The sequence below is a fragment of the Centropristis striata genome, chromosome 2 (assembly GCF_030273125.1).
Source record: "Centropristis striata isolate RG_2023a ecotype Rhode Island chromosome 2, C.striata_1.0, whole genome shotgun sequence".
NCBI classification, from domain to species: Eukaryota; Metazoa; Chordata; class Actinopteri; order Perciformes; family Serranidae; genus Centropristis; species Centropristis striata.
The window spans coordinates 6,852,576-7,120,850 of NC_081518.1; the positions used below are offsets into that span (position 1 = coordinate 6,852,576).

The 268,275-nt window shown below is 36.5% G+C and overlaps 5 protein-coding genes and 1 long non-coding RNA gene across 7 annotated transcripts; 2 read left to right on the forward strand and 4 right to left on the reverse strand.

Annotated features, from left to right (window-relative positions):
* Window positions 1–1,283: 1,283 nt before the first annotated feature.
* On the reverse strand, window positions 1,284–17,281 carry tmem276b (transmembrane protein 276b). The gene is made up of 4 exons (XM_059355620.1): window positions 16,688–17,281; window positions 11,220–11,333; window positions 6,533–6,670; window positions 1,284–5,813 (listed from the first exon to the last, which is right to left on the reverse strand). The coding sequence occupies exons 1-4, from the start codon at window positions 17,082–17,084 to the stop codon at window positions 5,566–5,568; spliced, it is 897 nt and encodes a 298-aa protein (XP_059211603.1). The 5' UTR covers window positions 17,085–17,281; the 3' UTR covers window positions 1,284–5,565.
* A 4,953-nt stretch (window positions 17,282–22,234) lies between these two features.
* Window positions 22,235–42,790, reverse strand: slc39a13 (solute carrier family 39 member 13). The gene is made up of 10 exons (XM_059347333.1): window positions 42,640–42,790; window positions 39,508–39,873; window positions 35,556–35,663; window positions 35,062–35,204; window positions 31,009–31,128; window positions 28,698–28,787; window positions 25,532–25,582; window positions 25,303–25,435; window positions 24,026–24,125; window positions 22,235–23,003 (listed from the first exon to the last, which is right to left on the reverse strand). Exons 2-10 carry the CDS (start codon window positions 39,833–39,835, stop codon window positions 22,928–22,930), a joined length of 1,149 nt encoding a protein of 382 aa, XP_059203316.1. The 5' UTR covers window positions 39,836–39,873; window positions 42,640–42,790; the 3' UTR covers window positions 22,235–22,927.
* An 18,783-nt stretch (window positions 42,791–61,573) lies between these two features.
* Window positions 61,574–72,752, forward strand: spi1b (Spi-1 proto-oncogene b). The gene is made up of 5 exons (XM_059347348.1): window positions 61,574–61,969; window positions 62,503–62,593; window positions 63,892–64,088; window positions 67,848–67,998; window positions 72,008–72,752. Exons 1-5 carry the CDS (start codon window positions 61,928–61,930, stop codon window positions 72,316–72,318), a joined length of 792 nt encoding a protein of 263 aa, XP_059203331.1. The 5' UTR covers window positions 61,574–61,927; the 3' UTR covers window positions 72,319–72,752.
* Window positions 72,753–77,520: 4,768 nt separating this feature from the next.
* On the forward strand, window positions 77,521–132,564 carry mybpc3 (myosin binding protein C3). The gene is made up of 32 exons (XM_059347359.1): window positions 77,521–77,545; window positions 83,536–83,805; window positions 87,907–88,074; window positions 88,819–88,896; window positions 89,277–89,425; window positions 91,244–91,361; window positions 91,446–91,497; window positions 94,521–94,580; window positions 95,444–95,470; window positions 96,967–97,130; window positions 98,459–98,591; window positions 98,741–98,743; window positions 98,883–99,007; window positions 99,807–99,912; window positions 101,594–101,760; window positions 105,920–106,085; window positions 106,794–106,900; window positions 107,077–107,106; window positions 107,738–107,877; window positions 109,081–109,152; window positions 111,511–111,670; window positions 112,484–112,588; window positions 113,243–113,431; window positions 122,813–122,947; window positions 124,346–124,513; window positions 124,658–124,746; window positions 125,290–125,485; window positions 126,322–126,461; window positions 129,370–129,529; window positions 129,636–129,772; window positions 131,034–131,220; window positions 132,216–132,564. Exons 1-32 carry the CDS (start codon window positions 77,521–77,523, stop codon window positions 132,251–132,253), a joined length of 3,864 nt encoding a protein of 1,287 aa, XP_059203342.1. The 3' UTR covers window positions 132,254–132,564.
* A 3,753-nt stretch (window positions 132,565–136,317) lies between these two features.
* On the reverse strand, window positions 136,318–185,911 carry lgr4 (leucine-rich repeat containing G protein-coupled receptor 4). The gene is made up of 18 exons (XM_059348932.1): window positions 184,728–185,911; window positions 168,696–168,767; window positions 161,156–161,227; window positions 159,570–159,641; window positions 155,841–156,056; window positions 151,536–151,607; window positions 149,152–149,220; window positions 147,939–148,010; window positions 146,796–146,867; window positions 145,665–145,733; window positions 145,502–145,573; window positions 145,259–145,324; window positions 145,056–145,127; window positions 144,071–144,142; window positions 143,775–143,900; window positions 142,739–142,836; window positions 141,485–141,538; window positions 136,318–140,959 (listed from the first exon to the last, which is right to left on the reverse strand). Exons 1-18 carry the CDS (start codon window positions 184,907–184,909, stop codon window positions 139,551–139,553), a joined length of 2,937 nt encoding a protein of 978 aa, XP_059204915.1. The 5' UTR covers window positions 184,910–185,911; the 3' UTR covers window positions 136,318–139,550.
* A 60,254-nt stretch (window positions 185,912–246,165) lies between these two features.
* Window positions 246,166–247,285, reverse strand: LOC131981427 (uncharacterized). 2 transcript variants are annotated; one of them, XR_009395307.1, is made up of 3 exons: window positions 247,168–247,285; window positions 246,707–246,754; window positions 246,166–246,418 (listed from the first exon to the last, which is right to left on the reverse strand). It is a non-coding gene; the product is annotated as an uncharacterized LOC131981427 (long non-coding RNA). The 2 variants fall into 2 exon arrangements; XR_009395306.1 differs by having other exon boundaries at window positions 246,166–246,432.
* Between the last annotated feature and the right edge of the window lie 20,990 nt (window positions 247,286–268,275).

Genomic DNA, 268,275 nt, shown 5'->3' on the forward strand with positions numbered 1-268,275 from the left:
AATTGGTTTTATTATCAGTGTATTTAAGTGTTTAACAACTCTGTTCAATGATGTGCATATTTTAGACTTAATATTATAAAGGAATGTTATAGTTTAATCTTAATATAATTTTATCTCACTTTTTTTTACTTCATCACTATCTAGATATTAATTTCCATTTCAAATAAACTTAAAATTTCTATTATTCTTATGTTTAAATTAGAATATATATTCAAAGCAGACTGTGGTAAGTGCAATTACTGCTTGGTTATGAGTTGGATTTTGTGTTTTATTTTATAATTATTTCTCTGAAATAAAGCAAAATTGAAATCTAAAACGTTGTCACAAGATAAAACAGACATCAAGGGGTTTAATTTTAGCTATAACTCAATTTTGACCAAAAATGTTACTGCAGTGAGGTTTTGTAGGACAGCCTTGTTTCTCAGTAAGTTTTGGGCGTGTAGCAGAGATTGTATCACCTCGCCAGAGACACAAACATGGAGTCCTCCCTCTAGATGGCACCATGTCCTCAGTGACAAAAGGCCAAGCCTCGCCTCCACGCTCACCGAGAGAAGAGCAGGCTGTGCTGCTGTGATCGTGTCTTACATTCATCTCTGAGTTGGACTGGAAACCTGTTTTCAGTTCCACGAACTACCTCGTGCCCACAGATAGTACCGTAAAAAAACACACACTGCCGCCTCATCAGCAGCACGAGGTGAGTCACGAGAGAGAAAAAAGAGGAAAAACTGCAGAAGATAGAAAAGTCACAACACTTTAATAATTACATGTTTTATTTCAGTAAAATAAATTAATTAAAAATGGACACAAGATTTAATATATTGAAAGAAACTAACTGTAATGAGATCATGCAAGACTGTAATGTCTTTTTAGTCCCCACATTAACATCTGCAGTGGATTGAACCAGTATAAATGACTTGTAGAAAATAATAGCTGTGCTACTGAAACGAGTGCCACTCTAAACGGTGGCGTTTTCACAGGGCATCTCTCATTGCACAGTACATTTCTAAGTTCCTCATGAAACACAGGAAGTTGCCACTTGAGAGGGATTTTACAGCAATTTTCAGACAAATTGTTACGCCGCGTCGACCTCGTTCGTCCTCTGAAGCACAGAATTGTTAATGATTTGTCGATCTTGCTACTGTGTGCTGCTGTTCTTCTGTATTAAAACTCAATCCAATCAAAAATCGTAGTAAATACAGGTATTGTTATGTCGTTGGTGTGTTTGAAATTTGAATTATGGGGGGGCGTAAATATGTGCTTTAAAATGTTTTTGCTCGTAATACTTTTTAGACAAAGTCCTGCATGTGTGCAGTGGTGGCACGTCAGTACTGGAAAAGTCAGATTTCCCAAAAAGAATACACAAAAACTTGTAAGAGTTGTGTGCAATTGTGCTTCAGTCCTAACAACACATTATACTTGCACCATGTACTTATACATTACAGTTTACTGCTTACAGTAATACTTGTATTACTGTGCATCAGTTTGGGTGTGAACTTAAAACTTTATAAAACCAAAAACACCAAACAGCATTGCATTCTGTGAGTCGCAGGACGTCACACCATAGATATAAATGTTTTTATATTTATGGTACGTCCTTGTCTCTGGCATAAATATTTTCACAATAAGAGCCTAGACCGACTGACCCTAAACACACGACATGGTTTGAACCCAAACTCTTTGTAAAAGACACAACAGGGTGCTTATTACATGCTCCGATCATCTTTTGCTCCTGTATGTGACCTTGCAAACATATAATGTATAACTCCACCTGCTCAGATTCAGGTTCACAGACTTTTATGAGACCCAGCAAAGTGCAAAGATTCAACAACACACTGAAAATACAGTTTTTGAATCATGCCTCGGTTATTTTTCCTCGACTTCTGATAAAGTGGTGGCCTCATGAGGAGGCTTTTATGGTGATGGTGAAAGGACTGAACGTCACACACAGTGTTGTCAACACACATTATAACACCTTTTTTTTTTTTTCCTAAGAAAGTTAATTGACATAGCTGATAGAATATCTCATGACTCATCTCCAGCAATTTATAAAAACTTCATCACACATGGCTGTAATATTCTTGTTTCATGGACTTGTAGTGAGCTTGGAATTTTCAAAATAAATGACTTCTAATGACTCTTGGGGGAGTGGGGAACAAAAAAATCATATTTGTTAAACAGAAAACTGGCTGCTGTGAGTAATTATCATCCACAAGTGTCACCGAGAGAATTGTTTCAACAAAATAAAATTCAACCTGCTACACTCTGTTTTCTAAACCTGTCACGTGGCCCCATCTCATACTACAGACTATGAAGTGTAAAGTTTTGCAATTTAGTGCATAAAAACTGATGCAATTTACTGATCTAACACTGAATTTGAGGTTTGCATCACATCAGTTCAACAGTTCATTTGAAATAGCCTACCTTTACTAGTTTTTAATACATATTTTTCCAATAATTTACTTTCACTTATTATTTTGACTATTTTAAACATTGTTCATTAACACAACACTGTAAAAACAGGCTGTCTTAGTAAAGATACTTGTGATTTTAAGTGTTCTTAATATTGTAATTTTTATGTTTGTGCACACCCCAATTTAGACATATAAATTAGTATACAGGGTGTACTGAAATACAGCTTTTAATCACTGCAACATCCTTTCTAAATTACTTTTTGTGCTTTTAACAGAAATGGAGGTATTTTTAATCCAACCATTGAATCACAAAAGCCCAGTCGGCAGAATAAATGTTGGCATTGTATGATTCGGCTGACCATAGATGCATTTTTAAACCACAAATATGTTGAATATGAACCTTTCTGAACTGCTACAACCCGTAACATGTGACAATCATGGTTGTAAACACTTTGGTTAAGGTCAGGCACCAAAACCACTTGGTTATAGTTGGGTAAAAATAACAGTTCAGGGCATAAATACCACTAATTATAGATAAAACCTCCAACAACTGGGTGTGAGCACCACTCTCCCGGTTCAAAGTCCTCAGTTTGTTGGGTCCCGTCCACCTCCACTCCCTCCCACGGACCAACACGGCTTTAAACATCACGCTGCTTTGTTGCAGATAAATGTATCTGTGCTTTGCAGAAATGTACAATGGCAACATTTTTTGCTGCCGACTGGGCTGAATATACAGTGTGCCTTTTTTTCTTTTTTTTAGAGAAATACATGACCCTTTAAACAACCATTTATATACAAATTAGTCACCCTTGTTTCCTTGAACTCTTGAATAACAGCGTGCCTGCACAAGCAGTAGTAGCAGAAATGTTTAAATAGTAATACTTAAGTGAAAAGTTTAGAGTAGTGAGCATACGGCTGGATAAATGAGATTTAGGTTGTACTGCACCAGTTTTGTTAGACTTTGTAAGCAGATGTTTTGATATTGTTAAATTCTGCTTTAATTTATTCTAATTTAACAGATTATCAGTGGTGGAATGTAACATTTAACAAGTACATTTTCTCAAGTAATGTCATTTTGAGGTACTTTACTTGATTATTTGACATTTTATGCAACTTTATACTTCTACTTCACTACATTTTGATGCAAATATTGAACTCTTTGCTCCACTACATTTAGCTGACAGCTTTAGTTACTTTTCAGGTCGAGATTTAACATAAAAAATGTGATAAATTTAAAGTGATTAGACTTTTTTTTTTTTTTCAAAATTAAAGTATATTAGGTGATTAAAATGAGACCTATCTTTACAAAATAAAATGCTGCATCCATGCAAAAATAATCTAATAATATATTTAGAATATATAAAACATTCTGCATGAAGAGTCTTTTTACTTTTAACCTTTAATTACATTTTGATGCTGATACTTTTGTACTTTTACTGAAGTAAGTTTTGAATGCAGGACTTTTACTTGAAGTGGAGTAACTTTACAGTGTGGTATTAGTGCTTTTACTGAAGTAAATTATCTGAATACTTTTTTTTTACGACAGCAATATACTCCTGCAAGTTTTTGGATTCTTTGATCATTGTGGAAACATGAGAGAAAAACTCGGTTGTCTTCAAGAATTCAAGGTAACACAGAGTGAGTAACTGATATACAAATAGTCATTTTCAAGTATTTCTTTAAGTCATATCATATAAGATGTAATCATACTGGGAATTTGGAAAGCCTCTGTCAATTTAGAGTTAAAATCAACCATTTTTTTATGGATTTATTACATCCATATGTTAAAAAAACAAAACAAACAGCTCCTCCATTTCCAGTGTGCTTTGCATTTTTTCATCCTCTAAACTGTGCTTGTTTCTTTGTTTCTGCTGTTACTGAGCCAGCTTTTAGTCAAACATGATAACACTTTGGCCCTCTACCAATACGTGATGTTACTATGTTACTGTACTGAGTGCAGATGAGGATTTGGAACGCAGCTTGTGCTTTTGTTTTCACTGAAGTTGCATTTTCCCCCCTTGTATTACACAAAAAGGCTGACCAATATTGAGGGTAAACAATGAGAGCAATCAAATACTTCCTCCACAGTTTCCACGGTTTCTTGTTTTGCCCTCGTCAGCAAAAAACAACCGTGTGGCTTCTGTCAGTTTGGTACCACAAAATACCTTTTACTGTACGCTGCTGAATCCAATAATGGATTCTCGCTCCCATAGCACGACCCTGTCAGTCTTTATCCTCTCCTCACTGTCGCCTCCAAACAAACAGAAAACAAACATTCTTATTCAAAATCTACTTTACACAAACAATGATCTGGATCTACATAGAGATGCATTTGTACATATAGAATCTTTAAAGAAGCATCAAACGATTTTCTTTTCAATGCAGATTTACTTTAGTGTATTTTATCAGACTGACCACGCTGCCAGATCCATCTAGTGCTCTGCAGAGGCTGCAGACGTTACCCCCGGGGCTCATGTTTGATATCAGTTAGTGTGCTGCACTAAAGATAAGCAATGGGCAGTCAACGCCAGATTTTTTTTTTTTTTCATTACGAACAATAACACAGCACACATCACTCGACTGAAAAGAGGAATGCTGACAAGATGCTCTGGCCTGATGTTTTTTTTTCTTTTTTTCTTCTTTTTGGAGGATTTCTCCCATGATTCATCCGGAGTAATTGAGCATGTGTGGAAAAGCATGTGCTGGTGTGTGTGTGTGTGTGTGTTTGTGTGTGTGTGTGTGTGTGTGTGCTGCGTGGGAGTGTGTGTGGCTTTATGTTTTAAAGAGAGCACCATTTTAAGACAAATTCTCTTCAGAGAAAACAGTCACCTTTAGATCGCCATAGAGTCAGCATGTCAAAACCAAAAAAAAAGTCTTATTTGTGCTATGAGAGCCGTGCCCCAGTCGTACGTTACTGTAGGTGTTAGTCTTGGTGTTCCTGGACGTCCCCCTGGGGTTTTTCGAGATTAGGTGTGTGAAGTTTACTTTGCTCCTTCTGTCACAACTCAGGCACACTGAACACTGAAGGGAGATGGCGATGTCGAGGGTGATGTGAAATGGTGATCAGACAAAAACTGTTTTTCAGAGTTAAACATCAAGGTTGGAAGGGTGCGGTTTGTGCGTTCGGTGGGTCGGCCGCTTCACGACGCCTCTGTCACACGGTTCCGTTCTCCTGCCTCGGCTTGTGGGACGTTGTGCGAGTGGGTGTGCTCAGGGAGGGGGCCAAGGTGCAGAGGAAGCCAGCCAGCAGTGTGAGACCGAGGCCCCCCCAGGCACAAAACATGGACCAGCCATAGCCATGGCTAATGTCCTCAGGGAGCCCGTACATGTAGCGCGGGTAGCGGGACAACTCAAAGTTGATTCCTGCCACACATGTGCACAAGGAGATGATGCAGCATGTTCCTGTGTGAGCAGAAAAGACAAGAAGTGATTTAAAATGTTGGATTATTAACCCTCTGGACGAAAGTGCCAGAAGCTTCCATGTCCCATTTAATGTGTCAACTCTTTTCAAACAAAGGTTAAAACCACCTCGACCAAGTGTAAGTTTTTGAGATTTTTTTCGAATTTTGCAGTGTGCATTCAGCATTTCAATGCACTTTTAATGCAATCTTTTGTGTTTAATGTTATTTAATGACCAAAAAAAGACACAAAATGAACACAAAAAGACACAAAATGACTAAAAAAAGACACAAAATGAGAAGACAAAATGGCCAAATAAACCCACAGAAGACACAAAATAACTAAAAAAGACACAACAAAAGACACAAAATGACCAAAAAAGACAAAAAAAGACACAAAATGACCAAAAAAGACACAAAATGAGAAGACAAAATGGCCAAATAAACCCACAGAAGACACAAAATGACAAAAAAAGACAAAAAAAGGATACAAAATGACTAAAAAAAGACACAAGGATGAAAAGGATTCAAAAATGGACAAAATAGCCTAAGACTCCGTAGAGTTAAATTCCTACATGCACTGTGTTACTGCAGGACATTGATCTACGATCTCCACTAACCCAGAGACGCTCTCAGCTGTCACCAAATAAATAACAAAACTGGATGGAATTGGATTATGTCTGCATGTTTGTGTGGATGTTGGCATATGTGCTCTCACAGTACCTCCCATGAGAAAGAGTAGCCCAGCTACATATTGCATGAGGTCATGCTGCTGGCAGCATCCCAGCACTCCAATGATCCAGCCAAAGAGAATGATGGACACGGCCATGCCCACGAAGCCCGCCGTCATTCTTCTTAGATCTGCAGGCAGAAGTCAAAACAACCACTGTGAACAACAGTGAGACTGAAAACTATTGATCCAAACTATCCAAGGAAGGAGAAGCAGCTTTTAGTGTTTATGCCCCGTGAAAGTGGAACGCCCTGCCTGACACAGTTAAACATGCCACATCAGTAGCCATTTTTAAAAACAGATTAAAAACGTTTCTTTTTTCAACAGCATTCGGTTGAACTGTGTGCGTGTGTGTGTGTGCGTGTGTGGTTGTGGGAGTGGGTGCGCATGAGTGAGTAAGTAAGTGTGTATGTGGTATGTATTGTTTGTTTGTTTTTCTTGTTTTGTTTTTTAACTGTAATTATGTATATCCACTGTGAAGCACATTGAGTCTGCCTTGTGCATGAAATGCGCTCTATAAATAAAGTTGAATTGAACTGAATTGAAATATTCTTTTAACTGGCAATTAGGAATTTTGCACTGTGGTAAAGCTAAAAATATAAACTGCCCTTAAACTCCAGCACTGATGGTGAAGCATCAATCACTCTATCAATGAAATAAAAATGTTTTTAATCAATCAGGTAATTTGAAAATGATAACGACATTACTTGTATTGGCAATCAGAGATTATTAGGTATTAGTATTATATTTATATTAGTTTGAATGTCAAAGAACTAATTGAAACCCAATGAGGCAAACACTTTATTTCATGGTTCTGTAATATTCTATTTCTTATTTGTCAGGAAAATTTGTAGAAAGAAGCAGTAAAGGAAAACAGGACAGGAAATATATCCTCAAATTAATTAAATATTATATATTTTTTTAAACTATAAACTTAATACTTCTGTGTGATCACATGTATAGCTATCTGGGGCTACATTTTATTTATTTATTTATTATTATTATTTTATTTTTTACATATTCAGCTGCCCTGCTGGTCACCTTTTAAGATATAAATAAACTTTAACAAATGTGTATTAATTGAACACTGTCTCTTGTCTATCCTTCAGTTAGTTTCAGTTGTAATTAGATTCATCCTGATAAGCAGCAATAAAGGATGAAATTGTCTGCTATCTCTGTTAAATCTTTTGAATTGCATTATCTTGAATGTATTAATATTGTATTAATTCTACCTTTATTTATAATTATCTGGTCATTTTTTATGTTATTCCGTCTTTGTAAAGCACTGTGTAACAGTAAACGTATAGAGATCTCTAGTCTAGTTCAGGTATGGAATAATACACTGAGAATAAGACTGAGACAAAGAATCAGAGCTTAGGTAAGGCTTTGCTATAGCATGGTTAAAGCAGAATGTATCAGGGCAGAATCACAAAAACACTGAATTCAGAAACTGAAAATAATAAAAAAGGTTTCAGAACTGCAAAGCATACTGATGCAATCCAAGGTCAAACAACTGTTTCACTCTCCCTCTTTGAACAGGGATATCAAGTAAGACGTAGGAGCCTACCAAAGCGTTTTAAGGAGAGATTTGAAACAAGACATTGATCTGTCAGACCTAATGTCCTCAGATAAGCCACTCTGAAGCTAATAGCTTCCTAATAGCGATGACCCGATAACCTCTGGTCATGAGTCTAGACGAGGGAGGGAAGGGCTTCTGAGGTCAGGGAAGAGCGAGCGGAAGCATCATCATTAAAGAAGATCAGAAATTAACAGGTAACCAATGTAAAGAAGCTAGATTTAAGGTCATATAGACTCTTGGGCTAGTTTGAGTTAACAACCAGGTTGCTGCAACTGTTTGTGAGAGAAAAATTACAGTAAAAAAAGGGGGAAAAAAGGCTATTTTATTAATGGTATATGCATATATATAGCGTTTTTTTAGTCTTAGCGAACACTTGAACTGCTTTTATCTTTGAAATGGTGAAAACAAGACAATAAACTGTTTTAATTTCATACTTAAATAAAGACTTTTGGAGTAGTTTGAGTTAACAACCAGGCTGTTGCAAGTGTTTGTGAGAGAAGAATTACAGTTTATTTCACTGGTTCAACTGTGAAAAAAAGGGAAAAAAATGCTATTTTATTAATGGTATATGCATATATAAAGCATTTTTTTAGTCTTAGCGAACAAATCAAACTGCTTTTGTCTTTGAAATGGTAAAAACAAGACAATAAACTGTTTTAATTTCATACTTAAATAAATAAAGACTTTTGTAGTAGTTTGAGTTAACAACCAGGCTGTTTGTGAGAGAAGAATTACAGTTTATTTCACTGGTTCAACTGTGAAAAAAAGGAAGAAAATGGCTATTTTATTAATGGTAAAACTCATCTTAAAACCCCTGAGACTCTGTTCTTGTTTTTAGTGTTTTATGGTTTGCTTTTATTTATTGTTTTTTAAATTGTTTTTTAAAAAGCAATGAATCTATTTATTTTAGTGTTTATTCCTGTTTTATTTTTTTTATTGTCTCTTGTTCTGTTTGTTTTATGTACAGCACTTTGTTGCGGCTGTGGTTGTTTTAAAGTGCTTTACAAATAAAGTTGAGTTGAGAGTTGAGTTGAGTAAATGGCAAACGGACTGCATATACATATCGTCTTAGCGAACACTTGAACTGCTTTTGTCTTTGTAATGGTAAAACAAGACAATAAACTGTTTTAATTTCATACTTAAATAAATAAAGACTTTTGTAGTAGTTTTAGTTAACAACCAGGCTGTTTGTGAGAGAAGAATTACAGTTTATTTCACTGGTTCAACCGTCAAAAAAAGGGGAAAATTACTATTTTATTAATCGTAAATGGCAAACGGACTGCATATATATAGCATTATTTAGTCTTAGCGGACACTTGAACTGCTTTTGTCTTTGAAATGGTAAAACAAGACAAAAAGCTGTTTTAATTTCATACTTTAACATCTCAAAAGCCTGTGGTAGAGCTGTGTTTGTGATTCAGGTGAAAGGAGAGACATTTACAATGGAAAGAACAAAGGCCCCAAAATCATGCCTTGAGGGACGCCAACTTTCATAAAGTCAGCTAAATCCAAAGGGAGCTTGTCTTGAGGATACAATTTTTAAATAGTTTTTAAATAAGGAGGCTTAAAATGAATGATTGAACATAATCAGATAGTCGCTCGTGAATTTTCTCAAACAATTTTGTTTATTTTTGCTAAAATAGTCTGTTATTGAATACAGTAGAAGCCGAAAGCGGAACAATAAATGTGGGTAATCAGCACCTATCATTTTTATCCACAGGAGTACCCTTCTTACTTTTATTAGCAGTATTATTATTGGGCTGAAATTATACCAAAAAAGACTACCGGTATATATCAGGATTTAGTAGGAGATACCAAGTAAATCTATGTAAAATCACTCATCCCGCACCCCAAATATCCCGACTGGAATGAGTATTTGATTCATAAACAAATTTCCCCCACTGTAACAATTCGAATGGGACATTAGTTGTTGAATTAGCTTCTTTAGATCAAGTTGTCCAATAGTGTACTATTCAGGGTCATCTATACAACTGTATTAATGTAAATATATCCAAAACACAAGTGTAGGCCTGTCACGATAACACATTATTTAGGATGATATATTTTCCCAGAAACTATAAGAATAAACGATAGTATTGTATTGATGTTGTTTTAGTTTTATAACAAAATTAAAGCATAATAAGTACATCCTTTACCACGGCAATGGATTTTTAAACCTTGAGAATATTAAACATTGGAATAGAAAAGAAAAGAAATATTAAAATATCCTAGATAAATAAAACAAGACAGACTTTCAGGCTGTTAACAAAACATTGCAAAGTGATAATCATTATGTATTATATTATTTAAAATATCAAATTAAAGATAAACAGCTGGAATGGCTGCTTGGGAAATATCTTTTTTTTCTCCGGCAATTCGTACTGCCTGTCAAACATTTGCAGCATTACTTTAACCCTTAATAGGGCACTCATTGAAATACTTGCAAATTCCAAATTTCAACCCTAGAGAATATTTGAGGATATTCCTTACAGCCAGAATGTGTAAAAAAACACAGGGACCCGGGGGAGGGGGGGTAATATTTTTAAAGTGGCAAATCTACGGGGAAAAAAATGTGCAGATTTATGAGATTTAAAGTGGTGAATCTGCCAGAAAAAACATTTTTTTTCACTTTTTTCTCATAAATCTGCAACATTGTTCACGCAGATTTGCCACTTTAAATCTCTTAAATCTGCGACTTTTTTCTTGTAGATTTGCCACTTTAATCTAGTAAATTTGCAACTTTTTTCTCCAAACAACCAAACAGAGAGATATGGGGACCCCATTTTGATATCCACTGAAGTTACCAAATATAGTTCTTCGCCCGATAAAGGGTTAAACACAAAAAAAGCACAAAAAGTCACGCATGTAAACGACAATATATTGAGTCGAGAAAAAAACTATTGTGTCCATTTTTATATATCGAACGATAAGTCGATATAGTTATTATCGTGACAGGCCTACACATGATGATCATATGATCCAACTAATAAATGAGGGTACCGGCACGTTTTTGCTCCCTTTCATGTGCTGCAAAGAACAGAAAATCAGTGACTATAAATCCAACCCACTCTATAAAGACAGAGAAACTCTGTGAGACTTACGGAGTGCGTGCCACTCGTCCTGTCGTATGGTCTTTGTGATGTTGATGGGTAAATTTCGTGGTAGGATGGACGAAGAGTAGTGATACTTGACTGGGGTACATCTTTGAATTATCCCTGGAAGAGAGAAGATGGAGACAATTATAACTGGAGCACAAACATCTTTAAGTTAAAAAAAAAAAAGAAGAACAAAATTAAGCCGAAATCTCAGCCTGAACTTTCAGCCCAGCTTGTGGGATTATGAAATAATATAAATACTTGGTGGAAAAGCTTCATATTTATTTTTACACCCTCACTGAGTTTTAATTTACTGAGATGGCCTTATTAACCTCGTGTTCCCAACCGCTCCTACACTGTTATTAAGGGGGGATTAGGAAACAATATGGATTATTCTACCGAAGGCTACATAAAGAACCTTAATTGTTCTCATTTAATGTGAATCTATTCATATTGACTTGATGGTCAGTGCAGTAAACACATTCAAAATAAGCATTCAGAGGCCGATACATTCAGAACTTAAAGAGTCCAGCTTGAATGTAAAGACACACAGCAGCTTTATTATCTTTTAATTTCCCAATTAACAGTACTTCACATATAGTAAGATCACGGCAGACATATTTCTGTTTGTATTAGGAGCTCAATGATTTGATAAAATTCCCATAACTTTTGTCAAACTATTATTCTGGTTTTTTTAACTCTTGCCTTTTGATATTCAGGTTTGTGATCTTCTGGGCTTTGATCTGATGCTCTTTGTTGATGCACCCACAGCTACTACTGAAAAAAGAGGTTTATATTACATGTGTTGCCGGGGCATTTTTAACCAAATATTTTATGTTTTCTCAGACAGGCTGATGTAAAAAAGCCACCATGTGATACCTAGTTAAAAGCATTTGTAGCACTTTGTTGTACTGTAGATCTAAAGCTTGTACCGCACTGAAAACTGACATATTAAATGGAAACCTCTGTATGTAGAACACCATTTACTGTTGACATGACATCAGTATATCTAAATCATCTTTTATCAGCAATTCATCTTCATCTCAACACCAAGCTGCTCTGAATGCAATAATTTCGATTTTACTTCAGTTAAAGGGGATGTATTACACTTATTATTATTCTCTCAATGTTACAGTGTCAGAGGTTTATAATAAATGTGGCCAAAGTTTCAAATAATGCAGTAAATGAATGTAAAAGTAATCCCTGTGAGCAAAAACCTCAGGTTCCCAACTGTTCTTAACACATTTTAGTTTACTCTACTCTTGGCTCAAACTGACACCAGCTTGTGACGGATTTCTACAAAAAATTGTCACCTGCCGCAGGCACATTACTGCACTGTTTAGATCACATATGCTGCTACATGTAGCTACTTGCTAACGTAATGTTGTAGATTTCGTCCCAATTTCAGATCTCATTCCTTCTGGACCTTATTCGATTGGGCAGATTTTGGTTTAGAAGCATTTTTTTGTTCAGAAAATACTGCTATATATGTTTTTCATGGCTGTAACGATGAACAGTACAGAAATAACGCGAGTGCACAGCAAACTAGGATTTTTCTGGGGGGTTCTTAAAGAGACAGGCGCGCCAACGGAGCATCTCAGACAGAGGGTGAATAGAGGTGCAGCAGCCATGGGCAGTTTGAGTAAAATAAAGTGTTTCCTGATATTACAGCATATAAACATGTTCTAGTAGAAACCTTTAATACTAGTATGAACCTGGTCCCTGTGAGCAAAAACCTCAGGTTCCCAACTGCTCTGAACACATTTCTAGTTTACTCTACTCTTGGCTCAATCTGACACCAGCTTGTGACGGATTTCTACAAAAAAAAAGTCACCTGCTGCAGGCACATTACTGCACTGTTTAGATCACATATGCTGCTACATATAGCTACATGCTAACGTAATGTTGTTCTCAATCTCAGATCACATTCCTTCTGGACCATGTTTGATTGGGCAGATTTTGGTTTCGAAGCATTTCTTTGCAGAAAATACTCAGTTTTTCGTGGCTGCAACAATAAACAGTACAGAAATTACGCAAGTGTAAATGCTGACCAATCAGAGCAGACTGATATTTTTCTGGGGGGTTCTTAAAGAGACAGGTGCGCCAACGGAGCATCTCAGACAGAGGGCCAATAGAGGTGCAGCAGCCATGAGCAGTTTGAGAAAAATAAAGTGTTTCTTGATATTACAGCATATAAACATGTTCTAGTAGAAACCTTTAATACTAGTATGAACCTGAAAATGAGCATAATATGCCCTCTTTAAGACAAGAAGAAATTGTAGCTATTATACGACTATAATGGACAAAATGGTGCTTTGCAAATCTGCATAGATCCACACAGGTGGTTTTAATTACTTTTTGCTTGATTAGACTTCTGTGTGGGAGTTTACAGACTTTTCTTGGTGGAATTTTTATGTTAGGTTTGTTGCTCCTGTTGTGGCGAGATAAAGTACACCTTTAGCAGAGGTCTAATCAGCAAAAGTAATATTTTTAAAAAATCCTAAACACCTGTGTGGGTGTGAAATTAAATGCCACTAAAACATCAACACTCACTGACACGCTGCACTCTGAGAACATTTGCTGTATAGCTGAGGAGCATGTGTTCAAAACCCAAAGTGCTAATTTAACACTTTATCAGTGCGAATATGAATCCACACCAACAGAATTTGTTATTTTTCTGACACATCAAAGCGGTCACAACACTGTGATCATCAAGACTTCAATCATGATTAGACACCTTTAAACCTGTCACCAGCAAAGTTCACGAGGAAATCATTTCTCAGTTTTTAAAGTGCATCACTTGAAGGCTTTGTATTTATTGTACTCACATAATTTAAAGTAAGGTGGTCCAACAAAAATCTGTTGATATCTTTTTATTATGTGTTAAAACTTATCAAGCTCAGTATAAACAATTAGGTTGTTCAGTTACATATATTTACGTTTTAAATGTCAAATCACTCGAACATGTGCACCAACTCATATCATTTATAAATGTATCTTCTATGTAGTGAACAAGCACAAAACAGAGGAAAGCTGAACTGTTGAAAAAAATAGATAATAATTAAAATAAGAATAATTAACCTGTAAAAACCGTGGCAGCAAAACACTTACTATCAAATAAACAACCGTAACTCATTTTACAGGCAATTTCTTTAAAAATACAGAAAATACACAGTAAATATATGTATATAAAATATATTTTTCTGTGGAATAAATATAGTATTTTTCATTTACTGATATATTGACAGTGTTTGGCAATTTGATACCAGACTTTTTACTTTTTATTTCTTTTTACAATTTTTTTTTATTAAATGTAAAGTTTTACTGTAAAAAACATTAAGTTGTTAATTTTGTTTTATTTATTTATTTATTTATTTTTACATATAATTCACTGTAATAATATTGTAAAAAAAAATGTGCCATTATATTAATTCACAGATTTCAACATCCATTTTATGGTTAATATTTGTAACAAAGGTAATTTGCTTTTTTAATGGCATTTGGAGTTAATGTAGAATATAAAATAATACAGTAAATTCCTGGGTAAATGTTTTTTTTTAATTCTTTATTTTGTTTTTTTTTACATTTATTAGTCATTTGCCATTATGAATAATCTGTAAAGACAGTATTGATATTACATAAAATTGCCCAGATAATAATGCCAATAGTGGCTCTGAACAAATATGATCTTGAGAATCAGACAAAGCTAGAAGACTATTAATATCTGTTTTTTTTTTGTTTTTGTTTTTTTTACTGACAATAATAGAAAATAAGACTTTGTAGTCATGTGACCACAATCATTTTTGAGTAGTTTATCAACATATACAATAAAAGGGTATGGACTATGAAGCACAAGTTATATTCAACACTAGCACTTCAGCATATGTCACAATTGTGAAACTTGTAATTTGACATTGAATGTTACGGTGTAAAAAAAAATCAAACAATTGAAATAGTTCCAAGCTTCATAAAGGAAGCATATGTTGCAGAGGTATTGCATCGGACAAATGTGTTCCTGCCATAAAGTCTCCGCCTGCAGGGCTGCGAGGTACAGTCAATTAAACCAAAACAAAACGCTGTGGTCATTATATGCACTAAATGTGGGGATATAAACTGAATTTGCGCACATTAGCTCGGCACTGTTGTCACTGTATTGTGATTTTTGTGAATGAAAAGCACTGTACTGTAGATTATATTTACTGTAGAGCTCACAGATCATTAATTTGCTAAAATATTAAACAATATCAATGATTAAACTGAACATAAAATAACATTAGTTGTTATTTTTAGGTAGATAAAATGGTGCAGGCTCAGACATAAATGGATTGAAAACAACATGAACACACATGAACAGAAACACACAGACAAAGGAAAGGAACAGATAGATACACATACAGCACATATTTTAAAGACTTTATACATGCATGCACAGGGACACAGGGACACACACACACACACACACACACACACACACACACACACAAACACACACACACACACACAGATACACAATATTATGCATGAATACAAGCATGCACACATGCATATGCAAAACATGTATGACTGTAATGTAGTGTAAATATTGTAATTTGTCTAAGATCATGTCATATTTACCATATGAGAACGTTATTATGTGCTTAATTTGAATAATGTATTCCTGGTAATGATGATATGTGTGTGTGTGTGTCTCTGAAAAGGAAAACCTAATCAGGGACAGGGGTCGCACATTAGAAATCTTACATGTAATAAATCTGCAGCATGTCATTGTTACCTGTTATGATGTTTTATTGTATTGTCCCTGATAAATAAACTAATAAATAAAATAAAATTGTGTATCTGAGTCAAGGCTTGGGAGGAAAAGCTCATTAAAGTCGTCTGCTTCTACTTTGTCAGCTGCAACCACAACAACTTGTGACACAAATTGTTTGCCCACAGAGTGGATCCCCTCTTTGTGTGTCTGCTCAGTTTTAGATGTTAGTCTGGATCAGGTGTAGCATAAATAAGTGAGGCCTGAAATATGGCTTCTCATTGTTGTTCACTGAGGAGGGCTGTGCATACTGTTTTCTCAGCTGTGGCCTGAAATTCCAACCGGATTTATAATTAATTCAGCTTCTTTTGCAGGATGATATCACATCTTTTTATGGCATTAATCTTTGCAAGATGCTGTTAAGTGTCTCAGATGCAAAAATGGGTTGAGAAAGCAGAGGAGCAGCCATTATCTCAGAGAAAGAGGGGGGTTCACTCAGCCCCACAGACGGGGGGAATAAATCAGAAATACAGAAATGAGACAACAGCAAAAAAAAAAAAAAACATTTTCTAGTTTTATAACAGTGAAGAAAATGCAGGCAGACAGGCAGAGAGGAGAGAGGTGAGAGGGCCTTTGGACCATCCTGTTTGTGTCAGGCTAGGTGTGAGCTCATCGCTCAGCATCACGGCCTGGTGCACACAAGAAAAGCCAGACTGCTCGTGTTTACCTTTGTAAATAAGGTCCTCGGTCTCCAGGTCGAATCCCTCCCGGTGACACTTCCTCCACAGCCCGGAGATGGTGGAGTTAAACTGCCGGCTGCAGTGAGACTCCATGGCAGACGCGGCGGCCAGGAAGTGCCGCTTCCCCCTGATGAGAGCTCCAACATCTGGGCCGTTACCTTTCCTCTCCAGGCTCTTTGGAGGCATCTGGAGGGGGAGGTTGTGGTTGGAAATGTAGATGTAGCCCGGGTCGTTCCGCTTGTTGGCATAGTTTTTACACCTCTCTCGATGCCTCCGCGCGTCCGTCTCGTACCAATAATCGGTGCAGATCGCCATGGCGAGCAGCCCGAGCGCACAGAAAGCCAAGAAGAGCCCCGTGCCTGTTAATATTTTCATAGCGGCCATCTTCCCCGCTCGATGGAGAGCCCAAACAGTCGCAAGAAGGTTCCTCCGTGGCCGTGGTGCTGGTACCGCGTGAAATGAATCACGACGGCACTCACAGCCTCACGCAGTCCTGCACCAGGAGCATGATGGTGCAAGGCCAGCGTCGTCCGGACTGGATGCTGCGGTCTATTGTTGTGGTACCCGGTGGATGCAATGTTGTTCCCACCATCTGTTATGGTAGCTACAGGAGGAGGAGGAGAGGGGATGGATGGCGACCAACGCTGTGAGGAGGAGGCAGGGGCAGGGATGTAGTTGCGCTCTCTCTCCTCCAGGTTGTTGCGGGATGGGGAGGACAGGGAGAGGTGCTGCTCTGTGATGCGGGAGTGGTCATTTGTGATGCTCCAATGGTCACCTTTTGGTTTTTTGGTGAACATTTAAAAACACAGACAGGTGCAGGGGAGGGAGCTGCAGCGAACCTCAAAAATCATTTATTTTCATAACCAAAAATAACAAAGGCACACTGCAAAAAAAGGGTGTTTAAAACAAGATAAAAACACTAAATCTGAGGGAAATTATCTTGCTGCATGGACAGATAATTTCAAGATTTCTTTAATTAAGATTATTAAATCTGGAAATAAGCATGTTGTACGCTTAAAATAAGAAATTAACTCTTAAAACAAGATAAATTAAAGCTGCAAGCAGCGATGAACTGGCCCGAGCAGAGTGCACTGCAAATTGTTTCTTACCAAGATAAAAAAAATAAATTTAGATTTAGAACACAGACAGGTGCAGGAGAGGGAGCTGCAGCGAACCTCAAACATAATTTATTTTCATAACCAAAAATAACAAAGGCACACTGCAAAAAAGGGTGTTTAAAACAAGATAAAACACTAAATCTGAGGGAAATTATCATGGACAGATAATTTCACTTGACAAGATTTTTTAAATTAAGATTAATAAATCTGGAAATAAGCATGTTGTACGCTTAAAATAAGAAATTAACTCTTAAAACAAGATAAATTAAAGCTGCAAGCAGCGATGAACTGGCCCGAGCAGAGTGACCTGCAAATTGTTTCTTACCAAAATAATTTTTTTATTTTTATTTAGAAGTGTTTGATAATTACTCTTGTGTTAAGAGTTAATTTCTTATTTTAAGTGTACCACATCCTTATTTCTAGATTTAACAATCTTAATTTAAGAAATCTTGTCTAGTGAAATTATCTGTCCATGCAGCAAGATCATTTCCCTTAGATTTAGTGTTTTTATCTTGTTTTAGACACCCCTTTTTTGCAGTGTGCCTTTGTTATTTTTGGTTATGCAAATAAATGATTTTTGAGGTTCGCTGCAGCTCCCTCCCCTGCACCTGTCTGTGTTTTTAAATGTTCACCAAAAAAAACCAAAAGGTGACCATTGGAGCATCACAAATGACCACTCCTGTTTTTATCTTGTTTTTAGACACCGCTTTTTTGCAGTGCACCACATTGTTTTCTACAAATAATGAGTTCTAATATTACTTTATGACTGTATGTTTGCTTTATTGTGGGTGCTATGACTCAGTCAATTAACCTAATGGAGATACAATGAGTGGAGGCTTAGATTACCTGATATAATGTATGTTTACTTTGCTGTGGGTGCTATGACTCAGTCAATTAACCAAATGGAGATGAGCTTAGATGACCTGTCTTAGACATGATCTCATGTATTTGATGATTAAATGTCCGTTTTGGGAAATTAATAAATTGCAATGTGTCAGGCAAACAATTATAAAAAGTGCAAGTCAGCATAAATAGTGCATTCAGATAGTATTCAGAACACCTTCACTGTTTTTCACATTTTATATTATCTAAAAACATTAACGTTTTCATTGTAATATTTCATGTTTTTTATTTTTACTAAATAAGCAAAAAAAAATCCTTAAAAATTATGATTTCGCTACATTGCGGTGTATTGAGTGTGGATTGATGAGAGGAAAAGGGGAAAATGGCAAAAAATAAAATAATAGAATTAAACCAGCAACAAATACATTAAAATACAAGACTGGTGGTTTAACATCTGTTGGAGGTTTAATCAAAGCTGGTAGTTTAAAAAAACTGGGACTCAAGTATTAATTGATTCCACAATAAATACTTTAAAGAAACACAAATGAAAAGCATTTCAGTATATCATGTTTCATATTTCATATAGTGTAACCTGCTTTTTTTTGTTGTATGTTGAATTCTAGAGCTGTTCTCAAATAAAAAAAAAAGTCTCAGTTGACTGATCGATTACTTGAATTAATACAGTTCTGTTAAGCAGAGTTTCTCCACAAAGAATCATACAGAAAGCACCAATTAAACGTTGTTACCAGATATGTTTCTTGGACATAATTCATTCAGTATGAAAAAAAAAAAACATTTAAAAAATGACTAATTGACTTAAGAACTCTTAGGTGACTAAGACCAAAATGACCAATTACACTGGACTAATAGACGACTGAATTCTTTGTTAACATTGTTGACTTTGTACAACTTACTTTGGTAATCTAGTCAATAATAAAACACATTTAAATATAATAAAATGCTTTCTACATTGACTACCAAAGGAAGCTTGGTTCTTAAATGAGACTGAGCCACTGTGAATGATAGACCATCTGTTACGGAGCTTGTTGGAGCAGAGTCCTGACAGCACAGGACCGTGTTTCAGTTTAAAACACGGATATGTTTGAGTTATGAAAACAATCAAAGTCTGGGTCGTGTTGGAGACCTTCACAGTTTCGGTGTACGACACTTTAACTGGGGCGTTGAATCAAAGAGCTGGTGGAAAATTTGGTCATTTTGTGAGCAGAAACAAGAAAAACAACTGAGCAAACGGTCGTATTTGTCATCCATAGGATCAGAGTTTCTAATTCAGACTGCAGGAATCCAGCACTTGGACTGAAAACGATGAAGTTATGAGAACACAGCTGAGCATCAATGAAAGATTTGTCACTCGTGTGTTTGCACTACAGTGTACATAGTGTTTGTTTGTTGTCCTTCTGTGCTGTGACCGAGAAGGCTCCCACAGACAATAGGCAGCTCGCAGGCTGATGACTAAGGAAGGCGACCCGCCGCGGAGTCGTTATGGCAACAGAAGCTTGCCTAACAGACTGTGTTGAAATTGGACAAGTGTGAACACACAATCAATACCCCCCTCCCTCCGCTCCCATATGACATTTTAGGCATAGGAGCTTTGCAGTGAAATAAATGTCCTCACGAGGGGAAGGTGTGTGTGCAGCGAGGCCACGACACACAGGGCTGCCTCAGCACCTTCACACGATCAATACAGGATATCCTAATCCCAGTGAGATCATTATTAGGACCAGTTCCTAACACCCGCTGTCTGCTGGCATGTTTGGCCTTTTGTCACAATAGCAGTTTATATATTTATATTTTTTATTCAGTTTATATATATATATATATATGGATACATTCCTTTAGACGTGGAAACATTCACTTAGTGGTGTGTCAAAAAAAAAATACTATGAATAAGGCTGATGTCACCAAACACAAAGAGATTTATTATATTTTTTAAATGTATTTTATTTATTTTTTATTATTATTTTCTTCTTTTGATGAAGATGATGATGTTGTTTTATTGGGAGGGATTTTTTTAAAATGTTTATAACATTTTTTTGTCTATTTGTTGGAAAATTAGCAATATATATTTTTTTTATTAAATAGATTTTCATAGTTATTTTTTATCTTCTTTTTCAAGGGATGTTGTTTTATTTATATTGCGTTCACTTAGTGGTGTGTCAAAAAATACTATGAATAAGGCTGATGTCACACGTACATAAATAAAGAGATTTATTTTATTTTTTAAATTGAATTTTTATTATTATTTTTATTATTTCTTCTTTTGATGAAGTTGATGTTTTATTGGGAGGGATTTTTTAATGTTTATAAAAATGTTTTGTCTATTTGTTGGAAAATTAGCAATATTTTTTGTTTGTTTTTTAATTAAATTTTTTTTCTTCTTTTTCAAGGGTTGTTTTATTTATAATACATTCACTTAGAGGTGGGTAAAAAAATAATACTATGAATAAGGCTGATGTCACGTACATAAATTCAACAATGAATATTCACCCCCTGTTCACATCCATTGTATACAGGAAAAGAGGCGAATAAAACTAAGCTTGGCAATATATACATATATATTTTGTCTTTATGTTAATGTTCTTTAATGTGTATCTCTTTATTTTATTTATTTAATTTTTTAATGTTTTATCTGTTGAAAGATATCCATTAATAACTTACAAAAAAAAGAAAAAAAAACCTTCTGGCGGTGAAGCAAATTCGCATTTCTGGATCGCGTGAAGTTCAACTGTGGTGAACTTCGCAGCTTCAGCCAATAACAAAGACGTGTGTGTGTGTGTGTGTGTGTGTGTGTGTGTGTGTGTGTGTTTGACCTCACTTGGCTGTCAAATGGACTACAAACTAGCAGCTGATATCCATCCGTGTCACATCCTGCGCTGCCCACATATCGCCTCGGCAGGCGATGGTCACTCGCCTGCATTTGTATATATGTGTGAACGCGTCCTCATCCTGCATGGTTACCATTCTAAAAGCTGATATTGATGCCAAGAATTGAGTGAGAGCAGGGACCTAGCATATTTCAATACTATATATATATATATATGTATATATATATTTAAAAAAAGTAGTTTTTTGTTTGTTACATAGATGGTGGCTGTTTTTTCCTTCTCTTTTTAAAAATGTATTATTTTTCTTTCATTTTATTCCCTAATTGTACAATTAATTTTTGTTGTTGTTGTTGTTGTTGTTGCGAGAGAGAATGTAAGGGCACTTTGATGTTACCTGTTCTTTGTAATGGTAAAAAAAAAAAAAATCTATGTATAAAATAAAAAACAAAAATATCAGTATTATAGATTCCCAGTTTATCTTTTTCAATAAACAGTGTCAGAAACTGTAATTATTGTTGTTGGATGCGTTTCTTTGTTGTAACAAGGCACATTTCAAAGAGAAAACACTGCTAATAAATAAAACAACTCAAACTGCACACACTGAAGTCAAAGGTCTGTTCTGAACATCTTCTAACTCTAAACACTGTAAATATTTCAGATTATAAAACCAACATTATTTAAATGTCAATTTGGGGGGACAAAAATGAATATCAACAAACAGTACCACTGCTTTTCTTCAATTAGTTTCAACTTTATCTTAGTTATTTATTTAAGCAGAGTTCAAAAGATCCACTGTACTGTGTGAGGAAAATACAAAACAGAGACAAACTGTACTTTGGTGTAGACCTGACACGAGTGGAACAGACCATCCTGACTTTTTGGCACTTATTTCTTAACACAAAATGAATGGAGTGGTGATGGTGCATGTCTGAAATAACTACATGTTGCTCGTCTAATTTTCAATAAATATGCAGCAGCTACATCAGAAACAGTAACAATACGTACAATGTTTGGAAGATTTAGGGTTGACCACATTTTAAAGATAAAGGTCCAATAATACCTGTTGTGTTGCGCTGGTATGTCAGGTGTACCTGTGTAAATGTATGTGCAAAACAATGATTGTCTGATCGACGATATAAGACAGTTTGGTAACAGAGATCCATACAGTACAAACCTTCTTACTTCCCTTGATGTTTGGCACATTTTAAAGTGTCAACATTAATGTCCTGTCAGCTGATCGAGAAGGTCTTCCTTTCAGTAATCCGTCCATAAAGTGCCGTTCTTCTGTCAGATATTTGTCGTAGTGTAACGTGATGAAATGGTTCCATGACTGAGAGGTACCAGAGATATGGTGGTTGGTGGAGAACGCTCAGTTTTAGTGTTTGGTTTTAAGGCGAGAGGTGGGTTTCCATGTTCTCCATGTTCAGTCAACAATGGCGGAGAGCACAGCCATGACAGCCACGCCACAGAAAATGAGCACGATCTGCAGGAGGGACTGCCTGGTGAAGTAAAAAAAAAGACACAGAGGGCACAAATTCAGACAGATTCAAGGATATAAAAGAAAGATGCCATCTGGCCATTCCCACACCACAGAATTAGACACAAAGTTTTGTTTGTCACCAGCCTTCACTGACACATTTACATGCACAAAATATCTTGTTTTTTGCCCTTACTCCAAAAAAGACAATATTCCTACTAAGCAGTTTACATGGCAGAAAAAAGAATAATAACTAATATTCCAGTTGACATGCAGCCGTGCACACTGCTGCAAACTGAAAATAAACCCCCAATTAAGTGTGCAACAATAGCTTTTTTAAAAGTCTGTATATTTTGATATTTTCTACTATTTTTCTCCCTCTCTATATACAGTCATGGAAAAGATTATTGGACCAACCTTGTTTTCTTCACTTTATTATTCATTTTAATGCCTGGTACAACTAAAAGTACACTGGTTTGGACAAATATTATGGTAACAAAAATAGTTCATAAGAGTTTATTTAAGAGCTAATATCTAGACATTTTCCATGGTTTTCTTGATAATAACCAAAATCATTATCAAGATTTTATTATTGTCCAATAATATACACAGTACTGTGCAAAAGTCTTAGGCAGGTGTGAAAAAAGGCTGTAAAATAAGAATGATTTCAAAAAAGAAATGTTAATAGTTTTATTTAACTGCCAAGTTAAGTCTTATTTGGTCATTTATCCACTGTACAAAACACAATGCAACACATTCCTCTATATTTATTTATCTATATCCATCCTCCATACAGTTCTCTACATTTATTTATCTGATCTTTTTTCACTTGTTTACTTTAATAGTGTATTGTTTTATGTTTACTGTCGATTGTTTATCTTAATTGCATTTGTATGCTACTGGAAGTTCAATTTCCTTGAGGGAGTCATCCCAAAGGGATCAATAAAGTGCAGTCTAAGTCTATGTAGATGTGGTCAGTGTCACCACTGTCTCAAGGAGTTTTTGCCATGTTTTTATAATGTGAACATGCACAAGGATGCATACCTCACACTGGACTCTTGGAGCAGGTCGGGCACCACGTTCACCAAGGCTATGTAGAGGAAACCTCCAGAGGTGAAAGGCAGTATCCAGACAGTGGCACTTTCTAAAAATGGTAGGAAAGACTTCAGTCATTCTGGCAGCTGTAAAATTACATTAAATTACATTACATTACATGTCATTTAGCTGACGCTTTTGTCCAAATTGACTTACAATAAGTGCATTCAACCTGAAGGTACTAGACTCAGACCACAGGAATCAAGTACAGGAGTGCTATATGTTGAAGAAGAAAAGAAGAGAAAAGAAGAAGAGCATTTTTTTTAAATTTTTTTTTTTAGGTGACCATGACTTAACCGAGGTATTGTTGGAAGAGGTAGGTCTTCAGCCTGCGGCAGAAGATGTCCAGGCTGTCTGAGGTCCTGATGTCGGTGGGGAGCTCGTTCCACCATTTGGGAGCCAAGACAGAGAAAAGTCTGGAAGTGGTTTTGAGGAGAGTTGACCCACTCAGGGTGGGAGTCGCCAGCTGTTTGGCTGATGCAGAGCGGAGAGGACGGGCAGGGGTGTAGAGTTTAACAAGGTCCTTTATGTAAGCATGACCTGAACCGTTAGCAGCAGAGTACGCCAGAGCTAGAGGTTTGAAGCGTATCCACGCAGCCACTGGTAGCCAGTGGAGGGAGCGGAGGAGGGGTGTTGTGTGTGAAAATTTGGGAAGATTGAAGACCAACCGAGCAGCTGCATTCTGGATGAGTTGCAGAGGTCGGATGGCTTTGGCAGGCAGACCTGCCATGAGGGAGTTGCAGTAGTCCAGGCGTGAGATGACCAGCGCCTGGACCAGGACCTGAGCTGCCTTCTGAGTGAGAAACGGGCGGATTCTCCTGATGTTATGCAGCAAGAATCTGCAAGATCTGGTGGTGGCGGCGATGATGTCATTTCATGTCATGCCAAGGTTTTTGGCGGTTTTTGTGGAGACAACCACTGTGTTCTGGACAGTGATGTGGAGGTCAGAGGTCAGAGCCCTTCCCTGGGAGGTAAAGTAGCTCAGTCTTTCCCAGGTTGAGTTTGAGGTGGTGCGAGGACATCCACTGGGAGAGGTCGGCCAGACATGCAGAGATGTTTCAGACTGGGGAAATGAGAAGATTAGCTGGGTGTCGTCAGCATAGCTATGATAGGAGAAGCCATGCGAGTGGATGAGGGAGCCAAGGGAGTTGTTGTATACCGAGAAAAGGAGCGGACCAAGGACAGAAAATGGTTTTATTGTGTGTATTGTCTACTGAGCGTCTTACCTGTTCCCTTTGATGACTGGGCACACAGAGCGAAGCAAGCTCCCAAGACACCGACTAGAGCCGTGTAGAGCTGCAGGCGAGCGGCGCTCCACCGGTCGAACCCGGCCCTCAGCAGAATGGCAAAGTCTCCAACCTGCAGATGATGAAATTAACCACAGCGAATAAATGATCTGAACATTTAACTGATACATTTAGAATAAAAAATTAGCAAAGGATTCTGTAATCTCACCTCGTGAGGGATTTCATGGAGCAGGATGGCAAAGGTGGTGAGAAAGCCGACCTGCAAGAAAAGTTACATGAACACTGCTTTGTCTTGCTTTGCAAAGAAATATGTGAAAGGGAAAATATGACAAATTTATCCTTGAGAGCACCTTAGTTAAGTGCAGAGTTCTTTTTGTGCAGCTTACAATGAAGAGTGCAAAAAGGGAAGACAAAGTACAAAGTTTAACAGCTGCCTAAAGAGTCGTACATCACACTACATAAAGGGAAATGTGTCTGGAGGGAAAATGGTAAAAGTTTATACAGTTCTATATAAAGAACATGATTGGACCAAACAATCAGAATTAAGTTAGGAGCGATATGCAGATCAGGAGATCAAATGTAGGTGAAAGGTTGGCAAGTTTTGTAAAGGTATTACATGGTAATCTCTGCACATCAGACAGCTCTAAGCTCAGACAAATATATTAACATTTAAAAAATTTTTTTGTTAAATTGAGCTTTATCTTGTTTTTCCAAATAAAATTATATATATATATATATTAAATAGCTAAACAGACTTTTTCTTAAAAGAATAAATAACCCTATGAACCTTTGTCCAGGTTCTTTAAATCAGAGAGGGGGGACCAGAACAATGTAAATGTGACTAAATGATGTAATGTGGTTTGTGGTTTAAGCCACATAATACTTATTTATTACCAGCAATAACCAGCTCCATTTAAGGTTTTAAGGAGGGGAAATTCACAAATGTACAAAATCCTGATATCCTTTAGTGCTTTTTCCTAATAAAAGACTAATAAAAGTTTAAAATGTTCACCTGGTATTGAGGAGGACAAACTGAGCTCTAACTTCTTCATGTTTAACTTGCACTGCATTTAAAGGTTATTTTCATACAACATTTCATTGTGGCAAAGTCACATTGTGATAAATGCGCATTAGAGTAAACAGAAAACACCGGTGAGATGTCTTGTATGTGTATGTTTGAGAGATCTAGTTAACTTCCTCTCTGGCACACCGATCCATAGTTCATGCTGTTAGCCTTATGTCTCTCCAGCTGGACTCTCTCCGTCCCACAGATACAAATATACACTAACCTACTGAAACAACGCTAAAACATCCTGCTGCAGTTAAAAGTGCACCTTTTTATTTAAGCCTGTAAGACAATGCAACAATAACAAGTTTCAAACTGAAGAAGTTTGTTGTATCCTGTAATGAATGTCCACTAAGGTGCATTTTTTTAACACTGTGGGACTGCTGATACAACAGGTCTGCTGCGCTGCCAGCCAACCTGCACACGCTGCCAAACAATGTACTCACTAGGAAGGCGTTATATGTCCAAACTCCCCTGATATATTTTTATCCTTTGCTTTCATTAGGTATTACAGCACTCCTCTTTGGCCCTGTTGCAGCTCTCCTGCTTACCGCTCAACCTCTGAAGTAAAAACAACTAAATATACAGCAAATGTAGCCTAATAATCACAGCTAAACCCAGCTGCAACAATTACAAGCCCCTTACTAAACAATACATTTTTTAACATTATAAATTAAGTAAATAAATATATATATATATTGTTGTACTGATGGTTTCATTTAATTTATTTAGGTATATAAAATTTAATTTTACTCTTTATCTGTCTATATTTCTTATTAACCCTCTGGAGTCCACGAAAGCACCGGAGCACGACTTCTTCATGACGTCACAACGTAAAAAGGAAGCAGCATGGAGCCCTGCTGTCAGCTTCCCTCTAAAGTTTTGGCCGGGGGTCAGTAATTTGCTGCCCACTGCTTCTTGCATGGTGTGTTCACTTGTGTGTAAAAAAGGATGGGTTAAATGCAGAGCTTGAATTTCCCCATAGTGAGATTAATAAAGTAATCTTTTTTTTCTAGAAGTTTCCATGTCCAATTTAATGCATCAACTCTTTTTCAGCAAAGGTTAAAAACACCTCGACCAAGTGTACTTTTTTACAGGTTTTTCAAATGTTGCAGTTTGCATTCAGCATTTTAATGCAATATTTTGTGCTTGTTCTTTTGTATGATTTTTGTCAATTTTTTGTTTTTTTGTCATTTTTTGGGTGGTTTTTGTAAAAAAGTGTTTTTTATGTGTGTTTTTGTAATTGTTTGTGTTTTTTGTGTTGAAAATGTTGATCCAGTAAGTCAAAATTAAAAAAATAATAATCAGGTCATAAAGGTGAGGTTGTCCTGAAAACAATACCATTTAAACATGGCATTTAAACATTTTTTATGTGATAAATACAGGCAGAATGAAAAAGAGTCAAAAACCAACAAAATAGCCCCAGACTCCAAAGGGTTAATGTCATCCACCCTGTTATTGTCTTGTGTATTTGTATAATATCTAATTTTACTTCGATACAAAAGCTGGGGGTGACTGAAAATCCTTTTTTTTCTCCCTTTTCTTTTATTGCTGCCTTTCTTACTTTTTTTTTTTGGAGTGAGGTCAGTCGTGAGGTACTTGAAGTCATTTTGGTTTGAATGGTGGTTTATCTTTATCTGTTGTGATATCTTTGTGAATAGAGAGAGCACGTGTATGCTGTTTAGATTTTTGTTTTGATAAAAATCAATAAAATCTATTTTAAAAAATAAAGTAAATTTTGTGTTCCCTTAGCTGTTGATCAAGAAAAAGTAAAAATCAATTTCAGTCAACCAATGAAGACTGCTACTTGAAGTTCTACATTTATCGGTATCTGAATTGTTTTACATGCTGACATAACAGACAGCCTCGTGTCATTTTAAGCATTATATTTATTAGTAATAATTTTCAGATAATGACTGTATGCCAATTTGGTCTGCAGCCCCTCATTTGTTAAAAGAGGATGTTAAGAAATGTGCACAAAACTCTGCTACCAAAGCAATTTCCTCACTGCTGGTTTTGTTTTCTGTGAAATGTACTGTCTGAATTTCAGGCTTTAAAAACTCAAATTCTAGACTGTATCTTCACCCAAGAGAAAAATCTAGACAAAGCGTCTGAGCAACACAAAGTAAAGCCACTTCATAATTTATGAACTACATAGAACTCTAAATGTAGAACAGGGTGGAAAACTGTAAGTGCTCTCATTCATTAATGAAAACATGTCTTTTGTGACAGCTTTTAATAGGAAATAAAGATTCCAAGACAACTGTTTGTCTGTCTTTTTAGTGTCAAGATTATGACAGCTTCTTACCTTTTTGCTGACCAGGAAACTGCCTGCGACTGCCAGTCCATGTGTGAAGTTGTCAATGCAGTTGGCCAGTAGGTTCAGGTATCCACTCGTCTGTGACACATGAAACATAACGCTGCTGTTAGTCACATTACCCCTGATTGGTCAAAGCTATAAGAAGTATGCTCAACAGAGATGTATATGACTGTTTCTCAGTCATAAGATTCTCTTTCAAGATACAATTCTGCTTAAATTTGAGGAATTTTACCACCAAATGTAAGCTTCTATAGATTGTAAATACAGGGTTCTTACACTTTAGCAGTGGTCAAATTCAAGCATTTTTCAAGGACTTTCAAGGTAAACTTTCAAGCTTTTCCAGTATGTTACATCTGTTGTAAATTGCATGTTTTAAATGAGTACTTGCATACTAAAAAGGGGGAGATTTCACTTAACCATACCAACAGCGATGGTATTACACTTTTAGGAGGAACGGTCTTCATTTCAGATAGGCTACTCATTATTTATTACATTGAACATGTGATTATCTATAGTCTATAGATGGATATAGTCAGATTACAAGAGAAATACGATAAGAATTTCAAGCATTTACAAGCACTTTATCCCTCACTGTCCGCTTTCAAAAGGAATCTATTCACTGGCTTTTAACTCAACATGAGCCATTGCTCTGTTTTATTTGTTTTTATCTGTTCTTTGTGGTTCTTAAAATTAAGATTAATCTTAAAAGTGAGATTCATTTTAAAACCCACTTTAATTTACTGGTTTGTACCCAGCATGAGACTCGCTTTGTTTTAGTTGTTTTTGCATGTTCTCTGTTTTTATTGTTGGTCTGTACCTGCCATGTACAGCACTTTGTATCAGCTAACGCTGTCTTAAAGGGCTCTATAAATAAAGTTGATTTGATTTGAAAATCCAAGCACTTTTTAAACCTTGAAAATGCAACATTTAAATTCAAGCATTTTCAAGGATTTCAAGCACCCGTACGAACCCTGTATATAGATATTGTGGAGTCAGCTAATGTAACTCCCAGTGTTGAAGTCTGACCCCTCTCAAATAAGGCTGTAAATGATCTGTTCCTAAACTGTTGAACTGTGCAGGCTGTACCACGCCTCTCACCTAATGTGTTCATGGACAGGTTGCAGACCTTTGCAAGTGAGTGGGTAAAGAAAATTGATGGGTGGATGGGTTTTTTTTTTCAGGACAGGCAAGGTTACTTTCCAAATTACTGTTTTTGTCAATTGGGTCGAGTGGCTTTAAAGAGAGCTTGACTGCTTCTTTTTCCTGTCGAGAAGGGCTCTCTGACAGCAGGTTGAAGTGGCCAAAATATTCTAAATATAGAGCGCTCTTAAGACTCCTTTTTTTAAGCAGGTGAAATACATTTTGCTGCTGCCCCTGTCCACAGCAGTACACTGCTGCTACTGCGTCAGTACTCCGGTTTGCTTCCCCATGCTGGGGGCATGCAGACCGCAATCTACTGCAGGTAATACACTGATTATGGATAAGTGGGTGATTCTCATGCAGCCAGTCTAAGCTATGTCTGTGAACAGTACATTTTGGTGATACCAGCTACCCTTGAGCATATTTAAGTGCATGCCAAAGAAAAAAACCTTTCGTTGTTTTTTTTATTTAAAATTGTGTTACGGTAATGAATTTTGCTCAGTGTCTCTAAAAATGTCAGAAAATACCTTACATTTTTCACATTCAATACTTTAGATTGTATATGTTATAAAGGGTCAAAGAAAATATGTTTTGGATTTTTGCTATGAGCTGTACCATGTTCATGAGAATCACCCAAGTAACTTATACAACTCCACTTCAATGACTACACACCACCCCTTTAATCCCCTCCATGCTGTCTGTCTGGAGATATATATTCATAGAGAGATAATGATGTAATGTTGTGAGCTCCTCGGGTTGTGCTAGTCTAAAAACAATTAGATTAGAAAAATAAAAAAAGGCTTAAAATAGACTTCCTGAGAACATAAAGGGGTCACAGTCTAAAGGAAAAGACCCTCAGCAATAAAAGCATTGTCATGTTGTATAGAGCATGTTTGAAGAGTAGGATGTATTGTACAATTTTAAACAGCTAATAAATGTATCTTTTTGGTTTCATTGAGCCAACTTAGCTGCTTTTAACTAAACTACATGAATCAGTTTGGAGGAACGAAGAGGCAAAAAAATCCATCTCTTACATAAGCAATCCATGTCGAGCGTTTACCCCCAGGTGTCTTTTTCTTAAAAAAAAAATAAAAAATAAAAAAAGCAGTTCTGTGTGCCTTTTTTGTTAACTGGGAAATGTTTTGGTTGTCAGAATTACCTTGATTTTCTCTGATCTTTCCTGCAGACTCTGCTGCTTGGAGGATTTCCATGACTGAGCATGGTGCACAGTTCTGAGTGATGCCACTGCCTTTCCACTGAACGCTGAATTAGACTGCAACTGTGGAGAAAAATGCAAAAATGGAACATGTTTGTGCCTCATAACACTCTTTTTCCCCTTTCAAAATACATTTTAAATTATACAAGATACATTTTTTTTTATAAAAATAACCTTCATCTTCACATTTCCCATCAGTAATGTGCCATTACCTTGTAAGGGCTTGTCTTTCCCGAGGAAACCACATTGGCCACGAACACCAGTCTTACTAAAAACAGTAAGTTAATGGTAGCCTGGATTCAACAGTGCAATAAACATGCATTTTACTGTTGCTCCCACTGTGTGTCAGAGGCTTTTACCTCCTGCCAGTTGAACAGCTGTTCGAAGAAAGTCCTGATTATTTTTCTAACTTCCTACATATTCAGTAATAAGCAGCCATTTGTACTTTTGCTTCATTTTCCAGACATAACAGATGACCTTTAAACTCCCACACCGCTCAACATGTTTATATGATGAATATAAAGAGGCCGATTCATTTCAGGCTATGTTTTCCGAGAACAGTCTAACTTCCCTGTTCCCTCATTCAGAAACCACTTACGTTGCCATTTAGACTGATAGTCAAATTAAGTAAGAGGGAATTAGCCTGCTGTCTTCTGGTTGCGTCAAGGAAATGTTTGCTCCATGTCTATGATTGAATTAACAGGAAGTAATAAAGCGTGATGATTTTTTAGGGCCATCAATCTCCTCCTGCTGTAAAACAGATTGGAGCTACATCGTCACTGCAATAGACCTAATTTAAAAAGGACCTAAAAATAAGATAGTGAGAGATAACTTCACATTTATTTTATGTTTGCCCATTGTCATCTATATTTTGGAGGGATATGGAAAAATTAATACTCTATATGACTGGACAGCACATCATATTTGAACCTAAAGATATTATCTCAAAATTTGAATCCAACAGAAAAACAGTATGCTTTATAACAAATCTTAGTTTTCCAAATCTCTTCCTAACTTTAATGTTTTTACAATAGAATTTACATTTTATATAGAGACTTTAGAATTGATGTCAAATAAGAAATGTGAACGAACTCTGCTACACTTTAAAAGCTTATTATCAGAAATCCCAGAATAGTAAAAAGTAAGCACTTTATACCCTATGTGCATTATTATATTATTTTATTTGTATATGTATATTTTAATCTACAGTTACTGTAACTGACATTTTTCTTTGTATGCCTTGTTTATATCCTACATTTCTGTATTTCTCTCATTAATAAAGAACTGAAGAAAAAAATAAAATAAGAAAGTGGTTGAATCTCGTCTTTGCAGTTTATATCAAGCCTCGTAGCTGTCCACACACACACATGATTCATCCACCACAAGCACTGATGACCCAATTCAAGAAGTTCGGCATTTTACAGCCCTTTCGCATTTTGGTAGGATTTGCCTAAACACACAGCATTGTAAAGGAAAGAATCCTTATAACCTCTCTGTCTCCTCTCTCACACGCTGTCATGCTCTATTGTTGCCTCTGTCTATAAGCTGAGTGCTCTCCTGTGGACACTGAAATGGCTAAAGCAGCTGCTTTACCCCGGCACTATAAATAGACGCTAGTGGAGGAGCTGAGCCGTGGATTCCAATCTTCTCCCTCACTGGCAATACAAAGACAAGAGGGAGGATGAGACGGCCTTTACAAACATACTGCAAGCAGCCACTCACTGTCTACAAAGAAGCTGTGTGTTAAAAAGAAGTGCTTGTCAATCTCACAGAGTCAAATTACATTAATCACAACATCATTAAAAAACAATAAACTTCAAATTTGTTGCTTATTAGGGCAATCATCTCATTTTGACATTAAGCAATAAGTACGAACAGCTGTTTCAACCCAGTACAGTACACAGTAGACATAATATGTCATATGGTTCAGTTCGCTCACAGATAAACATCCATTTCATAATCACACATGAAATGAATGGTTAAATTAATGGTTTAGATGCTGTAAACTAAAAGGAAGTTGGGGGAGTCAAACTTCCCTAAACAAAGTCTATATCAATCTAATGTCATTTTAATGCAGTATTCATGTGGTTTCAGAATAAATGTAAAAATGTGTTCCTGACTGGGAAAATTCACCTGAATGTGCCCTCAAGTCATGGCTCCTCACATGGCAGATACAGCAAACATTACTGTTGTTTAACCCATTTAAGGCGGGAAAGCATTACCGCATTTCTACCATTAAAACCGGGGCGCTGTTGTGTTATTCTACCATTAAAGCCGAGAAAGCGGATACATCGTTTTGTAGTATCTGTAGTTTTTTCCACCTATTTTCGGTCTCTCTCTTCGGCCTATGAAATGCATCAGAAAATACATGTGGGAGTGTCGCAATGCAACATGGGACTTTTCCAGAACTTTGAAATCATGGTGGAAGACGACTATAGCGGAGGGAGCTCAGATATAACAGCTATAAGCTCTGAAATACTGTTTTATGAATTTCATTTCTATCTGCTACAGAGGCTGAAAAATCTATTATTTAGTAGGCGTTGACACTTCAGTTGAATTTCCAGAAAAACTTCAGGGTTTATTTTAAAATCGCCCAGAGGTTTTACAGGTATTTTTTCCAGGAGTTTTAGGGCTAAATGGGTTAAACGCTCTGAGCAATAAAATACAACACACCATTTTTGTAACAATGACCGAACATCGAACTTTTGCTTTTTAAACCAAAAGCACCATTTGATGTCATTTTGACAGTTAAAACAGTAATTAAATATTACATATGAACTGTTTCAACCCAGTACACAGTACACACAATATGTCATATGGTCTAGTTTGCTCACAGATAAAAAATCTATTTCATAATTACACATATGAAGAAGATGTTAAATGAATGGTTAAGTTCCTTTAAACTAAAAGGAAGTTGGGGGAGTCAAACTTCCCTAAACAAAGTCTCTATCAATCTAATGTCATTTTAATGCAGCATTCACGTGGTTTCAGAGTAAATGTAAAAATGTGTTCCTGACTGGGAAAATTCACCTGAATGTGCCCTCAAGTCATGGCTCCCCACATGGCAGCTACAGCAAACATTCTGTTGTTTAAACGCTCTGAGCAATAAAATACAACACACCTTTGTTGTAACATCGCCCGAACATTGAACTTTTGCTTTTTAAACCAAAAAAGCACCATTTGATGTCATTTTGACAGTTAAACCAGTAATTAAATCTTACATATGAACTGTTTCAACCCAGTACACAGTAGACACAATGTGTCATATGGTTTAGTTTGCTTACAGATAAAAAAAAACCATTTCATAATTACACATATAAAGAAGATGTAAAAGGCTAGTTTAGACTGGGAAAATTCACCTGAATGTGCCCTCAAGTCATGGCTCACCACATGGCAGATACAGCAAATATTACTGTTGTTTAAACGCTCTGAGCAATAAAACACAACACGCCTTCACTGTTTCATCCCGTGATATAAGATGAATCATTAAACTCATTAGAGTGGGCAGATTCAAAGGCCTGGACCTGGCCAACTAGTCTGACTCTGTTCAAGGGTAACAAAAGAACTTGTACCATGAAATCTTACTAACTAAAAATGTTAATCTTTCATTCGTTTAATCTGCACAAAAAACGTGTGTTAAACAACTCTTTTTTTTTTTTTACGGGGAGTCATATGCTGGAATACAGTAATGTCTCCAGTGGCTGCCTAATAACCTCACAGTGACAAGACCCGAGAGTATAATTCATTTTCTCATCCAGCTCTCGACATGTTGACTATTCCTTTAAACTCTTCCCTGTTAGAGGAGATCACTGATACAGGTTGGACAGTAGGGCATCTGATGCTACAGTCACCAGAACACTGATGCAGATCAAGCCCTAACAGACCGAGCATACCTAAAACTAAATTATGTGAAGGCTTGTATTGACACGTCTGTGTGCACTGAGACTCCTTTGAGCATATTCTTTTTAAAAACATTTCAGCTGAAGCTGCACTTACAGCAGAGTTGGAATTCAGGTCTGGATCTGAAGCGGGGTCCTCGTTGCCGTCTTGGTCCGGAAACATCTTCTCCAGGATGAGGAACGCCAACAGGCCGCCGATTACCCATAAGCCCTGGGTCATGTAGTGGTTGTGTTTACCAACTAGGATGAAAGCAGGGAGATTATACATAAGACTGAGTGAGCAAATGTGAAACCTACAGCTACAACATGGTTAAGTGCCACCAACAATACCATTTATGACATCAAAAACCAAAGGTTGCATTAAATAAACATAAATGTATGCAATCCCATTACAAAATAAGTACATATTATAAATGTATATCCTATTTGAAGAACCACTGCTCCCAAATTAAGTGCACTGAATACAAGTCAGGCAAAGCAATGGAAGAATAAAGTTGAATATTAGCACATTTCTGCTAAAAATATCTAAAAAGAAAAAGAATGAAATAAAAACTTCAAATACAAGGTGGTATTTGTGGTAAGGAAACCCACCTGAAGAGTCAGAAAGCGCCCACGCCTCAGGGAGCAGGTGAAGGAATACATCACCAAGGAGACCACCAATAGCAAAGCTCAAGAGCTGCTTCAGCTTCTGGCCACCAGCTGAGAAAACACAGAGCAAGAGAGAAGAGAAAAACAGGTGGCTATTACTGTACAGCAGGAGTATTTAATTCAAATTGAAAGAGGTCCAGTAACTAAAATTGCTCCCAGCATGAGTCCAAGCCTCATTATGACTAAATTGCCTCCTATAGCCTGCCACTGTGTGTATCAATTAAAAACCCCAAGGAGCAAATACAAACAACACGTCAACACAGCATATGATTCATATCCCCTTCACTGTCACCATGATTCATAAAAAAAGAAGACGCAATGATGTTTGAAATTATCATTTCTTTAAAAGGATAGAACAAAAGAAAATCTGTATCCGTCAGTGCTACCTTCAGGGAGGCTAAAGCTCCATCCTAATGGAAGCATCTGGAACAAATAAAGGATGCTAAGGGTCCAAAAGCACAGTTGACACCTATGAAATGACTCACTTTATAAAAGATTTTGATTATCATCAGGGAAAGCACCAGTAATCTTTAAACTTTTACCATTTTACATATTCTTAAGAACAAGATTGCCAAACCAGAAAATTGTAGAAAAAGAAAGGACAGATTCAGTAAAAGAAGAATAAAACATTTTAATCAGTGTTGTGTCACATTAAAATTTTGCATCTTTGATTTGATCATTGATTTGCTTTTTTAAAAATATATTTCACCTGGATCTGCATCAAATTTAAGTTTGTAGCAAGGTGCAGGTCTTCTGCAATTCAATAAACATTTATTTGGTCTTCAAAACATTTATTTGGAGAAAAAACTGGTCCCACTCAAAATCAAATAGCACAATGATCTTAAGGTTTACATTTCAAGTAAAAAGCAAGAATCTTCTGCATACATTAAATAGTCTCTTTTGGGGGAAAAATGCAAACAGAGCTTTAGCCTATTCTATTTATTATTTATATACATTTTTATTTGTTTCTATTTTCTTATCTCAATGAGACGAATGGGCCTGCGACTGCTGCCAGTGCTTTTAATATTGGCTTGAATGGAGTTGTGCCGTTCTCATGCAAATGTGTAGGTGTTCATTAGTGAGCCTGAACGGTTTTATTAATGTTCATAGCAGAGAAGGCTGACTCACAGCTGTTAAGTCGATCCAAACATGGTCAAGGTGCCTGGTAACACTTTGGTGAGACCAGGGGAAACAGTGTCAAACACAGTCTGAAGGCAGAACGTGGCAGGGTCGGTTGCTTCATGCTCCATGCTGTCATCCCTCTAAAGCTGTTGTTCTCTTTAGCGAACTGTCTATCCACTGTAAACAATGGATTCGATTGGCTCAATTGAGTGAAGCTTTTTCCTAATGAAATGGATTAACTGTGCCTGAGGTCTACAGCTGCGCTTGCTGGAAAAGAATGCTCCATGAGGATTATTATTAGTTTATCAGAAATTGGTCAAAGGTCTGGATAGAAGCGTCACTTTGGATCCACCATTTGGTGATTCTCACTTTATAGTGTGTTTAATAAAGAACCATACATCATGACTATGCCATTCTTCCCTTTCTGACTGCCACTGAACAGCTGGAATTTTACACAAATAGGTAATAGGTTAATAAGGCAGAAATATTTCCTTCTTTTTACTGCAGCAATTTGAACTCTTAACTCTTCTGCTTTCAACAATGGAGTCTTTTGTTAGTTTATATCTGGTCAAAATTTACATAGTGACATTTGTGTTCATGTTACCTAATTTTAATGCTGAAATTAATAATAGTTTTATGAAGCAAAAGCTTCACAATGCACATAGAGAAAAGTATACTCCATGAGGATTATTTTTAGTTGATCAGAAATTGGTCAAAGGTCTGGACAGAAGCGTCACTTGGTCTTGGCCCAGACTTCGATCCACTATTTGGTGATTCTCACTTTATAGTGTGTTTAATAAAGAAACGTACATTATGATTATGCCATCCTTCCCTCTCTGACTGCTCTTGTCCGGCTGGTTTGTCTTTCTGGTTCAGGAGGAGGGGCAGAGTGGGGAAGACTGTCAGGAAACTGCAGCACCTGAGTAAACTGAGCCTCGGCCTATTTAAATACTTTCATCTCTAACCTCTCTTTTCTCTTCCTCCCTAGTCCCCATGGACCGGTTTTGTTAACAGTTTTGGTTTCGTTTGTGGCCATCACACAATGCACTCGTCCATACTTTGCATAGTTTGATTCTCTTTTGTCACTGACTTTAGGCCAGTTCTCACTCTCTCTCTCACACACACCCCCACACACACCCCCACCCACGCACCCACACACCCACACACACACACACACACACACACACACACACACACACACACACACACACACACACACACACACACACACACACACACAAAGTGTCTCTGGCTCAGGCTGCTAATATACACAGAGGTTACTCATGTGCTCCACAGAAAATGTTTATGCTTTAGGAGTTTCCTCAGTAATGACTAACCTCCGGTCAGGACTTGCACTTGAAAAGCCCACGGCCTAAAATACATCTGGAATGCCACGTTCCTGTGGGTGTGGCCATTCAAAAGGCTGCAGGCAGACTGACCTACAGTAGCATAGGCCTGGTTATTCAAGCGTTTCGATCAGGATTTTTTTTTTTTTAATAGGTGGATTGAAATGTAATTTGTGTTCCCGCACTAGTTACGGAACAAAAATCAACCGAATGAAACTGCCATTGACGTGGACTAGTTAAAAGGGAAAATACAATATTTGCACTGGACATAATCAGTGCACATTACTGTCTGCTACAGTTTCTGTTGGATGGCAATACTGGTCAGTCCACCACTTCAGCTCAGACTAAAATAACATCAACTGTTTGATGGAATTCTATTACATTTTTTCCTTTTCATCCAATAGGACCAACATGGGAAAGTTTTCACATATGCAGCAAATGGTTTACCACATAGATTAGCAAAAAATTTAGACCAGACAACTATCCTACAATGAACCCTAACGATTTTGATGACACAGAAACTTGCTATTTTAAAATATATTTTTTCCCAGACTTGTGAAACCTGGTGACCTTTTAACTGTCAGTCTGACATTTTTCATATTCAGTTTAACACACAGCTCTTGCGACTGATTCTGTCATTTAACAGAAGAAGAAAATAATGTGTTTTAGCTAAAGGTTTTCTTGTAAAGTTCCATCACTTTACCAGGCAGCCTGCTCTCAGAGCCTTCAGTCTCATTCATACTTTAAGGCTTGTTCATGCAGAAAAACATGCAATGGAAAACATGCACCGAAGATGTTCAGTTTTCCAGGAAGCTGCAGTTTTTCAGGAAGTTTAAGTGCTTATTTCACGGCATCTTTAAGGTTCCACATCATCTGCATTTTTAAACCATGAAGAAGTTGCTGCTGAGTCAAGGACACGCTGACAAAGACCCAGAATGACTCGTTGAACCCACTGGGGTTCTTTTTTCTTGTTATGGGGTGAGGAGAGCTGAGGTTTACTACGGAGCCACTGAACAGCTGGAATTTTACGCAAATAGGTAATGGGTTAATGAGGCAGAAATATTTCCTTCTTTTTACTGCAGCAATTTGAACTCTTAACTCTTCTGCTTTCAACACTGGGGTCTTTTGTTAGTTTATATCTAGTTAAAATTTCAATTGTGTTCATGTTGCCTAATTCTAATGCTGAAATAATAATAGTTTTATGAAGCAAAAGCTTCACAATGCACATAGAGTGCATGATTGATTCCGGCTTAGAAATATTATATTAAAAGGCATCTTTCCTCTTCAGTTAAACAGATATTATGATGCATCATTGATGGATGACAAAACTGTTTATGTTCTGTTATCATTATTGCCAAAAGCAAAATCTTGTGAGAGCACAGTGTTGTGAGTAATTTTCTGGCAGGTTACATGTTGTCATCTCTTACCTTCTGTTTTGAGGGCTGCTCCAGCCTCAATGGGAATGACAAGGAGGGGGAAAATCCCACTGAGGCCGACAGCAACGGAGCCCACCAGGGACAAGAGCCACACATGAGCTTGTTCGCTGGATAAGAAGTCTGCTACAGCCCGGAGGCCTGGGAGGTCATCTGTCAGGCCGGGGCCTTGTCCTGTAGCCGTGGCTGTTGCATGAGCCATAGATGTTTGTGTCATCTTGTGGCTGCTTGATGCCGCCCTGGAGGTCAGCATCAGCAGGGTAATCGGGATAAACAGAGCAGCTACAGCCCAGCTGGGCTTCCTACAGCTTCCGCCTTTCATCCGTCCCACGGTCCAAAAAACACTTGCAACCAGTAATGCTGCAAGAGGAGCACATTTTCAGTCAAACAGATCACTCCTACACCTTCTCCAACATGGATTAACATTTTAAACAAGCACTTAAGGCTGAAACTCAGCGTTGCCAGATGTATGATGATGATGATCATATTTGTACAATAATTTTGCCCTTAGCACTTTGTATGATCCATGATGCCACAAGTGCCAAATTGTACAAGATTTTGAGATGCTTACATGTGGTTTGTTTTGAGTCTGACCAGCCTCGTTTTAACGAAAAAAGCAAAATATCGATCTGACATCTGTGTTTAAGCATCTCTTCTCACATATCTTTACAGCCAATCATGTTTGGTGTAGGTCATAGTTGCTCAAAGTGCAGCCTGTGGTCTGACAGCAGCCCTCAGAAACATTGTTTGTGGCCTCTAAACTTTCCACTGTGCATTTCAATACATTCACTTACATTTAATACACAACAGTGAGGTAAAGTTAGCGATTTTGGTGGACAAGTCCTGATTACATTTTTTTCTGTGTCCTCTGTCATCAGAACTTTGAGCACCTTATGTAGGCTATGATGAACATAACTTACAACTGTGTCGAATTACTTAAAAAAGAAAAAAAGAAAATGTGTGGGTAGATTTGTAGGTGCGTCAGAAAGATCTGTTAAATCACTCTGATAGTTTAACATTTCCCATCTGGCAACGCTCGTAAAAAATAACCAGAAAATCTTGATATAGTTCCCTAAAGCCTCAGGATTTCATAAAATTGTTTGTTCATTCTGACTGAAACCTGAGCATGTATGCAGTGGTAGAAAAAGTATTCAGATCCTTTACTTCAGTAAAAGGAGTACAAAAGTATCAGCATCTAAATGCACTTAAAGTTTGAAAAGTAAAAGTACTGATGCTGAATTTCCCCACCAGATTATTATTATTAATGCATTTATGTAAGCAGCATTTTAATTTGTCAGGGATAGGGCTCATTTTACTATGTAATATACTGTTATGTGGTTTAATTAAACAAAAAGTATAATTACTTTAAATGAATTATGTTTTTCATGTTAAATATTGACCTGAAAAGTAACTAAAGCTGGCAACTAAATGTAGTGGAGGAAAAAGGACAATATTTGCCTCAAAATGTAGAGGAGTAGAAGTATAAAGTAACACGGTTCAGTTGGTAGAGTGGTTGCCTACTAACCGGAAGATTGGTGGTTCGATCCCTGACCGTGGCAGCCTATATGTCGAAGTATCCTTGAGCAAGATACTGGACCCCAAATTGCTCCTGATGCTGCTTTCATCAGTGTGTGAATGAATTCCCAATGGTGGCAGGTGGCACCAGTGTGCCCTGGTAGCCTCCGCCACCATTGGGAATTCATTCACAATGTTCATTTATTGAATGTGTGTGTAAAGCGCTTTGGATAAAATCGCTATATAAGTGCACTCCATTTACCATAAAATGGATATACTCAAGTATGATTGTAAAGTATGTGTACTTTACTTAAGTACAGTCTTTCAGTAAATGTACTTTGTTACATTCCACCGCTGCAAATATAGTTTAATATCAAACAAACAGCAAATCTTTGTAATAAATAAAAAGCTGGAATCAGCTTGTTTGCAGTTTTGGTTGATGGTGTTGTGTTAAAAGTGAAGTTGTGCCAGGGAGAGAAAAGTCCATAAACAGCAGACTCCAATGTTTGCTTCCCTTTGGCAGCTGCCTGTGGATATCTGGCCATGCATCATTAAGGGGAGCAGTGAAAAGTTTAAGCAGTGCAAACCTTCCTGCAACTCCTAATCCATCTTTTGCATTATGAAGGTTGCAACATAATGAAAGGACAGGTGTTATATTGGTGCCTGAAAGCATCTGCTGCTCATCATTTTGCTGTCTGGGAGTTAGCAGGACTTTTTTGAATCCTTTTCATCCTGCCTGTATACAGCACTTATAAAATGTTTAAATGCCATGTTGGTATTTTTTTTAGCACAACCTCACCTATATGACCTAATAATAATTGATTGTTTTTCTGACTCACTGGATCAACATTTTGTACCAAAAAGATACAAAGAAAAATCAACATAAATGGGATCTTGTGATTGTGTGTGATCCTGTCATCCAACTCTGTTTTTCTTGTAGTGTGACTGTATTTTATTTGTGTGTTGTGTGTTTTAGTGTAACAATTTGTCATTTTGTGTATTTTTTAATCATTTTGTGTCTTCTGTGTTTTTTTGGTCATTTTGTGTCTTTTTTAGTCATTTTGTGTCTTCTTCTGTGGTTTTTTTGTGTGGTCATTTTGTGTCTTTTTAGTCATTTTGTGTCTTCCTCTGTGGTTTTTTTTTGTGGTCATTTTGTGTCTTTTTTAGTCATTTTGTGTCTTCTTCTGTGGTTTTTTTGTGGTCATTTTGTGTCTTTTTTCGCTGTTTTGTTTTCTAGTCTGTATGTGATGAAGAAGTCATGCTTGGGAGGGTTAACTCACAACCGTTAACATTTAATACAGATAATAAAATATAACGTCACAGAGAGTTAAACCACCGAGGTGCTAAGCTGATAACCAATGATGCTACAACGGTGCTTTTGACAACGACATAGTGAACTATGTGAATAAAAGTTAGCAGGCTAACGTTAGCTGGTAAACATACAGACGCTCACTGTTGCTAAAGCGATTAGCTGCGACACGCAATCACTGCAAACCAACACTAACGGTCCTAACTGGCAAAACTAGCGTCAGTTGGAGTAAGTTTGCGCTAACGTTAGGGGCCTGAAAACATCAAAATGCGACAAAAATGCGACATTTTATGTGTAAATACCTTGTGGTTTCGACAGTCTTTGCACCAGTGTGTCCCTGCCATCCAGGCCGGCTTGGTGAAGACAGGCTTCCGCCGCTGACTTCCACCAGACTCCCAGACTGGAGCAGAGGAGCTGGGACCCGCTAGCTGCAGCTCAGAGTCACGTTAACTGTCCGCCACTACGGCTCTCCCACCAGCCACGTATCAGGATCCTGGAGGGGAAAAACTGTAAACAGAGGCGGGGAGCCTGCACAAGGATCCCGCCCCACACAAGACTGCAGGAAGGAACTTCTTTTTTTTTGCCCTCAAGGACTGAAACTTTTTCCCCACATCCAGGAGCAGCATCCAGGAGGAGAGTTTTTTTTTGTTATATTTCATTTTTAAAAAAGGTGGGTAAAAAGAAGTGGTGATTCAAGACTGAGGCCAATGAGCCCCTTTTAGGCCCTTAAACCATTTATCAAAAAAAATAACACCATGCACACACATGCCTGAGTAAGCAACATGTAAACAGACTATGAAGCATCAAATTGAAGCAATAAGCCGGCTAAATACATTGAATGTCGTCACACTGTTAAAATAATCGCCTAACTAAGTTTTGCAGGAAACACAAAAAACTTCACCAAAATTGTAACATATGACATTTATTGATCATTTCACTCAAATAGGATGTAACAAAGGATGGCTATTGGCATAGTAATCACACTGTGTGTAAATTATGTAACTTAAGAGAAATAAATGCTTAGGCAATTTTTTGAACATGCCTTTGTGACTTAAGCAAGATATGTTAACACTTTATTTTGAAGGTGTCTACATAAGAGTCACAAAAGCCTGTCAGAAACATGACATGACAAGTATCATGAGCATTAATGTTACTTCAAAGTGTCATTAATGTTCATGACACATCCCATGTCATGTTTATGACACACTCATGTCACTCTTATGTAGACATCTTAGAGTAAAGTGTTACCAATATTAGTGTCAACAATAAAACACTGATAAACTAAACTTATAACTAAACAATCTCCCTCTAGCTCTTCTTTGCTGGGTTATTATCTGATGCCTATGAATGTGGCAAATTGTCAAAGAAGTGATCATCTTAAAGGGGTAAAATCACATGATCTGATCAACTGAGGATGTAGGTGATTTTACCATAGGTGGCTGGCAAAAAAACAATTTTGACCAAAAATTACTTAGGCGATTATTTTAACAGTGTGACGATTTAAAAAAGGTGGGTAAAAGAAGTGGTGATTCAAGACTCAGGCAAATGAGCCCCTTTTAGGCCCCTAAATCATTTATCAAAAAACTTGAAAATAACACCATGCACACATATGCCTGAGTAAGCAACATGTAAACAGACTATGAAGCATCAAATTGAAGCAATATGCCGGCTCAGTACATCAAATATATATGTGTGTGTGAAAGTTAGGGTACTGCCACACCTGCAAAAATAACATTATTGATTTAGCCTCTGGGGGGAAAGGACTAATATTTTTTGGGTTCCAAGGCCACTTGGCCTTTTGTGTTGTCAATGTTTGAGGGCACAAAGGCCAAAAGCCAGGGCACCAAGGCCATAAAATAAAACAATGATTTTAAGTCCACATTCATAATGAATTCAATTTAAGGACTAGTAATGACGCTTCTGAGGAAGATTGGAGTCTCAGTCGAATCTGTAAGCAGGTAAAGAAACATCTCCTTGTAAAGTAAAATGCCTCAATCTCATGCACTTTGAGAGCTAAATGAGAGCAAACACCTGACAGCATTTTTCACAGTCAAGAGATACTGTATTATAGAATCTTTGTTATCCTATACTGTGTCATTTTTAATAGCTGTCAACATGCTTTCCACTAGGACATGGAGCAGCCAGCCATTGTGGAAAAATAGCTGCACCTCCCCACCCCCGGAGAAGTGTTTTTCCATATTAGCCCAAATTTGGTGGCGTCCCACAGATTCTAATTCCACTATTCCATCATATACACTAATCTTAATCATTGCATATTTTAAGAATTATTTTAAAGGAGAACGTATATTTTACTTAAGGCATCTTATTTTTTAAATTTTTCTTGTAAATCCAGTTTATTTTGAAAGCTGCATGCGTTTAGCGACATTCATTCATTATCCTTAACTGCTTATCCGCAATCAGGTCACGGGGGCTGGAGCGTATCCCAGTTGACATTGGGCGAGACACATAGAGACAGACAATCATGCTGTCATTCAATCCTACGGGCAATTTAGAGTCACCAATTAAACCTAAGTGCATGTTTTTGGACTGTGGGAGGAAGCTGGAGTACCCAGTGAAAACATGACACAGGGAGAACATGCAAACACCACACAGAAGAGCCGCAGGCGGGAGTCAAACCGGTGATCCTCTTGCTGTGAGGCAAGAACGCTACAGTTTAGTGTTATTTAACTTTAACTGTTAGCTAATGTTAGCTCGCGGCTAATGGGCCATGGCCCTTGTGAAATTCCTGCCCTGGTTCCAGTGAAGCCTGTGGACATCCAGGCCTAGACTTCCTCCTCCATGCACTGGTCATTGTTTACAGTCTGATAAGCAATTTCAGACATGAGAACGGGGTTGGAGTTAAGAGGCAATTTCTATAATCACATTGTTTCACAAGTTTAGCTACGTTAGCTAATAAAAAGCTAAATTGTCTGATGATTGATTCGAAGATTTCATTCTAACCAAAGCCCCTTAATTCTACTCCGACAACAACAAATACGTCCAACACCAAAATATGGTCCCATTGCCTACAGATTCCACATTTACATGCAGAATCTGTTTATAGAGATCAGGCCGTTTATTGTCACTTGTAGTGTGAACCAGGCATTACAGGTCATTAGCTGACAGTCCTAACTCATGGTATCCATCTGTAACGGGGCTAGAAGGGGCCCTACTTAGGAGTTTTTGGGGGCAGCAGTGCACTAACAGTGGTTTATAGTTGTCATTACAAAATGTGCCAATATGAGTGATAAAAAGTGGTAAAAAGTGTAAAACATTACACCCAATTAACAAATCTGCCATGCTTCCATTAGCTGTCATTTATAGTAGTTGATGTTCACATTTAGGCACATTTAATCTAACGATCCAATTAATTAAGCGACAGTCTATAGGGAACACAGGGAGCCAGGTTAGTTTTAATAGAATTTAAAGGAGTGTACTTGTTAATTTTGAGCCATTAAACCCAAACTAGTTTTACTTAAATAAGAGATTGATACTGTAAAACCAGAAAATGTCCATATATCCCAATGTCCTATGGGAGCTGTTTCCAGTTTGTCACTGATGCACCATACTCCACCTTTGATTCACCTTTCACTACTGTTTCCTTTTTATAATTCTCCTCAGGTAGCCTGCTTACTGGACAACAGCAGTGGACTCAGATGGGGCCCTTAGGGACAACAATAAGGGTAGGCTTGCACCATCATTAGCAATAAGCTACTTACTTTGTTCTACAAGTATATACAGATACATTTGATTATATTGCATATATACAGTATAGTTTACTGCATCTTATGCACAAAAATGTCTTTTAAGATTGAATATATTTAATATGCTGTCTTAATGTGGAATCTTCCATAACACTATAATGTAAAATCACATGACCAACCAGGTGAAACAAAAAATCGTAAATATTCAAAATACATAAATAAAGTTGATAATAAATATCAAGGCATGTCTTCAGTGGTTTCCTCATGGGACCCCTGCAGCTGTTAGATATGACTTCTGACAGAATTACACAGTGTGTGTTGTTAGAGGCTGTGACATGAAGATCGGTGGAGACTAAGACCTACGAGCTAATTGCTAATCTTTATCTTTATTTATCTTTATGCAGACTGTCAATGTATTAACTTGCAGGAGTTAAATAATTGAAGTTAGGCTTCTTGCTCAGTTCTGGGATCCACCGGCATAACCAGTTTAACTTTACATACGATACTTACCAAGAGCTGCACCATGCTGTCTTTGAAGTCAGAAGAAGACCTTTACGAGCCGCATTAATATGCATAATACCACAAAACCCGGATATGTTTGAAACAATAGAACAATAAAGTCAGGAAAAGCATCATATGACGGTATAACTGGTATAAACCACACCGTCTTCACAGACCTCTCTCTGGTATGAATAGAAACCATAGATCAATTGAGATGGAGAAAATAGGGTTTAATAATAAACTGAACAAGCCACAGGAGATCTCTGTTGAAAGAAACCATTCAGGGCTGTAGCAAAGACATTACAGACTCTTTGTATATCAATAAGTGTGTTCATTTTACCAGTCACCCAGTCTCTGTTTCTGGGAAATTATTTTGTTGTAGCCTGCACAGGAAAATTAGCATGTTAACAGCAAGGAAAAGTACATTTACTCAAGTTATTTTATAAGTACAGATAGGAGATGTGTGTACTTTACCTAAATATTTCCATTTAATACTACGTCATACTTCTAATACTACATTTTAGTAGTAGAAATATATTGTGCTTTTTGCTCCACTACATTTATTTCAGAGCATTAGTTGGTTGCTTTGCATATTAACATTTTACATAAAAAGATATACTATCAAACTAGTGGCTTGCAACCTTTTAGGTGGTGACCCCTCACAGAAGTGTCTAGTTGGGGCACCTGGTCCTGTTTCAGATTTCTAGATGAACAGTTTTGCCAAAGATATTTTCAAATTATTGCATGTAAAAAAAACTGATCAAAGCTCAAAGAGGTGAAATTATCAAATGTTTTAGATAAAAGCAAAGATCAGAAAAATCTAATTGTATCGATTTATCAATCCTCATGCATTAAGATGCAGCTTTATTTTGAAATTCCTACTTTATATTCATGGTGGTTTTTAAAAAGAACAGGTTTTCATTTAAGTGTCTAGAAGAGCTCTGTAATAAAATTGTCAAATCAACATTTTAGTTGCTTTTTGTAAGACAATATTAATGTAACCAATTCTGTTGAATCTTTCAAATCCCCCTAAATTGAATCCAATCAAACTCATATCATGGCAGACTGTGATATCACAAAAATATTGCATCCTTGTCCCAAGAATCAAGATAATATGGTATCATGATTAAACTTGTTATTTACACCCCTAATTATAATATATGGTAACATTTTATATTAAGGTACACATATTCAACATTAATTAGTTGCTTATTAACATGCAAATTAGTACCTTATTGGCTCTTAATTAGTCATTATTTAGTACTTATTAATGCCTTATTCTGCATGGCCTTATTATACAACCAGTAAGCCATTAACTAAGAGTTTTCCCTCAGTAATCTCAGAATTATATCTTATTATTAGTAAGTAAGGAAGTTGTTTTAAATGAGTTACAATCTTAATATGCTTTATAATACAGACTTCATAAGGTGGTAGTTATGTAGGAACAGACCATATTCATTAAGTGTTATTAAGGGAGTATAATTATTCTTGTAGTACTACCACCTTATTAAGTCCATACAAAGCAAAGCATATTAAGATCGTAACTCATATACAATAACTTCCTTACTTACTACTAATAAGCAATAATTCTGAGGTTACTGAGGGAAAACTTAGTTAATGGCTTACTGGTTGTATAATAAGGCCATGCAGAATAAGGCATTAATATGTAGTTAATAATTACTTATTATAGCCAACATGTTACTTATTTGCATGCTAATAAGCAACTACTTAATGTTGAATATGTGTACCTTAATATAAAGTGGTACCTAATAGATTAATTTTACTCTTAGTGGAGTAGTTTTAATCAAAGGATTCTCTCTAAATTAGTGAACCAATTAAAGTATTTGATCTGTAAAGGTCTTAAACAAACATTTTGCTCCCATGATTGGGCCCCTAGGTGGCCAGCACCACCCTCAGCTCCAGTAGAGCAACAAGTGCTCTTAATAAACTGCCTGACCAGCAGGTGGTGCATCTGACAGGCGTTTACTGCATAATTTATCTTGTGACATTTGCCCCTGACAGCAGCCAGGAAAACAAAAAATATATTTATATATATATGACAGTAATTACATTCAAACTGCTTTTAAAAATGGTTTTGCACTTATAGCTAAACACACAGATAATTCAACCATCTCTCCTGAGTTTAAGTTGTATTCCACATTTTGGGTCACAGCATGAGATGTTTAAAGGGACATGCAGAATGAATAACACTAGCCGACATTTTTAATTGGATATGCCAACAAAACAATGAACAATACAACACTTTTTACTCCTTTCAACAGCACAATGTCGGAGTCAAACGGACAACGTGTTCTTTGGAGATGTTGCTTTTAACATTGAAGAATTCTAACCGATCTTTAAGTTCTCAGATTATTATAAATAGACTGGCTAACTGCGGCTGTGACATGCGGACTTAGCACAGGGAGATGTGAAGATAACAAAAAAAAACATGATTAATATCCGCACTGAGTCATCCTTGTCTGACTTGAGCAATACATAAAGAAAAGAGGAACTGTTCGGTGGGATAGGGGCCCAAAGCCTTATATGGGTGTATATGGGCAAATGTGTGTGTTAGTGTGTGTTTTTGTTGTTGTTGTTGTTGGGGAATTAAGATATTTAAAAAACTCCAAATATTGCTAAACACACAGCAGCAGATTAGACCTGCCATTGCAGAGAGGTACTCTTTTGTGTTGTGCAGAAAAAAGTAATTTTCCGCTGTGAATGGCTTGTGTTTGTGCATGCGCGCGTGTTCATGTGCCTTGTGATTCACCCTTGTCTAATAATACCCACAGCCTTATCTGATAGTTGTATTTTGTGGAGTCCAGAAAAAAAGGGGAATCAGGAATAAGAAGTGAGAGGGCTGGATGTCCCCTCGCATGCATGTCAAGCGACCGCTCCATGTCATTGTGAAACACATGACGGCCACTGAAACCTCTGCTGACTATCAGCCAGGAAACATGGGCCCTCTCTGTGGACCGTCCACCCACAGAAATGAAAGATTCAATGCCATTTTTCTCTAGTTTTTGTGCAGATTTCATAATAATCACATGTGAAGCAGGATGCATTTGTTAAAAGCCTTCTTGTGAATCCAGCATCAGGCTTATACCGGCCTGTACATGTTTGCTGGATTACTTTTCAGGCTCCCGGATGATGTTGTGCCTGTTGACAGCTCAGATCGCACGGTGCAAAATTGCATTGCATGTCAAAGTGACAATTTCTTTGCTCGGCTGGTAATTTGTGGCTCTCACTGTAATGAGGCCTGCAGAGGTGTCAATATATAATAAATCACCTTACACATGAATTCTGTTTTTTATGCTTAGATTATATTTGCATTCATGGAATTCTGCTATTTTCACTGTTAACTGACCAGTGTTCATTATGCATATACAGCACACCAAATCACATAATGTTTACCTAGCTCACCTATCTCTTTTTTAATAATTTTAGTGCACAAAACATACAGCATACACATTTAATTGTTTGTTTATGTAATCTTGAGTTGCAGTGCATTCTAAAAACCTCTTTGTAATTTGTGTGAGCAAACATTTTAGTATCTTTACATAGTAAAAAACATAAATTTAACTTAAAAACAATATTTGCACGTTGCACTCTGCAGATGAAAGGTGGCTTTGCTTTCTGTTTAAGCTGGACATAACATGGTACAATGGTACTGCAGCACCTGCTCTGTTTTTAAAATGAGCTCCTCTCATTCATTCAGTGAGATCAAATGAAACTGAATGAGCTGATTTGAATTTTTCTTTTTTTCCTGGCTTTGTAGATTATAAGGGTGCAACAAAAAGCTGCTGCAACAAAAAATAATCAAAATACAATCTGTTTGTCACATCCAAATGCCTCGTGTCACAAACATAGTTCTTAGAAATATATTGAAATACATATATTTTAACTCTGTTTTGAAATAAAGTTGCTAAATGACAGTAAGTAAGTGCCCTCTGTTGAAATTGGTGAGATAAAGGGGAAGTATCTGGGTATTTTAGCTGATAGAGATAAACTGGTGCAAGTTGCCATGGGATTCAAAGTGTGGCAAAATGTCTGTTAAAATATGTTTCACTTTGAAATGTAAATGTATTTTAAGCATGACAAGTTGCATGAAATGTATAGATTGTACTCTTTAATGAAAAGAAAATAGATTATTTGCAGACATTCAGTGTGACACAAACAGGTCACTTTCATTATGTCATTGTGTGTTTGGTAATTAATAAACAAAACAAATTCGAAAATGAAAATAATTTCAAGTCTAACGGAGGCCACTGGCTTTACACTCGAGTGGATGAAATGAACTTATCAGCATCAGGAGTTCACTGCAGATTCACAGACTTCAAACTTGTTTCGTAGGAAGAGTTTGTCACCTTCTTGTTTTTAATAAGGAAGAAGAAGAAGGAGAAGAAGAAGAAGCCTTATAGTACCAACCTAAATTGGTAGAATTAAGGAAGTTTTTAGTTCCCCTGCTAATTCACAGATATATAGAAAGCTGTCATTTTTCAACCACCTTTGGCAATTTGCTTCCAGTAGTTCAACAACTCTCCAGTGGACACCTTTACAGCTCATCGCTGGATGTTGTGCAGACGGGGACGGTAAGACTGAAACTTGTTCTCTGAGTGAGACCGTGGGCGTTTCCTGACTTTCCTTATACGAGCGCTCTGATACGGATGGTGTTTTAGTATTACTTTGTATTGTAGGTCTACAGCATTGAGTTTATGAGCCGATAAATCCGTTAAACAGTAGTTTACTTGCAGTATTTACTTTTTTTCCATCTCCTAAACTGTTTGTTTGTTGTTTGAATCTTTATTAAAATAATTAATTCAAGATTTAAAGCAGATAGATAGATAGATAGATAGATAGATAGATAGATAGATATTAACTTGTATATTCACTAATTTTAATTTGGTCCTCAGATTTTATATATTTCATGTTTGGTGTAAAATGTATTTACTAAAATGCTATTTAACAAGAAATGTTTATTACAGCTAATTTAGAGTTGGTATTAATGTATTAATGTTTTTATTTGTTTTAATAAAAGCCTAATTTAAACTTTATACTTATGTGGATAAAGCTATACAGAACTAAGAAAGTAATGTGTTATTTGAATTCATCTGATATAAAGAAGAGTACAGCCTGCCTGGGGAATTTTTCTTTCTTTTTTTGGACAAAACCTTTTTTTCTTTTTTTTTTCAACTGAATTACTCAACAAGCTCAGAAGAAATGGTGAGCGAAGACGATTACGAAACTTAAATACTGCCACAGGAGTTACAGAGTGTGGACATCAACCTGCAGTCATTCTGGTCAAACTGATGTTCTGCAGAGGAGGAGTGCAACACTTCCTGTTGCGACGTAGCCTGTATCCTGTTTTCCACAGTCAGTGGTCATGCGTGTCATTCCCCTCTGCGAGGCTGTGTTGGCACAATCTCGTGACCCTGCACTGTGACTCTGATGAGACTGAGCCCAGGGAGACTCCACATGTCTGAGAAAAACTCTAAATGTCAGCAAAAAAATGTGTATAACAGCACAATAAATGTATCCAGGAGTGTTGAGAAATGACTTTGGTCTGTCTTGCTAACAGTGTATGAATAGGACCTCACTTAATTTGAAGTTCTCCATTGTTTGAATGTGTTTCTAAGTGTTAAATATGCTGTAGCAGTGCAATAAGTGTTTCCTTCAGAATATTATTAGTCTTAAAATGAGTGCATGTAAAGATAGTGATGAGAACATTGACACCTCCACACAACAGGCCCAAAGACTCGAGAGAAACTATGTGGCCGTGAATTAAGAGGTGCCAATGTAACTGTTTTTGTGCATGTGAGGGCCTCGGCCATTAAAGATATGTATCTTGTGACTGCATTCAGACGTAAAACTGTGAAGTGCTCAGTTACACCCTGTGGTGGGACCAAACCAGAAGGCACCACTTGGTCAGACTGACTGCATGTGTCTAGCTTCACAGTGTGTCACTTACACTTCGGAACAAATATAACAATGCTGGCAGCTTTTATTTATACAGTATTATAAGGTAGATACAGTAGATAAATTATTTTTCACTTTTGGCCTTGGTTGCCTTCTAGTCCAATATGTTTATAAATGAGTAGCCATAGTTAGTGGTGTTGTACTGGATTGCATTATGTTAAAATGTGTGTTTTTTTTAATATTCCTTAACCCTCTTGTTTTCAAATAGGTTGGGCAGAACATTAAAAACACCACTGAGTATAAACTAGTCCACTTCAACACCAAACTACATTCTCAATGATAAACATGTAGTTAAATAGAAAACCTCTGACAGTGGCATTAAAACTGCTAATTATTTTCGTAAGGGTACAATTTATGGCAGAGCTTTTGTAGCTGTTGGGTGTATATTGGCAATGCTCGTATATCTGTTGTTTTTATAGAGCAAGTGTAGTCCATTCAGCAGTGGTGGAAAGTAACTAAGTACATTTACTCAAGTACTGTACTTCAGTACAATTTTGAGGTACTTGTACTTTACTTGAGTATTTCCATTTTATGTAACTTTATACTTCTACTTCACTACATTTAGCTGACAGCTTTAGCTGCTTTTCAGGTCAAGATTTAACATAAAAAACATGACACATTTTGAGATTGGATTTTTAAATTAAACATCATACCAGTATGTTAAGTAGTTAAATTGATCTATCTTTACCAAATTGAAGCACTTACATACATGCATCAATACAAATAATGTAATAATATGTGTTAGTGTGGCTCCGTCTAGTTTTACTTAAAACGCACACTTCAATTATAGAGCGTGAGGATGTAGTTGACGCGTGTCTTAAGCCGAAAAAATCCCACAGTTTCTTTCTTATGGTTTATTGAAAACCTTTCGTTTGAGCATTACAAACAATAAACTGCAGCAATCCAAAAATAATAATAATTATAAGCACGGTCAAAAACTAGTGTGCTCTCCTCGTCTCCATAATCCTAATTACAACAAAGTAAGCAATTATGACGTTACACACATCTCAGCCAATAATAAGAGTGCAATTCCTACGAACCAATAGGCATTCCTACAACCTCAATAAAGAACTATGAACTTATGAAATACAAATCTGAATTATTTATCAGCTTCTCTACAATGTACAAAATGGCTCTAACAATATGTTTACAATATATTAAACAATCTGAGTGGGTCCAGTCTGCATAACGAGTGCTGTTACTTTTGATACCTTAAGTACATTTTGATGCTGATACTTTTGTACTTTTACTTCAGTAAGTTTTGAATGCAGGACTTTTACTGGTAGTGGAGTAATGTCACAGTGTATTAGTACTTTTACTTAAGTAAGCGATGTCAATACTTTTTCCACCACTGCCATTCAGTCACTGCTGCTAGATTCAATCACATCAACACACCAGTGTAAGTACATCCAATGCATTAGCCCTTTAATAGTTTTTCCAGCCATGATGAAGTAGTTTTTAGCTTTTACCTTGCATAGCAGCTGGATTCTCACGATATTAAGAGATCGCGGGAGAAGTGAGGAATAATGAGATCACTTAAAAATCCATCTTTTCAGGCTTCAAGTGATGCATTTGTATCAGCAACACCAGCAGTTTGGGCTAATCAGCTTCCTGTGAGGAGCCACAGGCAGCTATGGCCATGGTTTAGGTGTGTGTGATGCCACAAAGAGGCCACTGGTTCCTCAAGAGGTTAGAGTAGATCATTTAGTAATAATAATGACAACAATAGCTTAAATTTACATAGTGCCTTTCAAGAAACCCAAGGACGCTTTACAATACAAGACAATACAATAGGATGACTAAAAAAATTGGGCACTGATAACGGGTTGAGGGGCTTAAGTGAGTCCATACGCCTCTGTGAAGAGATGGTGCTTGAGAAGTTTTTTGTTCAAGAAAGAACAGCAAAGAACAGCACAAAATATGTTTTCGCTCTTCTCCTGAATGGCTTTGGCAACGAATGGTGATAGACAGAAAATTCATCCTATAACTTGCCATAACCAGCTTTTTTCCCCCAAAATTTTTCAATAATGGCTTCTCAGATGGTTTTCTGAAAACATCTGGGATGTTGTCTTAGCTTAGCTTAGCTTAGCTTAGTTTAGCTTATTTTAGCACAAAGACTGGAAACAGGGGAAACTGTTAACCTGGTTCTGTTGAATGCAACCAAAAACACATTAGTGAGCTTTGTTTGATATTTTACAAGCTTACCAAATGTTTTGTCCAGGTTATGCAAAATATATGTCTACTTAATCTCAAGGGGTAAATAGCCTGAATTGTTAAGGTGTCAAATATACAGATGTATCGCATGGAAATAATAATAATACAGTACAAGGACCTTAAATGTGTACTTAATTACAGTACTTGAGTAAATGTACTAAGTGACATTTCACCACTGCTTTTCTGTTACTTTATCAGTTGTGAAACAGCGTTTGTGCATAAATAACAGAGCTAAAATGACACAGAGAGCTTAAACTGGACATTGTAGAGTCACATGTTTTGCAGGGCTTTTGTATTGGATTTCACTATATTTAGCGCTGGTTTATGTTATTGTATCCACCACGGTATTATCAATACAAATGGGTAATATAGCTGTCTACACGGTTGAAGGTGTCTGAACACCTGCAACCTATAATATTACATGGTGGAAGGATTTGGCTGGGCTGAGGGGAAAAAAACATTACATTTTGTAGTATAGGCCCGAATTATAAGGTAGATACAGTACATAAATATTTTTTTCACTTTTGGCCTTGGTTGCCTTCTAGTCCAATATGTTTATAAATGAGTAGACATAATTAGTGGTGTTGTACTGAATTGCATTATGTTAAAATGTGTTTTTTTTTATATTCCTTAACCCTCTTGTTTTCAAATAGGTTGGGCAGAACATTAAAAACACCACTGAGTATAAACTAGTCCACTTCAACACCAAACTACATTCTCAATGATAAACATGTAGTTAAATAGAAAACCTCTGACAGTGGCATTAAAACTGCTAATTATTTTCGTAAGGGTAAAATTTATGGCAGAGCTTTTGTAGCTGTTGGGTGTATGTTGGCAATGCTCGTCAAAGTCACACTGTGAGCAATCACAGTGATACAGTCACTGATATAGTCACTTATTTACATATAACCAATGGAAAATTTTTTGGAAAAAACAATGCACAGCATGTGATCTGTCAGGGTTTATGGTCTTTTTACGATGTTGCAATCTGCCTACAGAATGTGAAATAGACGAGTTAAAGGCTTAACTAACCACACTCTGGTCTTAAAATAAATCAGCTTCATTTATTTAACTCTATTTGTTAGTAAGAAATGAAAGATGGTTTGTGACAGGATCTTGTTTTGTGGTAATGACTTTGATGTAATAAAGCCAAAAGTGTTATCTGCCTTCTTGTAACTGTAGTTTTTATGTCTTAATGTCACAATAATGTCAATTATGTCAAGTGTATAGACAGCTATGAAACATTCTTTCACAGTGTCTTTTTATTTTCTTGTTAGATTCAGTACAAAACCTAAAACAGTGGTTGCTCTTTCTTACAGAAGATAACAACAAGGCAGCAGACACATACAGAGGTCTGGATAATCCTGACCATATGACACGTCAATGGATTCATTTAAAGGCAACCTTCAAGGAACTGAATCCGAAAGACAAGTTCCCAGTTCCTCATTTTATAATATGTCACTGCATGTCCTGTATTGTGCATTTATTTAATCTCTAAGGCCACAAGGAACACAAAAACACAAAGACTGATACAGTTCTGTAGACTTTGTTACATCTGAAAAGTCCTTAAAAGGCAACACAGAAACAAAGAAGGGGACCGAAGCAGAGATATCATTTAAAAAATAGTTATTCAAGATTAAAATGTTAATGTAGAGCCAATATCTCTCTAAAGTTGATAGAGTGACTTTATTACAAGTGAAGTGAACATCACTTGAATTAAATACAGTTTTAAATGACACTCCACCACATGCAGCAGTGATAAAAATCTGTTTTTCAACCTTACTGACCCTCGCTGGGTAAAGAAACGCTTTTCATCAACTGAATCATTCTTTGTAAAAGATTTACTGCATCTCTTAAAGAAAGAACTGCACACAGTGATGTTTTTGCAGTTGTATTAGTGTGTGAAGGTCTTTGAAGTGAGACAAAAACATACATTGAACATTTGAACCCAATGGCATTGCACATTTCTACAAACCACAGATACCCAGATATGAAACGTGTTTGGCTTACAACTGACTCCAATATAAAACATACATAACCATAATAAGACGCTCAGAGTGAGTGCTCCGGAGCACGTACTATAAGGAACATCTCAATCTAGAGACAAGAGGAAGTCGGGGTGGACGGGTGTCAAACAGACACCGGACGTTCAACGACGAGATGGCGGTTGATGTCCCACTCGTGTCCAGTGTGAAAGTGACACTTACAATAAGTTATGTTACGCACTCCACAACCTAACCATGTAGTTTTTGTTTGAGTTTGAGTTAACAATTGCATAAAAGCAGAATTGACATGAATAAAAATAGAAATATGTCCATACATCATGAGAATATACTTTGTAAACTAAAAACATATGCACCCATGCATGTAAAAAAACAGCCATATAACCAACAACAGTGTAAATGTTAATAATATAATATATTATACATCTCCAACACCCTTAAAACATAAAAATCATACACTAACAAAGAGAACAAACCCCAGGAAGCCGAAGCTAGTTCCTCTATTGTTCTATTTAGTTCTGTATTGTTCAGTCTGACTGTTGTAGGCAGTGTTGCCTGTTTTTCAGTTTTTCATTCAGCATTCACAACGTTAACCATGTGTTTAAAACTACAACATAGTGCACCAAAAAAGTGACGCCAAGGGATCTTGATGAGGGGTTTGCAGGGGTTCAAAAATGCTGAGGTCCAACAAATCTGTGGTTTGCAGAAATGCACAATGCCAACATTTATTTGGCAACTGGGTCGCCAAGACAGCACACTGATTTAAGAGTGAAAATCAGATCAAGTCTCAAGTCGTTCTTGCAGTCCAAAAGGTCTTGTATACAGTGTTTCGGATCATTGTCTGTGACTGAACACCAAATTCCTGCATCCTGAATTTTTGGGGTTCTTTTCTAAACTAATTTGCACCCAAAGTAATGAGCATACATCTGAATAAAAGAGTTTATTCTCATGGGTAACCATCTGACAACTCTCTGACTCATCAGATGGTGTTGCTTAAAAAACAAAACAAAACAAAACAAAACAAAACAAAACAAAACAAAGGGCCGTAGTTATAAGTTAAGTTAATATTTTCCTACCTTACAGGGTACTTTTCTGACAGGAAAAATACAGCAATTAAAGGTATTAATCAGTTTTTAAAAAACATCTAACTATCAATTAGGTCAATTAGGTCTTACAAACATACGTCATTAATAAATGGTCAAACTTGACTAAGTATTTTATATTAAGTTGGATTTCACTCAGTAAAACATTAAAATAAATTAGATTGAACATAGAGCATTTTCTAAACAGATGCTTTTTTAGTTGTTTTCTTGCACAACATGAACAAAAAAAGTTTTATAAAAAGAAAAAAAATATATCCTTTGGCTTCACTGAAAATAGTTGTGATGGAAATAGTACTTGGCGTGCTGCAGCTCACTCTGTGTATTAATACTCTCGGAAAATGCTGCTGTATATGTCATCAGTTTTGTTCAGCCAGCTGTGATTAAGATGGGGCCGGTGGAGGTTGCCCACAGTCTGTGTGGTTTTAACAGCTCCTCGAACAGAGACTCTGCTTCCATCAGTTAACAAGGAAAACAGGACATATTGATCAAAAGCCCTTGAAATTCCACTAGACGTGAAGACAGAATTATCTAATCTAACTGTATTACAGTTTGAGTGTCCATAAAAAGATAAATGCTGCAGATAGATCTGAACAGCACTGCTTAAGCTTCTGATAAGTCTGTCTGTATGATTAATGTACCTGACTGTGTTGCATGAAGCACGAAAGCGGTATTTTAAAAAAGGATTTGACCGTGTTTTTCATGTCTAGCTGAGATCTCTGCACCCATGGGGATAAACCTCACTGACCTCGGTTAGAGGATAAACATAACCTCAGTATTTTAATCTTACAGAAAGTAATATTTTCAGCGCATTGCCTTATCACAATGCTGCAGTCTTCCTCTCAAACAGGCAGCGCTAACAATATACACTCAGATTTTTGCTGCACTGTTACTGTACTGTTAAACTGTTATCTCTGCATCTGGGAAATATGCACTTCTTTAGTTGTTACAGTTGCCAAAACTATCGAATGTAACTCTTATTCTGCAGTAATGCCATATGATCATATCTTTAACTGTCGCATGCACAAAAATGCATGACTGGATCCCCCCAAAAAAGACTTCTTCAGTTTCAGGACTCACTGCCCCCCAGGAGTTGTTCTACAGTATCTCCTCTTTGTGATAATAATAATCTCCATTTAACTCCAGTGTGGTTACAACACAGATACTGTACCTTCATCTTATCTTCCAGCTGTGTGTGTGTGTGTGTGTGTGTGTGTGTGTGCGTGTGTGTGTGTGTGTGTGTCGACATTTTTCAACAACAAACTGCTGTTTTTATATCACCAAACAACATGTTTTAGTCATTTTCAGGTCTGTGGCCATAACCAGCTGTAGAGAGACACTGTATACGTCATTATCTGTGTCTGTATTTGTTCAACCAACAAAATTATCTGTCTCTTTATCTGTATCTGTTTATAAGACTGGAAATCGGCGTGGTTTATACTGGAAGTTGTGTTGAATCGGGCAAATATCATGTTTTTTCTAACTTTATATTCATTGCCAATGCAATTTTTGAGCCTTCAGAGCATCAAACTGATTACATATTTGCATATAATTAATTAGGGAAGTCTTTTTACCCACACCCTGATACTGTACTTTTCATCAATCTTCCAAAAGATTTTCCCTGAATGATAATAACAAGCAACTTTGAATGGAATTAATTCGGACATCCCGAGGCTGTTTATAGTGACGCTTACAGTGTGCTGATGCTTCATTGGTTTTTTTTATTTGCACTGTGTGAAGCATTGGAAGCTTGTAAAGTCACAGTGACATACATGTTCAATTAACTCTCCTCTTATGTTGCTGGTCTTATGACCCATTTCAAAGTTGAAAAATCTAAAACATTTTTAAAAGTATTTTTTCCTAAAAAGAAAAAAAAAAAGTCAAATAAAAAAAAATATATACAAATCCATGTCATGTAAAACTATTGCATTTTATATGTAGGTCTTTCCAATGTACATAAAAAAAGTTTTAACATGCATTTTTTATGGAAAAAGAGTGAATAATCCTCATTGAACCAAGATCTTTGAGAGGTAAAGAACATCATTGCAGTAAATATTGATTGAAATGGTTAGTAATGGAGTTATTCATGAAAAATATAAACAATGTTTATTGGGATTTTTTTGTTTCTGACACTTGTGGATAATTAAAAACACCCCGGGTTATTGTTGTTCCTGAAAAAACAAACATAACAGGAGGGTTAAGTTTATTTTGAGTTTTGTTCCACTCATAATTCGCCATAAATACAGTAAATTTAACATTTAGTGAACATAATCAGTTTGTTTTTATGATAATAGTACGGGAATTTGGTACCATTTTACTTGGAACCACCCAGTTTCACATTTATATGCCAGTAATGTAGTTATAGGAAACTCACTGGGGTTTATTAATAACCAGTATTTGTCATCACTTAGCCGCTGTAAAAGTTTTGCGTTTTGTTCGTTTAGTTTTTTTTGTGTGTTTGTCTGTTTGTTTGTGTGTTGTCATGGATGATTGTCCTTGTCTTTGATGAGTATATGCACTGACTTTAAATTTTTTAATTGTAATGCGCAATTTTATTGAAACTATCAATGGCCGTCAAAGGTCTGGAGTTATAAACGAGCATTAGCTATATACACATGTGCAGCACATTGGACACTGCTTCTGCAACTGTCAATGTTTCTCTGTTTCCCTTTAAATAAACTAGTAAATAAAATGAATATATAACTGTCAGATGAAGACTTTTTATATTAAAACATAGTTTCATTTTCTGCCCCAGCAAAAAAACATCAATAAACACTTAAAATGTCCTTGTATGTGCATACAACTACATTATAGTGTATAATAAACAGTTTATTAAATGCTTATTTACTGCTTGTAAATGCAACTTCTGTAACTGTCAATGTTTCTATGTTTCCCTTTAAGTAAACTATTAAATAAAAATGAATATATAACTGTCAGATGAAGACTTTTTATATTAAAACAGTTTCATTTTCTGCACCAGCAAAAAAAACCCCATCAAACACTTAAAATGTCCTTGAATGTGCATACAACTACATTATAGTGTATAATAAACAGCTTATTAAATGCTTATTTACTGTTTATAAATGCAACTTCTGCAACTGTCAGTGTTTCCCTTTAAATAAACTATTAAATAAAAATGAATATATATATATATCTCTTTCAGATGAAGACTGTTTTATATTACAACATAGTTAAATTTTCCTCAGCAGCAAAAAGATCAATAAACACTTAAATGTTCTTTTATGTGCATATAACTACATTATAGTGTATAATAAACAGTTTATTAAATGCTTATTTACTGCTTATAAATGCAACTTCTGCAACTGTCAGTGTTTCTATGTTTCCCTTTAAATAAACTATAAAATAAAAATGAATATATATCTGTCAGATGAAGACTTTTTATATGAAAACATAATTTAATTTTCTGCACCAGCAAAAAAAACACATCAATAAACACTTAAAATGTCCTTGTATGTGTATACAACTACATTACAGTGTACAATAAACCATTTTTTAAATGCTTATTTCTTTTGTTTATAAATGCCCTGTATGACTCTACTGCTGATGAGACCAAAGCTAGTCATGATTAAAATGAAAAGCATTTTAAAAGCACAGGAAATAAATAAAAAAAACAACTAACTATTCAACCGCTCATTGCAGCCTGTGTTTATCAGAGTGAGGAGAAGCTTTGATGATGATTGGCTGCTGAGGGAGGGGACAGCATATAGACCCTGATAAATGTGAAGTTTCATGGTCTCCCCTGACAAATCATCAATGGCCAGGAACCTTTAGCAGACACACTCTATTGCTCCCACCCACACTCATTTTACAGAAGTCAAAAGTTCCTTTTTCATTTTACAGTCAAAGAGCGGGCCTTGTTTATTTCATTTTATTTCAAGCAGCTGAAGGCCTCCGAGAGTAGCTCAGGTCATAAGTGTGTGCTATACAATAAGAGAGAGAGACAATTTTTTTGGTTTTCGTTGAGTGAGAGGAAATTTTGAAACATTGTGCAATGGTGCCGCAAACGTTTTGAAAGGTTGTGAGAGCGTTTTATCCTGCAAAGAGAGTCGGTCCGTTGGAGAAGAGGTCTCCATGTTGCATCCGTACAGAATGGAGAGCTATCTCATCCCGCCTGTAAGTATCATTTATTTTTTTATTATTATCTAAACTGTCTGGAGACTTTCAGGCATCTGAGCCTTAAAATTTGAGTCTGACTAGTTGGTTTTTAAATGCAGAATCAAACAGAAACACATTTAAAAGTCAAGAGGATGGGAAACTTGTGTTATTTTACGTTAGGTGACTTAATGTGTGTCTACTTCAATTTGAATGCAACACACAAACTGTAAAGTCTTTTATACTCCGGGTGACATGAAAATGAAACTCAAAACTTCTTGAGAGTTTCAGAACAGCAGTGGCGAGAAAGAAAAGTCATTATTGTAGCACAAATGTTACTCCTGCCTCATCTGATTTACAAATACAAATATATTCAGAAACAATGTGAACATTTTATACAAGACAAACGTGAGTTAATTATTTCCTTTAAATTATTTAAAAAGAAAAAAAATATGGGTTAATCTGCATCATGTGAACCAGCCAGTAACTTTTTTATTTAACTTTGTGAGTTATCGTGGCTGAAATTGTTTTTTTTTTATTTTTTCCTCTTGCAGCACTCAGAAGAAATGTACGATCCTGAGATCTACAGACATCAAATTACAGAATATTATAATCCATATGTTCTAGATGCAGATATCCAGGCAGGTGAGTTTTACTTCAACCTGTTTTTTGTCTCATTTAACCACCACTTTACTAGAGTAAATTTCAGTCACTGATGTTTAAATTAAAAACATTTAAAAATGCAAATGGATGTTGATGACTGTGGGAGCAAATCCAATGACATAAATCTTGTTTTTTTTTATTATAAAGTGCTCTTTATTTTCACTTAAAGAAATGACTGTCATTTTAGCCGTCTAGTCTTAATCTTCACTTTAATCACCAGACCTGATGTGTCTTTTTTGGTGCCTTCACTGTACATAAAAAGCCTGCAGTGTGTGCAGCTGGAGCGCACCGCATTAGGGTGTAAGGAACACAGGAAACAGATGCCTTTTCTTTCGGCCGCTACGACTTACAGACATAGAACCAACTTTCGCCCCATGGGGTTAAGTTGATACAAGAGAGGTGCTTTACTTTCCCTTGTAATCAACTGTTTTGAATATTGCACCAAAACAATCTAAATAGGGGGGGTTGGAAGAAAAAGTTTTCCTGACTTTATGGCAAAAAATACCCTCACTGAGTAGGCGCCAGTTGTCGTGATAAAAATACCTCATGTCTAACATCTAAATATCAAACATCTCATATCTATGTGTAATTTCTTTTAAAAGATATATACAAATTAAACCCTTACTTATACTGATATACAAAAAATGTTGTCTTGCTATGTTACAATAAATGTATGATTCATTATCTAGCTTGATTCATTAGTTTTATGCACTAGTAGTAATTGTTGCAGTGCATTAGAAACACTTGTCCACCTATTAATTGACTACTTCTATGTCTGTAGTTACACATAAAATATGTTTAATTTGGATTTTGGACTTTTTAAATGATCTTGTTAAATGATTGACGACATTCTGAAAAAAAATAAAATAGAAAGAAAATGAAAAAGGGTGCAAACTCAAAGTCAACGGGGGCAAGTGAGGTAACAAACAGGAAAGAGCTTCATGCTGAATTCTCTATTATTCTCCTCATTTCACACAGTTTATGCAAACTCAAGCATTATGAGTAAGCAGCTCGTCGTTAAGTCCTGTTGCTTTTGACTTAGTGGTTTAAGAATATCCTGTGACAAAGACACTGTCTGGCGTTTTTCCAGAGTCATCTTTTAACTGTTTCAAAAATGTCTTTCTGCTGTACTGAATCATTTAAATGGCATGTTCATGACGTTTATCTGCAGCTTAGTGGGGTTAACTCTGTCTTTTAGTACAGTAGTAGAGTCCTTTGTGATCAGAAGAAACAACAAAAAGCTGTAGCCATTATGCTGTTTCCTACGTCTCTCTCTACAGATCACTGGGAGTTTCACCCTCACCCCCACACACACCCAGTAGAGTTTGAAAACCTCCAGGAGGCCAATTTCACAGAGCTGCAGAGTGTGCAGGCTCTCCACGGGCCCGGCCTCATACGACACGAGGCCATACGCTACGAGGCAGAAAACATGTTGGATCCTAATCTTGGGGCCCATCCACATGTGTTACAGCAACAAGTAAGTACTTCTGTCCCCCAGTGAACACACACACACACACACACACACACACACACACAGAGTTGCAGCCACCTGCACACAACAAAATAAGTGCAAATCTAATTAAAATGCTTATTATTTTTTAATAAAGTAACATTACTGGTAAGTTGTGCAATGACTTTAATCACTCATGTTAAAGGAATGATGACTAAAGGCTTTCATAAACATGGTATTGTACTAATTCCACTGAAATTAAAGTTCCAAGGAAGAGGCACACTGCAAAAACTGACAAAAAAAATAAGGAAATTAATAACTAGAGTTAAGCAAATACATGCTCGAACGAGTAAAATTATCTGCCAGTGCAGTAAGTACATTTTTCTTTATAAGAACTCTTTAAATAAGTTTAAAAAATATCTAGGAACTGGAAAAACCAATGATGTGTTGGATTAACTCCAAATGTACTTATTTTGAGCAATTGTGGCTTGAATAGCCCAGCTGTAGTAACATAGAAATAAGCCAGAAATACTTGAAACGAGCATGTTTTGGTGGATAGAAAATGCTTTTGAAATAACATTTAAACTACGTGCAACTAAAACTCTCAATTGGAACCAATATTTTAGGTAAAAACTCACCATTTTCAACAGTTGAATAGCTTGAAAAGAATGAAAAAGAGCACAATGTCAATCCTAAAAACAACTGTTCAAACAATAAGATAATTAAATAAGCACATATTAATACTAATAATTAAATAAGCACATAAAGCTATGGTCAGTGGGTAAATTTTACTCAAAACAATATAATTAAGATACTATTGCTAGATATAAGAAGGAAATACTTGGTAAGCTTCATGTTTTTTGCAGTGCAAACTGTTGGTTGCTGGGAAATGTCACACAGAGGCTTTATGACCTCCAAACACTCACTGATCTTGGTTTAGTGCCCAATAACGCCTCTAAATCTCAAAATATCCTCGTAGCTCACTGCAGACGGCTTTCAACTCAACATAATTCACAGTTAGGTTTCAAATCAGAGAAAGGATTCAGGGAGCCGGAGGCCTTTTTTGGCTCCTGAGAAAAGAATCAGGAAGTGAATCTTTTGAGTTACAAGAAAAAGTTTATTTTTTAGTTTTCTTTTTAGATTTCAGTTTTAAAAAGACCATTTTCTTTGAATAGAGTCTGAATGCTCAGTTAAGCTCTGTGTCACAACTGCACACTTCACCCCCTTCAGTTGTGAACCAGTGAACCAGAACAGAGATATCTGGTTTTTAAACAAGTCAACATCTAACACACTCACATTTAAAACTTCTTCACTTGCACATAGCACAAGCAGAGGTGCAAAACGGCACATTTATCCAGACAGCACAATTCAAGGCAGTTTATATTGATATATATATTTTTTGAATCTAAAAATATCTCAAATCTAAAAGTGAATCTAAACTTAAGTACAAAACAAACTAATTTGTTGCTCTATTATTAATTATTTTAAATTCTAGTCAAGATAACAGCTGAATGCATCACCAATTTCTACATTTGAGGTCACAGTGTGGACAAAACTGTCATGAATTTAAATATTTCAGTTCATTAGTAAAGTGCTGCAACTAGCGGATACAGTAGTCTACATGTAAAGTAGTAAAAAGAAAAAAAAACTGACAGATTTTTGAATGTTTAGCAACATATTGGGGAACCTTAATGACACCTATTGTTATTTCCAGGAATAGATGATAATTTAACAACTAATTATTTACTTTGAACTCATTTTTTCCAACTAAAATTGCAGTTAATTTTTGGGAAATTTCCTTTATGTACAGCAAGTGCTGGTCACAAGTGAACCTCAATTTGATTTGATTCTATTTGAAGGATTTTTTTAAATTATTAGTATTTTCAATTTTAATTTATTTCATTTTCATTTATGTTCTTAATGTATTGGGTTTTTAAAAAATATTATTATTATTGTTTTTTTATTCACAAATTCAATTAGAATTCAGAGTCAGGTGGCATATTGACAAAATTGTGAGACTTCATATTCCAGTTTTCAGTGTTTTTTTTTAGTATGGAGCACATACAGTATATATATATATACAGTAACACACACACAAAAAAGCCTACTTAAACAGAAGAAATGCTTATTTCAGCTACACAACTCTTGTTGTTGCTGTTTGTTTCCTTTACAACAGAGCCACAAAGCACATGTGCTCCAGGTCACATGATTATTTGCACTAGTGAGCGAGTGAAACTTATCTTCTGCAAAAACAACTGCCATTTTTAAAACGGGCCGAAAATGTGTTTGTGTATGGGGGGAAAAAAAGAAAAGGCGTTAATGCATCAGTTGAAAGGTGATATGAGAAAATCAAGGTTCACACATGGAATTCACATGGAGGTGTTGGTGAAGGATGATGAAGTGCTGCCCACCCAGGCGTACAGCTGTAGCGGTGTCCACACATCACAGCTCATGCAGCGATGTCGCCTCTTTCACTTACAGTGAGAAGGTCTTAGTGCAAACACACACGTCAGAATATGCGTCTGATGGTGATTATTTCTGTATGAGTATTTCTGTAGCAACATAATATCTCTGAACTGTAGTTAAAAATATTAATGTGCCATAAAACATCCCAGAATATTTATGGAGACATGGTTGTTTGAAGGTGTTTCTGGTAGAATCAGAACATAAAGATATTTGTTTGACAAAAAGTAGTAATATTAAGTAGATTTACCTCAGTAAAAGTATCAATGAGACACTTCAAAAAAATGTAAATCCAAGTAAGTTCAGCATTCAGAACTTTAGTTCAAGTTAAAGAGATTTTAATTTAAATTAATGTCACCATCGATCGCCGGATGAGGTCACAATATGGACATAACAGACTCTTCAACCCACATGTGTGTAAACGAGTAAATAAATTGGGCTGTTTTGTTCATTTTTTTTTATCCTTTTTGTGTCTTTTTTAGTCATTTTGTGTCTTCTGAGTTTTTTTAGCCATTTTGTGTCTTCTGTGGGGTTTTTTTGGTCATTCTGTCTTCTCATTTTGTGTCTTTTTTTAGTCATTTTGTGTCTTTTTTTGTAATTTTGTGTCTTTTTTGTGTAATTTTGTGTCTTTTTTTGGTCTTTTTGTGTCTTTTTTAGTCCTTTAGTCCAACATAAAATTTGATTTTGAATCTTCAAAAACACCTGTAATTACCGCTTATGGCCACAGGTGCCGCCAAAGACAACAAAACGGAAATCTTTGAGATTTTAACTTTAAATTAACGTACAGAAGTATTAATGAAATCCACTTGAACTGTCAAGATTAAAAGTAGTCATAATACAGAGTGGTCCCTGTCAGTTTTATATTTCTAAATTATTGGGTGATTATTGGTGATACAAATATGTAAGTGTTTAGCTAATGCATCATGTTTTATCAACCGATCACATTATATATGTATAAAAATAGAAACAACAGCTAATAAATGAATGTAGTGGAGTAAACGATACAATATTTTCCTCTGAAGTGTAGTGGGGTAGTATAAAGTATCCAAATACACATACTTTCAAAATACTGCTAAAGTATTAATTTATGAACTAAGGACAAAAATAGAAACACTCTTCATGTGACCTGTGCATTGATTGTGACAATTGCATCTTTTTTTTGTTTGTTTTGACATTTTTTGAACATATCATTGTGCTTGATTTATTTTTCTCTTGGTGTAATAGTGTAACCAAACCAATACAAATTATAAATGTAACATTCTCATTCAGTTTGTATCAAACAGTATTTTTGATTGAATTATCTTTGACTCCTTTGTGTTGTAGCTAGCGTTCTTCCCTCGGGCGTTGTATCAACAACACGTGTCCCAGCGCAGCTCCGACGATGAGGAGCACGGAGGACGAAGTCCCCCTCTGGAGGTGTCTGACGAGGAGTGTCTGAGGGATCGAGTCCCTTACGTCACAACAGGAGAGCTGGGTAAGGATATACATTTACAAGGCCTTTCATATGGGCAGTGGGGGCGCACCAGGCTAACGGCTTAGCAGTTAACACGGATACTTTAAGACAAACCAACTGTGCTGGCCATGTGAGGATTCTCAACCATCCAGGTCACGGTATATCTAGAAGTGCTAAGTCACTGCACTTGACTCTTTAGTCTTAAGACTCTGAGTGTTGCAGCAGGCCAGTGTTTTCTTCCTCGCATCGGGCTGGCCGAGAGCTTGAGTCATGTCAGCTTTGTGTTCTGCTGACAATTTAAGATGCACTTTTAGGATGAGCTTGCACAACTGCTCATACACTGCTAGTCATGCATCTTTAACGGAAGTGGGCACAGAAAGACAGAGTGGTTGTCTGTCTGTTAGAAATGTTCTCGGTCTTTAAGGGGAGATTTTGATGTTGGACTGTGGAAATAATCCATTAGGTTTATGAGGAGAATTGCAGGCGATGCCAAGTGGCTTCCCCCTTTGGGGCCTTCTGATGAGGCGCTCTCTTGTCAGAATTTTAAGGAGTGGTCTTCTAGGCAACCCTGTCTGCTTTACCAAGCTCTACTGCATACATATGGACAGACCCACATAGGACACTGAGAAAACTGAGAAAACTAGAAAACTAGGGACCTAATTTACTATGCAGCTCAGCACTGTGTGTCAAAAAATGTGCACACATTGTTTTTGTAAGGTGCCTGTTCAAATTATGAAAGTTTAGTGTTTCTGTTTCCATACACAGATTTGGTGCTGAATTTGACCAATTCGGACCACTTGAGATTTGATTAAAAATTGTCAAAAAACCCTCCGAAATACCACATTAAGACACTAAGACCATGAGGAACCCCATAGAAAAATACCATGCTGTAATTAGGCTTCCAAAAATGTTTTGACATTTAGGGATTTATGCAACAATGGCATTGTTGGTGGGATAGGATGTCAAACACCTCTGTTCTGTAAACTGCTGAGAAACCCCATATTATCAACATGCCTAAGAAAGCCATAAATCCTCTGAATGCTCCAGGTCTCTAGTTTGTGGTTGTAAAGTACTAATGGTTTCCTTTGGTCTTCCAGTTTGATATGATACTGGTATCACCATTAAAACTGAGCCCTCTTCAGCCTCTTATGGACAGTAATGCCATCCGGTATTGCAGCACTTCTGTAAGTCTCAGAGGCTTTAAAAGAAAAAATGGTTAAAGGGCAATGTTGCTGACCCCAAATATAATGTTAACCTGATCGCTTCACAGCATCACAGTTTAGTGACGTGCTGAAAGTGAAACTCTGATCACCCTCCAGCCTGTTACTCTGACAAACTGCCTCCCAGATGTCTTCATCAACAACAGCAGTGAAACACTGGTTTATCTTCAGTGTGTGCACCATTGACGCTGCACTTCAAACAGACTGTGCATTGTTGCACGCACAGCTGTTGAAATCAACAATTCTAGTTGACATGAACACCAACACAATGCAGGAGGAGTTCAGTGAGCACCCAGGGTGCTTTGGAGCTAGTTTAACTGGACGTTGAGGGGAGGAAATTAGCCTTATATTAGTTTTTAGAGGCACTTGATGACTCGTCTATGTTTTCTAAAACGCTGGTGTCCTATAATCCCGTGTGGGATGGGGGCTTGGGGTGGCAAACTTCCATTTGTCACGTATTGTGGGTGGACGTGTCTGGCAGCAACTCGGCGCCTGCTCTCTACTTCCCCTTTTGCTAGTTTAGGATCTAACAGAAGCAGCTGAGCCTGAGTAGTGTCTGGTACAGCGTCTGCACCGCCTGTAGCTAAGTGCTTTGTGAATAATATACCTTTGTAAATATTTGCATGAGGTCGTTTTTTATTCAAGCACCTCTGTGAGCACTTTGGTGGCAGTGAGTGTGAGTGTATATCTACTTCACTGCTACTTACTGCACAATGCCCACATCAGGACAGCCCTTTGCATTCGTGTTAATGCCGTTTTTGTCTGAGCATGGCCTTGCAGGGTCCATTTGGAATATGTGGGTGTAGAAAGCAATAGAGACAGATGCTTAAGTGACCATGGTCCTTGGAGTCTGGAGACCATCTGTCCGGCTCAGGTTCCTAACAAGGTTAACAACAGAGGCAACATGATCCTTAAACTACCATGTATTGCAAGTGAAGTAATTTTAATCTTACAGTGTTATCCTCATAAACTGCACACCATATACATGTGGAAGAAGTAGCACAGAAAGTCTCTGAACCAAACATCAAAATGAGTCTGGAATATGATGCCAATGAGGAAGTAACACAACAACTTGCATTCTTTCTAATGGCCAGCAGGGGGCGACTTGACTGGTTTCAAAAAGAAGTCTGATTATATAGACATTTATTAGAGAATAACGTTATTTCTCACATATTTTGCATCAGTAAGCATTTTCTGAAGAGATTTATGGTCTCAATCGTTACATTCCAGTCGCCTTTAATACAGCTTTATGTTCATTTTGTTTATTAGTCCTATTTAGAGTTAAATAGACGATCAAGCAGGGCAGGTTTTATTGTTTTTTAAATTAAGACCTTTGACCCTTTCAAAGTCTGTCAAATGTCTTAATCAACATGCAGTTCTAATAAAAGACACTACTAGACCAAGACAAAGACAAACTAGAATCATTAAAAAAAAAGTTTGAATAGCCTGCGAACAAAGTGGTGACAGGAATATTATCACGGAGAACTTTTAAGCTGCAGTGAATGTGAGAACTTGTTCAGTATTGAACTAATAAAGGATGATAAGTATATGTGTGTTGTTATGAGGTAAATGTACAGTGTGATTCATTTTGTTTCTGATACTTTCTTCTCTTGAAAGTTCAGCACTCAAACATTGAGCTTGATCAGTTCTGCTGTATCGGTTCAGACAGCTGTTTGTACAAACGTGTGATCTTCCTTATTTTATCTTCATATTTGATTGCAATAAGCTACTTTCACAGCAGTTCATATGTCATCAACTACATTTATCAGATAGCACCATGACAACGGGGATTACACTCAATGACTCACGTAGGATGACAATATCTTTCGTCGTCATTGCATTGTCTTGCTAAGTTACTTCATATTCAATACCATAAAACAGGATCTAGAACATGCATATGGTTCATTCATTTATAGTGTCACTGTGCCAAAACCAAAAAATTTGGCTTTTTGTTAGTTTTTAGAATTATTTTCTTATTCTTTACATTCAGCAAATAATACAGTATAACTAAATCTATACATAATGCATTAACCCTCTGGGACCACTATGGACATTTTCAGCCATATTTGTCCTTTTTCACTTTTGTTTTGGGAATAATTTTGGCTGTGATACTGCAAATGGTATGATTTTTGGAAGAAGGTTTTTTTTTTTCTTGATATATTTTGTAATTAGAATTTCAATTTTTCTAATGGGTCTATAATATACTGTGTACAAATTTACTAAATGTCCAATTACAAAAAAATTCTATAAAAATTAATATTTTTTTCTACTTTCTCCCACATAAACCTCTTAAACAACTTCCGCCCTGCTCAAAACTACCAAAGGTTTAAACATTTTGAGGATTTTGACCCTTTAAATGCCAGTTTGATTACATGTTGTCACTGTTTTTCAAACTACACAAACAAAAATACAAAAAATGCATCATAATCAATTTTGTTCTTAATCTTTGACATAGCCATGACTGTGATAAGAAACAATGCCCCAGCCAAAAATAATTTATTATATGGAAAATAACTACATTTTTGTGCTTTTTTTTTCCATAAAAAACATCAGTGACATTGTGCAATCAAACTGGCATTTAAAGGGTTAAAATGCCAAAAATGTTAAAACATTTGGTAGTTTGGAGCAGGGCGGAAGTTGTTTAAGAGGTTTATGCAGAAAAAAAGCTGAAAAAATACGAATCGGTTAAGTTTTTATAGCGTTTTTTTGGAAGTGGACATTTTCAGCCCGAAGGGTCTAAAAGGGTAGTAAATTATAGTGAGGGTTAACAGAGGGTTAACAGTGGAATTGTGTTTGTTTCCCCCCAACAGGCAATAAAAAGAAGATCCGTTTGTACCAGTTCCTGTTGGACCTTTTAAGGAATGGCGATATGAAGGACAGTATCTGGTGGGTGGACAGAGAGAAAGGGACTTTCCAGTTTTCTTCCAAACACAAGGAGGCTCTCGCACATCGCTGGGGAATCCAGAAGGGAAACCGCAAAAAAATGACCTATCAGAAGATGGCTCGAGCTTTACGCAACTACGGCAAAACTGGAGAGGTGAAGAAGATAAAGAAGAAGCTGACGTACCAGTTCAGTGACGAGGTGCTGGGGAAGACTCATCTGGAGAGGAAATACATGTAGGCGTGAGGGATGATGAAGTCCCAAGATTCATGCACCAAAAGTGTTGAGGCGTAGTTTCTGGTGTTAGATGCTTAAATCAAACGTGCTGATCTGTAAATTGCATTTTGTGAATAGCACCATTACTGCTGTACAGTGGGATCAATAATTATAATGTACAGTCAAAAGGAGAGAGAAAGGGAGGGGGACATATCAGACCCTGAGGTACTGTGCATATGTATTGTTTAAATGCAGGTGCACCCACACTTATATATTGTTTTTGGAAAAGTCTGTTTGACAATTTTCAATGTAAAACACCAAATTTTGTGTCATGTCAAGTAACTACAGTAGACTTGAAACTCCCCAGTATACCCGGGCTTTCTTGCTACTGTGTGTGACTCTCTTTGTACTGGACAGGCTTAAGTTCTCTTCTACGTAATACTATGTGTATGTATATATATAATTCCATATTTAAAACAGCATGGATAACCAAATAAAGCATTAAAGTGGCTTTACATGGAATTCAGACCATATACAGTCATGGAAACAAATATTTTCTTCAGTTTCTTGTTAATTCTGGTACAACTAAAGGTACATTTGTTTGGACAAATATAATGATAACAACAAAAATAGCTCATAAGAGTTTAATTTAAGAGCTGATATCTAGACATTACCATAATGGTTTTGGTTATTATCAAGAAAACCATGGGAAATTTCTAGATAACAGTTCTTAAATTAAACTATTGTGAGCTATTTTGTTGTCATCATTATGTTTGCCCAAACATATCTACCTTTAGTTGTACCAGGCATTAAAATTGAAAAAAAGAGGAAGAAATTGAAGAAAACAATGGTCTAATAATTTTTTCCATGACTGTAGATTGCCTAAACATGGCGGTGGTTGAGCCGGTGACTTGTGGTGGTAACGCCACCGCGAACAGTCCCAAAAACAGCGACAGTGGAGACAGAGCTAACAGTGAAACTTGAGGGAGAACCAGCAGGTGACTGATAGACTTCTGCAACAATGCTGTGGGTCAGAAAGGCGTTATCAGAGGTAACTGCCGTGTTAGAGCAGTGAACATCGGCGCAGGCACAAAAAAATGACTCACATGCACAAACACGTGCAGCCGGACTGGATACTTCAACAATTTGTTGTTGTTTGTTAAATTAAAAAACACACCGGGGGAGCATGGCATCAATCTCCTGTCAGGATGCCATTATGTAATACCTAGCGAATGTTTTTTATTGCTTCATTAATGTTCTGAATGTCTCGTATGGCCCCTTTAATGGGAAATGGGAAAAGACCATTATAAGATCATGATTATTTACATGAAATACATGATTATTTACATGTTTTGTACAAAAACATCAAACTCTGTATGTTATAATTAATAATTGCTTGTAAAAATAAATTGTTCATATACACATGTGTATGGTAGCTGTTTGTAAGTGATAACATCTCACATCAGAGGTCAAACATAAAGAAGAAGTAGAAGAAGAAGAAATAGACATTGTATGAAGTTGTGTTGTGTTACAGCTATAAAGATGACTATGAGGAACTATGAGGTTAATGCACAGCGTGAGGTGTTAAGTGGCCTGTCACCCGGTTCTTACATACTGGACAATATCTGCCTGTGTATGTTGACACACTGCAGGCGGGTGATTCTCATGAAGCCAGTCTAAGTTATGTCTGTGAAGATTATAAGGACATACTTTATTAAACTTAATATATTTCACTTTTATATGATTGAACAATATAGCCATAATGAGGCACAATTCATTGTTTTGTGTTGAAATAATATTTTCTAGATTTTTAAACATATTTTTTGATTCACAAATTCATTACCGTAATGCATCCAGATAAAAATGTCATGGTTTCCCCACACTTATATACAATAAATATTTAATAAACTTTATAAAAATAAATATACATTTGTTTAAAAATGTATAATTTGACAGAATATAATCAAACATAATGGTTTTTAACAATTTATAAAGAACAAAATCAAACAAAAAATGGTTAAATGTTACCGTAATGATAGAATCGGTTGCATTAAAACATGTGTATATTTTAATAAAATACATTTTGGTGATACCAGCTACCCTTCAGCATATTTAAGTGCTTGCCAAAGAAAAAGAAAAAAAAACCTTTCGTTTTTTTTAATTTAAAAAATGTGTTACAGTAATGAATTTTGCTCACATTGTCTCTAAAAATGTCAGAAAATACCTTAACATTTTTTAAATAGATTATAAATTCTTATTAAACAGTGACTTTAGATTGTATATGTTATAAAGGGTCAAAGAAAATATGTATTCAATGCTCTTGGATTTTTTGCTATGAGCTGCACCATGTTCATGAGAGGAAGATACTGTCGCTCTTCCTTGAATGCCTTGGTCATGCAATAATAACTTATCTGTGTGTTTCTGCGTAGTTCTCATAGTTTGTTCCCTATTGATGACGTGTTTCTTTCTTTTTTATAAACAAAGCAGATTTTAGCGTACCGTGTGAATTTCCATGCTGACGTGCTTATGAAATAAATCTTATCAACTTCACCTTACTTTTTACTCAAAAATAGGAACTTAGCTGTATTCACAACATCTCAAAACCAGTTTTGCAGTTTAAATTCAGTTTAAGCAAATGGAGTAAAACAACACTAAAAAAAGAACATTTAATAAAACATACATGCATAAAGTGCAACATAATACAAACACTCTAATACAAAGGAGTAATACTATTAAACTGTAGTTTGTAGTTGCAGTAAATATAAAAATACTGCAGCACCTGGTGTCCCAAGAGCCAACAGCTCCCCTCAATGGTCAAGTTGTAATTGATACCCAGAAGAGAACAGGTGAGAACATAGAAAGAAATGGCCTTGAATAGAATAGAACATAGAACTAAACAATGCAATTGAAGTTAACCAGAGTTGGATCATCAGACGAATTACTTACTTACTTTCATAAAAAGACATTAGATTAGATTATTTCTGAGTGTGTTGAAAGAAAACTACGTCAAACACATTTACAGAAGTAAGGGTAAATACATCACAACAAGGGCTCTGTGATAAACCAACTTAAGCAACAAACATGGTCACTGTGGTCAAATAAAACCACTTCTCATGTTTGATGACTGGTCCAGCTGCCATCTGCAGAGTTCAGCTGGTGCATCGAGAAAACCGCTCAAGATTGAGATCTTCTTCTCATTTTTGGTCATTATAGTCAAGTATTCATAGTATATATACACATTTATGTTCATATTACATGTTTATACTGTTTAATGTTGCACAGTTAAATGTATCGTAGTACAGTAAAATGAAGTACAGCCAACTAAAATATATTAAAGAATGCATTTAAGCATTGAATGTAATATTACGGTAAAATTATATTAGTACTGTTGATTTCATGTTAAAGATTGCCATTTTATTCGATATTTTACCAAAAAGTTCAACTGTATTTATTACAGTTAAGTTCTGGTGACGTTTTTTTTACCGTAAAAATAACAGGTTTTTTTTGTTTTGTTTTTTTACAGTGTGATGCTATATGTCTGATATTTTAATACATCTTCAAATTAATTCACAACAGTTGCTAGTTGCAACTTATGGTTGCTTAAATAAACACAGATAAGTTTTTTATTTAAAATTGATTAAAGTGTTTAAAAAGATTACTTTAGTAATATAAAGCATATTATACATTGTAGCAAAGTAAAGTATAGTATTGTAGCCTATACTATACTATACTATACTATACCATACTATACTTTACTATACGATACCATACTATACTTTACTATACGATACTATACTTCACTATACTATACTTTACTATACTATACTATAATATATACTATACTTTACTATATTATACTATACTTTACTTTACTATACTATACTATGCTATACTATACTATACTATACTATACTATAGTACAACTAATGTGATATTACCATATGTTTGAGAAATGATTCAACTGTGTTGGGCCTCACCCCTCTTAAGCAACTATAAACCACAAAACACTGTTTGACTCTTCACAATAATATGATTATTACAAAAAAATATAGAAAATAGAGTATATATAGTAAAGTAAACTATACTATGGTACAATAGGGTAAAATATAGTATGGTATAGTAAAACATAGTACAGTAAAATCAAATAGTAAGAATAGTAAAGTATGGTATAATATAGGATAATCTAGTAAAGTATAACATGGTATAGTAAAACAGTAAAACACAGGAAAGTAGATTAAAATGTTGTTTAGTTTTGTAAAACAGTACAGTAAAGTATACTATACTATGGTACAATAGGGTAAAATATAGTATGGTATAGTAAAACATTGTACAGTAAAATAAAATAGTAAGAATTGTATAGTATGCTGTAGTAGAGGATAATATGGTAAAATAGCATGGTATAGTATAGTGTAGTATAGTTGAGTAAACTATATCCTATAGTATTGTATTGTAATATTGTAAAATGTAAGAAAAACAATATAAAGTAGTATATGAAAAACTAGTATAGTATAGAAAATGATAGTACAGAAAAATGTAGACTAATAGGGTAGAGTTCTTAATATTTATTTTAACCATTTGTAGATTTATATAAGTGCCTGTGTTTTGTGTTTCTGGAAGCTTTATACTAGGCTTGTATTTTTTGTGCTGGAAAAATCATAGAATGCATGTGAGGTACGGACTGTTTAAAGATAAAAATGAATGTAAAGAAAGTCAAAACCAAAATGAACCTGGACTCTGTGGAGGGATTCCTTAAAGGGAAACACACTCATCCCTGCCAGCAGATAAAACAAACTTATAGATCTCATATTCTCAGCCATCCTCTCGTAGTCATTCTTAGTTTTACAGGGTGAGCGGGTGCAGCAGCACAGATGTGGGGAAAAGCAAAGAGACTTTTTCTGGAGTCAAGGCTCTAAATTTAACCACTGCCTAACATCCCATCCCCTCCCTCCCTCTCAAGGCCTATCATTCAGCCGAGGTGTTGGAGGAAAGGATGGTTGAAATATAGCCCGGGGTCGGACGTGAGCCAGGGAGGGGGGGCTGGGATGGGGAGGGGTTGGTTGTTGTGTTTTTTGACATTGTGTTAGGAAAAAGAAAATGGTTGAGGGGGTGGGATGGTTCATGAGAGGAGGAGGGGGGCTGACCACTATTAAAGGCAGGGGGTCGAGATAGACGGCAGACTGTTTGGGAACAGTGAGTCACACTGTGGAGGAGAGGAGATCATTCAGGATGCCAGAGCCAGTCAAAAAAGCAGGTAAGTGGGCTCATTCAGCTACAATTTAAAAATGTATCATAGCGCTTAGTTATCTCATAAAAATAGAGCATTATCTAAAAACGTTTGGGAGGGGGGAAAAAGTCTACAGTACAAAAAAAAGTATTAAAAAAATCAGTTTAATTTAAAAATACCGGCAGCTGTGGTGGCCAGAACTTCACCGTAAAAAATACACTGAGTGGGTTTTCTAGTGTACATTTAAATGTAAATATTATCAGAAACTGATGGTATTTTTTCCTTTAATTTTACATGAAAATGTGTGTTTTCTACAGTTTAAAAGTTTTGTACATTCCTTGATTTAGGGTAATTGAAAGCGTCTCCTATGGTGATATTCAATTGTGTCATTCATTCACACATCATGGTATTTCTCCATTAATTTTACATGAATATGTTATATTTTTACAGCAAAACTTTGTGTTTTCTACAGTTAATGACAGCAATAGTAAAAGTTTTGTGCTATTCTTTGATTTACGGTAATTAAAAATGTCTACTATGGTGATATTCCATTTTTTATTTTAGGCCCTATTTCTGATGCAATTTGACAGTGTTTTACTGCAATTTCTTCAAACATTTTTTACAGTGTAGAAATGTCCTGTTGTCAGAATTGTGGACTTATCATCATGCTGCAGCTGAATATCTAGTCATGTACTTTACTTCCATTGTGCAATATTCTCCTTAAAGACAAACTTCTTCTTAGAAACTATTGTGAGAAATTATTCAACTGTGTTGGGCCTCACCCCTCTTAAGCAACTATAAACCACAAGCAAACCCGAGTTCACATGAGACCTGCACGCTGTTATGTTATGTGTTATGATAAACACAACACACTGTTTGACTCTTTCACAATAATGTGATTATTACAAAATATATATACATATAAAAAAGGTTGTATCAAGTTTGTATCATGCTTTTTTTTGTTTAGTTGTGCAAACAGTGTTCTTTAAGTTACTGGGGTTTTTTTGTCATTTTTTCACAATTAAAAGCATTTTTTTGCATTTAAAATATTTTTAATATAAATATAAAATATATAAATAAAATGGTATAAAACTAACATATCATTGGAATTGACAGGATAATTACTTTGAGCAAAAAAAAATCTGTAAAATGTAGAAACTGCAATTTTTTTCACAATTAAAAGCATTTAAAGCATTTAAAATAATTCTTTAATATAAATATATACAATATATAAATAAAATAGTATAAAACTAGGATATCATTGGAATTGACAGGATAATTACTTTGAGCAAAAATAAAATCTGTATAATGTAGAAACAGCTATTTTTTTCACAATTAAAAGCATTTAAAACATTTAAAATAAATATTTAATATAAATATAAAATGTATAAATAAAATGTTATAAAACTAGGATATCATTGGAATTGACAGGATAATTACTTTGAGCAAAAAAAAATCTGTGAAATGTAGAAACTGCAATTTTTTTCTTGTTTAAAAAAAAAAAAAAAGACCAAAATCGAATAAACTTTATTGAAGCCACAGCAGCAGTAGGACCATAATAGATGCATTGAAAAGTAACTTTAAAACTTTATCCAATGTTACGATATGCAAATGATGCATTCTGCTATATCAAATCAAAATCAAATCAATCAAATCAAAATTACTTTATTTATCCCCGAGGGGAAATTCAGTTAGTCTGGTAGAATCTCTTGAATATATACTACTTTAAATAAGTGTATTGAGTATAAAATTAATTTGGCGGGTAAAATGTCATTCAGAAAGTCGTGACCCATGACTCAAGTAGGTGGTAATAATCGCTTGGTGCAAATACTCACGTAGCCAGAAGCCAAAATGACAACTGTACTCAACATACTGAACCGCATGCAATTATCCATCCCCGGTACAAAGTGTTTTCCAGTAGTGTGACAGTCATTCTAAGCCCCTTTTTGGCCGGTCAGGAACTCAGTTAGACGTCACTTGATCCAGGTGGAAACAACGCCTGATGCGAAATCGACACTGTCACATTTCCAGCATCACCGCATTCACAAAATGCACCGCTGATCCAGACAGGATTCCAACTTGACAAATGAGTGTGCACAGTTTTCTCTCCTCTCTTCGGTGGGAATGGCTTGTTGTGTGAGGCTCGACATCTCACATATCAGATGACACATTGCAGCCCAAATGGCCGGCTTGTGTGTGCTAAGACTTTTAGTGTTGTGGATTTGTTCAGGATAATTACAGTTATGATCATCTTGCACTGTTAGATTACTATCAATTATTATAAACACCCTGCAATAAACAGGATGTTTATAGTGTTTTTAAGTACTGCAAGGTGCGTGGCTTGCTTTGGCGACTTTAAAAATACAATTATATCAAAGCTTATAATTTTAAAATAACAGTATCAAATGATAATGTCAAAACAATGTGACAATGTGAATATAAGTGATGGAACCTCAGAGCATTATCACCTGAGTCTGCAGCTTCCCTCTGAGCTTTATAGCAAGTTATAGTTTAACTATCCGGCACACAAATTTGCTTTTTATCTTTTTTATTTTTGTGTGTGAAAAAGCTCTAAAAAAATCCACTGTACAGTTCCTGCTCAGCACCAAACAGCAGACAGACGAAGTAAAAAGCTAACTGGTGAATATTTAGAAGCTAAACAACCTGATATTTCCCTCTGGGGTTGGTGGAGACCAAAAACGGAGCTAAAAGAAAGTGGATATTGGATTCATCAACAGGCCACAAACATGACCTTAAATAATAAGGATGTGTAAATTAAGAACTGTTTCGGTAACAAGTTTGTCATATCAACCTAAAAGGTGATGTCAAAGTTGTGTTTCCCCTGCTCTCAAGTGATCAAAAAAATCAAGTTTTGGAGGTTTGAGACAAATTTTAATCCAAATCCAGCCTATGTTTTAAGTGTAAAAAGCGAAAGAAGGCTGGAAGCACATCAACTCTGTCTCCCTCATGCCTAGTATTAGAGGAAACATTGGGGAGATTCATGTTTTAGCCTCAGTCAGACCCAAAATCAGATGGGGAGTCTGCTTTGCACCAAGCATACGTATCAGAATGGTAAAAGTAGTTAGCATTTTTAAGCTAATGTTGAGTTTAAGTTTATGTTGTTTGTTAGCTTGTAACTGGCAGTGGCTGACACAGCGAAAGTTTCAGCTTTTTTCTCTTCTGGCTTTTCATTGGCTTCAAAATTGTGTGGAAGTAATCCATCTTGTCCAGCGTATCTTTAAATCTCAGACTGTAGTGAAGTGCTCAGACATCTCTGCCTTCAGAGAAATGTTAAACGCCTCTCTAGTGACAAACTTTACATGAATACAAGTCAGTGTAGTCAAGGTCAGACAATTAAAGGGACATAAACATAGCAAAAACACATTAGGTGCTTTTATATGGGCATTATACAGACAAAATGGGCACCCATAGCACCACTTGTGGTCAAAAACGCTGCAGGATGCCTTTAAAACAAGCAACTAGATGATTATAGTCACAGAATTACATCATACTATTTATCATAAATACACGAGCAATGCGTTCTGATTGCCAGCTGTGTATAATTTGTCAGTTGACTGTCAACGTCTGGTATTTAGATGCTAATCAACAGACTCCAAATAGACGCCTGTTCTATTGTTCATTTCATCTCCACGGTACATTAACACTAATTGTTTAATCTTAAATCAAACTTCCTTAAACAAAGTATACCATACATATTTCCTGCGAGTCAACCAAAATTCTTTAACTTAATTTGATATCAACTGAAACTCCTTAAACTTTAAATGTGACAGCGGTGTGAAAGGTAAAACAGCATGACTGATTGACAACATGACAAGAGGTGTCGTAACAGTGGAGTCTGCCGGCTGCAGACAGCCTGAGGGCACATCATTCATTCTGCGCCTCCAGAGTCTCAAAAATAGAGTCCAGTTAATCCCTCGACTATGATACCTGCGCGGAGCCCCCGTTGCTGCTGAAGCCTGCCCGCCTCATTTATTAGTACAGTACATATGCGCCCTATATATAAACCACGTAAGGTCATCCAGCAGTACGTGGAGTTATTGTTCTGTACGTGGAAGTTAAACCTGGGAACAATATGCATCTGAATTAAGCCGACATACATGTCATGATTCCAAACACCTGGTGTTGCTGTTGGACACATGTCTGCTCTCAGAGCTGTCACTTACAATGACTATTTTTAGGTCCTTTTTTTTTTTAAGATGACAAGTGTTGGAGAATGACATGTGCTCATTTTATAACTTTTCAAAAGGTAAAAAGACGTCTCTTCACAGCAGGAAAGGTAACAGATGGCGTTTTACACAATGAGTGTAAAACTTGCTAATTATAGACTGTGTGACTGTAGACACCATTTGGGATCACGACCCGTGTTACTGTTACTGTGGCTGATATGTGCAGCTAGTATTATAATTCTGTGCTGATGTTCAGTTTGTTTTGCATGTTCCAGATGTGTCCTGCTGGGTTCATTTCTATCTGATTTTGTCTTATCTAGTTCCATTCGACACCACGATCAAAAACAAGCAATGTTTTGATTTAATACTAATTAGGGCTGGGTGATATGGACCAAAAGTCATATTCCGATATATTTAGGCTGAATATCGATATACGATATATATCCCGATATTTTTATCGCAAAGTGAGCAAATGTTTAGACAAAGTCAAAGCCAAATATGACATGTTAAAAGTAGTTTTATTGAAACCGTTTATTTAAGTGAAAATAAATACAATAAAAAAATTTTTTTAAAACAGATGCTGAAGTGTTTTCAGACCTTGAATAATGCAAAGAAAAAATTCTTAAACAACACAAAACTCATATTTTAATTTAGGAAGAGTTTAGAGATCATTATTGGTGGGGTAATCTCGATCTCTCAATCAAAGAATAGGATTTGGTTCAGGTGATCAGCTGATCAGTGTCTCATTAAGGAGAATGAGGAGGCTTGTGTTGGACTGGCTGCCATAGATGTAGAGATGCTAATTTAAGAAACATTTGTGAGGGTGGTCTCTTAATTATTTCTAGAGCTGTACAGGTATATCTCAAAAAATAAAAAAATCAAGAAAAAGTTCAATATTTTTTGTCAATTATTTCAGAAAGTGAAACTCGTATATTATATAGATTCATTACGAGTAGAGTGAAATATTTCAAGCCTGTATTTCTTGTTATTTTGATGATTCTGGCTTACAGATAATGAAAACACAAAACTCAGTGTCTCAGAAAACTCATGATATTCAAATTTTTTGGAATGTACTAGCAAGTAAAATTTTTAATTATGCAATGAAATGCTACTATGAGGACTAATATCATAACACGTTAAATAAATTGGACTCACTGAATCAAAAAGAGTCTCAACTTTCCAGTGATACCCAATTTATGCAAATCAAAGAAAGCTTAGTATGCAAAAATATTAAAATCCAGTAGGGCAAAATAACAGATTGATACTGCATGGCTTCTGTAGTGCAGCAACTATGTAAGAGAAGAGCAGCAGCACACAACATAAGACGTCTTACAGCCAGATGTTTGTGCTTTGAGACGTTCTGTGTGGACTGGGAAAAGGTGAATTCATTGGTTTTCAGCTAGCCCCACCCAGTGTGCTGCAGACTGTACAACACTGTTCTTTTTCAGCTCCGCACAGCTCACGAGCCTTCTTCTTCTTCTTCTTTTGTTAAAATATGAATGGCTCATACCCCTCTATACCTTCTGTCTTTCTCTGCAGTTTGTATCAGTACAGTTTCTGTGATGTTCTTTTTTCGGGTATGGCGTCTGTTTTTGAATGAATGAAAACTGGGTCTATTATTTCATTTAACAAAACACTTAAGGTGCAAAGAGTAAACCTATTCATACCTTTTACCTTAATGTAACAGAATTCTAATCAATGTTCACTCAGAAAGTTTTAGTACAAATGTTTCTCCTCAAAATTATTTGATTACTTAGAGTGAGTGCTAAAAAAACAGTCTAATTCTTCTAAAGGCTTACGTTTTGTATTCAACCCACCTTTTATCTTCAGTTTCAGCATTTGCCAAGAAACCAAAGACTCAGGAGGCCGAGGAGGGCTCCTCTGTGGTCTTTGAAGCAGAGACCGAGAAGCCTGACGCTAAAGTAAAATGGCAGTGCAACTCAAAGGACATCGCCAGCGGTGACAAATATGTGATCACAGCCGGCGGAAACAAGCACTCCCTCACTATAAAAGCTATTACCAAAGAAGATGCCAATGTCTATGCAGTGATTGCTGGGGGGTCAAAGGTCAAGTTTGACCTGAAAGTCGTATCAAAGCCAGGTGGGAGACTTTGATGCTGCAGCTGTTTGTTTGACGCCTCTGCTGGCTCACCTGCGGGTTGTGTAGTGGTCACAGAGCACAAAGCACAATGTAGCACTCACTGCAGGAAACCACCGGGGCAGAAGAGACGTGGTGCACTGCATGATCTTAATGTTTCTGCACGTGAACTCACATTCTGCACACTCTGACAGCTTCACGACCACTCTCTGAAACAGCTCTGTGTGGTGTATCTTTAAGAAGTGTTTGGCCTTTTTATGTAGTGGAAGAGTGAGAGAGTGAAGGTGGGAGACATGCAGGAAAGACTCCGAGCCGGGATTCGAACCCAGGCCCGCTGCGACAAAGACTAAGCCTTAGTGGTATAAACTCTACCAGTGAGCCACCAGGATACCCCACGTTTATGCTTACTAAAGGAATACTTTGACATTTTAGGAAATATGCTTATTAGCTTTCTTGCAGACAGTAAGATGAGAAGATTGATACCACTTAGTTATTTGCAGTGGTGGAATGTAACTAAGTACATTTACTCAAGTACTGTACTTAAGTACAATTTTGAGGTATTTGTACTTTACTTGAGTATTTCGATTTTTTTTTGGTAAATTTATTCTTCTACTCCACTACATTTAGCTGCCAGCTTTAGTTACTTTTCAGGTCAAGATTTAACATAAAACACGATCAATTAGACCTTTCTCCCCATTAAACCTCATAACAGTAGTTAAAATTACCCCTACCTTTAGAACATTAAATTGTTTCTTACATAAATGCATCAATAATAATAATAATAATCCAATAATATATTTAGGATAGAAATAACAATCTGAGTGGGTCCATTCTGCATAACGAGTACTTTTACTTTTGATACTTTAAGTACATTTTGATGCTGATACTTTTGTACTTTTACTTCAGTAAGTTTTGAATGCAGGACTTTTACTTGTAGTGGAGTAATTTCACAGTGTGGTATTAGTACTTTTACTGAATACATGTCTGAATACTTCTTCCACCACTGGTTATTAAATGTGACAGTTAGCATAGCATAAAGAGAGAAAGCCAGCAAAACAGCTAGAATGGCTCTGTCTAAAAGTAATAAAATCCACCTAACAGCACCTCGAAAAACATAAGTTTGAAACAACGTCTTGACATCTCTTTGGGGTTGGGTTTTCAGAAAGCTACTGGCAAGAAAAAGTCTCATATTACAAGTAGTAGAAGCAAATTATTATTCTCCCTGTTAACAATTTTCCAGAAAGAATACCCGCAATAATACATAAATAAAAATAAGGTATTAAATTCAAACGTTGACTGACAAAAACATGGAAGGAAATGTTATTATGCCTATTATCATGACTTTTATGTTTAACTGGTGACAGAACACCTCCAATTGCAAACAATGTCAGTTTTTTCCTTTGCATTATGAATGTCAATGCCAATGACTTCATCACAATGTAAAATGTATAGGCCAGCAAGAGAAACACTCATACACATGTGATGTGGGCCACATCAAGCAGAGTCAAAGCTGTAAGCTCGAGCATTTCTTGGCTTATGTGCTCAGCATGCAATTTCCATTCAAAGGAATTGGCACCATCTTGAAGTCCTGTATCCAGTTCTTAATATATCCATGACATAATCTGCCTTAAAGGCATACTATGCATAGTGTTGCCTACTATTTGTAAACAAAACATTAAAACTCCACAGCTTAACAGAGGCGTACATAAACCCCAGACTTGCTCTCAGATTTGTCCGCTTGGCGTTCTTCCTCGCTATATTTGCATTTTTATTAGCGCTGTGTTCTATTTTAGTAGTTTTGTGCACAAAAGTTTGCACCCAGAAATGTCCAAAACACAGCAAAATAAAAATAAAAGAGAAAATACAGACAGGGAGCAAAATCTCTGCAGATACAGACAGGCCATAACACGTTAAATTACTGATGATAGAGACAAATTATCTTTTATGAATCTATACATTTAAAAGCAACATGGTCTCACAGGAATCCGTGAAATAGCCACGGAATCACTCAAATTTCCGTGAAACTGACACGGATTTCGCTACAATGCAAGTTAATGACAGTCATATCCCGTGGCTATTCCAACATACAAAGTGATTATGTACATTCACTGAGTGAATATTTAGAAAATAAAACATATATTTCTCGCAAGAAATGTGATCAAAATCCATTTTTATGCAGAAACTAAGTCAAAATATTGATTTTTTCACTCATAATGAGAGAACTGTCCGCCATGTTTTTTGTTCTGACCGCCAGGACCTTGAAAGTCACGTGACTTGGAACACGAATAGCCAAGGGATATGACCGTCATTAACTTGCATTTTAGCAAAATCTGTGTCAGTTTCACGGAAATTTGAGTTATTCCGTGGCTATTCCACGGATTTTGAGTTAAGCGAATCCGTGGCTATTTCACGGATTCCTGTGAGACCAGGTTCTTAAAAGAAATCCTGCATAGTGTATCTTTAAAACCATGGCTTCATGTTTTAAACTAAACAAACAAGACATAAAGTGTTAGTTAATCTTCTATAGAGGTGCTGGTGGGTGGATTTTGTTGCCTTTGGACAGAGCCAGGCTAGCTGTTTCCCCCTGCTTCCAGTCTTTATGCTAAGCTAAGCTAACTCTCCTGGCTCATACAGACAGGAAATAAAAATACTAAAATGTCAAACTCTTCCTTCAAGTATCTGGATATTTGCAATCAGTGGCTTCATCACAATCATTTTATTCTGCACTTTGTCACATCATTTCTGTTTGCTGCAGTGACTGTGTGCCACGGAGCAGCGTTACAGCCATTAGTCTGTCTCAGTGTGACCCGCTGAGGTCGTTTGTTTGGATTTGATAAGGTGGAAACAAATCACAAAGAAAGGCAGCAGACTAATGGGCGCAGTGTGCTACAAGAGACGTCCCACAGCTGTCTGTGGCTCATATCATAGCCACCCTTACTCTGTCTGCACGGAGACCTTGACCCTCACACCAGCACATTATTTCCTCATGAGTAACCACCTCTTGACTGGCACTCAGGAGAGGAATGAGAGGCAGCTGATAACTCATGGAAAATCATTCAGCCATTCAAAGATGATAAGACATAAGAAATACTTGGGCGATAAATGCTCGCTGAAGGATATTTTCACTCTGACAAAAGCAGTGTTTAAAAGAATATTAAGTAGATTCAATGTATAAATGTATGAATTTGACTTATTCTGTGTCTTGGTACACAAAATTTCAGTTTAGGTTTATTTTATTTGCACAGTTAGAATTACAAATAATGACAAAGATAACAAATAGTGTAAACTGCAGGGAGAGGCAGAAAACCCAGATGGGCTTATTTAAAGCCTCCACCTAAAATGTCATAGTTATAAGTAAGTAATAAACTGATAATAGAATAAACATATGTATAACATCAACAAGTTATAATGACAAAATGAACATGATATAAAAGTGTATTTGTGTGTGAATTAGAATTTTAAAATAGCAGTTAAATGGGCTTTTAGACATCTTTTGAAACATTTTATAGAGATGGAGTTCTTTGCCAGATGGGAAAAAGTATTCCATAATTTAGTCCCTAAATTTAAAAATAAATTGACCTCTGCATGTGAATCTTGGAGGATGAAGATCTAAAGATTGACGCGTTCGATAAGAGTGAACTTGAGAATTACATTTAAAATAAGTCTTAAAGTGCTTTCCAAAGTTTTCCTGATCTGAATATACGTTAAAAATAAAAAATAAAACATATTTAAGAGATATTGATGTCATGAACAGAAAGTATCTGGAGTTTCTGAAAAAGAGCTACAGATGAGGCATGTGACTCAGATCTGGTTCCATCCTAACAAAACATTTCTGCAGAAATGTGTAATAGGAAAGGCACTTGCCCAAACTATATTACAATATGAAAGATATGGATAAATTAAACTATAATAAAGTGTACGAAGTCCACATTATGTCCTTAAATCTTTCCTTTTTCCACAAAATTCTGCTTTTTCACAAATTCTTCAACAACCACTAGACTATGGAGCTGAAATCTTGAGGATGCATCGTACAGACCCAGTATTTTTGACTGTACCTCTGACTTGTGGTTTGTTCTCTCTGTGGTGATTTGAACACAGCTCCAGTCAAGGCCCCTGCTGCTGATGCACCCAAGGAGTCCGGTGAGCAGGCCCCTGCTGATGCACCCGCACCTGCACCTGCTGCAGAACCAGCACCAGCTCCCGCTCCGCCTGCAGCAGCACCCACAGAGGGGCAGCCCGCTGCCCCCGCACAAGATGCTCCTCCAGCTGAGGGTCAGTCCATCAGAATCTGTTCTTTATACACTCATTAATGTACAGTCATGGAAAAAAAATATTAGACCACCCTTGTTTTCTTCAATTACTTGTTCATTTTAATGCCTGGTACAACTAAAGGTACATTTGTTTGAACAGATATAATGATAGCTTATAAGAGTTTAATTTAAGAGCTGATATCTAGACATTTTACATGGTTTTCTTAATAATAACCAAAATCATCATCAAGAAAACCAAAGAAAATGACAAAGCCATTTTGCACCACAAAAAAATCACACAAAAAAAAATATTCCTACTGATAGGTGAGTAAACCTTCATTATTGATAGTTTCATACACTTAGACTGTTGAAGACATTCATTTCAATGGGTCGTTGGTTCAATGGTACAATGTTTCCTACAGGCAACATACAGACGTGAAACCGGTTTAAAAAGTTCCTTTTATAATGTTTTTACATTTAAAATGTTATGTTTTGTACCCTCTTGAAGCTACTGAATCTTTTACACATGTTAATGAAATAAATTATTTTAAAATTTATTTTAAAAACGTTCTTTTTCACTTGTCCACCGTTAATTTACAATGGGCAACACCCAAAAAAAACAAAACCCCAAAAAAACTAAAAAAAAAAAAAAAGACAAAAAACACTCCAAACATTTGTTTTCCTAACATTGGAGGGTTAACATTGTTGATTGTGATCCCTCTGCTTCATGTTGAAGCATTCTGTTTGACCCTGTTGGTGTTTTCAGACGGACAGCCTCCGGACACCAGACAGGACCTGACGGGACTCTTCACAGAGAGACCCCAGAGTGGAGAGGTCACTGTAGGTGAGCAGCTTTAAATACAGGAATATATGGAACATAATGTAAATAATGTGTCAGTTATCCCTTACAGAAAGTAGCATGAGGTGGGTCTCACATTTTGTGAGTTTACTACTTTTATTAAAGGAAATCAATGGAAATAATATCAATGTGCTATACATGTAACTGGTGCTTCTAATTTGAAAACCATTTGACCAAAATTGTTGATATATTATTGTTTTTTTTTGTTTGCCAAACCAATATGTTCACCCAAGATCCAGGCGATAAAACATATGGATCTTTATATGCATAGAGATATATCATATATCACAACATGCATGCAGCATTCGATATCATAAGCTGGAGAATAATGTGTCAAACCACTTGAAAAATGCATCTTTGTGTAGGTGGAAACATCACGTTTATAGCGAAAGTGAATGCTGAGTCACTGCTGAAGAAACCAACCATCAAATGGTTCAAAGGGAAGTGGATGGACCTCGCCAGCAAGTCTGGAAAACACCTGCAGCTGAAAGAGACGTACGACCGCAACAGCAAGGTACTGTGGACAAATGCTGCAGGCACAAAACGGGAACATATCTCCATGTTTTGAGACACAAATGTTAAGTTTATTTGCACATACACACATATATAAATAAGACTGAGAAAAGTTTGAACAAAGATGCATAATTAATCAAAGTTTTAAGACCAAGCAGTAACATAAAATTGATAGATATGTAGAATTTGCATCCAAGTTTATGTTTTTAATTGACATGCATTGCAATAAAACCAATAAAGTGTTATAAATCTTTGCGAATTAAAGTCCTTTTCAGACGTTTTTTATATAACAATCACAGTTGTAGAAGTTTGTGGTTCCAAAGAGATGGCCTTCTGCAAATAAGAACACGGATTATAGGAAATCCAACAATACGGAGAATAAAAGGTTTAGATTTATACATGAATGCACAAGTTTGGTATAAGTTCACATTAGATTTTGTTGTCGTATCTTGTAGTCAAGCTGATCACTCTCAAACATTTCTATCAGAAAAGGAAAATCTTATTAAGATAACTGTGAATGCAAATAAACAACTGCCCCTCATATGTTTTTATCATTAGGGTTAGTTAAAAACTGCAAAATGTGACTTTTTATCTTGAAGCAACAAAAGTTTTGCAAGTCTTGTCTTTCTCACTCTCACCCTTTTGCAATCTCTTGCCTCAGTCGCTCATCCTGATGACATGATGAACCACACGCACGCCACCTTAGAGCTGATGTTAAGACATGTTATTCCTAGAAATACCATATTTCAGAGAAATATGCGAAAACAAAACTTTCCAAGGAAAGTATGCAGAGAATAACAGTGGCAAACTCCATAAAGATCCTAAACCCTGAAACCAACCAATAATGGAGCATACAAGGTTTTGATCAGTGGTGAAAAGTAATTAAGTACATTTACTCAAGTACTGTACTGTACAATTTTGAGGTACTTGTACTTAACTTGAGTATTTCCATTTTATGTAACTTTTTACTTTTATTCCACTACATTTTTAGACAAATATTGTACTTTTTACTCCACTACATTTAGTTGACAGCTTTAGTTACTTTTCAGGTCGAGATTTAACATGAAAAACATGATCAATTTAAAGTAATTATTCTTTTCTTTTTTTAAATTAGCATCAATACACATAATCTACTAATATATTTAGAATATATACAACAATCTGAGTGGGGACATTCTGCATAACAAGTACTTTTACTTTTGATACTTTAAGCACATTTTGATGCTGATACTTTTGTACTGTACAGTACATTTACTCAAATATTGTACTAAATTTCAGTCACTTGTACTTTACTTGAGTATTTCCATTTTATGTAACTTCATACTTCTACTCCACTACATTTAGAGGCAAATTTTGTACTTTTTACTCCACTGCATTTATCTGACAGCTTTAGTTATTTTTCAAGATTTAATATGAAAAAAATGATCAATTTAAAGTGATTAGATATTAAATTAAACCTCATAACAGTATGTTAAGTAGTTAAAATGAGCCCTACCTTGAGGAAATTAAACCACTGTTTATATAAATGCATCAGTAATAATAATCTAATAATATAATTGGAATATATTTAAAAACCTGAGTGGGTCCATTCTGCATAACAAGTACTTCTACTTTTGATACTTTAAGTACATTTTGTTGCTGATACTTTTGTACTTTTACTTCAGTAAGTTTTGAATGCAGGACTTTTACTTGTAGTGGAGTAATTTCACAGTGTGGTATTAGTACTTTTACTGAAGTAAGGGATCTGAATACTGTTTCAACCACTGGTTTTGATGTAAAGATGGTTGCCTCACATCTCTCCTTGTCTATGTGGCTGCAGGTCTACACGTTTGAGATGCAAGTGATCGCAGCCAAGGCTAACTTTGCTGGAGCTTACAGGTGTGAGGTTGCATCCAGGGACAAGTTTGACAGCTGTAACTTTGAACTGACTGTACATGGTGAGCGGTGCTTGTTGTTATGTGCTAGTTTATTAATGTTGTTTCTAATGTTTCAGTCACTGACATGATTCTCTTGTATTTCAGAGGCTTGTGTTGCTGAAGGTGGTTTTGACATCAGAGCAGCTTTTAGGCGCACGTAAGTTTCATAAGTCTTTAACACTTTGTATGAAACACAAAATACCTTTATTTAGTCACATTAAAGCAACTACAAGGAACTTTCATTTTGTGGCAATTTTGGCACCCCCTGTGGACAAAAGCGGTAGTGTTTCCATGAGCACCAACACCTCATGTCCTACAGTTTCATAAATATTGATCTTGTTAGCGTGCACGTTGGTTTTGGAAGTGAGTGGAGGAAATTGAATAATTTTTTATATAATTTTTATCTTTTTAAAATGATTTTTTACTACTTTAAATGAATTTTTTCAATTTTTTTTCAGATTTTTTCCTAAGTTTTTTTTTTTTTTATCATATAGAGAAATCAATATTAAATTGCTTAAATAAGTTTTCAGCTGCTATTCTGCTTTGGATGAATTTTGTAAAATTAAAATAGTTCCTATTATTTGTCATATTAAAGGAGTTAAGATCTGTTTTCTAAGTATACCACAAAACTTAAAGTAACATTAAAAAGAAATATATATATTAAAAACATATACACCAAACACTGTATAAACAGCAGGGTGACAGAAAGAAAAATACTTTAGATTAAAGGTTTAGTAGGTATTGGAAACTTGCATTCTTTAGGTCATAAATCTACATTTAGGTTACAAAAAACACAAATAATATGAATCTGAATATATTTTTCTTACACATGTTTACAATATGGTTGATAGCAAAGTTGATCTGGAGCAAAATTGTAGACGTAATTAGGTCAGACTAAGGCCTATTGATTATCAGGATTATTATATACTAAATCAGACTTTATAGGCCTATTAGTTACCATATTGACCAATCAGGATTACGTCTTGTCAGTGACCTTCAGTGGAACATTACCATGTTTTGTAACAATATCTGTGGAAATGCTAACCTATTAGGAGCGAAGCCGGTAAGAAGAGAAGTGGACCACAATCCAGGTAGTAAAGGGGGTTTGTTGCACCAATAGGAGCACGTATTCAAACTCTGAAGACTCTGATTGTTAAAGCACAGAGAAACCAGGACCAGGATCAGAGTCTGTCTCTCTCCTGGGGCCGGTTTCTGAATCAAGTCAAACAGAATAAGTGTTGTGGAGGGTGCAGCCTCCAATCTGCTGAACTTTGAGAGAGCGACCAGTGGACACAGGCCACGAGAGAGCTGAGAGGACTCAAATTATTAGCTGTCATTGTGATAACCTTTGACTCAGGCAGATCCTGATTCATTAAGATTTGGTTATTAGCATATTGAGTAACATGCGCTGGTCGCAGCCCTCAGCTCTCTCTGATCTGCTCCAGGGTCTCCATCAAAACAGCAGAGCCAGCTGCACAAACAGCTACCCGGCAGAGTGAGCTTTGACGGTGGTTTGATCGCACTGAAAGGGCAGGATGTGCTAAGACACACAGGCTTTTCAGCAAATGAGCTCTTCCACAGGGTTGCCACACAGAGGAAGCACAGCTATGGTGTGTTGTAACTTCACCACATAAACCAGAGCCTCAGCTTTCTAATCCTGCTGTTGGATCAGAGGCAGGAGACAAGCACACAATCAAATCTACGCCCTTGTCTTTATCTTTCATCCCACTGATTAGAGTCAAGCAGGCCTTATGGTGACTGTTGTTTTCTTTAACCTTGAGTGTTTTCTCTTGTTCTTGCTTGGATGACTGCTGCTGCTCATGGCTTCAGGGAATTATTGGACATTTTTGGGAAATGTGCAAATTATTTCCAAAAGTAGATAAGAAGATTGAGACAACTCTCGTGTGTGTGTGTTAAGTTTGAAGCTAGAGCCAGGAGGCAGTTAACCTAGCATAGCAAGACTAGAGGCAGGGGTAAACAGAGATTTTTTAAAAATGTTAACCACATCATCCCTGGTTTAGTACCTGCAGGGGACCTGTGCTGCATGCACAAGCATCAGATATGTTTTGATATGCAATTTTTATTTTGATTGGACTATAAAAGATTAAGGATATTTGCCTACCAAAACCTCTTAAACTCACAAATTAACATTTTGTATTTTATTTGTTAAATCTGTACACAACACCAAAATCTCAAGATTTGTCGATATCAAGGGAGTTAGCTAGTTATATGATGTAAAGTTAAAGTTGAATTATCCAAAAAACTGGATAACTCTGTCCTGAACCCCTAACATGGTGCTATTCAGACACAGCAGTAGGCGGTTATTAGGCCACAGTTTGTAGATTTTGCAAAGCCAGAACAGAGAGCTAAAATAATAAGTCTAGTTTCCTGTCAGAACACTTTAACAATTAATTTAATTATAATCTGCTGAAAGATTATTATGGAATGTTTGCCCAGTTACGCCAAAAATAAGCCTTTAATTATTTGTTGACAGAAAACAGTTTATTCATCAGTCTTCTGCCTCACTGTACCGGCAAGTCATTGTGCTAGCTATACTACCTTATTGTCACAGTATATAACTCCCTGCACAACTCGTAACTCAATCACACACTTTTATGGAATAAACAAATAAGACAACAAGTTAATTGGAGGTCCTGGTAGGAAGATGTTTTAACTTTAAAGAGAGCGAGGCAGCTGTTTCACCCTGCTTCTAGTCTTTATAATAACCTAATGGACTCTCAGCTCTGGTTTCATTGTTAACACACACACACACACACACACACACACACACACACACACACACTTTAGAGTGATATAAATAAATATGCACCTTTCCCAAAGTCCCTTTAGACATAGCAACACCTGTCTCTCCAGCAAAACATCTGCCTGTACATGCACTTCTTCTATCCGTCAATGCACTTTTCTCCGTTTTAGTCTTCAGAATGACTCTCTCTCTCTCTTTCTGTCCAATCCAATTTCTCTTATCTGAATATTTGCATTGTAGAGTAGCATTCAGCATCCTACACTTACATATTGGAGCATGAGTAAACAGGAAATGATTCATATTGTGAAAAGGCCTAGACATGAAGTATTAACTTTTATCTTTTCCTTGGAGTTATAATGTAGCCTCCTGTGCTGCTGATGTTGATGTTGTGTTACTGGTGGCTGATGTTTCTACAGTAGCACAGATGGAAATGACGACTCTGGAGAGCTGGACTTCAGTGCTTTATTAAAAAAGAGGTAAGCAATGAAAAAATCATAACAATAATTTGTAGATTTTCAGAATAAGGTATCATTTTTTATCCGTCTACTTTTTATAACTGATTTCTGTCTCTTTCTCATTCCTCCTGGATCGTCCTGCGTCTACAGAGAGTAAGCTACTTCTGCATGTGCACGCTAAAAACTGGAATGATCACCTGATAACACTCACTGAAGGAAAAGAAGCCTGAGCACAATAACAAGTTAGGGTGACATGATTGTTTCATTCATCTCGAGTTTGCAAAAGCTTGGAAAAAAAACGGGAAACCAATGTAATTTATACACATGCTGCAATGTAAGTTCTGATTTCTCACCATAAGGGGTCCTGGAAATCTTGTCACCCTATCTTTGCTCACTCTCACACTCATCCTATTGTGTTATCACCAGTATTGCATGAACTGGCCCTTCTCACTCATGCAATAACTCACACAGAAACTCTTCTTTAGTACCAATCAGGAATATAGTTTATTCTGTTCTTCTCTCCCCTTTACATGTTGTTGATGGTTTCCTCTGACATTATAAGCCCCTTTGCAGTCTTCACTCAGAAAGTCACCTTCCCAACACATTAAAGTTCCCTTCTGTGCATCACACCCCATCATCAGATCATTCTTATCCCCTGTGCACAAGAAAATTAGACACCCTGTCAAACCCCAAACCAAGCACCACATTATTTAGTCCCAATGCGTGCATGCTTGCTCCCCTGCACTTTAACCACTGGTGCAATATTTTATTTGTTTTACATTTTTATTTCTAATATGCTGATTGTGTTGCTTTTGAAATGCTGTGTTTTAACTTGTCTGGTTTGTTTTGCCATATTTCCCTTTTGGGTTCTTCCTTTGAATGAGCAGCAGTTTCTTAAAATCCTCAAATCGGTAAGAAACTGCTGACATGCTGTCCAGGTGTCGCAGGATAACTTTGTTGTGCATGCATCTTCATCTGTCAGGATTCAGTTATATATAGCTGTGCTTTTATTTACTGCAGTAGAAAACAATTAATATCATACCGTAGTATTATTTCATAACAATTGTGAAAAGATGTAGCAATAATTAACTGATGATTAATCAATAGCATGATTATGCAAAGAAACACATTGTTTGCTAATATATATCATCATTTAGTTAATTTTTTCAACAGTATGTTGTAGCAGGCACACTTTTGGTACCAACAATGTCACAATATCTCAGGAAAGTAGCAAAATAACAATGCAAAGTTGTGCTAAATTTTTCCTCTTTAGAGACACTCCAGATTTATGCTAATTCCATGCAGTTTGGAACAAAAATCAGGCCAGCTATTAGGAATTTTGCCATAAATGGCACCTTATGCACGCCCACTGTAGCACCCAAGACCTTTGAATCTGCCCCCCTGGGTCATCTGTACCCTTTCACCTGTCAGATCCCCTGTCCCCACCTAAAACCCAACTAGACAAAATGTGTAGTAATCTAGGTGCAACAAGGTGCTCACAATAAAGTATTTTATTCACTTGGTCAGTCAGGAGAAACGCCAGCAACTTGCAGAAAGAAAAATATCATCAACAAGAAAATAGGTTACAGGTACACAAAGAAACAGAGGTGGAGAAGTTGCTGAGGGCACCTGGTGGACAGGTGAGGTAAAAAAAAACCACACAGACTAGTGAGAGGAAGAGGAGGAGGAAGAGGAGGACAGTGCAGCAATCACAAGCTTTTGTTCTTTCTATAATACGTTTCCCTCATAATAAAGCACTGTCAAATTACATCAGAAATAGGGCGTAAAAATTAAAAATTGTATATCACTGTAGTAGACACTTTTAATTTGCATAAATCAACAAATAGCACAAAACTTCAACACACAGTATTGCTGTAAAAAATATAACATTTTCATGTAAAATTAATGGAGAAATACCATGATGTCAAAATGACACAATTACCCTAAAAAAACGGGATTATTCAGTCTAAAATACAGTTTTTGCTGATATTTACTTTTAAATTTACAATACAAAACCCAGTCACTGTATTTTTTACGGTGAAGTTCTGGCAACCACAGCTGCCGGTATTTTACCGTAAATTAAATAGATTATTTTTTACAGTGTATGTTGTCTCTTTTTATGAAGTTCATGACCAAACAACATTTAGAAAATGCAATAATATATCCATACATGTATATTTGTAATTATATGTGATATAAATGAGTAAACAATGTATGAAGTTGACTAACCATCAGTTGCTTGTTAGTGATTCATCAATAGTTAATAGTAAATTGTGATTAAACTATGTAATAGTGAGTCTGTCACTGAGGTATAATTGTTAGTCAAACTCTGCTGTAGCTTCAGGATACATTCAGAATGAAGTGTGAGATGTGTTTTAACCTCCTCTGGTTGGTGTTGGTGCTTCAGAGCCGTGCAGGTGAGCACAGAGCCGGATGTGGACGTGTGGGAGATCCTCAGCCACGCTCCTTCTTCAGAATATGAGAAGCTCGCTTTTCAGCACGGCATCACCGACCTGAGAGGCATGCTCAAGAGACTGAAGAAGATGAAGATGGAGGGGAAGAAAAGTGAAGGTTCGTTCACAGTCGGAGGCACTTGATATGATGGATAGATAGATAGATAGATAGATAGATAGATAGATAGATAGATAGATAGATAGATAGATAGATAGATAGATAGATAGATAGATAGATAGATAGATAGATGGATGGATGGATGGATGGATGGATGGATGGCTGGAAGGAAGGAAGGAAGGAAGGAAGGAAGGATGATGAAAGGATGGGTGGATGGATGGATGGATGAAAGGATGGATGGATGGATGGATGGATGGAAAGATAGATAGATAGATAGATAGATAGATAGATAGATAGATAGATAGATAGATAGATAGATAGATGGATGAAAGGATGGATGGAAGGAAGGAAGGAAGAATGGATGGATGATGAAAGGATGGATGGATGGATGGATGGATGGATGGATGAAAGGATGGATGGATGGATGGATGGATGGATGGATGGATGGATGGATGGAAAGAAGGAAGGAAATAAGGAAGGAAGGATGGATGATAGATAGATAGATAGATAGATAGATAGATAGATAGATAGATAGATAGATAGATAGATAGATAGATAGATAGATAGATAAATGGATGGATGGATGGATGGATGGATGGATGGATGGAAAGAAGGAAGGAAAGAAGGAAGGAAGGATGGATGATAGATAGATGGATGGATGGATGGATGGATGGATGGATAGATAGATAGATAGATAGATAGATAGATAGATAGATAGATAGATAGATAGATAGATAGATAGATAGATAGATAGATAGATAGATAGATAGATAGATAGATAGATAGATAGATAGATCGATAGATAGATGAAAGGATGGATGGAAGGAAGGAAGGAAGGAAGGAAGGATGGATGGATGGATGGATGATAGATAGATAGATAGATAGATAGATAGATAGATAGATAGATAAATGGATGGATGGATGGATGGATGGATGGAAAGAAGGAAGGAAAGAAGGAAGGAAGGATGGATGATAGATAGATGGATGGATGGATGGATGGATGGATGGATAGATAGATAGATAGATAGATAGATAGATAGATAGATAGATAGATAGATAGATAGATAGATAGATAGATAGATAGATAGATAGATAGATAGATAGATAGATAGATAGATAGATGAAAGGATGGATGGAAGGAAGGAAGGAAGGAAGGAAGGATGGATGGATGGATGGATGGATGGATGATAGATAGATAGATAGATAGATAGATAGATAGATAGATAGATAGATAGATAGATAGATAGATAGATAGATAGATAGATAGATAGATACTTTATTGTAAGATTGTGACCTGATTATTGTCTGTTTGCCTTTTTCTGAAACAGCTTTCCTTAAAAAGTTGGACCCTGCTTACCAAGTGGCAAAAGGACAAAAGATGAAACTGGCCGTCGAGGTCGCCAACGCAGATGTTGATGTGAAATGGCTGAAGAACGGACAAGAAATCCAACCAACTGGGAGGTACGTTAGGATTAAGAGAGGAGAAATGCTGGACCTGCACATCATGAATAAATACAACAGCAGTGATTCATTATGTTCCTTTTTTTTAATTCTCTCTCTCTCTCCTTCGCCTCTGCTTTCATCAATACATGGATGAACTCCATCACTAGCAAGTAAGTGTCCAAGAACAAATAAAAAATGTATAAGAGCTCTTCTCCCAACATGTTTGCAATTCCATCAACGTCTTGTTTTCAAGATATGGCTCTGAAAAAAGTATTTACTTTAAGAAAAAATGTCCCGGTCTTTGTAAAGGTACATCTTTGAGAGCGTCGGCAACATGCGCTACCTCACCATCAACCACTGCTCCCTGGCAGATGATGCAGCTTACGCCTGTGTGGTGGGAGAGGAGAAGTGCACCACTGAGCTCTTTGTTAAAGGTATTTATACGGTTAACCTGAAGAAAACACATGCATATACACAAAACACAAGCAAATTGAGAAAACATCTTCAGCAATTTGACAACACAAGCACAGCATTTAGAAAAAGCGATGCAAAGACCAAAACACAACAGAAGTGTTTCCAGAGGACACACTTGATATTATCACGGTATTTCATGATAATGATATTTTCATGTTATAACATGATATAAAGCGTTAGCCTGCTAGCCCGTATCAATTACATTGCAGTTAAACAAATCAAATAAATTAATGATACACATTTAAATTGGTCTCTCTCAACGACACCGAGTTGGTCTTGGTCTTGGTTGCCCGCTAACGCTAGCACACTATCGATCGCCGGTTAATGTTAGCACACTATGATCAGCCGCTAACGTTATAATGTGAAATTATAATTATCTTAAAATAACTTGATAATATCACAAGTGTGTACAGACGTGTGCATCACTTTTAGACGTGTGCATCACTTTTAAGTGTCCTCTGGAAACACTTCTGTTGTGTTGTGGTCTATTTGCAGCGCTTTTTCTTATTGTGTTGTGTTGTGGTCTTTGCAGCACGTTTTCTAAATGCTGCGCTCATGTCAAATTGATGAAGATGTTTTCTCAATTTGCTTGTGTTTTGTGTATTTGCATGTGTTTTCTTAAGTTGCAGTTTCTGTGAGCTCTCAGGGCCACCGTATATTTAAGACTTAGATTAAATTTAAAGATATTCATTCTAGAAAACTTAAAAACTGCAAGATTCAGAGTCACAGTTCAACCCCTTATTCTTCTGTTTTGTGCAGAGCCTCCTGTCCTGATTGTGAAGAATCTGGAGGATCAGATGGTCATGAAGGGCGAGCGGGTGGAGTTGGAGTGTGAAGTCTCTGAGGAAGGAGCCAACGTGAAATGGTTAGAAATTCTTCTTTACATTCACATATCAGCTGTTAGTTACATACTTGTTGAATTACAGAGTTACATCTTCATACTACTTTTCTTTTAATTCAAAGCAAAGTTTTTGTCACTCTAACACAGTGTTCATTGCCAAGACACCCAGCAGATGGCATTTGAGTTTGTCATGTCCACAGACTGAGCTCTGTCTCTGTGACAGACTGCAAGCTGTAAATTATCACCTCAATGAAAAGGTCACATCCGCATTTTAGTACGACGCGTCCCGTGTGACCTTTATCTGAAGGAGAAAGTTGCTGTAGTTGTGAATGGGCTTTTATTTGAGCCCAAAATAATTAAAAATACATTTCTGAGAGCAGGTGCCAAAGATCAATACATGGGGTAAAAGGTCAGATGAGAAACGGGGACACTGAGATAAATGTAACATTGCCAAACACGTAGAAAATGACAAAAACTAATGCATAGTATTAGTGATAAATGTAATTTGCTAACTTTCAAGGCCATTAAAGGGACAATTCATCCCCAAGAAAATAGTTCCTACGTGAAACGGCTCACAATAAGATCTGTTGATTATATTGAGTTACCTGCTTGTGATTTATGGACAGGAGACACTGCTGTTGAATTTTTTAAATGTATAATTTGGGGGTTTAAGATTATGTTTCTAGTCCGTGCATTGATGTTTGCTTGGAACAGTGTATAGTAGAGGCTCAGCTCAAAGGTACAATTGTATGTTTCCTGAGCTTACATCCAAATCTCCCGGTCTTCATTCAATGGAGCAAACTAAGTTGTCATCAAAAGACGTAAATATGGACTTTCCGTGTCCTGAAAATATAGTGGTAGTAAAGCGTATGGGAGGGAGACCATAACAACTTTTAATCACAATAAATGTGAAGAGGGGTAAATTATATATATTTGACCAATAATTATCGGCTGGTAATAGGAAATGGGTAATATGTATTATTATGATAATTAAATAAACAAGTACATCATCTACACACCCCGAAACTGTTTCGGTATGAAGTATTAAATTAATTGCTGTCTAATTTCACAAATTATTTTCAGATATTGAATTTGAATTCTTTGGCAAAATATTCAACAACAAAAAAAGCACCTAAGTATGGCTATGAAGTGGTTTTTTTTTTTACATACTTTACTAGAAAAAATAAATTAACATTTTGAGAATCAAAATATTTGGAGCTTTGGGATATTATATCAACCATTTTTGCTAAAAATGTGCATAAACTACACTGTAAGAGTTATAATGACAGTGTTTAATAGTTAACTGAAAACTGTTGAAATGCTCCTTTAGATTGATTATTTGTGATGTCACAACCACTAGGGCGGAGTTATAAGGAGCAACATAGTTTTTTGACGATACATTCATGATTGAATCTTGTAACTTTGTTTTTGCTATTTTAAGTAAAAAAAAAATGAACATAGTTACCTGGTCAGAAAATGAATTACCAGTCAAACTCATTGCTAAAGACTTTGCTTAATAGTGGCGGTAAAGAAGATTATTTGACACATTGCTGCTACATACAGGCTATAAACTTATTTTTAAAGTACAAAAATTGCCTGTTATCTTGACCATGAGTTGCAGGTATTTATTAATTATCAGAATTGCGTGGGTAAAAAAATCCTGATTTCTGATTGTTGAATCATTGTTGTGTGAATTTCTGTGCAGGGAGAAAGACGGAGTGGAACTGACCAGAGACGAGGCGTTCAAATATCGCTTCAAGAAAGACGGCTGCAAACACATCCTGATCATAAATGAAACCACAAAGGAAGACTGCGGCCACTACAAGGTCAAAACGAACGGTGGCGAGTCCATGGCTGAACTCCTGGTGCAGGGTGAGTGTCAGTCATGTGTGCTGAGTACAGTACGAGCCACTTCTGTCGCTGACGACGCTGTACATTCTCACCCCGACCAGCAGTCGCGTGGCCTTTACACTCCTGGCATGCCGTCTATCTTTGGGCTTCAGCGGCTCCTGCAATTTGCCCGCATTATTCTGCCAAGGTTGCCACTCTGAAGTCTGCATGCCAGCTAAAGTTAGAAGAAGAAGAAGAAGAAGAAGAAGACCATATTTTAACTATAGGCTGACCCCGTTTCTCCCTCCGACCTTTGTTTTCTTTGTTGTTGCTTTGTTGTGTTGATTAACCCTCCTGTTATGTTGTGGGTCAAATTGACACATTTCAAAATTTAAAATAAATTAAAAAAAAAATAGTTAAAAGTATTTTTTCACAAAAAGAAAAACGTTTAAATTGTAAAATAAAATAAAATAAAAAAATCAATGTAATAAGTAAGTAAGTAAGTAAGTAAGTAAGTAAAGGACACTTAAAAGTGATGCACATGTCCGAACATGCTTGATATTATCACGTTATTTCAAGATAATGATAATTTCACGTCATAATGTGAAATTATCACGTTATTTCATGATAATGATATTTTCATGTTATAACTTGATATATAGCGTTAGCCCGTTAGCCTGTATCAATTACATTGCAGTTAAACACATCAAATAAATCAATGATAGACGTTTAAGTTGGTCTCTCTCAACGGCACCGAGTTGGTCTTGGTCTTGCTAGCCCGCTAACGCTAGCATGCTATCGATCGCCAGCTAACATTAACGTGCTATCGATCGCGGTCAATGTTAGCACGATATGAACAGCTGCTAACGTTATAATGTGAAATTATTATTATTATCTTGAAATAACTTGATAAAATCACAAGCGTGTACAGACGTGTGCATCACTTTTAGACGTGTGCATCACTTTAAAGTGTCCTCTGGAAACACTTCTGTTGCGTTGTGGTCTATTTTGCAGCGTTTATTTATAGAGCATTTTTCACAGAAAAAATCACAAAGTGCTTTACAGAAGATAAAAAAGAAAGAAATAAGATAGGGGAACATAAGACAATTAAAACACAGTTAAAACACAATTAAAACACAATGAAACATAAAAATTATAAAATAATATGTACAATGCATGGTGGTCATCCAAATGCCTGTCTAAGGAGATAGGTCTTAAGGTGATTTTTTAAAAAGTCTGCAGAAAGTGACGAGATTTCAGGACAGGGGTGATGTGGGAGCGTTTGTTTGAACCACTGAGTAATCTTAATGTCAGGTTAAACTATTGTATTTCATATGTAGGTCTTTCCAATGTGAATGAAAAAAAGTTTTAACATGCATTTTTATATATAAAATGAGTGAATTATCGTCATTGAACCATGATCTGTGAGAGTTAAAGAACACCATTGTACTAAATATTGATTGAAATGGTTAGTAAGTAAGTAAGTAAGTAAGTAAACTTTATTTATATAGCACCTTTCGCAGACAGAAGTCACAAAGTGCTTCACATTAACAGAGGATAAATAAATTAAAAATAATAAAATAAAATAACATAAAAATAAAATAAAAAATTACATACAAGTTTTAAAAGACCAAAACAACAGCAATTAAACAACCATAGCAGCCCCAAAGCAACTAATCAAAAGCCAGAACAAATAAAAATGTAATGGAGTTGAAATATAAACAATCTTTATTGGGATTTTTTTAGTTTCTGACACTTTTGGATAATTAAACATGCCCCGGGTCAAATTGAGCCAAGAACATTATTGCTGTTCCTGAGAAACGAACATAACAGGAGGGTTAAATGTCACACTTTGTCATTCAATATATATAATAGGGCCGCTGTATGAATGGCTTGTTGAATCACATATTTTCTGATATAGGCAGAAAACAGCGCATAAGCACTGAAAAAGTTGGCTTTTTTTATGATATGTCCCCTTTAAAGGATGTTCTTTTACTAGATGATAGATTTGCCTCTAGTACCAACTCACTACAGGCTGCTGATGCTGATGAAAGATCTGCACTGGGCCCTTCACAGCTTTGTAAGTTTGGCTTTTTTTCAGGCAGCTTTTGATGTTTCTGCAGTTGGAGGTTCGAGGTGGATAAATATGCTTAATTTCAATCCACAGGTGATCTAAATATGATGGATGGGGACGGTTCAAACTCATCCTTACCTGGACGTAGGCAAAATATAAACCCTGACCCCTAGTTTCTCCCTCTTTTTTTTACCACCCAGTAACATTTCATCTCAGCGCCGCAGAAGAATTTAAATCATCACCTGACAGCCATTGTTTGGTTATAATCCGACCTTTTCTTGTAGAAGCTATCATTTTGTCCCAGCCCTTAATCGAATATATATACTCTCTTTTTTGCATATATATTCATGTGTATGTGTGGAATGTGTGTGTGTCCAATACCTTAGTCCATAGCAGACCTCCCATTACTGTGCCTTTCCCGCCTTATTTGTCGTCTGTGGCAGCGAGCTGACGTGGAACTCCTGTAACCTTTACAAGGAGCGTGGCGTGAGTTATCTCGCCCAGATAGCAATTTCTCCAGGATAGCATTAATAACTCCTCTGTACATTATCTCTTGTGATATAAGCGCCTGCATCTGGTCTTCATATCCTCCCACTTTATTTTCTACCTTAAATCCAATTAACTATTTCCCTTGTGCCTGTTGCTACGATACAACGCACAAAGGCCGCAGAAAAGATAATGAACACCCCACGCTGGAACGTATTATTACTATATTATCCTCACATGCAGTAGCTGCATCTAATTATCTATCGTAGCTTCATCACACATCATCATCTTCTTCTCACATCTTGTTCGTACAGTCGCACCTCCTCTGAAGTCAGCGGCTCCTGCAATTTGCCCGCATTAAGCAGATAAAGTTATAATGCTCTTATAATATGTCATTACTTTTTTTAAAGAAAATTATATTTATTGGGTTTTTAGAATTAACATGACACATACATTAATGAGGGTTTACATGCCCACATTCATAGATAAAGAAGAGACAAGACCAAGAACCACTGAAACAAAGAACAAAAGAAAAACAATAGATAAATTAAAAAATGAAATAAAATAAAATTAATAATATGTCATTACTAATTAAAAAATATGGATCAAATGTAAATGGTATCACTACATATACCGAGGTTATACATAATTTTGCCTTTATTTGTAAACCTGTGTAGTGCATTTTAAACATGGTCAGTATTTGTTTGTGTAGAACTGATGCAACTTATATCTCAACTTGTGGCTACTTACCAAGGGAGTCAATGAAGTCTTTGTTACTCTGATAAACTTTACGTACGCTGCTAGTTTGGCACTCACGAAGATGGTTAATAGTTGAAAAAAAAGAGACAAGTTAGGAGAAAAATGCCATTTTATAAACCTAGAAACACAGTCATCATCTTTTAATTCATACACTCTGAAAGTGTAATTTAATCAGAAAAAAAAGGCCATATTTTATCTACAGGCTGACCCGGTTTCTCCCTCCAACCTTTGTTTTCTGTGTTGTTGTTTTGTTTTTATTTGTTTAACCCTCCTGTTATGTTGTGGGTCAAAATGACCCATTTCAACATTTAAAAATCGGGAAAAAAATAGTTTTTTTTCACACAAAAAATGTAAAATGTAAAATATATATTTTTTTTAATGAATGTCATGTTAAACCATTGTATTTTGTATGTAGGTCTTTCCAATTTACATAAAAAAAAGAGTGAATTATCCTCATTGAACCATGATCGGTGAGTGTTAAAGAACACCATTGCACTAAATATTGATTGAAATGCTTAGTAATGAAGTTATTAATGAAATATAAACAATGCTTATTGGTATTTTTTGGTTTCTGACACTGATAATTACAGGAGGGTTAAATGTTACACTTTTTCATTCAATATGGTACATCATGTGTCACCAGGAAAAGTAAAACCTGAAAATGTATTATGCACAAAGGCCGCAGAAAAGATAATGAACACCCCACGCGCGAACATATTATTACTATATTATCCTCACATTCAGCAGCTCGTTCTAATTATCTATCGTAGCTTCATCACACATCATCATCTTCTCACATCTTGTTCGTACAGTCGCACCTCCTCTGAAGTCTGAAGGCCTCAGTAGTTTCCTGCTGAGCTTGTGTTTTGTTTCTGTGTGTAGAGAAAGACCTGGAGGTCTACCAGAGCATAGCAGACCTCACGGTGAAGGCGAAGGACGAGGCCGTGTTTAAGTGTGAGGTGTCGGATGAGAACGTGAGGGGAACCTGGTACAAGAACGGTGTGGAAGTCAAGCCTGATGCCAGAATAAACATCTCACATATTGGCAGGTGAGGAGCCTGTTACACACTTTTTGGGCTATTTTGGCCAATTCTTTTCATTCTGCCTTTTCATTCTGCACTAAAACAATGTTTACCATGCCATGTTGGGATACTTTTTTTTTCCAGCACAACCTCATCTGTATAATTATTCTTTCACTTTGAAAATACTGGATCAACATTTTGAACCCAAAAAACACACAAAACCCGTAAAATCTGATGTCGAAAATTATGTTTTATTTATATTAACGATGGAGTATTCGGGCCACATTTAGAAAACAAAAAATGTAATTACGAGATTAAAGACCTTCTTCTGTTTTAACTAGAACAGCCTACCAATTATGTACGACTTTATCCTGGTAATTAATTAAATATTTTCGACTTAATCCTCAAAATTAATTAAATATTTTTGACTTTATTCTCGTAATTAATTAAATATACGACTTTATTCTCGTAATTAATTGAATATTTTCGACTTTATTCTCATAATTAATTCAATATTTTTTACTTTAATCTTGTAATTAATTCAATATTTACGATTTTATTTAGATTTTATACTAAATCTTTTTGACCTTATCTCCAGTTTTACTCTGCCTATCATTATCGAACATAAACTGGCATGGAGTTTTAAGCCAGTACTGTAGAGGGAAGGTGATGTCAGGGCTGCTTCATTTTTACGTTGTGACCATGAACTGAACTGACACATTTTGACCATTTCAGGATCCACAAACTGACCATTGATGACGTCAAACCGGAGGATGAGGGAGACTACACTTTTGTGCCGGACGGCCACGCTTTCAACCTTTCTGCAAAACTCAATTTCCTGGGTAATACTGATGATTTTACACTTCAAAATAAAGGAATAGTTCAGATTTTTTGACGTGTGGTTGTATGAGGTACTTATCCAGAGTTAGTGTGTGTGCCCCCAGGTTGAAGAAGCTGCTGAACTGTAATGTTTGTAACTGAACTCATTTCTCACTCTCCTTTTTTCTTCTTTTCCTAGAGGTGAAGATCGATTACGTGCCACGTCAAGGTACAGTTAACAAACTCTGCTAGCATCCAGACTATACAGCACCTTTTAAAAACAGCTGTTTACAAAGTGCTTATTCTCATAATTAATTAAATATTTTTTACTTTATTCTCATAATTAATTAAATATTTTTTACTTTATTCTCGTAATGAATTAAATAATTTTTACTTTATTCTCATAATTAATTCAATATTTACAACTTTATTCTTTTAATTAATTCAATATTTTCGACTTTATTCCTGTAATTTATTCAATATTTTCGACTTTTTTCTCGTAATGAATTAAATATTTTTTACTTTATTCTCGTAATTAATTCAATATTTACACCTTTTAAAAACAGCAGTTTACAAAGTGCTTTGACAGAGAGCAGTTAATCACAAGGAGAATGATGCCATGAGGCTAAAAACACTTCTTACATTAAAAGAAAAACAACAAGAGACAGAGCAGGAACAATCACAAGACATTCTCAGATAGACAGAAAATGAAAGGTAAAAGGAGTAAAAAAAAAAAAGCAAAATGTGAAGAAGTAAAAGGAGTGATAAGATAGAAAGCATTACATAAAAGCAAGTCTATAAAAGTGGGTTTTAAGAATTTAAAAGTCAGTTCATTGTAACCATTCCTCTCCTTCTGTAAGATCCTCCTAAGATCCACCTGGACTGCATGGGTCGCACCGCCGAGTCCACCATCGTGGTTGTCGCTGGCAACAAACTGCGTCTGGACGTCCCCATCACTGGAGACCCGGCGCCCACCGTGGTCTGGACCAGAGGAGAGCAGGTAAAACAGATTTCATGTTATTAATCAGCTTCACATCCATCGTCTGACATCTACCATCTGTCCAGAGCTCAGTAGGTAAGGTCTGAATCAATCACTATGACAGATATACTTGAAAGCTTGAATACTGCTGCAAATTACAGAAAAAAGTTAGCATATTAAATCAGGCGGCTCCCTCTAATTGGTCATTGTGACTCAGATTAATTTATTTGATTGGTCATTTTTTATACCTTCTTCATGCTGAATTACTTTTCAGTAAACTTTTGACAAATTTCTGCGAACTGTAACATTTAAAGTTTTTCTTTTGTGTGATTCTTTGCAGAAACACTTTTACAAGTTTTGTTTCTGTTGATTTAATCGATTAGTCGAGAAACTCTCACGAGCATAGTCGACTAAGCTCTCTTTAGTCGAGTAGTCGGTTTTAATGTTTTTTTCATGCTGAATTACTTATTTTCAAGAAGCTTATTAGCACATCTTTAAAAAGTTTTGCTTAATTATTTGTGGAAAAACTCATTTTTACAGATCAGCTGAATAAATCAAGTAGATCGAGAAAATCATGATTAGTTTTAACCTTTTTTCATGAAATTTATGAGCACATTTCTGCTAACCACAAGATTAAAAGTTGTTTTTTGCATAATTCTTTGTGGAAATACAAGTTATTTTTCTGTTGATTAAAATCGATTTGTTGAAAAAATCGTATGAGCATAGTCGACTAAGCTTTCTTTAGGCCTTTTTTGTGCTTTTTTTCATGCTAAATTACTTATTTTTAAAGGAGCACATTTTTAAGACATACAGACATAAGATTTAAAGTTTTGCTTAAGTCTTTGTGGAAAACCTTTACAGATCAGCTGATTAAATCAATCAGTCGAGAAATTTGTATGAGTGTTAGTCGACTAAGATTTTCTTTAGTCTAATATTTATATAATACATAGCTTAGTTTTAATGTAAGACAACTTTACAGCTACTTTTAGTGTCACAGGTTAGCTCTGCAGACACGCTGATGCTCTGATGACTAATACATTCCTCCCTGCTAATAAATGTGGCTGGGATACTAAGATGTTTCGAGCTGAACAAGCACAATGCTGCTAACAGCTTAATTCAAACGATGGCTCCCTGCATGTTGATCTCTGAGTTGAGGAGAAAGAGAAGGCCACACGGCCTCTCTGTTCTCTTCGGCTTTTACCGCTTTGCTCTGCTCAAATGTAGGCTAGTTCTGTAAAACCTGACGGAGAGATGAAAGAGGGGCCGAAAACCACTTGGACCCTGAAGGATGGGGATGTAAGTGTGCACGTCCTGTATGAATATATGCCTGAAATCCAAGTCGGTTTGTTGAAAACACGCTTTTTCAACGTTTACGAAGTGTGCCTCTACAATAAGCTCACCACCTCTATCCTTCACTGTGAAGAAAACCAAAGACTCCTCTAGTACTGGAGGTACAAACATAGCCAGTGGAGAAGTCGCAGGCTAAGTGCATTTCACCCGACGTAAACTCGCAGCTGTGCTACCACTCGAGTTCAGGACACAAAATAATTGATCGTGCAGCTACTTGACTGAACAGGTTGTGTGTTATATTGATTTACTGCTTTACAACCTCGGAGGAAGAACAGGCTGCAGCAGCACAACGATAAACAAATACATGAAAAGGCAGCTTCTCCAGTGGCTATCAGACACATGTAATTTACTTTTATGTCTCAGTTTTACATAGCGTTAAGAGCATGGTAACACACTGCATATGGTCAGCACCCGTACGTGTTAATAAGGTAAGAGCATGTTCTCAATCCTCCTGCAGACACACACAGGGCAGAGGAAACTGGGCTGTAAGTATGTTTTATTAAGTGACTCTATGGAATTAAACTTGGATTATATTCTGAAATACATAATTAAATAATCATCTTAATCCATATCATAAATATTCTGAAGATTTTGAAGATTTTGCTAAATTACTTTACGTTTTGGGGGGTAAAATCAAACAGGCATGTGTGGTAAAACTGAGAAAAACAGTTCTAAAGGGTTTTTTTTACGTTTTTAACTGGCCAGCCAAATGGGTTATAGGTAGGTAAGTGATATAACACTTATTTCTACATGATGTAATTTTTATGCTAAAAACTCATGACGTTTATTTGACCTTTGACCCCAAAAATGTAGTTACTGCACTCTGGTTTTGCATTGCTGTAAAAGGTTCTAATAGTAATGCATAAACAGAGTGGGGTGAATACTTTTTATCTACATTGTACGTATATAATAAAAAGCAGCTTCCCTTCTGAGCAGCTCATGAAATCTTCGTCCTGCATTTCATTTGCATGATGAGACCTGCTGGAGTTGTGTGTTCGGATCAACATGTGCTGTTGTGGCTTTGAAAAGCATGATTTTCCCAAATACTTCAAGAAACATTGCTTTCTATGGAGGCCATGTCTATAATGCATTATAAACATACTTATAATGCATTACAATCTAAGCTTGTAGCACTGTATAACTATACTTATAAGCACTCGTAAATATACAAAATGCTTTATAACAACAATCATAAAACTTTTTTATAATGATTTATAACGTGAAGTATCATAAAACTTTATAATTGCTGTTTTTTTGCAAGGTTCATAGTGTACTATACATCTGATATTTGTAACTTTATTATCTTTTTACAATGCATTACAATATGATTATAAATTACTCTAAGTGGTCATTTGATGCTTTAAGTGAGGCATAGACGGATATATTACATTACAGCCTGGTTATAAGTTATTATAAGTGGAAAAAATATAATTAAATATATGCAAGAAAACACACAAACATTGTAAAATTAATCAATTTGACAGCAGACAACAGGGTGATGACATTTGACCATTTGTAAGTCATTATAAAATGCTTTATAATGAGTCATGATCGTTATAAAGCATTATGAATAGCAGATTATAAGTATGTTTATAATGCATCATAGACATGGGCATCATAGAAGGTGTTGTGCTCATCATCTCTCCACCTGTTGCATGATATATGTTATTATATATGTTCTACATTTACTGTACCAGCGTGTTTACCTGCAGAATGTCCAACAGGACAATCTAAAGGCTGAAATATGTGCCACCAGATACTGAATTTGAATTATTTATATTTGAATTTGAATTGCTTAACTTGAATAATTGCATTCTCCGTAGTCAAACCAGCTGCTCCTATATAATGTAGTGACCCATATTGTGATATTTATGGTAAATTCATTGAAATTGTTCCAAACAAGCTGACATGAAGGAGAAACACTTTACTGTAATTCTTTATCACTTTTTTTCAGTATAAAACTCTTAACAAAAACACGATTTTTTTTCGTTTTTTGTGTTATATTAAAAAACAAATAATGAAATAATCGTCAATTTTTCATTATTTGATTTTTGATTGCCAAATGAAAATTGAAAGAACGAATGATACACGGATTAATGTTCAGTTCCAAACTAATAAATTACATTTCAAATTTCAATTCAGATTTAGTTTTTCAATGCAATGATTCAAATTGAACAATACAAATTCAAATTACGTGATTCAAATTCAGTTTTTGGAGGCACATATTTCAGCCCATAACAATCAGTCAGTTTAGAGAGAGACTAAACGCAGTAACTCTGCTCTGGTTTCCACCGTGTGCTGTAGGTCCTCACGGAGGGGGACGGCCGGGTCCACGTTGAAACCACCAAAGGACACTGTATCTTCACCATCGAGGGGGCCGAGAGGCAGGACGAGGGGATCTACTCTGTAGTGGTTCGAAACCCCGCCGGGGAGGACACCGCTGATATCAGTGTGAAAGTTGTAGGTGAGAGTTCCCCCATTTATTCTAATGAGATCACCATCACAGTTAAACCATCACAGTTAAACCAGGACGCAGCCAATTATCACACACAAAAAAAAGCTACAAAAAATACAATTAAAATGGCTTTACTTCTTCAAAGAATCCTCACAAATGTAAATCTTTTGGGCCAATCAGTTCAATTCCCATCATCTGTATTAAAGCAAGGCCAATATGGGAATTTTTAGGATGTTACCAGTTTCACACTGTAAAACAAAATCTCTTTATGTGGTTTCAGTCAATCACTGATCATATGAATAAAGAATAAAAAAATAAATTAAATAAATAGCTAAATAGTACTGTACATTTGGTACAGGCCAATTGCTTACAATTTAAATAAAGAAGAAAAATTACATTAAAAATAAATAGCTGAATAGTGCTGTGTATTTGGTTTCAATCACTGACCAAATACATCAAGAATAAAAAATAAATTAAATAAATAGCTAAATAGTATGTATAATTGTAATTAGTCAATTGCTTAACTTTAAAAAAAATAAATAAATAAAAATATAATAGAATAGCTGTATAAACATCAGTACTGTATTTTCAGTATCAGTCAATTGATGATCATTTAAACACAGAATAAATAAATACAATTTGAAAAAGCTAATTTCAAAATACATATGTTCTGCGAAACATATTTCGCAGAACATGGTGTCTATTGGAAAACATATATGCAGACATGGATAGAAGCCAATATGTCTATGATGATGAAGTCTGTGATTTATCAGTCTATATAAGTGTTTCTGATCTGAACACGCGAGCCTCATCTTCCTCCAGATGTTCCAGATCCTCCGCAGGCTCCCAGAATCCTCAGCGTGGGAGAGGACTCCTGTGTGGTCCAGTGGGACCCTCCTCAGTTTGATGGCGGACAGCCAGTTATTGGTAAGACATTTTATTTGGATGTTTCTTTTCCTCCTCCTTCTTTGAATGTTCTAACAAGCCTTCAGTGGTGGAAGAAGTATTCAGATTCCTTACTTAAGTAAAAGTACAAGTACCAGACTGTGGAATTACTCCACTAAAAGTAAAAGTCTCGCATCCGAAACTTACTTAAGTAAAAGTACAAAAGTATCAGCATCAACGAGTGCTTAAAGTATTAAAAGTAAAAGTACTTGTGTTATGCAGACTGGACCCACTCAGACTGCTTTATTTGTTCTAAATATATTATTAGATTATTATTGGTGGTGCATTTAAGTAAGCAGTGTTTTACTGTTGTCAATGTAGAGCTCATTTTAACTATTTAATATACTTTATGTGGTTTAATGTATAAACATGTGTAATCACTTTAAATTTATCATGTTTTACGTTTAATATCAACCTGAAAAGTAAATAAAGCTGGCAGCTAAATGTAGTGGAGTAAAAAGTGCTATATTTCCCCTTTAAATGTAGAGAAGTAGAAGTATAAAGTTACAAATGTAGAAATACTCAAGTAAAGTAAAAGTATCTCAATATTGTACTTTGTACAGTACTTGAGTAAATGTACTTAGTTACATTCACCACTGCAAGCCTTGTAGATAACAACAACATTTGAACTCTCAGGCTACGTGGTGGAGAGAAAGAAGAAGAAGAGCTACAGGTGGATGAGGCTGAACTTTGACCCTTACCCTGAGACGACCTATGAAGCCAAGCGGATGATTGAAGGGATGGAGTACGAGATGAGAGTCTACGCTGTCAACGGCATCGGCATGTCTCGCCACAGTCCGGCCTCGCAGCCTTTTGTTCCAGTGGGTGAGTCTTTACCAACACGTTTATACCGGCCTGTTCTCCTGTCAAAACAACAATATACAGTCATGGAAAAAATGATTAGACCACCATTGTTTTCTCTAATATCTTGTTCATTTTGATACAGTGCATCCATATTTTATATATTATATATCATAAGACTGCCTTATTCCATAATGTTGTATCTATAATGTCCATATTTTGCGTCTACAGGCAGCAAAAAACAAGCTTTGTCTCCGTATTTCACCATCCACTGAAAACAAAAGTAAACCATTTTCAACTTTTTTCGTTTTTCACGTTTTTTATGTAACTTGCAGCAGTCACGTGACCCTTGTAACTACTGAATTTCCGGCCTTTACGTACATTTATTTACTGTTTAAACTGTCTTTTATAACGCCTTACCAGAAGTTTTTTTTCCTAAACCTAGGTCAGTGGTTTTACAACATAAATCCACAGAAACTGCAGCCTTTTATAAAAACAAGGACCGTACGTGTTTGCTATTTTTAGAACGCATCGTTGTACCGCAAGCCGCGGCGTGATGCATTCATATGTAACGTGAGCCGCAATACGTGCCGTTATTTGTGGTACTGACACAAGACCTCGTTTATGTTGGAGAACTTGTTGTTATACCAGCCTGCATGGTGCATTTAGTGCAGGGGTCTCAAACTCAAATTACCTGGGGGAAGCTGGAGGCAGTATCGAAATGACCAAAAAAAGACACAAAATTACTAAAAACAGACACAAAATGACAGAAAAAACTAAATTACTTTAAAAAGACACAAAATGATTAAAAAAAAGACACAAAATGACCAAAAAAGACACAAAATGACAGAAAAAAACTAAATTACTTAAAAAAAAAAAAAAAATGAACAAAAAACCCACACAGAATTAACAAAAAAAAAAACGACCCAAAAAAGACACAAAATGACCAAAAAAAAGACACAAAATTACTAAAAAAGACACAAAATTATTTAAAAAAGACACAAAATTACCAAAAAAGACACAGAATTGCCAAAAAAAGACACAAAATTATTTTTAAAAAGAAGTAATTAAAGGGACCTTTCACACACAACACGGTAAAGTGCCATTCATATAAAACTCACATTAAACTTTCATATCAAGGTGGGGGGCCACAAAATATCGCCACGAGGGCCGCAATTGCCCCGCGGGCCTTGAGTTTGAGACCCATGATTTAGTGAGTAATTTTCACCTATATTCTCCACTATAAATCAATGAAAGGAGGTGTTTATAGTTGAAAGGATTCCAAATACAAACCATACATCTATCAGTAGTTTGAGTTTCTGTACATTCACCACACTACTACTAGTATCATAACGATGATTAGTCTGGATGAGTGATGGTAGACGGTGATAAAGCTGACATGTCTGTCTTTCGATGACTCCCGAGGTTGTGTCACGCCTGGTTTGCTCAGTCTAAGGTTTCGCTCCGGTCATGGCGGCGCCGTTGATTTGTGGTCATGACAGGACGGGGTCAAGTCTGCGGTGTGTTTGTTGTAAGCCAAGAAGTCCCTGGTTGTCTGTGTAACAAAAATATATGTGTTGCACATGTGTGATCCAGAGGTCATTTCTGAGTCATGTCAGTCATAGTGTGTGTTTGTGTGTGTGTGTGTGTGTGTGTTACATCACCACATAGACCGGATGATGAGGACATAACACACCAAAAGTCACACAGTGTTCAAGTACTTGAAAAGGAAGAAGGTTTAAAGAGCACCAGTCTAGAGTTACACTCATGCATCATAACATTGTCAGACTCTCAGTCACCTGGCGCCTACATTACCCACAATGCAACTTGACAGTTCACAGAGATGTGTTCAGGTGTGAAATGCACGGACATAGCCTCAGTTTCTGTAAAGTGAAGCCAATGCAAAAGTGTCTTAAACCTGCATTCTTTCTAATGGCCAGCAGGGCCAACTACATTGGTTGCAAAAGAATTGTATAGAAGTCTATGAGAAATCGACCCTACTTCTCACTCATGTAATGCTTGTTACCTCAGTAAACATTTTCCTGATGAGTTTATGGTCTGAATCACAAGTTTCATGTCTTCTTCATACAGCATGATGTTTATTTAGTACATTATGGTCTCTTTTAGAGTAAAATAGGGGATAAAGCATGCTTTAGGAGGAGGCTATCCTGTGATTAACAAGTAAAAATTTAAAATAGACATTTGAAAAGCTGTGAACCTATTTTTCTTTCACCTAGAATTATAAAGGTATCCTCAGTCAAATCCCACTCTCATCCAAATATGGTCAAAAAAAAGAAACAGCTAAAATTAAAAACTTGAGCTTTAAAATAGTCTACAAACTAATGGGTGACGTCACTGTGACTAAGTCCACTTCTCTTTTATCCGGTCTGTGTTTGTGGCTCATGTTGCCTCGAGCAGAGAAGAGAAACCGGCATCAGACGTCTGGTCAGCTCACTTCTTCCCTCGGCTTTTTTCATTATTAAGCTTAGTCCTTAGACCAAACTGATGCTGACTGCAGTGACATCACTTGAGGCGATGTATCGTCACACAGCTCCCTCTGGAGTCATAGAAGACTTTTTACAGCTTCGGTCACATATACAGTGCTGCTCCACCAGACCAGTAAACAGACTGTGATGAGTAAAGAGGAGCTGCCCTCTAAGAACCTGGTGTGATCGCTGCCATCAGTGTTTGAGTGTGCAGCACTTTACGTTCTGTAAAAGAACTTTATGATGCAGTCTAAAACAGGCCCCGCCCACAGGAATGACTGGTTGCCTGAAAAGGTTTATTGTAGGACCCCTACAATATTCTTCTTCAATTATATCAATGTATACACATGCTCTCTCTCTCTCTCTATCTCTCTCTCCCTCTCTTTCTCTCTCTTCTCTCAATTCAATTCAGTTAAATTCAATTCAATTGGCTTTATTGGCATGACGTAACACTGTACATATTACCAAAGCAAGCGTCAGAAGTTAAAAAAAAAAAAGATAACAGTAAGGAAAGCAATGTTTACAATAAATTAATTATATTTCTATCATTAATTTTAAAGGAATTAAGAAAAAACTAATAACAATAAAAGAAAGCAGTATTTACAATACATTATTATAATTCTATCATTAATTTTAAAGGAATTAAGAAAAGAAAAACTAATAACAATAAAAGAAAGCAATATTTACAATCATTGAATTACAATCAATCTATCATTCATGCAATCTAACTCAGTAAATCTAAACTAAATCTCTCTCTCTCTCTCTCTCTCTCTCTCTCTCGTTCTTTCTCTCTCTCTTTAGATCAGTACATTTCTGAGGTCATGTGGCCTTTAAACATACCTTTAAAACATAATCCACCACCGATTACTGAACATCTACCCTAAAATATAGTTACATATGCCATTAGATTGCACAACTCAAGTAACATATTCTAAATTATTTGGATTCTTCTTGGAATACTTCAAAAACATCCTGCTGAGCTCATTTGTCTTATATTTCCGTCTCAGAGCACATTCCTGACAGCGTCCTGGCCGTGTGTCTCCTCTGCTGTTGTTGTGTGGCAGGTGCACTTTGCACGCAAAAAACTGTTGCACTTTCTTTTTAAAAATGTGTTTATGGGAATGCATTCCTCATAAACGTTTTAAAGCAGATAAAACAAAAACAAACGAGAAGGGCAGCCCGAGAATGCAGACCTCCGCCAAGGTCATGTCCTCACAATGTTAACGAAAGTGAAAAATAATGAGTGTAGCTGCCCCGTGATGCAGATCTGCTCCACAATTTTAAGGATTCTTCCTCAGCCAAGTGCTACACCCTTCCACCAAGTTTCATGAAAATAGGGCTAGTAGTTTTTCCATAATCCTCCTGACAGATAAATTGAACCAGAGTTAATAAAGTAATCCCTTCATGTAATCTAAATTGATACAAACTGTGTTCAGAATGTAATTAATTTAACAGGAACTGAGACGGATTACTCTGCTCTACAAAGCCTAACTGCAGAACTACATTTTTGGTCGAAATTGAGTTATAACTAAAAATGAACTCCTTGATGTCTGTTTTATCTTGCAACAAAGTTTTAGGTTACAATTTTGCTTTATTTCAGAGAAATAAGGATATAAAAATTGCAGTAACTACAAAATCCAGAAAACAAGTGGGATAAAATTATATTAAGACTAAAATACAACGTTACCTTATACTATTAAGTCTAAAATACACAAATATTTGAATAGAGCATACACTTTTTTAAATACACTTATAACAAAATCTATTTGAAAATGTTTATTTACTGAAAACAAAATATAAAAGCTGAAAGAAGACAACAACATTGTTGTTACTGCACTCTGTTTGTGCATTACTATTAGAACCGTTTACAGCGATGCAAAACCAGAGTGCAGTAACTACATTTTTGGGGTCAAAGGTCAAATAAATCGTCATGATTTTTTAGCTTAAAAATGACATCAATAGATCTAGAAATAAGTGTCATATTACTTTCCTACCTATAACCTATTTGGCTGGCAAGTTGAAAAACTTTAACGCCGTTTTTCTCAGTTTCACCCTTTGTGTAGTTACTGCAGTTAGACTTTGCAGGGCAGTACTGGTATTTATATTTTGTATTTTAAATAAATAATCCCATTATTTATATTAAATTGTTTCCCAAACTTGCAGTAAATATACAACAACACCTGGAAATTCTTCATGTTGGGACTTCAGGGTGGAAAATACATTGTTATCTTGATAATCTGCCTATAAATTGCTGCACATATCATAAATGTGTACGGTGATCCAGAGGTCTGGGTCAGTCTAGTGACTGCTGACAGTCCTGACAGTATGCTATGAGACCGGGGCTCAGGTTTGGATTGTCTCTTAGTCTATCTCTGATTGTTTAAACCTCTGCTCATTCTCCACTTGTTGATGTAAGAGGGAACATCATTGTATCCAGATGGCCACTTGCTTGTAAGACAGCCGATTAGGAAACTATCCGTGGCATCCCTCTCTATAAATAATGGCCTGGAAGCGCTTGGCTCTGCTTGGACCAGCTGCTTAACGCACAGGGGTTCACGCTACTGTGGAGGCTGCTCCAGAGGAAGCATTGTTGTCACCGCACCAAAGAGAGGCGGCTATGTGTGCACGAGAGAGAATCTGAGAGCATAGGTGAGAGTGAGGCATCTCGCAGAAGAGACGGACACAAAACAACCAGCAGCTTCAATCAGCAGCTTCAACTGGGACGCACAGAGGAAGGATGACGAAGCCTAAACTTCCAAAGACGGCTGAGAAGAAGCCAGTGGAGGCAGCAGAGAAACCAGCTCCGCTAGAAGTGGAAGCCAGCAAGCCTGAGACGGAGACACCTGCACCTCCTCCTGCAGAAGGACAGCAACCAGAAGGCAGCAGTGATCCGCCACCAGCAGAGGCAGCCCCCAGCGGGGAAGAGGGACCTCCAGCTGAGGATGAGACGCCACCAGCAGAGGGGGTCCCCCCGACAGAAAGTGGTCCCCCGGCAGAGGAGACCCCCGTGGAGCCTGTTCCTGCTGCTGAACCAGAGCCAGAGCCAGAGCCGGAACCTGTTGGCAGTAGGCATTATCCATTTTATGATGTTAGACTGAAGGTGTTAGGAAGAGAAATTTAACTTTGTGTACGTGTAAGTAGCCAGCCTCTCATTTTTTCAGTTTGGAAGCTTTAAGTTCTGTCATCACGCTATTGATTTTTGCTTTTAACCCTCTGGAGTCTCCAGAAGCGTCAAATCCAGACTTCTTCATCACATCCAGACTAGAAAACAAAGCAGCGTGGAGCCCTACTGTAAATTTACCTCTAAGGTTCTGGCTGTAAACTCCATGAGGCCAGTTTCAGTTTGATGATGATATACCAAGTAAAACTGGAGACAAGCTCAAATATATTTAGTATAAAATAATAGAACTGGATGTAACCCTCTTATATGTTATATTTGCAACCTCTGTTAACATTTGCAACATTTAAAATTCTTTATTGAGCATGATAGTGTTTTGAAAGTAAAACGAGATTCAAAATCACATTTTATGTTGGACTAAAGGACTAAAAAAGACACAAAATGACAAAAAAAGACACAAAATGACAAAAAAAAGACACAAAATGATTTTTTTTTTAAAAACACAAAATGAGAAGACAAAATGACCAAAAAAACACACAGAAGAAGACACAAAATTACAAAAAAAAGACACAAAATAACTAAAAAAGACACAAATGACTAAAAAATACACAAAATTACCAAAATTGTTATGCTAAACACACAAGACACAAATAAAATCGAGTCCCACTAGAATAAAACCAGAGTTGGATGACAGGATCACACACAATCACAAGATCACATTTATGTTGGTTTTTCTTTGTTTGTTTTTGGTTCAAAATGTTGATCCAGTAAGTCAGAATAAATATTAAATTATTATTAGGTCATATAGGTGAGGTCGTGCTGGAAAAAAAAATACCAACATGGCATTTAAACATTTTTTAAGTGGTGTATACAGGCAGGATGAAAAGGATTAAATTTAATTGACAAAATAGCCCCAGACTCCATAGAGTTAAAACATACTTGAATGAGGTTTTTGCTCTCTGCACCCTGAGCTGCTTGTAAAACAACTCCTGCTGCTGTGACTTTCTGCACACGAGGAAACCCTTGACCTTTGACCAGCGTTCCCATCATTCGCCTGCACTGAATACTTAACCTGCTTCCTGTCACACGCAGTCGTGACCTCAGTGACGACAAGGCCACGGCTAAAATTCATCACCTTTCAGTCAGTCGTCATGCTGTCAACAAGCTGTTGCAACAACATGAAAATATACGGTTGACATAAATATTACCTCAGAACAATGAAGAGGTGTTCTTCTTGGAGGATTCTTCACTTGTACAACTGCGTCACACTGCAAAAATGTGTGTCTAAAAACAAGATAAAAACACAAAATCTGAGGGGAATTATATTATATTATTGCTGCATGGACAGATGATGTCACTTGACAAGATTTCTTGAATTAAGATTGTTAAATCTAGAAACAAGCATGTTGAACACTTAAAAAAATAAATAAATTCTTAAAACAAGATAAATTATCTAACACTTCTAAATACGTATACTTGGTAAGAACCAAATAATTTGCAGTGCATGAACAATAAGTCATAGTATGTCCATGAATCCATGATTCAATAAAGGATTTTTATTCACAATCAGAGCCTCTAGTAAGTATGAGACTGCCAGTCAACTCCATTGACTCCCAACAAAACTACAGTTGCTGCTTTTCCTCATACTTTACTGGTTTAAAGCTGCACTGATCGCTAAAACACTAAAATAAAAGTGTCTGTAATGGTGAAGGTCACTGCTTCAGATGTTAAAGTATTCATTTAATTGACTTTGTTTCATTTGGTGAATCAGGAGGAACATTTTCAATGTATGACCAGGAATTATTCTTTAACCCTTCTGTTATGTTGCAGGGTCGAATTGACCCATTTCATCTAAAAAAAATGTTGATAAAAAGTTTTTTTTTTGGAAACTTCTTCTGCTTGGCTTAAGTTTAATCAACATCTAAAATGAAAATGGTTCATTTCCCATGTCATATAAAATGTCATATAAAACCATTATATTTTATATGTAGGTCTTTCCAATGTACATAAAAAAAAGTTTTATCATGCATTTTTTATGAAAAAAGAGGGAATTATCCTCATTGAACCACTGCACTAAATATTTATTTAAATGCTTAGTCATGGAGTTATGAATGAAATATAAACAATGTTTATTGGGATTTTTTGGTTTCTGACACTTTTAGATAATTAAACATGCCCCAGGTTAAAAAATGACTGACGAACATTTTTGCTGTTCCTAATAAAGAAGTTAAAGAAAAAAAACTTTCTCTCATTTATGATTATTAGTCATCTCTATTAGCAGTCTGGTATACATCCATAATTCCTCCTGACCCATTCAGATATATTTACAATAAACACAATTTATTTTTTTTAAATGAGAATAAAGATCTTAATGCTGTTATAATAATATAACCTCATCATTTGCTTTTCTACTGGAAAACAAGGCCTTTTTACTCTCTGCAGCTACAACTTGTTTTATTGCTTTTGGCACTTCTGCGGTGAAAGCAGTGTGTGGGAAGTAGCTGATGAAGTAAAGACTCTTAATGCGAACTTAAATCATGTCATTTCATCCCTGCGGGACGGAAAAGTACAGCAGGCACTTAGACTTCAGCCCCGCGGTGAACTCCAGGTCAGCCCGGCGGCTCATCTTTCCCGGGGATGACGTACGCCGGCTTACAGGCTAATAGACTGTTTTGATAAGTGATAACACAACCACAAATATCTGATATTCAAATTGACATTGTCTTTGTTGCCCGTCGTGTGCAGTCAAATTACATTCATACTCATTTACGTCACTCTTCCTAAATGTTAACTGAATCTGGTTCCACATGGTTGACAGTTTTTGATGTAAAACAAACACAAGATTACCAGATATAATAAACAACTGCTGTTACTGCTCATTTAAGACTACAGTCGTGGAAAAAAAGTATTAAACCAGCCTTGTTTTCTCCATTTTCTTGTTCATTTTAATGCCTGGTACAACTAAATGTACATTTGTTTGGACAAATATAATGATAACAACAAAAATACCTCATAAGAGTTTAATTTAAAAGCTGAAAACTAAAAACAATGGCTCAAATCACATCAAAAGTGTGACCACTAACTGCACTAGACTACTTGAACATTACTTTTAATTGCATTGTTATATCCTGTCTGGATCTGGTATGTATTGTGTGTGTGAGTGTGTGAGTGAGTGAGTGAGTGTGTGTGTGTGTGTGTGTGTGTGTGTGTGTGTGTGTGTGTGTGTGTGTCTGTGTCTGTGTCTCCTCTATTTGTATTTTATCTATTTATTTGCTGTCTTTTATATTTGTATTTCTTTTTATTACAAGGGACTACAGATACAAACTAGCAGCTTTGCTATAATTCGGCATGTTTACAGAGATGTTTTCAATATTCATTAATGTGCACTGTCCCTATCCAAAAAAAACAAAAAAAGCATTAAACCATTTTCCATGGTTTTCTTGATAATGATGTTTGGTTATTATCAAGAAAAGCATGGAAAATGGCTGAAAATGAACAAGAAATCTAAGAAAACAATGGTCTAATAATTTTTTTCCATGACTGTATGTGGACAGAAACTGTGGACACATATTCTACTTAAACTGTCTCAAACATCAGACAAATCAACAAACTTGCTGCTTTAATAGCATTTCTGTTGCACGCAGGTAAGTAAAATGTTCATTTCCATGCTGCTAATTCCACCTTAAAACAATTAGATGCTGTTTATTTAACCTTTTCCAGATCGTTTGTCCAGTAACGTATTTCAGTAATGCTCTAACTGACTAACGGGGACCATTAATCTGCCCTCTGCCTCGCTCTCAGCCCCCACTAGCCAGCCCATCGGACTCTGCGTGGAGGACATCAGTGACACTTCCATCTCGCTGAAGTGGCGTCCTCCTGAGAGGATCGGCTCGGCTGAACTCGAGGGCTACGGGGTCGAGTACTGCAAGGAGGGCAGTAAGTGCTGACGCCACCCGCCTTCATGCTTTTGATAAGGAGTTTATTTTAGAGAATGTATCATCAAAGTATATAAACGCCGATCAGTTAATCAAGAGTGAGGAGCAGCAACTGAGCTCTTCAAAGCAGCTCACACAGGACACTCAGATACCCAAATCTCTGACAGAAGCTGAATAGTATCAAGCCTGTACTGTTTTACTGCTACATCTCTTATTCTACAGCAGTCCTGAGAGGGAAAACAGACTAAAAATCTGATCTAAATTGCTGTGTTTATGACTTAACATAAGGAACAAAAGGTTTTATGAGGACAATCTTCAAAATTCAATCAAAGTTCCTCAAAAACAATATAATCTGTGAAACAGGTGGGAAAAAAAGTTTGGCAGGTGATTCATTTATTAATTTATTTATTCTCAGGATCATTTTCCAAAGTGTTTTTTGTTGTAATACTCATTTTGGCCTCAAGAGGCTGAAGTGCAACACTTAATAAAAAGGACTAAATGCATTCATGTTTTCTTCCAGGTGAGTTTGAATTTCTCCATGCACTCTAATGTTATTTAACTGACCAATCTATATATTAATATATAATTTATGTTCAGATTCAAACTCACCTGGAAGAAAACATGAACATGTGGTAATGGTGCCCTTCTGCCTCTTGTGGCCAAAATGAGTATTACACCAACAAACACTTTTTCTCTGCATCTCACAATTTTATCCTGACAGTAAGAAATTCACTGCCCAAACATATAAATGACTCTGAAAAATTATCTTGCAAAACCTTTTTTCACGTGTTTTTAAGCCACAAACACAGGAAAGAAAACAGTTTAGAGCAGACTTTTAAAAATACTTTATTTTCTCATTTGTCTATCAGGAATTTAATACATATGTAAAACCACTCTGCCTTTTTACTTATAGTCATACAATAAAGGCAAAATGCACACATTTCAGGCATAAGTTTATCAAACAACAGTATATGGCCAAAATGTACACTACCGCTCAAAAGTTTGGGATCACTTCATTTTGGAATAAAACAGTTTGTTTTCATGGAAAACAACACAGACATTTTCTGGGTGATGCAAAACTATTGAGCACTAGTGTATATGCCACTATGATTAAATGTACAAGGTTCTAATTGTTACTGGTCAATTTAGTGTTTTAATGTCACATGATGTAAGCAACAAGCCAAAAAAACACCCCATGTAAACAAAGCATATACGTATCAGCTGAGAGCAACCAGTCAGAACAAAATAAATGCAGAAAAGCATGAAAGTAAATTAAGTGTTCTCATGTTTTGCTCGTCAGTTTAGATGAATGTATGACCCCTCCTCCTGGTAATTTATTTTTATTTTAGTGATGCCTCTAGGCTAAGTGTTTCTCCTGTTGTGTGTTTCCTGCTCACAGCGGATGAATGGATCCCGGCCATGGAGGGTCTGACTGACCGGACATCACTGACTGTCAGAAACCTGAACACCGGAGACAAGCTGCAGTTCCGTGTGCGAGCCTTCAACATGGCCGGCCCGAGCGCTCCCACCACGCTGGCTCAGCCCGTCACCATCAGAGAGATTATGCGTGAGTTTTTTGTTGACTTTCGATGATTCTCTGCTCCGTTAGTTTCAACCAACACAAATATTTCTCCTCATTTAAACTCGCCATTGTATCCAGAGTTTCTTCCATTTCTCAGTCCCCATCAGGCCTCTTTTGTTTTGTTTTTAGAACGTCCTAAAATTTGGATCCCCAGAAATCTCCGCCAGACTCTCATCAAGAAAGTTGGAGACCAGGTCAACCTTGTGATTCAGTTCCAGGTGCAGTATACCTTTTTATCAAATCACAATTTAAACACTTGTGTCTTTATACAGCTTACACTCCAGAGTGAAACATGAAAAATGCACAAAGGATCAGTTAGTCTCACACACAAAACGAAATGTCACGACTGAATTATGGACCCGAACCCAAATTACCTGGGGGCCGCTGGAGGCGGTATTAAAATGACCAAAAAAAGACACAAAATTACAACAAAAAAGACACAAAATGACAGAAAAAATCTAAATTACTTAAAATACTTGTACATTTAATACAAATACATAAATGCATATTGCGACGCTGGCATCACTTTTTCTTCCCTCGCCATTTTTAAATCTCCCGGTAGACCGGTGTGTGCAAGGCATTATAGGTACTCAGGGCGCACGGAGGATACACACATGCATCCTTGGAATTTGGGCAACCAAATAAAACAGGAAATCATAAGACAACATAGACACGAGACAGAAATAAATGAATCAAGTTGAAGAAATCATCTGTAATCTGTGACCTGACATGTAATATCTGGACCTTCTCTGGTGCTGCAGGGTAAACCCAGGCCAAAGGTCACATGGAGCAAAGACGGAGAGACTCTGAGTCCACAGTTCGCCAGTGTGAGGAACAGCGATTTTGATACGATCCTCTTCATCCGAAAGACGGAGAGGAAACACTCGGGGAAGTACGACCTGAAGGTGCAGATTGAGAACGTGGAGGACACAGCCAGTATCACGCTGCAGGTTGTTGGTAAGCAGGACTGAACTCATATTATTATTATGAATAAATACAGTTACTCACATTTCTTTTTTCTTTTTTTAAACTTTCTTTTTATTGAGCATTTTAACAAACATTTTGCATACATCTGGTTTACATAAATAATGCATTTTCAGATTACACTTAACATCTTTCCTCAATCTTTCATCTTGGATCAGATATAAAATAACTTAACCTTTTTATATACTCCAATAAAATTGTGCAACTGAAATAGTAGTCATCCACTGTCATACAAAAATCATGACCAATTAAACAGCAATTTGTTCCAGTGTAGCAAAATAGAGAAATAAAAAATAATATTCATAAAAGAAAAAAACAACAACCAAGAAACAATAAATCAAATTATAAATAATTATAAATAAATAAATGAATGAATGAATGAATGAGTGAATGAATGAATGAATGAATGAATGAATGAATGAATAAATAAATAAATAAATAAATAGAACTTTTCAACTTTTGTTGCTACGAACCAGGGTTTGTTCCTTCTAATGATGGACATCTCAGATAAAGTCAGACCTTATTGGTTTTATGTACACAATCTCACCTCCTCCAGTCTCATGGAGAAAGTTAACTTTTCCATCACATAAATATTATGTATAACCTCAACCCAGTCCTCAATCTTAGGTTCCTCCTTCTTCATCCACTTTCTGGTAAAGGCTTTTTTGCTTGCAATCAACATTATTTTATCCATCTGTTTGTCTCCTAATCTCATAAAATCTATGATTTCCCCAAATATAGAACCTCAAAAGTAGGTGGAGGGTCTTCCCTCAGTATAGTAACTCACATTTCCTACGACTCCTCTGTAGATCTTCCCGGCCCTCCTCAGGCTCTGAAGATCATGGACATCTGGGGCTTCAACGTGGCTCTGGAGTGGAAGCCGCCGAAGGACGACGGAAACTCTGAAATCACCGGTTACACCATTCAGAAAGCTGACAAGAAGACCATGGTGAGACTCTGATTTTATGATACACTCTAATGCTTGAAAACAAGCTTCTGAATTTTTCAGTAGGGGATTATTATCTTAATAAAATCACTTTGCATCAATTAGCCTGAGGAATCTATATTTATATGGCATTACAGTTTTTACTGGTTAAAAAAAAAGTTTTTTTTCTTTTCTTTTTTTAAAGAAATCAAATCAAATTGTTTGCACGTTGCACTATCAAATAATGAGCAGTTGAAATTAGTATTAAAAAATAGTCTACTATTATTTTTGTATTATTATAGTGAACTTTCCCCCCAAAAAAGAAAGAAAATTATAAAATTTCTTCAGATTATGTTTATTTAGTCTATTTCAACCCTTTGATGCACAACATGGTTTTCATATTCTATATCTTTGCAATAAATTAATTACATCATTCAGTATTGCAGGTTTTCCTCAAATAACTTGTTTTTGATCGTCATACATCATCATTTTTTTGTTTTCATTTCTTACTTTTTCAATAAAAAGCATTTTTTATCACTACTTTATGCACAAGGTCATTTTGGACCCATGTTGTGCATTAGAAGGTGTTTATATGTTGTCACCAATTTAAAACCTGACAAAGAAGACAAAAATATTAACTATCCTAGTTTGTTAAGTTGGTGTTTTTCCAATGTAAATTATTATTTGGTGTTTCTAATAAGTCACAATTGTTAAATAATGTGATTTTGCAATTGGTGGTTCTAACAACTCTTTTAAAGTTAAACCTTAAAAAGGTTTGATAAGACAAAGTTACACATATACTCAAATTGTTAATTTAGTGTATCACTTTTGGTATCACTACACTTCTAATGCACAAGGTCACTTTTGACCCATGTGTATATTAATGTATATTAATATTATTATTAATATTGTATATTGTATATTAAATATTTTTCTTCATTAAATGTGAAAGGAAAAATGGATATTATAATCTGTTGTAATAAAAAAAAAAGATATTCAAACACACAGCCAGCATGAAATAACATGGAAACTGAATGTGGGTCATTTTTGATCCATGATGTGCATTAGAAGGTGTTTATATGTTGTGCATCAAAGGGTTAAGACAAAAAAAACAAAAACAAACAAACATTTTTTTCCTAACTGGCATCATAATGCGTACCATAGAGGGTTAAAGTCACTGGGTCCTGGCTGATCAGTCTCAAGTCAGGTCACAGTGAGACCCAGAGGTCTCCTCAGAGGACGGCCATGTTTTAGTGTCCCTGAGTGAAAGTGATCCCCTGCAGGTGTTTGGTTTTACCTTGGCCTGGCTCGCTCCGTGCATGTGTGAGGATGAATGCAGCACGGACACAGAGGGATATTTTAGCCTCTCTTGTGACACATAAACTGTAAGCGGCCAGTGCTGAGCACACAGTCCTCTCTGTGGGCCAGCAGTGTTGCATTATGGGCCTGTTGGCAACAACCTCAACCTGGCAGCGTCCTCCACCTCGAGCTGCCAGGAATGATGTCGGTCAGGAATGTCCTAATCTTATCCTCGTAGCCTTGACCCGGGCCGGATTGTCTGTGCGGTGACGGGGGGCCATTGTTCTCCTGCACGGCTCAGCTGACGGTTCGAGTTTCACTGTGGTTGTTATTAGATCAAAATTAATTTCACTTGCGTCTCTTTATAGCAAGCTTGCTGATGATTATGTTACCAATAACAGCGTGCTGCGTACCTGTTAGATGTCAGAGATAGTGCTGCTGCAAGTTTAAATCTGCCCTTATCCCATTTCATTTCTTAATAAATAGATTTAAACTGTGAGCAATAACACTACTCCTTTAGTTTCAGGTAGATCGTGAAGGTATTTTTATTAAATGAAATCAAGGATATCTCTAGAATATGATTCTATGAAGTTATTTGCCATGTTTTAATTAGCAAAATATAATTAGCTTCCGTTTTCAATTCAGACTTTATCAATTTATGTAAGAAACTGGCTGCAAAATGAAGAAATCAGATGTGATTAACCTTATTCTCCCTTTTTATAAGTAGTTTCTATTCATATGATGTATTATAAAGAAAAATGAGTTTCTTAATTATAACTACATACTGTTTTTACACAACTTGTAGATTTAAAGTGATTGCAGAACAAGTGTTATTTTAAGTTTGTGATATTTGTGTTTTTAAAAAAAAATAATTTTCACAGTTTGGTAGTTACATTGCGTAGTTTTCACCCCTCAAACAAGATACTTTAACCCTCTGAACCCCAACAAGCTGTTTCAGGCCATTTTTTGCTCTTTTTTTGCTAAAGCTGCGATGGCAATTTTTGCCATTGCAGCTCCAAAGCTTTGGAATGAATTGCCGCTGCACATCAGACAGGCCTCCTCACTGTCTCATTTTAAATCTCTCCTTAAAACCCACCTCTTCTCATTGGCTTTTAACAGCATGTAGAGTGTTGATTTTATGATTTTCTGTGTATACATGCATATTTTATTTATTGCGGGCAGTACATTTTTTTTTATTTGATCTTATTTTATTCTATTTTAATTTATTTTATCTTATTGTATTTTACTGTTCTATTGCTTACTTCATCTCTTTTTATTGTGCTTTTATTGTGTTATCTATTTATTGTTATGCAGCACTTTGGAAACCTTGTGTTTGCTAAAATAGTGTTTTAAACAGAGACATAGAATAAAGTGACTTTGACAGAAATATCCCAATTTTAAACTTTCTAAGCTACTCTTTCTAACGGAAACTTTCGTAACCTGATCCGTTAAAGGACTGTTGAAAAGTTCAAATGTTGACAGTAATACCTGTTTTTACGGTTTCGTTCTACAATAAACAGTGTATTTTTGACAATGAGAAGGGGACATGTATAAACAAAAAATTATTTTGGCTGTATATCAAGGAATTTAAAACAATGAATCTAAAAATATGTGTTGTGTGCTGCGTATGAAGGAATGGTTCACAGTGTACGAGATGTACAGGCGGACTCACTGCGTGGCGTCCGACCTCATCATGGGGAACGAGTACGTCTTCCGGGTCTTCTCCAACAACATGGTGGGCCTCAGCCTGGACCCCTGCATCACACCGGACAGCGCCTTCATCCAGAAGACAGGTAGAGTCAGTACCAAGAGGTTATGGTTCTGATTTTATAAGAAAAGAACACCAAACAGACCGTCTGTCTGTCTGTCTGTCTGTCTGTCTGTCTGCTCTCTCGTCAGGTATATCGTACAAGCCGCCCACCTACAAGGATCCCGACTTCTCACAGGCTCCAAAGTTCACACATCCGCTGGTGAACCGGTCCATCATCGCAGGATACAGCACGACGCTCAGCTGCTCAGTCAGAGGCATACCCAAGGTCAGTGGGGTCTTCACATCGGCTGTGGCTCAGTTGGTAGAGTTGGTTGGCCCCCAACCGAAGGGTTGGTGGTTCAATCCCCGACCGTCGCAGCCTACATGTCGAAGTATCCTTGAGCAAGATACTGAACCCCAAATTGCTCCCGATGCTGCGTTCATCGGTGTGTGAATGAATTCCCAATGGTGGCAGGTGGGACCGTTTAGGGTAGCCTCTGCCACCAGTATGAATGTGTGTGTGAAAGGGTGAATGAGCGCAGTCTGTAGTGTAAAGCACTTTGAGTGGTCGCAAAGCGACTAGAAAAGCGCTATATAAGTGCAGGTCCATTTACCATTTTACCATTTTACATCACGTACAGGAGGTGATTTTAAACAGATCCAATCGGAGATTTGAAGAGATCGTGTTGACGCTGAAAGTGGATAAGTTCCTCAAACAATCCTTATACAGAAAGTCTGTACTATCCCTTTAATAAGGCATAGAAACAAAAAATCAAATTTTTTATGTAATAAAAAGAATAAAAGTGAGAAAAATTTAATTTTGACAAAAATAATTCCAGCTTAACGTCCACTTTTTTTGCTTTTCCCCCCAGAGCTTTCCACCATATCATAGTAACTGTTAGAATTTAATTTAAAGCACTTTTAGGACTTTTCATCTATGTTTGTTCAAAAGTTAAACATGAAAAGTTCACTGCTGACTTTGAAAATAACAACTTGCCAGCTTTTTAAATGACAACAAACAAAAAACCCCTACAAATTGGCATTAATAGTAAAAATGAAAATTAATAAAATGAAGTGAAAATAATATAAAGATAAAGTACATACATAAATACACATATATACATAAAACAAAGGGAAAAAAGAGAAAATAAAATAAAAATAAATAAAAAATATTTTTTTAACAATTAAGTTGAGTGCTGAGAATGAACTTTCATGCTTAATTACGTTAAGCATTCAACAGACAACGACAAGAAATGTAGACAAAAGAAAAACACAACAGTAAAGTAAACTTATAACCTTCTGACACACACACACACACACATACACACAGATACAGATTCCCCTCCTCATGCAGACATTTGGGGATTAGGGGAAAGTAATAAACACCCTCTCCTCAGTGAAACCGTATCCAGCAGATAAACCCAGTGATTACAGTTGTTACTAATGGAACAGAACCAAATCGTGCCCTAATTATTCGGTAGTTGGAGCGCTGCACATTGTGGAAAGTATCGCCTGACGTACTGAAACACTTTGTCCTCCATTATTAGCCCAAAGTGACCTGGTACAAAAACAAGATGGACATCTCAAATGAAGCCAAGTACCGGATGATCAGTAAACAAGGCGTCCTGACGCTGGAGATCCGTAAGCCGTGTGCGTTCGACGGGGGAGTGTACATGTGCAAGGCCGTCAACGCCAGCGGGGAGGACATCGTGGAGTGTAAACTGGAGGTCCGCCGTAAGTATCCACCAAACCCACAGAAACATCCTCTCTCTGGCATCAGTAAGAATGTTCTACCGCACATCCCATAATATGGTGCTTTTCTGTCATTTCTGGCCATGTTATGCTCTAATATGTATCAACAGACCTCCAATGTAAAGACCCATTTGAAGCATTTGTATGCATTTTAAAATTTAATTTTTTTTAACAAATACCGACATACTATAGTATGACTTTTTTTTTGAGAGGGTCATTTTTGGACATCCCATAATATGGTGTTTTTCTGTAATTTCTGGCCATATTATGCTCTAATATGTATCAACAGACTATAATTGACCCATTTGAAGCATTTGTAGGCATTTTAAAATTTGACCATTTTTGGCAAAAATCGACATGCTATTATATGACTTTTTTCAGTCTTTTGACATCCCATAAAATGGCCAACACATGCTCAGCACCAAACAGCACAAAGACACAGTAAGCAACTAGCTGGTGAAAACAGTGAGGCGTTTAGCAACTAAAGACACAGATATTTCCCTCAGGAGTTGGTAGAGACCTGAAAAAAAAGAGCTTAAGCAGACTGAAAATCAGGTAGGGATGCATGTAGCTATAGATATTATAAATGTATGTAGCGTTCCTGAGATGTCACATTCACAAGAATGGGATGGACAGACAGATAACCCATCGCAGAGGCATAAAAGTGTGTAATTGTCATTTATTTTATCTGTATCAGCCATGAGAAGAAGACAACTATCTGTTAAAAAAATCCACATCATGGTACTCACAAGTTAGAAGATGATAATATGTTAATCTTGTGTTCTCATCTTGTTCCTGCTGCCCCCAAGTGGACAAAAAAAATCTGATATTGCATGATTATGTAATACAATTTACTTGATTACTTTTTTTTTACAAACAGACATTGTTTAAAAATAAGTATTTTCTTTTTAAAATTGTGCTCCCGATTTAGCTTTCTGCAGTAACTTATCAAGGCCTCTTTTGTTCCTGTCTTGCAGCTCAAATCGCTAAAGAAGAAAAGAAGAAAGACGTTTGAGTTGCTGACTGAAGAGATCGATTTGTCTCCTGCGTTTCGAGAAACTCTCCATCTGCATCACAAAGTGTGTTGAGCCAACTTCCCTTTCTGATTTTTTTTTTTTTGCACCACTTTCCTCCTCTGGAATCATCTTAGATCTCTTCATACTCACTGCTGTGTTGGTATCATGTGTACACACTGGATTACAGAAATCTACACTCTGAGAGTAGAGATTAAACATGCATAACGGTCGAAGAAGGTAGCAATATTTCTGATTGTTGTGTTTGGATTTGTGTGCTAACAAAGGTCAATATAAAAATACTTCAAAAACACAAGAATGATTGATTTTATTCAGTCTCGTCAGTGTCATTATGCTAAAGTGATGTCAGTTATTGTGGGGGCCGGTTCCTGAAATTGCCTCGATGATAGCTGCAGCAGCCGCGGTATTCAGAAAACGCACAGAGCATGCCTCTGATACCCAGAAGTCCAGAGGAATGGACGAGAGTTGTCGAGGGCTTAGTTTTATTGTAACAAAGCCTCGCTAAAGCCAGAGGTGTGAGGCATGCGCCTAATGTGCACGCCACAGAGGGATGTGTGTGTGTGTGTGTGTGTGCAGGGCTGGAATAGCTACGATGTCCACTGAGACATGTGTGAGTGAAGAGGAACACATGTTGGTGTTCATAGAGCGGGAGCTGCTGTAACATCAACAGAATGGAGTCTCTCAATTTCCCAATTTCTATGAAGTTTTCTGGAAATAACTGTGTTGATGATTATAAGAGAAATAAGAATTTCCCTGAAATTTCCCAACACATGCTCAGCACCAAACAGCACAAAGACACAATAAGCAACTAGCTGGTGAAAATAGTGAGGCGTTTAGCAACTGAAGACACAGATATTTCCCTCAGGAGTTGGTAGTGACCTGAAAAAAAAGAGCTAAAGCAGACTGAAAATCAGGCAGGGATGCATGTAGCTATAGATAAATGTATATATACAGACAGGTAACCCACCACAGGGGCATACAAATGTGTAATTATCATTTATTGTATCTGTATCAGCCATGAGAAGAAGACAACTATCTGTTAAAAAATCCACATCATGGTACTCACAAGTTAGAAGATGATAATATATCTATATGTTCTCATCTTTTTTCTGCTGCCCCCAAGTGGACAAAAAAAATCTTCTATTGCATGATTAAGTAATACAATTTATTTAATAGATTTTTTTTTTACAAACAGACATTGTTTAAAAATATGTATTGGTTTTTAAAACAATGTGCTCCCGATTTAGCTTTCTGCAGTAACTTATCAAGGCCTCTTTTGTTCCTGGCTTGCAGCTCAAATCGCTAAAGAAGAAAAGAAGTAAAGACTATCTGTTAAAAAATCCACATCATGGTACTCACAAGTTAGAAGATGATAATATGTCAATCTTGTGTTCTCATCTTGTTTCTGCGGCCACCAAGTGGACAAAAAAATCTTGTTGTCGAGGGCTTAGTTTTATTGTAACAAAGCCTCGCTAAAGCCAGAGGTGTGAGGCATGCGCCTAATGGGCACGCCACAGAGGGATACGTGTGTGTGTGTGTGTGTGTGTGTGTGTGTGCTGGAATAGCTACGATGTCCACTGAGGACATGTGTGAGTGAAGAGGAACACATGTTGGTGAACGTCGAGCGGGAGCTGCTGTAACATCACTCGACAGTTATTCCTTTGATGCCTCCAATGTAAATATTTCCTGTGCCCTCTCAGCGTGCAGCTGCAGGAGATCCAGCGAGCCTTTGTACATGTCACCAGCCGCTATTAACACACATGACGAACGCCCTGCAGCGCTTCCACTTCTGCCAGGTGTTTTGACACGGGGTTTCACCAAAATCCACAAATTACACGCGGAAAAGGCGACGCGGTTCAAAGCTGAACAGGACTGATCAAGTTTCTTCATACAAACCCAGAGGTTATTTTTCACTCATCGCCGAGTTACAGCTTGCTGCACCAGTGAAGGGAGCCAGCAGGGGTGGACGACATGCCTGGAGGTGAAAGGAAACTCTCTCATCTCACCCCTACAATGATATACATAGCAAATTTAGCTGAAACTAGTTTAACAAGGCCAAATCTACAGCTAGCAGCTCTTTAGCTTAATGTCACCGAATGGAGAAACGGCATTCAGCCCGCCTCGATTATTATTATTGTTTTAACCCTCCAGTAGTCCTGGGGTCCTTTATGACTCCGAATAATGTTCATCATACCATTAATATAGGTTAACTTTCATAGAATTGCTTGAAATTTTCAGCCTATGTGCCCCTCTACATCCTTTATGTAATAATCATATCAATCATTCTTCTTACATTTTTACATGTTTTATACATTTTTTATAGCACTCATGGTCCTCAGGGGTCAAAAAGGACCCCATGACTCATTTTGTATATTTGACTTAAAATTACAAATAATAATAGAAAAAAAATATTAAAATTATATATCAATTTGTTAGTCTTGAGTTTGCCGTAAAAGGTGAAAAAAATTATAAGGTAATCATTTTTTTCTACATGTCCTAAAACCAGTCTGTCATGGGGTCCTTTTTGACCACAGGTGTGATTTTTTAAAACTTTTTTTTGCTGACATCTAAAAATGTACAATGTTTTCAAAACATAAGTTTCACTAAAAGTTGAAATATTCTTCTCTGTGCATTCCCATCAAGAAATTATTGAACTATTGAAAAAAATATTCAGGTTTTATTCCTTTTTTTCTCTTGAAATGAGGCCTAATTTTGTATATTTGACTCAAATTGACCAATAATAATGAAAAAATATGAAAATGATATATCAATTTGTTGGTCATGAGTTGCCTTAAAAGGTGGGGGAAAAAAGTTGGTAATAATTTTTTTCTACATGTCCTAAAACCAGTCTAATGTCATGGGGACTGGAAGTCAACGGCTGTTTAATGACACACTGCATTTGCATATCTAAACATAAACTTTAAAAAATATTGTCTTAATGTAAATGCCACACTGAGGAAGTTTCATGGTGATATCTCTAAGTTAAAAAAAATCCCCTATTCAATACAATACAATAGGCTCGCTAACTGCTAACATTGCCAGTGGTGGAAGAAGCATTCAGAAAAGTAGCAATAACACAAAGTAAAAATACTTTGTTGTAAGTTAAAGTCATGCATTCAATACGTTACTTGAATACAAATATTACCATAATAATTTTGCCCCATAATCATATTTAAAAGTAAAGAGGGATATAAGGGCTTAAGTTCCCCAGGAAAAGGCTGAAATATGAATATTATACATTTTAGGAAGTTACAACACATTTTGCTGCTGCATTCATTACTTGCTCAGCTTACATGTCATGACTCCTGCCTGCTTCTCCAAACTGAGCGTTGACCGCCATCTACAGTAGATAAAACACTGGCTATAAGTACCTCAAATAACCCCGGTTAAAAAAAAGAAAATCCAAACCATCCCTCTCAGACGTTCCCAGGAGTGTTCTTAACGACTGCCTTCCCTTTTGAGGTCATTGTGCAGCCTGTCAGACTGATGCTCAGAGTTCAATGAGGAGCTCTGCTCTGGAGAAAAATATGTAGGTTTTTGTTCAATATTTTCATTTTCAGGGGACCTTTTATGACACACTGCACTGAATAGAACTTTCTATATTATCTCCAGTCCTAAAAATCAATCAGTGCAGCGACTTAAAAGTGGCAAAGCTGCATTAGCAAGAAAAGTGTGATATGACAACAAGTTTTAAAGTAAAGTAAAAGGACATTTCTCATGCATGATAAAAAAAACAAACATATATATATATATATATATATATATATATATATATTTATACACATACATACATATACACATATGTATATATATATATATACACACACACATATATATGTACATATATATAGATATACACATATATATATACGTATATACACACACACATATATATATACATATATACACACATATGTATATATATATACACATTATATACGTATATATATACACACACACACACATATTTTTTTATATATGTATATAATATATGGAGACAATGTTCGCTGCAGTGTTTTAATTCTCACACAAAGGTAAATAAGAATAGCTGTGTTCTTCCAATTTTATTATTTCACAATTTTATAGAATTATTTTTCTACTTGAACAGAATAAAAACAACTCGGGGAGATCTCACATGGTAAAAACTACAAATAAGATTTTAATTTGAACTGAAATTAAGTGAGATTCTTTTTTAATAACCTGTATTATTCTGCAAGTTTTTTTTATCTATAAAAGATAAAGCAAACAAAAAAAAAATAATTTCATAGTTTATAGTTTGGTTAAAAAAAATAAATCACAGTATACAGTACATAGATTCCTCCCACAATTTGCACTTATCTAAAATTATGATGTACAACCACATGTCAACATAAAGCTAAGAATGCAAAAAAAAAAAAAAAAAAAAAAAGATAACAACAGAAGAAAACAGACTTTTCTTTTACAAAGCACTGCTGGTAGCCACTACAGTCGAGGAGGTAGCTTCCTTAGTTAGCATCCCATTCTTGATTACTTGTTTTCGTGTCAAATAATTTACATACAAATACTAAAAAAAACAAAAACAAGAACCAACCTACTAAAAGATTTGTACATTTTCACCAGATGGGACACCTCAACAATCAACGGACATTTTGGTTGGTGCAAGAATTTACACACCCGGTCGAAAAAACAGAGAATAAAAATCAGATTCAAATGGTGCATTTATCATAAGGACACAAGGATCTTCTAATTGGTGGAAGGAAAACGTTTCCCTACATTGCCTAAATTCCTGAGCACTCACATGACGTGCACTTGTGGATACACGCTCCGAGGGTGTGTCCACCTTTAATGTGTACAGTCACGCTCCAGCACACCAAACATCAGTCAATCCCTCATCACACACAGTCTCACTCAGGTCAGCTCTCAGGGTTAAATGACATCTAAACTTGACTCTAAAAATAATGCTCTTCTGATGACCTGACATGAACATACAGTAAGTGTGTATAATGGAAAAACACTGCAGGAAGTGGATTATTTTAAAGATAAATCCTCTTATTTTCACCACAGACCCTTATTTTCTCATTTTTATACCATCAAATGTTGCCATTTACTTCACCGCAGAGCTGCAAAGATCCACGCTGCAGATACACGTCTTTAAATATCTGTGGTTGAATAATAATCACCCACATTTCAATTATAATAGTCCATTTTATAATTTCTGGCACTGCTGCTCACACGCTTTCTTGTTGACTCAGCTGGCTGCCAGTCTTGTGCTGCGTTCACTTCATGTCGGAAGAAGTGGAAAAGTGGGATTACACTCACGTGTTTGACTTGGACGGTTTTCACGTGTTTAACTTGTCGCTCACAAGCCAAATACTGTTTAATGATATGTTTCGAATCAATCAGAAAAGTACGTCAGCTATTCCTCAAAACTTCAACTTGTGTAACTACAGTTGATTTAGCTTTTTTGTTGCTTGTTGGCTACCGAAATAAGATAAAGAAGTTTTTTTTTTTTTTTGTAATAATGGCACAGTTTCTTTGACTCTTAGTTGGAATACGGGTGACTCTGTTAACTGGAAAACAAAAAGACTAAACTGGAGGTTTAAAGGGGGAATGTAAATCTTAATGTCTCTACAGTACACTTTTTAAAACTTTTTTTTTGTGACGTTTGGGAAAATATTCTCTTCAGGCCCATCAGAAAAGTGATACCGCTCCTCATACCTGTATGCTAAATATGGAGCTAAAGCTATTAGCAAGTTAGATTCGCTTTTCTCAGAACAAAGTCAAGAAACTGGGCGAAACAGCAAGTTTTAATCTGTCTGAAAATAAAATACTAGCACATATAAAGCTCACCAATGTATCCAATCTGTTTAATAATTTCGTTTGGGAAGAGATTAAACAGTCTAGAAGATCTTCACGCTAAGATAAGCTAAGCTAACTAGCTGCTGGCTTTAGCTTCATATTTAGCATACAGATATGTGATGAGTGGTATTGATTTTTTCACATTAATGTCAGCAGGACAGCCAATACATGGATTTCCTAAAATGATTCCTTTAGTTGACTTTTTAAAATTAATGGGTAGTTTTTTTTTTTATCTACAGGAAACAGTTTTTGCTAATTTAACACTGTATTTAACAGAATAATGAATCAACACTTGTTCTGACGGCCAGAAATAAACTGAACACCAGATAAAAGCAGGTCTCATTTCATTCCTTTAGCGTTAGTGAACTGAAAAGGAAATGTTTGTTGGGTTCCATGTGTCTCTTGGCTCAGTGACAAATACAATAAGCAGCTCTGCAGTTAAGAAAAATAAAATCAAACAGCATGATGGCAGAAATAAATCAGAAAATAAGGCCCAGATTTAAAAATAACTGGAATAATCCTTCAGACTAATGACAAAAAGGACCTTAAACTGTATGCTTGCACTAGTTTTTGGTGAAGAATTGAAGAGAAGTGCTGATGTTTTGGTGAATACTTGGGTTATATTGTATATTCATCATTCAAAGGCCACCTGAAACGCCTCCGCCCTCCTGCTGCTCAAACAATAAATAACATCTTTCACCACCACCAAGCATAGCTGTTGCTTTAACAGTGATATCTGCTACTTTTATCACATTCTTAGTCTTAGTAACTTAAAGCAAAGACGTGTTTATTTTAGACTGGCATTCACTGATACCATTCTCACACTGATCACAGGCAGGCAGGGCAGAAGTTATTGCTGATGTTATATTATCCCCCTCTGGTAGGTGAAAAAAACACCTGAAAGTTACATTCACACAGAAAAGTCTAGGATTATTATTACATTTGCTACATTTATGTAAAAAAAAAAAAAAAAAAAAAAAAAAATCAAAGTATAAAATCAACAGTTGCTGTGGAGAAGCTTTAAAAATTGACAAGATGTGTAACAATTAAAATTGAAAAAAAGCTTATAAGAACAGGTAAAACAGAGAAATCACAAAAAAAATCTTTGACACAGACATCGAAGCTCGCAACATCGTGAGATCCAACCGAAAGCGAAAGGCAGGCACTGGTGGCAAGATTCTGTCGAGATCCTGTGTCGACCAGTTTGTAGCGTGATGTGCTGAGTTCAGCTCAGTTCAAAAAGCATACCAAGTTCCCTTTAAATGATTGGTTGCATCTCTGTTTACACAGTAATTACAAAAGGTAAGTGCTTGCTGAATCGTCTTTTTAGCAGGGTAGTTGGCACATTTTGTTGTGTTGATATAAAAACGTTTATATATTCTCTAAATTCACATGACAGAGAGATCTGTGCACACAGACGTAGCGGAGCTCTGGAGTCCTTTAGTCCTTGACCCGAGGTATGTTGTATGAGTAGTGGACCAGAGGGAGGCCTCTGCTCTGACAGAAGCAGGCTCTGCCACAGGCCTGGACCTGGTCCGAACTGTCCGACACGAACGAGTCCCCCTCGTCCGCGTACTCCGACTGAGCGGACGGCGTGCCGCTGTCTGCCCAAAAGCCCTCGGCGCGCTGGCACATCACAGCTCCCGCCAGGAGGGTGGGACAGCTGTGAGACTTCACCAAGTGTCTGCAGACTGAGGAGGACGAGGGCGAGGAGCAGGTCCTGGCGTGCAGCGCCGCCTCGCACTGCTCGCACACAACCGTCTCTCCACAGAGCTGCGAGTACACCCCGCAGTCAAAGCCCAGCTGGGTGGAGGAGCCGCCGTCCGTGAGCTCGGAGCCTCCGCCGCCGTCGTCTCCGTGGCTTTCGGCGCCGGCCTTCACCTCCCTGGTCAGCCCTCCGCGGCCACGCAGCCTCAGCCAGTCCTCCCTGAAGGCGGGGCTGAAGAACACGTACAGCACCGGGTTCAGGCACGCGGGCAGCGGGAAGAAAATGAGGGTGACGGACTTGGCGATCTCCGGGCCGCCGGCCGTGGAGCCGGTCAGGAGAGGGGCGAAGGAGAACGCCGCCACGGGGCAGAAGAAGATGCAGTTGGTGAAGATGAGCCAGGCGACGTGTCGCAGGGCGCCGGTCTGCTCCGGGTCGGCCAGCTCCACCCGCCCCAGGTGGCAGTAGAGCTGCGTGTACACGGCTGCGGTGAACAGGTACGCCAGCGCGTTGAGCAGCACCAGAACGACCGTAACGATCAGAGCGGGACTCTCCCCGCCGGCGAAGGGCAGGCAGAGCGGCGAGGCCGACTGGTCGCTGGAGATCAGGAGAGGCAGGCAGGCTCCGGCTGCCGCCAGCAGGCCCAGGAGGCCCGCCGCCAGGCCGAAGCGCCGATCTCCTCTCCAGCAGCCGCGATGGCCGCCGCCGTTCCTCCTGGGCGACATCATGACCTTCCCGAGGATCGTCCGCACGGCCATGCTGCGCTCCACGGCCGCCAGCGACAGCAACAGGACCGCCCACTCTGACGAGAAGACGGCCAGAGCTCCGGTGACCTGGCAGCCCGGCCCCATCTCCCACCACACGCCGAACTCAGCGAAGGAGCCCCAGGTGGCGACGTCGAGCACGGTCAGCACGCCGACGTAGAGGCCGGTGAGCAGGTTGGCGAGGGCCAGCAGCCCCATCAGCAGCCGGGCCGGGGAGAGAGACGGGCTGAAGGAGTGGGAGTGGCCTGAGGCTCGGTGTGACGGGGAGAAGGTCGCCACCAGCACCAGACTGTTGAAGACCAGCGACACCAGGCAGATGAACCAGACCGTCAGACGGATCATCCAGTTCCCCAGCAAGTGCTCACAAGGCTTGAAGGCTCCTGATGACAGAGGTTAATACTTGATTTAGTGATTTTTTTTCCTTTTAGATCAGGGATGGGCAACTTAAATGCTGGAGGGGGCCACAATTTTTCATCGACACTACCACAGGACCACATATAGGACCGTGCACTTAACCAGATATGATGAAACTGCAATTTTAAATATGTTTACAGTGCAGTAACTTAACATATTTCATGCTCAAATGCATATTTAACAGTATAAATAGGAATACAAAAGGATTGAAGCAAATAAAAATTAACCACTTACTGTGATTTCTTTTTTTTTTCAGTGCAAGAACAGCAGACAAACATTAATAGCAAGAAGTAATTTTGTGCATTTTTACACTGCACTTTTAAGATTTCATGCTCAAATGGATGTAGTTGTACTGAGGGCCACTTCAAGTGAGGGTGCGGGCCGTATGCGGCCCCCGGGCCTCCAGTTGCCCATCCCTGTTTTAGATCATTGCAAAGCCTGTAAACATTGTTCTACAGAACAAAAGATATAAAAAGCTGCTCAATGATTACCTGGTGAAGGAGAGCAGTGCATAATCATTGAGATTCTTTCCACTTCCTCCCCGCCTGGAATAAAAAATCTCATGTTAGAAACGAATGTAGCCTTGACAAAAAAAAAATGGTGCTTTAGTATGAATTTTTGTTTCTGCTTCACAAAAGTCAACAAGAGTTCAAAATGAACGATAAAATCTTCCATTACCTCAAATACATTTTCTGTCAATTACTAAACTGCTATTTAAATACATAAAAACATGTTAGCTATCATTTAGGACATATCAAAGGATGGTTAAGTACTTTTATTACTAATTAAATTACATCTGAAGCGAATGTTTTGTTTCAGAAAACTGAAGCGAATGTCAGGATTAACTGTGTTAAAATTCAGCCAATGTGCACAGAAAAAAACACACTTTCTTGCTTTTTTTCCCTATCAAATTTTCATTTTTCGTTATTTGAAGCAATGAAACTCATTGCGTGTGATGCACATAGAAATACATCTGCACTACACAATCTGTGCAGAAAAAAGCATCAACAGCCAGTGGTGGAAAGTAACTAAGTACATTTACTCAAGTACTGCACTTACTCATTTTGAGGTACTTGTACTTCACTTGAGTATTTCCATTTTATGTAACTTTCTACTTCACTATATTTTGTGGCAAATCCTGTACTGTTTACTCCACTACATTTAGCTGACAGCTTTAGTTACTTTTAGGTCAAAATTTAACATTAAGAAAGTTGTAAATTTAAAGTGATGAGACATTTTTATAATTAAACCCCAATAAAAGTATATTAAGTAGTTAAAATGAGCCCTATTTAAACACTGCTTATATAAATGCATCAATAATAATAATAATAGTATATTTGGAATATATAAAACAATCTGAGTGAGTTCATTCTGCATAATGAGTACTTTTACTTTTGATACTTTAAGTACATTTTGATGCTGATACTTTTGTTCTTTTACTTCTTACTTCTACTTCTTTTACTTTCACTTCAAGTTTTGAATGCAGGACTTTTACTTGTAATGGAGTAATTCACAGTGTGGTATTAGTACTTTTTCTTAAGTAAGAGATCTGAACACTTCTTCCACCACTGTCTACAGCTACATCTGCTATGTGCTGCTCTGTGAAGAATGCTGTTAGTATACTTTGTGTACCTCGAGGCTGATGTAATACTTTTAGCTGCTTTCATGTAAACAAAAACGACAAAAAAAGTTTAGCTAACATGTCAACTCTTCCGGGGAAAATGTTCTGGCTGCAGCATTCCCACCTGTAGATTTCTTTACGTCATTTTCCTCAGAAGAACTCGTCACTGAGTCACATCCAACGAACGCACAGCACTGGTAGGCGTACGGGACCGAGATGGACCTACAACAAACATTAGAACATCTGTGAGCATCCTGTGTTGAATATACACATTTTGGGAAAACATAAATAACCTGTTTGTCTGCAAATATTTGTCTCTTGTGATTTTTTTTCAATAATAACATTTGGATGTTTCCACAGTGTGTCTACAGCTATGGAGAGAACCCATTCAGCTGGTTTCCTCATTAAACGTAAGAGAAGAGGTGTTTGTTTCTGTTTTTCTGTCCTTCTGTCACACTCGTACATATAATCACTGGAGACAGAAAAAGATTTATTATCCTTTTGTTCAATAGAGGATTTATTTTGTTCAAGTGGTGAGGGTTTCCAGTTCATCTGCTGTACTGTTTAACAACAACTCAACTGCTTGGTTTGAGTTTGTGCAGCACAGCAAAGAGGCTGTGTTTTCTACTAGGCCTGTCATGATATTATTAAATAACTAAATCGACTTATCGTTCAATATATAAAAATGGACATGATAGTTTTTTTCTGGACTCAATATATTGTTGTTTACATGCATAACTTTTTGTGATTTTTGTGTTGTTTAAAGTAATCCAGTAATCCAATTGTTTGACAGGCAATACAAATAGCTATAGTATAGTTTATATAGTTTATATGTTATTTTAATAATAAAACAATATAATACATTATGATTATCTCAGTGCAATTTATTGTTAACAGAGCCTGAAAGTCTATTTATGTATTTTGGTTGTTGTTTATTTATTTATGTTTTATTTATCTAGCATAGTTTAATATTTCTTTTCCACATTTCAATTCCAATGTTTAATATTCTTGACATTTAAAAATTCATTGCCATGGAAAAGGATGTACTTATTATGCTCTAATATCATTCTAAAACTATAACGATACTATCGTTTATCAATGTCTATCGACATTGTCTATTGGTTATCTATTATAACCTTGGCACAGAAGTTCCTCCTCACCTGAGTTTGGGCAGGTTTCTTGCAGTCAGCACATTTTTCATCTGTGGGTTCCCCGACAGCTTCAACTGACTGAGCGCGCTCAGTCCAGTGGTTGGAATCACAGTCAGAGCGTTCATACTCAGATCTCTGCAACAAATTATTACACATAAGAAAATTAAATGTTGCACATCACACTGACAATAAAACCAAATGATGATACGTGGTTGGTCATACATGATTCTACCAGACTTACTGAATTTCCCCTTGGGGATGAATAAAGGAATTTTGATTTGATTAATTATGATTTTGATACTCACAGGTTGGTGAGAGAGGTGAGGGAGAGGAAAGCGTCTCTGTGGATAACTCGGATTTCATTTCTGCTCAGGTCTCTGTGTGAAAATCACAAAGGCAGTGAACTCACAAACCAGATGGAAAACAATTGTTTTAACACCATCCAGTGTGTGTTACTGATAGGGCTGGGCGATATGGACCAAAAGTCAAATACTGATATATTTAGGCTGAATATAGATATACGATATATATCCCGATATTTTTATCGCAAAGTGACAGCAAATGTTCAGTCAAAGTCAAATATGACATTTCACAAGTAGTTTTATTGAAACTGCTTATTTAAGTGAACATAAATACTGTATAACAACAGGAGTACCTTTTTTTAAATCAAAGCTCCATAAAGTGCACATTTAAATAAAAAAAATCTTGAATAAAAATAACCTTAGAAATCAAATAGGCCAATCTTTTTTTCTGACACAAATATATTTATATGAGAAAAGAATAACGAACATTACAAAATAACTAAATATGACAAACTCTAGTAAGGGCAGCATTTGTAGCGGCTGTAGCTATTTTGGTAGTGGTCGCCTACTGATTGGATGGTTGGTGGTTCGATCCCTGACCATGGCAGCCTACGTTTCAATATCCTTGAGCAAGATACTGAATCCCAAATTGCTCCCGATGCTGCGTTCATCAGTGTGTGAGAATGAATTCCCACTGGTGGCAGGTGGCACCGTTTAGCCTCTGCCACCAGTATGAATGTGTGGGTGAACGGGTGAATGAGTCAGTCTGTAGTGTAAATCGCTTTGAGTGGTCGCAAAGCCACTAGAAAAGCGCTATATAAGTGCAGGTCCATTTACCATTAATAAAAAAAGAAAAAAAACTATATTGATATATGCGATATGGTCGATTTCCACATCACATTTACAAATATATCGATATATCTTTTATATCGATATATGACCCAGCCCTAGTTACTGAGTGAGATACTGAGTGTGTAACTGAACTTACAGTAAACGGAGAGCAGTGAGACCTTGGAAAGTGTCCCTGTCGATTTGTTGAATATGGTTATGCTGAAAGCTTCTGTAGATTCAAAACAAGAATTTAACAGATTATAAATAAGGGAGCTATTATCATAATTACTCTAATTGTATGTTACATTAAAATAGAATAAGTCATCTAAGCCTTTGTAAGATTTGTGACATCTCACTCACATCTCCTGCAGCCGGACGCAGCCCTGAAGGGACGGCAGCTCCGTGATCTCGTTGTAGGACAGGTCTCTGATGGATGAAAACCAACAACTTCAACAATAAGACAATCAGGACAGTTTAAAATGAAGCAATGAAGACCAAAAGCTGGACTGTAACTTCCTAATGATTTTCAGCAAGTCCAATTATTTGTGAAAGATATATTTTTAACACTGCTGCAGGTGACGGGAAAGGAAAAAAGTCTCTTACAGCGTCCTCAGCAGCTTGAGGTCCTCGCACAGATTAGTGGGAATAGACGATATCTTGGTTCCCGACAGCGTCCTGGAAATGAAGAAAAAAACCTAATCAGTCACTCCTGAGATGCACAAAAGAAAAAAAAGGAGGAACAGATGCTGCATCCAAGTTCACTCACAGACTCTCAAGGTTATTCGTCCACGTTAGGATGGGGAAGTCCTGCATCATGCTGGCCCCACGCAGCATCCTGGACGAATAGTAAAACCATGAATATCAAATCATGAGTCAGAGAGGATGAAACAAGATAAAAGGACCATTTAACTCTATGGAGTCTGGGGCTATTTTGTCCGTTTTTGAATCATTTTCATGTCTTTTTGTGTCTTAATGCTTCCCCACCAAAATGTTGTTCTTAAAGGGACAGTTCACCACAAAGACATCTCTACAGCCAATATCTCCAACACTAGGACACTTACACACAGTGCTACAGAAAATATGTTTTTTTTTTTTTAATTTGTGGGTAAACTGTCCTTTTAATTCTTTAACCATTTTGCCATTTAACTCTATGGAGTCTTGGACTATTTTGTCCATTTTTGAATCCTTTTCATGTCTTTTCGTGTCTTTTTTGGTCATTTATGTCTTTTTGTGTCTGTTGTGACTTTATTTTAGTCATTTTGTGTCTTTTTTGGTCATTTTGTGCCTTTTTTGGTCATTTTGTGTCTTTCTTTTAGTCATTTTGTGTCTTTTTAGTCTATTTGTGTCTTTCTTTTAGTCATTTTGTGTCTTTCTTTTAGTCATTTTATGTCTTTCTTTTAGTCATTTTGTGTCTTTTTTGGTCATTTTGTGCCTTTTTTGGTAATTTTGTGTCTTTTTTGGTCATTTTGTGTCTTTTTTGGTCATTTTGTGTCTTTCTTTTAGTCATTTTGTGTCTTTTTTTTAGTCCTTCAGTCCAACATAAAATGTGATTTTGAATCCTTTTTTTTAACTTTCAAAACACTATCATGCTCAATAAAGAATTTTAAATGTTGCAAATGTGAACAAAGGTAGCAAATATAACATATAAGAGGGTTACATCCAGTTCTATCATTTTAAACTAAATATATTTGACCTTGTCTCCAGTTTTACTTGGTATATCATCATCAGACTGAAACTGTCCTCATGGAGTTTACAGCCAGAACTTTAGAGGTAAATGTACAGTAGGGCTCCACGCTGATGAAGAAGTCATGCTTTGGAGCTTTTGGAGACTCCAGAGGGTTAAAACACATTAAATTTTTTTTTTTTTTAAAGTTGTTTTTCCGACAGCAGGACTTACAGGGAGTGCAGGTCTGACAGATTCTGGAAAGCCGTAGCTCCCACGAAGGACAGAGGGTTGTCATAGAGATGTCTGGGAGGGCAGCAGGCAGGAGCAGAGGGGGAGAGTTCAAACAAAAGTCATTTACTATGCGAGAATGGCACCATCTTCTGGACATTCATCTAGTGAAGCTTCACACTATCAGCTAACACTGTATGTGGGCATTACTGTACACAGAGTTCGTACACCTTTTCCAAAGTCAAGCACTTTTCAAGCACTTTCAAGGTCCATTTTCAAGCTTTTCCAGCATTTTCCAGCTGTGGTAAATTACATATTTCTTCGAAAATACATACATACTGAAAATTAGGGCTGGGCGATATGGGCCAAAAGTCATATCCCGATATATTTAGGCTGAATATCGATATACGATATATATCCTGATATTTTTTATCTCAAAGTGAGAGCAAATGTTCAGTCAAAGCAAATATGACATGTCACAAGCAGTTTTATTGTTTATACAAGTGAACATAAATACTGTATAACAACAGGAGTACCTTTTTTTTTTTCTCAAATCAAAGCTCCATAAAGCGCACATTTAAACAAAAAAATATCTTAAATAAAAATAAATTTGGCTCTGGTTTTACTCAAACACACAACCAAGTGCTTTCCAAAATCAAGCTTTAGAAATATTCTACATTAATATTTTTTTTCTCGTTTCATAGTTTATTTTTTTATCAACACCAGTCCTAATCATAAATATAAAATATTATATTCATTTATTTTCTGAATTTTAATCCCGTAAGTGATTTGTATGTAAATTTGAACTATATCGATATATACGAAATGGTTTAATGCCATATCGCATTTAAAAATATATCGATATATGTTTTATATCGATATATCGCCCAGCCCTACTGAAAATGATTATTTTACGGTTTCATTTCAGGTTCTCCAACTAATTATATTTCTATTCTTTAGGATTTTGTTGTTAAAGAAATGCAGATACAATTTTAAGCACTTTATCAAAAATTCAAGCATTTTTCAAACCTTGAAAACACAAATTCAAGCATTTTCAAGCACCTGTACGAACCCTGTGTACACGGGAACATTTGTACAAATGTGAGTTATTAGTGTTTCTGATGGTGTCAGTGAGTTTGACCTTACATGGTTCGCAGCAGGGGGTTGTTATGGAAGGCCCCTTCAGGTATGGAAGCAATATCGTTGCTGTGAAACCCGCTGCAGGAAAAAAAAAAGTCAAGGAGACAGAGTGAGCACACTTTGCTCCCTATAAAACACACAGAACCAAAAATAAAATACCAAAAGTAAAGGTGTTGAAGCAAAACAGTAGACAAGTTGTCAAAGCACAAAGTAAAGGTGTGAATTAACTCTGAGGTTTATCACTTGATTTAAATAATACTCTCAATGAATAATTAATTATCTCACGAGGTAAACCAGGAAGTACAGCTTTTAGCCTTCAAAATAAAAGCACAAACCTTATGAAACAAAACATTTTCACCATTTTATTTCTATTTAATCATCACACACACTAGATACGATGCTTAAAGATTTAACAATTTATTTCAATAAACTAGAGGTATGTCATATTTTTTAACTTGATGTGTCTGTACACTACAGGCCAAAAGTTTGGAAGCAACTTAAAGTTTCTGTTCACAATAGCTTTCTTAAAAACGAGTATGGATTCTTTGGATTTTTGGATGTGTTTACTGCATGATCATAGTTTACCTTTATTTAATTGAACCATTTTCCTCAATTTACCTTTAGGTATACATTGATGTTACCAGACCATTGCTGATTAAATGTTAACAAAATAAAAGAAGGGCTTAGTTTTAGGGTTAAGAAGATTTGGAAGAGTCATAACTTCAGTGCAAAAGTTAAAAAACGAATCACAGTTTGTATTATTCACTTATTCACTAGCTCTTTGGCTTTTCAGAGTTTGGATACAAAAATCCCAATAAATCTCAACTGTGTTCATATTTTTGACAAACTACCACAGAAATGGCTAAAATTTGTACAAATGTATACAATAAGGAAAGAAGGATACACAAAGTCTAAGCAATAAAAACCCAAAGACCTGATAATTATAGTCAAAATGTGTTCTAATAAGTGACCCTTTATATAATAATCACATTTTTTGTAGTATAGCAATGAAACTATGATCTTTTTTGTATAAATTTGATCTTGCTTCCAAACTTTTAACCTGTAGTGTACGTGATTATGGACTCATAAAACACAAAGATTTGTCATTTTACAAATTTAAAAAAAGGTCTCCCTTATTCTCTGCAGAGTAAAAATCTCTGATTTTAGTGTTCATACCAAATGTTTCCCTCACAGAGGAGAAACAGGACGAGATACTCACAGTTCCTTGAGTTTGGGCAGAGCCTCGATCGCTTTGGGAAAAACCATCAGGTTGTTGAAGTTTAGATCTCTAGGAGGAGACGGAGAGAGAAGCAGGAAGTCAATGATGTTTTCTTACATTTTAATGAAATAAATAATCCTCTAAAGGCCACTAATTAATGGTACTGTTAAACAAAAAATCATAATAATTGAACATTTCTAATAGGGGTGTTTTTTACACATATTATCTGGTTCTCTGTGTGACTGCTGTCAGCATCAAGTCAATCACTGATTATTAACAACTAGAATTAATAGGATTGTTATAATCCTAAAAGAAAAATATACAACTTGTTCTGGATGATTCATGCGATCTGATCTTATTTCTAAGCAATGAACAACTGACCGGTACAAATATTAAAGTCAAATACATAATCCTAATAACTGATCACTGCTCCATTATTTTATGGGAATCTGAGCCTGCTGTAAAAAAAAAAAAAAACCAAAAAAAACAAACATCACACTGCACTCCGATGAAACTCTGAATCTTAATTCCTGACACACTATGTTAACACTGCTGTTAATATATTAACAATAAATGTGTTGATTATTGTTTTGGTTTTCTTCACACTGTTTGTTCTATCAAACAACAAAACAGGATTCATTTCAAAAGTTAGGAAACAAGAGAAAAGCAGCACATCGGGACATCTGAGAAAATGGAGGATGCAAAACGACTGATATATATATATAACATAAATGATATTCTATTACTAAAAATGTTAAATCATTTTCTGTTGTTTGACGAATCAATAAATCCTTTTAGCACAACATGAACCAGTGCAAGTAAATAAACAGCAAAGCAGCAATTTTAATGATACAGTTTCCCGCTGAGAGCCTCTGAAGTGCTGCTGTTCGTCTAAAACTGCATTTAAACTTCAATGTTTCGTTCATGCCAGGGATATAAAATACTGTCAGTTTCCTCTCTTCACAAATATTATACAAAACACAACAATATAGGCTTTAATGCAGAACTGAACTTCACTAATTAGTTCACTAGTTCTGTAGATCTACAGTCATGGAAAAAAATGTAATTTAAGAGCGGATATCTCGCCATTTTCCATGGTTTTCTTGATAATGATTTAGGTTATTATCAAGAAAACCATGGAAAATGGCGAGATATCAGCTCTTTAACCCTCTGGGGTCTGTGATCGTGGCATCCTGATCAGATCATGTGACGTTTAACAAAAAAACAAGGTCACATGGAGCGCTGCTGTCAACTTCACTCTAAAGTACAGACCAAAAACTTTCTCCCAATTTTTGTTTGACATCCCTAGGTCATGTAAAACCAAACATATCATAGTTTTAATTTGATAGTACAGAAATATTTGAGTGTTGGTGTAGCTCTGTGTCATTTCACACATAGTTTGTTTTGAAGAGTTGCAGCTAACAATGAAAAAAAGCCTGTAAATATACATGTTTTTATGGGACTTTTTTGTATGTAGTTTTATTTTATTTAATGTTTTACCTTTTATATGTTTATATTTCTATCCTATGTTTACATTTTCAAGTTCCAAAACAGTTCATTGAGCATATTTGTGGTTTTTATTGACTCGGATTTCATGATTTTTGGGCACAATGTATTGATAAAGTAGGTTAAAGTGAGAAAATAATTGTCAGATCATATAGGTGGAGAAAAAATGGATACCAAATATGGGTATAGTAAACATTTTGTATGTGGTACATGAAGGGCAAAATCAAAAGTATTCAAAAACGGCCAAAATAGGCTCAGACCCAAAGGGTTAATTAAATTCTTATGAGCTATTTTTGTTGTTATCATTATATTTGTCCAAACAAATGTACCTTTAGTTGTACCAGGCATTAAAATCAACAAGAAATTGAAGAAAAAGTGTGGTCTAATAATTGTTTCCGTGACTGTAGATCTACAGAACGTGTGGCTTCGTGTTCAGTGTGCTTTGCTTTTACAGTACGTGGAAAAATGTAAACACGGGATGAGCCTGAGTATTTGCATTGATACTCAACTTTAAATGAGGGATTACAACAGGAAACAAAAGGACTATGAGGACATTTCTACCCTCTGCAGCACAGCAACTGTAAACCATTAGCTAAGGCCGTCACTAAACGATTTTTCATAGCTGTGTGGCAGGAGGAAGTGAACAGTGGGAGGGCAGATTTGATAAGCATCATGTACTTTGCTCTATTTATCCTAGAGCAATTAAAGGAGGAAGTGGACACAATGATGTCTGGAGGACCGGAGCAGAGGTGGGTGGGGGAGCTGGTAGCGCACACAAACACCAGCACAAACACATTCAGACTGACACACACACACACACACACACACACACACTCACTCAAACAGACACATTAAATGCTGTGTGATGGAGCACTTACAGCGTCTCCAGGTTCACAAGTCCACCAAAACAGTTGTCTCCTATCTCCTTAATTCTGTTGTTATGGAGATGTCTGGAAAAGCAAAAAGCAGTTGTCAACACATGTGTGAGACGTTCATGCCACGACAGATTTTAAATGATCTTCCACATTCATCATGGATTTTTATTTAACCCAATAGAACCCAGACCTATTTATCCTTGAAGGAAAATTATGGGGGCTATACCACAGACCAACACATTTCTGATGGTTTGAAAAAAAAAAATACTACCTCTAAATGTCAAAGATCTGTGATGTGACATAAACGTTACATTGGGCGTTTATGGAATTTATGTTAATGATTTTTCTTATTTTAAAATAAATAGACACCTTTTCTGCTTACAGAAACACAAATTTGCCTTTTTCTGACGTATACGCCACAGCTATATTTTTGTTACTTGTTTTATATTAATTTGTTCAGGAAATATGGTCAAAACAGGTTAAATGCAATACAGGACATTAACGGATTAGAATTTTTAATTGGGTCTAAACAAAAAAATATGCTTTTTGAAATGAGCTACTTTTTCACATTTCTGTTTCCAGTCACAGCCATATTTTGGAGAAGTCACTTCCTGTCACAGTCACACAGTCATACAGCGTTGCTAAGGCAGTAGTTCTCAACCTTTTTGAGTCGCGACCCCCAATTTAACATGCATGTTGTCCGCGACCCTCGCTCACTGAACAGAATCTCACACGCACAGTTCAGATCACCCAAAAAAGAAACAAAATGACCAAAAAAAGGAAACAAAATGACCAAAACGACAAAAAATGACCAAAAAAAGACACAAAATTACCCAAAAAAGAAACAAAATCACCAAAAAAAGACACAAAATGACTAAAAAAAAGACACAAAATCACCAAAGAAAGGAAACAAAATGACCAAAAAAGACACAAATTGACCACAAAATGATTTAAAAAAAGACACAAAAAAAGACACAAATTACCAAAAAACACACAAAATGATTTGGTGACCCCCAGAAATCATCCCACGACCCCAATTGGGGTCCCGACCCCAAGGTTGAGAATGGCTGTGCTAAGGGACTTAATGAGTTAAGGTGAAGCAAAAAGCTGAATATGGGAGATTCTACAACATTTAAAGTTTTTGTTGCATGCGTGTCACTGTGGGTTCTTATGGGTTAAGTCTTGTTTTTGAAGCGTTTGTGCAACGCTCCACAAATCATCTCCGAATGTCAGAGGGTGATTTGTGAATCAGGTGTCTGTACTGTATGTGTGTATGCAGAAGGCTTTCCTAGCCTAATAGATTCAAGGTCTTTTCTTCCTGTTTACCCTCATGTGTTTATACAAACCCTGCAGCAATACCACTCAATGTGTGCGTCTGTGTGGCTGCGTGTTTGCGTGAATGTATAACAGTTTGGAACAATCCCTCAGATTCGTAATGCGCCGCATATTTGTACAAGTTCCTCTCATGGAAGGTTTTAGCATTTCCCTCCCATGCATAAAACAACAAGATAATCTTGATTTCACATTAATGCTCAGAGCCGAGCAACTTTTTCAGAGTGTCGTTAACATTCAAATTCAACCCCCAAATGTCACATTTCACTGAAAGAGTGCGTGCATGCAGAAACACAGCGGGGCATGAGCAGCTCCCCGTTTTGTTGACTTATTAACAGTAAGCTGTGGAAATAAATACTACAGTCTGTTTGTGTTTGCAATGTGATTTGCAGTCGCTCAGAGGATACATTCAGAGCTGGAGCAGGAAACAAGGAGAGGTACTTTGCATTGATTTGTGGTGACAGAATAATGCATATCATGCATGAAAAACTAAATAGGAATTGCAGCTTCTTTCATTAGGGTGATTGTCATGAACATGGTGCAGCTCATAGCAATAATCAAAGAGCATTGAATATATATTTTCACATATACATATTGTATAACATATACAATCCAAAGTCACGTTTAATATAAATGTATAGTCTTTTTTTTTTTTTAATTGAAGGTATTTTCTGACATTTTTAGCGACACTGAGCTAAATTCATTACCGTAACACATTCTTAAATTTAAAAAAAAAACAACAAAAGGTTGTTTTTTTCCCTTGACTAGCACTTAAATGTGTATAAATAAATATACACATTTTTAATGCAAAAAATTCTATCATTACCGTAAAAAATGTTCTCATCAACTTTCATTCAGATTTTGTTCTTTATACATTGTCAAAAACCATTATGTTTGTTTATATTCTGTTAAATTATACATTTCAAACAAATGTATAATTATTTTTATAAAGCTTGTTAAATATTTGTTGTATATAAGTGTGAAGAAACCATGACATTTTTATCTGGACGCATTACAGTAATGAAATTGTGAATCAAAAATATGTTTAAAAATATAGAATATATTATTTTAACACAAACAATGAATTGTGCCTAATTTTGGTTATATTGTTCATTCATATAAAAGTGAAATATATTTAGTTTAATAATAATAAGTCCTTATAATCTTTACAGACATAACTCAGACTGGCTTCATGAGAATCACCCATTTAGAACAGAGAACAAGCAGTCATATTTACAAGTATACAAGTCATATTTCACTAAGTGGATGCTGATTTACACAGTCAGGTATAGAGGTTTTAAAGTTGGTTAATTAAAAAAAATACTCCAAAAATTCCAAACATTAACTCAAAAACCTGTCCGCCCAGTTATTATTACACGCCATGGCTCCGAACCAGAAGAGACATGAAACTACTACTGTTTACGCTCGATGCAGAGAATTTGCATATGTTGGCTTTAGACTTAATAAATATCCTGAACTACTTTACACCCAGTGACTTTCACTTCTCCAGCTTCTGCCTCGGGCCATTTGAGTCAACACGAGAATGTTCTCAGTCAGTGCGCCTGGTTAATTAAGGTTTTAAGAAAGTACACCAGCAGGTTGTTCCTGCTGAGTTATTTAGTGTATACGTCTGTGAAGACTGCATGCACAGTTCTCCTGCCTCTCCTAGGGAAGTTCACTTTAATCACTCTGAAACAGTTTATTATCCAAATATTGTTGCCTTTAACCAATTTAGGCCTAAAACGCCTGGAAAAAAATGCCTGTAAAACCTATGGGCGATTTTAAAATAACCCCCCAAAACCTGCAGTTTTTCTGGAAATTTAACACAAGTGTCAACGGCTACTGAATAATAGATTTTTCAGCCTCTGTAGCAGATAGAAATGAAATTCAAAAAGTATTTGAGAGCTTATACCCGTGGCTTTCATGAGAAGTTGAGTTATTTGTCGAAACTTTCAATAAAGTTTTTTTTTTTTTTTTTTATCAACATGTTGCATTGCGACACTCCAACATGTATTCTGGCGCTTTTCATTGGCCAAGAGATCGAAAATAGGTGGAAAAAACTACAAATACTACCAAAAAAACGACGTATCCGCTTTCTCGGCTTTAATGGTAGAATAACGCAACAGCGCCCCCGGTTTTAATGGTAGAAATGCGATAATGCTTTCCCAGCTTAAATGGGTTAAACAACGTCTTACCAAAAGCCTTGATTAAAAGGCCTTTAAGGACTTTGGTGTCAAAAGGTTTAAATCAATTTTTGAGAAATTAATCCAGTGACTGATGGTTTCACAACATCATTACTTAGACATTTACAAATGTTGTCCTTTTGGGTATTTTATAGTAAATACATACTGAATGCTTTGGTATGTATAGTTTTTTAACCCTCTGGAGTCCATGAAACCACCTGCACATTACTTCTTCATGGCGTGAAGACATAAAAATGAAGCAACATTGAGCCTCTCCATCAGCTTCCCTCTAAAGTTCTGGCTTGAAACTCCATGACAGATTTTTTTTTTGATGATGTTCGGCCAAGTAAAACTGGAGATATTGTCAAATATATTTAGTATAAAATATTGAACTAGATATTATCCTCTTTTTACCTGTTATATGTTATATTTTCAACCTGTATTCATATTTGCAATATTTAAAATTCTGTGTTTTGAAACATAATTTTCAAGATCAGATTTTATTTTTAGCTTCCTTAGTTTCTTTTGGGTTCAACATTTTGAAACAAGTAAGTCAAAGTTAAAAATTAATTATCAGGACATTTAGGTGAGGTAACGCTGAAAAAACTGATACCAACATGGCATGGTGAAGATTTTTAACAGACATAATAGCCGTAGATTTCAGAGGGTTAATCCACCCTGCGCATTGTGGCAAAGGCTGACTGACCCAAAACATTCATGAAACAGATATATATTAGCACTACTGTGCAGATCTTCATGATAAGCCACAATTACAACAGCAAACGTAACTTACAGCACGACTAGACTGGTGAGGTTTGCGAAGGCGTTGTCTCGTATGTACGAGATGCGGTTGAGCGCCAGCGTCAGAGCCTGCAGGTTGGCTTGGTGCCTCAGAGAGCCAACGGGGACCTCCGTCAGGTTGTTGTCGTCCAACCAGAGGTGACGCAGCTGCTGGAGGCCTTCGAAGCTGTCGTCAGGAACTGTGGTGATGTGGTTCGCATCGAGGCGACTGAAGAACAGAAGACAAGACAAAAAGCATTGGTTAATTACATACTAGGGCTGGGCGATACATCGATATAAACGACATATCAATATATTTTTTAATGTGATATGGAATTAGACTATATCGCATATATCGATTGGTTCCATTTTTTTCTTTATATATATACAAATGCTGTCCTTACTAGGGTTTGTCCTATTTAGTTATTTTGTAATGTTCGTTATTCTTTTCTCATATAAATATATTTATTTCAGAAAAAGATTGGCCTATTACATTTCATATGCTATTTTTTTATTTAAATGTGCACTTTATGGAGCTTTAATTTTAAAAAAAGGTACTTCTGTATTTACAGTACAGTACAGTATTTATGTTCACTTAAATATATAGTTTCAATAAAACTACTTGTGACATGTCATTTGGCTTTGACTTTGACTGAACATTTGCTCTAAAATAATATAGATTAAAGTATCGGGATACATATCGTATATATCGATACTCAGCCTTAATATATCGGGAAATGACTTTTGGTCCATATCGTCCAGCCCTTGTACATACTGACATAACTGCTATGACACAAAGAAAAAATCCTATTTACCACATTGACATTTTATTTTCATGGTCATAGCAAGCAATGCAGTAAATAGCCTGTGCCCGAAAGTCCTTCAGCTCCATCCATCTAATTATTTAAGTGTATTTAGTTGATCCTGGTTTGACTTTTGGTCTCTACTCAGGTATTTAAAAAGCAGCTACACATAGAACTCCAAATATTTAATTTCATCGCCAAAATTTCGACCGCACGTCGGACGTCTTCAAGAAATGAAAGGTTCTATGTATAAAAGTATGTTAATGCAATGACCACCATGTCATTTTGATGTGCACTGACCAGAGAAGTCAAGCTAAATTTGCACCTAATACAGTTTAGAAAGTTAATCTAATTTATTAACATTCATTTATTGACATTTTCTTACGTTTTCATACGTTTCATGGCAGTGACCCTGCAAACAGATACAATTCTGACCAGGAGCCAATAGTTGGGTGGTAGAAAAGGAAATATTTTTTTATTTCAGCAGTATTATGAATGCACAAGTGTTCTTTTCATCATCACCACCCTGTTTTCTCCTGCTATCCTCCCTCACTGAGTGTCTCGCCCTCCCTCAAAATTCCTCAAGTGTCTGGGCTGGAAGAAAAACAGTCTTGATTGACATTTAGCTCTCTAAGGCTTTATACAAACCAAGTCCTGGCTCTGTCAAAGCATATTACTTCAGCTACAGACCTTAAAACCCTCACAGAGAAAAGACATCTGTTAAAGAGAAAGAAGAGCGGCAGAAAAAAAGGAGAGGGGAAGCAAGGGACAAGGGGAGGGATATAGAGGGGTGATAATAGCTGAAAGCTGGACTTTCAGCACATTTCTCCAGCTGGATCTATTCCTCAATTAGTCCCTGGAGGTGGCAAAAATAGAGCCATGTTCATATCATGGTCTCAGTGTAAATGACATTCAGTAGTCGCAGAAAAACAATGTGCAGGCTGAGGGCAAGTGGAGCAGGAAACCGTGAGTCGGCTGAGAGTTACGAGTGAAAGTGTGGAAAAAGAAAAAAGCTCCTGGAAAACTCAAGAATCCAACATAAGGAGAGAAAAGTTAGCTAAAGATCTGCTGAATAAGACTGACCTACATTTGAAACGCAAACACTGCAGCAGGGGTAAAGTATGTGATAAGAGAGGAACCGCCCCGGAATGACATCTACGATGTCTCGAATAAATTGAGATTTCAACAGACTCAACTCGACTTGGAAGAAGAGTGAAGCCTTAACTCTCGTTCTCGTTGCCATCTTACAGTCTTGGAACATTTTAAATACTGTAAGTGACGGCTTCAGACAAATATAAAATTTAAACTATCTTGGTAAACTCCATCAGGAACTGTGGTGAAAGATGATGATATTCTGATAAACCGAAATTGTAATGCAAAAATGGTGGGCCACGCTTTCATCCGCGACACGAGGTCAACAAACTAACAGAAAAAAATCAGGACAGTCCAACAGAACTGATTTCCATTCTACACAAACTCTTACTGTATGCCAGGGGTCTCAAACTCAAATTACCTGGGGGCCGCTAGAGGCAGTATCAAAATGACCAAAAAAAGACAAAATTACAAAAAAAAAAAGACAAAATGACCAAAAAAAGACAAAATTACTAAAAAAAAAAAAGACACAAAATGACCAAAAAAAGACACAAAATGACTAAAAAAGACACAAATTTACTAAAAGACACAAAATGACCAAAAAAAGACACAAAAATTATTTAAAAAAGACACAAAATGACCAAAAAATACACAAAATGACAGAAAGAAAACTAAATTACTTAAAAAAGACACAAAATGACCAAAAAAGACACAAAATTACAAAAAAAACACACAAAATGACCAAACAAGACACTAAATTACTAAAAAAACACACAAAATGACCAAAAAATACACAAAATGACAGAAAAAAAACTAAATTACTTAAAAAAGAAACAAAATGACCTAAAAAAAACCCACAAAATTATCTAAAAAAGACACAAAATTATTTTAAAAAGACGCAAAATTATTAAAAAAAGACACAAAATGACCAAAAAAAGGATGCTAAATTACTAAATCAAGGTGAGGGCCACAAAATATCGGCACGAGGGCCGCAATTGGCCCGAAGGCCGCGTGTTTGAGTCCCATGCTGTATGCTGCTCACACTGAGAAATCAGTGGCCAGTGACCTTGATCTAAACTCCATTGTTGTCTATAGAGCCACTTTGCATACATTTGTTTAGCAAATTTTCAGCACCAAACGTTTAGATCTTTACATATATTAGTAGATAAACTGTCCTGCAGTGCTCCCGCCGCTGTTGCTTTTTAGATTATCTTTGTGAGTAACTGTCTAGAATGTGGTTGTTAGTTTGGCACAAACACTATGAATTCCACTTTGGATAGTAAGCTGTGTAAATACACGGCAGTGCTTTCTCTGACAACAGAGCTGATGAAGGCAGCGTGTCTTCCTGTCCAGGAATTCAGGACAAAAAAGGGCTTTCTCATTAACTGCAAACTTCTAGAAAAAACACAGACTATTCAAAAAACTCTCTTACAGGTCTGGTGTGACATTATAACTTCAGATTGTAGATTTATTTCTTGCATATAAACATAAACGAGACTGCTTTTTGCAGCAGCACCACCACCATATTTTGATCATCTTAATGTTCCATCATTCATTCAAAAGAGATGTTTTACCATTAAAAAATGAGGTTTTAGTTCTTCTTTTAGTTCTCAACAGTCTGTAACGAATTGAATAAATTGAACAGTTTGATGACATTGACAAATAATTATTACAATCTCAGCAACAACAGCAGTGAGTGTTTTCACTTTTAACAGTAAATGCAGGAAGGAAAGGTCCACTTGAAACTCAAAGACAGACAATACACTACACGTGTGTGTGTGTGTGTGTGTGTGTGTGTGTGTGTGTGTGTGTGTGTGTGTGTGTGTGTGTGTGTGTGTGTGACTTACAGAGACTGGAGAGAGTGAAGGTTCTTCAGGGCTGCACTGGGAACAGTCTTCAGCTGATTATTTTGGAGCATCCTGAAGGTAAAAATGACAAAAACGATGATTTCAACTCAACTCACAACACTTACGTCTTACGTCATTTAAAACATTATGTATCCACAGATACACTGGATACTTTCTCCTCTGTGTGTTGCCTTTATTTATGTGGATTCACAGTGGTTAAAAGTTATTCTCTTTGGAAGAGACACTGGAGTTTTCCTGATTTATCACACTTCTGTGTTTGCAAATGGAAACAGACATGAAACCCCAAACTATCCGAGAAGGCTTGTTGAAAAAACAAATACAGTTATGAAGACTTTTTTTAGACTGTATTTAAATCTTTGGCTCATTAAAAGCATGTAAAATTGTTTAAGAATGTCAAGTTTTATCAATAGTATCCGAATTACAGGAGCTATAAAGAAAAACAGATCAGATTTTCAAGCCAAGGCTGCAACAATAATGTAATAAAGAAAAAAAGAAAAGAAAAAAAATTATATATATATATATATATATATATTTTTTTTTTTTTCTTTAAATTTGTTGAAGCTTTCTTGGTCCTCCTCCAAGAAAATGCTGTTATTCAATTAAAAATATGCAATTTCACATAATTTTGGACCATCATTATAATCACATCTGTGGACAACTACAACCTTTACATCTTGGAAAAAGTGGCTTAGTTAGTTTTGGTGCTGTCCACTTTATTAGGTGCTGGACATAAGGCGTATAATGTTAGAGAAAACCCTGATGAACATTATCAGAAATGTGCTGGTATGTATTCAGTGACTTTTTCTTTACCAGCACTGTGTAAAGGATGATAATTTTACATAAGGAGGAATAAATTATCCCATTTTGTGTGTTTAGTACTTTTTTTTCCTACCGTGATAACGAAAAATTGTTTTTTTATACTAGTATTGTATTAAAGATTAAAATCCTGGTATCATGGCATCAGTATGCTTACATAGGGGCACTATTTGTAAAAACTGACCCAAATCTAACGTGAATGGGTTTTTGAGCTGCATGTAGTCAAAATACTTTGGTTTGTTTTCACTTGTGAAATTACAAGCAACAATGTGAATAATTGACTTGATATGATAAGCGCATACAATACCTCCATGTGTTTGTGTTTTCAGTCATGTAACCAAGACCTCACCTGTAGATCAACAGGACTTTGAACTTTTGGCCCGTTGCAGAATCAACAGGGCAGCGCTTTGTGTGGCGCTCAATGTTTTCGAGTCTGTGCAGGCACACTAGGGTGTGCTGCCCCATGTAAATTATGCAGAACTAATTTTTGCACGGGGCTTTTATGTAATGCCCTGTTAGGTGTTTTCACTGTGGGGCAAGGATGGAAAAAAGGCATTTAGTCTACTACAAGTGAATGTAAATTGCAACAACTGACAGCACCACAATGTTACCACAAACTGCAATATTTACTCTCCCCCAGTGTGTGGAAAACTTCACACCGCCACAGCCATAAGTGTATGTTTGTGTGTGTGTGTGTGTGTGTGTGTGTGTTGACGGCAGTGGTGGTGACAGGGAGGGTGCGTGCTTACAGGACTTTGAGCTGATGCAGTCCAGACAGGGCCTCAGGGTGGATGAATGACAGGTCATTTCCCGCAAGTCGCCTGTGGTGAGGTGAGAGACAGAGTCACACTTTTATTTTGGAAATTTCTCAAATGTTTAAAAGCTCCGGGGGACATTTGGGAATAAAAGGAACACACTGTAACACAACCACAGAGTATATTTCATCTCTGAATAGAGCAATGCATAGTGTTTATAGGACTTCTCCACATCCAGAGCCCCAGTAGATTAGGTTCCAGCTCTGAAGCCGAACATGGGGCCCGGGGTGTCAAAGACATGTGTCTGTGCCATGGCCTGTTGTCACTTCGTCCGTCACCCACAAGAGATTAGAGCTGTTCCTGGATATCCCCTCCTTAGATCCCCTTCTGAGCCTCCGAACCATTACTATTCACTGCTCCCTATAGACTAAGACAGGGATGGGCAACTTAAATGCTGGAGGGGGCCACAATATTTCATGGACACTACCACAGGGCCACATATAGACAGGGCCACATGTACACTTCACCAGATATGATGAAACTGCAATTTCAAATAATTTAATAATAACAATTTAAATTTACCTGGGGACCTCTGGAGGCAGTATCAAAATGACCAAAAAAAGGACACAAAATTACAAAAAAAAGACACAAAATTACAAAAAAAAGACACAAAATTACTAAAACAAATACACAAAATAATTTAAAAGACACAATATTACCAAAAAAAGACAAAAAAATTACAAAAATTACAAAACACAAAATGACAAAAAAAAGACACACACTACCACAGGGCCACATATAGGACCGTGCACTTCACCAGATATGATGAAACTGCAATTTTAAACATGTTTACAGTGCAGTAACTTAACATATTTCATGCTCAAATGCATGTATAACAGTATAGATAGGAATACAAAAGGTTTGAAGCAAATAAAAAACAATCACTTACTGTGATTTCTTTTTTTTCAATGCAAGAACAGCAGACCAACATTAATTGCAAGAAGTAATTTTGTGCATTTTTACACTGCACTTTTAAGATTTCAAGCTCAAATGCATGTAGTTGTACTGAGGGCCACTTCAAGTGAGGGTGCGGGCCGTATGCGGCCCCCGGGCCTCCAGTTGCCCATCCCTGGACTAAGTGAAAAACTGATTCACCCCTCTGAGACTGATACAAGAAGTGCAGCCTTGTAACATTTATCGCTGGGCAGCTCCTTCAGTCCCTGCATGAATTACTTGAGAGTGAGGAGGACACCTCCCTTTCCTGTTGGCCACAGGAAGTGTATAGGAAATAGGGGTGTAAATAAGCATGGGACAGGCTGACTGGGACACACAGCTCAAGTATTCTATCTGGCCTGAGAGATTAGCAGCAGATTTATCACTTTGCAACGTGAGTCAGACCAGGCTGAATTCCCTGCAACAAGAGCTGCTGGGTGTGAGCCTGAGAACCAAGGCTAGCTGTGTTAGAAGGCCACGTCCCCTTCAAGTACACCTAAAACTACGCTTTTGTTGCTTTGCCATTGCTAAATTAGACAAATGGGCAACTATTTTTCGTAGCAAAATTAAGAGTTGACATGTATGAAAAGCCCTGATGAGTGAAAAACTTGTTCCATTGTTTTTTTTTAAATGTGATGTGGAATTAGACCATATCGCATGTATCGATATAGAACAATTTTTTTCTTTGTATATATATATATAAATGCTGCCCTTACTAGGGTTTGTCATATTTAGTTATTTTGACATGTTTGTTATTCTTTTCGCATATAAATATATTTATTTCAGAAAAGATTGGCCTATTTTATTTCATAAGCTATTTCATTCAAGATATTTATTAGTTTTAAATGTGCACTTTATGGAGCTTTGATTTTTTTTAAAAAAGGTACTCTACTATTTGTGACATATCATATTTGACTTTGACTGAACATTTGCTCTCACTTTGCGATAAAAATGTCAGGATACATATCGTATATCGGTATTCAGCCTAAATATATCGGGATATGACTTTGGTCCATATCGCCCAGCCATATCCGTTAGTATGATAGTTGAGGGCAAAAAAATCCTGCAACAAAAAGTTTAGCCTTTGATTTTTCTCAAAAATCTATTGTTGGTAACAATAAAAATACAAGATGTGTATAAATCCCAATAAACCTGACCTTGTTGTATCAAATATACTGATTTGCATTAAACACAAATGGTAGCAGTCTAACATACATGTCTTGGTGTTTGAGGCTTTATTCATCTGTCTTCTGTATCTGCTGCATCCTGTTCTTACCGTATAAGTGCAATAATATAAAAGTGCAATATGTTTATATTCATATTATCGAAAATACTACCTCTACATGCTACCACTCATCCTCATTCGTCTCCTTTACATACATAGCTATTTATTCTATATTCTGTATTTTTTGCCATTCAATTATTTATTCTTGCTGTGATATTTTATACTTTTTATACCTCTACACTTTATTGTCCTTAAATGTTTGTGTGTTGTTGTTCTTAATTTGTTTTATGCACTATGGGAGTTGTAGTCTAATTTTGTTGTGCTATGTACAATGACAATAAAGGCTATTCTATTCTATTCTATTCTATTAATTACGTGCCACCAACTGTTTATTTCAATGAGCCAGGTCTTTTTTATTCTCGTGACATGAGTTGATGATTTTGAGGGAAATTTGGTTAAAAACTGTGCTACATTTGGATGGAGACCTGGCTACGAAGGCAACAAATTCCTAATAAATTCTCCATCTGCCACAGAAATGGAAGAGACAGAGTCAACTGTCAAACAGCCAAGAGACATGGCATCACAGAGGATGGCGAGCGCTTGTAAATTGTAAATTGACAGCTTGACGGGAGAGCATGTGATGGAAAAACAGAAAGACGAAAGTGGTTACATAGCTGAAAAGATGAAATCTGTATTTGAAATCATATTAGAACTCTAATTTAGAAGATTTTAAATGTGATGTGAAAAAGAATAATACTTATATGACAGCAGACCCACATTCACAGGCCGTATTTAAGGTTAGACTTGTAGATGAGTCTAGAGGTAGACCGATATATCGGCCAGCCAATATATATTGGCCAATATTTGCTTGTTTTTTACTTGTATCGGCATCAGCCTGTTGATATGTTTTGTTTGTTTTGTTAAAAAATGTTTATTTTTTTGTTTAAAGTGAGACTTGTGTAACATTTGTTATCATTGTGTCATTTTTATCGTGTAAATGGAGGGAAAAAGGCAATATCTGCTTCAAGAATCGGCCCAAAAAAATCGGAGCACATATCGGGGATCGGTTAAGACTAGGGTTATCACGATACTAAAATTTTCAACTCGATACCTGATACCATTTTCAATACCACAAGGATAAAAACAAAGACCCCAAAATTTAACAGAAATATTTTCATTAACAAGAAAAATGCAACATGTAAAAATTAACAGAACCACAGGTTAGATATTTATAATAAAAAACAGTTGTGCAAAAAGAAACTGCAACTATGATAACAAGCTTCAGGTCTGAGGTAGTGCAAAAAATAAGTAAATACAATAAACAATAACAATTACAACAATATTTTCGGCTGTGTGTGTTGCTGTTTGGTTGCAGGTCGACTTTTCTCTGCTTCATTCTGGCACTTTTCAGTCACCAACATTTATGTAAACTTATTATCGATACTTTTGAAAATGAGTACCGTATCCGGATAAAACATTTTAGTATCAATACTTTTTTGAGTATCGGTACTTTTGACAACCCTAGTTAAGACTGATGTCAAAATAATCGGTATCGGCATTAAAAAACCCGTATCAGTCGACCTCTAGATGAGTCAACTCAGATGTCATATTAGGATGTGAACGCTCATCAGCTTTATACAAAGACTATCAGTTCAGGTTCATATTTCACAATAAACCAAAAACAAACCACAATTAGTAAAGAGGATGATTTGTGACAGCTTAAATTAGAAATAAGATATTAATTCCATAATCTGCAGTTAAAGTCATGACTACAGCACAAGTTGTCACACGCCTGCAGACTCGAAATGACACGAATCTCGTCTGTAGCTGTTGACTCATTCCTGTTGACTTACAACATAAAGTGACCCATGTGGCTAATGTCAATATGACTTAATGCCTTGAGAACTGGCACAGCACAGAACCTGCAATCACTGTCACAAGCCGCCGCTAACCACCACCACAAGCAAACACGGTTTGACAAATCATTCAGATATCCTTCAGGTTTCACAACATAAAGAGCTTCTCCTCCTCTTGCATCTTTCAGCGAATTCAGTACATGTCCCCCCAGGCTTCGACCAGGGAAGAAGAATGTGCTAAATCTCGTCGAGGAAAGGATAAATCCTCTCCTTGTGCAACACCACTCCCACAGGTCTACCTTTGTCAATAGTAAATTCACAAAGAGCCCTGCAACGCTCTCTGACAGTAAAGGGCTGTAAACATGATTTACCACCACAAAATAAAAAAGCATTTGGCCTTCACATTTAGCTGAAACAATACTATTTAACTTTCTATTTCTACAAAACCCAAACAAGCCCCCCCCCCCCCTCCCCCCGCGGCATGCTCCCACATGTACGGCACACACCTTTTGAACCACTGTTGGTATAGGTAGCTGTAATAACACCCTGGGACTTATGTTCGTGTTGGCAATGAAGATGTTTATATCACAATTTCAAATAATCATGTCATTATAACAGGGTTGTGAAGTGAGAGGAGCTATTTCAGGCGCCCCTGGTTTAGAAGTTAAATTCTCATTCGTGTTCCCACAGACGATGTGACTCAGTGGGAGGACGTCTACGGCTTGGATCGGCATGACGCTTTCCTGTTTGTATCATCAGTACAAAAGATTAACAACTGTGTTAGATATTGAAACATCTAGTACTTTGATTTTTTTTAAAAAGAAGGTAAAAGGCAAGTCTGGGAAAATAAAAACTCCGGGGTAGAAGTTAACTACGACTCCCAAGGTGCATTTCAGCAGGAAACATCCAATCACCGCGGAGCAAGCTGAGCGCAGCAAAAGCTTAAAAACTACCCTGTTGAGAAAACATATTTAAAATTTTGCACTTTCGTCTATATCCTGGGTTCATTTTGGATCAAATCAACAGCTGCGTTCTTTCCCCCAACTGCAATTTAAATTTCTAAGACGATTTCTCTCGGTTTCTGTGGAGTCTGGTGAAGCTTTGACGGCGACTCGAAGCACATTTAGAATCCTTTGAGAAAGTGAGCGCAGCAGCTTTTCTCTGAGAGGTTCGGAGGTGTGTGTTCCTGTGGGGGAGTGTCAGTAGATAGCTGTGGCCTCGCTGTTTATCATGACAACATTATGGTCACCTCAGCCCTAAATATCTTATTAAGGCCTTGATAGACCAATATCAGTCGACCGATATCTCTGTCGGGCTTTAACTGTTTTCAAGGTAAAGGATATATTATACTGATATGGTTTTTAAGGAATCATTCTGTCAGATTTATACCAATCAAAAAAAGCAGGAAAGAAAGACAATCTTTATTCACCGCACACATTTTCACAGAAATGGATGTAAAACCATGTGCATTTTGCCACACCATGCATCTAGTGCATGGGTCTCAAACTCGCGGCCCATGGGCCAATTGCGTTCCTCGTGACGATATTTTGCGGCCCCCACCTTGATATGAAAGTTTAATGTGAGTTCTATATGAATGGCACTTTACCGTGTTGTGTGTGGAAGGTCCCTTTAATTACTTTTTTTGGTAATTTTGTGTCTTTTTTTAAATAATTTTGTGTCTTTTTTTAAATAATTTTGTGTCTTTTTTGGTAATCTGTGTCTTTTTGGTAACTTTGTCTTTTTTTTTTGTAATTTTGTGTCTTTTTTTTATAATTTTGTGTCTTTTTTTAAATATTTTTGTGTCTTTTTTGGTCATTTTGTGTCTTTTTGGGTCATTCTGTGTCTTTTTTAAAATAATTTTGTCTCTTTTTTGGTAATTCTGTGTCTTTTTTTGTCATTTTGTGTCTTTTTAGTAATTTTGTATTTTTTTCTGTCATCTTGTGTCATTTTTTTGGTCATTTTAATTCTGCCTCCAGAGGCCCCCAGGTAACTTGAGTTTGAGACCCCTGATCTAGTGCATAAATGTACGTTACAAATTGTAATGCTACGGTGAACTAAACTAAACTAAAACACATTAAACTACACAACTACAATAAGCTGGAACTAAAAAAAAACAAAATGAAAAGAACATTATTAAAATAACCAATCCAATTTAAATCACTCTGTCAACAAAATGCAACATATCGCCAACAGACTGACCCAGTTGTCATTACCACTATTCACTACAGACGTATAGGGAGCCTATCGGTCACAGGTTATTTCAAGACTATAAACAAACTGCGGAGGAGACAGAGAATACCTGTCATCACGTCTGCTGAGCTTTGTGGTGCCTTTGGCAAGAAAGAAAGAGAGCGGAGGAGATTGCGTGACTACGAAGGAGGGAATATTCCTCCCTCGTCTCCGCTCATGTCCTGTGTGAGGATGTCCCGCTCTCTTTTCTCTCCCTGATCTCTTTTCTCTGTCAACTCTTTTCTCTCCCTGTCTTTGCCCTCAGGGCCCATGCTCTGGTTCACTGACACTGCTGCAGCCCTGGAGCGAAAAAGTCATCCACCAAAGTTCACCGAGACAAGCCTGCAGATTTGTTCTGAGGGAAAAAAAGGTTAAACAAACACATAAATGAACTAAGGGTGTATGTCAATCAATGACACCGCCACGACAGTCCATCCATTATAACGACCTAAGACGAGAAAGAAGCAGCGACGAGACCGGGTGGGTTTTTCTTTCAGCCCAGTTGCCATGGAAACCATTGTTTTGCCCTCTTCCTTCCTGCCTTGCATTCCTCCACACAATGCGATGAAAAGTAAATTGCCTTTCGACAAAGCAGATTGGAGTGGTGCATGGAAAAGAAGAGGGTGAAGACTCGGCCGACTGAAAGATGCATGAGAGCTGAAAAAAAAAAACACGCCCTGCAAAAAGGCCAAGTGGAGCTGGAAGAGTTTGTTCGCTCACTGGTCATTTTGCTTTCTCAGGGCTGCATGTTACCTGATATCAGGTAGACAGATTTTATCTGTGACTCCCAGCAGCACCGAGCCAGACAGCGGAGTGTTTAAAGAGTAAAGAAATAACAAACACCCACTGAGATTAGATGTACGCCACTCAACAAAGCCCCAGAGCACAGATGTGCTGTTGCCACCCTGATAATCCCTTAAAAGCAAAAATCCACACAGGATGTCACATGATCGGAGCTTCAATGCATGTTGTCTCACCTCACCTTTTTAATTGAGCTCTACTGCACCTTTTCCAACCGCCCTTGTTCAACTCATGAATGGTTGAGTGATTCGTAACCTCACGTAACGCTTATCTTCCCCAGCTGAGAAGAAGGGCATGTTGTGCACCTATACTGTGTGCTTTGCAGCCCAAACTCAAATACCCAGGTGCATATCATAAGCCCTCATGTCAACATTGTACAGAGTAAATACATCATTAGCAGGAGAGAAAAAAAAATGGGGCATGTACTCACAGTTCTTCCAGGTAGGGGAAGTTCTTGAATACAAATGCTGGGAGCTCAGTGATGTTGTTCATGCTCAGGTCACTGTGGAAACAAAAAAAGATCAGAAAAACAGAAAATATTTGAGTTTAAATCACAGTTTGTTAACCCAAGACTTTGTTTCCAACAACAGATCACTTTTGCATACTTTCACTTTGTTTCCAAAGGTACTTTATTAATGCTTCCCCACCAAAATGTTGTTCTTAAAAGGGACAGTTCACCACAAAGACATCTCTACAGCCAATATCTCCAACACTAGGACACTTACACACAGTGCTACAGAAAATATGTATTTTATTAATTCTTTAACCATTTTGCCATTAAACTCTATGGAGTCTTGGGCTATTTTTTCCATTTTGGAATCCTTTTCATGTCTTTCCATGTCTATGTAAGTCATTTTGTGTCTTTTTTGGTCATTTTGTGTCTGTTGTTGTGTCTTTTTTTTGTCATTTTGTGTCTTTTTTTTGTCATTTTGTGTCTTTTTTTTGTCATTTTGTGTCCTCTGTGTTTCTTTGGTCATTCTGTCTTCTGATTTTGTGTCTTTTTTGGTCATTTTGTGTCTTTCTTTTAGTCATTTTGTTTCTTTTTTAGTCATTTTGTGTCTTTCTTTTAGTCATTTTGTTTCTTTTTTAGTCATTTTGTGTCTTTTTTAGTCATTTTGTGTCTTTTTTTAGTCATTTTGTGTCTCTTTTTAGTCCTTTAGTCCAACATAAAATGTGATTTTGAAACCTTTTTTTACTTTCAAAACAATATCATGCTCAATAAAGAATTTTAAATGTTGCAAATGTGAACAAAGGTTGCAAATATAACATATAAGAGGGTTACATCCAGTTCTATCATTTTATACTAAATATAATTGACCTTGTCTCCAGTTTTACTTTAACTGAAACTGGCCTCATGGAGTTTACGGCCAGAACTTTAGAGGTAAATTTACAGTAGGGCTCCACGCTGCTTTGGTGCTTTTGGAGACTCCAGAGGGTTTGTATTTCAATTATTAGTACTTTGCTTATTTACATTAGATTTTCTCAAATTCTAATAACAGACTCACTTAAAAAAAATGAATTCATGGCCTTATTTTATCAACTACACTTTAGCATACATGCAGTTGAGATATAAACACAATAAACTGTAATGGAAAAGGACATATAGAAACAATAAGGTAGTTCTGTCACCCATCCCCTGTGGCAGTTTTAAGCTTTTTGACTGTGCCTGTATGAGTGTAACCTCAACCAAAAAAAAAAAGCCTTGAAAAAGCCCTTCTCTTTAGCCCCAGGGATCTTCATTTTTCAAACCAACTTCAAGTAAAGATAGGCATGTAGCAGCATGAAAAATATGCACACAGGACTTGATTTGCTTCCCCACCAAAGCTAATATAAGTATATGTGTTTACATCTTTGTAACGATAATTAAAAAACAAACACGTACGCAATAGCTACTGGAAATGTGTTTAGTGTGTCAAAGTATGGGACTACTGCAGTAAAAGAGAGGACAAAAGGCTGTCTTGGCTCTACTGAGGAGGTCTATAGAGGGAGATCAAACTCTGGATCCCTAATCTTGATAAGGAATCCACTAACCTGCTTCAAAGAAACAGGTAAAGGATATATATAGGCACCATTCAGTCAGATTTATACCAATAAAAAAAAGCAGGAAAGAAAGACAATCTTTATTCACTGCACACATTTTCACAGAAATGGATGTAAAACCATGTGCATTTTGCTACACCATGCATCTAGTGCATAAATGTACCTTACAAATTATAATTCTATGGTGAACTAAACTAATCTAAAACATTAAAAAAAACACACATTAAACTACACAACGACAATAAGCTGGAACTAAAAAACAAAATGAAAAGAACATTATTAACCCATTTAAGCTGAGAAAACATTACTGCATTTCTACCATTAAAACCAGGGGCGCTCTTGCGTTATTCTACCATTAAAGCCGTGAAAGCGGATACATCGTTTTGTAGTATTTGTAGTTTTTTTTCCACTTATTATACAATGAAATGCATCAGAATACATGTGGGAGTGTCGCAATGCAACATGGGACTTTTCCAGAACTGAAATCATGGTGGAAGACGACTATAGTGGAGGGAGCTCAGATATAACAGCTATAAGCTTTCATTTCTATCTGCTACAGAGGCTGAAAAATCTATTATTAAGTAGTCATTGACACTTCTGTTGAATATCCAGAAAACCTTCAGGTTTTAGGGGGTTATTTTAAAATCGCCCAGAGGTTTAACAGGCATTTTTTCCAGGCGTTTTAGGCCTTAATGGGTTAAAACAACCAATACAATTTAAATAATTCTGTCAACAAAATGCAACATATGGTCAACAGACTGACCCAGTTGTCATTACCACTATTCACTACAGACACATAGGGAGCCTATCGCTCACAGGTCATTTCAAGACTACATAGAGAGGACAAAAGGCTGTCTTGGCTCTACTGAGGAGGTCTATAGAGGGAGATCAAACTCTGGATCCTTAATCTTGATAAGGAATCCACTAACCTGCTTCAAAGGTAAAGACACGGCACATATCAGGAGAGAAAAAACATCCGGGATTCACAAATGAAGCGACCCCCCCTCCTCCCCGACCCCCTTTCACTCTCCAACTGGCCATCTTGAATTTCACTGCCAGATCTCTCTCGGACCTTGTGTGTGGGCCCCTGAATCCTACAAGGATCATATTGCCCTTCCTCTGCACTCCCAACTACACACACACACACACGCACACACAAACATACACAAACGCACAGAGGCCTTAAAAGGCGGGCCCTGACAGAAGCCTCATCATCCCTGCGACCTGTGTCCCATCTCCACTTACCTGGTTATCCAATTACCTCCAGACTGTGCAGCTATAACAAAACTTCCATCAACATCCACCCACTGCTTATCATTCTTTTCAGCCCAGACAACATCTCTGGTGGTGTTCTGCAACCACTGCTGCAGATCTGCCACCACTAGTGGTCAGATGGATACATCCCTAACCACATTTTAAACCGTTTGACTAAATCTTCCACAGACTGTTGACTGGTCTGAACCACATGCAGGGCCGGGGAGTACGGGAGGCCTGCATGACTCTATCACACTTCCTCCCTCCCTCTGCGTCCGACTGCTTTACTCATCAAGGTCCTGGCCTGTCCCTGCTAAGATAGATTGAAGGGGACACTAAGAATGCAGCTGTGATAAATGGTGACAAGCCTAAACGCTTCTACAAACAGGTATCAGTAAATTTCTATCCCATGTGCTACTTGGCTTCAATTTAGCAGAGAGGAAGCAGGGAATCTGAGAAAGGTAGCAGACATGGAGGGAAAATATAGCTGCTGAGAGGAACTATGAACATATTCCTAAAGTCAAAATACAACCCTTAAAAAAATCACTTTCTGTGTAAGTCAGCTTACAATAACCCTCTGGAGTCTGGGCCTATTTGCCCGTTTTTGAATCCTTTTCATTCTGCCTGTATAAAACACTTAAAACAATGTTTACCACGTCATGTCAGTGTCTTTTTTTTATCAGCACAACCTCGCCTTTATGAAGTGATAATTATTTTTTCACTTTGACTTACTCTATCAACATTTTGAACCCAAAGAAACACAACAAAATGTTGCAAATGTGGACACAAGTTGCACATAAGAGGTAAAATGAGGAGAACATCTAGTTCTATATTTTTATACTAAATATATTTGACCTTATACTTGGCCTGTCATCATCAAACAAAAACTGGCCTCATGGAGTTTTAAGCCAGTGGTTTAGAGGGAAGTTGATGGCAGGGAAAAAACACTGCTTCGTTTATACACTATTACATCATGAAGAAGTCTTGTGATTTGGTAATGTTGGCGTGATTGGTGACTCCAGAGGGTTAAATACTAAATATCAAACTATTTTAAGCATAAGCACACATGCAAGCATTAAAACCCAACAATGTTTGATTAATTAAAATGTTGCTTTTAAATGTGCAATGCAAATGGTGAAGACAGATGTTAGGGAACCATGTATCACTTATGTTTCCTGGGATCAATGACATTTACTGATTTTAAACAGTATGCAGTGAAATATACTGTAATTATGCCTTTTAGTCGGTATCAATTTATAGTGAAAGTCCTCGAAATGAATAAGATGAACAGTATATTAAGGCTATCCTCAACTAAAGCAATTCTTAGTGGAATAAGACTCACACAACTCATCACCTAAATGATGACTTAAATTAACAGGTCTGAAAAACCAAATAATCATGCAGAAGCACCACTTTAAATCATGTGTTTAACTGAGATGTGCTCATAATTATCACTGAATGATTCAGCATGAAAAAAAGTTAAAAAAAAAAGACTCATCAACTCAAGAAAGGTTATTTGACTAAGACTAAAACACTTTGTCTTAGAGCAAATAAGCAAACTTCTGCTCTTGTGCACAAAAAGGCTTTAGTCCAGCCCTTGGCATTAGGCCTGCGTGAGGTTACCCCGAAATTAGAAATCAATACAACCACAGTGCTTTTATTTTGAAGGTGATTTACATATGTGGGTGCATGCATAAGCACCTGCACAGATTTATCTTGCACAGGGTAAATAAATTGTTTGTTTACTGCATAACATACATGCTCTATATTGTTTTTGTGGTTTGAATGTATGTTGCGTTTAAATAAATTGTTTTTTACATTTTTTACTGCTATATTTGACTAACCCCACATTAACAGTCTTTTCATAACACATATTCTTACCACTAACAGCTCTAAAACCATATAATTTACTTCATTTTATAAAGCAATAAAATTCATATTGAGCAGAAATTAGTATCAAGTATTGGTCTGGCCCTCTGCAGCCTTTACAGTACCTCATGTGGCCCCTTGGGAAGATTAATTGCCCACCCCTGCTTTAGCCGTTAGTCTACATATGTAATGCATTTGAACTGTTGAGTTTCTGCCCTGCTGTAAAGCATGTATGTTCATCTCTGAATATCTGTTCCTGTTATAAAAATGAACAGATTTGAAGGGCATTAAACTCATTTTTTTCCTGAAACATTCTCAAGTTGTGTGTGTTGTTTGACTGTACTGACCACTGGCCAATTCACTTTATTAGACACAATCTAAATATAAAACATTGCCTTTCACAAAATACTGTGCATGTAACAACTGTCCACAGCACTTGCAGCTCGCTGCACCAAGTTCTGATATGGTGAAAGTGTCCCAAGAATTCAGAGTCACTAAATAACCACAGAAACTCTTACAAAGAGCCTAGTCGTTACTAAATATTGACTTCTAACAACTACTGGGTGTAACTGCTTTTACCATCTGACAAAAAGTGCTTGTTATGAAAACTGTGAAAACTATTTCTTAGAGCTGGCTTCATAATTAATTAAAAAAACAAAAAAACCAACAGACTCTTACTGTAACTAGTCACCTGACCAAACCAAACTGCCAGGAAAGGACTTAGATTGAGATCTAAGCCCCGAAGCAAGAAACTGCAGTGACATAAGTAGAGAGTTCATTGGCTCCTGCGGGAGGTTTCATCAGAAGGACAACAATCAGTGCAGCTCTCCACAAATCAAGCCTGTGTAGCCGAGTGGGCAAAACAAACTCGCTCCAAAATAAGACTCGTGCTCTGAAAAAAGATCCTGTGGTCTGATAAAACTAAAATCCAACATTTTCAGGCCAAAGTTTAGTGCCTAGTGGAACCCAGACACAGCTACTGTATTATCCTTATCGCCTGTCTAATGTGAAAATGATTTCCCAATCTAAGACCAAAATAAATCTAATAAATTTGATTTAAACTTCTGAAGATTCTTAGATTATCAAAGTCTCATGTGAAAGGGGAAAAAACATACCTTTTCAAACAGTCTGTGGAAGTGACTGGGCTTTTCTTATACTGTTCAGATGTTTAGAAGTGTGTAAAAATTTCCAATAGAAAGATATAATACAAGAAAACACCTTCAATTTACATTATATATGGTAATCTCATTCTCTAAGCCGGATCCATAATGAATGGAGCAAATATACCCAACACCACATGAACTGGTCATATTGATAATACTGTAAACTACTGTTTCTCATTCATTATGAAGACTTATAACAAACCTTATTTAATATGAAATGCACGTGTTATAATGAGTTATAACACCAGCATAAACACTTAATTTACCAGTTTATCACATGGCTAGGTCTTAAAGTTATTTGGTAATGCAGCAAAGCAGGAACTATCTGCAGTTTAGTAAACCTTGCACACTGTAACCTGTTCTATGATCTATCATAGGTCTCAAACTCGCGGCCCGCGGGCCAATTGCGGCCCTCGTGAGGATATTTTGTGGCCCTCACCTTGATATGAAAGTTTAATGTGAGTTTTATATGAATGGCACTTTACCGTGTTGTGTGTGGAAGGTCCCTTTATTCCGCAAGCTAGTACTTTGTTTCACTTGTTTCTATGACGACGTTAACAAAAAGAAAAGCACCGTTTATTATCTGCCTTGTTGTTGTTACCGGAAGAAGTGGAAATGTTATGTAATGTAATTTTGTGTCTTTTTTTTAGTAATTTTGTGTCTTTTTAAAATAATCGTGTGTCTTTTTTTTTTTTTATCATTTTGTGTCTTTCTGATAATTTTGTCTCTTTTTGGGTAATTTTGTGTGTTTTTTTGGGTCATTTTGTCTTTTTTTAGTAATTTTGTGTCTTTTTTTTGGTAATTTTGTCTCTTTTTTGGTCATTTTGTGTGTTTTTTTGGGTAATTTTGTGTCTTTCTTAATTTTATTTTTTGGTTCGGTTTGGATGCTGCCTCTAGTGGCCCCCAGGTAATTTGAGTTTGAGACCCCTGATCTAAATGGACCCCAGAAAATACACAAAAGCCCCTCAACTCATAAAGACACTGGGTGTTACTTAAATAGATCATCCGTCACATGTTCTCATTCATGTTACTGTCAGTTTTTTTCAGTCAGATGGTTCAAAGTGTTTTCATCTGGCCAGATGAAAAGAGCTCAAGTCTGAACCAACATTTTTCTATTTCCCTTTGACTCAGCCACTCATGATGCTTTGCCACTGCCAAGGCCACTCTTATCATGTTTACAAAAGGAATGTGTAGCTTTTGGAACAAACTGATTTTGTTTTTTTAACATTTGCAACAATTAGTACATTCATCAAATAGTCAACCCAAATAAAAATATTCAGGTGCTATTTTGATACTTGAGTAACTTAAAAGTAAAGTGACAGATTACAATATAGAGAAATCAAGTGATATCTAAATCAATAATGAAAATTATTATTATTTGTAGCCCAAGGTTTTTTAGTCTATGTCTACCGTAAGAAATGAAGAGTTAGAGTGCAAACACAGGGCACATCTAGCATCTGGCAAATACATGCTAAATACCTTGAGCAATTAGAATTAACATGTCAAAAGGGCTGGGTTGTACTATTTTTTTTTCAATGATCTGTCCTGAAGTGTTTTTTTATTCAGTGAGGAATATAAGAATGTGACTGTGTGCTAAGCTGTGAGCTGTCAGACGCCTCAGAGTGCAGCAACACTGCAGGTGAATGGATCCAGTGTACACTAACAGCTGCTGCTGCTGTTGAGCTGCATTCACTGCACAGCCAGTGGTAACGACGTGGTAAAGGACAGTTGTAAACTGTAAGGCTCAGATAACATTCTTCAGTTATATGGTTATTACCTTTGTTCAATGTTGAAATCTTGAGAATCTGGCGTGACACTCTTAGGGGTGTGCCATATCGTATCGTTCATGATTATACCGGTTTATTTCTTTTATGGGTAAAAAAAATGCATATCATGATATTGGGAACATTCCTGTTGCTAAACAATGCAGCTTTCAAAATAAGAGCACAGTGTGTTTACAAGAAGACTGTCAAAATAAGATGGCTTGAATAAAACATACAAGAACCTTAATTCTCCTTTACAATAATTAACTAAATATGCAGTGAATATGATCCCTGTATATGATGGAATAGTGGCATTAGAATGTGTAAGAGGCCACCAAATTTGAGCTTTTATGAAAAAAAAAATTGCCCCCGGACCCCCTAGATGGTTGTTTTTTTTTTATTTGCTAATACTCAAGTGTCAAGAGTATTATTTTTAGTTTTATTTATTTATACAGACTAAAATAATCATATTTTCTATATCTTTTGCAGTATTTTGTAATATCGACAAGAATATCGTTATCGCAAAAATAACCTGAAATATCGTGATAATCTTTTAGGTCCATATCGCCCACCCCTACACACTCTTTCCCCTTTTTTTGTAATGAAGCACTAATTGACTATGAGTCTTATATTTACCAACCACAAGACAAGAATAAGTCCCGGTAACATTGACAGAAACGCCAGCGAAACCATTATTTTTCTATGGAACGATATTATGTCTTGGATGCATAAAAGTTAAAATATTCTCAACTTTTCTGTGCAAGTCGCGTCACTTGTCAATGTCGCTCCTATCACACACAGTGGCATGAGTAGTCAGGCGACTCTATGAATATAATGCTGTTTAATATGCCAATAAATATGATAGTTAGCTAGTTAGCTGTTGGACTGTTAGAGCGCTCCACGTCGTTTTACCTGGTACACATTGTCGGGCGTTTTTGAAGCAGCCACACCTTTAGTGTCGCAACTCTGTGTGAACAGGGCTTTAAGCTTTAACCCATCACAATTAATGTATAACTCCAAGATGCCAATGGTGCAATGCATCACAATTTTCTCAAACATACAATCAAGTATACCTGTAACCTACAATTAAACTAATGCTGCAGCACACTCCCAGGCTTTTGAGAGTAATACTGAAACTACAGGAACAATGCAATCACAATCACAAGCATTATCAAATGACGTGTGTGCGGCATAGAAAGTTAATATAAAACAAAGTTAGCTTCACTTTATTACACGACATTGATAACAGAAACAAATGGGAGGATCAGAAACTTGATTTTATGGATGGATGGTGGGATGTAAAATCTGCTCTAGTCTGTAGTTACTACTACACAATTTTCAAGCTTTTCCATCTTACACCGGTTGTAAATTGCATGTTTTAGATGAGTATTTACATACTAAAAGGGGGAGATTTCACATCACTTACCAACAGCGATGGTGTTACACTTTTAGGAGGAACGGTCTTTATTTCAGATAGGCTACTCATTATTTTTACATTGAACATGTGACTATCTATAGTCTATAGATGGATATAGTCAGATTGCAAGAGAAATACAGTAAGAATTTCAAGCATTTACAAGCACTTTATCCAAAATCCAAGCACTTTTTAAACCTTGAAAATACAACATTTAAATTCAAGCATTTTCAAGGATTTCAAGCACCCGTACGAACCATGCACATGAATACATGCCGACTACTAAGGATTGCCTGTAGAATTGTGGTCACGAGTCCTCAATATGCTCTCCATGTGACGAACAGTGTGGAATATTTGCCATGTTTCAAACTATCCTTCAAGCATCTGGCTAGCATTTTCAAAACTCTTACATCCTCTCCAACTCCAACTCTGTCCCACAAGATGTCACAGTTTTACTTCGAAGCCATCAGTCACTTTTAAAAGTCACCTCCCATGTCCAAAGATTTTGCTTCCTAATACAACTAAACCTTAAACATGCTCACAATACCAACCATTTTAGTCAAAAACCTAAAACCTCACATGTCTGCCCAACTCAGCTTGGGCTGATACTTTCAAATTTGAAAACTGGGCACAAGACTCAGAAACCCAGCAGCCATTTGCAGTTAGAAGCTGTGTGTTGGGGGGGGATGGGGGTGGGGATAGGTGTATAAGTGGAGGACAGGGTTGGGGACTCAGAGAGGGGGGAGACAGCGTTAATATTCTCCCATCCACAAGTCATCCTGTTTGGGAGTGGGAACCACTGACTGGCTCCTTTCACCTCTGTTGACCAAGAACAAAAGTATCATTCAGTTAAAAATGGATTGAGGGCACCAATGGTGAAGCCGGCAAGCTCCACCAGCAGAGTGCAAGACCCCTGCACCACCCCTCCTTCTCCCCTAAGTCTCAACCTTGTTCGTGCTATGAAAGGACCTAACACAACTAAGATGTAAGCTGTAATAACCCCCTCCTGCTCCCTTAAACGCACACGAGTCGATGCAGACGCTGTACGATAAAAACCTGTGCAGAGGCTCGGTGGCAGGTAAACTACATACCTTCAAAAGGAGTGTTTGCTTTTGTTTCTGGCTGAGGGGCCTCCTCTTTTCTCTCATCTGCTTTTCTGTCACAGGGCTGTTTCCATTACAGAAGCCAAAACTCAAGCCCCTGTGGGCTCTAGGTAAGAGTCCACTCCAACATCGTACCATGATTTATTGTAAAATGAGTGGTCTTCCATTTCCATAAAGAAAGTTACAAATCAACAAGGAGTAGAGAGGCAACAATAGCAAAGAAATAATCTGAAATACTTTTCCTGGTAATGAGATTTCTTGACCTATGGGCACTTCTATTCCTACAAAACACCACATTCAGTTTGTCTGTTTCACTAGATTTAATTCTACGTCTCTAAAAGCCATCAAACTGATCATTAAGACATAATAATTGCAAACAAACTTGTACAAGTTGAGTTCAAAACTACATACAACTACAACACTAATACATGAGTTGTTGCTTTTTTTGCTTTACACACCAGCAGACTATTGTGGGTGCATTAGCAGTGAGAGAAGGAGCCCTTGCAGCTGCAATATGTCTCACTAATCCATCATGATCCCTAACCCCAGTGCTCCACATACAAAAGACGGAGGGAGTGGGAGAGGACAACTTAAGTTCAAGAGAACAAATGAGAGTAGGACAGAGAGAGGGACAAACAACCTTTCACACACTTTTAGGAGGTTTGAAGGGAATATATATGCGGCAGTTTAGTGCTTAAAACCTGTCACGGAGCATTTAGATACCCATGTGCAGAGCAGAGACAAGAAGATAGCACAATCTTGAAAACAACATATTGTTTGCCATTTTGGCATGAAATGGGCCTGCAGAGTGGCAGTAAGGGCCATGATATCATTTTGTGAAAACATTGCTTGGGGTTGTGATCAAGATGTCAGACTGGCCATAATAAGGAAAAAGTATGCTGAGAGTTTCAGCTGGAAGCAGCAGGTCTAAGTGTGACATGTCTTGACAGTCTGGCATATGAATCCACTTCCTCTGTTTACTTTACCCAACACTTTCTGAACAATGGAGACTTCAAGTGGCACAGTGTTGGTTCTGGTGCAGCCAAGCTTTGGCCGCCATTCTTAAAAAAGGTGGCAAAACAGCCCACAAACAAGAACAAACCTTTTAATATGTAATGTCGTTACTAGGGTTGTCAAAAGTATCGATACTCAAAAAAGTATCGATACTAAAACGTTGTATCGGGATACGATACTCATTTTCAAAAGTATCTATAGTATTGATATGGTTAAGTGTGTAAAGCATAGCCAAGGAAGGCAAGGAAAGTTATTATTTTTTTTTAATCAAGCTTGCCTAATATTGTGCACAGCATACAACCTCAAAATATTGTTCTAATTGTTATTGTCTATTGTATTTATTTATTTTTTGCACTACCTCAGACCTGAAGCTTGTTGTCATAGTTGCAGTTTCTTTTTGCGCAACTGTTTTTATTATAAATATTTAACCTGTGGTTCTGTTAATTCTTACATGTTGCATTTTTCTTGTTAATAAATATACTCCTGTTAAATTTTGGGGTCTTTGTTTTTATCCTTGTGGTATCGAAAATGGTATCGAGTATCGAATATTTTCCTTTGTATCGGTATCGAGTTGAAAATTTTAGTATCGTGACAACCCTAGTCGTTACCCACTCTTTTTTTTTTTGGTTTATTATTAGTTCTGTCATTTCTTTTCTTTAACTATTTATTTTTCCTTGGGGAGTGGGGGGAGTGGATTCCTTTATAGTTTGACTTTGATGCTTTGTTAAATGTATTAAAATGTAATTTTGTAAACTGTTAAAACTCAATAAATACAAGTCTATATAAATAAAAAAAAGGACAAACCTTTGAGGCAAGGTGACAGTAAGGCTATTTTCTTAACCAAATACACGAGTGCCTATGCAAACTTTAAGTCATAACTTCTTCTATTCAGGTTTTAAGCAGCTTAGTAATTACTAAAAGCCTCAATAAATTGCTGTTTTGAATGTTGTTGCCACGGTGGTTACTTTAGTTGATAATTAACTAAGAGGTTGTGAAACAAACTGAGGAGTTTCTTCATGGGGCAATCATCAACTGTATCTGCACCACCCCATATAGGTCTGACCTACCTGCTAAACATTCACTACACTTTTTATTTTAAAAGAAATAAATGGTTCCCTTATTTGAAGCAGTGGTTAAACTCTCAGTCAGACTTGTGGTGAGAATGTGATAATGGCACAAAGCTTGACTCCTAATTATTTTGTACTAAACAAACTGCTGGCTGGGATCCATGAAACATTACTCACCCAAATCTGGGCCTATTTGTGACCTCAGCACACCCAACATTACTTGGTGGCAGGGTTGTCAAAAGTATCGATACTCAAAAAAGTATCGATACTAAAACGTTGTATCCGGATACGATACTCATTTTCAAAAGTATCGATGAAAAGTGTTATTTTCTCTCTTGAAGTCCCAGAATGAAGCAGAGAAAAGTCGACTTATCAAGCTTGTCTTTAAATCAGGACTAAAAACACTATTGTTTACTGCAGTGTACTCTTAACTTTAACACTTATCTGCTCTACTCTACTGCCATTACTTTTAACTACACAATGTTTGACTTGTGCTTTTTATTATTTTATCTATTTTCTTATCGTGCTGTATCTTATTTTATCTTATTTGTATTTTTATTTCTATTTCCCTGTTTTAATTGACTGTTTTTACTGTTTTCAATTGTGTCTTGCTGTTTTTAATGTGGTTGTAAAGCACTTTGAATTACCTTGTCTTGAAATGTGCTATACAAATAAACTTGCCTTGCCTTGTCTAATATTGTGCACAGCATACAAAATATTGTTAATATTTAATTAATTTAGTTAATTATTTAGTTAATATCTAATTGTTATTGTTTATTGTTTTTATTTAGTTTTTGCACTACCTCAGAAGCTTGTTATCATAGTTGCAGTTTCTTTTTGCACAACTGTTTTTATTATATATATATTTAACCTGTGGTTCTGTTAATTTTAACATGTTTTTCTTGTTGTTAAACATATTTCTGTTAAATTTTGGGGTGTTTGTTTTTATCCTTGTGGTATCGAAAAACGAGTATCGGTATCGAGTTGAAAATCTTAGTATCATGACAACCCTACTTGTTGGTTAAGTCACAAAGAAGCATATCCGAACTGAACTTTAAGGGAAATGAATCACAACCTATGTTTACCTGTTATCCAGCAGCAGGTTGAGCTTTACAAGGTATTTTTATGATCCCAGAAACATCTTGTGTTTGTCCATAAAAACAAAGTGTTTGTCAGGAGCTAAACCAAATGTTTGAACTGTCACTGCACCGCCACTGCTACAGTTTGTGTTGGTTTGACCCCAGAACCTTTTCTGGTAAAAAAGTATATATCTTTAAGATCAGAAAAACACCTCATAGGATGCAACCTGCTGCTGGACAACAGTTAAAAAACTATGCTCTGAGAAAATGTATCTGCAATAAATCTGATAATTAATTCATCATTTAGTCTTTAATCAAGCAAACATGTTTACCACCAATGGTCCCATACTCCAAAATGTTTATATAGGAATTCATTATTTTTATTTTGGACTGTTTGTTGGACAAAACAAGCAATATGCAGTTAACTTGGCTCTGTAAACTTGAGCTGGAAATTTTTCACCATTTTGAACACAATGCATCAACGAACAAAAGTTCTCATTAACCTGCTGATTTGTTTTTTTTACTGGATTGTTCAGTCTTCAAATCACCAAAAAGTTGAGACATCTCCATTAAAACTTCCAACAGTCCAAGATAATCCGAGCGACAAAACCAAAACCCAAAATATTCATCTTACTATCACACTTGACAGAGAAATTAATAAAATCTGCATGTTTAAGATGCTGGAACCTGAAATTGTTTTGCATTGTGCTTGAAAAATGACTTGAAATTACACCTAGGGAACTAGATAACATCTTAAATTTTGGATGTCATAATATGTTGTTTTATTTTTCTGCTTTTAAAGGTTGCATTACATCATAGTGATGTAATTTTCTGAACTTACCAGACTGTTCGAGCTATTCTAATATTTGCCTTTACCCTCTTATTTATCAGCAATGTCACTGTGTAGGAATTTTGTGCCAGTGCCAATTGTCAACCCTCTAAAATTGTTGCAGTATCGATATTAAGGTAAAAAAAATTTTTTGATATTAGATTTTTTTCCAGATTGCTCAGCCCTACTTGAAATGATTACTCGATTATCAATATAGCTGCAAATATAATTTTCTGTAGACTGACAAAAACTACTGATTGTTTCAAATAACTGATAGAATAACTAATAATGCCTATAGATATTATTCAGAGAAATGCATTACACATCTATTACAACATGAGTAGAAACTGTGAGCAGGTTTAATGTGGTTTCAGGGAATATTTTAACTTTTGGGCTGTAATTGAAAGTTGGTAACAAGTTGTCAACCCATAACCCTCTGAAGTCCAGGAGATTTGGTTCAAATTTGTCAACTTCATATGCATTAATTTCTATAGAAATGTATCTTTTTTTTAAAATACTATTTATACACACAAAAACAGCAGGAAAAAATAATAAATAAAACTATAAAACAGTCTTTTTGCATGTAAATTGAAAATAGTTTCCAATGTAGAAAGAAAATTAATATTTTAAAAATGGTCTAGAAACATAAATGGCACTTTCAACTGGCTTTCTCAGCTCGTCTGTTATATAAATAAAGTTATTACTGTAAATAAAAACATGCTCAGTATATTTTCAATGAATAGATGGACTCCAGAAGGTTAACAGAACTCTGAGAGTTATGACACATTAAATAAACCCTTCTGATTTTCATCAGGATGTTTCTGTGGTGCGCCATATCATCACACTGTTAAAATAATCGCCCAAGTAATTTCTTGTCAATTTTTTTTTTTTTTTTGCCTAAATCATCTCCTCATGACGCCGGCCACCTATGGTAAAATCACCTTCATCCTCAGTTGATCAGACCATGTGATTTTACCCCTTTAAGATAATGGCCTATGTCAAGTGTGTGTTTTAAGCGGATTTATTATGCCTAAGTCAAAATAAAATGTGACTTAGGCAATTTTTTGAACATGCCTTTGTGACTTAAGCAACATATGGTAACACTTTATTTTGAAGGTCTCTACATAAGAGTGACATGAGCGTGTCATAAACATGACATGGGATGTGTCATGAACATTAATGACACTTTGAAGTAACATTAATGCTCATGATACTTGTCATGTCATGTTTCTGACAGGCTTGTGTGACTCTTATGTAGACACCTTCAAAATAAAGTGTTACCATATCTTGCTTAAGTCACAAAGGCATGTTCAAAAAATTGCCATTTATTTCTCTTAAATGCCATAATTTACACACAGTGTTATTACTATGCCAATAGCCATCCTTTGTTACATCCTTTTTGAGTGAAATGATCAATAAATGTCATATGTTACACTTTTGGTGAAGTTTTTTGTGTTTCCTGCAAAACTTGAAAAAATAGGCGATTATTCTAACAGGGTGACTATACATTATTCAAAAACATACATTACACATGTATTAAAACATGAGTAGAAACTGTGAGCAGGTTTAATGTGGTTTCAGGGAATAATTTAACTTTTTAGCTGTAATTAAAAGTTGGTAACAAGTTGTCAACCTTTAACAGAACTCAGAGTTATGACACATTAAATAAACCCTTCTGACTCTCTCTAACATCTTCATCTTCATCATTCTGTGGTGGGCCATATGTGGAGTAGAAAGTTTACCGCATGATGTTGAGTGTCCATTATTCACTTGCTGTGTAAACACAACAACATCCCCACACTCAGGCCTTCACAGTGGGACATTTATAGGTGCACAAAGGTGTTTGTGTGTGTTGTCTGGTACTTACAGGTAGTAGGTGAAAGCACTGAGCCCGGTCGGGACGGTGGTCAGCCCTCTCCCGGAGCAGTCTGCACCCCCATCTTCATCGCAGCTGCATGAGGGCGAACAAACAGCCGTCGACTGCCCTTGACCGGTGGCACCAGGACGAAGGAAACACCACAAACATATCCAAAACAAATCCACACGCATTTTCCTCCTCGTCGGTTCAGGTGAAAGCGATAAAAGAAAGAAAGGAGGCCTTTCTTTGTGGTTTAATCTATTCCGGACGTCGACTTCTCATGTGGTTGGTCGGTTGAGGCATGAAGAGATGAAGCCGAACCGACGCTTTGCAAAACAAAATATAACCTCCGAGCACTTCATACAAGAAATATCAACGTTAACAGGCAAACGTTGTCTCCGAAGACGAGTGTTTTCCCTCGCTGTGAAACATTTCTCAACCCCCCTGCGTGTCGTATTAGTCCATGAAAATAAAGTAGCACGGCTGGCGACAGGAGCGGTAGCCTACCTTGCGTTTTTTGCGTTTTCGTTGTCCCATTAAATAACCACCAAAAGAAAAGAAAAAAAAGAAACCGAGCGGTGCCTGCTAATGCGTCGCTAACAGGCTGATCCGGTGGCGGGGAAATGTTCAGTTAATACCGGCCGATCATGGTTTGTTTCCTTGCAGGAGATCACCGACAGTTTTCAGCCATTCCTCACGTTCCCCTCCTCTGCTCCTGACATCAACAGCATGCTTGTAGCTCTGCAGGCACCCTACCGGACAACCTGCAGCACTGGGCCCGGCCTGTGCAACACTGTGAGACCTGCACCACAACGTCAGAGCTGCCAACCGCTGCACACTCACCAGCTGGCGAAAAAAGTCAGGTAAAAACTGTTCACACGAGTATGGAGGTCCTGCATGGACAATGTAGCAGTGCATTTGTTATAAAACAACCTGTTTACCAGTGGAGGAGCAAGAACCCAGCCCCCTTTTACTTAAAGTAATAGTAAAAGTAGCAATACTACAACTTGTGAATTTATGGTGGAGATTTTTCACAATTTTTACATTTTATAGACTATAATTCAGAGCCTGCCAACTGCTGCACACTCATTAAAACTGTTCACACTGGTATGGAGGTCCTGCATGGACAATGTACCAGTGCATTTGTCATAAAACAACCTGTTTACCAGTGGAGGAGCAAGTACCCAGCCCCTCTTACTTGAGTAAAAGTAGTAATACTACAACTTGTGGTGAAGATTTTTCACAATTTTTTAATTTTATAGACGAAATGCATCAACTTCAATAATTCTCATTATCAATGTAAGTGTAGAAATAATCTGTTGCAAGTAAAAAGTCCTGCATTCAAGTTTGACTTTGGTAAAAGCAAATATTAGCATTAAAACATACTTGAAATACTTTAATCAAGCAAAAAAAAAATCACATTCACTTACCTCATATAATTGTGAAATATAAATTGTGTAATTTTTATTTTTATTTTGGACTGTTGGTTGAACACAACAAGCAAAATGTAGCCAGCAGTTTGGCTTTGTAAATTTGTGCTGGATATTTTTCCCTATATCATTTTATAGCCTAAATGCATCATCTAACAATAATTCAGACCCTGCCAACTGCTGCACACTAAAACTGTTCACACAAGTATGGAGGTCCTGCATGGACAATGTACCAGAGCATTTGTTATAAAACAACCTGTTTACCACTGGAGGAAGAAGAACCCAGCCCCCTTTACTTAAAGTAAAACAGTAAAAGTAGCAATACTACAACTTGAGATTTTTTACAGTTCTACATTTTATAGACTAAATGCATCAACTAACAACAATTATCATTATCAATGTAAGTGTAGAAATAATCTGTTGCAAGTAAAAAGTCCTGCATTAAAGCTTGACCTTGGTAAAAGTAAGTATTAGCATTAAACATACTTAAAATACTTCAATCAAGCAGAAATGTTTACATTCACTTACCAAATACAAACGTAAATCTAACATAAAAAAAAACAGCTGCACACTCACCAGCTGGCAAAAAAAGTCAGGTAAAAACTGTTCACACAAGTATGGAGGTCCTGCATGGACAACGTACCAGTGCATTAGTTGTAGAACAACCTGTTTACCAGTGGAGGCCCCGTTTACTTAAAGTAAAACAGTAAAAGTAGCAATACTACAACTTGAGATTTTTCACAATTTCTACATTTTAGAGATTAAATGCATCAACTAACAATAATTTTCATATCAGTGTAAGTGTAGAAATAATCTGTTTCAAGTAAAAGTCCTGAATTTAAGTTTGACTTCGGTAAAAGCAAATTAAAACATACTTGAAATACTTTAATCATGCAGAAATGTTTACATTCACTTACCTCATATAATTGTGTAATGTAAATTAAATATTTTTTTTATTTTGGCAACAATAATAGCCAACATATAGCCAGCACATTGGCTCCCTAAACTTGTGGTGGATATTTTATATTTTCCACTATTTTATTTTATAACCTAAATGCATCAACTAACAATAATTCAGACCCTGCCAACTGCTGCACACTAAAACTGTTCACACGAGTATGGAGGTCCTGCATGGACAATGTACCAGAGCATTTGTTGTAAAACAACCTGTTTACCAGTGGAGGAACAAGTACCCAGCCCCTTTTACTTGAGTAAAATTGTGGTGAAGATTATTCACAATTTTGACATTTTATAGACTAAATGCATCAACTTACAATAATTCTCATTATCAACATCGGTGTAGAAATAATCTGTTGCAAGTAAAAGTCCTGCATTAAAGCTCCAGCCCCTTTTACTTGATTAAAAGTAGCAATACTATAGTGTATAACTACTCTGTTTCAAGTAAAAGTCCTGCATTCATGACCCATTATTGGATTTCAGTTTTTGATGCTTTAATGTGTTAATCACTTTAATGTGGTAAAAGTGGAACCAAATTACAAATAGAGCTGCAAAGATTAGTTGATAATCGATTAGTTATCAACTTTTAAAATAATCACCAACTATTTTGATCATCAATGAATCAGTTTGAATCACTTTAAGAAGAAAAAAGTAAAAAATTATCTGATTCTGGCTTCTTTAATGTGAATATTTTCTGGTTTCTCTTTTCTGTGGCAGTAAACTGAATATATTTGAGTAATGGACAAAACAAGACATTTTACAATGTTATCTTGGGCTTTGGGAAACACTTTTTTTTATTTTATTTTTTATTTTTTTTTATTTTATTTAAATTTTTAAACATTTTCTAACATAATGTCTCCTCCATCAATGATAATACAGCATATAATTATATGATGTGTTGTTGTTATTAATAATTAAAAAAAATGTATTGGCATAAAAAATAACTAAGGTACAAAAAGTAGAAATGCAGATGTTATTTTAGTCAGAATAATGTATATTATACTAATTTTGCTAGTATATATATTTAATTAATATTTTTTATTAAAGGAAGTGAGCATACTGTATGAATGAGATTTATGGATTATACATAAATTATACATCAGTGTGTGAACTGATGTTTTTGTATTGTTTGTTAAATGCAGAATCCAAAAACAAAGACAATTCTTAATTAAATTATGTAAAGGGGTTATATCAATTCATTAAGAATTTTCTTTGTTTTTGGATTCTCTGTTTACCATGGAGGAATGTGAGACTGTCATGACAGGAACATGAGAATGTTTGTTTTATGAATATTTTCTGTTTTCTTTACTTCTGACAGTAAACTGAATATCTTTGAGTTGTGGACAAAACAAGATTTAGATGTTATTATGGGCTTTTGGGATTGACATTTTTTCACCATTTTCTGACATTTTGTAGTAGGGCTGAGCGATATGGACCAAAAGTCATATCCCAATATATTTTGGCTGAATATCGATAAATATCCTGATATTTTTATTGCAAAGTGAGAGCAAATGTTCAGTCAAAGTCAAATATGACATGTCACAAGTAGTGTTATCGAAACCATTTATTTAAGTGAATATAAATACTGTATAACAACAGGAGTACCTTTTTAAAAAAAAAATCTCCTGAAAGTGCACATCTAAATTAAAAAATATCTTAAATTAAAGCCGCAGCTTGCCTGGAGCAAGGATCACAGTGCAAATTTGAACTATATCGATATATGCGATATGGTCTAATTCCATATCACATTTAAAAATATATCGATATATCTTTCATACCGATACATTGCCAAGCCCTATTTTGTAGTCACAACGACGAAGAAGTGCCTCAGAACTGTACTTCACTAAATAAAAAATACCCTGAGATCAGGGGTCTCAAACTCAAATTACCTGAGGGCCGCTGGAGGCAGTATCAAAATGACCAAAAAAAGACACAAAATGACAGAAAAAAAAACTAAATTACTTAAAAAAAGACACAAAATGACAAAAGAAAAGACACAAAAAGACAAAAAAAGACACAAAATGACCAAAAAAGGCACAAAATTACAAAAAAAAAACACAAAATGACTGAAAAAACACTAAATTACCTAAAAAAGACACAAAATGACCCAAAAAAGACACAAAATTACTAAAAAAAAGAAAATAAAGGGACCTTCCACACACAACACAGTAAAGTGCCATTCATATAAAACTCACATTAAACTTTCATATCAAGGTGAGGTCCACAAAATATCGTCACGAGGGCCGCAATTGGCCCGCGGTCCGTGAGTTTGAGACCCATGCCTTAGATTCTGTGCTTAAAAACCAGAAGTTTCCCTCACTAATCTGATGAGGTGGATAATTGACTGGGTGGATAATTGACAAGGGAGATTCTCACATTATGTATGCGTGGATGATCCTGGGTATCTATTCATAGCATGTCAGTGGGGATGTAATAACAAAAATACTACAAGTGTTGGGAAGAATGCAGGGACTAACACTTCCTGCGACAGGCGGATTGTATATTGTTGTTTTTAGGATGACCTATTACCTACTTGTCCGTTTAACCCAAAACACACAGGAAAGCACAATGATGAAGCTTGAGGCACCACAAGCTTGTTGTAACTAACCGGCTAGACTTGAAATATTGAACGTGGAGGAAAAGTTCTCTAAAGAAAGCATAACAGTTCAATCTACGTGTTAATTGTTTAAATGCCAAAGTTTGTATTAAAGTAGTAGTTTACAATGCTACTATTTTGTGTTTTAGGGTTTCTGTTATGTATATCCAGGAATACAGCATTAAGTTAGAATTAACCATTAAACTTACATAAAAATCTGTGCAGATACACACCCCTACATCTGCACCTTTTGATATATAAAATTATATTGGCGAAAACATTGATAATGATTAACATGTAGGCCTTTTACATCTTTGGCCTTCTTGCAAATTATCTGTTGATCCTAACAACCGAAAGGTTTATATGTAGAATTTAATGAACCCAGTGCAGGTTTGGCAGGTCTGATATGATGTCTGACAAACAGCTTAACCCTCTGGAGTCCATCTATTTATTGAAAATACACATGTTTTATTTACAGTAATAACTTTATTTATATATGATATGTAGACAAGCTGAGAAAACCAGTTGGAAGTGCCATTTATGTTTCTAGACCATTTTTAAAATGTGAATTTTCTTTCTACAATGAAAACTACTATTACTTTTAATTTACATGCAAATAGACTGTTTTGTAGTTTTATTATTTATTATTTTTTTCTGCTGTTTTTGTGTGTATAAATGGTTTTAAAAAATGGTACATTTCCATAGACACCTGTGTCTTTTGTTTGTATTTTCAGCAGCTTTATACTTTAATTAAAATAAAATGAAAAATCAAACTGATGGCCAAGTATGTGTGGAGAAAAAGGAGCCATGCATGTGATGTAAGGACAGACTGAAAGATGCTGAACAGAGACAGAAATGAATGCATAGGAAGTTGACAAATTTGAACCAAAATCTCCTGGACTTCAGAGGTTTAATGTCTTGAACCTGCTGTGAAAGCGACTCTTTGAATTAAAACCAAAACGAGAACGACAAAATACACCAACTTAATAATTTAAGAATCACATTCATGGAGTATGTTGGAATTTTACATTGAAAGCTACAGTTTGGGGATAAATTCTTACCTTTAAAACGATGCTTACATGTGTTAAGGTGGTGTTAAATTCCCTATACAGATGTTATTTGTGTTTGTGGCTCCTTATGCTGCACCTCTGTGCCTTTACATAAATCCTTTCTGTTTAAGAGTAAACCATACTAGCCCATGTTTTAAAGTATGTAACAATGTTTTTAACACGGTTGGTTTTCCCACACAAAGAGTGAAAAAAGAAACCTCCAAACTGAAAAGTGGCTGGAGGCACATCTATTCTTTCTCCCTCGCTCAAATTCTCAAATTCTGGATCTGGACACAGCCCCACCCAGCACTGATAAGATAAGATAAGAGATAAAGATGAGATAAGGCATGTTTATTGTCATTGTACAAGTACAATAAAATGCCGTAGGAGGTCACTTATATATGCAATAGAAAATATTTACAATAAAGAATATGAAGAAATATCTAGAAATGCTTTGTACAAACATCGCAAGGTAAAAAAAAAAAAAAGATAAATAATAACAATACTATAAAATAAGAGTAAGAAAAAAAAAACATAATACACACTGGCCGCATGTCGTTGCCTGATCTATTTTCTCTGTTAGAAGAACCGTGGAGAGAGATTAAGCCTCCATGTTTGGGCCTCCAGACTCAGATGAAGAGTCTGCTGTGCCTGAAAATAGCGAGCGAACAAAATGACGTATTTTTGTAGGCCCACCGAGAAGTAGCATCGCCATGGGGGCTATTGAGAATTCACCTATGCATTGTTATAATTATGAATCACTGCGGAAAAGGACACGTAAAAAATTAAAATTTGCTATAGAGGTGGGCGATATGGCCCTAAAAGATTCTCAAGATATTTCAGGGTATTTTTGCGATAACGATATTCTTGACGATAAATCCAAATGTAGTGTAAATGGCAAATCTCAATAGTTGCCTATGGCGGGCCGCCACAGTCTAGGTAATAAATGGGAAAACCTTACGCCACTACGTCAAGAAGTAGGAATGTTGTCAATATCATAATATGCATTTTTTTTACCCATAAAAAATATACCGGTATAATTGTGAACGATACGACATGGCACACCCCTAATTTGCTAACATATTTTATGTCGTTCAACAGAACGTGAATATCTCATAAGCTAAGTGTTAACCACAGACCTTATTTCAGGCATCTAACCACAAAGCCATTCAAAATCCTCATGGAGTTTGAGAGTTTTTTTACGCTAAAATCCTTAACTTACTTCTGGGTTTAAGAACTCATTCCTGTGGCGCTCTATTGGTGACTAGCAGGCGTAGTGGAATGGTACGTGAAGTTAGCATCCCTATGTTGTTTGTTAGCTTGTAAAACATACAGTACAAGTTTTTACAGTGTACAGTGTATTGACTAGTCCGCTCTGCATGGAGATTTCAGGTTTGTTTTATGGCTTTTTATTGGCTTTATGAGTACCTCATCTATCTCTTTTGGCGTATGTTTGAATCTTAGATTGTAGGGAAGTGCACAGCCATCTCCCCCTTTAGTAGAGGATATGAAAACACCTCTCTAATGATGATGTACTTTCGTTTCGTTTCCATTTATTTCGGTCAATACATGTCATTAAAAGAAAAGTAACAAACCAGAATAAAAAAACATTGATCAAAGTAAACAAAAAGTTAACAGAGAAAGAAAATTGATCATAGACATTTGGACCGAAAAAGGCTGAAGCATAGCTTAACAACTCAAGTTAATTTAAAAATTAGAAATGTACAATCTGTTATTTATTAATTAAAGAAATAAGCAGTCACAAAAGAGAGAAAAAAGAGAAGCTGCTTCCTTTCCTTTCCCTTCCTTCCTTTTCTCCTTTCCCATCTTCCACTTTGCTCAGATACAAGTCAGTAGTCGTGGTCAGACTTCTTCTAAAAACCATAAGAAAATCATATTTTTGAGTGGAGGTTAACTTTAAATAGCAAGCACATTCCATTAGATGCACACAGTGATCCTGCTCCTGCCTCCACATCTTTGTTTCCCACGAATATTTTCACCATGAATAAACTGTTCTTCTTAACACTTCACTAACAACATGACTCTTATAGCACCTGACACCCAGAGCATCTCCACCCTTCACACTATGGGATAGTCAAAGGTGCATGGAGGAAAGGGCAAGGCAGTCAAGCAGACAGGGCACAAGGTGCACAGGGTGTGGTGACTATGTTTGGTATTCTCGTAGCCAGAGGCATACGGCGCACCTGCAGCACATATGGAAACTGGGATTGCATTTCAAGCAATACATTATCAGTGGGGTGGTTTACAGTACAGCATCAATCATGGCCAGTGGAGGCAGCCCACTGTGGCTCACACCTCTCTGATGTGGAGGAAGTTGCTCTGAGTGCTTTCTCCCAAGAATGAACTAATGTTTTGTCCAGGAGGTGCAGAGTTAGGTTACATTTCTATATACTGACATTAGTTAAATAATGCTGTTCCACTTAGACCACGGGTCACAAACTCGCGGCCCGCGGGCCAACTGCGGCCCTCGTGACGATATTTTTTTGTGGCCAGCACCTTGATATGAAAGTTTTATATGATTGGCACTTTACCGTGTTGTGTGTGGAAGGTCCTGAAGCTTTGTTTCACTTGTTTCTATGACGACATTAACAAAAAGAAAGGCAGCTGCTACCGGACCGTTTATTATCCGCTGTGTTGTTGTTACCGGAATAAATGGAAATGTTAGGCATTTAATGTTAATTTTGTGTCCTTTTTTTGGTAATTTTGTGTCTTTTTTAACAATTTTGTGCCTTTTTTTTGGAAATTTTGAATCTTTAAAAAAAAAAATTGTGTCCTTTTTTGGTAATTTTGTGTCTTTTTTTGTTAATTTTGTGTCTTTTTTAAAAATAATTTTGTGTCTTATTTTGGTAATTTTGTGTATTTTTTGTAATGTTGTGTCTTTTTTTTTGTAATTTTGTGTCTTTTTTGGTAATTTTGTGTCTTTTTCTAAAAAAATTGTGTCTCTTTTAGTAATTATGTGTATTTTTTGGGTCATTTTGTATCTTTTTTGGTCATTTTGTGTCTTTTTTAAGTAATTTTTTTTCAGTCATTTTGTGTCTTTTTGTTCATTGTGTCTTTTTTTTTTGTAATTTTGTGTCTTTTTTGGTAATTTTGTGTCTTTTTTAAGTAATTTTTTTTTCTGTCATTTTGTTTCTTTTTTTTGTTATTTTGTGTCTTTTTTTGGTCATCTTGATACTGCCTCCAGCGGCCCCAGGTAATTTGAGTTTGAGACCCCTGACTGAGACACTTGAGTATCATCACCAGCTCTGCATCCTGCTGTCCTGTCATCCAGGTGACTCCTAAATGTTGTGCAGATTAGTTTGCAAAATAACAACATGCAACATGTAAACACAGGTAGAAATTGTTGTTTTTTCACTTACTCCTCCTGAAAACAAGAGGAAAAACAAGCATATTTCTCAGAGAGTTTCTGGAAGATATTTGGACATAAGCATTGTAATTACTTAAGTTGCCACTTGAACTTACTACATGAAGGTTTTTATGCCAAAAAACAGTCCCTGTTTTGTAAATTACCAAACAATGTATTTCTCAGAGCAGTACTAAAATAAGAAAGCTGCTTATTTTTTTTTTTTAAAAAGAAACACAATGTTGCAATATATATTTTGCTTTAACTCCACTTTTCCAAAGATCCAGTGATCCAATTAAAGACAGTGTGGATATCTTATATTTTCTCTATTGAATCAGTTTGCTGAATTATCCAAAAGCATCAGCAGTAAATTATTCCCTCATTATCATCATGTCTGTCTCTATTGGCATGGATGAAAACATGCACTGAGGGGCAGTGTTTCTTCAAATAATCTCATTGAAAATCAGCACTATCTCCTTCTGTTTATACATTAATTAGTGTAGTTTTTGTGAAAGAAACAAACTTGTTTGGAGGTGAAAGTAAAGTATCAACCATGAAATACAAATTACATATAAAAACCAATATTAAACAATGACAGTTTTACGATATTTTCTTAAATTGTTTTACAAAGCCTGTTCTCAAGAACTATGCTTTCAGCTAAACTACATATTTTTTAAACAATAAAAATAACAAAGCATTGTATTTCCACTCACCTATATGAGGAAGTATGAAAACAAATTGTTAAAGTTTGTCCTGGTCTCTGGAGTCACTATGCCAACAAGCACAAATCAAGGTCCCTGATTATGTAATATGTTCACCCTGGTATTTCAACAAAAGCACACAGATGTTACAAAGGAGGTGCACATTCATTTTTATAATAGTTTCTTTCTCAACACAGTTGTGGGTGTAGCCGAGTTCTTATGAAGAGAAACACTACCCCACAGTGGTTAGATTTTCTCAGTGCTCCAAACTATTTTCCATTCACACTCAATGGTGTGAATGATTTTTGCCCCCCAGGAGTATAACGCTGTGCTGAAGCAGAAACTGGAAGGAACGCTATATTTTAATGCATTGACATGTCAGAAGAGTAAAACATGGATGTGTGGACAGATAATAATTTGACAGCTGAGTGTGTAACAAATGTGTAACAAATGTAAGTCTGATGTCAATAAAGCCTTATGTCTGGAATAGGGTTGTCAAAAGTATCGATACTCAAAAAAGTATCGATACTCAAAAAAGTATAGATACTAAAACGTTGTATCCGGATACGATACTCATTTTCAAAAGTATCGAGTATCTGAAGCTTGTTATCATAGCTGCAGTTTCTTTTTGCACAACTGTTTTTTTATTATAAATATTTAACCTGTGGTTCTGTTAATTTTTTTTATTTTATTTTTTTTAATTATTATTATTAATTTAAACAAAACACATCATAAGTCACCAATGGACAAACACAGTAAAAAAGAAAAAAAAAAGAAAGAAAAGGCCATTTATGGATTATTATACCAAATATAATCCCATGAAAAATGAACAACTGTAAATTTTAGAACACTTGACATATTTGACACATTTAAATATCTTTTTTTTATTTGTAAACCTTATTATTATTGTTTTGATATTTGATTTGACTCCACCTAGGTTTTTGTTTGTTTGTTGTTGTTATTTTATTGCTTTTATTTTTCTGCTATCATTCTGTTCTTTCATGTTGATTTCAAACATAAATTAAAATGTATCTTCTTCATTTTTGTATGTGAACGAAAGAAAAAAAAAAACAATAAAGAGAAGTTGGGGAAAAAAAGAATAAGTCAGATGACTTGCACTTTACTTTGTTTTATTGTAATTTTTATCTGTCATCCAATGTGTTTTTATCTCTTGTCTGTAAAGCACTTTGTAACTTTGTTAAGAAAGGGCTATACAAATAAAGTTTTTTATTATTATTATTATTATGACGCTGTGTAAGGTGAGAGGTGACTTTGCTCTTCCCCTCAGCTCAGCAGAGCTCAGTGTTTAGCCGGCCAGCCTGTAACTTTACTGTTACTGAAAATCTCTCACCTTTCTCATAATCATTGTTTGCAGCCACAGCAGGCAGCTGTTTTCAGCGAAAAGGCTCTAAATCTCTCTGTACACTTCCTCCTCAGCACCATAGTGGAGCAGTTAGCAGCTAAAGAGGAGTTGGTATAAAGCAAAATAGGGATAAAAAAAAAAAGGGAGAATGTTGGATTTTAATCCATCAGGTGGCCTGAAAAGAGACTTCAAATGAATGATAATGTTGGATGGATGTGTATGTAGACAACTTACATGTTGGCATGTCTCACAAACACACGTGGCTAGAATGTCTAAAAAAAAAAAAAGGGGTGTGGTAGTAAGGGACGTGTGTCTCGTAGACAGTATGCTGCATTTGTTTAAATGGAGGCAAATCTGTTCCAAGAGAAGGATGAGTGACGCAAGTCTAAAGTCTAAAAAAAACTGTGGATTGCTCTACAGCAGGGGTCTCAAACTCAAATTACCTGGGGGCCGCTGGAGGCAGTATCAAAATGACCAAAAAAAGACACAAGATTACTTAAAAAAGACACAAAATGACAGAAAAAAAACTAAATTGCTTAAAAAAGAAACAAAATGACCAAAAAAAGACATAGAATTACCAAAAAAGACACAAAATTATTAAAAAAGACACACAATTATTTATAAAAGACACATAATTATTAAAAAAAAGACACAAAATTACCAAAAAAGTAATTAAAGGGACCTTCTACACACAACACGGTAAAGTGCCATTCATATAAAACTCATATAAATAAATATAAATAATAAATATAAAACGTTCATATCAAGGTGGGGGCCACAAAATATCATCACGAGGGCCGCAATTGGCCCGCAGGTCGTGAGTTTGAGACCCATGTTCTATAGACTATGAATATGAAAATCTAAAGACAGACAATCTGAGTCTTGATACAGGCAACAAACCCTTTTGGTTTAGGTGATGACATGGCTTTTTCAATTGTGCACCCTTCATCATTATTATTATCAACCATTATTAAAACTTTGTTCCCAAGCTGCTTAAATATGGTAAAAATCATAATCACAATTATTTTTGGTCAATATTGAGAAAAACCTTAGAAAAATCATGCAAAAAAACCCCCTCTAAACGAAATTCAACTGAATAAATAAATAATATTAAAATATATTTTTGTTTCAATAAATAATCCATAAATAATGAAAATTAGATCTAAATAAATATGATCAACTGTGTTCTTCCACTTCTACCACCATTAAAAACTACTAAATATTCAATATATATATATAAGTAGACCAAAATAAATAAGATCAAATATGTCATAGTGCACTGTCATGTACTGAAATCTCTTTAAAATACATACAATGTTTTGTTAATTTGACATAAGACAAAATAAAAAGGATCACTGTGAAACAATGATGCAGCACAATAATTGTTTTGTCTTGATTAGCTTGTTTTCATAATAGTTGGAAGCCAAAATTGTAACTGAAAATAAAATTTGATGAAGTGCCCAGCCTAACCCACTGCATGGGAGATAGAAAAGCTGTCTCTCTATTTTCCAGTCATCATGCCCACAGTTATAGACATTTAAGTAGACACTGTGCAGCATGCACCCCTAATCCTCTGTGGTTGTTTTGATATGACTAACAGAGCACTTTCTGATTTCCTGTTCAGGCAGATCACAACCTTAGCTTCCACACTGGCCCGTCCTCCTCCACGTCAGGTCATGTTGGACTTCTTTGTGCTGGTTTAATACAAGATACACTGTAAAAAAAGATAAACAATAGCTACTCAATAAAATTGAGGCAACAGATTGCACACAATATTATTAATTAAATCTAACTACGTTACAAGTTGAGTTAATAACAACTTAACAGGAAGTGCCTGTCATTTAAAAACGGACTAATATCTATTGTGTTGGATTCATTCAAAATTCTCTTGATTTAGAATTACATAAACATAAAGATTATATTTAATGTGATCAAAATAAGTAGATTCCATCTCAAACATTTTCATATTAAAGTTACTTAAACAACTGCCTCAAAATCAAGGACGCATTTATATTTAATGCATTTTATCAAATATATTAAGTAAAATGAAATGACTACAGAATCATTTATTACAGTGTATGTGCTGGTATAATACAAGATATGTGCTGGTTTAATACAAGACTTAACTTTAACTTTAAAGTCATCAAAATACATACAAATAGGAAAAGATTTTGCATTTCATTCAGCGGAGTAAAAATATGGAATGGGATGTGTGAAGAAATAAAACAATCTTCAAACATGAAACACTTCAAAGTCAAATATAAAAAGTATGTCTTCACACAATATAGGGATGTAAATGGGTTTGTGAAATGACAGTAGGTGGTTATTGTTGATGTTTTATTTTTTAAATGTGTTACTATTTTTCTTTTTTTGTGTGTTGTTGTTTGTTTGTTTGTTAGTTTGTTTGTTTGTTCATTGTTGTCTCATTATGACTACATGGGTGTATGTGTACTTATGTGTTTGTAAGTTAATAACAAGTTATGTATGTTAATAATGGTAATAATGAGTTTATAAACTACATTACTATGTGTTATACATACATATATATATAAATATTATTGTTGTTATATAACTGAATATAGTAAATTAACATAGGGAGAAGGGATTTAATTAGCTTTGGCTTCTTCCCACTCCTTTTGAACACAAATAAGTGTTGAGTCTTGTTGTTGTTTCATTTTGTGTTGTTGTCTTGTATTTATTGTTGTTCGTTGTTTTTAAATGTTCATCTTTTATTTAGTGTTCAAATAAATTCTCAATCAATCAATCAAAAAAAAAAGATATGTGCTGGTATAATACAAGATACGTGGCTCCACTGTATGCCGTGAAAAATGTCAGTGATTGTCACTTTTTGTCTCTCTCTGCTCGGCTGTTCCTTTTACTCTGATGCTCAATAAGAAAGATAAGCCCTGAGGGAAAATGTGATGCTAAGGCCAGAACCGTTAATAGCGAGTAAAAGATAGTGTGACCGTAACGCCAGATGACGCTCTCTGTCTGTCCTCAGAGGAGTGTCAGTGGTCACAATGATCACCTTCTTCTACAGCGGCTTTGGATGTCTGATGTTCGTCATCTCCAGACTATAATAAAGCTTCTTTTGTCTGATGACCACATCTGACACAAATAAGAACCATCTCAGGCAAAAAAGACCAGAGAAACAGAGCGCGGCTGTGAAGTGAACTAATGAAAATGAAGTCTTCATTGACGTTTCAAGGTAATGAAGCACTTGTCATTTTGTTCAGACAGTATTATATAAATAACCTTGGGATACTGCTGTGTTTTTGAGCCTGTGAAAGGGGGCTTTGAGGACGTACATAGTTGTAGCCATTCAAAGTCTTAATGTGCAGTTGTTGCTCATGAGTGTCATTTACACCAGTTTTATATCGCCCAACCAAGAGCTACTACATTTACTATAAACCCGCGGTCATGGAAGTGAATAGAAACTGGATCGGGTCGTACTGACTCAGATAGATGAGGCTCACATGGTGACCTAGAAATGTTAACTATTAAGGCCTACAGCTAACATTCTCATATTAAAGGTTACTCATGGATATAATGCCTCAGCAGCAATGGAGGACAAATTGCTCTAAAGAAGCGTCTAAGTCTTAAGGCCTAAAGCTACCACTCTCATTAAAAGTTACTCATGGATATAATGCCTTACCAGCAAAAGAGGGCAAATTGTTCCAGGTTTTTTAATCAAAGAATGGTTGTTATAAGGTAATGAAGCCACTCTCACATATTAGTGCACATGTTTCAGTTGTCATTTTTGTTGAAAGGCTCATAGTGAAGGAACATTGTGGCACACATTTTACGTAAGTTAAGGCGTTTTATTACCAAATTACCCTTTAAAATCTGGCAGAATGCATATCCAGTAATTACATTCTTCCATGATCTGACTATGTGGTCCTGTCATTCATCCTTTATGTCTGTATAATTGCTCATTGTGATAGTGTCCCCTCAAGCTATATTCTAGTATACGAGCATGCTAGCATCAGTACAGTGCTCACTGTTGTTTCTCACCAGTTGGTGACATATGTCTGATATAGAGTTTCCTCTCATTTGAACAAGATGCGCCTTCATCACACGGACTTCTGTCAATGTTCTGATCTGACAATACAAAGACATGATGGAGTTTCCCGTCCGCATCGTGACCCTAAATATATTCTAGTTTTCCTCATTTTTCTTTGTAGTAAAGAGACTGGTATTTCATTAATAATTAGTAAAAATCATGTTGCTCCAAAGTTTCATTGAAAACTGCCATTCACTTGGACAGCGCAGACAGAAGACTGTATAACGATAATGGATGTTGGACCATTGGTTTGTGGACTCCGGTTTTGAAAGCTTGACTTTGGCATTTTGGCTGTCGCCATCTTGGTTTTCGATTGTCGCTATGTTGTCTTTTTGCACATGAGCAGAACAGATTGGATGCTGCAAGGACGATATGTTATCAGCTAATAGTTTGCAAGGATCACACTGCAAAAAAGTGGTGTCTAAAAACAAGATAAAAATTGTTAAATCTAGAAATAAGCACATTGAATACTTAAAAAAAGAAATGAACTCTTAAAACAAGATAAATTATCTTACACAGGGGTCTCAAACTCAAATGACCTGGGGGCCGCTGGAGGCAGTATCAAAATGACCAAAAAAAGACACAAAATTACTAAAAAAAAGACACAAAATGACCCAGAAAAAACACAAAATGACCAAAAAAGACACAGAATGACAGAAAAACACTAAATTACTTTAAAAAGACACAAAATGACAAAAAAAATACACAGAATTACCAAAAAAGACACAAATGATCCCAAAAAGAAACAAAATCACCAAAAAAAGGCACAAAATTACCAAAAAAAGTAATTAAAGGGACCTTCCACACACAACACGGTAAAGTGCTATTCATATAAAACTCATTGAATCAAATCATACATTGAACTTTCATATCAAGGTGGGGGCAACAAAATATTGCCACGAGGGCCGCAATTGGCCCGCGAGCCGCGAGTTTGAAACCCATGATCTAACACTTCTAAAACTATGTTTTTTTTATCTTGGTAAGAACCAAATAATTTGCATTGCATCCGTGATTCAAAATTGAAAAGCCAATTCCTTAGAGTGTCTTTTAGTTCAACCAAACACTGAATGAGACAATTTTAAGTGACCAAATGTTACAAATAACTATGATGAACTGAAAAATGGGACCCATCAATCACGAGTTAGCCCCGCCTTAAAACATACCCTGCTTTATTGTCTACTTTTCTCTAAATGGGACCATAATTTAAAACATTTACATCATGCTAAATTGATAAAGACTTTGAACTAGCAACTGGGACCATGAGCCAACCATGAACCAACACCACATAACTGCTTCAAAGATGCACTATCTTGCTTACTCACCAAACTGAAAAATTATTTATGTATCAGCCCTATGATTTGGATGTGGTTTGTCCTTGGCCCATGCAACCTCCTTTCACCAGGTTTCATGAAAATTGGGCCAGTAGTTTTTCCATAATCCTGCTTCAGACAAACAAGCAAAGCCAAAAACATGACAGATGATTAGAGTCTGTTTTGACAGTTTATTAATAATAGGGCAGCAACTGATGATGACTTAAGTCTATAATTTCTTGATATCAGAAAAAAGAGAAAAATGCTCACAACAGCAGTCCAAAATCTCCAAATATGGAATTCACATGTCATAGAGGACTAAAAAACAAACTGAAAAAACGAAGTAGAATTATTGGCACTTTTGCTTAATCAAGTATCAAAATAGTCTGCAATTAAAATTATTTCAATCACTAATTATTTCAGCTGAAATTAATAATTTGAATTTAAAACACTATGTGGCACCTTACTATTGTTCGAGACGTGTTGTTGTTTTTACTGTTAATTATCTGTGCTTTTAAATAAATTTGCTTTGCCACATTCCCTGGCAATAAAACATTTACAATCTGTTATCAGTACAAATTATTCCTATCTACCACAAGACAAACCCCCAGTTGATGATAAATTAAATGTGGGCTTTTTTAGCCACAAAGAGCAGCCCAGTGTGAAACTCTGCCCAAACAGTCCCAAAACATAATAACTGAAAACCACAGAGGCAGGAGAAACATAGAAACACATATTAGCCCATGTGTGCCCTGTAGCTCCAGGCTGTCTTTTGAAAGCATGCTGTCAGATTAATTTTCAACCTCTCAATCTGAAAGTCCTGCTGATGGCGAGGTTTGGCTTATCCTGCCTGTTCATTGTGGGACTACATTTGCAATTGATGGAGCACCAGAAAACCATGCTGCTTTTCTTTTGTGTGCCCACAAAGTCTACTGGGTTTAGACAATGAATAGAAACAGTGGTGTAATTTGAACAGTGCAGTACGTAGGGGGGTGGGGAATGAAAATCAGTTAAAAGGTTGCAAGTTTGTTACGTGTTTGGGCTGAAATTATTGACAAAGCAAATGCCATCTTGGTTGGTTGTTTACTACTGATGGGTGGAAATAAAAGCTGTCTAATAAACTGGACAAATGATACATTTTCCAAAGTTGAAGGCGTGAAGGATTTCCTGGTTTCACAGGCGATGAATCTCTTGAAATGGTCTCACATTAAAATTCATATTGTGTAATTTCTGATCAGTTGTCAGATTGTTGTTGTTTTTTTGCGATGACATGTGTTGTATAGATACAGTGGTGCTGACATCTAGGTTGGGAGCCAAGGATGTAGGCTGATGGAAATGAAAGAGTTGGAAACAAAATTACTATTTTTAAACCATCAGCTAAACTAAATAATGATGCAAAAATCAAGCATTAATATTGAACATATTCTGAATACTCGAAAAAATGAATTAGACAAGACTAATACAGATATGTGAGGCAGTATTTAGGCGCAGTGGTGCTAAATGCTAACGTCAACATGCTCTCAAGGACAATGCTTTCATGCTTATGCTTAGCAATTATAACAGGTTTACCATGTTTACGATTCTAGTTAAGTGTGTTTGCATGCTAATGTTTGCTAATTAGCACTAACTGCAGCTGAGGCTGGTAGGAATGCTGTTAGTTTTGCAGGTATTTTGCAATTTTGAAAAAAGCCAGAGGATCACCAAAGTTATTCAAATGTATCCTCTGGGGACCATGAACATTTTTTATAAAAGTTTAGGCCAATGCATTCACCTGAGGCTGGTAGGAGTGTTGTTAGTTTTGCAGGTATTTTTTCATAAAAAAAAAGCCAATGGATCACCAAAGTTAATTTAATGTATCCTCTGGGGACCATGAACATTTTAACAAAATGTTAGGTCAATGCATTCACCTGAGGCTGGTAGGAGTGTTGTTAGTTTTGCAGGTATTTTTTCATTAAAAAGCCAATGGATCACCAAAGTTATTCGAATGTATCCTCTGGGGACCATCTACATTTATACAAAATGTTAGGTCAATGCATTCACCTGAGGCTGGTAGGAATGCTGTTAGTCTTGCAGGTATTTTTTCAACAACAAAAAACAGTGGATCACCAAAGTTATTTGAATGTATCCTCTGGGGACCATGAACATTTATACAAAATTTTAGGTCAATCCGTTCATCCGAGGCTGGTAGAAATGTTGTTAGTTTTGCAGGTAATTTGCCATTTAAAAATGCCAGAGGATCACCAAAGTTATTTGAATTCATCATCTGGGGACCATGAGCATTTAAAAATAAATGTTAGGTCAATGCATTCACCAGTTTTACCAAAGTGATGTATCAACTGACTGATTGTCAGGTGGAAATAACCATCCAGTTAACAATGTTTTGCCTCTGACCTGTAAATGGCAAAATTAGAGTTTACCCTCGTGGTGAAATCTGTTGCAGATTTGACACTTTGCTGTGTAACGACACATCATAGCAGTAAAACTCCCACCGCCCAGAGCCTAACCTGACCTCCTGTGAGTGAACTGAATGCAGTTGGTGTAGCAAATCCTTGTGTCACTCTGCAATGACCCTGACATGCATTGCATAAGACAACTCCTTCTTGTTTCTCAAATCACCCTATTTCCTTTTTTGTCCTTGCAGAGTTAACCCACTCCCTAGTGAGAGAAAACAAACGATTTTCTATTAGTTCTCAAGATTCAAACGGTGAGTGTGACTCACCGTTGGCTTATACAACACAAACCTTCATAGTTCTCTAAGCCCTCCTCTCCTCTCCTCTCCTCTCCTCTCCTCTCCTCTCCTCTCCTCTCCTCTCCTCTCCTCTCCTCTCTCCTTCTGTCACTCCTCTCATTCTATCTTTCTCTCTCCATTTTCTTCACCATCGTGCAAAGTCTCAAGGGTAGACTGAATGTCCTCTTCCATTTGGCTGCTATTTTGGTCTCCATGTCAACAAGATATGAGTCACCACACCCTCCAAAAACGTGGACACAATCACTAAAACATGTTACTATTAATATAGCAATCAACCAATTCAGGCGCTGCTCGCACATTACTGTGCGTCAGTCATGCTCACTTTGAACAGCTGGCCTAATGATGTGAAGATGAATAAAAGTACATGAACATTTGAACAAAGCATCGCACTGTAAGCATTTTCTTGTAAAGGAGCTGTTTAAAGATTCTGACTCCTCTGAGCCTATTTATATGCTGCTGTTAAAGCACTTTCAGCAAACAAAATATAGGATCACAGACTGTGTGTGTGTGTGTGTGTGTGTGTGTGTGTGTTTGTGTGTGTGTGTGTGTGTGTGTGTGCGTGCGTGTGAATTCCTGGCAGCATATATGTATGGATTACGCATACTGTACATTACGTATACAGAATTTGCCTGGAAAAGAATCAAGTTTTCTAAGCTGCTTTCTTCTATTTATTTATCTTAAAACGATGTTGAATTTCTACTGACAAGCGAGAGGCAACACAGTCCAGCCAAACTCAATTTAATATAATTAAGAGCATTAAAATTTGTTTGAAGTGGCTAATTAGATATTATTCATGTGCTAATAAGCAACCCGTCACTGTATAATAATATTTTGGTAGGCTGAAATTGGGCTCTGAATCTCAGTTCATTTGCAAATTGTTCTAACTATGCTCAATGTGTCAGCTTCGCTTGGCAGCATAATGCAATTTAACCTTTATGATAAACACATTAGGTTAATGATGATATGGTGTCTCAGCAGTTATCCCTGTCGCCTTGCAGAAAGAAGGTCCTGGGTTCAAATACAGCAGCAGACTGAGGCCTTTCTGGGTGGGTTTTTCACACTCATTTGACACTTTTCCAGGGTGTAGAGCAGCCCTTGTTCACTTACACTGGAATAGGCACTAGGACCTATGACCCTGAACAGAAAAGGCATTTAGTAAATACAACATTATTTAAATCGTACCATAGTCATCACGCTAAAGTGCTGTAACGAGCTCTGCCGGCATTTCGCCTTCGGACATTCATATTGATTCTACAACGGCATAATATAAGCATCCATTTACATTGCAATCCATCACTGAACGAAGTGGGAGGAGACAGTAGTGCCGTGTAACAGAGTACCAGTAGTGCAGCACTGTACACATGTACACAGTACACATACTAGTGGATGTCTTGATTGTTTCGTTCAGCTGTCAATCCCTATTACGTCAGCAAGATGGCCGCAGCCGCATTACAGTGGATGGTGAAATTCGTAAATATAGCTCATTTTTTGCTGCCTGTATGCACAACCTGTATTGACGTTTTGCCAGGAGGACAGGCTGTATTGAGTGTTGGTCGCACAAACAATGATGTCACATATTTTCGTACGATATGATCACGTTGATCCCGTCTCCACCAGCCTCGGCAATTTAACACCTCTGTTACTACCTATGAAAGTGGTACAGAGGGGGGATCACTTGGTCCCCCCATTACACGTTCAGATTGCAGGCGTAACATCACAGAGGTATAAATATAGTGACTTGAAACGGCAGTCTGAAAGGGGTTGATGTCTAGATCCACTGTAGTAGAGTAGAGCCACTGTAAATAAGATGAGAAACTGTGACCAGATTTGGATAGTTTGGGAAAACCAGCCTGCAATTTCAAGAGTAGGGTATGTGGGATGGCAAATAATTGCTGAATCAACACCCTTTTGAAAAAACAAGACCAAAAGGTGTAGTATAATCCAATAAGGCTTTGCTAAAAAAAAACCTAGTGTGAATTTGGAAAAAATAAATATATAAAATTGTAGATGTGTATGTTTTAAACACAATACATGCAGTTTCTGTCACTAAAAGTCCCTCTATTAAAACAATAACAAGACAGTTTTCATTGTTTAACAACCACCATTTCTGATGTAGATCGAGCAGAAATTATGTTCACAAACAAGTAGATATACAGAATACATCCAATTTAGAATTCAGTGTGTATTTACAAAACAAGAGTTTTATCATTGAACGTTAAATACACAGTATTGTCTTTGTACAGTTTTCATATACAAATTATTGTCTGTCGTCTATATAAATCTGAAAGTGGTGATTTGCTAATCCTTTTTGACATATATTCAATTGAAAACTGTACAAAGACAATATATATTGTGTTCAAATTGCTAAGCTGTTGTTGTTTTTTATGTAAATACACAATCTGAGTGTGATGCATTCTGGTTTTATTTACTTTTCACACAGCGTCCCAACTACGATTTCTTCCCCCATAGGTTTTCAAAGAGCCGAAATGAAGCTCAAAGTGGGTGGCTGTCTCCTCCTAACTCTCGGGTGATCCAAAATAAGGCAAAGAGGTGGAGTGGGGTGAGCTGAGGTGGTCTGAAAGCAGCAGAGAGCCACCCATGAGGTCAGCCACCTGTCACTCAAAGCAACCATGCACTTAATTATGCAGGAGTTTAAGCCTTAATATAATTTCAATGGTTGAGTTGTATAAAAATGGTCACAATTGTCATAAGGGGGAAGTTAGCTGTAGAGACCTGTTTTATTTTACATGGCTGTAAACATTTTTCTGTTTATTTAACTAGTGCAGTGCCCGTAGGACGTATGTATTCGTATAGTGGGAGATGCAACATAAGAAGTGAATAAAGCTAAATCTCCGCTTAGCATGCTAATCGCGAATAACAGAATTTTCACATTACACGCAGACCACTACAATGTCTGCAACTCCATAAAAAACTTACTTTTCATAAGGTACCACACCATCCAGCACATACACATTGAACATTGATATTCGCTGGAAACTATTTGAATATTACTGGAAAATCTAACCTTGTAGCTCACTTTAAAACTCTTAAGATAGGTAGGCTAAATAGACTTACAGATGAGATGAGTCAGGGTGGAAATCCAGAGTGAATTGTGTTACTGACCAGGTGTAGGCCTATCACACAATGGGGCGGAGCTCTCCTTAAAGGCGTCCGATCGGAAACAGTGCAATGCTGCAACATGTCCTACATAAATAATGATATTTTGAAAAATGTATTAAAAAATCTTAAAAATCGAGGATGCACACCTTTGTGCCATGCACAAGCCTCATACGAAATCTTAGGTCAGCGAGATATGCCCTAGACATCCACACACACACACACACACACACACTTCTTGCAGGATTGACTCGCATTTTGAGACAGCCCCAAGTGGTCATTTGAAGAACTACAGCTTTTAAAGCTTCCACATTGGCTCCGCATTAGCAATGAGAGTGAACCAAAATGTTGGTACTACAGAAGGGTTTAGCTGGTCAAAAAGTAAAGCTGCAACTTTGCCATCAGTCATCAGTTCAGGGCAAGGTTTTGTATCCAAGTGAGACTTTTTGTGTTAGCACTACTCATACACCTCGTTCTGCCTATTTCAACCTGCTGCAGTATAGGTAGACTTGGCGCAAGACTGAGGGGAGTCAGAAGCAGGAAAGTTCCTACTTGCATTGTATTCTTTCACCATCAGCTGCATGTTATGCTTTTAAATGAAGCCAGATGCAAAAAACTAAAATGATTTATGTGTGGGAGCAATTAATTGCTACATTTTAGAGCTTTAACAGCTTGTTGGTGAGCCTTAATCTGTACTCTGTCATGTTACTTTGAAACCTTTATGTTAACATTTATCAGACATCTTATTAGCTGACTTGCATGACTCACTGCAGCTTTTGTAGCTGTGATGGATACTTTTATCAAAGTTGAATTCCTTTATCTTGCAGTTTTTTTACTTGAGACATGAAAACTGGGATTGAATTACTTTTCTCAGTTGGGTATCATCGTTGTCTGTTCTACCACGTTGTCCTGCAGTGGTATGCAAATAAATAACATTACTGGAAGCCATTACGCTGATATAATGGACAGGAATATGCAGTTTAAATATAAAAGCTGTAAACAAGACCTCCTGTCCATTGAGAGAAACCATACCAGTCTATAGGAGCCAAAGTTTATAGCCCTAAGTATAGCTGATAGTATTTCCTGCCTACCACTCTTGTGCAAAACTAATTAATAATTTCTCAGCCGATGTCCTCCATGAAAGACATCAGAGGGTTGAATCACGTCACTGGATCTCTCTTGCGCACATACTTCTGCCAGCAGAATTAAGCAAGGCTTTCCCAAAGACCTCTAGGCATTTGTGTGTTTGATGAGATGCTGTTAATAAAGGAATCATGAAGCGAAGGAATGCAGAGAGGCTGAGAGGGAATAAATGTGCATGAGCCTTGTAAAATAAGGAGTGAAACGTTTTGTTGTTTTTGCACCACAGTGGTATATATACGACATAGTAGCTTAATCAACTGCACATTTACAATAAGTGAGAGCTTAATATGCTTTAGCCAGGCGTCTTTCATCACTGCAACCACAAGAACGACTGCTGTTTTCTTTCTCCACAAGATTGCTGGTAGTTGCTCTCACAATTGACAATCTGCGTCATGCAACACAAGTGCATACACCCACAGCACATACACACACATTTACACAGTGCCTTACTGCACACAAGGTTATGTGAAGCTAGTTCTCACATTTGTTGGTTATTTCTCTGCACCAGCTTTGGATCTTATCTTATATTGACTCACGAATGAGTAAGCAGACTAAAAAATGCATAGTATGCACCAACACATCATTCTGTATGTATTTATGCATAGATTAACATGTCATGTTGTCAGTTTTAATGATTTCACACCTAGTCTGTCCTAGAATAAGTTAGTATGACATGACTAGTGAACTAATAGTAACATGTTTAAGTTGCAATGTGTAAATACTGGCCACATGCTACATACAATAGGGGGCAGCATTTCACCTTGTGCAATGACACCGTTTAATAATGTTACAGTGAGACACACAATAAACCTTGTAATGTCATAAAAAATGTATCGCAAATTTTTCCAGACCGACACACAAACTGATATTCCGCATTTAGGAAACATAGAGTGTAGCCCTGTCCTAGCAGAGATCAGAGACTTAAGCACAGACTGCGATGCATCTGCAAGATGCAATACACACATGAACAGGAGGGGCATTGTAGCAGCAGTACTCACCATTTTCATGACGTGCTTGATTTAAGGGCCTAACATATCATCTACAATGGCCCTGCTGTCACTTTTTCTGCAATGATCTCAGAATTAACAATACAGAAACTTACTGGAGTGTTATCATGCTTTTTAATCCTGTAAATCCAGTAGGTCTCAAACTCAAATTACCTGGGGGCCGCTGGAGGCAGTGTCAAAAAGACCAAAAAAAGACACAAAATTGCAACAACAAAAAAAAGACACAAAATGACCAAAAAAACTAAATTACTTAAAAAAGACACAAAATGACCACACAAAAAAACACAAACTGACCAAAAATGACACAAAATTACAAAAAAAGACACAAAATGGCCAAAAAATACACAGAATTACCAAAAAAAGACACAAAATTATTTTTAAAAAGACACAAAATTACCAAAAAAAGACACAAAATTACCCAAAAAAAAGTAATTAAAGGGACCTCCCACACACAACACAGTAAAGTGCCATTCATATAAAACTCACATTTAAATTCCCTTCACAGCACAGCCAGCTGTGTATGCAAACGCCTGGTTGAACAGTAACTATATATCCAGTCTTAGTTTTAGGTGTGATCTAAAGTTCACTTGCATCTACTTTTTCGTCCTGATGGCAGACTTGATGCTAAAGTGACTCACTATCGCCTCTCAAGGCACAACTGGTATTGAACTGTTACTTCTTCACATTCTGTTGCCATATCTTACACATTGCACATTTAAAGCTGCAATAACTCTTTGTGGGCCAATCAGGTGCAGCAGAAACAAGCAAAACACACCAATGACATATTTCCACTTTTTTTCCTCTCTATTCTTTATTATTCCCACAATGGGGAAATTCAACCTCTGCATTTAATCCATTCTTTTTTTTTTTTACACGCAAGTGAACACACCATGCAAGGAGCAGTGGGCTGCACATTACTGTGCGACCTTTAAAGTGGATATCGCAAACATGCTGGCACATCAAGCAGTTACTGAACGATATTATCATTCAAGTGGAGTCGTGTTTCTGGCTTAACGTCACAGAGGTGTAAATATCGTGGCTTGAAACAGCAGTCTGAAAGGGGCTATTGTCTAGATCCACTGTAGTAGAGTAGAGCCACTGTAAATAAGCTAAAAAATGTGACCAGATTTGGGTAGTTGGGGAAAACCAGCCAGCAATTTCATCACATCAAGCAGTTACTGAACAATATCATCATTTAAGTGGAGTTGTGTTTCTGGCCCCCTAGTAAATGAAGGGCTAAGGCTAATAGTCACTCTCCTTTTAGCTCCAATTTTGGTCTCTACCAACTCCTGAAGGGCTATATCTGTCTCTTTAGCTGCTACCTGCTTCACTGTGTTCGCTAGTTAGTTGCTAACTGTGTCTGTTTACTCACTTGGTGCTGGGCAGGTAGAATTAGGGTGGTCCTTTTGAGAAAATAACAAAAAAGGTCCGCCTTTTGACACTTTACCTTGTTAGTTTAATAATTATTGGCCAAAAATGCGTGTCAAAATGGAGGGAGTTTCATTTTTTTGTACATTATGTTAGCAGCAAAGGCAAAGCAGCTATCAAGAGACACGCTAGCACTGACAAGCAGCTAATCGGAGAACACCTCTGCTTAAAACCAGATCATACCAAACAAATATCTGCTTGCGTGTCCCCGTGTATGCAAAGTGTCCTCCTTTCTGATGTGAAGGAAATGGCCACCCTAGGTAGAACAGAGTGGAATTCAAGAGCTTTTTGGCTGGATAACAGCTGCCAAAAATGGGGGTCTAACAATGCGAGTGAGCTACAGTGAACAGTAAATTGAAAGACACTTAATATGATTTAGAGTCCACTGATAACTCCTAATTGTCACTACGAGTGACCCCTTTTACATTCAAGTTGTGATCCATTGTTAATTTACAAATATTGATTATTGCCTCTTTAAATTGTGTGTCCACACGTTACTGCATGCAACAGCAATCAGTCAGGCCTGTGAACTGCTAGTAAGTGATAATACATGAGCTCTTTTTATGTGGATTAATGAGAGAATAAAACATTTTTTCTTCCCTGTAAAATTGAAACAGTGAAGCTTACAGCAGATTGCTATACCAAAGAATGATCCCCATATGAGCCATTGAGGAAGAGTTGATAGTGATTATGTCCGCCTCTGTGGCAGAAACAAACCTCAAGACATAATCTACTGCACAGTTGCTGCTTCTTCCTTGTTTCTGTCGTCCTGTGCAGCTCCAACCATTTAGGTTTTTACAGCTACTCATGTTTTTGATTTGCTACTTAAGACTTTATTCAAATCGGCTTACAATGAGCATATAGAAATATATATATAAAAAAGGCTTAAATTCCCACATGGCTCACATTACAAGGAACAAATAGTGGAGAGTGGACGGATAAAATTCACAGCACCCAGACAGCAGATGTAACAAGTTCCCATGTCCCTGGAACAGGCATCGTCAATAGGCAGCTGGTGAGTTAGATCTGGCCTGTTAATATTTTTTCTTACCCAAGCTTTACAGGGTTTCTTTAGGTCCTGGAAAAGTGGAATCTCCCTGACAACAGAAGCTCCAGGAAAGAAAATATTTGTCCAAAGACAACCATGAAAGCCACTTAAAGGAAATGGTGACTATGATAAAAATGACTTATTTTATTTTAGTAAACCATGAAAATTCTGTATTTTAATCCCTCTCTTCATTCATTAATTTCATATATTCCACAGGACATTGATGTCACGTTGCATGGTCACATTTAATTTGGGCTTTCTCTGAGCTGCATGTGGCAAATTCAAGAGCTTCCTCTCCAATGTGAGATTTTCTTCAAGCTTGTTAGTCCCCCACAAAACTTGCTGCCTCCAACTCTAGATATTCTTAGTGTTAACATTAAACTTGGTAGTGTCTGCATTAACACTGCTTTTTCACTTTAATGTCAACGTAAATAGTAGAACCATAGGTTGTATATGAGGATGGAAGAGGTGGCTCCCCTTCACCCCACTGTACAAAAAATAAGCAAAAATGTCCAGAATACACATGCTGCCATCTTTTGCTTTTGAACCATAGACTGAATAAATAATGGACGTAGCCACAGTGACGTCACCCATTGGTTTGTGGCCCGTTGGAAGCATCGAGTTCAGCGTTACACTCGTCGCCATTTTGCACCATCTTGTTTCCGATACGGGAAGCAGACCATATTTGGACTGTGGAGGAGCGAGAAGGATCTGATCACTGACTACAGCCTCTCTACACCTCAACCTGACTGAGAGAAGCTGCTGCTAATTCATGTTAGCATTAACCGGATGTTAATTTTGGCTCGCAAAAAACAAAATGTATGTTTCTTACCTCAGAAAACTGAGCAGCGACTCCTTGGAGTCCAACCAAACGCTGAACAAGACATTTTTAATGAACAAAACTTTCGAATAAACTGTCATTAAGTGAAAATACAGTGAAAGGTTCAAAGTTATGAGACCAAACTGGCAAACGTCTTTTTTTGTATCTATATACATACATTATACATTATATCTATTATAACATTATATATAACTTTATTGACACGTTGCCGTGGATACGCATTGTTCTGCTTCTCTCCTGATGATGACTCGCCTTTTTAGTGACCTGTCAATCAAAGGTAGCCACGCCTCAATTTATACGATTCTTTATCTTCTATTTTCTTCTAAATGGGGCCATTATTAGAACTATTGACATCAAATTGTCTTGAAGAAGATTTTTCACTAGTGAGACCAGTGTTGCTGGAATTTTCGTCAGACTGCAGCTTAAGGCACTTCCTGGTTTGCCTCCCTGCTCAGACCCGGAGGTTGCCGCCTGTTTTGAACCTGAAGTCTTTGCAGTAGTGATTGGCTAGTGGAGCTGTGGTATCGAGGTCCCGCTCATACAGCCACCCAGATAATCGCATGTCAATCACAGCTGTAAATCATGATGTCACACCCCCATTTTATAGCATCGAATTCAAACACTTAAACATCTATCAGCCTGATTAGAACTACTTAAAATGCCGGAAACAGAATATTTGGGGAAAATGTATTTGACCTGTATGACCTCAATTCGCTAACATGGGGTTTATGACCTTTACTTTCTACCTGACATGGTAGGACTTCCTGTCCTTGCCTCATCAGTAGCCTGCCTCATGACTGCAGGGACCTGTTTCAAAAGTGTTGTTCAACATCTGAAAAGACACGTTATTTTATGCAACTCAATTTTTATTATCTGTGTTGTCAGGTCTGAATTCTTCTCTCACTCTACAGAATAATATGCACACAGGCGTGCATGCCCACATAACCTAAATACTTCTGATACACTTGTCTGTTGAGTTTAGCAACTCACGCTCTCAACGCTGCTTCCAGTATTCTGCTTTGATAATGCACAAAGACAAAAAATGGCAGGAATTACTATGACAAATATAGAGGCTGAAATGTGTTGTCCCACATTAAATGTGATAGAAGTGTAAAGCTCTCTATTTGGTTTGATACTAAAAGTAATACTCAGCCAACTCTTAGATAGCTTCTGTTATCATAAAATAGTGGAATTCTATTCTATTCTTAATACGACTCTAAATGAAATTTAAATTCTCTCAAAGGAAGTAACATTTTTATTTTAGGGATACGTGGGTTGCAGTAACACCTTTTAAGCAACACAAATTGGTTAAAACAATTTCTACAAGAGCATATTTAAGTCATTTAGTTTCAACTATACTATCTTTCAACCATCTCTGCTTCTCATCAGTATAATTGTCTGTTGGTATCACTGGCAGACATCAACAAGCAGCTTAGAGTTCGCCGGCTGCCTCTTCACATTGAAAGGATCTACTTGAGGTGGTTCTGGCATCTGAACAGGAAGTCTCCTGGACACTTCCATGCATCCAACTTGGAGAGCATCCTGACAGGATTACATGTCCATCTGGCCTGGGAATGCCTCATGATTCCCCAGAAAGAACTGGAAGACTTGACTGTAGAGACGTCTGGGCTACCTCTTCCAGCCTGCAGCCACAGCCACCTGCACAAACTTCAGAAAATGAATGCATGGGAAGTCGCCTAGCAGTTCAGAGAGAGAAGTCCCCGCTGTTCGATGTGTTTTGTAATTACTCTTTTATTTAATCACATTTATTAACATTAATTGGTTCGATTAGCACTTTCGGACTTGATATCCAACACTCATAAAAATCTGATTAAACCAGGGATAGCGCCAGTTTAGGGAGCCAGCAAATAATTGAGCGTCTCAAAGGAAAAGTGCACATATGAAACAAAATATCTTTTCCATCTCACTTTCAAATGAAACTGCCAAGTTGTCCAGTGACTACGCTAACACACTCACAAGGTGCCACGAGTTGCTATGCAACCTCTAGCTTCCTACAAGTAGTCGTTACGAACCTGACAGACGCTTGTTAGTGGAGTACTAAAATGGTCCGCCGATGATTATGCAGATAATGGATTTATTCCATATTGGATTCAGGGGCCTCATAGCATGTTTCTGAGAACGGCCATGGCCGGTGTGCCACACTTTAAACAAAGATTCAAAGAGGGATTCAAAGAAAAGTTCAGATTTTAGCTGTGGTCACTTTTTTATTTTTTGCTGTATTTTTTTCTTCTGTCTATATTGGCTGTAATGACGTCCCTTCTTAAAAGGATAGCTCGGAAGAGGGGTCGTATGAGGTACTTTTAAGGGTGGGCCTTTGTTTATGTGGTTAAATATACATTTTGTTGTGATCGCCATCTGCAGCAATACATTCGTTCAGTTTGGAGCACGTCTCGTTCATCTGTAGGTAATACATTGACTGTGTACCTCATACAACCCGTTATTATGGATCCCACTGCAGTTACGAACAAATCACATGTAACCGGTCTGTATTTTCTCTGCGTTGTGTTCTGGTAATGAAGAGTAAGGAGACCCAGGATTTCTACACACGGCACTTTACTGCAGTGGCACAAGAAACAAAACAGCATACAGTGTGATGAGCGGCAGCGTGGTGTCTCTCATAGCTCTGATGGGAGCAAGACAGATGCCGTTAGTAACAGAGCTAAACAATGCTAGCACATTTAGTGGCAGATAATTACACACAAAAAACTCGACATAAACGCCGCACACATACACACAACTCAGGGAAAACTCACATTCAGGCAGGAGATTAAAACAAAATATAAAAAACAAAATAAAATGTTTTTTTGTGGAATTCACATCTGAACCTGCTACACACGCACTGTGACGAAGGATCGGTCAACGCGGTGCCTTACCTTCTGCGTCATACAGTGCCGTGTCACCACATTGGTTGTTCTTGTCACTTTTGGAAGAAGCTAGCCAAATGTAACTATAGCACCTAAGAAGTTGTTCAACAACCCAATTAAACCTACATTAGACCTCGTAATTATAAGTCAACCCAAACCCACCTGTTAGATGTTAGTTTTTCTAACTAACCAACCAATCAACAACCTTTACCAACTTTTTAAAAAAAAAATAGATATTCAGAGTGAAAGGGGGAGACAGAGGGGAAGACATGCAGGAAAGGGCTCTGAGCCAGATTTGAACCTGGGACACCTTGCGAGGACTGAGCCTTTATGGTATGCTCTCTACCAGGTGTGCCACCAGGGACGCCCCAACCTTTACCATTTTCATCCTTCACCAATCCACACTAAATTAAACGAAAAAATCCACACAGTGGGGAGTTAGGCCCACAACCCCAGCTTTGATAGCCCCATGACTTTTGACCTGAGCTAGCCAGCCAATTAAGTAAAAATCCCTCTATAGTAAAGTATAGAACTATAGTGAAATCCATAACAATGCTCATACAACCCCACTTAAAAAAATCTGAACTATTCCTTTAATGCAATCCTAATGTAAGTAATATGAGGTCCAAGTCACAGTCCTCATTTTATGTTAAAAAAAAAAATGCTTTGAAGTCTAGTTTAAATAAAAACCAATAAAATGGGTGTATTCCAAAGGAAAAGTCTTTTAGTACCAAATTAGACTGCTGAGCTGCAGTGGAAAGATTTTTTTTTTCTTTTGGTTTAAAAGAAGACTGTGCGGACAGGAGGAACATAGAGAGTTAAAAAACAACAACTATTTAATGTACATATAGGGATGTGACTATGTTTCTAAGTCAGGCTTGTGAATTGTCATTGTGGTGTTAAACTTAGAAATATTGACGTCGTGAGGTGGGAAGAGCTGACGAAACACACCTGTTCAGCCCTGATTTCGGGTCCTCTGAAGGACACATCTTTGAATCAAGCTTTTGTAAAGGGACGCATCTGTGTTAGTACACAGGACACACACACAAAAATCAATTTGAATACGTAATTTCTTTGAGGGAGAATCACAGAATCTTTTTTCGTTAACAAAACCAAAAATATAGTAATAAAATCTGCCAAGAGGTGAGATGTTTTTCTATGTCTTTCTGCCCACTCTGTCTTGTTGTAAGATATTGACACTCACTTCTATTATATTTCTGGAACAGGAAAATCTATACTGGGAAATTAGCAGTGTTGTCTCATGTGTTAAGCTGAATATTTTTCTTGCTTTATGAAAGTCCTGAAAGCTGAAGCTGAGACCGAATTAGTTTGTTTTTGCAGTAATATTAGTATGTTTACAGCCAGATATTAGATATCAAAGTTGCATAATAATCAACATCACTCACATCTCCTAATGGTCAGATATTTTCCAGCTCCCTCTCTCTCACACACACACTGAACCTATTTCTCCCACCCTCATTTCTTGGTACCATCATTCAACACCTAAGCTCATGCGTCATCCTCTTTTTCTTTGAAAGTCAGCTCACAGGCAGTCCATGTCATGATGACATTTCATACACAGATCTTGGATACATAATTAATTCAAATTCACATATTTTCACACGATTTTCACACCTCTATATGTCAGTGACATTTTATCAATGAAAAATCTTTCTTACAGATAGGCAGCCAGATTTCATATGATTCACATCCATTTACAAACATCTGCTACACTCAGGTGCCTGTGAACAGTGGAATGGAAGAAAATGAGTGAGAGCCACTTTTGAGGTCTTGCTCATAATAAGTGCAAGAAATGTGCCCGCTTCACCACCATCGACCATGGAGGTGGTGGTAAGGTGGCCACTGAGGAGTAAAAAGGAAAAAAATACTAGAACATTGTATGATTTTGTACCCTGAGATGTGTAGGCAGAGTAAGAAACAGACTCTCACCTCCACTGTGAAGAACAGAGAGAGCAGAGAGCTTTTGCCCTCATAATGATTCTGCACTTATTTTAACCTATTTCAGCCTCTTTTCACTCAGAAAGATGGGTGTTGTTTAAGGACACTTGAAAACTTCTGCAGGGATTATGATATATAGTAACTGCATCCCACATCGGATATCGTTCGGAGCTTATATCCCTGATCGGACACATCTGCAATGCCGCACTTTCCGGTGTTTCGCGGTCATTTTGAATAAGATCGCCACCACCAGTGTAGGTATAATTGATTTATACATATTTAACAATCTACATGTGGAATTTAGTTTATGAGATTTACATACAATACGAAAGTAATTCTGATGAGAGAAAGCAGTACAAAACGCTCGGGCGACACTCAAGCGGCGATCTTAAAAGTACATCTTTATTTTTATTGTACTGTATTTTTTATTGTGAAGGACAGAAGTACGGTCCAGGTGTGTTGATAACGATAGTTAATAACGGTGATGTTTATTTGGCTTACCCAGAAACATCCAGTTTCCCCAAAAAAACTTAGCAGCCCCCATTGTTTTACAGCGAGGAGATGAAAGTGTCCGATATGGGATACAGTTAGCACACGGCTAATTCACCGGCGTTAGCGTCCTTTTGCCGACCCTGGTAAACCCGAGGCTGACATACACGGTTAAAACGATATACAGTCTGAAAGATAAGAAGTTATTTAGCTGATTCATTGGAAACATAACATGATCATTTATATCAGAAATTTTGATAGAATGTTAGCCAAAAGCTGTCTGCTGTGGGATACAGTTACGCTAGTTTTGTATAATATCACTACTCAAAAGATGACCCAATGTTTTTCAGTTGAAGTGGAAAGAATGGAATTGAAATGGAATTTTAAGACAAAGATCTTGAGTCAAAATATGTTTTGAGTGGAAAACTGCTGCTAATTCATTTTAGCATTAACTGGGATGTTCATTTTGGCTAGCAAAAAAACAAAAACTAAATGTATGTTAATTAACGAAGAAAAATGAACAGTGACTCCTTGGACTGTCCGTTAGTCCAACCAAACGCTGAACAAGACATTTTTACTGGACAAAACGTTCAAATAAACTGTCATTAAGTGAAAATACAGTGAAAGGGTCAAAGTTATGAGACCAACATGGTAAACATCCTTTTTTATATCTATATAACGTTATATATAACTTTATTGACACGTTGCCGTGGATACGCATTGTTCTGCTTCTCTCCTGATGACGGCTCGCCTTGTTAGTGACCTGACAATCAAAGGTAGCCACGCCCCAAATCATATGATTCTTTATCTTCTATTTTCTTCTAAATGGGGCCATTATTTGGTCTATTAACATCAAATTGTCTTGAAGAAGATTTTTTACTAGTGATTGAGACCATAGTGATGTCCTTAAAAAATTCTGTGGTTATAAATCAAGTGAGAAGTTTTCTCATTTGGCATTGAAATTAACGGACGGAAAAAAAATTTCAGCCACACTTAGTGCCCCCTGCTGGAATTTTTGGTAGAATGCAGCTTAAGGCACTTCCTGGTTTGCCTTCCTGCTCAGACCCGGAGGTTGCCGCCTGCTTTGAATAGAGCAGAGATATCAGCCTCAGTTCCCGTCAGAAAGGGATGTCTGACAGCAAGGTAAAACAGTTAAAATAATCTAAATACACTGAAACAAATATGTTTTGCTGCTGCCCCTGTCCACAGCGGTACATATTGCTCTTGTCAGAGCCACCAGACTCCTTTGACAAAAACAGTGATTTAACTTCAAAGAACAGGAGTTGCTCGTCTACTGCTGCCTTGATCTGTTATTTTGTGTTATTATGTGACTTTCAGGTCTCATATCCGAACTAATGTGGCGTCGACAGTGCCACATGGCTGTGCTGGTACTCTTCTTCTCCAAACCGTCTTTGTTAAACCAACAAATTGATCTGTCTCTGTTTGTATTTGGATAAAAGGCATGGTTTATACTGGAAGTCACATGATATCGGGCAAATGTTGTTTTTTCTAGCAGTGCAATGTTTGTGTCTTCAAAGCATTAAATTGATTTAATATTGGCATAAATCTATTATAACACATATTTCGACATCCTCATACTATGCTTTTCATAATTTTAAGAGACAAAATGGCTAAAGGAGGGGCATGTTAATGATGGTGTTTCTTTTCTGGATAATAACAAGCAACTTTGGATAGAAAAAAATATCTGCCTCTGTCACATTATTTGTTCTATCCTGAATAACATTTTGGGTATATCCCTAGTTGACACATTCTGGAAATGAAACTGAAGCAACTAAATAGAATTCAGCCACCATTCATTTTCATTATTTTTCCCCAGTGTTTTTCAGCCATAATGTTTAAATAAGAGACAAGTTATTTTGAGCCGCTACATTGTTGTCAGTGTAAAAATATGTTTTCTAAAATGTAGCATTTCTTTCAGATGAGGCTGATAAAAACAGAAATAAGCTTCTATTAGCTGAGAGATGTCATATAACATATTTGGTTTTCTTTGGTTCAATAGCAGGAACAGGAATAGCTTGAGTGTTATGAATGAAAATACCACACTGTCTAAACTGTGGTGTGTCATACCCAAACAATGTCACTAGATGCCTCTGGCAGTGAAAATACAGTCAACTATTAAATGGGTCCATAATTAACGTTACATTTACCGTTATGTTGAAAATAAAGACCTCGGGCCACGGACTAAACACAGGCACGGAAAGCTCTCCTGTCATAACGGTATTTGTTTGAAAGGAACGCTGCAAGTCTGGCTCATCAATCAGCCTGATAGGAGGTATACATGTGTGTCTAACATGGTTACGCATCCTGGAGAACACATTTTTAACAGCATTTATGTTACAAGTCGAGCTGCTTTGATAACACGTGAAGACAGGTCCAACCCAGACTCCTGATTAAGGAAAGGCATCCTTGGACTGGAATGTGATTTATGTATGGAACAAATCCACTCATTTCAAAGGTTAACAGTCATCCTGATGTTAAACATTTCAAAGAGGACAATTAACGAGGTGTCTCAGCCCTTTTGCATTCCAACAATTCTTAAGCTGTATGACTACTAGAGGGGAAAAAACCTGTTTCCAAATTCAGTGTTATTCACAATGGTATCCCTCATTCCCTGTCTTCCTTTCTGCTTGTGTTTTCTCCCTCTGTCCCTGCCTTCCTCCTCCCCTCAGTGTTATTCTCACCTCCAGCTCCCAAAACTGCAGCCTGGCTGACTCATCACTGGCCTTGCCATTAGGCTCCTGCCAACACTCACTGATTAAATCATAAAGGAAGAGAAAAATGAGGGTTATTGAAAATACTGGGCCCTACGCATGTGCCAGTGATAAATAAAGAGAATACAGTAAACAAGGTGATAAAGCATGCACAGGCAGCAGTCAACAGTATATTTAAAGCATATTTGAAAAGTTAAATTCTCTCGCGTCTGGCTAGTATATAACATGAATTATAGATGTATACAGAGTGGACAGCGGAGTACAAATTCAGAGAATGTGGACACGAGATTCAGCAGTGTTATTTTAACAGTGGCCATGGAGATGATGAGTTCAACACTTAAAGCTGCAATAATCAATTTGTGGCCACTAGAGGGCAGAAGAACTCCAAAACAAGCCGATAGTCACACAGCTCTTAAATATTCATCATTCACACTGGAGTCGGTTTCTGGCAACAAGTTCTCCAAATTAAAACAACAAAACATGTTTTCTCATGTGACGCGCCTAACGGTAGGACGGCGTTATGAGTCTGTGCCTTCCAAACTGGTGAAATTAAAGTTTTATCTTGTGACCGTATGGATGAAGAGACACTGACCAATATTCTTATAATATCTATCACATGACTGTGTATTGCTCATAGCAGGGATGGAGTCTTGGACTCAGACTCAAGTTGGACTCGAAGCCCGGTTTTGTGGGTCTCGTGACTCAACTTGGGCGCTCACTGTGATGACTCAGACTTGGACTCGGACTCAAGCATATTTGGTACAAGCAGGGCACGACGTGTGAACCACTGGTTGTTTTTGGAAGAGCTACTAACAAATTATGAAAACAAGTCATCTCCCAATTTCCATTTAGTAATGGTACACAAAAAAACAAAAATGACCAGTTTTCTCTTTTTTTTCGTTTTTATAATAGAAATCGGAAAACAAATAAACGACCCATTGTCCGATTTTTTATTGTAAAAAATGCTCATAAATGGAAATCGGGAACTTAAATACATGTGCAGAAATCTTTTTCTTGATTTTGCATCAATTTTTTTGTTGATGTGACGGTTGTAAATCTGTCGGCTGTCACATACGCAGACCTGACAGTGTGTTATTACGTTAAAGCTGCATTCCACCGAAAATTCCAGCAGGGGGTGCTAAGTGTGGCTGCAAAAACATTTCTGTCCATTCATTTCAATGCAAAATGAGAAAACTTCTCACTTGATTTATTACCTCAGAATTTTTTTTAGGACAACACTATGGTCTCGATCGCTAGTAAAAAAATCTCCTTCAAGACAATTTGATGTTAATAGTTCAAATAATGGCCCCATTTAAAAGAAAATAGAAGATAAAGAATCGTATGATTTGGGGCGTGGCTACCTTTGATTGACTGGTCACTAACAAGGCGAGCCGTCATCAGGAGAGAAGCAGAACAATGCGTATCCATGGCAACGTGTCAATAAAGTTATATATAACGCTATATAGATATAAAAACAAACAATCCACAAACCAATGGGTGACGACACGGTGACTACGTACATTATTTATACAGTCTATTGTTTCATCTCACTAATCAGCTGTCTGTTTCTCATCGTAGGAGTAAAAAAGCTCTAAAATCTCCCTGTACACAACCTGCTTAGCACCAAACAAGTACAGTTAGCGACTAGCTGGTCGACATTGTGGAGCATTTAGCAGCTACAGAGTCAAATGTTTCCTTTGGTTGAGTCGGTGGAGACCAAAAACAGAGCTAAAAGAGAGTGACTTCAGACTTGCGTTCATCCGCTGACCAGAACTAAGACTCCAAATAAATGCTAATGTTGCTCTTTAACTGCTTGACGTGTAGATTAGCAACTGTTTGCTAACAGCATTCGTCCATTTAACTCTACAGGTGATGATGTGTCACAATGTGGTTATATACAAGGAATTTACTTTGGTGAATTTACACCAGAAACCAAAAACTCAAGAGGTTCATCGTGTTTCCTTTCAGATGTCCGTAGAGCTGAAGTGGCATCTGTTACCATGACGACACGTCTCCCTAACCGGTAAGGAGGCTCTCAGGAAGTGAGAAGTTTTTTGTTTTTTTTTGTAAAGAAAAACACAAAAAATCATACTACTATTTATTCACACAAAATTACAGTTGAATTGTAAAAGACATCTTGGATGCATAGTAACGGATTCAGTCCAGTCATATTTACGTTTAGAGAAATCCTTTAAAATCTCTCAATAATTCAAATAAAATTAAAGCATTTTGTAAGCGAAACAAGTAATAATATTTGACACAAAATAAGAGCATTACTGGTAACACCTCTGCTTTTCACATCATTTTACCATTCACCATTCACATCATTTTACCATTCTTCTGATCCTGGTAATGTAAACAACAGTCCCAAAATAGCACCAGCACCCATACATGTTGGAGCATCGATTTGACTACCTGCTTTAGGTATTTCGAAACGTTATGTCTCCCGTCATCTATAAGATCTACTGAGCATATTTCTCTCAGCCAGAGTAACTTTACCTTTTCAGTAAATTTCAGTAAATCTACCTCTTCAGAATCCCTCTGCCGTGTAAATAGATATTCAGAAACAGTTTACAATCAATTTGTCGCCCCGCTTTGCCTTTTGCATCGGCTTCTCCATTTCATTATAAGGTGTGTGCGGTAAAGTAATCCTGTAGTCCGACGATGGAGAGCGAGTGCTGCTCCCTGTAATAAGGCAGGGGAGATGAGTCATCAGCAGAAGTGAGGCTTGGAAATAAGGAATGTGGAGACTGTGGCCTCTGGCTGAGATGAAAACCTTTGGTTCTGAGAAACAGACACACTCCTGCACAACTAAGGTGACCCACAAAGATCGCTGCATCCCTTGTTGTATCAGTGAGCCTCTGCTCTGTTACCATGAATCGATAGTGTTATTATAATTCCTCATGGCTTCAACGCAGTGATTCACTTTACTAGTAAATAAAGGTGCCGACATTTCAACCTCTGTGATCATTTTAAACACATTCTTTTGAAATTCAGGGTTGACTTTGTGGACACTCATTGTCTTAAATCCAGCACAATCTCATTTTTTTTCTCTTTTCATCCATTAATGTTGCAGACTCTTATGTTTGCCACTTCCTGCAGATCCTCCAGTGGGGTGATGTGTTACTGGTAAATATATGACCGCAACCAGGAATGTAGGGAATGCTGAAGTCCTAATACGCCTAAAAAAAACTCTTAAATCCCCAGGTAATTTAGAAAAAACAGACAGTAAAAGGTTTAGTATTTACCCTGGTTATGTTGCTTGTCTTATTATATCTTTTGTTTTTAAAAAAATATATCTATGTACTATATGTTTCAGAGTTCCTACAAATTATATTCTTTACGAACAAACAAATTCTTCAATTATGTAGTTCTTTTTTTATTTTTTTCCATTTTTTTAACATTTTAAGACAATGTTTCTACACATAATCGGTAGCAGCACACAGAAACAGCTTTTACAGCAACTAAAATATAAAATGCACTTTAGGTCCTCATATTCCCTTGAAGAAAAAGAAACTTATTATTAGATTATGTATGATTTTTTTAATATTTTATTTTTCCGCCCTGAAAATGTGTAATGATAAAATACTACAACACAAACTCTCACTTATACTTCCAGCAAGCTGCATTTTAATAATACATTTTTTTTTAAATCCACATAAAATCAACTGATGATGCCATGATTTAAATATAAGAAATACTGATATTTTGTTAATATTACACATATGGTACTGTGTAAATAATCCAGCACCTCTTGTGAAACCAACGTTGGGTTATTTTGATAAATTACGTCATAAACATACTAATTATAACCCAAACGATGATGATATTTTCCTAAACCTAACCAAGTAGTTTGTTTCGATTACAACATTAACCATGTGTTCAAAACTAAGAAAATTGCCTCGAAATGTACGTTTGTCAACATTTTGAGGGAATTTTCTTAGTTTTGAGCACATGGTTAATGTAGTTTGTATTGAAATGTCATTTTGTGTATATTTTAGGAATTTCAGGATAAAATGGTATTTAAAAAATAGTCATAAAAAGATAAAAACTACATTAATTATTGATGTTGTAAAAAACATTAACTATGTACTTTTTTTTCATTCTGAAATTGCCTCGTAATGAATGTTTTGCAAGACAAAAATAACCTTTTTGTGACTTATTCAGTATTGGAACAAGCAAGACATCTTAACTGCATAATTCATACACACTATCTATTAGGTTATTCTAAAAAAAAGATACAGCAGTTGATCCAAAAACTGAGTTACTGACCTAAATGACACTTAAATAAGAATAACATGTACAGCACTTGGTCTCATGTTGGTTTAACCTTTACTGAAATCAACAGAAATTGAACTTGTAAGCCTTAAAATTGAGATTTTGAGATTGAGAAGTTTTTTTTCTCAAGGGTCAAGTAGCTCTCTGACAAATTTACATTTACATCACGGTCGTTACTGAACAGGGACATACCAGCTCTCTGACAAAAGTCGCTGTGTTATCTCAATAGAGTGACGTCGGTGTCTAAACAGCCCTGCGTTTCGTCTCGCAGGGACGTCGGCCAACACCACGACCAGTCGGGTGAATCTAAATCAAAGTGAACTGGTTGTTGTTGCACATCATGCTGGAAGAATGCATAGTATGTGCAGTATTTTACCAACTGGACCCGGTCCAAGTCATGCCTACGTCATTTATAAGAAGAGGGTGAAATGATAAATGATGAGGAGCCGGAGGTTTGCCCTCCAACCTCCCAACATGATGCTCCGCGATTAAGGTAATGTAATAAAGGTTTACTATGAGGATAGAGGGGCTGGTGAGTCATAGGTCAGCAGTGGGTGTAAGGTGAGAACATCGGAAAGCCTGAGGCGTTTAGGGAGATAATGAGGCCTCGTGCATCTCCCAAGTGCCCAACATTAAGAGTTATTACTTCCTCTCCTGCTGTAGCTACAAGCACCTTGTTTCATTCACAGCCGAGGTACAACTGCTCCATAAGCGAGGACACGCGTGTTCAGCCACACGCACACATGCAACCTGCTGAACCTGCAGAGCTCGCCCATGTATAAGAGTCCATTTGCTAAAAACAGATATTACTTTTTTGGTGTGTTTTTCCTAGAGCATATTTTGGTGCAGTTCAGGAAATATCAGTCAAGCTGCTCAACAAGATAACTCTTAATCGTGTATATTTTATTGTGGACTCAAGGGTAAATCAATCAAAACAGTGTTGGTTTATTCAGCTTGAAAAAAATGACCTTTATCTGTTTTTGCAAATGAACTGAATATACCTTTTGAATTATACACGTTTCTCACAAACCCGGCCTTCCAGCCTGATCATTGTCAACAACAGCCATTCTGCATTTTCCTCGTGACAAATGACTGGCAGGAAGCGAGACCCTGCATGCAGTGCATCCTTTTTGTATGAAGTGAACCAAATTTATGGGAAATTGCAATTACAAGGTCAGCTCTGGATGAGACACTTCGGGCAAAAACATAGTTTTTTGTGACCACTGCTCAATTTTGGGCACTTAAAAAAACATCCAACATACACATTTAGGTGTTTATTTACTACACTTTGTCGATAAGCGTCTGCAGATTTCTACTATATTCACCAATAGTAATCATTAGATGATTCCACATTTGTGTATATTTTTAATAACTTTATTTAAGGAGTTTTGCATTAATATAAACACACACTCAATCAAACCTACATACATGAAAAAAACATCACACCATACTGTGCCTCCCATTAAATAAAAATATGCATATACATATCAAGGTAAATAATAAAAAACACAAGATTTAACTACATCTCAAGCAACAATTAAAATGTTGACAGTAACAATAATTATAAATACTTTAAATAAATAATATTCAAAAGGATGGGCCTCATTTGCATACTTAAACAAACAATTTCGGAAAAATTTTAACATTTTTTTTGTATTAATATAAGTAAACAACAGGTTTCATGGAGATATTTATTAGTTATCATATTTTTATCCTATTCCCCTTTAATTGTGCCATAATGGAAAGTAAACACACATTTATAAATTACACCTTTGTTCAACATGGACATATTACATTTTCAAAACACTGCTAATGAGACGTAAATTCAACTTATTATATACTGTATTAACTGCATATCACAAAAAAGTTGCAGAAAAATAACAATAATAATGAGGTAAAGTTGTTTTGGCTTCACCAGGATGTCTTGAAGTCGTAGGATGAGTGTGTTCATGTCTGTCCTTCATTCCAGCTCGATTATGAAACAAGTTATTGGGAAAAGTCAACAAGACTTACTGAAACCTTCCTGCTTTATTGAAGTCAGTTAAATACTCCGCCGGCGACGTTGATGTGAGATATTTATGTAAGACTCATTCAGAAATATGTTTCTCACCACTAAAATATGTAAACTGCCATTTGCTGGCCAGCGTTGACTACCAGTTCCTGACAACTTTCAATATTTACATTTTTCTGTGACATCACAAGGCAGCAGACTTAACAACACAGGGGCGAATATGGAGCAGAGCTCGCGCTTTGTTCTTGGAAAGGAAACGGTCCCTCATCCTGAAAGGATCTGAGGTGCTGCCACTTGGACTTCCTCCCTGGAATCTGAAGCATTTACAGGCTTTGTCTTGTAACTGTCAGAACGATAAGTGTTGAGGGTCAGTTTACACTTTCAGAATACCTTTTCTTCCTTCTCTCCGGGGCGCAGGTGGGATTTTTGAACTGGGGGGGACGAAGCTGTCAGCAAATTATTTCGACTCAATGAGTAATTTTTCCACTCCATGCCTTAACCAAAATATGTTTTACATTTACAAACATTTTTAAATGAACTGTAGTGAAAACAACAACCAACATATTTACATAAATAAAAAGAAGTTTGTACATGAAATTCTCAGTGCAGTGAAACAAATTTACTGACTTGAGGCTGACTCAAGGAAACATCTCTCCTCCCATCATTACCCTGAACATACTGCTGGGCAATTTCTTGTCCCTCCAGTCTGTCAAGCCTTTAGAATCAGTGTTTCCCACAGGATTTTCTGAGACTATGATGGGGAGACCCAAACAAAGTAGGGGGGTCCGGGAGCATGCTCCCCCGGATACATTTTTGCCCTAAAAGCCTAAATTTGGTGCCTCTTGCACATTCTAATGCCACTATTCCATCTTAATCATTGCATATTTTTAATGAAGTATTGTAGAGGAGAATATGGGTTCTTCTATGTTTTAGTTAAGACCTCATATTTTGACAGTCTTCTTGTAAATTATGTGGTGGACTCTGCTAACACATCCATGTGCTCTTATTTTGAAAGCTACATGTGTTTGCTTTTATTTTGAAGGCGAGTCTAACACGTTTTATCCTACCTAACACCTTATGGTGTGTTCACTTTACACTGATAGTCAGAAATTGAAAGTTGAAACTTGAAAGTTGTAACTTGGAGCTTGAAACAACATCGAAAATTCTGACACTCGAACGCACCATTAGCCGTACTACACAAACGCCGGACTCTCTATGTGTGCTGCAATGTAAATTAGTCTAACTAATGGACATTAATCCTCTGTTTTACCACCAGAGTTCGTTATTTTTCCTGATAAACTGATTAATTGTTCAGTCTATGAAATATCCTCCTGACTTGTCCAACCATTTCTGGAATATGTAAATGTATCTGCCATTTAAACTAGAGCCTTCATGTGATGTTTTTGAAGGGCTCGGGCCTAACTACGGTGCCTGTTGTGATAATGAGATAACTTACTCAGTATGATGTGCAGGGTCTGACAGATGCGCCTGTTGAGAACATGTTCTTTCTTTTTAATGTGTGTCTATGCTGAGCTTAACAGTGTTATGTTTTAAGATGTTTTTTTCTCTTTTTTAATCTCTTTTCTGTCAAATGAAAATTAAAAAACTCAACCCAGAGCTCAAGGTGTCGTCTGGAACTTGTTTTGTCCGACCAACAGAGCAAAACCCAATTACATTAAAAACAGACCGTCAGTATGTTTTTCTTTATATTTTACTCCAACAGTTTATTATCACTGTGGTACACTGTTAAAACATTCTGTTTAATTTATGGTAAAAGTGGGTTTTCTACTGTAAATTGAAATGTAAATATTTATCAAAAACTGTAATTTTGACTGAATCATCCCTTTATTTTTAGGGTAATTGTGTCTTTGTGACATTATGGTATCCCTCCTATAATTTTACATTAAAATGTGTGTTTTCTACAGTTTAAAAGTTTTTTACAATTCCTTGATTTATGGTAATTAAAAGCGTCTACTAATGTAGAGGTCAGGAATCAGGCTTGTAACCAAAGGGTCGCCGGTTCGAATCCCAGGACTGACAGGTCAAGGACTGAAATACCCTTGAGCAAGGCACATAACCCTCCCACGCTGCTCCCCGGGCACAGAAATGTGCTGCCCACTGCTCTTAAGTGTGTTCACTGGTGTGTAATAGGAATGGGTTAAATACAGAGGTCAAATTCAATGTTTCAGTGTATGTGTTCAAAACTGAATACAAACCCTTAATAGGGCACCCATTGAAATACTTGCAAATTCCAAATTTCAACCCGAGAGAATATTGGAGGATATTACAAACTGCCAGAATGTGTAAAAAAACAACAACATACAGATCTGGGGGAGGGGGTAATATCTTGAGAAAAAAGTTACAAAGTTATGAGAAAAAAATCTCAAATTAACGGTAAAAAAAAAGTTACAAATTTCTGAGATAAAATCTCAAATGAATGGTAAAAAAGTTTATGAGATGATTGAACTGGCAAATCTACGAGAAAAAAAATGCAGATTTATGAGATTTAAAGTGGTGAATCTGTGAGAAAAGAGTTGTTGTTTTTTTCACTTTTTCTCTTAAATCTGCAACTTTTTTCGCACAGATTTGCCACTTTAAATCTCTGAAATCTGCAACTTTTTTTCTTGTAGATTTGCCACTTTAATCTAGTAATGTAGCCTGATCTTTGCTGATTAGCTGGAAGAAATCCATGTGGTTCTTTGACCTCACAGAGAGACATGGGGACCCCATTTTGATATCCACTGAAGTTACCAAATATAGTTCTTCGCCCAATAAAGGGATAATCTTCATCTTACTGCCAGTGCTGCAGTGACACAAAGTCGGTTGAAAGTTTCCTTTTAAATATTTCCACTCGACATTACTAAAATAGAAGATTGGCACTGGAAAACTTGTTATTAGAATTTTACAATTATTTTGTTTATCCATACACTCTTCTATAGAACAGATTTCTGATTTGGGGTCTCATTTTGAAATTTGAAAGTTTTTTTTTGTGTTTCTCAAGTTGTTTTGTAATGTTTTTGTGTGAGAGCTGTCTGGTTTGTTAAAGATGTTTCTTAACAAGAAAGTGGATTTTTTTTAGAGGCTTTTGGAGAGTTTTGGAGTAATTTATACAGTGGTGAGGACATTGTCAGTTGTTTTCATGACTCCAGAGTAAGCATGAGTACTGAAGCAACACTTGGTTTCTGTACAGGTGTTTTTTTCCTAAAAGATACAGCATCAAACCGTTTGTTTACAATAACCTCTGGGTAGAGAACCTCTATGTCACTTAGGCCTTAATGTGGATGAGGAACAAGGAGGAGAAAATGCATGTTTAATGTTTTCATATCTCCTTAATAAGAACACTTTTAATATCTTTAAGTTGAAGACTTTATTTACCTACACTAGGAAAAAAAAAGATTTTTTGGGCCCTGTAATTATTATTTCAATCAGCTACATAAATTCTACAAAGAAATACTAATTCAGTGCTTTTACTTTAAAATAGCAGTTTTTCATGTTGTGCATTACTTAGTGATTGTTTGTTATTATGTGTCCTCAGTTTTGTATGTAAATTGAATAATTTGTTCCAAGTAATAATAACTAAACCAGTTCATTGGCTTAATTAGTTGATATGTCCAAGTAAAATGTAACTGAGTGAATCTGCAATTTACTTGTGTATTTTCATTTTTTTTTTTAAAGTGGTTCTATGAAATAAATATTACTTTCTGTGTGGAAAAACTTGCCTAGCTTTTTAAAGTAAATGTCACTCCAATTATTTTCAGTTTATTGGGCCACAGACTAAACTACACTGAAGTACATTTTTACCCATTTAAATAGTAACATATATGTGTTAAATAAGTGACAGTAAGTTTTATATGTCTTCCATCAATACTTCAGCTGAAAAAGAGAGAAGTAAGAGAGTTCTCCCTGTTCTTGCTTGAGAATATTTGTTCTGTTATGGATTCTTGTGTTATATGAGGTTTTACGCTCAGGGAGTCAGCGGCAGTTCTTCTTCCACCTTAAAGTCCTCGTGATCACACTGGGTGTTGCTTTCCAGATTAAAGGTGTGACAAAAAGAGCGGGCAGCAGATCAGATGTGGCGTCCGGTCTGAAGGCTGAGGATCACCGCGTCATGCTTCAGGACGCTATGAGGTGATCAGAGACAATCCTCTCAGGGATTGGACAACAGAGAGGAGAGATGAGGTGGAGAAAAGAAGTTTGAGGCGGTCGAGGTGTTTCGTTGGATCAGAAATACAGGTACATCAAAAAAAAATAGAATATCGTGATAAAGATCAGTATTTTTTGTCAGTAATTTCATAAAATGAAACTTGTATATTATATAGATTCATTACGCGTAGAGTGAAATATTTCAAGCCTGTTTTTCTTGTAGTTTTGATGATTCTGGCTTAGAGATAATGAAAACACAAAACTCAGTGTCTCAGAAAATTAGAATATTACATAGGATCAATTTTAAAAAAAGGATATTTTAAACACAAATGTCATGCTTCTAAAAAAGTATCTTCATTTCTCTACATCAATACTTGGTCGGGCTCCTTTAGCATGAATTACTGCATTAATACTTGGTGTCATGGAGGAGATCAGCCTACAGCACCATGTTGCTTTTATAGCAGCCTTCAGCTCATCTGGTGTCTCTCTCCTTCCACTTGACAACAGCCCATAGACTCCTATGGGGTTGAGGTCAGCCCAGTTTGCTGGCCAGTCCAGCCCAGTAACACCATGGTCATTGAAGCAGCTTTTGGTACCTTTACCAGTGTGGGCAGGTGCCAAGTCCTGCTGGGAAATGAAAGCAGCATCTCCAAAGAGCTTGTGGAAGCATGAAGACTCTAAATGTCCTGCTAGATGGCTGCTATGTTGACTGTGGACTTCAGAAAACACAGTGGACCAACAGCAGCAGAGGACATGGACCCAAACCACCACTGACCCAGGACCAGCACATTACACTTCTGATCAATATTCTAATTTTCTGAGATACTGAGTTTTGTGTTTTCATTATCTCTAAGCCAGAATCATCAAAATTACAAGAAAAACAGGCTTGAAATATTTCACTCTGCGCATAATGAATCTATATAATATACGAGTTTCACTTTCTGAAATGATTGACAAAAATACTGAACTTTTTCATGATATTCAAATTTTTTGAGATGTACCTGAATATGAATGTGGTATGTTTGGAAATAAAAAATGCAGAATACAGTGAAATCTCATATAAAAGCTGGTATTCAAATAATAATGGGATGTGGCCAACAGGTCACTTCAGAACAACAACAGAGTCATTTTATTCTCACCATTCTGCTGCTATTTCTTGTTTTTTTAAATCGGAAATTAATGTTTTCATTCTTCTTTGAATACTTTTCATTCTTAACACTTAAAAAATGTCTACCATGCCATGTTGGTATCATTTTTTAGCACAACCTCACCTGATAATTATATTTGCACTCTGACTTACTGGATCTACATTTTTTTCCACCCCAAAGAAACAAACAATTAAACAAAAATGGTTTTGAAAAACACAATCATGCTCAGTGAAGAATTTTGAATGTTGCAAATGTGAACACAGGTTGCAGGTAAAATGAGGCCTAAATATATTTAGAATAAATGTTTTTTACCTTATCTTTTACTTGGCCTATCATCGTCAAACAAAAACTGACGTGGAGTTTCAAGCCAGTACTTTAGAGGGAAGTTTGCTTCATTTTTACCTTTTGACGTCATGAAGAAGTTGTGATTTGATCAGTGATTCCAGATAGTTAATTGCCTGTAAAATAATAAATATTTTAACCACACAAAACAAGTCTATTGACACATTTCAGCCCCCATATGCAAAACAAAATTACATGTCAACATAATAATGGAAAAAATAAGATATACCTGATTTAAAGTTACTGTTTTATCATTTTTTATGTGCCATGAATCAAAACCTCCATTGATCTTCATCATTGTTTAAATCAGCCCGTATGGTCGCTTCCCTGCTGATGACTTCCAGTTTAATTCAACATTTTATAGTATTTGCTGTATGCATATAAGCAGCCTAATATTTCTTTAATTAGTCAGTTCCTAATTATTGTTCCACAGTCATTCATTGAGCCGTTGAAGATATTTGTTTTCGGCTGAGTGGTAATAAAAAGTCAGTCTGTTAATGTGCCCTCCTACCATTCTAGACTATGACTCATATCTAAGCCTCACTGCAGAGAGTTATATGTGATGTGAATACTTATCAAGGCAACAATCCCAAACTTGTTTCTACACTTCAGCCTCGTAGTAACTTATCCGTCCTTTATGAGTCAATCAGCTGGACATGATGTCAACACCAGGACAACAAACAGAATGCAGATATGCTGTTTTAAAAAGGTATTTTTTTTGTATTATTAAAAAAAGGTCATATTTGATGTGTTTATTTTACTTTTAATGGTTTAGAAATAGTTAATTATTGCATTAGGGGATCATAAATATGAGATAAAATGCCATATGTTTATCCAGTGTGTTTACTAAGAAACATTTTCTTTCTTTTTTTCTTCTTTTAAGGCTGAAAGTTGCTGTTGTTATTGAGTGTATTTTGAGAAGGGAGGGGGAAACGCGAGCTGACCAACTGAAATAACTGTTGTTTGACGTCATGACTTTATTTTTAGAAGGTAATATATGGGTGTGGAAGTGCCTTTTCATGTTAGAATCAAAATACAAACACATAACATACACACACTGATGCACCCATGTGCACACGGGCAGACAATCACGTGTGTGAGGGTGTGTGTGTGTGTGTGTGTGTGTGTGTGAGTGTGTGTGAGTGTGTGTGTCGTCAGATGAGAGATTTTCTTCAAATGCATATTCACACCTGCCGACGAGCTGAATTTGTTTGCACATGTACTGGTGTGCAGCAGCTGAAAGGAGTCACTATGTGCATATAGAAACATTATATTATTGCATCAGACATGGAAGGATTTCATGTTGATGTTTTTGTGTCTCACCTGTAACAACACACACAGTGGGTGAAAGTATTAACTGGGATTATCCTGTTCACTCACATCCACATCTCTGAGTTCACATGGAGCTGCGAAATCCAACATGTCTAAAAAAAATAAAAAATTTACACTTTCAAATATGTGTGATGCACTAAAATATGTATTTGTGCAAAGGTGTGTGTGTGTGTGTGTGTGTGTGTGTGTGTGTGTGTGTGTGTGTGTGTGTGTACAATGATGTTAAATAAAGGGTTAAAAATAATATAATAGATGTAAATAGATAAATTATGGCAAGATAGTGTGATCAGATAATTTAAGATTTAAATAATGTTTGTTTTCTTTTTCTTTTTTCCTTTTCTTTTTACAAATGTGAGAAAGTTAACCTTTTGATGCACAGCATGGGTCTCAAACTCGCCAATTGCTGCCCTCGTGACGATATTTTGTGGCCCCCACCTTGATATGAAAGTTTAATGTGAGTTTTATATGAATGGCACTTTACCCTGTTTTGTGTGGAAGGTCCCTTTATTTACTTTTTTTTTAGTAATTTTGTGTCTTTTTTAATAATTGTGTGTCTTTTTTAATAATCTTGTAACTTTTTTTTAAATCATTTTGTGTCTTTTTTTGGTAATTTTGTGTATTTTTTGGTCATTCTGTGTCTTTTTTTTGTCATTTTGTTTCTAAGTAAGTTTAAGTTCTAAGTTTCTAAGTAATTTAGTTTTTGCTGTCATTTTGTCTTTTTCTGTCATTTTCTGTCTTTTTATTGGTAATTTTCTGTCTTTTGGTTCATTTTGTGTCTTTTTAAAATAGTTTTGTGTCTTTTTTGGTAATTCTGTGTCTTTTTTTGTCATTCTATGTCTTTTTTTAAGTAATTTAGTGTTTTTCAGTCATTTTGTGTCTTTTTTAAAAGTAATTTAGTGTTTTTTCAGTCATTTTCTGTCTTTTTTTAGTAATTTTGTGTCTTTTTTTGGTCATTTTGATACTGCCTCCAGCGGCCCCAAGGTAATTTGAGTTTGAGACCCATGGTCTAAAGTGACCCGACTAAGTTTTTATATTCTATATCTTTGCAATAAATTAATTTCATCACTAGTATTCCAGGTTTTCCTCAATTAACTTGTTTTTGATCATCATACATCATACATTTTTTGTTTTCATTTCTTACTTTTTTAATAAAAACCCCTTTTTGTATCACTATGCTTCTAATGCACAAGGTCATTTTCGCCCCATGTGTGTAAACTTGATGTAATAATACAAAAACTGTTTTTCTTCCTAAAGTATGAAAGGAAAAATGGATATAATAATCTGTTGCAATAAATAAAAAAAAGATATTCAAACACACAGCCAGCATGAAATAACATGGGAAATGAATGTGGATCATTTTTGACCCATTTTGTGCATTAGAAGGTGTTTATATGTTGTGCATCAAAGGGTTAATATAGCAAATATAATTTTGAATAACAAAAAAAATCATAATTTTAGTCATAATTTAAAATGATTTATTTATTTATAATGACTTCAGTGTAGACTTGCTTTTTTGTAAAAAAAAATATCTATAAAATTGTATTATTATATTATTATTATTTCAGTATTATTGTATCCATTATTTATTCTATTTACGCATGTCACAACCTATTATCATTACTATTTATTTTTACTTTTCTCCGTACTGAGGTGTCACTTGTAAATGAGATCTTGACGTCAGTGTGACTTCCTGATTCAATAAAATCTATATTTATAATTCCCAAAGTACACGAGTGTCAAACCACAAAATGATACACATTACCACAGATGGAACATATATACCAGCTGAAGGTTTTAATAACATAAAAATAAATTATTATCATCACTATATGTTACGTACAAATGATAATAATCAGTGATTTTCTTCATACAAGCTTCATTGTGCAGTTTGGAGTTAACAACGAATTTAATATGTTAAACTTTGGGGACTCACTGGATATTTATTTTTTGGTTTTCATGATTTTATTGCTTAATGAAGCTGTGAAATTACATTTTGATACATTAAGTCTTGTCTCCTCAAGGGAACAACTCAGTTTTTAATTGTTATTAAAGCACTTCATGTAGATGATTAAATATTGTGAAGTCAGACACACAAAAACTCAGTTTTAAGGATAGAATACAGAGATTGTTTTTTTTATGTAATAGTAGAATACAGTATTTTGAATATTAATACATTAAAACTAGTTATTAAATAAAGTACACATTTATTTTGTTTAATAATTCTGTAAGTTATAATGTTGAATTTTTATAACTTAAAATTGTATTTCTGTCTTTTACTTTTCTGTTAAAATGCTTTAGTATATTATTTAACACAAAAACAAACATTTAATAGACACATTTAACTTAGGTGTTAAATGTTAGATGTTGACAGCCAACAAATAAAGGCCTAAAATGCAAACTGTAACTTTTTCATGTAAGCAAACTAAAGGTTTTCTCTGGTTGCGACTTCAAACTGTAGTAGACGAAGTAGGTTCATTTAAAACTATTAACATTTAAACTACAAATACAACACAATAAAATCCTTTGTGAGTCAAAGAGAGCATTGTCAACACGATCTGCACTCGTCTGTAATAACAAACCATATTGGTTTCATATTTATTCTGAATCTGTAAAGTAACTAGTTGCTACTAAGCTTTAGAATAAATAAAATACATAAATAAATACATCTAATATGTACTGTAGTAGAAGTATAAAGTGCCTTAAAATAGAAATACTTACTTACACAAAAAGAAAAAGAAAAACATTTTAGTACTTGAGTACTTGCATTTAGTTACATTTTACCACTGGAATTTACCACGCATGTAATGTTTTCTGTGAATATATTAAATATTGAATGACATTATCCTTTACTTAAATTATATTGAAAGGATCTAAATGTTATCCATCCATTTAGCACATAGATTTCTAAAGTAGCAGATAAAATTGTTAGTCTGTCTCTGTGACAGAAGATAAAAAAGTTAATTTCTGACCCTGGTTGCATGAGAGTGTCATCTCTGTTTCCGGATTCTTTATTCAGTATAAGGCAAGAAAAAAGCAGGCAAGAAAAGCAGTTTTCTTTAAGAATTCAAGGTAACTCAGAGTGAGTAATTGGCAGTGAATTAATCCTTCAATAAAACTGATGAGACATCATCAAAGACCATGTATTACTGAAATTTCTAAAGCTTCTGCCGTTTGATATGAATGAGTGAATGTGTTTGCATGTGCGTCTATGTGAAATTTCCAGAGAAAATACCAGACAGCTTTTCAGTCAGTAGGGGGAGAAAACACTTCATCCCACTCTCAGTATCAGAGCTCCTGAGTGTCCCTCCCCCACTGTAGGCACCACCATGAGTCAGACAGTGGCACACTGACATGAGTGGCATGGCCGGCCTCACACAGTCAAACATACAGCCTCGACTTCATTCGCACTGTCCAGATTTCGTGAATGTATATACACGTTCATCCCGAGGAGCCGAAACCGTAGTTTGAACAAACTTTCCTAACACATCGTAACTCAAAATCAGATTTATTGTTCACGAACACAACAATCAGAGCTCTGAGGAGACGGTCACAGACAGGTGAGTGAATTAATTTGGATTCTTTCAGTCAGTCCAGAGAATCACACCAGCAACACACCAATCACAGAGCTCACACACCTCGCTTTGCATCTGGTTCGCAAGTTGTCACATTAATTGAGACATGATTAACAATGAAATTGTTGTTATTGCCTTGTTCTTCTTCTTCTTATTATTATTATTATTATTATTATATTATTATTTATTCATCTAATTTATTTATTATTATATTTATTCAGTAGTCCTTTGTTTCGTTTGAAGATTTAAAATCTCTGTAAGCAGTTGCGCTGCATAAATAAAAATGGTAAATGAGAAAGAAATTTTTTTTTTAGAGTATCAAAAAGTTGTTATAGTTTGTAAATATAAGCTTTCAAGAGTGGAATCACATGTAAATTAACAAAGAACAGAAGCTAAGACCAAACTCAGCCCTGTCTCCTAGTAATTACATTAATACACTACTGAGAGAAACATAACGCTACCTGTATTATTAATTTTATCTTAAAATTTAAGAAACATTCTTAACGAACATAATGTTGACAGTGAACATATCATAAAAACATTCACTGACAGCGCTCTTTAAAGCAGAATTGTTGTTTTTTCTTTTATCATGTTTTCACACTTAAAGCACTTTAAACATTGTGTGAAGAGACTGAAATCTTCTTCAAAACAATTTGATGTTAATAGTTCAAATAATGGCCCCATTTAGAAGAAAATAGAAGATAAAGAATCATATGATTTGGGGCGTGGCTACCTTTGATTGACAGGTCACTAACAAGACGAGCCGTCATCAGGAGAGAAGCAGAACAATGCGTATCCACGGCAACGTGTCAATAAAGTTATATATAACGTTATATAGATATAAAAAAGGATGTTTACCGGTTTGGTCTCATAACTTTGACACTTTCACTGTATTTTCACTTAATGAATATTATTTGAACGTTTTGTTCATTAAATGTCTTGTTCAGCATTTGGTTGGACTAACAGACACTCCAAGGAGTCGCTGGTCATTTATCTTCGGTAAGTAACGTACATTTTGTTTTGGTTTTTTGCTAGCCAAAATGAACATCCCAGGTAATGCTACAGTGATGCTACATGAATTAGCAGCGACTTCATCCAAATATGGTCTGCTCCCCGTATCGGAAACAAGATGGCGACTGAAGTTGATGCTTCCAACGGTCCACAAACCAACGGGTGACGTCACGGGCACTACGTCCATTATTTATACAGTCTATAATGAAAAGCAAAAAGCAACCCAGCTAAAGTCCGTAGAGCTAAAAACACAATCATAAACGTGACGGTTCTTTTCTAGGCTTTTGGCTAGGCTAGCTGACTGGCTAACGTCAGTATTTTACGACGCAGAGATTCCTATAAAAATTATTAAAAATGCTAAAAACATGCTTTATTAAACAAATGGTAAACCTGGGTATATAAAGCTACCTGTGGAAAGTTAATTAAAAAGGATAAAAAAGCTGTAATGTGATCACTGAGGGCAAACATAACGGTATATTTTTACAGGAAATAAACTAACGTGCAGTTCATGAAACAGATATACGTCACATTACCAAAAACCTGAGACTCTGTTTACTGCTGATTACAGCCGTGTGTGACATGCAACTTCAGACAAAGTTGCGCTATAGCCTAGTTCATTCAGCCCAAACCTGAAAATGAGAATTCCTTTTTTTGCAACATTTGAAAAGTTCCCCTAAAAATCCCCTGATAATTGAATGGTAGCCACACACAAGATGTGAACCACCATCTCTGGTGTCAAAGTCCTGCAGTTTGTACACCTCCCACCCACCCTGATCATCTCCTGACAACTTCAGTGTGCTACATAAACATACAAGAACATTTTTCTGGACAGCACTCTCTTGCCACTGCTCATAATCCAGGCAGCCATTAAATTTCCCTCAAAACATATCTGGCAAAACAAATTAGTAGTATTTTAACATATTTCCTGGGAAACAGGGTTTCAAAGTCATAAACGAGATGGATTCAAAAATCTAAATGTGCAAAAAATTGAAAAGTAGTCAAAAGTTAGAGAACAGTCAGGATCAGATTATTCAAATTTCTTATAAAAACATCCCATTTAACCAATTGATAGAGTCAACATGGAGATTGAGTTAATTTACCTACTTTCACTGAGCTCTTTCTATGTGAAATAGCTGAAGATTTTGTCAAAGAAACACTTCACTGGCAGTTTTTTTCTACTTTGTATTGTTGTCTTGAACTCCGCAGGCATCTGTTTGACTCTTGTGTTGTTTCGCTTTGACTCAGCTCGGAGGTGACAGTGATATTGTCCTCTTTTAAATAAAGCTTACCACAACATTCTAACCATAATACAAACATGCTCTCAACCCCCAGAAACAGCATCCAGAAGTGTCTCGGGATGTGCAAAGGGCAAAGGCCGGGATGCAGCAACTGGCAAAGACAGAGCTTGGGTCAGATTAGGTCAGGGGCAGGCCGGCACGCAGGCCAAAGACGGTCAGAAAGGCAAAACAGAGGACATGCTCAGCAAGTCAATGAAGTCAACATTCATATAGTTTAATGTTTTACAGTTGAAAACTTCTCTGAAATCTTGATGCCTATCCATTCAGCACATGCTTCTTTTTTTTTTTCCTGAGCATTTCCATGACCACTGACTGATGAAACTGGCCTGTAGTTAAATGTTTGGAAAAAAGGAAAAAGTTTGTAGTATTTTAGGCATCTAAAGATGTATTTCAAAAGTAAGTTGATATTTCAGGAAATACGCGCATTTGCTTTCTCGTTGAGAGTTAATGATGCCACTGTCTGTATGATAAATATGAAGCTACTGCCAGCATCTGATTAGCTTATTTTAGCTTAGCATAAAGACAGAATACAGCTTATTAAAAGTCGTCTGTCCAAAGTTAATAAAATCTGCATCTCTAAAGATCCCGAATAACATTTTACATGTAATTCGTTTTTGTACAAAATCACTGTGCCCAACCAGGAAACAGAGGCCATTGCCATATGACCCACCTTAAAATCACAATATGTTTTTATTCAGACTTCGGTTTGATTTTTATGTGAAATAAACAACAACAAAAAAGAGTACAAGGCTTTAGTTACTGAGCTTAACCTGGCTTTCACCCAGAAGACCAGCGTCAATGTTGTCATTGTTTTTGTTTTATGTTACGTTAGTAAGTTAACCTTAATTTCTGTACATAATTACGCCACATTTTAAGTTGGGCTCATTACTGAAAATAGGTACTTTAACCTCAAACCATCATCTTTTTTTTTCCATGATCCTTTTCATTAACTTAACCAAGCAGCAACTCGTTTGAATGTTGACTGATGATCAAATGGTTGATATCAGCGGTTATTAGTAGGGACTCACTCCACCTGCTGGCAGGTTGGGAAGGTTGTTATCAGCCGATTCAATTGCTGAATATAAAGCGGTTCCGTTTAGATAAAAGGCCTCAGTTTGCTTCTGATTACGCTACAAAGCAACTTCTCCAAGGATATGGCAAAAACAAATTTAAAATCCCGGTTAGGCGTTATGAAAGATTTTAAAGGGTTTAGAAATTCAAATAAATGCAAGTATGCCTGAAACCACTGATAACACCCATTAAACCGTCTGATAACATTCAAATTGGGTGTTCATTTTGAGAAACTGTTTCTCAATGTTAAATAGAACTGCTATAATTTGTAAAATACTGCACAAACCATTTTCACAAGCCATCTTAGGAACAGTTATATCGGGATATGTTGCTTATTTATACTCAACAATGAGACAAGGACGACTAAATCATAACGTATTTGGTAAAATACCAAAAATAGATTACAAGGAACGAAACAGAACATCTCTCTCATGTAGAACATAAGATGTTGATAGCTTTTATCCTAATACATGCATTAGTTCAGTGTGTTGACCTGCAGCATTTTTCTCATCATATGGTTATACTTATATATATATATATATATATTATATATTATATATTATATATTATACTAAGTGGTAGCTTAGTTATTAAAAGTGATTTCTTTATGATTTTAATGTTCACCCTTTAATGTGAGACAGTTTAAGAGGGATTTCAGAAAATTGTTTTGCACAACTTGCTGTCTTAAATATTTATCTTTTACTTTATTTGTTTGATGAATTCCTGCATCTCTACAGAACATATACAAGCTATATGAAGCTGAACAACAAGGTTGATTTGTCTGCAGTGAACCAGGGTTCATGTGAGTGAACCACATACATAAAATCTGAAAATATAATGTACCAAAAATGTGAATACTGTTAGATAGCATGCACAGCAATACATGAAATACAAATGAGGAAGTTGCCATGTCAGAGCATGATAGATGGGATAAATACAATGGCTGAATGCATCTTAAAACCAATCACAAAGCAAGGGCAGACGAGTAGGAGAAAAAAAAAGTGAGTCACGATTCCCATGTCTGCCTTTGCCATATATATATTGGGGAGTGTATCCTAAAGAACATGAAAGCTATAAATAGAAAAGTGTGTACATAGCATCTCACACACACACACACACACACACACACACACACACACACACACACACACACACAAAGCACAGACATGTTGTGCATTTTAATTGTCTCACCGTTTGAAGTAACTCAAAGTGAATATGTGATTTGTCAATTGATTCTTTTTCTCCCAGGCTATGAATAAAATGCTTTAATTATTGATGCTCTGACGTCAGATGTCCGCTTGAATGTTGTATGTGGTGCAGACCTCTTTCTCCGGGCAAGCTACTTCCCCCACCCCGCTCTCAACCCAACAGCACCCCCCCACACCGCCACCGCCACCACCCCTCCCCCAGCAGACACCCTCATGCTCCCCCTAGCTGAGCATGCTCTACCTGGCATGAATGGAACTTGAACACGTTGCAGGCAGCTTGCAGACAGGCGTCAACCAATTGGAAGGAAGTTAATATAAAAATTAAGTCTGTTTCTCGCTATCTGCAATCCTCCCAACTAGAGGCTTGTCTGTGCCATCACAGCACTGCCACCCTGCAGAGCCCAGCAACTGGTATCTTTCAGTAAAACTGCACGTCAGAAGAGCTGGCCGTATATGCAAAAACATTCAATTCTGTGTTTGACAGTTTTGAAAAAAAATGTTGGGGAAAGTTATTGTTTTTCACAGAAATTCTGACAAGTCAGATCCTGACAGTTGTTGATTTTGTCCAGATTAAAATCTCTGGTCCATTTCAGAGTGTGTTCTCCTCTAGCAAAGCAAATTTGTCTCTTTTTTCCCAGAGAAAAAAATGTAGTATTGATATTGTTTTCATTTCTGCTTGATACTATTAGATGTAGAAAAAGCAGTAAACTGAGAAATGTATTCAATAAAACCAAGCACATGTCCACCCTGGTAGGAACACGAACATTAGTCCTAATATTAATTAATTCATTTATGCATGTATTTTTGATTATTAGGAACGGGATGCAACTAATGATTATATTCGTTATTAATTAATCAGCTGATTGTTTTTTTACAAATCAACAAAAAAGGATGCATGATGGGCTCTTTCAATGTCTTGTGCCTTTGCTAAAACAAAAAACATTGCTACATGTTGTGAAATGGTGGTTGTTTGGTTAGGTTTAGGCAACAAAACTACTTGTTTAAGGTTGGGCTTAACTCGAGTACTGTACTTAAGTACAATTTTGACGTACTTGTACTTTACTTGAGTATTTCCATTTTATGTAACTTTATACTTTACTCCACCACATTAAGCTGACAGTTCTAAACCTTTCAGGTCAAGATTTAACAAAAAAACATCAATTTAAAATGATTACGCAGTTTTATAAATTAAACCTCATAACAGTATATATAGTTAAAAGGAGCCCTACCTTTACAAAATTCAAACGCTGCTTACATAAATACATCACAACAAATGATCTAATAATATATTTAGACGATATATCTGAGTGAGGACATTCTGCGGAACGAGTACTTTTACTTTTGATACTTTAAGTACATTTTGATTTTTACTTTTGTACTTTTACTTCAGTAAGTTTTGACTTTACTTATTATTCTGCAGTGTGGTATTAGTACTTTTACTTAAGTGAGGGATTTAAATACTTTTTTCCACAGCTTAAGTGTAGCAAATAAATAAATAAAAGAAATGCATGCAGCTACTAAAAGTGAGGTAGTTATGAAGGGGTGAGGTTTACAGTTGAGTCATAACTTGAAGAAACAATGTTGACTTTTGGTTTCAGATGGGATATGAGTGCTGGTCTCCTGGGACAAAGACGTGTTTACTTGACAGATCCACCCTAAGCGGACCTTGTCAGTCTTTATAGTTCATATCCTCCCTTCTGCCTTTGCTTTTGCACTTCAAACATTACTTTGCCTTGGCGTCCTTTATAATTACTACAGCTACTAGAGGGCACCATTAACTAAATGAAATATGAGCTATTTTAAGCTGTTGTAAAAAAAAAAAAACAATCCATTTTGTTTTTTTGGGGGGAGGACTAGATCGTGTTGTAGATCGTGTCACCTCATTTCACAGGGAATTGGATCTGGTGAAAGGTATTAAAACAAACAACAGAAAAAATAATCAATCTTCTTGGTGATGATAATGATACTTTTCTGTCAATTGGCTAAGTGTTCCAACTCTAGTGTGACCTGAGACCTGTTTACATTTACCACTATTTTAAAAAAAAATATATAGATTGTATTTGCCTTTATATTGATGTCAGAGAGTGGTAGCAGCTTAAATAACTGGTGCTGCTCTGTAAGTCTTGGATACTTTAATGGCTGTGATATTAGTCAGAAATTCTTGTTTTGAGATTTTTATTTTTTTCAATATTTCCAATAAGTGCTGGCTGTTAGGAGAGACCCTGGGTGGCTTAAACGCTGGAGGTTTACTGGGTACGTTGTGTCTGAGCGGTTCCTCAAAAATATTTAAAGTGTTGTTCTGCTAGTGATGGGTGAATCATCGCAGCTCAGATCTGCCAGCCCTGATCCATCACTAACAGTATACCCTGCATTAATGAGCTCCTTATCAGCATAAACCTACACTGCTGAGATACAGAGGCATTTGCTCTCTTAACCTGTACATGGTTAGGTCTGGGGGATATTAGAAGATGTTGGTCTGTTGAGCTGTTCTTTGTCTAACTACCAGTGTTGAGCAAAGGTGTGACTCACTGCTCTTCTTGCACCAACAAACTGCGCTGTTGTTTGTACCAATACAAAAGTATCATTTTCACAATGTCAAGGCATTTTTTTAAAAACAACCTTTTCACCTAATGACAAACCCTCGGCGCTGTCTTGTATGTTACCTCTTTTTTTCCCTCAGTAAATAACATTTACAAAAAAAAAACAAAAAACAGAAAGCTTTTATCTTCATTAGATATAAAAGATTTCATGCTTGATGAGTACCCACCCCAAAGTGTGGAGAGAGACAAAGACAGACAGGCATAGCTAGGACTGGCGTATGCCATGGATGTGAAGAGATCCTCTTGAGGAGGCGGAGGGATGGAGGGAGGCAGAGGCACATTGAAGCAGATGCAGAGAAATGTGAGAGGGTGTCAGTGAGACTGGTGATGACGCGCTCATGGCTGCGGAGAGCTGGCGAGGCCGCGGCCCTGGCTCTGACTCACCTCATCCCCACGGGGCCTCCTGGTTGACGTCACTCAGCGTGCGCTGTGGCATTTCTCTGCTTCAACTTCTTTGTGAGCAGCAGCCACACTTGAGCCTTTCTCACATCTGAGAGACTCTGAAAAATGTGCATTTGTCTATCTATCTATCTATCTATCCATCTATCTATCTATCTATCTATCTATCTATGTCTCAATATATCTATCTATCTATCTATCTATCTATCTATCTATCTATCTATCTATGTCTCAAAATATCTATCTATCTATCTATCTATCTATCTATCTATCTATGTCTCAAAATATCCTTATATCTATCTTCCTGCCTATTTATCTATCTCTCCCTCTGAATACACTGCCAGCTTTGTCTGTTGTGCAGTTCTTTGTCTAACTACCAGTGTCAGGCAAAGGTGTGACTCATTCCGCTTAATCCAACAACAGAGTACACTCTGTACATTATCAAAGATAAACTATAATTCTCATAATGTTAAGATATCTGACACATGTATTTCCTAATGGCAGACCTGACTGTATCTTACACAAAAGCTTTGTCAACAGATAGGTGGGGTGGGTGAAATTATAATTATTTTTAAGAAGCCTTCATTGGTGCAAATAACCCTTTGCAGTGCGATGTGCATTCTTATCCATAATGACGTGAATAATGGAGCAGTTGTTGCGCAGAACCTTCACCTTCAGCTATCACCGCAGCAGAGCAGTACATAATTATTTTACTAATACAAATATGCATGCACAAAAAGGAGCACACATCTTACAGATTTCTGCCATGACCTGCAAAATATTATTCAGTCACGAGAAAAAAAAGGCTTTTATTTCATTTAAATTGGCAGAGCAAGTGAACAACCATAAGGATTTCTACATGATGGGTGGCTGCAGCAAGTTACACACCTTGCTCTGTTCTGCTCTCACCTCTTGGATGTACATGAAGTCCTGTTGGCAGGTAAATCACTAAGGTGCAGTCGAGAGCAGTAGGTGGAATGTTGCATTGCTCCGGCAAGTCATTAAAGTGGTCTTTACTTTATTTCTGAAGGCCACAGTGAGGCATAAATCCTGCAGCTGAAGAGAAAAACCTGTTTGCGGAGGCAAGAGATGCAGGGCTAATATTTGAATTCCACACTGTTTTCAGCATTAATATGCTTTAGGGCAGTATTCATATGTCATGGTTGTTTTCTTGTTTTTGTTTTTCTTGATGTGGAACATTTCCATGCCTGGGCTTCAGGGGAAGTAATAGGCGAACAATTCATTGCTGTTGTAATAATAAGTGAACATTTCTATATGTCTGTATCTTTGTTATTTTAATATGTGTCTGAAGATGAATTACTACAAAAACAAAGAGCCACTTACCCAGAGATTTTGATGTTGAAAATCTGCTCTGCAAACCAGTATGGTTCACTGAAAACCATATTTGAGATCAGTAAATTTCTGTATCAGACACCACCTTAAACACTACATTATGTGTAATTAGTGATCTGAAGGGTGCAGTCATCTGCATATAAACATTTACAGAGCCGCTATCAGCCACCTGTACCTTAACAAGACTGATATCAAAAGACAGTAAGAAGCAGACTTGCATGTTCTGGTACATGCTCTTATCCATATTTGTGTTTGTCAATCAAAATTACGTATAATTGGTATTTTTTGTGATTTAACATCCCTACGGTACAATTTAGAAACTGCTTTAAATATGAACAGCTGTACACACAGAAATTGTTTATGATTTCCTTACGTTTGATCAAAACTAGCTAACAGGGCAATCCATCAAGTACAACAACACAAAACACAGCAAGCCAGCTAATATTACTTACTAGTCCAACAGCAAGATGGCCAGCTCTGCAGCTCTGTTTGTCTTGCAGCCTTTTATTTCGTGAAGCTCTCACCAATTACTAAAAGCTTGTCCGGCATTTACTCGTCTTGCAGCTTCTTGCTTGATCTCTCTTTTGTTTCTCTTCTTAGCTTCCCACATCAACGTCCTCTTCAGTCTTTTTGCCCTTGCCATGATGTCCGTAGAGGCTGCTGAGCCCAGTACCACTGCCCACTTGGCTGGCTCCAGTTCAGGCAGGACACTGGTCATGGCACTTGCTCCCTCGCTCAACAGTGCGTCACATTTTGATGACCTGTTGATAATGCTAAAAACAGAAAATGGTGTCAATATGAACAGCTGTACACACATATATTTTATAATTACCTTTCCTATAATCAAAACTAGCTAACACGGCAATCCATCAAGTACAACAACACAAGACAGCAAGCCAGCTAATATTACTTACTAGTCCAACAGCAAGAAGGCCAGCTCTGTTTGTCTTGCAGCCTTTTATTTCGTGAAGCTCTCACCAATTAGTAAAAGTTTGTCCGACATTTACTCGTTTGGCAGCTTCTTGCTTGATCACTCTTTCGTTTCTCTTCTTAGCTCGCACATCAACGTCCTCTTCAGTCTTTTTGCCCTTGCCATGATGTCCGTAGAGGCTGCTGAGCCCAGTACCACTGCCCACTTGGCTGGCTCCAGTTCAGGCAGGACACTGGTCATGACACTTGCTCCCTCACTCAGCAGTGCGTCACACTTTGATGACCCGTTGATAACGCCAAAAACAGAAAATGGTGTCAAAATGAACAGCTGTACACACATATTTTTTATGATTACCTTACTTATGATCCAAACTAGCCAACATGGCAATCCATCAAGTACAACAACACAAGACAGCAAGCCAGCTAATATTACTTACTAGTCCAACAGCAAAAAGGCCAGCTCTGTTTTTCTTGCAGCCTGTTATTTCGTGAAGCTCTCACCAATTACTAAAAGCTCGTCTGGCAGCCTTTTGCTTGATCTCTCTTTTGTTTCTCTTCTTAGCTTCCCACATCAACGTCCTCTTCAGTCTTTTTGCCCTTGCCATGATGTCCGTAGAGGCTGCTGAGCCCAGTACCACTGCCCACTTGGCCAGCTCCAGTTCAGGCAGGACACTGGTCGTGACACTTGCTCCCTCGCTCAGCAGTGCGTCACATTTTGATGACCCATTGATAACTCCAAAAACAGAAAATGAAATAAAAGGTTCCAGATTAAATTGCATTTGCAATTTGTTCCGCAGATGTCGGAGTATGTTTCTGTGTTTTACAAGGCATTAAAAATCCGACAACACTCTCATTGATGTGTCTGGCATGTGACTGACATGAATAAAACAATGAGCTGTTCTCATCTGTTGCTGCCCAGAAGCTATATAGCCATGAGCAACACTGACCAAGAGGAGGATGCACCATTTCCCCACCAGCCGTGCTGCTGAGGAGAAAGGGAAGGCTGGGGTGAGGGGGGTGGAGAGCTTGCCAACACGATACTGGCCTCAGTGTAAAGCACTGGGAGACAACACCCACAGGTTTATTACTAGTGTCACGCAACCATCCAAGGGACTGCAGAAGTGCGTCACCTGTCAAGAATTAGCCACCACACCCAAACCAAAAGTCTCTCACACCCACACATTGTCTCATGGTGAGAAGATCCAGGTCCCAAACAGACCACACACTCTAACCCATCCTTTCTGCCTCCATATGTTGAATGTGTTGGCAGTAACACACTACCTGTTTTAATGGAGAGCTGCGGCGGGATTAGGATCCTCCAGGTCCCAGGGGACCCAACACAAATGTTGCAGGAACAGGATGGATTTGCTCTAATGCAAGCAGAAGTGGGCGGTCAGCATCATAATCACAGGATGAACGCAGGATGAAATTTCATATACAGTATAGAAATAAGAGGGGCTGTTTTTATTGGGCAAACTTTGCAAGTAAATGTATCATCTTCCAGTAAAATGTGTGCACCTAAACATGATCAATATACTGTTTTGTGTATTGTGTGGAGCTGGTTTAATTATGTTAACAATAACGCTGCAGCTCAGAAGTCTGATCTGAAACATCTGGTTGGTATCAATTGCGAAAGGAAACTGCATTGAATCATTGAAGCAGTGTAGTGGTTTTAGTTCCTACTGCCTTGTTTTGCTTTTTACTTTTTAAGGCGTTTACCAATGTTTTCATTTCTTTTCTTCAGATTGAAAATATATGTTTAGATAAATGGGATGAGACAGACAGGGTTTAAATTGTAAATAAAGTTCAGAGAGAAGTGAATCTTTATTTTTTTTATCTTTCTGACTGTACCCTTGATTTTAAGTGTTCATACTGGGATGTTTATGTATCTGTTAGTCTTTTTGGACCTGAAAGTTGTACTAACACAATTTTTTTTCACCATTATTCAAATTGCCTTCCGAGCTTGGTGCTGTTTCTGAGGGCTTGGCTGAACAGGCAGGAGGACACTCTTTGTTAAGAATGTGCAACCTGTAGCATTTAGCATCCATGGCTAACACTACCGTTCACTTAGCTACTACTGCCGATGGTAAGGCACACACCCTAACATTTAGAAAGCAACAATATTTGCTTTTAGGATTTAAAAATAAATGTCGTCTTGAGAACACAGATGTCTCAGGGTGTGCTGCTTTCTAGACTGTATAAATAATGGACGTAGTGACCGTGACGTCATCCGTTGGTTTGTGGCCCCTTGGAAGCATCCAGGTCATCGTTACACTCGTCGCCATCTTGCATCGCCATCTTGTTTCCAATGCAGGGAGCAGACCATATCTGGACTATGGAGGAGGAGAGGGATCTGACCACTGACTACAGCCTCTCTACACCTCAACCTGACTGAGAGAAGTCACTGCTAATTCATGTTTGCATTAACTGGAGCATTAACGTGATTGTTAGTTTCGGCTAACAAAAAACAAAACAAAATGTATGTTACTTACCTTTAGAAAAAGAACAGCGACTCCTTGGAGTGTCTGTTAGTCCAACCAAATGCTTAACAAGATATTTTTACTGAACAAAACGTTCAAATAAACTGTCATTAAGTGAAAATATAGAGAAAGATATAGTGAAAAGGTCAACATTATGAGACGAAAGCAGTAAACGTCCTTTTTTATATCTATATAACATTATATATAAGTTTATTGACATGTTGCCGTGGATACGCATTGTTCTGCTTCTCTCCTGATGACGGTTCGCCTTGTTAGTGACCTGTCAATCAAAGGTAGCCACGCCCCAAATCATATGATTCTTTATCTTCTATTTTCTTCTAAATGGGGCCATTATTTGAACTATTTACATTAAATTGTCTTGAAGCAGACCCGGAGGTTGCTGCCTGTTTGGAATATAATTTAGAAAAAAGGTAAAGTCTAAATGAATAAAAAAAAATACATAAAATCCAATATCCGACAATATTTATGACAAACATTTACCATAATTTCAGTTTCAACTTCAACTGTATGAAGTTAGAAGCCATTCAGTCTTTATTGCAGCAAAGCAGCTTCCAGTTTAAAACTACATATACAGGTGGGTGTCATCAGCATAACAGGGGAGATTCTAGCCAAGAGGAGCATATATAAACTGAAATAAATAGAATTGGTCCTTGCTGAATCACACATTACATGTAACAGGCAGATACGAAACCAAAAACGGGAGTTTAGTAGTAGAGAGTGACATGTTTAACCCCTCAACAGTTGCTTGGTAACCACTTTTATAAATGCTTTAAAGGTGCCCAAACAAAAATCCTTGGAGGTGGTCTGATTTAAAAACAGCCAGAAGGGCCATACAAATGTGTTTGAGCCATGTTGATGTGATGAATGACTGAGTGTGCTGAGCTTGACTTCTGACAAACTTTGTTGAATGAACACTTTACAGCAAAGTTGTACGAAGGTCCTTGGCAATTTCATACAATGCGATGAAAAGACATACATAACAGATTCTAACACCATTGTATGAAACTTGCAAGATTTTTTATTTTATTTAATTAAAAACCAGCATTCTATTATTCAGGTTGACGTCAAGAAATGTTGGAGCAGGAAAAATTATGAATTTCAGAGGAAAAATAGAGGCTAAAGAAACTTCTAGCAACAAAAGTTGCACGAAATTAAAGTAGTATTTTACATGCCGGTATATCAACAAATACTCTAAGAACGACTGCACCGGTCGTTTCAGCAAGTGGCCCAAAATGGATGCATGTACCCCGTATATTTTTACAATTGGCTGATGTTATAAAGTCCAAAACAGGAGGAGGTCGAGGTGGATGGATGGGTCAATGAAATGGGTGACTTTTCACCCCTGGCCTGGCTGGTGTGATGCAATCACAAGATGCTCTTTAATTTATTTTTTTTTGTTTTTTTAAGCATGACCACAATGGCTCCGTAACTTTAACCACATTTCTTACTGCCACTAACCTCACTGAAATACTTATCTTAAACCATAATCATGAGCATAAAATCCTGAACCATAGTATTGTCAAGTCAGTATTTGTAAATTGAAATGTTTAGGAAGGAACGGACAGATGATGTCGACCTGCTAATCAAGGCATCTGATAAGATATTGTTGTTGAATTCATTGGAAGGTGTATTAGAATATCAGACATTTAGCAGTTTAGAATGTATCACATCTGATTTGACAAACACACAGAATTTGACCAATAGTCACAGACTCTCTGTGCAGGAAAGTTTCTTAATTAAGATTAGAGCAGCTCTGACTTAGGAAATCCAAATGCACCATTTGGGAACGAAACAGGAAATCATGAGTCAGACTTTACTTACGAACTTTAAGTATAATAGTACCAGGAATAGAAAACTGTGTAGTTGCTGTTTGGAACAAGTACCATTTGTGTTTCTTGCCTATTGTATCTGTTTTAGATACTTGTCATTAAATCCCACACAGGGCTGTCTTTCTCAGAAACTCGTGTCGTCTGTTGAGATTTTCCACAACAATATGTGATATTGTTTCATTTGGAGGACTTCTTAAGGACTCTGCAGCAACTTTTATTCGTCAGCAACAGCAAAACAACAAAACAGGAAGGAAAGAAATCTAAACTGTCGGTTAGTGGACCTTGAATTACTATTTTATTTATTTTGTAAAATTGAACCTTCACATTTTCCTTAAGAGCAACTACTGATGCCAAAATAGCCATATAATAATAATAATAATAATACATTTTACTTGTAAAGCACTTTTCATTGTGAAAAGGAATCCCAAGGTGCTACAGAGTGCAACAAATACAAAGTGGAGCTGAAAGTAATACTACTACACAATACATCTGCAACACTGTGAGTCGCTCTGGCAGAAAATTACCAAAAAGACAGAACAGATCGCAGTCTGTCCTGCATTTACACTGCCACGGAGAAAACCCACAAGCCAACAAGGCTCACACTGATAAGATAACTATAAAGGAGGACTCAGAAGGTATCCATTAAAGACCGGAGTGCAGGTGTCCTGTGTTATGGAGTAATTTACACTCGCACAAACTCTATCATTTTAACCCCAGGGTGACTGTTCGACGTGTGACCTCCGTTTCACTGTCATTCCAGAGAGTGGTGCTTCTGTAAGAGCCAAATGGACGACTGCTGGGAATATTGCAGGCTTGTACCCAGACAGGCAATTTTCCCTACGGTGGGATAATGGCAGTAAGTGGGAGGTGGTAAGATTTAGACATATACTGTACACCTACTTGGAGGGCGGTGATTTTATTCTGCTGCCACCATCCAATATATCGCCTCATTGGTGTTGATTACAGACAGCTCCTGGTTTTAAGGTTTTGCCATCTCACCTCCTACAACCTCATTTGAAGGCAGTTGGGGTTTTTTTTTTCTTTCAGTGTAATTTTTTCTCTCTTATTTTGTTATTTTAACACCGTGCCAGTTATTTTTCCTGGTGGAGCACTCTTAGCTCTGAAATGAAACACATTTTGGTGACACGGCTTGAACTCATTTTCAGAGAGCACAAAGTAAACCACAAATCATCAACTTCCAGTTTAAACGGAGCCGGTTCAGAGAGAATATCAAGTCTTTAACCCGGTCTCTATCTTTAGGTGACAGGTGATCATATTTCTACACATTGATGAGGATTAATCCAATATAAGAGATTATTTATGTTCCCTTCAGGTCTCTTGGTATAATTAAAAACATTTAAACCCTCCTATTTCCTACTCCTTTAAATTTGGGGGAGGGGGATTGAGGATTTTTAAGGGGAGATAGCAGGTCAACAGTAGATGCCACATAAAAGAGGCATACATCATCTGAGTTTTCTAGTAAAAAAGTAAATTAAAATGATTTTAAGGGCTCAAAAAATACCATTTGTTCCACAGATGTATTGTTAAATTATTCAAATTTTGACCACCTGAGAATTATCTTGAGGTCAAGTGACCCTTCAGAACTTTTAATGACTAATCCTGCATTTAGAGATGTAGCTCCAGCTGGAAATATTATCTAGATAACAAAACCTGACATTGGCTTTTACACAGAGTATTAAATAGCATCCACATTATCTCCGTTCTCTCTGCATTGTGATCTCGAGGGAACGATACGCCTTCACTTGTTACGCAAGTTCAACAATTTTGTCGTGAGACAAAATGTTCTGGAAACTCTGCATAAGAAAGCGTCATATCATTAAGTATAATTATTCAGTACGGTAAACTGAGATTTGAGAGGAGAAACAAGTTATGTGCATAAACATATACAAACAAACAGAATATAGTTAACATGGACTCCAAAATCGTAAGGATGCCACAAAAGTACAGAATTAACTCAGAATTAACGATGAGGATGTTTTAAAAAAACATTTTTTTTAATGAAATGTGCATGTTGAGACGATGTCTTGTTGTAGGCAAATTTCCACATCATGGACAATAGACCAATCATTTGTACACTGACAATGCACAGAGCATGCTGGTTGCAGACACAAAACAAACAAACTGCCAATAAGAAGACTGTAATCACGAAGAAAAATAACTGGCAAAAAAGACTACTTTCTCACTGGGCTTTTTCTTTATTTCACTGTTGAAATGCTGTCTCAACAATATAACTTGTTACTCGGGGATAGGCAAGTAAATGCATGTGTAAACGTATGAATAATAATGTAATGTATATGGATATACATGAAGACTTTTATTAGTACCATTTCAGTTTTGGCAGCCCACCGTACAACACAACAGATTACAACTCTTCCTGTGAGTTGCCTTGTGTATTTAAGCCGACTTCTGGTTTCTTCTTCAGCCGACATATACAATCGTGTGTTAGCAGCATAATATATAAATCCCCCCCACACCCCCTTTTGTTCCCAGCTTCCTGAACTAACAACATGGTTTTAACCATTTACATTTTACCAGTTAAAATGTGCAGTTGCCACTATCCCACACTTACACAATAAAGAATCTAGATTTGTAAATATGTGCATATTACAAACTAAACGTATCATTTCCCTTAATTGGAAAAATATTGATGGACCAAGAACTGGAAGATGGCTTAAAGATATGGCATCAAACATGACAATGGAAAAGATAACATACATTAAAAAAAGCTAGGCAAGTTTTTACACACAGAAAGTGTTTGTAATCTTTACTCAGGCTGTTTCTAAGTAATATTTATTTAAAAGAACCACTTTTTTTTTTTAAAGGAAAATACACAAATAAAGCAGACCACTGATGTCCCTCAATTACATTTTACTTGGAAATATCAACTAATTAAACCAATGAACTGGTTGAGTGAATATTACTTGGAACGAATGATTCAATTTACATACAAAACTGAGGACACATAATAACAAACAATCACTAAGTAATGCACAACCTGAAAAACTGCTATTTTAAAGTAAAAGCACTGAATTCATATTTCTTTGTAGAATTCATATAGATGATTGAAAGAATAATTACAGGGCAAAAAATGTTGGGTTTTTTTCAGTATATATATATGTGGCTGTGTTTGTTATACAGCCAGACAGAAATGAAATGATTTTTAGATTTTTCGATGATTGAAATAATTTTATAAGTATAGGGCAAAAAAATATTTTTTTTTTCAGTATATATATATATATATATATATATATATATATAGAGAGAGAGAGAGAGATAGATATAGATATAGATATATAGGGACTCCCTCTTGGCGGCTGTGGCAGGGTTTGTTATCCAGCCAGACAGAAATGAACAGGTGCAAAAATGCAATTGGCTGTTACAGAAGGCAAGAAAGCAGGTGTTGTGTCTCCTTCAGCTCGAGACTCTCGAGTAAGTGAGCTGACATCAGGTCACCCTGCACACCACCTGACACAGCGAGAGGCGCTCGGCTGATGGGTCAGACATAACGAAGGGACTTAAGCTCCAGGAAACACTAAACACCTCTGATTTGGCAGCACAGACTTGATGAATTCGGGAAAACCCTAAAGAGGCCAGGGCTTGTAATTAATATTTTCAATGTCAAATTTTAATCCCTTGAACTAAGTTTCAAATTGAAAGTCAGCAAAATGCAGTAGTAGCCCCTGGCTGTGCACTACGGCGCTATCATCCAACATGGCTGTCTTCTTTCACAGTTGGATCTTCTTCCCGTGAGACCTGCAGGCCCTGCGTCAATCACAAAAATTATTCAAATAGCTTTGACCTCAGTGTTTTTCAGTGAGAAGTCTTTTTATAGCAGGCGGAGCGGCAGAGATGGGCGGGGAGAGAGAGTAGGAGGGAGGGGAGTAGAGATGTGGATAGAATGAGCTTTCAGTCTGTTCTCCAACACTGTGAAACTCATACATTCTTCAGTCTGTCAGAGGGGGAGCCACAGGCTGACGCACGTCTCTCTCCTCGCACAGACAGTTAATGGTCACAGCGCCTGGCTCGCTGCTCTCCGCCAGCAATGGAGACATAACAAAACGCTACAGTCAGAGGTAGATGAATATCCACAGCTACTGCACAGTCATTCTTTTATTGGGGGAGGAAAATATTAAGTTATTGCTGCATGCTTTAGCCTACAGCTCATTTTTCTTCCTTTTTTTTCCTCAGTTGTCATTTTTTTTATTTTTATTTTATTTTACACAATCCCAATAAAATCCACCAGTATAATAATAAATGAGCTGGTCCATCAATAATCAGCATTTAGTCCTTTAACTCTTTTTTTCTTCTTCCAAATAAGGTTGTCAAAAGTATCGATATTTTGATAATTATTTCATAACACACATTTGAAACGATACAATCTCAGTTAATTATTCATTTGATTGTATTTAAAGTACATAAACCACAAGAAAAAAATCAGAAATTCAAGGTGATGCATTTAAAGGTTTAATTTATTTAAAGAAAAGCAGCATGAAAGAACCTGGAAGCATTTTTTTATTTTTATTTTTTTACTATTTTTGTTTGAAAAATAATGATTCAATTATCATCAAAAGAGTTTCAGATTAACTTTCTTTCAATCGATTAATTCATGAATCATTCCCACTCTGAATAGACTGAGCAGGTGCTGCCTGGATAAAGACTCCTTCAACAAATTATCTGCAAACCGCCAACATGTTTTCTGTATATATATTTATGATACAAAGATATTCTTTTAGTCAAGGCCTTTCTTTATAATCGCCTACACTGTCTACATACGGAGGAAAAAGCAAAGAAATATTCAATAATGACCGATGTTCCTCATGTAAGACCTCATACATGAAGATAATTAATGAGGGCAAAATGTTAAGACCTTTTTAATTACTTCTGATGATTCATTTACAGCCTCCAAAAGGTGGATCGAGTTGCTTTTTCTCTGCCACATTTTTACAAGAATAGTTCAGACAATGCTGGATTTTAAGCTTTTAAAAAAAAAGAAAGAAAAATAAACCTGTAAAACTTTCAATAGTTGCACTGCACTGCAAAAAAGGGGTGTCTAAAAACGAGATAAAAACATTAAATCTGAAGGGAATTATCTTGCTGCATGGACAACTGCTTAAAATAAGAAATAAACAAGATAAATCAAAGCTGCAAGCAGCGATGAACTGGCCCGAGCAGAGTGCACTGCAAATTATTTGTTTCTTACCAAGATAAAAAAAAAAACCCTTTAGATTTAGAAGTGTTAGATAATTTATCTTGTTTTAAGAGTTAATTTCTTATTTTAAGTGTTCAACATGCTTACTTCTAGATTTAACAATCTTAATTTAAGAAATCTTGTCAAGTGAAATTACCTGTCCACGCAGCAAGATCATTTCCCTCAGATTTAGTGTTTTTATCTTGTTTTATCCAGACGCCCCTTTTTTACAGTGTTGTCAACAAGTGTCAGTAGGAAGTAGAAGGGGAAAAATACTGTAAAACAACTCATTCAAGCACAAAACGGTAAAAAAGATAAATGGAATGGGAATAACAAAGTTTCTATAGGTAGTAAAATAACATTTTCTATCGGCACTGTATCTGGTCATGCATCCATATTGGGGAGTGCTGGGGAAAAATGATTAGCAATCTTAATTTGATTTTTAATGTCCAGTTTAGTGCTGATCCACAGGTTTCTTCTCAGTTTACCTGGTCCTCATATTAAAGGGACTCATCAAAGAAAGCTGCTCAGTATTCTCACATTTGCTGAAAGCTCGAAAGAATATATTGCTCAGATGGATTGATAATGCACCTCCAACAATTGGGGGCTGGCACAAAGTGATATATGACTTATTACCAATGGAATATCTAACACATAGATTTAAATGTAAGATGGATTTTTTTTTAAAGATCTGGGCCCCCTTCATTAAATATGGTGTTAAAAGTATTAAAAGGGATGCTAGATGACAATGAGGGAAACTGGCTAACTGATGTTTTTGGGTTTACATCATTTACTTATAATTATTATTTTTAATAAATATACTTATTAGTTTTCAAAAAAACATAGCATTTTCTCTCGAAATGGAAATTGAGATGATTGTAAAAATTGTTTTGTTTTTTACTACTCTTGTAAATACTCTCTTTCCAGAGAGTATTGGATATTTATTTTTGTGCCCAGTGTGTTGTTGTTTGTTGTTTTTGTCTTTTGTCTATGTTGGAAAATGCAATAAAATATTACTCAAAAAAAACAAAACATTTTCTTTAACCCTGGATTTACTTTAATTCAGGGTTCAATAACTACTATTTATACCTGTCTCTCTCTTGCAAAACCGTATATAAACATACATATATATTTTTCTTTGTATATTTGCACATACTGTTCTTTTTCTATCCTATATTTTTAAAATTCCTATTTTCTTACTTCTGTCTCCTCTGACATCTGACAGTCTGCAAAGTAAGATTTTCATTGTGCAAGGACACATTTCTATTTTGAATATGACAATAAACTTTGAATTGAACTGAATTTTTCTGATAAATGGTTTTCTATATAACAGATTTTTTTAAAAAGAGAGAAATTCCCATCTCAAATTGCAAATAAAATGTGTGATTATTGTGAAGTAGCTCCTTCCGACCTTTCCCCTCACCTGTTGTTTCCTCCAACATTAATGATGTAAACGGTGAGATTCAATTGTCCAAAGCTGCATGAAACTTCAATCATCAAATACTGTCTTTATCTGCCTTTGTTGTCCTTGTGTTTTTCATCTGTTAGTGGGCAGCCAGACAGACTGTGTGTCTGTCAAAACACACCCAGAAGGTTTATTCAGCATGTGGTTCAGACAGTGATAAATGGCACCATTTCTTTCTTTTTGTTGTGCTTTTGTTTCTTACAGATTAAAAGGAGGTAAACTTTGGTATTTGATCTCTTGATAATCACACGTTTTCCTAACATATAGGCTGCAACGAACGAGGGTTTTCAATGTTGATTAATATGTTGATTAATCGCTGAACCACAAAGTGTCATAAAATAGTGAAAAACGCCCGTCACAGTCGCCTTCAGCTCCTGGAAGGTGTAACACAAAAAAAAAAATCCAATGTCAACATCCTATTGTCATTGATGTTTTTCTCGCCTTGAATTTAACGAGTTTTGAATCAGTGGAACTTTTGGCATTTCATGGTTTCTGGTTGCAAAAGGACTCTGGCACACTGTCTAGCTTTTGAAACGTATTCAATGCCACATTTCTGTGCTGGATTCAACCAAATGGTTTTTGAAAGCCATTTTAACCTTCTATGGTACGCAGTAGAAAAAAAATGTTTGGAGTGTTTTTTTGTCTTAAAATAGACTAAATAAAGATCTGAAGAAATTGTATTTTTTTTTTTTTTTTTAAAGATATTTTTTTTGGCCATTTTTGGGCTTTTATTGATAGGACAGAAGGGGAAGACAGAAGGGAAGACATGCGGGAAAGGGCTCCGAGTCGGATTCGAACCCGGGCCGCCCGCTTACGAGGACAATGCCTCTATGGTACGCGCTCTACCAGGTGTGCCACCGGGAAAGCGAAGAAGAAATTGTATTTGACCAAAAAAGACACAAAAATGACTTAGAAAGACACGAAAAGACATGAAAAGGATTAAAAAATGGACCAATAGCCCAAGACTCCACAGAGTTAACTATTTAATATACTTTTTTGTGGTTTTATTTAAAAACATACGTAATAATTTTAAATTGATTGTATTTTTTCATGTTAAATCTCAACCTGAAGAATAACTAAAGCTGTCAGATAAATGTAGTAGAGTAAAAATTACAATATTTGCCTCTAAAATACAGTGTAAAGTAAAGTACAAGTGCCTCAAAGTTGTAGGGATAGAGTTAGGAATACTTTAAATGGAAAGTGAATTACAGCATCCATAAATAAAAAGAAACCTTAATAATAAAGATCCAACAAAACAGGCAAATATTTAATTCATGTATATATAGGTTAAGTTAAGTAGCATTAACCTCGAAGGTCTTTATAATTTGATCCTACAGGCCCAAACATCAATTTTAGAAAAAGTCACTGCCAATATTAATGCTTAGAAACTTCAGAAATGTTAAATACAATATGTAACTCAAACATTGTGTGCCACAATCCTTTTCAAATCTGGCTTTTCTTCTGTTGTGGCGACACCTCTGTTGCCCAAAAACTCCTTCACATGAGGGAGTAAACGCTCAGATTTCACATAGTTCAGAGTGAAAATGAGATTCATAACATTAATCCAATACAATGCTCAAAGACAGACATTAAAAATCATCTGTATCTCAACAGAATAACTAATGTCCAAGACCCTGTGTTCAGCCATAAGTCGTGATCGTCGAAGGTTTCTGAAAATGTTACAACAGGTTTTTAACTGGTTATGAAACAGAATTTTTTCTATGTAGTTATTCTAAATGCCTGTACTCAGGTCAGACGTTATATTTCATGGTTGTGGCTCATGCTGGGGCAGGATCAGTGGTGGATGAAGTGTTCAGATGGCATACTTCAGTAAAAGTACTAATATCAAACTGTGAAGTTACTCCACTACAAGTAAAAGTCCTGCATTTAAAACTTACTGAAGTAAAAGCACAAAAGTATCAGCATCAAAATGTACTTAAAGTATCAAAAGTAAAAGTAGTCGTTATGCAGAATGGACCCACTCAGATTGTTTTGTATGTTCCAAATTCATCATTACATTATTATTATTATTGATGCATTAGTAAGCAGCATTTTACTGTTACGGTAGGGATAATTTTAACTACTTGATATACTTTAATGTGGTTTAATTTATAATTTTATTTAATAACAGTACAAAAGTATCAGCATCAAAATGTACTTATATATCAAAAGTAAAATTACTTGTTGTGCAGAACAGACCCACTCAGATTATTATATATTATATATACATTATATATATTCCAAAATATATTATTAGTTACTTAACATACTCTTATGTGATTAAATTTAAAAACATGCGTTATCATTTCAAATTGTTCATATTTTTTCATGTTAAATCTCAACCTGAAAAGTAACTAAAGCTGTCAGATAAAGGTAGTGGAGTAAAAATTACAGTATATACCTCTAAAATGCAGTGTAAAGTAACTTAAAAGTGCCTCAAATTTGTACTTAAGTACAATACAAAATTGTACTTAAGTACAGTTATAAAGTAAAAGTTCTCATTATGCAGAATGGACCCACTCAGATTGTTTTATATGTTCCAATTATATTATTAGATTATTTGTGTTGATGCATTTATGGAAGCAGCATTTTATTGTTAAGGTAGGAATCATTTTAACTACTTGATATACTTTTATGTGTTTTAATTTAAAACCATGCTTAATCATTTTAAATTGATCTTGAAAAATAAAATAATTAACCCTCTGGACCCACTCTAATTTACTTCCATTTCAGACCCTTTGGGTAAATATAAATACTTTATAGATTTTTTCTCTCTCTTTTCCTTTTTTCTCTCTCTTTTCCTGCATAAACCTCTTAAACAACTTCCAGAAGAAGTTGTTGAAATGTTGAAATTTGAGTCAACAAAAGCATTTAAAGTATCAATTTCCAGTGGGAAAAAAAGAGAATTATTTGTTATATTTGCTCCTTACTTCACACTTCCTTTCCCAGCTGTGATGATGAAGTGATTCCAATGATAAAACTTTGTTAAATTAAATTACATCACTTTCTGTGCTGTTTGAGTTGCGCCTCCTGTGTTTGACTCATATATTAAGGCAGTTATTATGAGATATAAATACAATAAAGTGATTCAAATTTAAATATAAAGATGTGAGTAGGAGCCACACACAGTACAGTACGTAGGCATCAAGTCACGTGCGGCTCGTGCGCCACAGGTTGCCGCTGCTGGTTTTACTCATTCATAATTGTTTAGTGTCATTTGAGGCAATTAGTGAGACTGTGAATGATTGAGTCTTGAATCAAACGCCTGCGCCCAACACACGCCTCTATCCATTCATTGTGCCTCTGTGCTCATAAAAGCCTGAATCAGAACTACTTTTCACATCAAACCCAGTGTAAATGTCTAAAACAATAATAATAAAGTGTGTATTCTGTTGTGTTCTGTGTGTTTATCTGTGTGTGAGATGAAGAAGCCGTTGCTGCAGGTTTTGAAGCTGCTCGGCGTGTCTGCCTGCACTTTCAGAGACGTGATTAAACAACAGTAGCTATTAGTTACATACCTGCTAGTCAATTTATGGATCGATCCGAGGCTACAATAATAGCATCGTCTTACTGTATATTTACTGTTATCTGAGGTTACTGTTTCCATGGCGATTGAGGAATTTGCAGTCGTAGATAACAATAATTTATTATCACTGATGTTCCTGTCTTGTCATCTTCTCCTGCGTCGAGCAGCACATATCAGTTGTTTTTTATACAGAGAACAGGAAATATTAGAAGAAGAAAAAAGAGCTTGTAAAGAAAGCATCATAAAAAGGGCATTTTAGTACATTTGCACACTGCAAAGTCTGCCACAAATAAACCATTAAATTAAAAATCCTTTATTTATACTGGGTTAAAGTACTTATTTATTGTTGTTTTATTTATTGTTTTATTTATTTATTTAGGTTGGTTTTGTGATTTTGTTGTTGTTGTTCTTTTTCTTTTCTTTTTTTCTTTTTCTTTTCTTTTTTTTTTTTTACTGTGTTTGTCCATTGGTGATTTATGTTGTGTTTTGTTTTGTTTTAATTAATTAAAAAATGTTTTTTTTAAATCCTTGTCTCAGTAGTGGATGATTAGCTTTAATAGATAGGACCACTTATGATAGATAAACACTGCCCTAAAAAGTCTAACTGCAGTAACTACGCCAAGGGTAAAACTGAGAAAAACTGCTTTAAAGTTCTTTAACGATTTTTACTGGGCAGCCAAATGAGTTATAGGTAGGAAAGTGATATGACACTCATTTCTACATGTATTGATGATGTAATATTTATGATCAAGAATCATGAAGATGTATTTGACCTTTCACCCCAAAAATGTAGTTAGTGCACTCTGGTTTTACTGTAAAAGGTTCTAATAGTAATGCACAAACAGAGTGCAGCAACTACAATGTTGTTGTCTTCTTTCAGCTTTTATATTTGGTTTTCAGTGAATAAACATTTTCAATTTGATTTTGTTAGAAGAGTATTTAAAAGTATTTAACAACTCTATTCAAATATTTGTGTATTTAAGATTTAATATCATAAAGTAATGTTATATTTTAGTCTAAATATAATTCTATCTCACTTTTTTACTTAATCTAGATAATAATTTCCCTATCAAATCAACTCATAATTTATATTATTCTTGTGTTTACTATTCAACACAATGAAGAAAAACAAGAGTACACTGTATCACAGTTTTTCATGTCATTATTTCTCTGAAATAAAGCAAAATTGACATCTAAAACTTTGTCGCAAGATAAAACAGACATCAAGGATTTCATTTTTAGTTATAACTCAATTTTGAAGAAACCATGTAATTTTCAAAGTACCTGCAAAATGTGAAATGCACCACTAACTGTGCCGCCAAGCAGCTAGCGTTTCGGTGCGCCTGTGCTACTTGCATGAACTTAAATTAGGCAATGTGCACACATTTGGCACAAAATTCGCCTCTCTCTTTAGTGACATTTTATGTCCTGCAGCTGCACAAAAGACCGCTTCACAAAGTCAAGGAGAATTCTATCAAAATAATATCATTCCTTAAAGGAATACCTCACTCTTAAAAGACAATTTGTGTACTAATTACTCACCGCATGTTCCCCTGAATTCTTGAAGAAAACTTTTTCCCAGAATTAAAGAATTTAAAGAATTAAAAACAGCCGAAAATGAAGTAAATTGTAAATGGAAGCCAGGTTTAACAACAGTAAAACCATATAAACATCTGATTACAACTAGGGCTGCAATTAACAGCTATTTTGATAGTCTAATAGTCACAATTACTAAATGGCTTTTATTTTGCTATCAATATTTTCAATGTAGTTGGAGATTCTTTTTAGCAACTAACAATAAAGACGATTTATTTGACTTCTTTATTCAATTAACATTTATTTGCTATTTCGGAAAAACGAAAACAGGAACAAGTTTTGAGAAGTAATAGCAATTAAGGCAAGATTCGAGCAGCTTTTAACCTTCCGATGACAAGATAAGAAGAAAACAAAACAACTCCTGAGCTAATTATCTTACCTGGACGAGTCTGCATTACCTACAAGTCCGACGAGCCTTTTTTTCAAATGGCCGACGCGCTCCTGTGATATGCAAGGTCTGCTTTACAAATCCTGCAGCCAATCATCTTCTTTGCAGGGTTTAACTGAGATACTGTCGTACTTCTGAGGTAATGATGTAAGATAAATCATGGCTGATTTAAGATGGATCACGCCTCTGAACCTCAACAACTCCAGGTCAACACCAGGCGGCAACCTCCGGGTCTGAGCATGGAGGCAAACCAGGAAGTGCCTTAAGCTGCACTATGGTTTCAATCACTTGTAAAAAAATCTTCTTCAAGATAATTTGATGTTAATAGTTCAAATAATGGCCCCATTTAGAAGAAAATAGAAGATAAAGAATCGTATGATTTGGGGCGTGGCTACCTTTGATTGACAGGTCACTAACAAGGTGAGCCGTCATCAGGAGAGAAGCAGAACAATGCGTATCCACGGCAACGTGTCAATAAAGTTATATATAGCGTTGTATAGATGTAAAAAAAAAAAAAGACGTTTGCCGGTTTGGTCTCATAACTTTGACCCTTTCACTGTATTTTCACTTAATGACAGTTTATTTGAACGTTTTGTTCAGTAAAAATGTCTTGTTCAGCGTTTGGTTGGACTAACAGACACTCCAAGGAGTCGCTGTTCAGTTTTCTGAGGTCAGTAACGAACATTTTGTTTTTGTTTTTGCTAGCCAAATTTAACATCCCAGTTAATGCTACAGCTAATGCTAACGTGAATTAGCAGCGGCTTCTCTCAGTCAGGTTGAGGTGTAGAGAGGCTGTAGTCAGTGATCAGATCCCTCTCGCTCGTTCACAGTCCAAATATGGTCTGCTCCCCGTATCGGAAACAAGATGGCGACGAATGTAGATAGACGGGCCACAAACCAACGGGTGACGTCATCGTGACTACGTCCATTATTTACAGTCTATGGTTCACACACAGCATGAGAAACATGCGCAATGATGTGACTAATTACCCACAATAAACTAATAACTAATTTTGTAACTATATATTTATTTTTTAATCATAGATTTTTGTTGACTATAGCTGTGTTTCCAGTAACGTTGAAGCAAATTTCAAAGCAAAATTTTGAAATGACGCAAAAAAGAAAATGCAATTCAGGGACTCTTCCATCAACTGGTTTAGAGCGAAGATGGCAGTGTGATGTGTTGCTGTAGGCTAATCCGTCAGTAGACTGTAGTAGAAGTAGAGATTGTGCGAGAGAGAAAAAACAACAAAAAGAGGTTGCTAATCAGACAAATTTGGCCACCCACGAGAGAAAATGGAGAGAAGTCTTCCGGGATTGGATTCAATTAGGTGACTTTTAATTGTTTTTTCATGTCAGCTTGTCTTGAGTAGCAGAGCGGGAACAGCTGATCAGTCATGTGAGTTGTATGATTACATCAGAACTTATCCGGAAAAACTATTTCCATCTAATTAACTATTTTTCCTACAAAGACAAAAATCACCTCAACCAAGCATGGAAACTTTTATACGCATTTATTAGAAGTTTTATCGATTTTTAGTGTTTCCATCAAGCTGTTCTCATGTAAATCTTAAAAATGTGCAGAGAAATTCTGATGGCAGTGTAATCCAATCTATGTTCACTACTTCCCAAACACGTGCAATTTTTCGCTGAAAAGTTATTTACAACACTTTACATCACAATCTACGCCAGTCTGGACAAGTTGTGAGCAAGGTTATGATAGTAATTTTGGATTTTTCATTAGTTTCATTTACTTATTATTCATTTATTTACCTTTTAATTTTGTTGTCAAATTTTGTTTTCGAGTGTGTTTGCTAGTTTTAATCAGTTTTTATTTTTTGAAAAATGCTTTGTTTTAGTTTAGTTTTTATGAGTTTTAGTATTTTGTAATGGGGTATTTGTTGGGTGCGAGATTCAATAAGGTCACAATAAATGTTGCTTTTATTTCCTTTGCCTTATCCATCTCAGCCCCCAAAAGTTTACTAAGTCATTAAACCAAATAGATGAAAAAGGTTTCATATAAACAAAAAGGTTTACGTATGAACATTTTTTGTTAGTTTTAGTAAGTTTTGCAACCACAGAATACAGTTTGTTAGTTATCGTTTTTTTAAAAACTCTCGTTTTAATTTTTCAGTTAACAAAAATGTTTTTTCAATTCTTGTTTTCATTATTTCGTGAGTTTTCGTTAAGCCTGAGACGTTAATGGAGTAAATGACGGAAAAACTAACTTTTTAAAAATAATTTGCAGTGAACATATGATATACAAATGGTCATTCAAAGGGTGTGAAGTATTGTTTACTTAAAAAAGTGGAAATCTCATCTGTTTCTTTATTGGTTTCTATTTTCATACACTTTTACGCAGTGTGAAATGAAGTCGTGAGAAACATTTTCTTACCATAATTGGTAAACAGTGTGATTCAGTTGGGGAAATAAAATAGAAGCAAATGTCACGACATATTTCACATCCACTGATGTCAAAAGGGAGGGGCGTTCAAACTGACGATATGGTATCATTTCATATTAGATTAAAGCAGCATGTAATTTTAGACACAGTTAAATGTTACTTGCGCCATTTAGTTTCCAAGGTAACGAGGAGGGTATATTTAGAGTGCACTAAACTGAGACAGAAGGGAAAAAAAGTGTTAATAATCTTGATGGAGCAATTACAATTAGTCAAAGTCAAATAGTAAAGATCAAAACACCTCATCTGCTTACAGTTAAAGGTGAGAGAATGCTCAAGAACAACCACCGAGCTCATTCAGCACCACTTCTGACACTTGCGTCATTCAGTATTTAGTGGCATTACTGATTCATATGGTACAGTAGAGGTTTCACTTGAGCGACTCATCAAAGGAGGTTCAGAGGAAATACAGACGTCAATGAAAAAAGGTGTTTTTTTGTTTTATATGTTGAGACATTTAGCTGCAATAACCATCTAATATGCTGCCAAACATTGGCACCGCAGGGAAATCAACATTATGAGGAAAAAACCCACAGAAATTAAAGTTTTAATTCTCCACTCCAAACCACAACACAGTAGTGTACAGGATCATTGCAGCGTTGAATCAAACCACATTGTAAAACTGTGGTGAAATAAAACTATGATTGTCATAACTTGTCTTTCATTTCTTGTCAGTTTTATAATACACAAGGCAAACAAGACAAAGGCCACATACTTTGACTTTGGTATGAAGAGTTTTTAACCAGCCTTCACACAGTTTGTGGTTCTCTCTCGAGTCAGGACAAGTTTTTCGGTGCTAATGCAAGGTGAGAGAAAGACAGATTGCTGCCCAGCAGGACTGGGGTTTGGAAGTGGCAACCACTTAATTCAACAAGAAGTTTCTCTTCTGGAAGTTACACTTTAAGTATAAAGACACTCACTGGCCACTTTATTAGGTACACCTGGTCAACTGTTCAGTACAGACGTCGACACTCACTGGCTTCCCACCAGTATAATTGTATTGATTGTAACAAGTTAGAAACTGTAAAAAAATAGTTTTCTTGTGAACCCATTTCCTGAGAAAAAAATCCTACATTTACAATCAACGTTATGATGAAAAGAGAGAATACAAGTACATCTCAAAAAATTGTAGATCCAGTAAGTCAGAGTGCAAATATAATTATCAGGTGAGGTTGTGCTAAACAATGATACCAACATGGCATGGTAGACATTTTTTAAGTGTTAAGAATGAAAAGTATTCAAAGAAGAATGAAAACATTAATTTCCGATTTAAAAAAGAAGAAATAGCAGCAGAATGGTGAGAATAAAATGACTCTGTTGTTGTTCTGAAGTGACCGGCCATTATTTGTTTCTGTTGGCCACATCCCATTATTATTTGAATACCAGCTTTTATATGAGATTTCACTGTATTCTGCATTTTTTTATTTCCAAACATACCACATTCACATTCAGGTACATCTAAAAATATTAGAATATCATGAAAAAGTTCAATATTTTTGTCAATCATATCAGAAAGTGAAACTCGTATATTATATAGATTCATTACACATAGAGTGAAATATTTCAAGTCTGTTTTTCTTGTAATTTTGATGATTCTGGCTTAGAGATAATGAAACCCAAAACTCAGTGTCTCAGAAAATTATAATATTGATCAG

Bases quoted from the DNA above. Each gene is read 5' to 3' on its own strand.
- spi1b (XM_059347348.1), top strand. From the start codon at position 61,928: ATGTTGCATCCGTACAGAATGGAGAGCTATCTCATCCCGCCT. The intron at 62,594-63,891 runs GTGAGTTTTACT...CTCTCTCTACAG, and splicing joins AGATGCAGATATCCAGGCAG to ATCACTGGGAGTTTCACCCT. The intron at 64,089-67,847 runs GTAAGTACTTCT...TTTGTGTTGTAG, and splicing joins CACATGTGTTACAGCAACAA to CTAGCGTTCTTCCCTCGGGC.
- tmem276b (XM_059355620.1), bottom strand. From the start codon at position 17,084: ATGGCCGCTATGAAAATATTAACAGGCACGGGGCTCTTCTTGGCTTTC. The intron at 11,334-16,687 runs GTAAACACGAGC...TCTCTCTTCCAG, and splicing joins CGAGGACCTTATTTACAAAG to GGATAATTCAAAGATGTACC. The intron at 5,814-6,532 runs GTACTGTGAGAG...CTGCTCACACAG, and splicing joins GCTACTCTTTCTCATGGGAG to GAACATGCTGCATCATCTCC.
- slc39a13 (XM_059347333.1), bottom strand. From the start codon at position 39,835: ATGAAAGGCGGAAGCTGTAGGAAGCCCAGCTGGGCTGTAGCTGCTCTG. The intron at 35,205-35,555 runs GTGGGTTTCCTT...CTTTCATCCTAG, and splicing joins GGCGCTTTCTGACTCTTCAG to TTGGTAAACACAACCACTAC. The intron at 23,004-24,025 runs GTATGCATCCTT...TTACTTCACCAG, and splicing joins CTCCAAGAGTCCAGTGTGAG to GCAGTCCCTCCTGCAGATCG.
- mybpc3 (XM_059347359.1), top strand. From the start codon at position 77,521: ATGCCAGAGCCAGTCAAAAAAGCAG. The intron at 97,131-98,458 runs GTTCGTTCACAG...TTTCTGAAACAG, and splicing joins GGAGGGGAAGAAAAGTGAAG to CTTTCCTTAAAAAGTTGGAC. The intron at 107,107-107,737 runs GTACAGTTAACA...TCCTTCTGTAAG, and splicing joins CGATTACGTGCCACGTCAAG to ATCCTCCTAAGATCCACCTG.
- lgr4 (XM_059348932.1), bottom strand. From the start codon at position 184,909: ATGCGTGTGGATTTGTTTTGGATATGTTTGTGGTGTTTCCTTCGTCCT. The intron at 168,768-184,727 runs GTAAGTACCAGA...TTGTTTCCACAG, and splicing joins AGTGCTTTCACCTACTACCT to TGACCTGAGCATGAACAACA. The intron at 161,228-168,695 runs GTGAGTACATGC...ACCTCACCACAG, and splicing joins TTCCCCTACCTGGAAGAACT to GCGACTTGCGGGAAATGACC.